This window comes from Magallana gigas, chromosome 5 (genome assembly GCF_963853765.1).
Source record: "Magallana gigas chromosome 5, xbMagGiga1.1, whole genome shotgun sequence".
NCBI classification, from domain to species: domain Eukaryota; kingdom Metazoa; phylum Mollusca; class Bivalvia; order Ostreida; family Ostreidae; genus Magallana; species Magallana gigas.
In genome coordinates, this window is record NC_088857.1 from 7,495,293 (window position 1) to 7,783,650 (window position 288,358).

A 288,358-nucleotide genomic window follows, 5' to 3' on the forward strand; every position below is an offset into this window, starting at 1 on the left:
CAAGGTGTTTGGGCCTTGGGACTAAGGAACTATAACTCTTACCTGAGGAACTTTCATACCAAATAAAATTTAAAATATTTTTTGTTTTTATTTGCAATGATTTTCATTCAATTTTTTATGTCACATTTATTAAAATACATTTTTCTATAAACATCAAGCAGCTTTTTCAGATGAATTGTCAACAGAGTGAGAATATATAAAAAATTATGATTTGGGGAAATACTAAAAAAAATTCAATAATAAAATTTTTGAATGTTAAGAAGTGTTATATATTTTTTAGATGTCCGAAGGAAGTATCCATCATATGACAAAAAAAATTCCTCTCAATTTGTTAATAGTTGACTTTTTTGAAAATTATTTTACAAAAACACGGAAAAGCATTTAAAAATTATTTAAAAATACCTATAGTATCCTTATCATCATTTTAATATTTGATAAGTATATGTTTTGTGGTCTTCTTTTGAAAATTGGAATAAACTGTGGGTGTATAGAGCCACCTTAAGTAGAAGAGTTACATACTATCACAGAGGCGGATCCAGCAATTTTGAAAAGGGGGGGGGGGTTCTAATTGATGAAAATCAATACGTGCAAAATATATTATTTGTCAATAAACAAGGCCCTTTGAACGTTTTCCGTGCGTAAATTTAATGAACATTTATCTCATCAATATCTATTTCACATTTATTTTAATATCAGAGTGCACTGCATTATTGAGCGTTTTGGTTTTGGTAAGGAAGATTTGCATAATTTCCAGCCTTAAAAATATCCAAGTATCCAGCAATGAGAACGTGCGTCTATGCTAGAAACACTAAGAAACCAAAAATAACTTATTACGACAAGCTATTATAAAAGTGAATTTTTGGTAGATTTTTTTTTTTAGGTCTTTGATGTTTAAATTCTGAACTATTTATTGACTTTGATTTCTATCGTTTGCCTTCTTAAATAAAGGTCTAAATGATAGGATATGACAAAAATGGGGATAGTTTATCTGCTGAATAGATGGAACATGTGAAATACAATTGTACAAGCAATATTCTTCCCAGGGTACATGATGTGACCTCTGTATAATGGGTGCGCCACATCACCCGGCACTAGTACAGATGCGATCTTATTCAGGAAAGTTTTGAAAAGTTGTGCATTTTTATAATGGTTTATATATAAACCCCTTACACGGTATTTTGTAACATAATTTCCGATTCTTGGAAACAAAACAAAAAAGGGCTTTCTTTGTGTTTCACGTGGTTATGAAGGTACGGTATAGCTAGCATTCCAGAAAAATAGCAAAACTTGCATAAAATTAACTATAATCGATTTTTTAAAGAAATAGAGTAGACAATACATTGTAGATGTTATTATAAATCTGTGTTTTTAGCGACACTGCTTAGTTAATTTTTTAAAAAAATTTTCCACATGTTTACTCACAGATGTGAGCACCAGATGCTGATGGGGAGTACCTTTTTCGAAAAAAAAATCGTTAGGGTTTTTCATATAAGAAATACATGTACACGTACATGTAAATTACGGTGCGTTGTAAACAATTCTTTAAATCAGCAATTTTAAAAGCATTTATTTGAAATAAATACAGTATTTATATTATAAATGGGGACAATTGCCTTTAAATAGGCATTAAAAGTTTTCAAAAAAAATTATATGTCCCAGAGAAAGGGGGGGGGGGGGGGGGGGGTTCCGACCCCCGGAACCCCCCTCTGGATCCGCCAATGCTATCAGTAATTACTACACGAAAGCATATTTTGCTCTGTTGGTGAGTCCTGCCCGAAAACTATACCTTAGATCTACGGTATTAAAAACGCTACATACTTAGTATAACTTTGTTATCTTCAAAGGTATTACAAAATTTTCAAAACTATTACACGGTATGACATATTGTTTGAGACATTTTGTAACTAATCATCAATTCATTATCTTGTACCTTAACTTGTAAAAAGATACACACAATTTACGATTGCTACATTAGAATTAGAATGTTTATCAAATAGTGTCAGTTGAAACCGACTAGCTACATGTAGCTTTTGTTGTTATCTCTTTCCTTTCAAAGCAGCATAAGCATTGCAACCGACTTTCCCTATAAACACCCGCGTTGACTGCATGCATTGCAAACAGCATTCAAAGTAAAGAAAAGCCATCTGTTCCAACACTGGAAATGACTAGATCCAATCAACATTTGCAACGGTAAATACTGTAACAAATGGTGCGGAACCTGATCCTGTGGAATTTGCCAATGGAAAATGGAACCTGATCCTGTGGAATTTGCCGATGGAAAATGCCGAACGTGCTTCAAATTCAAGGCAATTGTGGAAGAAAAGTATTAACACTTATAATAGAACTCTATCTGCTTAGCTATTTGGAAATAAAAGCAACAAGAACATTGAGCATCAAAATGATTTCAAAACAGGTAGAGCGAGACATCCAGTCATGTGGTACATGTACCTAATAGTAAATTTCTAGCATATGAAAAACACCTTGCTCACTGTTTTAATTTATTTTTATATTTCCGTAACAACATAATAAGTGTCTGTATTTCCATATCATCATTATAAGTGTCTGTATTTCTGTAACATCATAATAAGTGTCTGTATTTCTGTAACATCATAAAAAGTGTCTGTATTTCTGTAACATCATAATAAGTGTCTGTATTTCCGTCACATCATAATAAGTGTCTGTATTTCTGTAACATCATAATAAGTGTCTTTATTTCGGATTAACATCATAATAAGTGTCTGTATTTCCGTCACATCATAATAAGTGTCTTTATTTCGGATTAACATCATAATAAGTGTCTGTATTTCTGTACATCATAATAAGTGTCTGTATTTCTGTACATCATAATAAGTGTCTGTATTTCGGATTAACATCCAGCTTGCACTCAGCACATGGAAATTCTTTAATTAGGAAAGGATCATACCTGAAAAAGAAAAGAAAAAAATTGTTAATTAATATAATCTGAAGCACTGCTATCATCATGGGCATTTGTTTTTTTAAACTCTTGTGTGAAATATTTTGCGAATTATTTACGTTGATTAGTATAGTAGCAAAGCATGTGTTTCCTGAAAAATTAGCATTAAATAAAGTACAAACCAAAAGTTGATGGCCAGATTTCTCCCTGCTGTTACATTGGGAAATGACTGGACTTCGTGCCACCAGAAAGAGGGCAAGTACAGAACATCACCCTCTTCCAGGGTACAGTTCAAGGGGTAGGTGTCTCCAAAGAGTGGGAACCGCTGTCAGGGAGCAAAAATTGTGATGTTAAAATGAATAAAAACCAAACACATACTAAAGCTTGATATAAATTACTACTTTACAAATGGAATATATAAAATTCAAAATATGAATCTTAACTTTAACTATCATTGAATTGTGTATAACAAGTGCAACAATATATTTTCACTAAAAGGTATGCATCAAGGCCCTTAAAGGCCTAAATTTCAAAATTATAAAGGCAAACTTGCATGTGAAAAAGATTATATCCATCAATAACAACATAAAAAATATCTCCGTATTTGGCAAAACAGCAAAACTACTCGTATTCATGGATGAATTATGAAATAAAAATATATTAAAATAACATTATATATTAGTGAAATTTTTTGTCCAAGTATAAAAATGCCTGTGACCAAAATTGATACATTAACTTGACCTTTAATTAACCAATACAAAGTCTTTACTCAATATTAATATACTTCAAAAATAAACTTCAGTTCTACGCAGATCTTAAGTGGTTTCCAAAGTTTCTGTTCAAATGTAGATGGCAAGTTGCAATATATATAGATAGCATCAAGGCAGCTTAACAGTCATGTAATATACATGTACATGCTTTCATTAATTCATACAATATCTTTCAGTCCTTAAAACACAACATCCTTTTTTTTTAAATACATGTATAATAGATTCGTCACTAACTGTATGTTGTAAAAATCAAAAGAATTAAGGAAAAGCAACTTATTCAGATCTAACCTAGTTCTAAAAAGGGACACACATATTCTATACACTCATAAGCTGCTTCATAAAATTGTTAATAAATGTTGAAGTACCCAAGGTCTAAACTTCTTAACAGAAAACAGGAATTTAACTTTGCATTCAGAATTAAGGCATGCACAGATCTAGAGAGGGGGTTTGAAAATAATAAAATAAGCCTCAGATCCCCCCCCCCCCCCCCCCCACAAACAGAACTATCCCTTAGACACCCCAGCACCTTTAAAAAATTTCTGGATCAATGCAAAAGAGGCCACACTAGTGATTAATATAAATACAGATGGTAATATTTACAGAATAATCTGGCTTGAGTATGTCGACAGGGGACATAACCATGGATGTACTTTCCAGGAGATGGCGGCGATGGAATGTGTTAGAAGTTTGGTTGAAAGACAGGGTAGCCTCTGGAATGTGGTCCTCATACAACTGGTGGTTGTTGTGTGGATCAAACAACATCACTTGTTTCTTTCCACTGATCTGTAATTGAAAAAATATCTAACATGTATCAAGTGTATATCAAACAAATATTTACAGGTACACATACAAATGTATCAATGATATGATGAATCTTTATCTTGTCTTACAATGAACAAAAACAAAATAAAACAATGTTACATGTATTTATTATAAATTGTTTTCCTTCAACCATCAATTTTGTTGCAACTTCCTTCTTTTCTATATACATTTCTACTGCAACTCTCCCATTATACATGTATACAGCACCATTGCCAAACATATACTAGAATATCCTATAAATTACAGTGCTACTGATTCTGTTATAATGATAATATGATTGTGTTAATTTTGTGTAAATATGATCCTTAATCTATGTGTTCATGCAACCTTTACCAATTCCTCATCCAAACATAATAGAACATCAAAAATAAAATTGGAACTCTATTGATAAACAAAACCTCATGAACTACAGAGTTTTGATGAAGTTTTAGAACCTGACCTAGTCATAACCCCTCAGATGGTAGCTACTCATAATTGACTTATCAGGAAAGAAAATAGACCAATAGTCTGAACCTACATCTGATTCCTCTTAACTATTAAAATTTTTTTAAAAACTTTTTGGAAAGGACACTTAAACTTATAAAAGCCCCAGCAGAATTCAGACTCATGACTTGCAGATTCATTTTTCAGGCTCTAACACATTGTGTTTCACTGTAAGATAGCAATTTTTGAAAAGAAAAAAATTATAAAATTGTACCCGATTTAATTGTTTATTTTGATAGGAAGTATGTAACAATATGGAAGTGTCCCACACCACCTTAATATCACGATTCATGTTCATCTCCCCCAACAGATGTTACAAACGGAATATAAAGATATACATGAATTTGTTATTTTTATTCTATCTAATGTTTACTCTGTTGGAACTGTCTCAATGTTTCTGAAGGAGTCACAAACCATGAACAACAAAACATGACAACTTGACAAAAAAAGCCCATATCAAATAAAATGTTTATGTTATATAATGTAGTTGTGCAAGGATGTCAACATCAGGGTTTTTTTTAAAGAATTTCATAATTGGTCATTCCTTTACCTTTTATGTTATTACAGTCATATATATTAAGCTTGCCGTTTTTAACCAAATTGATAAATATTTTCTAAGTGAACATGGTGAAATGGGATTGAAAATCAGGGGATACAATGTATAAGGGTTTTTCTAACTCTTTACTATGGGACTCTGTTCTATAATTAAAGACATATTAAGATGATAAATTGCATTCAAAATTCAATGAGTCTTCCTGATAATTATTAAAGAAAATTAATTACTGTATATATATCTAGTACAAATATATTACTGACCATGATCCAATAGATCTTAACTTTCTTGGAAAAGAAATATTATAATAAAAAATGAAATCAATACTTTCTTCATTTCATGCTTTTGAGTTAAGAAAATTGTGTAAATAGAATAAAGGTATTTAAAAAGAAAATTTACCTGGCAGAGCAAATTGTCATATTGATCAAAATGCAACTTTCCTAAAGTTCTTCCGTCACTTAGCCAAATATTTAAATGGTCCCTTTTTAAGAGACCCTGAAAAAACAATTCCTCTTGAATATCATCTTCGAGCTCAGGTAAATGGTCAGGTATTGAGGAATACTCCAAGTATGCTGACATATCTTTGATAGATCCATTTGAAACCTTTTCCACAATGTCCATAAAACTTGAAAAATTAAGATTTTTCGTAGCAGGCCTTACAACAACCAAATCTGGAAAGGCCAATTGATTCAGGACAGATTGTGGAATTTTAAACTTTTCATGATTTTCCCACATGTTTCTTGGTTCAACTCCTTCATACTCTCCTAAAGGTGTTAATTTTATGTGGATGTTATTTTTCCCATATTTTTCTCTTAAATAGCTGTTTGTCCACTTCGAGAATGCTGGCCAGTTTCTCAACACATTCTTAAATATTACTGGCTTAGATGTCTTTACATAATTATGAAAAAATGAGTTCTTTGAAGGAAGGTCTATTTTTTCACATTCTGGAAGTTTTGATGGATTTGAATGCAACATGTGATTCGTGTCTGAACAGGATTGATCTTTTACTTCACAAAACTGGAGTGATTGTGTTGGGAAAACTTTTCTTGATTGTACATTGGATATGTTTTTAACGTGGAACAAGGTTTTAAGGATTTCATTTCTGTGCAGTCCTTCAACTGATGGACCACCTGAAGTCGAGAAATAAGTCTCGCATCCATCATTTACAAAGTCAACCAGTGTTGCTAGGTCATTAATTCCATTCAAAATGACTGGGGCTATGCTTTGCTTGCGAGTTGAAGGCAATAGGCAAGTCCGATCTTTTTTTACTTTTCGAAACAAGACAATGTTTCCAACCTCAACATTTCCCTTACGAAGCGGTTCTCCGTTTGGCCACTTGCTATCAATGTGAACAAAGTCTACCACAATCCCTAAATTTTTATGCTGAAACAAATTTCTTAGTTGTACATAACCATAATTATCAACATCTTGGTCTGCAATGCAATTCTTCGTTACTAATGCTACTACACACGAAGACCTTGATCTTGTCAGCACATCATCTAGTGACAGACAACTCGACAGTGCAGAGGCACAACAGATAATACACCAGTTCAACGCTCCAAGAAATGCTAAGTTTTTGATTTTGAAATAGACCTTCTCCGATCTCATTTCTCAAAATCTCAAAACTCTAACCGGAAAGCTGACTGTTATGCTTATGGTTTTGGGAATATCGAGCCCGATCTAATTTAATTTGTTCCGGATTTTACTCGTGCGAGAAAAATGTGATAAAAGCATTGAAAGTTGATCAAAACACACAATGTCACACAATCATGATAAGCCTTAAAAAACAAAACTTTAGGGTTCTGTATGCTAATAGACGCTCATCCGAATCAGGCACGCAGCAACCGGGGGGGGGGGGGGGGGGGGGGTGGCTTTTTGTCATAGCAAAGAGTTTTCTTTAATTTACATATAAAAAGTAAATTATCAAGAAGTGGGCACCCCTTACGTTTTTGGGACCATGTGAAAAACTGAAATTAAAAAAAAAACGAATAGTGAAATAGGAGTGATAGGTATACTGCACCCCCCCCCCCCCAACCTTGATATACTCTTTTAGATGTACATGTACTCAATTAAGGATCTAACCCACTGTGCTACGTTTTTAGGTAACCCATTTGGGAAAAAAACAATCTTTAACATTAAACTTGAGTTAATTGTTTATTTTGATAGAACGTACAATATGGATGTGTCATATACCACCTTAATTTCATTCCCATATTGAGAATTCAATTGTTTTAATAATTTATTGGTGATTTTTTTAAATAGCTACAGTGCCGATCAGACCCAACCTAACACCAGAGTAAACCCCAACTAAACCCCGGGTTTACTTTTTGGGTTTACTCTGGGTTTACTTTTTGAAAATTTGGGTCCACTCGGGGTTTACTTTGGGTTTACTCGGGGTTTACTTTGGGTTTACTTAAAAATTGCTTTTGAATTCAACTGTATGGACTGAAGTGTGAAGCAGACTAGTATTTTATCTTACCATCCTACTGCCTGTAATTTCTACCCATTGTATATTCCGAATACACAGTTAGCGTCTGCTTTCAGGGGTATATTTCTGACTGGGTTTACTCTCTGTGTCCACTGTGGGTTTACTCTGGGTCCACTCAAGTAAACCCGGAGTAAACACAGAAAGTAATTATAAACCCAGGGTTTAGTTGGGTACGTTTACTTAATGTAAGGTTGGGTCTGATCGGTACTGGGCTGCGTTTTACAAAAGAACTTATGACTTACGAACAAATTGATGAATGCTTATTTAATCCCAAACTAATAAATACTTAAAAATTATTGGCTGTAAAATGTAATTAGAGAAATCAATATTGTTGTAAATAAATGATTTTTTATGAATTTTGTTTATCAAAGAGCATTTAATGAGGCTTAAAATATTAACGACTCTGTCGTAAGTTCTTTAGTAAAACGCAGCCCTGTATAATAACTGAGTGTCGACGAACAAGCTAAGATTACATGTAATTCGTGACTTGTCATTGATAGCCACTCTTTATTAACAGAATGTAAGTAAATCCTAATCGTTTCTGGGAATGTTTATGATAAGTTATGTGCATTTCATATGACAGTATGTTTTAAATCTACAATGTTGCAGGACAATGTCATATTCGTGTGAATGCGTTGTGATAAAACGTCGAACAGTTATAACCTTCATATGTATTTTATTGAAAAAAAATAAACATCAAATATTCTCTCTCTCTCTCTCTCTCTCTCTCTCTCTCTCTCTCTCTCGCTCGCTCGCTCGCTCGCTCGCTCGCTCGCTCGCTCTTGTTGACCCACAAAAAAGCCTTAATTTGAAATGTAAGAACATTTTTGAGCACTTAATTGCTATTTAATTATAAAAGCACCTGTTCCTAACTTTGAAAAGTTCATTATTTTGGACGAGTCAGAAAGTATGTGAACAGCATCAATGTTCCAGATGCTGTGTAAAAAATTCCTCCAATCACCACACAGCCATAGGACCACGTGATCCCTTCTCTGACAGATGCTCCATATACAATGGTAGACAACAAAATGCTTGCAGCTGTAAAGATATTATTAAGATATATAAGAAACGTTAAAAAAAATATTTCACATATTTCATTCTGTTAAATTTAATTTGCAGTATAATAATTCATGTTGTAGATTAACAACTTACTGATACTTCAAAACTAACATGGCAAACAGTAAATTGTTGATTTGAGAGAGAGAGAGAGAGAGAGAGAGAGAGAGAGAGAGAGAGAGAGAGAGAGAGAGAGAGAGAGAGAGAGAGAGAGAGAGCTGTTACCTGTCACAAAGCATGATACGATTGAGACAAAGTAGACTCTCCTGGTATGGGAAATCTTCTGACACACCAAATGGATGACGATGAGAAAGGTGGCAAACAGAGAGGAACCAAGGGCGACAATCTCAAACACCCTCACCACCTGCAACCAGTCTGACAGAGAGAGAGAGAAAAAAAAATATCAAAATGCATGTTGTGGAGTGGTCATAATGAACCAGGAATTAATTGACAATACAACACTCGTCACGTTGTTTCTAACAATCCCACTACATTGTATTTGAGTTCCTGGTTGGTTTTTACATTAGTCATTTCAAGAAGCAGGTTATATTAATATTTTCCAAAAAAGACATCTTTTTACCATATTTTTGTTTCAGAAACTCCTTGAGGTTTAATCACAATATATGGGTTAGATAAAAAATAATGTGTGTCATATTTCTACCTTCTCAACACAGAAAAAAAAATGTTACAGCTAGTGTAAAATTATGAATCATGCAATACAAAGAAAAATCAATTCATTCAAAATGATACACATTGAGGAATACCGTACCCCTCCCCCACCCAATCCATCAGTTATTTAATTACATAATTTTATATTAATACTATAGATCACCTCTTCCAACTACGTTGATCTCGGAACAAATTCCATTGACACATCTCCGCCATATCCCCTCGTCAAACCCCTGGATCACAATATCGATGTCTTGAATGACATCCTCTGTGTATTTGAAATGCAGCGATCGCCAGTAGGGCGTACAGAACCCGACTAAATGGAGGAGAAAGCCACTAAGTTCCAGGATAAGGTAAAGACGAACAAACAGATCAGATTTGTTAATATCCGCCATCTTGGGACAGAAAAAATTATAGCCAACGCACTGAACGGAAAGACATGTTTGTTGTTTTTATTCGTCAGCAATATGTCATTTCTGTAGGAAACGGAATCATATACATAATGATTAATCATGCCCCGAGGAAGTTAAGTAGAAAGGGCCTATAAAGGCAGTGACAATCAACGCACTGTGGACAGACGATATTACGCTAAGGACCGTAAGACGTCTCGTCCCTTTCTTGCCACTAATAATTAATTAATTAATTAAAGTAAGAACTATACAATGACAACTCATCCCCACTTTTTATGAAATTGTTAGATTTAGACTGTGCAAAAATATTTCGACATTTCCAAAAAAAAAAATATAACCATATATATTTGTAAAAGAACATCAATCTTGTCGATTCTTAACAGTAACATTTCCCATCCTGTTTCTGTTTTTTTTTTTTTGGTCTTTAATTGTATCTTTTTTGCGTTTACAGCTACTGATAATCGCATGCAGCTCGCAGATATACCCGTGGAAAAAATACTGAACATCTTCCAAAATACTACCTCTTTTTGCACGTCTACATGCACACTATTAAACAGACTTGCATGCTGACATGTACATATATTGTCATTTTCAATTATACATGTAACGGATTTGTTGAATACGGAAACTGCCGTAGACACTACATTTCATGTTGTAATTTTTTTGTATCCATCCATACAAACAGTAAGGGAAGTAACTCTCAATTGGACTGTACACAAAAACTGTAACATTTAAGAATGCATGATATCTGTAAGCTCCGCAAAGTATGCTCAAAAAATGACTAATGTTAGCATTTTAATATCAGATATACATATTTGATAAGAAAGAATCAATTTTTGTTCATCAATATATAAAATACAATGTGTTTGTGGACTTTTTTTTAAAATCGTTGATATGAGTTTTACTTTTTATTTGTTTTTAGATTTAAACGAAAAAGAAATAATGCTATTGCCATACAAATCAAGATTTTTAAATGAATAATACCTAAACAATAAAAGGTTGATTGTCCAAGAAGCGCATTGGACAACACATGTACTCTCTTTTTTCACTGCGCTGCGATCCGAGTTCGATTCCCGTATTCGACGGTGGTTGTATGTGATAAGGTACGGTGATCCCGCGCTCGGACTCGTGGGTTCTCTCCGGGCACTCCGGCTTCCTTCCACATCAATGACATCAATGACCCCTTCGTGCGAACATCCGTGCAAACGACAGATGATAACATAACTAAAGTTGTACATTGTATAACTTGATTTATCAATCGTTGTAAAATGAATAAAGTTCACTTTATAATACAATACTTTCTGTAGCGATTCATGGGGGACAAGGAACAGCCAAGTCGTCTTAAATTGGAAATTTGAGTCTGGCAAGTTCATGATTTCTTCATTCAGTCCATGATTTTTCGACGCTTATTCAAGTTCGGTTGCTGAATGTTTCGTTACAACTGGGTTGAGTAGATATTTCAGTCCTATTAGTTTGTACAGCAAGTAATAAACAAATTGAATTTCCGTAAAAAAAAATACACGTAGTCGATGTAAATATAAAGGAATGTGATTTGAATTTCTTCCTATTTTGATGTGCGAGAGTTACAGATCTTTAGGTGAACGAACAACGCTTTGTGCTGTATGGGCATCTTGAAATTAGCATAAAAACTAGGACTATAGAACTACTGCAGTGACTTAGTAGACCAACAGAATCAGTAAAAGACTGAATAAAAATTACCATAATAATTAATTTAATGGTAATAACATTCGATATGCTGTCCTACGGTTTAAAACACACTGACACACTAAGAAGGTAACCCAAACACAGTAGGTGATATTCACGTTGTTAAAAAACTGCACGAGTTTAAAACTTACTAACATTACTTTCACACAAAAGCCATGTTTAAATTACTTAATAGACCAATAACGTTCGCAGTTTTTCGATATGTGAACCATGCATCTTTATAGTGAACTGCACGCATGCATTGCATTGACAAAGACCAACTTGGTGTTTACGACCTTGAAAAGTAAATAAAGAAAGATTTTTAAAGAAGTCTTATGGGACAAAATACATATATGTATATAGGCAGGCAGACGGCAGAAGGCTGGCATGTGTAGAAAAAGGAAATTATGCAGGCACTTCGACTATAGAATAAACTATATATCAGACACCTTCATACAAAATCAGTGCAGTGTTCTTTAAACATTTTGAAAAATATCTTAAAACTTGTATCGGTCTTTGTTCTTTGTATATGTCGAATGGATAAGATGAATTTTATTTTTCAAAAGGTTCCATCGCTCTGATGCCTTTATTCAACAGTATAACAGGCCTGAGTTACTTAAAAGTACTCTACACACCGTTGATTTGAAAGTCTGACCAAAAAGCTGTCATTCAAATGTCGTCTATTGAACATAATTTCATATCTTCACCGAAAAAAGTTACAAAATATATCCAATTTCTGCCTCTTTGTCCTTCCTTTATCAGATATCACGAAAATGTTTTATTATTTTGGGTGTAGCATGCATTTAAATACTTCTAAGGATCACGTTCTAAAGCAATGCCTCTAAAACAGTGTAGATTTCTCACATTTCGCCGTTTTATGTCTATAGCCGACCTCTTGCCATTCTTTTGAAGGTAACTTCCTTCAACTTGTCACGATCTTCATTCTTCATTCTTCATTCATTCTTCATTTATTGTTTTCTTTGAATGCAGTAGAACATCCGGTGTTTGAGAACTACGTATTGGTTTGTCGTTGTCACTTTTTGATGAAACCAAAGATTTGCCCGAAAACGAGGACGATTGGTTTTTCACCATTATTTGCTCATGTGCTTAGCATATCACGAAAGCGTATCAAAAAAGAGATACTCTATATTTTACGTTTAAAAATAGCCATGCTGAATACTTTTTAAAAATATAAAACAACGGAGCCAACCTAACAGAAATTAAACCCTGGATTTACCTTCGGGGTTTACTCTGGGTTTACTAGAGTAGACCCAAAGCAAACCCAAAATAAACCCAGAGTGGACACAGAGAGTAAACCCCGATCAGAAGCAAACTCCTAAAAGCAGACGTGTCGGGTGTATTTGGAATATACAAGGGACAGGAATTACATATACAGACAACAAGAGTAAAATAAAAGACGGGTCTGCTTCACACTTCAGTGCGTAAAGTGAACCCCAAAAAGCAAACCCCGAATACACCCAAAGTAAACCCCGACAGGACACAAGGTAAACCATGAGTGGACGCAACTTTTCATAAATTAGACCCATAGTAAACCCAAAGTAAACCCCGAAAGTAAACCCGGGGTTTAGTTGGGGTCTGCTTTGGTTGGGTCTAATCGGTACTGATAGTTGCTGGAAATGTTAAAAAAAAACCCGTAAGTTTTGAATAAACTGTTCATTGTCGAAAAAAACCCGGCAGCATTTTATTTGGTCTAATTAACAAATACGTGTACAATTAAAGCGTTCGGTTTATGATTGATTCATATTGATTCGTACAGAAAGTAATGAAAGATACATGTATTATCAAAACAATATTCCATGGCTGTTTTATTTCAAATACAAACAAAAAATTAATCTCATTGCTTTTGCAACTCTAACCTAATTGTAACAAAGTATGTAGATACATATATGGGCGTTGGGCACACGTACATGTGTATTTACATTTAATAGAGGATAAACATGAACATTACATGAACATGGTTGGATCTAATTTCGATAGAAGTGATACTTCAAATCCAATATCATTATGAGTATGAAAGGGGAAACGTACATGTAGTTAATACTGAACACATTATGAAAGATTTGTCAATAAACTGATGAATACAGTTCTAGACTTACATGTACACTTAATGTATTTTATTGCAACTTAGGTCGAAATGTTGACCTAAGCAGTGAGGAGACATGGGAATATTGTGACCTCAGCTGTCGCCCTCGAACAAAATAAACCACACCGATAAACTAAACACCACATACCGGGTATTTAGAGAAAGTTACCAGTTTCTCGCACGGATTATTTTCCCCAATTGGTGTAAAAACTTTAACATATACTACCGGTTATAAAAATGTTTACTTGATCAAATCTAAAGTATGATGCATTGTTTAAACAAAATTAATTCTTATTTTTGCTTAAATACACAGTTAGTACAAATTTCACAATATATTTAATCATCATAGTACCTTCTCTGGAAATATAAAAATTCTACATTACTTTGATATATAAAAGAACCCTCCAATTTCATTAAGTTTAAAAAATCTTAGCTAATATTTAAAATTCTACATACGTAAATTTATTTTTAAAAAACCTCCAATAAAAAAAAGAAAACAATCATTCGAAAAACTCCATACAAACTTAAAGCAATCGTAGGATTATTTAAATAAATTGATGCCAAAATAGTACCACATGCAGACGTAACATACGTTAAAAGACCCGTCTTAAGGCTTTTAATACTTGGCATTTTTTTTTTACAAAATGATAGTGACAGGTCTTATGGTCGTGGTATGTCAAATTTTAAGATGATCTGAAGATCTGAATGAGTACAGATCTTAAATACGATACGTTTCTGAAACCCAGGCATTTAAAACAAATCATTGAAGCTTCAATGACATGTAGCAGCCTCGACATTACCAATTTAAAATATTTCAATTACTTTACTGGTCAACATTTATCACATAATACAAATTAAAATTAAAAAAAAAATGTTTGCATCATTGGAGAGAGAGAGAGAGAGAGAGAGAGAGAGAGAGAGAGAGAGAGAGAGAGAGAGAGAGAGAGAGAGAGATTAACATTTAAATACACAGCCATGTATTTGAAGCTTCAAAGCAGCCTCGATATTACCAATTCAAAATATTACAATTACTTTACTGGTCAACATTTATCACATAATACAAATTAAAATTAAAAAAAATGTTTGCATCATTGGAGAGAGAGAGAGAGAGAGAATTACATTTAGATACACAGCCATGTATTAAAAGAATTATGATTGGAGATGCGTATAGATATTGGTGTTTTTGAGAAAAGATAGTAACCAGTTTAAACAAAACCCTTAACGTTATTGATTGCATGTGATCAGCTCGCGTAAGTTAAAAAACGATTCTTAATTTAACGACATATAAAGAGAGATCGTTTGAATTTTTAAAGGAATATTGAAAGACTTTAACAGAAAAGACCTAGTGAACCGTAAACACTTCAATTATATATTTTTTCTTCCTGGTTTCGACGATGCAGTGCATTTAACCCAATGCGCAGCCAGTTCATGCAAACCTGCTATTTAGGGGATAGCTCGAAAGAATCTACCCACAACACAATCCAAATCAAAAAAGGAAAATCAAAATTCCTTTTTTTTGACCCCATTTTTTGAATTTCAAGCCAAAATGACTCTAGTTTCATTAAATGCGACTCCTCTAGTCATATCAAACAATTTCATAACAAACAAATCTTAAACTTTTGTATATAGATACGTATCTTTATTTCTATAAAGATATTTTACAGTTCCAAATTCAATGAGGTTGGGGAACGTTCCTCATCCTATAAATTGAAGGTACAGAATTTATATTGTAACATTAACTCTAATAAACGTTCCTCTCCACAGTAAAATTGTGAAAATCATTCTTGAATCTAATTATTCATTGATTGAATGAACGTTCCTTTCAAATGGAAGCATTAATTTGAGGAACGTTCCTCTCCTTAATTCAAATGCACTTAAGAAATGTTTCTCCTTCCTTCAAAGCTGTGAAAAATGGTAAAAACCAGGCATGAATCTTATTATCAAATGTTTTGAGGAACGTTCCTCTCTCAATTTCTAATGATCAAAATATTAACAGGCATTCATTTGAGGAACGTTCCTCTCCCAATTTTTAATAATTGAAATATTAACAAGAATTCATTTGAGGAACGTTCCTCTCCCAATTTCTAATGATCAAGATATTAACAAGCATTTATTTGAGGAACGTTCCTCTCCCAATTTCTAATGATTGAAATATTAACAAGCATTTATTTGAGGAACGTTCCTCTCCCAATTTCTAATGATTGAAATATTATCAAGCATTCATTTGAGGAACGTTCCTCTCCCAATTGAAATATTATCAAGCATTCATTTGAGAAACGTTCCTCTCCCAATTTCTAATGATTGAAATATTATCAAGCATTCATTTGAGGAACGTTCCTCTCCCAATTTCTAATGATTGAAATATTAACAAGCATTCATTTGAGGAACGTTCCTCTCCCAATTTCAAATGATCAAAATATTAACAAGCATTTATTTGAGGAACGTTCCTCTCTCTTTCAAAATTTTTATGGACAAGTTGTAAAACTAAATCATAATACTAAGTGTTTTGAGAAATATTACTCTACCCTTTTTCACAATTCTCTTCAAATGCAGAATTTAAGGAACATTTTCTCTTAAGTTGTTTGAGTTATTTTCTTCTTATATCAAGGATTGTACACTACAAATTACGATTAACATGCAGTTCTCCTATTCCAACATGTACATGATTCAAAGTATATGTTTTTCATTGATCTCCAAAAAATCATGAAAAATGTTTTTCTAAAATAAGTCATGAGACCATTATTCTTCCGACATTATTAATTGTCAGATCTACGAATCTATAAAGTACATTTATCTTACACGTGGAACCTACAACTTTTAAATTGTGACTCCATCATTTTAACATCTACATTACTACAGCTGTCACACTATCAGAGTGCACAAATTTGTGTAGGAAAACTCCTGTTTTCCAAATCTTTCTAAAAACACCAGTACTCTAAACTATTCTAAACTCAATTGTACATTTTTTAAAAATACAAGTTCACATTGGACATTTGTTCATTTTTAAAGATAAAAAATATAAAAATAAAAGTACAGTAAATAAGAAAATGACCATAATTATCAGTTTGGACAAAAAGGAATTTATGATTATTGAAATATCAAGCAAAATGTGATAGAAGCAGAAATTTGGGACTGATATAACATGTTTTACTCCTGTTTGGTATATGAAATGAACAAAGTACATGCAAAGCAGATCTCTGGAAAAGGCACCAAACTAATCACTCAAGAAGACCTGTAAAATAATAAGTTTACAAGTATTTATTTCATTCTTTTAAACAATGAAAAACAAATGTCCTATCCATATAGGCAATACACTTTGCAGGGCAACTTTTAAATAACCCTATAATTAAATGCATAGAGTATTTGAATGACCTGGAACTTGTTAAAATGTAATTGAATAAAGGTGCTAGCACCTTGCATGATCAATAGAAATCTGTGATGTAAAAATAATATCAATTTATAAGAAGAAAGTTACCTCTGGATTTTCATCTTCATTTGTAAGCAGTCTCTGTAAATCTTCAGGGACAGCAGGATGGTTGTTTTCCGTGTCCTGAAGGGCATGTGGGTTATAGTTGGGAATCTTGGGTAGATACCAAATTGCCCCTTTCCTTGAATAACTATTTGTATTTCCTTGACTTTGACCCAACAATGAAATGAACTTTTCCCACCATGTATTTTCTGATACGGACATCATCTTTGACCAAATTGACAAGCTCTTCTTAATATTTTGGATATCGATCTTTTCAAATGATGCCAACAACAAAGGTGGTGCAGCTGTTGGCATCATTATGGATCCGTCAACCCTTTGTTTAAAGAAACTGCCGTTCAAAGTCTTCCATGAATGGTCCACATTCTTTCTGTAGTAGATGTGGACATCTCCGGTCATTTCATTGAGTCTATACCTTCTCAAATATAAGTAAGATAAGTTAAGCATATGTTTCTCAATTTTCAAATTTTTAAGGTATCTCACTACACCCAGACTTATACTTTTGAAGACACTACGTCACAAGATGGTGATTTAAATATTTTGTTAGACTGTTTACTTCGTTCAATGCGGTTGTATATCGTCTTAGCTCAGTGGCTAAAGTTTTGGACTTCTGAACCGCAGATTGTGAGTTCGAATCCGCCTGGAGCTTTTGTTTAAATATGATTACTGAATTAAATTTTTGAAAATGTAATTTTTCATCCAAAATTGCACATTTTTTTCCTATTAGACTTAATTACTTCTTATCCATTATGATATCTATCATAATCAAGTAATTTTCTGCTGATTTGAGAAAATATTTCAAGGTGTAGTGAGCCACCTTAAAAACAATATTTCATCCCATTACATTCACCATATCAAATCTAGAATACACAGTAAACAACAGGCAATTTAGGCTCACAAAAGAAGTGGCTAGGACATATGAATATAAACCCACCAAGCGTAACTGTAATATGGTAATGATTGTTAAAGTGATATATCTATAAACAACCCAAAAATTTGATAATATCTATACCGTGTATAAAATTTTAATACTGGTGTGTAATGTTTTACAATAATCATCAATGATGTAAACAAGAGGTAAACAAGGATCTATTCTTTAAACTAACAGTTTTTGGAACAATACTTGTTGAATTCATGACCAATCTCACTGCCATTGTAATTATTTTGCTGCTAAATTGTCCCTTGAGATAAAGATAACACTCTGCTTGATCAGAGTTGCTTTATCAGAAATGATTGAGGCAGTCTTCTTAAACTAGAATCATTAATCACTCTCTAGTTTGACAGTTCTAATTTGTTTCTTATCCTTGAATCGCCACTACTTGATAATTAATCTCACAGGACAATTGTAATTTTTTATTCTGGGTGGGTTACTGTAATTCATTTAATTTTACACTGTCGAATTTGTTAGTTAAAAACAAGTGTTGTTGTTTTATTTTCATATTATAAAAAGTGTGTAATATAGGGTGCAGAAAATTAGCTAAATGTTCTAGTCTTAACAAGACTATTATCCCCCCCCCCCTCTTCAAAGCTCCAAACAAGGCTCATTTTAAATGAGCCAGATGTGAGTTGCCTTAACTAAAGCATATATTACACTGTAGATAATCCTTCTATTAAGCAAGTACGTAATTCTGTGATCACATCATTTTGTATAAAATTGCAAAGACTTAACTTTTATCTTAAATTCTTATATTGCCTGACTTTTAGAAAGTAATGGCTAGATTTTAAAATCTGCAAGGGACACTTCTTTTTGAAGTTCTATGCAGATATATTAATTCCTCGTGTTTAATTAGGAATGTACTGTTATTAAGGTATCCCACTCCTCAATGTTTTTGTATCAAGAATTTCTTGAGAAATATATAATTGTAATCTATAGACAAAATATACTTAAAAAAATAGAAAGATAATGAGGGGTCAGTCTTCATCCATTTGAGTTTTTCATTTTAATTTAACCTTTTTGCACCTGAAATGCAATATTAGACTGATTAGGTTTTGTTGTCAGTATTTTTGATTAAGCAAACTTTTTCCTTCAAATATTGTTTTTAATTATGCACAACGGTCCCACTGAATAGAGGATTTACGAAAAAAAAATTGTACGAAGCTGCATTAATTCTTTGTGACCTTTTTGCACTTCAAATAAACAATTTCTCTCTAACAGTTATAATTTGATTTGAAAAAAAAAATCTTTTTGAATATCAAGAATTTTATAACATTTATCCAGTTTGCCTAGATATGTACACAGTATCATTTTGACATAATAAAACATGGGGGTCAGTGATGTCAAATTTTAGATATATGGCTTCAAAGGTAAAATTCTAGCAAAATTTGGCTTAAAAATGTTTGTACATGTCAAACAGAACCTATAGAATATGTTACAAACCTGTCAAATATTAAAAATGTGAATTAATATAATGAATTAAGTATTATAAAAAGAAATGTGCTCCGGTATATTGAAAATTCATGAAGCTGCTTGTTTCTGTCATTTTCATCAAAAAACCTTCCGCATGAAAAAAGTACTTCCGAAAACTTGTTTGTTTCTTGAATTCAAATGGATTTTCTTTATGAATGTTGTGTAATTATGAAATAATAATCTTTCTGTAATGATCAAATAAATAAATAAAATCATATTTATTTAAAATATAATGATCATCTGCGCAATGAAATCAAAACGTAAGGAGTGAGATACCTTAAAAGATGAAGCTCTGTGACATGGAAATTAAAGATATCATGATAAAATTTCAGAATTATGAACAAAATCTCTGTTTAACTTAAAAATCATTATAATGCATGTATCTATTTAGCAACTTTGTACAAATAATAACAGTTAGACCCTACAATTCAATGAATATACACCTAATTGTCAAATGAATACACTTATCATCTGACAGTTAATTAGAGAGATTCACTTAGTCCTCACAATCCCATTCTTACCAGTACTACGTACTGTATAATACAATTCCATAGGTCTGCATGATAATTTATCCCATAGGATGATTTCCTACATAATGAGCTTGTTAACTCAATTTTACACATTATCAATTTCAATACACATGCTTTATCTAAATCAAGGCTCAGACAATTAAGTGTTCCCTTGGCAAATGCACATAAACATATGAACACACTTAAGGTCAGATGACACGTTCCTCGAGAATCTTTTTTGTATCTCCTCGTAATAAAGAGTCCAAATAAAAAATATTACTTTTATAATTATTTTAAAAATGATTAAAATTTAATTTGATGTGGTTATGTGTCTAGATGGCCGAGTGGTTAGAACAGTAGCCTCTCACTGCCAGAAGCGTATAAGTTCTAGAAGTCGTGAGTTCAAAGCCCCGCCCTAGTCAAGATAGAGTTCCAATATAGTGAATTTTGGTGTGCTGTATAAGTATTTATTTTTACATCAGCAATTCAAGTGTATTTTCAAGAAGATCATATAGGAAATTGCATACTCTAGTATTTTGCAGAAATGCCTGGTAAGGTACCCTAATTTTTTGCAAGAAAGCTTGTCAGAGTAGTAGTAAACCATCAACAAATTCATGAAAAAAAGTTATATAAAATTAAGGAACGTGTCGTCTGACCTTAAGTTCATGTGTGGACAATGACAGTGTGATTCCTGTATACCAACCCAACAATCTTCATTTGTTGGGGTATTATAAATAAAGAACATTTTTTATGAGCACCAGATCATTCACCCAGTATGACTATAATATATATAGAATAGAGACAGACAGATGAATGGACAAGATTGCTACACCATAAATGTCTCATTTCAAGTAGGATGGATAAAAATATTTCCATGTATCCAGTACAACTTGAACAATTTAACATACCTGAATGTATTTGTCCTTGTGTGATATTTAACTCCTTTTAAGCATGGAGATAACCATCCAGATATGTCAAAACAGCCTCTCAGTTCTTCTGCACTGTAGAGTATGTCACTCATCTCTGGGAGTGTGGCAGCATCTTTGTGCCTGAGATTATCAGCAATGACACTGAACATCTGATCAATATCTTCATGGGTATGCCCAACATGAAGAAAGGAAAGCTGCACCTGAAATAGGAAGATTTTGCATCAAACAAATAAAAAAAAAAGAGTACCGTCATTCTAAAATTAAAGGCCCCACAAACTTCTTGCAATTATGATACACTGCCTTATCAAATCTGATAATTTTTTTCAGTACGTATCATAACTAGAGGTGCAGCGATACAGCAAAACATCAATTATAATGATCGCGTGTCTATGATACATGTATCGTATTGTCACGTGTATCTTGATACACATTATGATCGAGTAATTTTTATTGACTTACTAAAAAATTACATGGTATGGATAATATGAAGAGATTAGGAAATTTTGTTCTAATCAATTGAATTTTTTTTTTATCTCTATACAGTTTGTTGATTGGTTTTGTCAGTTGACACATTTTCTTTATGCAATATTATTTCTTATAGAGGTAGCTGGCAACATAGATATCAGTTTTTTTTATTGTTGACAACTGTATCGTGGTGCATAATGTATCGCGTTAAGATATTGTGATAAGTATTATATTGTGAGGTAGCTGGTGATACCGACATGCACCCTTAATTGTAATGTTATTTTCCATATCAGTTCTGTTTTCCAGTTTAAATATAACTTTACAAATATCTAGGAGAGAGTCAGCAATATCATATAAATCAAATATATATTTACCTCATAAAAAATCCGACGCCTGACTAAAAGCTCTAAGAAAGACAGCACAAACTTGTTCTTGTTTTCTCTGAAACAGTTGTCTGCTTGTAGATACAGAACGGGTGGCAATGATTTTCCCTGTGAATTAAGAATACATGTATACTTTGTAGTAATTCTTTATAACTAAAGTAAAGATAATTGTAATGATTGATTATGGTTTCTACCTTTGAGTGATTCCAAAGTACTTTCATCAAAACGTTCAATGTGAGATTGGAATCATGCTTGTACTGGTGTAGGTCTGTAAACAGATATTTTTTATTCAAACCGTGGCTTAAAACTCCAGTAACGTGTACATTTAGTTGCTTTGTTGCTGCAAATGCCTGAAATAGATGTGAGAAACATGTTGATTTATTAATTGCTTGAGAATTTTTCATCACAATTATAAAAATGATATTTTAAACCATCAAAAATGGTGAAAAATGCATGTTTTAACATTACATGAGTTAATTTTTGAAAGACTACCTTGCTTGGTCTCCCCTTAAAATGGGGAATGTTTGTCTTGGATTGGTCCATCCCATCTATAATGAGGCTTATATATCTATCTGGTCTTCGTCTGCTAACAGTTTTTCTTCGGTAATATGCAGATTTTTCTTTCCTATAATATAATAATTATTTTTTGTTATGTGTAATACAATTACATGTAGTATGAAATATGAAATACATGTAATATGAATTCATTGCAAATGGCTCAGTGGTCACACTGGTATGCGGCAAGCTACTGCCAGCTAGTAACGCAAAGATGGCTGGTTCAAGGCCCACTTTTGTCACTTGATGTTATGTGTTTTGTTTTTACATGTTTTAGACAAGGTACTATCTAAGTCCATCATGCCACGTTATAGTTAACAGCTTAATTATTCTGGGGATTAATCTGCAATTGACTGATGTTTGGTCAGAACTGGGGTGGGATGGGGTTGGGGGTCAAATACTGATATTCACTTAGCACCATGGAAACTGTAAAAAAAAAAGCAATGGCTGGGCACGGCCTGTGTCTTAATGGCTTGGAAAAAAATTAACCTGATATGGTTGATTTTTAGTGATTAAAGCTGAATAAGAAGTTGACACATACATTTGTCTGTGAAGATGTTCTTGCTTCTTGATAAAAATGTCCCTTTTTTTCTCTGGGTTAAGCTGTTTGTGAAGTTCTCTGTCAAGCTTGTCACATGTAGTACATCTTGTGAACAAGTTGCTCTGAAATGCATTTATATCCATTAACAAGTACTGGTTGAATAATAAGATTTTGAATTGTGAATCTGTTCTTCTGTCAAATGATAAAAATAAATACTACTAAATCAAAATTGCTTATAGGAGGTCTCAATGGTCATGACTATAGTTTTATACTGTTTGATCAATTTTAGAAGAGTTTTATAGTAAAATATAGTAAAATAGGTAAAACTTTTGTTTTGTTTTTTAATTACATATGTACTAATAAAAAGTTTATAGCTAAATAAATTAAAATGAAAATTTGACCATCTAGCATCCTTAAATTTGACTGTAAATTTGGGAGAGAAAATGGTATTAGCTCACCTGTTTAATTTTTACATGTGAAAAGTGATCCTTCCAAATGTTTAAAAATGTTTGATAAGATACTCTGTCTCTGCTTTCTTCTTCAGTTTCCACTTCATATCTTGAATAAACTTCATTTTTCCTTAAACCAAAGGGAAGCCAAATTTCTTGAATATGTGGAGGATTTTCTCCTCTCATTGCAATGTATTCCCCAAACCAGTTAATGGCATGAAGTCTTTTTTCTGATGTTAATTTTCTGACCGAAGAGAGTGGTCCTTCGTCTCTGGTCATCCAAGTTTTTCTTTCCTTGTAGTATATTGATTTTTTGATCCCATGTGCAATCAACCAACTTTTCAGGCATACCCCATGACCATGGAGAATGAAATGAAATTTTCCTTCTTTTACACTTTGGAAGTCTTCAAACTTTTTCTGGAACCACCTTGGTCTTTCTTTAGCATTTAAACACCATAATGTGGAATGGCAATTTTTAATTAAATCCCTTGTAAAAAAGCTTTGCCTAGTACATTTCTTCGGGCAATCACATTGTTCTGAAAATGCCTTTTTTATAGTGCTTCTGGAGATCTTTTTCTTTTGAAGTTTAGTTTTTGATAACGATGCAACTGAAATTATAAAAAGAATTTGATTTCTTAATAGAATTGAGTACTTATATAGTTACTGTAGTTATAAATATGGGTAAATATGCTATGATATGATAAATAGTTTTGACTAAAAATCTTGTGTGCCATAATGCTTGTCAGATGTCTCTCTAATGGCAGTTTTTTGTAACATTCATAGCTTTCAATTTTTTTCCCCTATAAATTCCTGATTCAACTTTGACTGGCCCCAATATCCATATTGTTGAATCTACAAAGTTTTAATAAACCTTGTATGCTTCAACTTATCTGACCCACTTATAATGTTTATGAGAAGAATTTTCAATAAATGATTGATAATACCGGTATGTCACTTATATAATATTGACAATTTTTTATTGATACAATCTCTCTATATGATTTCTCATCTTTTCATTAAAATAAACTTAAGGCAATCTCAATCACTCCCCAATGTGACTGTGTCAAGAATTTCTTGACAATTATTCCATTGAAAAAATGATTAATGAAATTTAATTAGACCTCTTTGCACATAAAATTTTATTTAAGACCATGTAGTTGATATTTGTAGCCAGTATTTTTAACTTCAAATATTTACAGCTAATTGATTTGCATATTTTGTAATGTATTGTATAATGATGTCTGCAGCTGGATAATCTTGCTTTGCTGTCATCAGAGACTCTAAAACCCAAACAGTGTGACCACATTAGAGCTCGTCAGGTGCTTTGTCAGCATCAAAGAAATGCTGAAATCTACTCTTAGACTAGTTTCTGTATGCTTCCACATTTATAGATTGCAGGTTGGAAATAAGCACTTTCCTCACTAAGTGCCCATATTTCAGATACCGTATAAGACTTTTAAAAAACCAGTGGGTGGGGAGGGGGTGCCCCCCATCCTGTTTTGGAAATACAGAGAGAGAGAGAGAGAGAGAGAGAGAGAGAGATATTTAATGTTTATTGAAAAAAAGTGTAACCCGGGTTCGCTACCCATTTTAGTTATCTGAAAAATGAAAATCTGTAATAAATATTGAAAAACTCATTCTGTGATATTAAAAATTTCAGCGAAGACTTAACAAAATGTAATTGAGTATTCCTGCAAATTCCGTACAGAACAAACGAGTAATTTCTTAGAAATCGACAAAAACCCGGTTTTCTTAACATAAAATGAGATAGAACAACATTACCCCCCCCCCCCCCCCCCCCCCCGGTTTCCAAAATACAATAAACATACCAAATGAAAGCAAAACATCTCAGCTTAATCAAAATTGCTGCTAGAATTCTATGCTCTTCTCAATTATTATAAATAGCTATTCATCCGGCTCTCATAAAACCTTCCCAACTTTCATAAAGTTTGCACGGAAAACGATATGTTGCATATATTCAAAACAACACACAACATGGGATTCTAGCAACACTTTTCAAGTTAAGCATTGATCAAACAAACGATACGTATAAAATTTCAAGTTCAATATATACGGGGTGGTGTTCTTCTAGCGGATTTTTATATCGTAAACAACGACAGAGGAAAACCTGGCCGAGAAATAAAAGCAAATTTACATACCTTTTAGCGAATGATTGATAAAACTAACATCTCTCCAAGTATTCTTACGTTCAATTCTCAATAAATCCAACCACAATACTTTATTAGAGTTCTTAGATTAGTACTGTTATATTTTGAATATGTTTACAATGCTTTCCGATCAAATTCACACGATATTCAACTTTTAGTCATGACGTCATCAATGTGTAAATCTACATAATACAGAATAATTTCTAAAAAAAATTGTCCTCAGCATTTTTTATTTGTTTTTGGTCTATGTTTCGTCCTGCTTAGATATTTGAATATGTACATAATGACTAAGATTTGTATATAATTTCACAGAGTTACATGTAACTCAGATTCCATATACTTCCTTAACACCCCTGCGCAGCCAATGAGCACGGCCACCGGAGGGCCCTTTACATTAACTTACGACTTATAACCAAATTAGTGAATGCTAATTAATCACAAACTAATCAATGTTTTATTCTCATGGCTGTAGATTATTATTATGGACATCAGAGTATAGTTGTATAAATAAAGTTCTTTCTAAGTTTTGTATATTTGTCCTTTATATATCATTTCATTTATTATAACTTTGTCGTAAGTTCTTTTGTAAAACGCAGCCCATCACCTGTCTGTATATCGTGCATATCAGACAGGTAGCCAGTCTATCATTCTCGTTATCATTTTTACTGTTTCTCAGCCATAAATCACCCACCATACTACTCCCTGGCTAGAGTGAAAATAAACAATTAAACCAATGATCCCCTTATTCCAAGACATCAGACTCTGACCCGGCCACCAGCTGCACAGATGGGTGACATATTAATTAAGTGCCAGCTCGACATCTGATAAACATAAACATAAAATAACCAGTCTATCACAATATGTTATTTTTGTCTTTGGTGTACAATAATTATTTGCCCCCATTTTTTTTCACACCCGGCATTATCCTCGTTTTCATCGGGTGAATTTGAATGCAATTTCAAAACAATTTTAAAATTACTTTGTTAATTAAAAAGAGTCTATTCAGTATAACACATTCCTTATTGAGCTGTATGAATTCAAGATGGGTGTTTTTAAGCGTTTGAAATTTTAGAAGGGCGAAAAAACATGGGGTAAAAATCATAAATCCTGTATACATATACCATATGTTAAAGTAATGTAAACTATAATTGAATTAAATAAATTAAGTCAATCAAATTAAGGATAAATCTAACATACCTTTTTGCTTCCTTGGAGTACTGGTCATTAAAGGCTCAATGAAATGTAAATTTCCAAATGGTTCCGATTCGGTGGAACATCCACTTGTTTGTAAATCAGATGATATAAGCGATAGTTCTTTACTAATCTCACTTGATTCTTCAAACAAATCTTCTTCGCGTAAATCAAATGCTTGAACAGTAGGCGGTGTATCATCACAGAAAGAAAATACATCATGGTTGGAACCAGAAATATCACCAGAATCTTCAAATCTGGACAGTTCCCTCAGTGATTCCGTTAAACGATCAGTTTTAACACTGTGATCCAATGATGATTCATATTCCTGAGATTCAATTATAGAATGCTCAGAAAAAGTTATATCATTCATTTCAACATTTTGTTTGGTTTCAACTTGATATCACCGACCATGTCACCAAGAATGAGCTAAAGTCTTCTGCAGTCAGTGAAGAATATTGTCAATCAGAGATCTACTGATAAGACTTGGGGCGTGCAATTGGTATGTGAAATTTTGACCAGCCTAGTGTGAATGTCTGTATCACATCATCCATAACTCTCAGTGAAGAAGCAATATGTGGTCAATTTCAAAGTCAGAAAATGCAGTATTTATGAAACAAAAAGGCAACATAGTTGGAAAAGTATGGGATATTGCAGCTGCCAACAATAAAGGATGCATCAAGGTATAATAAAAATACATTTCTTAAAACTCAAAAATATAGTCTTTTTTATAGTTTATACTAATTTTGTTATAGAATATTTTCTGAAGATAATGCAAGTGAATCCATTCTGATTAAGATTGATAAAATTTTATAAAACGTATAAAAACAAAATTCAGATACACTGAATAAGCCAGCTTATTTATTTTCATTTTATTTAGATAATGATGAATGGCCTTGACAAAATAATGCGCCTTGAAGATTTTCATGAAAAGGACAACCAATATTCCTGCCTTTTTACTGGATATCTAAGCAGCAGAAATTCATTTGTAGAAAGATGGAGAAGTTTGAAAAAATCAGGTAAGCTTACAAATAAAATATTGATCATTGAAAGAATAATATATTGTTACAGTTTCGAAATTGACTCTTAATGCAGGGACTGTATTAAGGCAGTAAATGAGATATCATATTTTTGATGTAATATCCCATGAAGATGTATTATAAACTAAAAAATGTCAAAATTTAGCTGTGAGATGTAAATCAAAAATAGTGTAAAAGTGGTTGCCCTTGCTGGTGGTTAAGTATTTCTTTTCAATAAGTGTTGTAATCAAATAGACGGGTTGGTGATTAAAATACAACACTATAAAAGTTTTGATTAGTGACGGTCAGACCGGTTCAAATTCCAGCGCCAGATAGCTCAGTTGGTAGAGCACCTGACTAGAGGTTCAGGGGGCCCGGGTTCGAAACCCAGTCTGGTCCGTCATTTATTCTCCCATCCCGTTAAATTTGGTGCCGTGACCAACTCCTGGAACTGACAGGTGAACTCCTGCTAGGGGAAGAGCCTGGGGTGATCTTCGGGGACGAAGATCATTTAAGGGGGGAGGAATGTGACAATCAGACCGGTTCGAATCCCAGTGCCAGATAGCTCAGTTGGTAGAGCACCTGACTAGAGGTTCAGGGGGCCTGGGTTCGAAACCAGGTCTGGTCCGTCATTATTTCTCCCATTCCGTTACAGATTTATTACAGTAACATACGAGTGGGTTTTAAACCTACCACATTAATAGTGTTCATTTCCTTTATGTGTAAATAACCACATTTACATTAATTAAGTTCTGGTACTTGCTATAACCTCTAGTGCATAAGCTCCTAGGTTACTGATTTTGTTGATTGTAGATTAAACTGGGTTGATATGTCTTGTCTGATCTTTTCGTAATAGTTTCACAATTATGAGTCATTGTTTCAATGAATTTAGCTTAATAGTTTAAATTCATATGTGAATTGTTAAAAAAAAAAACAAAGTTTAGGAATTTAATACACCATACATAACAAAATTACATGTATTACTAGATGGTATTTAACTTTGAGTAGCTGCATAGACAATGGCCAACACATATCCAGTATTTTCCCAAACCCAGTGTTATAATGTTTCAATTTTTCTGTTATATACATGGTTCTATCATCACGGTGCCTATAAAGTTCACCATAGCTCACAGTGCAGGCTCGTGTAAGTCATTGTTAAATATAAAAAAAATCATTATTTATGTTCTGTTTTAATTTTTGTTAGAAAAAAGATTAGGTAAGCAAATACAGGGCATTAATATCATTATGAACTGATTTACATTATGAGAAAAAAACATGTCAATTTAACAGCTATCTAAGAATCAATAGCTAATTTTAAAGTACAAATTTCCTAAAATTACTCTACGACATGTATTTCCTAATCCTGTTCTACAGATATACACTTACTAGTGTTTTACATCTACAAGTTAGGGAACTAATTTTGGAATTTTATGTATTCATGTAAATAATAAAGTAAATGCGTTTATGAATGTGTAATCCTGTTCTTTTCAATATATTAACAAGAAGTCAGCCAAAAAAAAATCTACCACCATCCACCCCCCCCCCCCCCCCCCCAAAATGAAAATCAACTAAAAAGGGAAAATGCATAATGGAATTATACTAATAACTGTAAACAAAGATGAAGACATGTACATGTGAAACAAACTGCATGTGACATGCAGGACCTGACTGATGAACATGCACCACTAGTACTATAACTTATAATCACAGCCTATTAAGGTAACTTAAGAAATTGGTACCTTTTTTATTAAATTTGAGAGAAAATGAAAAAAAATTCTCTATTGATCTGGTCATATACCGTAGTTCACAAGGCATAAACAAGTTTATTTCAGATAATAGATTAACTCGAATTTTATCCATCAACACATTTCTTTCCCTTTGAAAGTCATTTGATTAATTACAGACAATGCTCTAATTTACAAATAGGATGAGGGGTTATCTTTGCTTTTGAAATTAAATGTGGGGATTTGATAGCTTGAATCAAAACAGTTAGAACATTAATTTGATAAAACAGAGATTGAACCAACTCTCAATCACTGGAATCCATTCATATATCATCCTTGCTTTACACTTGCTTGACATTGTAAAATTATTGTTTCTTTATCGCCTGCAGAGCAGTGGCTCAGAGGAGTCCTGGCCTATTCAGAGATCATGCTTTGATAGCTATCTTGATAAAGGTCCCAATGGGGTTCTTACAATAGTTTTGAGTAAACATTTAATTCTCAATAGTTTGATTTGGTAGCGAGGGGAAAGTTTGCAATTACTCTCTTCATTTACACATATGCATCAAAATTCATTAGCATGCAAATTCCTTCACCCCCCCCCCCTTTTGACGAAAAACCCATGCATGATTTAATTGAATATTACCTAAGTTAAATATTGCCTCTTGCAATCATTTATGGAGCATTTACCACTTTAAAATTTCTTATAATCTCTGATACAAAATAAGTGAGGTGGAGAGAATAAAAATTGATTTTTTTAGTTCATTTAATGATAAATTGAAGGTCAATACATTTATATTTAAAGGAGGTGTTTACATTAAACAAAAAGTTATCTTTTCATTGGTTTTTAAAATAAACAATTTAAAGGGATAGTGCATACCATTTTACCATGAAGAAAATTGCTCAATTTTTTTTCATACGGTAATTACTTTTTTTTTAATTTTTTCATAATTGATCAAATATAGGTCTGTTAAAAGTGCAAATAAAATTGCAAGTTTTATTATAAGATCATGAAATGTTGCTTAAATAAAACGCTTTCCAATTTGTTAGAGATTATAATATTTTAAAGAGTTATTGTTTTAAGTATTAAAATCAAATAATCAGAAATGAACCACATGCACAAAAAAGAATACTTTAGTTCAACATTTACAATGTAACTAATATCAACTGAGCAATTTGACTTTTTGTTCTTTCAACATTCAAACTGCAATATTAATTAGGTACATATTTTTGCATTTTTTATAATAGATTATTTGTCAATAGGTATATATACATTAAAACTTTTCTTCTCTTTCAGAGCAAACCAAATCACCACCAACATTAAGAAGAACTTACTCTAAGATTAATCCATTTGAATTCAAAGGTATTGGATTTCATTGTTGTATACTGGATACATGACATGCAATTTCATATGACTTTGATATTGATGCCAATGTTAAATAAGTTGAGTGTTGAGGATAACATTTTAATGCACATTTTATTCTAATGATAACTTGGGTCATGTAAACATGTTGCACATTACAGATGAAGAATATGTAGTTGCAGGTATATTTTCAGTACCATGATGACATTTTCCTCTCTCTTAATGTCCGTCTAAATAACTTGCTTTTTTATTAACTAGAGGATGCAGTTTGCGATGAGTTGACTAATTTGACAACACAGAAAAAAGTAAATAAGGAAGTTTACAGACCATCTACTTCAGGTGTGTCTGCATGCTTTTATATATATAACTGTACCTAGCAATACTTTAAAATTTACACAGTAAAGCTAAATTTAATGAAATATATGAAAAAGTATGGATTAAATTATCAATCATCTTTATTTAATTTTAATTAAGAATGCTCCGAAATGGGTGATGCTTCACCTTTATCAGCTGAACCAGTAGGGGTCTATGATGATGACATGAGTGGTATGACAGAAGATGAGAGTAACATGTCAAAGAAAAGTCGTACTGATATTCCTAAGGAAGCTCTTGTGGAAACCATTCAGAAAAAACTTAAAGGTAATGAACCGTCCAATTTCCATCAATGTTATAATTTATCCAGTTTATCTTGAATCACTGTGAAGTGTGAATTAAGACTAGAATTAGACAAATTAATACATATTAAAAATTCATTTCATGTTTTAGGGATTTTATTTGCATTTTGATTTTAAAATAAGAAATAAAAATTGAAGGTTGATTATTTTTGGGGTAAAAAAATAAAAAATGGAATGAATTTTTTTGGTAAGGTTACATGGTTCTCCCTGTATCTAAATTGAGACAGCCTTCCTTTGGCAATCTGCTGAGAGAACCGGATATAAAACATGTCAAAGAACTGGAGAGGGAATTTTCAGAACGGCCAGGCAACTACTTTCAGTTGATGGTTGTGAATGTTTGTGGCGAAATGAAGGAGGACAATTTTGAGTCCTGTACGCTTGAGGTGATTGGAGGCAATCACTCTAGAGAGGCACTACAGAACATTATATCCACAACAGCTGATCCAACTCCCTTTGAAAAAAGAATGTGTATTGTGTACACAAATTTAAATCCTGATGAGGCCAAATATGTAGCCAATCAGCACAACCAGGTTAGAAAGTTTGGAACAGACCTTGATCTGGTAGACAGAGCAAGCTGCTTCAGATATTCTTTGTTCGAAAAAGCTGGATATACCCATGTCCAAGATACAACAACGAAAGCAACCCCTACAGGCAGAGATATGATAACAGAATGGAAGGAGGGGTTGCAGCTTGCTATGGGATCTGTCAGTGTGAGTATCCTTCAAATACATCTGATGTTAAAAAAAAGAAAGACGTAATATCTTGTTTTAATTAGGAGTAAATAAATGCATTGAGGGAGCTATTCAATGTGTTTTCAAATCATTTTTGACTGAGAATCAATTATCAACATTCTTTTTATAGAGAAAAACTCTAAACAACAGATTCAGACTCGAAATGAGATTTGCCCAACTTTCTAGTGAGGTCTGGATCAAATTTCTAGACTTTGTAAACAAACTTAAAATGGAAATAAAGAAAGACAAGATTAGCGGAAGACTGTTGAAGCCACTAGATGGAGTACAAGAGAAAAGTCTGCTGAAATTCTTAAAGAAGTATAACAGTGGGAAAATCAATTTCAAGCAACTCGTCTCTCTCTGCACTGAGTTCAAATGGTAAGTACAATTATTTGTGATGACAATAATATTTAAGAAATTTACAAAATGTGATTTTTTTTTAATTGATTTATTTTTCTAAAAAAAAATTTTCATAAGTTGTTTCTTTTTACTTGTTCACAGCAGTGATTCCAACAAAAAAGAATGTGAACTAGGAACATCTGAAGTAGAGGTATTCACAAAAATTATATATTTATAAATCTGATTGGTGAATTGATAACTTCAATTTTTATCATAGTGAAGTCATATTATGTAAAAAGTAAATAATTGTTGCAAAAAAAAAAAAATGAAAAACAAAAACAAACTAGGACTCTTACAGATTTGGTATATCTAAGAAATGATTTCAGGCAATTGCCGAGCCATCGGAAGATAAAGCAGATAAAGAAGATGCCATAGATTACAGCATACTTATTGAAGCCTTAAAGGTAACAAAAATCAATGTGAAAACTAATAAAATACCTGTTCTAAAACATTCCATTTTAAGAGAAAAGTTTGTAAAAAAAAATTTAGTAAACGTAATAAATTATACAAAAAGGCAATGAAAAAAGTTCAATTAAGTAATCTGAGGCTACGAAGTGTCATTACAATTTCAACATAACAACAATGTAAAGATTCTACCATTTTCATTGCAGGAAACAGCAGATAGAGAGAAGAGGAGCAATGATGACCTCAAGTTGAAGAATGCAGAACTAAAAGAAGCATTAGAGGCATCAAATAGGGAGAAAAATGAAATCAAACAAGATCTAGCACAAAGATTTCAGGTTGAAAAGAATATGCGGAATGAAATATGTCAGTTAAAGGTGAGGTTTCCTTGATCATTTTCATTACAAATGCCAAATTATAAATTAATTAAGTGAATTACATGTATCAAGACAAATGGCAATATTTTCCACTTTAATTTCTATACAGGAAAAACTAAATCAAGTCACAAAGGAATGTCGAATTATGAGGGAAAAGCAAGACAAGCTGATAAAAAGGAAAATAACAACATGCACAGGTAAGACAACTTTTCTGGTATGTTTGTCATTATTTAAGAACTTAAATAGGATTATTATATTACAAATTAAACATTGCATGTCCAATTTAGTTTGTAAGATTTTCCCAAATCACATACTAGTACTGGTTTTATTAAGAAATTATTTTTTGAGTCTCTAATGTAAGATAATTCAATAATGATAACATGCTATTTTGATGACAAAAGAGTGAATGAAGACAGCTTTGTTTTCCTTGAATATCGAAATAAGACTGAACTGGTACACCATAGAAATGATTGCAATTACCCGGTGCTGTACTTAAAATTTTTCAGGTTTTGTGTACTCTCACTCTCAACTTATGAAGTTCAAATTTCACTCAATTTAATACTAAGAAAGACTGATGTTTGTGTATTGGGTAACTGTCTTTGTTCATCTTTTCATTGATAGGAATCCTTAGTCTATGACTTAATGAACAATATGTGCCAAGTACCAAGAATATGATAAATCAAAAAATGCAAACTACCCATAATTATTTTAGTACATTAAGCAATAATTATACCCTTACAAACAGCAAAGAGTGGAGGTGAGGTTATATTGGAATCACCTCGTCCATCTGTCTGTCCATCTAAATTAAAACTTACTGCATGGAACAATTTAGAACTCACAATCCAAAATATTTGTTTGATAAATTCTGCATTTTCTTGAGAGTTAGAAGAATCATCAAAGACAAGTGCAGCCAAAATCATTTGTCTCATGAGGGCCATTGTCAGAGCTAATGTAAGATGGATCGTGTTGAGGAAAAATTGATAATCTGTAAAATAGACTGACTGGTTCAAGGGTTTTACTGTTTTATAGAAAACCAAATTTTTTGTCATTTTAATGAAATAAAATATTTATATACATGTACATTTTTCTTAAATAATATAAGCTGTTTAAACTTAGTTAAGTCAAATAAATATAATTATGAAGTGACCCTATAATGGGCATTCATGCAAATGAAATTCAAAATCATTGATGTGATTCTATAGTGTTTTAGCAATTTTCAAATTCTTTATTTACATTTAAATGACAGAGTTATGAAAATTCTGACAATGTCTTCATGTCAACAAGCTAATCAACTAAAATCAGTCATATGGGATGAATCATCAGCAGCTACATCAGAGACATATAGTTAAATCATAGAAAAATGTCAGGTTTTTTTTTTCAAAGACAGTATAATTGTATCAGTCAAGACTTAGATAACTGAGATAAGAAACATTTTTGCAAGGATATTTTCATTCTTGAAAAGGGGGGGGGGGGGGTAATTTTCAATATGGTGCATTAACAGTGAAGTTTTGAAGTTGACATTTTTGATTTTCTTTTCTTTTATTTATGTGTCGCAATAAAACCTTCATGTCTTCATTATTAAATGACTCAAATTAGGGAAATTCATTCACATTTGCTCCCATTTGAAATCTAAGTCTCAACTGGGGGGGTGGGGTGCAGGACAGTTATAGTTACTTTAGTTGTTCAAATTTTAGTTTATTGCTGAGTTGGCCATTACATATTTTCAGATATCTAGTTGTAGTTTCAATTTTCAAAAAATTTACAATAGAATAATTATAAATGTATATTGGACCATAGTCATGCAAAAGCCTAATTAGATGTTCATGTAATAAGTGTTTCCAAATACCAGTCTGAAAGCTGAACACCACTCATAAATACATATATTTACATTCCACATAGTTTTTGCTTGTAAAGTGCGTTAAAAGCTACAGCAGTTATAACACTGTAAAAAACACACGGTACTCAAAAGTTAAAGGCAAAGCAAGATGTAAAATTGCCCACACAGGTGAGACCTCTACAACGAAATACTTTGAAATGTTCAGCAATCTGGGCCATTATAAAGGGGTTGTAGGATTAGCATTGATAAGAGAAATGTGGCGGACAGTGCCTGTTTAGCTCACCTGAGTTGAAAGCTCAAGTGAGCTATTCTGATCACATTTTGTCTGTCGTCCGTCTGTTTGTAAACTTTTCATATTTTCAACATCTTCTCAAAGACAACTGTGCCAATTTCAACCAAAATTGACACAAAGCATCCTTAGCCTAAGGGGGTTCAAGGTTGTGAAAATTAAGGACCATGCCCTTTTGCAAAGGGAGATATTTTCGAGAAATTTTCGAGAAATTTTCGAGAAATTTTCGAGAAATTTTCAAAAAACTTCTTCTCACGAACCATAAGACCAGGAAAGCTTAAACTTGTGTGAATGCATCCTCAGGTACTGTGGATTCAAAGTTGTGAAAATCATGAACCCCTGGGGTAGGGTGGGGCCACAATGGGGGGGGGGGGGGAGGGGGGTCAAAATTTACATACAAAAATATAAAGTAAATCTTTAAAAATCCTCTTAAAAACTAATCAGCCAGGAAAGCTGAAACATGTGTGGAACTATCCTCAGGTGGTTGAGATTTAAAGTTGTGAAAATAATGATCCCCGGGGGTTGGGTGGGGCCACATTGGTGGGGGGGGGGGGGGGTGTTATAGTTTTACATTGGAACATATAGAGTAAATCTTTAAAAATCTTCTCAAAAACTAATCAGCCAGGAAAGCTGAAACTTGTGTGGAACCATCCTCGGGTAGTGTAGATTCAAAGTTGTGAAAATAATGACACCCCTGGGAGTAGGGTGGGGCCACAATGGATGGGGGGGGGGGTGTCAAAGCTTTACATAGGAATATGTAGAGTAAATCTTTAAAAATCTTCTTCTCAGAAACTAATCAGCCAGATGATTCTTTATAATTGTTAAGACTTTGGCCACAGGACAATTCTTCCGCCTCAAAAGAAGGTTCAGAGTTTGATGTAGGTTTAAATCCCAATTATAAACAATTGTTAAGGATCTTTTTGAGAACTGCAATACTCAACATGTGGTATGACTATAAAATCACCCTGTTAGAAAAGGGACTAATGATTATAAACATAAGAATATCCAGGGGGGAAATGGATTTTATTTATACAGGATCTACATGTATTATTGTACATTTTCCAGATAGTTTGTATTATGACTCCATTAAGCTGATTTTATCATACCTATTTTTTTCTCAGGTGAGCAATGTGGCCCATGGGCCTCTTGTTATGAGTGGTATTCAGCTTTAATATACATTTTATCTATTACACTAATTGTAAAATTTTAACAACAATAGATGCCACAGAGGAACTAGAAGCCCCAGTTACCAAAAAAACATCAGTTGATGATTGGGACCTTAAGGAGGGACAGGAGGGTTTGACCATTGGCCTTGTTGTGGCCATCAAACCAATCAGACAGAGGGACTTGAAAAATGGAGAACCATGGTTGGGCATCATCAATGATGTATCGAAGAACAACATCAAAGTCTCGTGGCTAATGGGCAACTATGAAACGTATTGGATTCCGAATCCAGAATTTCAAGGATGTTCTCCAGACAGCGTACCAAGAAACAGGGTAGCCTGTAGCTTCAAGTACATTAGTGACAAAATCTTGCCAGACCACATTGTAGATAAGCTAAAAACTGTATTTAAAATTTAAGATCCCTGAAACTCATCCAAAAGTATGTCACTTTGTATACTTTTTCTAACATTATTGGTACAAAAAATGAACCAAATCAGTTCACAAAGAAAAAGTTGAACATTCAGGCAACAATACATTTTTCACTTGAGAATTTAAAAATTTTGATTTTTCATCATTATATGTGCATGATGTGTTTTAATGAATACCTTTCTGTTAGTAATCATTATATGGAGATTATTTTGTTTAATTCAAGAGAGAGCAAATTTCTTTACAGCTTGCTTCCATTAATGGTGATTGTTTTTGAAGTTTATTACATTAAACTAATATGCTCAATCTATATTGCCAGGTGTTGATGTAATTTAATGAAAGAACAACTTCTATGCATGTACTTGCGAATGACATTTGTAAATATACGTACTGTAGCGATGTATATGTAGGTCAATTTAAATTAAATGTTTATTATTAGAAACTGAGTTAGCAAAGTGCACCCTTTTAAAAGAATTTTTTCTTGCGTTTTTTCCTGATAGTTGTTAAATTACCGTATGTGCTGAACTTGCATAAAGAGTACCGGGTATATAAATAAAAATGGTTCATGGTTAAGAACATTGAAATAATAGTACAACAAATGAAAAAACAGATCTGGTATTGTTTCTTAAATCCTGAATAAGCTGTAGTATTAGTGAAGCTACAAAAGAAAATTAAAATTGTGAGCGACTTCTTCATTTACAAGTATCTGTTGAGAAGATGTAAACAATATGAGAGAGAGAGAGAGAGAGAGAGAGAAGAAGAAGAGAGACTCCTCAAAACCGAATATGCAACAGATGTAATATTTGTAACATATGGAGAGGAACGTTCCTCTAACATGGTAGCACTATTTAAGTGAGAAGATAAATTGAGAGAGGAACGTTCCTCTAACATAGTAGCACTCTTTCAGTGAGTTAATAAATTGAGAGAGGAACGTTCCTCTAACATGGTAGCACTATTTCAGTGAGAAAATAAATTGAGAGAGGAACGTTCCTCTAACATAGTAGCACTCTTTCAGTGAGAAAATAAATTGAAAGAGTAACGTTCCTCTAACATAGTAGCACTCTGTCAGTGAGTTTATAAATTGAGAGAGGAACGTTCCTCTAACATAGTAGCACTCTTTCAGTGAGTTAATAAATTGAAAGAGGAACGTTCCTCTAACATGGTAGCACTATTTCAGTGAGAAAATAAATTGAAAGAGTAACGTTCCTCTAACATAGTAGCACTCTGTCAGTGAGTTTATAAATTGAAAGAGGAACGTTCCTCTAACATAGTAGCACTCTTTAAGTGAGAAAATAAATTGAAAGAGGAACGTTCCTCTAACATAGTAGCTCTCTTTAAGTGAGGAAATAAATTGAGAGAGGAACGTTCCTCTAACATAGTAGCACTCTTTAAGTGAGGAAATAAATTGAGAGAGGAACGTTCCTCTAATATGGTAGCTGTCTTGTCCATTTACTTATCAAAAACAGAGAAATCAGGTTAAATTGAAGCAGAAAACTAAATATGACTTATTATTCAGGCTCATTTTCCAATTTTGAGTCAATTTTGGCTTCAGATTCAAAAAATGGGGTCAAAAAAAAGGAATTTTGATTTTCCTTTTTTGATTTGGATTGTGTTCCACATTTCATAACCCAACAAAGGAGGTTTATTCAAGCGGATCTCTATCTCTGCAAAGACAGTGTATGGACTGCGTTCATTACAGTTTCGGGTATATTCAAAGAACTTTAAATCTGTGCAGTGTTTGTTGACTTCGTTAAATATTTATAATGACTTTGTAAATATCGCCAGGTTTCGTTGAATTCAAGGACATTCTCGACAACACCGATTTTCGGTTTCATATTTTAAAAAAAAATCAACTCTGTATAAATCCTAGGGTATTGGGAGAGACACACCTTTTAAGAGAATTTATTTTACTTCTCCTTGTCCGTTCCCGGGGACGGAGCAATGGAGGACCCAGGGAGCGACCTGTCCCAGCTGGACAAACTGACCGAAGAGTCCATACTTGAGGCGGTCAAGAACAGATACCAGGAGGATAAAATCTACGTAAGTAACAAGCTTACCAGTTACCCTAAAACCTAAATAGGAACGATTCTACGTTGAACTCAACATTTTTAATTTGGAATGTTACAAGATTAAAACAACTATAGAATGTTATAAATTGACAAATTAGCCCACATATGTTATTATCCTTTTTGTTTGTATATCATGGATCATATATATAAGTATCTTCGCTTTCACAATCTCAATTTTATAAAAAAAAATACACTTAAGTACTGTACTGTTCAAATGATTTTATTCTATAAGATGAACAGTGTAGTGAAATATCTCGCGTTCAGTATAGTAATTACACTAATATATAGAATATTATCTGATTCAATACATGGTTTCAGTTTCAGACCTCCTAATATCATGTATGGTTTATCATTACAAAATTGCATGATGTCTTTGGCAAAATGGCGAGCATTCAAAAAGAAACTAGACTCGAAACATTTAAAAATGAACATTTTTCAGCTACATACTTTTAATGTATTTTTTTCTTGGAAAAATTTACCACTGTATTGGTCCTGTAAAAAGAGGTAATTTTGGAAATAGAGTAAAATGAATATGCCGTCATTGCTATTTACACTATGTACAGCTGTACTGAAAGAGGAAGAAAAATACCAGAGGATGATGCGTCCAGCACTATAAATATATGTTCTGTGAGTTTGCCAAAGTATAATTGAATACCTGACATAAGAATGACCAGGTTAGAGTACAGGGTTTATTCTGCTGTGTTATAGAGAGCCAAACCACAAGCAGGAAGTCTGAAGTAATCCAGGCGTGATAATCTGGATTCAAAAGTTTTAAATACTTATTATGTTAAAGTAGGAATTTTAGGGGGTTTTGTTTTTCTTTTTGATTATGAACAATAAAGGGTAGAACGAAAGTAAATTGGCTAGTTTGACTTTGATAGCAAAACATAAAATGGAGAAAAGGCCGGCATTTGAAGGTGCATTGCTTAGAGTCAGTGGACCAAGTAAACTCTGATAAGTTTACATACATATCAAGGTACACGGCTCATCGCGGTATTGAAAAAAAAACCCAGCTGCATAATTTTTTGCAAACATGTACATTCCGTCAAAGAACAACATCAATGCATGAGTATTGATTATTTTTCTTATAGTGTTATGACAACAAATGTAGACTCAATCCTTGCAAAAATATTTGATGTCCATATAAGGACGACGGGCCCAATTAATTCATTTCTACAATAGTGATTTTGATTTAAACTTTCTTGAATTCATTCTTTTGTGTATATAAATGAATAACTTGACGTGCAAAACACGTTCCTTTGCAAGCCTTGGCGAGCTAGATATTTTGAAATCGGTCTGTTGGAACTAGGAAGTCTTTGGTAAAACGTGAGATGGCAGCGATCCAACTATCAATTGTCTTATTTGTTTTTCGAATTTCAATAGCATATCTACCTCAAAAATGTATTGCTTGGACCAGATATTCTGTATGAGATCTCACAATCTATATTTAAGAATTAAAGTGCGAATCTCGAACAACATTTCAATTTTTAATTTTTTGCTATGAATCACAAGTGCTAACTTTTAGTTTAAATTGAATACGCATTAAAATCGTCTGGTTCTTAGAATCAATGATAGAATAAACAATGATAAATAAAAAGTTTGTTTTTTTTTCACATATATGCATGTAATTGTCAGTATACGAATATATCTATCTGGATATACTGAGATATTCTTAAAAAATCTTAAGTATAGAGAATGAAATCAATAGCCGTACATGTACATTTAATCTTTTTATTTTTATTTTTGGTTGCAGACCAACGTTGGAGACATCTTAATAGCAGTCAACCCGTTCAAGGAACTACAGATCTATGACAAAAAGGTGAAACTGTTTTTCTTTCGCCACATCATATCAAATGGCCCAATGAGAAATGGAAGAACATTTTGTTTGATATTGAGTTTCTAGATTCTATTGATCGATCAAAAGCTTCAATAGCAATCAGTCTCTAACCATCCACATTTTTAGGCAACATTTGATTTGCTTTTTATTTGAAAACTTATTTTGTTTTCCTTGTATGTCTTATATTGATGTAAAAAAAATTCAAAATTTAGGGATTATACGAGGGTTGTTCGTAAATTATTGAGACATTTACACTTACTACCTTGGGAAAAGAGATAAATCATTGAGACATTTACACTTACTACCGTGGGAAAAGAGATAAATCATTGAGACATTTACACTTACTACCTTGGGAAAAGAGATAAATCATTGAGACATTTACACTTACTACCGTGGGAAAAGAGATAAATCATTGAAACATTTACACTTACTACCGTGGGAAAAGAGAAAAATCATTGAGACATTTACACTTACTACCGTGGGAAAAGAGATAAATCATTGAGACATTTACACTTACTACCGTGGGAAAAGAGATAAATCATTGAAACATTTACACTTACTACCTTGGGAAAAGAGATAAATCATTGAGACATTTACACTTACTACCGTGGGAAAAGAGATAAATCATTGAGACATTTACACTTACTACCTTGGGAAAAGAGATAAATCATTGAGACATTTACACTTACTACCGTGGGAAAAGAGATAAATCATTGAAACATTTACACTTACTACCTTGGGAAAAGAGATAAATCATTGAGACATTTACACTTACTACCTTGGGAAAAGAGATAAATCATTGAGCCATTTACACTTACTACCGTGGGAAAAGAGATAAATCATTGAGACATTTACACTTACTACCTTGGGAAAAGAGATAAATCATTGAGACATTTACACTTACTACCGTGGGAAAAGAGATAAATCATTGAGACATTTACACTTACTACCTTGGGAAAAGAGATAAATCATTGAGACATTTACACTTACTACCGTGGGAAAAGAGATAAATCATTGAGACATTTACACTTACTACCTTGGGAAAAGAGATAAATCATTGAGACATTTACACTTACTACCGTGGGAAAAGAGATAAATCATTGAAATTTCACCAGAAAGTAAACCAAGATACTCTTTATCAACGTAAAAATTCTGAAGTTAATGACATCATTTGTTCTTTCCTGGCAAGCTAATAAACTTGCCTACATCTATCTCGTATATAGCGTTCTTTCATTTTGACTTTACAGAATCATGAGAAATACGGATGGAAAGACTTTCGGACGGACTTACCTCCACATGTTTTCCACGTGGCGGCGCGGGCGTACGGCAGAATGCGCCAGAAACAGTCCAACCAGATAATTCTGGTTTGTGGCGAATCTGGTGCAGGTAAAACCGAGAGCGCCAAATACATGGTGCAACATTTCATGCAGATGTGTCCTGAGGACTCAGGCGACCTCCATGACAGAATAATTAGGGTACATGTCTTGTAGTCATAGCACTAAATTCTATTTTAAATCAACTTTTGTGGGAAGACTGCACGACCAAATCTAATTCAATTTTGAAATATTTTGACCAGCTGGGTCTGAATAAAAGAAAGTAATAAAAGAATGAACATTATTCTACACTGTATATATATACATGCTCCATACATTTGTTCCAATTACAATATAATGTCACAATGAAAATATTCGATGTTTACAAAAGTGTTTTACAGAATCACATTTTGAAGTTCCTATAAGTAATTGACAGGGGATTTCCTGATACAAAAATTCTACTGAAATGTATGAATATTCTATATATTTTATTTTCAGGTAAACCCTCTGTTAGAAAGTTTTGGGAATGCAAAAACAGTGATGAATGACAACTCAAGCAGATTTGCCAAATTCCTGGAATTGAGTTTTAGAAATGACGGACAAGTGACAGGAGGTAAACTCTGATAATGAACAATTTCTATAAATAGATGATGTCAACTTTGAGTGTCTTGCATGGCTTCTGTGTATTTAGATGTCACGTGATTGGTATGGTTTCTGTATTTATAGCGTCAATTAGAGACTACATGTTAGAGAAATGTCGGGTAGTTGGAAGAAATGAAGATTGTGGCGAAGGGAACTTCCACATATTCTATGGAATGTTTGCGGGCCTGTCACAACAGGAAAAACAAGATCTATTTCTCCTAAAACCAGAAAGTTATGGGTATAATAATTGTTAATTTTTGGAACAGCACAAACGCATTTGTTCCTATGTTAAATGTCGATTTTCAACTGGCAGTGCTTATGCACAGTACTGGGGAGGATTTTTTCTCTCAAAACCTTTAAAACATAAACGATTTCCAAGTTCCCATGCTGATATAAATATAAAGTCATTTTTCATTCATTAGCATTATTTGATTTTTTTGTCTTACTAAATGTGAACTTTGACTTCAGTTTTAACATAAAACAATAAAATAAACTGTCCACCTATTTAAAATATTTCTTACTAAACCACACTGTTATTTTTCTGATATCATTTAAGATTAATCAAAATTATGTATTTTTTAGTATACTGAAAGGAAGCATTGAAAGATTGAAAATGACTAAACACTACGAAAACCAGTACAAAGAAAACATGGAGACTTTGAAAAAGATCGGAATGACGGAGGCCGTATGTTTAGTTTTTATTTGTTTTTATTACTAAGCAGTTTTGATTAATATTTTTTTAAAAACATTGCACAAAAGCTTTGCATTATATCTCACTGAACAGGATAAAAAGGTGATGCACTGTATGCTTGCCGCCATTTTGCATCTCAGTCAAATAGAGTTTCGTGAGACGGAGTATACATCAGGACAGCTGGACATTGCTGACACAGAGCTCGTTGATCAAGGTAAAAAGTGAGATGAATATTCCATTGGCACACGCACATTTAATAAACTGCTGCAAAGAGGTTCAAATGTTCTTCACGGAAATATTTTAAACAGTTTGGAAAGAAATAGGAAACGTACATGTACTTCAATGGATAAAAATCAACCATCTTGGTTTCAAAATATATTTTTGGTAATCTTATATGTATTGGATATCATAATTTTGTGTAAAAATGAAAAAGGGATATCGGGATGTCGTTTGTAATGTTATCCGTCATGCTACACAATTCTCTAATTACAGCGGCCACTTTGTTGGAGGTTAGCAGTGAGGCGTTGGGGGTTGCCCTGATTTCATCCACAACCATTATGGCGGGTAAGCTGCTTTTGTAAATCTATCTTTATACTAAATTTACATTACATTACGAAATTGTTGTATCTCACTTTGGTACTTTTTAAAAAAAATATAAACTGGTATGTTCAAACTTCCATCTAAAACTGATATTCTGCGACCAGTTACATTTAAAAAGAAATGTTTTATCTTTCTAATTGCCCGTAACCTGCTATGCAGATGCTTTCATCCAAGTTATCTCTCTTGAAATTTATCAGGTTATGGTACAACAGGTATACATTTTTCTCTCCTTCCATCATCCTTCATTCTTTCTCATTTTGAGTGTTTTTACTCACTTAAAAACTGTGAAGCACCAATCAAAATGCTTTAAAAGATTGTAGTAGTTTATTTTAAAATACTTTTCCTTCAAGGTTTTTAATTTACCAAATATTGTTTAAACCCTTTTTTAAATAAACTTTACACACCTGAATCATGCATTAATCTTCACACACTTTCTTACTTTAATACTATTTAATAATTTTGAGTTTTGCTTAGCGATTTATTTTTCAGGAAATAGCTTTTGCTTTTGAGTAGACTAATTACTTGTCAAGTTCTTGATTTAAAAATAAATGACATGAAATGAATTCGACTGTAGAATAAGTAGGTAATGATAATCGAACGCGCTATGTATTAGAATATTGTTAACGTTACTGGAATTTGATTTGATAACTTTAGTGTACTAGTATGTTATACTGACGCATATATTTTCATTTTTACTACTTAATTAAAAATAAAATTGTCAATGACATCAATTAAAGGTGAAGAAATCATAGTGTATAAGAGTCTAGACCAAGCCAAGGACGGCAGGGATGCTCTGGCGAAGCATATGTATGAGAGACTGTTTGGTTGGATCGTAAAGAAAATAAACACTAACCTCCATCCACACAAGTCAAGGTAACTGCTCCATCTGAAAAAAAAAACCAACAACCCAAAAACAGATATTCTGCAGATACATTGAATTCATTCATTTTACATGTGGATAAATAATCGCTTAATATTTAAGGTTTCTTAATCTTTGATGTTTTTATGGTTTATCCTGTGTAATTTTTGTTCAAATTTTAAGATTTAATGTTTCCTTGACCACAGTTTGTACTTAAATCCAATTTTCAGATCACAAACAAAAGTTGCAGAGATTGGAATTCTAGATATAGCCGGATTTGAAAACCTACAAACCAACAGTTTCGAACAGATGTGTATTAACATGGTCAATGAACGACTACAGTACTTCATGAATAATGTGGTGCTTATCCAGGAGAAAAAGATTTACGAGTCGGAAGAAATACCGTTTGAAAACGTTGATTTTAAGGACAACATGAACATCATACAGATGTTCGAAATCTCGGTAAATTTCTTCAACTATTTTTGGATAAACGTGTTTGAAATCAAAAATAGACAATGTTTCAGTAATCTTTGTTTAGGTATATGTATTGAAAACAATACCCCCATTTTTTTTTTTTTTTACAAAGAATATACATATATATCTTTTATTCTTTTTTAAAATTTATCTTATATTAGAAAATTGGCATATGGCCAAGTTTAGACGAAGAATCCAAATTTCAACAAGGAACGGATTCTAAGTTTGTTGAAAGACTGAAGAAAAATTTCCCAAAAGGACATGCATACAGTCCCCTTTTGACATTTGCTCGAGGCGATCGGATAGGATTTGGCGTTAAACATTTTGCTGGAGCAGTAAGTGATTTTGTTAATCTATTTTGCGATGCGTTAATTACCAAACACTCTACTGCCCTATTAATTAGGGTGGATAATAAACAATTAACCATCAGATCTGCATAAAATTTTAAGATATGATTTGTTTATCTATAAACTGATATTTAAGTAAAAAAATCCACACATTTTATCTTTTAAATTTGCTTATTTTACTATTTTTTGTATAGAGCTCTTATTCTAAAGGAAATACTACAGTCTAAAAATGGCCATGATCATCGAACCCTGTTAATGTAGTGTGTGTTTGAAATGAAACCCAAACATTATGTCAAATTTCAATTGTTTTAGGTATGGTACAATTGTGAAAAATTTCTGGAGAAGAATCGAGACACTTTGAACAAAGATATTGAGGACGTGATGAAGAGCAGTAAAGATGACTGTATTGCTGATTTGTTTTCAGTGCGGAAAGGAGACACTGGAACGATATCGAAGTAAAAAGATTAATTAAGCTTCCATCGCATTTGATACCTAAAAGTATGTTTTGTTACGTAATTATACATAGTTACACTTACGAAATCATTTTGTATTGTTGTTTGCAGCACTCAATACAACATCCGAGCGTCCCGGAAAGTGCCAGGCCTTGGCGTATCAATCAGAGCCAAGACTGACCAAGGGGGGTTGCAAGGAGTTGACCTCGGTAGAACGCTCAAAGAAAAGTAAAGTTCTAGTTTTTTTAAGTTTAAATTTTAAATCTCTCTCTCTCTCTCTCTCTCTCTCTCTCTCTCTCTCTCTCTCTCTCTCTCGTTATAATAAGTGTTTTATTGCTTATCAATAGATATGGAAAAGTAGGCAAGCCAACAGAACTGATATACATGCCAAGAGATTCCAAGACTACCGTCAGCTATTTTCAGGTAAATATTACCTGCCAATATACATGTATTATCATATAAATTACCTGTTGATGTTATTAATGAAACCGTATCGTTTTAAAAATATTGTCAACAAAAGACAAATACATGTACATTACCAAATTTCAGATCTGAAAAAGTATTATTTGATCGATGACTTGTTGTTTGTTTTGTTTATGGTAGAACAGATATAACAAGCTTACTTAAAATTCTGTATCAATCATGTTGATGATAACCAGTAATATAAAGTGGTTACTCGTTTCCAAATCTGGTTAGGAAGAATGTCAAATTGTCTTATAGCAAAACGCTTTTTTAGGTTCATGGGTCTTTTGTATTTAAAACATATCTCTTTTCTGAAGTCAATGAAACATCAATGACAAAATATGTTTGGAACTTTTTTGTAGAAATCGATTTCTCAATTACTGTCCAAAATGCGGCATGCAGATTCCTTTTTCGTTCGGTTTGTATATAAATATAGTATAGCAAAATATTTAATTTAATGATTGAGTTATAACTCAAGAACACATCTTTGTATTATCAATTTGTTGATTAAAAAACTACAGAAAAAATAACTCTTTATATTATTTTGACTGCTACATATATATATATATATATATATATATATATATATATATATATATATATATATATATATATATATATATATATATATAGCACTTAGTAATGATTGTTTATCAGTTGTATTAAACCCAACCTACACATGGCTCCCGATCAGTTGGAGGAAACATTGGTCAGAGGACAGCTGAAATACAATGGTATTTCAGAAATTTGCAGAATAAGAAAAGACGGCTATCCCTCAAGGATCTTGATCGAGGATTTTATTAAACGGTCAGTTAAAGGTTGTTTTTGGATACTGTATATTCCTTACTGATTTCTCACGATTTTAAAATATCGTTTTTTTTCTGACATATGTAATCTAAATGAAACTATGATTTTATATTCTTGCGATTTGATGCAAAATGGTTAGATCTCGGAATTAAGTACTAACGAAAAATAAGGGTTCTACAGTATGCTATACATACCCTGCAAAATGCAATATAGTGTACCAATGCACGTGCGTTCATGATGCATGTCCAACGATAATTATGTCTATAGTCATGACCTAGCATAGATTTTGTCTATAAAAATCTTTATTTGTTTTAATATTTTTTTTTCAATAAGATTAAAATATGAGATTTATGTAAAGTTTCATTTCACATGTAAATGTAATGCCCATTAAGTAGTACTATGAAATATTTTTTGCAATTAATTTGATGAACTTATGCCTTTTCAATTGATGACAAGGGAGAAACTGAAAGGAAAACAATTTGTAGAAAAACTGTAACAGTTATAATATATCATCATTGATCAATGTATTGGCTCCTCTCGATTATTTGTTCAAATAACTCTTGGCATTTTGACTTTCCTGTGCTGTTGTGATTACCAAAAGATTGGTTCATATACTGTAAACCAACATTTATTCGCAGCGACTTTATTTCGCGATTTACTTCCAATAAACTGGTTCGCGCCGACTAATGTTCGCGACCAAGCCTTATCCAGACCCATATTTTGTTATAACAACCATACAATAAAGAATGGTTCGCGGCGAGGAATATTTGCGACGACGACTCGCACGCAAATTAAAGTTGGTTTACAGTACATGTTCATGAATACATACGTGAATGCATATATCACTTTTGAATGCATCGTAAATGTGTCGTTACAAAATCTTGAATCACACAAAAATAGGTATTATCATATAGCGAGTATATCGTAAAATCATCTAAAGAAAGGACATTCATCTTACATTTTGAAAAAAAATAGTTTTTTAAACCAATTTGTTAATAACAAAATTAATGTGTTTGGCTTGGAATACCGGTACTAGGGCGTGATCTTAATTTAAGTAGGATTATCTGAGTGACGGTAATAGTTTGTGATGATTTCTAGGTACAAGCCACTGTTTTCCGTCAAACAGTGTGGCAATAAGGACATGGTCAAAACTATTTTGGATGGAACCCTTCCTGTTGGTCTTAGAGACAAATACCACATTGGAAAACACAAGGTATTTATAGCCTTTAATGATAAATCAATGATAAAAATTAAATGAAAATCTAGATTTACAATAAGAAGTGTAGATTGAAGTGAATACAGAACTTTGTTTTTTAATATAAAAAGTAACCATCTTTGAATGCTGTGAAATCATTTGCTTCTTGGTGGTCAATGTCCATGGGTAGCCAACAAAATGTTCCTGGTTCTTGGGGACGTACTTTTGTTGATAGCAAGTTTAGGATAATTTTGATAAATGTTGAACAAATGCTTGTGACATACGTTTGTTGGAATGTAAATTTATGGATAAGGGTTACCCACAAAAACCACAGCTTTTGGTCCCCCAACGAATGATGAATCCACATAACATTACAGGAAGTTTGTATTTTATCATCTTGTTGTTATGTTGTTATGTTAACCAATTGCAGAATGGAATACTTAATTATATAATGAGATGGCATCGAAACAGATATCGAGTTGATTTTTTTCAACGTTGTGACTAGTACTGCTTATGTTAATATCAAACACATGAAAAGTTCTTATGCAAAAAAGTTAAAATAGTTTAAACAATTATTTAGTTACAACATGAAAGCCTTTAGATTTTGTTTACCTAGAATGCACACTACAAAATAATGTTCTTGTGTTTCAGATCAGTTTATTTCTTTTTTAATTTCAGGTGTTTATGAAGGAAAGTGTTAATTCGCACATAGAGAGAGTCCACTTCATCAGACAAAAATGGGCGGCATCTGTGATAGCAGACGGGTTAAAAAAGAACTGTGAAGTTCAAAAGAGAGAAAGATTGAAGAAAGAACAAGAGGAGAAAGAAAGGAAAAGAAAGTTGGAAGAAGAAAGAAAACGAAAAAAAGAGGAAGAGAGTAGGAACAGAAAGACAGAAGACCAGCAAGGAAAAGACAGAGAGAGGACAGCAGGGGTAGGAATTGTGTTGTTTTAACGCTGTAGAAAAAAGAAATGCATATATTCCGACAGTGTTTTCTGTGCGCAAGTTAATAAAAAACGGGATTGGCGGTGCCATCAAATTATGCTATTATACTAAAGTTGAAATAGTTTAAAATATTTTGACAAAATCATTTGAAACAAAAATGTTTAATCATACTAGTATATGTTTTGTGCACAGTCCCCTCCCGTGTCAGAGGGTTTTACTAACTTAACTAATATCTTTTAATCAATTACATTTGTAACATAATTTATTTATTTTGTAATGCTTGCTTAATGATCACTTAATTCTAAGTTATTTTAATTCAGAAAATGACACACATACCTTTTATCTTACAGTACAATAAACAGATAATTGAGCTCTCTACCCCTCTCCCCCAATAGATTTGCTTAATTCATCAATAGAAATCAGTTTATGGATTTAATGTTTACAAAAGCCATTGAACTAGTCATAATGTCCGTTTTGAAAACATTAGGACATATTCACTTGAGCACTCGAACCTTTTTTATTTAATGTCGTCAATCTGTTGGCTAGTGTTCTCCTGGAGCACCAAGCAAATTTCTTCAATCATACCACATTAACTCTATGGTAAAAGACATTCATTTAGATTCATTTGCAAGTACCAAGCCTCCAAATTAGGGGAGGTATTTCAAGCTATTTGAAATAGTTTCTAACATTTTGTAAAAAACGTTATAAAGTCAGCAATTATGTTAAAATCTTTATATAAATCATTTAGATGAAACTCCTTTTATCCTACAACTACCCAATACAATGACCAAATAAAAGTAACCAAAGCTATATTCGGTCAATTCCCCCCGAAAACCTCGTGCATTTATTCGACTATTCAATTTTGTTGTGACGTCATTTTTCCTGCTACGTTCACGCCGTGGCGTTATATATGCAGCGGTCGAAATTTGAGGCGTTAAATGTGATATTATGTTGCAGGATAAACAAAATTCATGAAAATTGTCTTTAAATATATTAAGCGATATTATGGCTTGGATCGAAACCGTGAAGAAAGCTCCGCCTCTGTCACGGTTTCTTACCCTCGCCCAAATATAGCTTATATTTCAAGACTGTAACATTGTATCAATTTTTTTTTAAAATACGGTAGATTTCTTGTGTAACTCTCAGCCATCAAGGAAAAATACTTTAGGATCTAAGATCTCTTCATTGATCAATAGAAGAAAAGGTTTGGAAATATTTTAAGGTTCAACGTCACTTATGCATTTATTGTGAAAACTAGATTATCGGTTTACCATATGAGTTCTTTTTGTGAAAAATGGCTGAGTGAGCACTTTGTAAAACACTGAACATTTCTTGTAAAAATAAAGTTTTAAATATCTTTAAAAAAAAATGTCACACTATCATAAAGTTAACCTCTTAGCAGAGCTACCCGATTGTTCATTTCAAACTTTTCGGGAGGAAAGGAGGTTAAGTGGTCCACAAGTTAAATAAAAGAAAGTTTTTTTTCAGAAAAAAGGATTTGTAAAGTTATTGTAAAACGAGGCCTTTATGAAAAACGTTCAGCAATATTTTCGTACGTAGATTTAAGAGTATATATACGCATGTGTACACTGTCATCTAAACATCATTTGCATATAGTGTTTAAAGTATTTGCAAATAGGCGAGTCTTCACAAAAGAATAAATATTTGCTATTAAAATGCCATCCAATTTTCAGACAAACTTTGAATAATGCCATTTAAATCCACTTGTGCTACAAAATTGATAAGCAAAACTCAACAAAGATCATTGCACATAAAAGTCAAGTATTCTAGTCCCCAAATGATCTGCTGACAAGGGTAAAGAAAAAGAAAACCTAACAACGGAAAGTATAGATAATTTGTTCTTCCTGGTTTGTGAGGGAATTTTGGAAATTTTCTCTTAGCGCTTACGCAACATTTAGAATTCAGTGATAGAAGTGTAATCTTTTGTGTGAAGTCGTTTAGAAATGACAACTAGTTACGAGACTGATGCAGTTGAAAAGGTTTGTACTTATCTCATACTATTTATATATTACCTAAATTTATTAGTGTAATTTTATACTTTAAATACCCACAACTTAAATGTGCTTGAATTTGATTTAATATCTATCATAATAAATCAACGGGTCATGGTCACAATTTTTGTAAAAGAAAAAATCCGACCCACGGTCTAAAACTGGGGCCTAACGAGAGATTTAAAATTTAACACCGAAATATATTGGGAAAATGTTTAAAACTCTTCTCCTTAAGAGAAGAATGCTACAATTTGTGAGATTATTATGCGACCATCCTTATACAATATAAATTCTAAATTATTCAAGTTATGACCCAATGAGGGGTTCACAGTTTTACATATGAATATTTAAGGAAAACGTTTTAAAATCTCCTTCTCTAGAACTTCAGTGCTAAAATTTGTGTGATTACTATGCAAACATCAAGATATTTTAAATTCTAAATTGCTGAAATTTTGACACCGGACCGATACTAGGGCCCCAAAAGGGGTTCAAAATTTAATACAGAAATAAAAAGAAAAATATTGCCAATAACTTTATAATTGACTTTCAAAATTAGGTTAAACAGTCGAAATGCTTTTCTTAAATACTGTAAAATTGTGATCACATGCCTTTTAAGTTTGAATAATATCCTAAATATAATATATATACAGCTGTGCAAATGAAAGCAATCTGTTACATATATAATTTAGAATACTTATCAATTTTCTAGAACATACTTATTTCAAGTTGTATATAAAGAATGAACAAGATTAAAATACATAAATAGAGACTTTAGAGCAATCAGCGTTACCGTAATTGCATAACTGAAAAAAATCATCTCACAATTATAAACAAGGACATTATAGCTCCTAAACTTTGTTGAACTAAACGTCATTTCTGTTTAAAATCAATGCCCAATAGGACTAAAATTTGACGAACGTTTGATATAGCTGATATCCTTAATGCTTGGTTAATCGCTTGGCGCCAAGTTAATGCGTATAACCTTATCTAAAAAAAAGTCGAATAAAGCATGATTTTGAAAATATTATTGTGTAAAATTACAGAAACGTAAGAAAAAGTATGATAAGTTAGAATAAATTTAATTATATTTTGGAAGACAGTCACAGTCTTTGATTAAAAAAATACCAAAATACAAACATGATAATAACTTTGTTGCTGAGTAACAAAACTAATTTTCAATTTTTGTTATTTCTTTGTAAAATGAATTTTTAAATGTTATTTTTTATAAGCACTTATATCCAACAGTTCATTTGAAAAGTGATCAATATCATGTATTCTTTGTATGCTGTAAAGATATTGTATAAGTAATATTTATTCCCTTTATTCATAAAAAATAAGTAAACGTTTTTGCTAATCTTCATATCACTTATATGTACACAACAGAGCATAAACATTGAATCTTTGCGCCTGATACACTATTAACAGGCGATCAAGGTTTATGCAAATCAATTTTTTTACTCATATTGAATCATGTATCAAATCAAATGAATATGAATAATTTTTGGGGGTTGATTTTAATCAACTCTCTTATGCAGTTACCTAGGCAAACCGAAAGTGAAATAGTGTTTGGACCTAAACACAAAACAAAACATTTAGTTCTAATCAATAAATTCGATGTAATGAGTTCTTAAGCATTGTTTTTCAAGGAAACTAATTTATAGATACCTTGTAAATAGTCAGATTTTAAATGGTACGAACAATTTAGATATCTTTTGAAGTCGTACATTTTATATATTCCTACGCCAGAGTTCAATATAGTCTCGTTCAACCAGACGCTCGGCTGTCTCCGTAAATCTCCGACAAGCAGAGAGTCTCTCTTGCTTGTCGGAGATTAACGGATACAGCTTAGCGTCTGGTTGAACGAGACTAGATTTCACTTTTGCTTGGATCCATACAGTTTCTCATAACTATTTCGATTACTGATACGGAGTTTGATGGACTAATTCTTTGAATATTACACAACATGATTGATATTGGATTTTCACGAATTTCGTGTAGGAGAATTCATATTATAAAAAATGTGCGTAATTCAAATACTTATAGGAATTTACTTGCCATGCATGCAAAATTACATATCGTTGATTTTAAAATAAATAATAATCGATAAAATCAACTCCCATCAGTACTTCAGTACTTTGATTTGTTTTGCAGAGTTCTTTTAAGAACAGTGGGTTTGGGAGTTCATCTAACGGTATCGGTAGCAGCTATAGAAGAACAGCTCATGATAGCGATAGTGACGATACGGACAAAAACGAGAGTGATGAAGAACCCATCGACACACAAAGATTTAAAGATCTAAGGGTATAGTAATTTTTAGACAATGTATTCACGCATTGACCAGTACAGATAAGAAATGGATATAAGCCGAAAACAGTTCTTTATGAAAAAATATATGACAGTTTCGAGGCACATTAGGGTCGATAAATGTCTGCTATTTTTTCTTAAAGAAGTGTTTGAGGCATATATTGCACTTAAAACACTGCCATTGAATTTCGTTGTTAATTTACATAAGACAGTCCGATTTTGAAGGATGTCAGTACTTTAACCACTAGTAGTGGTAACATTCATATATTAAGAAAATCAATAATATCGGACTGTCACAAGTAAAATTTGGACTTAGACTTCTGGGATAAAAGAATGGCATCACATCATTGTTTTAGATACATTAACATGTGTAATTTTTACTATGTACATGCAGATGTCTGTTCAATACTAATATTACTTAACATAATATGGCATTAAGAAAGTGCTATAGAGAATGTTGTTTTGAAATTAAACCAAATAATTTATGTAAAAGTAAAAAAACTTGGTGTTAATAAGTCAAAAATAAAATCAAACAGGTCTGTAGTTGATAGTTTTGACTTTTTACTATATGAAATTATTTTTTTAAGGGTACCAAAAAATTGAAAGAACGAGAGAAAATTTCGTCTAGCACAGAGTCATCTTCCGGTTCCGGTTCCTATGATCCTCCCCCTCCTACCCTTCCTCCCCCTCCTACCCCTCCACCCCCTCGGCGGGGATCGGTGAAGAAAGAGCAACCAGGCCCGCCGCCGAAAGAAAAAACAAAGTACATATCTAGACAGTAATGTATGAGATCAACAGTGATCAACCAATTGAATATTTCTAAGAGGAATCATATAGCTTCAGTTTCATGCTTACAATTCATCTATCTGTTTCCAAATGAATTAAATTAAAAAAAATAAGAACAAGATCAATTGAAAGTAAAAACCGTGCACTCAAAGTCCTAAATATTATATTTATAAACACATCTTGATTGTTGTATATTTTTTTCATTCAAGTTTCTGGGACATATTCCAAATTATTGCTCGTGAGAAGAAAACACAAGATGTCCACACCCACACAAGCTTAAGGATCTTAAAAGTTCTGACATACATTGCCCTGTTTCTGATGCTACTGGCGTGTCTGGTTATTCAAAAAATCAGCCTCGCAACCCTGATATCCGAGCTCCGACCAGATAGGGAAGGCGATCATGATACGACTGAACCGGTTTCAAAAAGGGTAAACTATATAGATTAAAATATAAATGGGCAAGGTTGATACGTGTATATGCAATAATTTTGGTCTTCTTAACAAAGTATAGGTCTAAAACATTTCCAAAAAAGATTTCATACATTTTAGATTATGATGATTGGTCTGCTTCACAGACTAGTTTTTATGATAAAAATGAAAGTGGTTTTTTGTATACATACACGTATGTAATTCTACAAACCTAGGTACAAACTTAAAAAGGATCCTAATACTACAATTACAATATGTTTCATTCAAAGTTTTAATTTCGTTATTTACCTTGTTAGTAGTCTTTGAAAATATATTCTTATTTTTTTCTATATTCAGACAAAAGAATCCAGCGTTCGCTATATGCTGACACTGATAGCTGTGTGTACGCCTTATCTTCTCATCTTTATTGTCAGTGTATGGAGATCCCTCTTTGGAAATATTCCTTTTCCTTCAATTTTCAGTATTATAACGGTATGTGGTAAAATTAAAGATAAACACTCAGGTTTCTCTATCGTAACCTTGACCCTAACATAAGCCAATTGTAAGTAATTTTCTAGTTTGAGATACACTTTGAAGTTACAAGTAGCTTTCTTTTTCATGTGTTCAATAAAAGAAAAATGATTTTTTTTATGAAATAGACCCTTGATATCAGTTACTCAAGAGAATGGTTAAGTAACATATTAATCTTTCGGTGATAACTTACTCAATGGATGCAAATTAAATTAAACGCTGAAAGTTTTCAAAAGAACAATTATTCTTACCACATTTTATGTTAAACGCTTAAGTTTAACAGACATTAAATTACTTACGGTGTTACATTTAGAAAACTTCAAAGCTAAAGTGAAATGTTTTTGAAATCAATAATGATATTGTCTTTTGCAGTGTGTAGTTATTGAGATTTTTCACTCTATTGGACTGTGCTTGCTGGTCTTCCATCTCCTACCTGACCTTGGAGCAGTACAAGGGATAGGCTTATTGAGTGCTGTGGCCATTTTTCCAAGTCTTCTCAAACCACTATTTACCAACGATGCAGACAATGATAAAGAGAGCCACAGGGTCATTCGAAAAATCTTTTGTTTTGTCTTGGATTTGTTGGCTTTCTTTGTCCAGTTGTCAGCCATTCCTGTCCTAATAGTTCCTTATACGCAGTATATTCATGGCAACGATACTCACACTGTAAATGAGGTTGGGCACCTAAATTCGACGTCACCTGGATTTGAAATGAGCACACCTTTTGAAAGTGTTAAGATTGTTGGGGCTCTTCTACTGTGCTCCCTGTCTTGGTGGGAAAATTTCATCGATGACAAAGTTTCCTGGAGCAAAATGAGTCGGGTTAAGCAAGTATTTTTCAAGCTGAAATTTGACTTACAAGAAAGTAGACCTTTCATTTCTTTGTTTGTGGCATTTTTTAAAGTTGGGACATCAGTACTTTTTGCCTATCTCTTAATGAAAGACCCACTTTCATTTGATTTCAAAGAAAACTTTAAAGTGGTTGGAAATTATGAAGGTGTAAAGCTGTATTCGGACATTTTAGCTTTGGTCTTGTCTGGCTACGTTGGGTATTATTTGGCTTATACTGTCTGCAAGCTTAAGATGCAAAGATTGTCTTTCTCAATTCCTTGTTTTTTGTCAACCCCGATAGCCATGACTGCATTGATGTTCGAATGTAACTTAGACTTAAAATTTGTTTCGACTGTTTCAAAACACAGTTTGTCGACAAGTTGTGACGACAACATTTTTATGCCTTGGCATCATGTCCCTCTCGCTGCTCTTTGGTTGCTTTCTTTATATTGGGTTGCTAGACACATTTGGTTTCCGAAACAAGAAAGACTCGCCAAAGTAGAAAGGTAATATCATCTTTATATTTATGACAATGATATAATCATTTAATACGATCATGATTTATTGCTGTTATTATAGCACTTTGGGTCTAGTACTTTTGAATAAAACATTCATATGTGTTGATGAGAAAATAATGAGTGTTAAATGATCATTCGTAATAATAGAATGATTTGATATGATTTTTAAAATAATATGATTCTTAATATAATTTTTTTTCTAATTCAATAGATTATTTGTGAATCCTCTGTACTGTGGAATTCTTTTGGAACAACACCTGGTGTTAAACAGGAAGAGGCACAACCGTCGTATCGTCATTGACCAACAAAACAACGAATTTAAGTATGAAATTTTCTAAAATAATAGGTTTTCTTTACGTATTTTCAAAGTCCATGTATAATAATAACGAAATTAATATTAAGTAACATACTTCGTTTTCTTGACCCGGCTCCGGGATCATGAAACTGTCTTAAATCTTAAGTCAGACTTAAGTCAATAAATTTGCACTTAATCTTAAGATTGTTCTAAAAGTGGATCACAAAAAAAGGACTTGGGGTTAAGTGTGAAATATTGTCTTAAATCTTAAGACTGTTATTAGGCAGACTTAAGTATAAAAATTGTTACTAATTAAGTTTAAAATGGCGACAATCGTTGGATTTTTAAGAAGAAATGATCAGCAAAGAAGGCGGCACCCTCGTCCTCGGGATTTTTATTAATAGTCTAGGTTTTTCCCGTTGTGGACTTGCTATTGTAGTTATTTCCCTTTGTTAAAGTGAAAATGTGTAATGACTGAAATATTATCCAGTAAGAAACTATACTAATATTTTTGTGTAGCATCATTTAAATATAAGTCTTTTAAACTTTGTGATATATGATAATGTTAACGATGCAGCCGATCAGGCTTGGGGCGAATTACATTGTAAAGTAATGCATTACATTACCATTACTTCATGAATTTGGGCATTAAATTACCATTACCATTACTTGATTTTCTTGAAGTAATGCATTACATTATCATTACATGAGTAAAGTAATGCATTACCATCACCATTACTTTGTTTTAAAAAAGCAAAGCTAATAAAGAGTTTTTGCAAATGTTTCAAATAAAAAACACTCTTTAACATATCTACTGGTTCATGATCAGTATCAGGTTCAAATTCAATGACTATACAAGAGTCATTCTTTATTTGCTCAATATATAATCATCTTGTGGCATTATGAACAACATGCGTATCAAATAAGTAAAATGATATTTATTGACATTTGGCTTGATACAATGTAGGATACAAAATAGAGACACAGAATTACATGCATAACAAAAAACAATTTATGGAATAATGTTGCGGTTATTAAAAGCTAAATAGAGATATTTCCCCAGATTACACAAATCTCTATAATTTTGGACACTTAATTGTATTAATTCATAAACAGATGGTTTTTCCCAGTTATATTTCTTAAGATACGGTGTTTTAATCGTATTTCTTTCTACTGAGGACACTTTAAGACAAAAGATTGCTGTTGCACTTTATGATCGAAGTTTCAATGGGTTCATCTTTTAACTGCATCCTGTTAGTTTGAAAATCTTCCGAGCCATACTAAATAAATGTTTTACAGGAAAAGTCGAAGCTTGGACTGAAAAGTACTGTTTGACAATCTTTATCTTTGGATATATTAAGTGCAATAATAGAAAAAATACATGAATCTTGTATTTTCTATCAGTCCAAACTAATGTACATTGTACTTAAGATACAAGAGAGAGAGAGAGAGAGAGAGAGAGAGAGAGAGAGAGAGAGAGAGAGAGAGAGAGAGAGAGAGAGAGAGAGAATAAGTAAGTAAAATTATTTTCAAATGGGTTATAATATTGGAAGTGATATTTATTTTCATCATGGATGGACATTGCATTCATTTTGCTTTTATAGGTGCATGTGTCTCCTATTCTATTGGGACATAGCAAAGGGAATGGGATTGGGGTGTTAACTGTTAAGCACTTCTTATAACAATATATTGTTTTGATACTTAGATTATCCTGGGGGCATAGTGTTTTGTTGACACATTTCTTATTGAAGTGCAAACTAATTGGAGTAAATTGTTTAAATGATTAAAAACTCTTAATAACAACACTCTTAAAAATGTTATGAAATTGTGCTGTTATATTTAGTAATATTAACAATTCAAATATGAAGTTTTAAAAAATCTTTTTTAATAATACAATTAAAACATTTTTATCTCAATAATTATTTCTTTCTCCTTTATAAATAAATTTAATCAAATATAATTTAAAATTTTCATTTTTTCATCACATTTTTAAAAGTGAACATGCATAAATAAGCATAGTAATGCAAAGTAATGCCATGTAATGCCATGTAATGCCAGCATTACATTCGATTTTGGAAAGTAATTAATTACATTACCATTACTTGTAATGCTAATTTTGTGGCATTACACATTACTAGCATTACTTTGAAAACATGTAATGCATTGCAATGCATTACCATTACATTTAGCATTACCCCAAGCCTGCAGCCGATAGGAATCTTCAAACGAAGAAGAGTTCCACTTTTAACAAATTCGGTCGGAAAATCGCGCGAGTTACTATGAAGTTTAGCTAAGACAAATCTTAACTAAGTTCTTTCTTAGATCGTTTTGTGATCCACTTAAGTAAGCAATCTTAACTAAGTCTACATCTTAGATTTTAGACAAAATTCTAACTTAAATTTAAGACAGTTTCATGATCCAGGAGCCTGGAAATAGTAGTTTGCAACGAGGCCTTGCTATACTGTCTATTGATGTCTTTAAATGTTAAAAAGAACTTCTTACGATTTTGAAGTTTAGATGATAATTTTGGTACAAAAATATTTATGCAACATACATGTACTTAATTTTTGAGATAGATTTTATATCATTTGAATTCAGTTTTTGATGAGTAAGATGTTAATATAATGTTATGATAGATATATCATTAAAGCAATATGAGCTGTATTTTTTGGAATTTTATTTTGCTGCAAAAACCTGCTAGTATGATAAGCCTGTCTGTAACTTAAACTTTTATGATAAATAAGATTTGTAAAAATCATTAAATTTTGTCAGAAAAAGATTTCACTTATAAGGAATATATAGCCGATCAATATTTGAACAGGACGACAATAATTTTGCTTCAATTAAGAGCTCTTAATGGTTTTTGCCACAGAAACAGGGCTAACAAAAATTTAAAAACAATGATATTTTTTTTTCATTTTACATTTTGTAGAAAATAATATTTTTTTTTTAAAACATTCCAACATGAAAATTGCAGCTCATATTGCTTTAAAACTATACTAAGTATTTTAATTTTATTCATATTTTCGACACGTTATGTTTTACAGTGGAGATATTACATGTAAAAAATTTTCACGTTTATCAACAAATCGTGAACTATGGCCCGAGTAAAGCTATGGATTCATCCACTGAATTATTTGTTGTTTTTTTTCTCACAGAAGATCGTCAATTGAAGTTAAAATAAAGTAAATGGATCTTTGTAAAAAAAAATTCCCATTTTTGTGCCCTCGTTATTGTCAACAATACAATTTTATGACTTAAGGTTGACAGCAACCGACCAGAAGTCAGGATCTACTGAAAAGACGAGTGAGATGGCCAAAGAAATACCACCGATGATATATGCATGTGCTACCATGTGGCACGAAAACAGATTGGAAATTGTCCAGATTCTTAAATCCTTGTTTAGGTAAAACTAACACATATCCCAGTGGTGTCGGAAGCAAACTGAAAGGGGCGAGGCTACACTTTTCAGATAAAAAATGGTTATGTCTAACTTCGCAAAAAAGTGGGATTCCGACGTTTATGTATCCACACGCTTAATAAAACTGTTGTTTCAAAACAAACAAATGTGCAATGTGTAAAGCCGTTCTATGGACGGTGTTTCTATTTTTATTATTGGTTGTTTTGAGATTAACGATTAAAAAATCTACATCATTATTGCTTTTTTCATTGTCAGGATGGATAAAGACCAGTTTATGAGAAAACAGGCTTATGCAATGGCGGGATATAAAAATATGCAAGAAATAGAGTACTATGAGTTTGAAGGTAACATTATTTCATAGAATTAAAACTGCCATTTTATTGTGATATACTGTGGAGTCATTAAAATTCGTTGGGGCCAATATTGTGGATTGCTTCAATTTAAAAGGTTCACGGGGACGTAATTTCGTGTATTCTCTGATACTTACAAAAGGAAATATGACTCAACAGTCTAAATTTATTTATTCGTGGAGGATGTTCATTCGTTGGTGAGAGGTACCCACGAATTCCACGAAAATTTAGCCACCACGAAATCTAATGATTTAACAGTATGTGTCAGATATATATTAATACCTTGTTAACCATGACTAAAATTTAACAATTAAGATAACCTATTTGTAATATCCAGTTCAAATCAACTCAAAGTTAAGTAAAAGTAGTTAAATATTTAGCATTAGATAAATTATTAAAATCATACATACGTAGTGCCATTTATTAATATTGAAAAATTATTTTTAATATTTACTCTTTGCTTTAATTTTTTCCATTTTTTTTGTATAAAAAATAATGTGAATTAACGAAACAAATTAATAATAAATTCTAATTTCTCTTCAGCTCACATACTTTTTGATGATGCCTTTGAGCTGAATGATGATGAAGAAATGGTCCCGAACAGTTTTGTTAAACTTTATGCTTCTCTAATGAATGAGGCAGCCAGGTGCGGTTTTCATTAGTTGATTTCATATTTGTCATTCATTCAAATTAAAAAAAAAGAATTAATAAGATTTTTTTCTGCAAACAACCCTACAGTTTTAATCAAATTGAACATGTCTTTGGAGTGATATGGTTCCAACCCTGATGTTGATGTAAAGTTACGAAAATCATGCCCCCACTATGGCAGGATTGGGTCACAATGGGGGTCGAATTTTTACATAGGAATATATAGAGTAAATCTTTAAAAATCTTCTTCCCAAGAACCATTTGTCCAGGAAAGATGAACCTTATGAAAGCATTCTCAGGTAGGGTAGATTTAAAGTTGTGAAAATCATGACCCTCGGGTGTAGTATGGGGCCACAATAAGAGGATGAATTTTTACATAGGAATATATAGAGTAAAGTTTTTAAAATCTTTTTCTCAGAAAACATTTGGCCAGGAAAACTGAAACTTATGTGGAAGCATCCTCGGATAGTGTAGTCTCAAGGTTGTGAAAATCATGACCCCGGGGGTAGGGTTGGGCCACAATAGGGGTCAAATTTTCACATACGAGTACATTGAGTGATCATCTAGGATCAATTAAGTATTTATATTATTATTTCATTGTGGACATGCAATTCTAGTTAAAATGGCTCGTATCATATCCAGTTATTTATTGTTTACCTGTCAAAAACCTGCTATAGGCGTGATTTACCAAAATATTAATGTTTACATATTCTGATTTATCGTTCGTGTTTTGACACTACCCATGTACTTTGTTTACATTTTTTACGAGATCAATTTATTTGTTTTGACCCGTAATTAGATCGATTAAATACATGATAACTGTTTTGAACATGTTTATATTTACCAAATTAATCACCCTGTTCAATAGCATGCCATTTTAATGCTCTTTCCGCGAGATAATCGTCATTTTACCGCTCACAAACTTCTCTGTACGGAACATGTTATTTTACGGACCGTTTCACTCATCGACATGCAAACGTATTCTGACACATATTTTTGTGTTATCAACATTGTTTTATGCATTATTATATCATGTATTATTGTATTTAGATGCTGACCACTATTTTTCCGTATTTTTACCTAAGTATGATCGGTGATTGCTTTTAATTGTCACCTCGATTGATGAAATATGTCTTCGTAGCGAACTTCCGTATTCAAGTGTATCGCTACGTGCACTCTTTCAGAAGGCGCTTAATTTCAAAATTCTTTTAGTGTAAAATATTGCAAGGATGTGTATTAAAGCTTTATGGGTATTTTGACTTAGAAATGTGTGTCCGTGTTATTAAATTAATCCGGACAAGGCTTTGTATAGGAATAACATGTTTATTTATTATTTAAATAGGCTTGTTCGGAAATAAGGATACTTGTCCGGAATGTCCGTACAGATTTTTAATTGGCTGTTTGTGTCCGGACAGAAAAGGAAAAGTACTCATTGGTTGGAGAAGTTTATAAATATAAGCTAGTTCCAGCTGCAATATTACTTAATCACTCGATCATATCCCGTTCGGTTGAGCACTCCTCAGAGAACTCCATATAAGATAGATAAGCATTATGAACCTGGTCGAAGACGATGCTAATTTTATAAGGACTTCATCGTCTGGACAGAATCCGTGTAGTATAGCAACCATGTAGACCAGTCTTTCCAGTGTTATAGTTATAGTTATTAGTTGTGGTCTATAATAGGAACTTTTATGTTTATTTAAACTGTTAACGAGTTGTCCGGGATCCGGATGAGGCTAACTAGATTATTTACAGTTTACTGGAAATTATGAGGACTTAATTAGCATACCTAGTACAAATGGGGAGGGGTGTGATTTTACCAGATAGAATTAGACTGCGTGTGTCGAGTTTAGCTGTCCAGATCGGTGCAAGTTTGTGCCTTTAATATTTATTAAGTCAGTACAATTCTTATACGCTTTTATTGTTGATATTGAACTTGAAGACGACGAATCATGCAGATACGAGAACGAGTAGCATTTTCTTTATTTTTTTATGACGAGTTTTTAAAACGGTGATAGCCCGGGGTTTCAGGTTGTATTGATTGAAATGATCAGCATCTTAGTCTGTGTTGTGATATTGATATTTTGCCATCCCGAATAATTTGTTGTGTGTTAGAAAAGCGGTGTTTTTTTCTTTTGTGGCAAGGACCGCTCGATTTGTTATACTTATATGAAAGCCTTCTCAGGTAGTGAAGATTCAAAGTTGTGAAAATCATGACCCTCGGGGGTAGGGTGGAGTCACAATGGGGGTTGAATTTTTACGTAGTAATATATAGAGTATATCTTAAAAATATTTTTCTCAAGAACCATTTGGCCAGGAAAGCTGAAACTTTTTTGGAAGCATTCTCAAGTATTGTGGATTCACAGTTTTGAAAATAATGACCCCTAGGGGTCGGATAGAGCCACAATGTGGGTCGATTTTTTACATAGAAATATATAGAGTAAAGCTTCAAAAATCTTCTTCTGATCAGAAACCATTGGGCCAGGAAAGCTTGCACTTGTGTAGAAGTATCCTCAGGTATTGTAAATTCAAAGTTGTGAAAATCATGACCCCTTGGGTTAGGGTATGGCCACAATGGGGGGTCGGATTTATACATATGAACATATAGAGTAAATCTTTAAAAATCTTCTTCTCAGAAACTGTTAGGCCAGGAAAACTGAAACTTATGTGGAAGCATCCTCATATGCAGGTAGTGTAAATTCAAAGTTGTGAAAAGCATGACTCCCGGGGGTAGGGTTGGGCACAATGGGGGGCGACTTTTTACATAGGAATATATAGAGTAAATCTTTAAAATCCTTTAATTTTTAAAAATATTGCGTTGAAAAGCCGTAACTTTAGTGAAAGCAACTTCAGATAGTATAGATTTAAGTTTGTTCAAATCAAAATCTTTTGGAGTAGGGTGGGGCCACATTGGGGATCGAGTTGTACAAAGGAAAACATTTTAATTTTTCACAAAAAATGAAATGTTATTATATATGGGTTTTTTTTCTATTTGCAAGCATTTTTACATATTGCTGATTCTTTAAAGTTATTTAAACGTTGGCCCCTGGACGATTATTAGCCCTCACAAGGGGTGAAGAGATTGATGTAGGTTTATATTCTGTGTATAAACAATTATTTGGGGGTCTTTTGAGAACTGCAATGCTGACTGTGATATGACTATAAAATCATCAGGTTAGAAAAGGGACTTGATAATAAATATAAGAATATTCAGAGGGGAAACTGATTTTTTTATACAGTATCTTTATGTATTATAGCACATTGTTCAGATATTTTGTATTTTGACTCCATGAAGCTGATTTTATCATGCCTATTGTTGCTCAGGTGAGCGATGTGGCCCATGGGCCTGTTTTTTGGTTAAAAAATGGCTCCACGAAGATATGTTTTATTTTTACTTACTGTTAAGATAAATTTGGTTTATATATTTTATTGGACAAACACTGAGTATATGCATTGTTTTTTAATCAAAGGTAACACTACTATGTCCATCTCTGCGGAAACTCTTAATCAAATAAATGTAGTCCTATTAGAAGTGATGTGCAAAAAATAATTGTTCTGTTCCTTTTAAACAATAAATACGTTTTAAAATTTGTGTACTAAAATTTAAGTTTCAATGGACTTAAATTATTAGGTTAAGTGCATTGATGCATTTTTTTTTCAGTGCTGTTCATTCTAAGTATATAGAGCTGCCTCCACCTTTCGTCATTCCTTCGAAGTATGGAGGACAAGTGATTTTTACAATGCCTGGGGGGAATCTGATCTACACACATCTCAAAGACAAAGTGAAAATAAGGCACAGGAAGAGATGGTCACAAGTAAGTGTTGATGCAAAAACTTTTTAATTGTTTTAAAAATGTAACGGAAAAAATGTATCATTAAGCAAAAACAGTAATATTTTTTAATATTATCTTAAAAAAAATGTAATTTATACAGAAACATACATTTTGATCCAATTTTGTTTATGAGAGACATGAATTGCTCGTAAAATGTGGTAGAAACAAGAGATATAATTAATCCAATAAACATAAAGAATATTAAATTGCTAAAAATTTTGACCAGTTTAACCCTTTATTCTAATTATTTATTAGTAATGTGCAAAAGTTCTATCTGAAAATTCATCATATATCCTCAACAGAAAAAATCTTCATGATGTTCATGATAGGTGTTGAGCTTTTTTCTTTTGTTAATTTTGTGATCGAGGATGCCAAATGTATGCTTAATCAGATCAAGATTAAGATCAATCTTGTGCTTTAAAAATTTCAATAACCGACAGACTTTGATTGATAAAGAAGAAGATACAATTTCTTTCAATATATGCCTACAAATTAAAAAGTTGGTTTTAATTTTATTAATAAATCACATATGCCATCTTGAACATACACGTGTGTATTAAGTACCGAGTTATGCACTTTTATTCTGTTTTCAAAAGAGAATGATGACAAAACAGTATATCATATTACTAAGATGTAGTCGATAATATCCTTTTCCTATTCAGCTATAATAATATATATACTGATGACATTCGATTTATCTTGGCAAACAGTGCTATTTGTTTCCCTGGTCTGACAGTTGTGCAGTTTTAACAATCACTTTAAGGTCTCCGTTTGACGCTTTATGTCTGTTAATATTATTCCTACAAACGTTGAATAACGCAATAACACTCGGCCGCGCTATTGTGACTTTGTGTACGTCCAACTACAATTATTTCAATTGATTGTGCAGATTTCTGTACATTTTTTTTTTCTCAAAGATTGCTTTAAAACGCATTCAGCTACTAATTTATTATTATTTATAGAATATTGTTCCTTTACAAGTTTGCTAATGTGTAGATATAGTTTGTAAATGTGTAAGAAAATAATTGAACCTTAACTTTTTTCGTCGAATATATGATGATGTTGATGATAGAATAAATTAGTTTAATTATGTGTTATTCATCTTTCATGTCGTGTCAGTATATATATATATATATATATATATATATATATATATATATATATATATATATATATATATGAGTGTTTTTAAAAAGTATCCTTTGCTTTGTAGGTAATGTACATGTATTACTTGCTTGGATACCGAATTGTAAAAGAGTGTCAAACTGTTGTGTTAAATGCCTTGGAAACCCAGGATCCAACAAAACTTGCAGTATGGGGTGACCGATTAAATAAAGCTACGGGCATAACGGGAAAAAGTGAAATTTTTCAAATGTTGGATGAGGAGGTCTTATTTAGGGTATGCAACTTTATTTTTTACCGTCAAGTCGTTAATAGATAATTCAACATTATTAGTCAGACTTTCATAAAAGCAAATCCTTGAATGTACATGAAAGAGGGAAAGGGGGGGGGGGGGTAGGTGGGTAGTTTTAATAGCACAAAAAACCAAAAGCAAACAAATAACTATATATATATATATATATATATATATATATATATATATATATATATATATATATATATATATATAAGCTGAACCTTCTGCAGTACATAAAAGTCACAGGGATAACATTATTTTATTTTACCAGCTAAAGAAATAACATTTGAGAATAAGTCCAAGCGCGAAAGAAGAAAGACTTTTTTAATTTAAAGAATGGATACAAAAAGAGAACCATAACCTGCATTTAATTCAATAAAGAGCAAATTTCTTAAGAATGCATAAAATATGAAAAAGAATATTTGAAATAAGAACTTTTTAGCCGGGCTCATTGCGCATCCCGAACCATTAATGGCTGTTATACCAATGTCTAATATAAAATAAAGAGAAAATATGTCATAACATCGGATATATTTATCTTGTATAGGAAATGGACCATAAACACGTGTAGCTAGTGAAAAACTGAAACGTGTCTGGTGAATGCTTGGTATAACAATATGTTCTTCTATTTTACATTATACATTGTGATTACTATTTCTTGGAAACATTTTGATCACAAAATTAAGTATACAAAATATGCTTCTGACGTGTCCGATTTTAAGTATCTGCAGTTGGATGATTTAAAGCAAGAAGATTAGAACTTTTCAACGATTAAACATTAAACATTTGCCGCTCAAGCAAAAGTTGTCCAAAATTGTATTTAAATGATTGGCCTCTGCAACATTTTTTAAATCTTTTAATTATTCAAGACACCTTTTTTATAAAACACATAAAAGTTGCACTCCTTCAAAGGGAAAACGTTGAAATGAAGGGGAAACATGTTATGAACTTAATCCTATATTTCTATCATGTAGGCTGAAAATACTTTTTTGCTGGCTCTCGACGGGGACGTGGATTTCACACCTGGTGCAGTGAGATTACTATTGGACAGAATGAAAAAGAATCAGCGAGTGGGAGCTTCCTGTGGGAGAATACATCCCATCGGAAGTGGTCAGTTCTAGTGATCTGTTGTTGTATCATTCACTATATATTGAAAAGGATTGAAATCATTGTTTAAAAAAAATTTTGTAAGAATTTATTAGCAGCAAAGCCCTTTTAATATAAATACAAATAAACCTTATAAGCCCAAAAAATTTTAGGACTGTTTTTAACAATTACATTTGATGCAGCTCTACAGCGTTAAACGAATATAAACAACTTTATGTAAAGTGCACTTAAATATGTGCTCATTTGGCATGGATAAGATCCTATCAAGATGACTATAAATTATAAAAGAAGTAGTTTTGACCTGAATGTTTACTGTTACATGACAACAATTTCTAATCAAAAACCAGCATTTGTTGATTTTTTTTTAAAACCACCAATACCAATTTACTTCCAGAGATTTATTTAAACCCATTTCCATTGATGTGCCATTTTGATTGGTTAAAAAATATAATGCAAAGAAATAAGAAGTTGTCTGTATTGTTGGGAGAGTGAAAAATCCTTTAAATACAGGAAAAACTATATTATTTTGCAAAATATTATCATTATTTCTTTAAAAAAAACCAGAATATAGTTAAAGCGCTAAATATTTAATCGATGTCATTTTAGAATGATTTTGCCACCAAAAGAATCCTATAAAATGACTACTTTTAAAATACATGTGGTACCTTAATTTGCTATTTAGGCCCAATGGTGTGGTATCAGAAGTTTGAGTATGCCGTCGCTCATTGGCTACAGAAATCCACAGAGCATGTACTTGGCTGTGTGCTGTGCTCTCCGGGATGTTTTAGTTTATTCCGCGGCTCCGCTCTGATGGATGACAATGTAATGAGGAAATATACCATTTTACCGACCGAAGCTTCCCATCATCTTATGTATGACCAAGGTGAGGACATGCATTGCGATAAACATCACCACACAATTTAGAGTTAGATATTTTAAAATAAAATGCCAAATAAACATTTAAGGTAAATATTTTTTTCATCTTGATTAGTTCAATTGCATTATGAGGCTTATTTGTATTTAAAATATTTAGGTGAGGACCGCTGGTTGTGCACTCTTCTGTTACAACAAGGTTACAGAGTGGACTATGCTGCAGCATCAGATGCTTTCACGTACGCCCCAGAGGGCTTTAACGAGTACTTCAACCAGCGCAGGAGATGGACGCCTTCAACTATAGCTAATATTTTGGATCTTCTGCAGGATGGCAGGAACACAGTTGCATCAAACAATAACATCAGTTGGCTGTACATCGTCTATCAAGGTTATTCCCTTGATATCTTATTAGCTGATATCAATCTTCACAGATATAGTATTATAAATATTGAAGTTTCTATATTCTGAATGCCTGTCTAATGTTATCTTAAAGTACAAATGATGTAAAAATACGCAATAAACAGTGAAGCTAAATGAGGCTAAATTCGATTCAAAATCATTAGCATTATGTCATATTTATTGTGTTTATAAATCCAGTTGGATTGAGATTGCAATTGAGAAAAAAGTGCCATTTTTCTGTGAAATTGTTTTAAAATTTTGTTTTTTATGTGTAAATTTTCTGTTTTATTAAAAAAATGAGTGAGAAAATGATGTACTACTTCCAATCTAAAGAAGGTGTTTTGTATTTTGTAGCTGCTTTAATGGTTTCCACCATCATTGGTCCAGCAACTGTGTTGATGATGATCGCCGGGGCCCTACTTACTGTCTTCAGCATAGACCTGACCACCTCCTACATTATATCTCTAATCCCAGCAATAATATTCTTTATCATTTGCTTTGTCTTCGATACCAAGATTCAATTAATTGTAGCTCAAATTCTTAGTGGGGTTTACGTTTTCATTATGATGGTGGTTTTTGTTGGGGCAATCATTACTGCGGTCACCTTAACGCCTTACCATCCAAGTGTTATCTTCTTATCTGGACTAGTTTTCATTTTTCTGATAGCGGCAGCATTCCATCCAAGAGAATTCCATAACTTGATTTTTGGAATTCTCTATTTTCTTTGGGTGCCATCTGGTTTTCTTGTGCTGATTATATATTCATTGTGTAACCTTCATGTTGTATCCTGGGGAACACGTGAAGTTCCAAAGAAAAAAACCAAAGCTGAACTTGCAAAAGAAGAAGAAGAGAAGAAAGCTAAAGAGGAACAAAAGAAGAAGGAATCTTTTTGGAATAAGTTTTTTCCTTTTTTCACCTTGGTCCAAGACTTAAAACAAACAATTACTGAAAAAGTGACGTCAGATAAAGGCAAAGAGCACGATAAACTAACGGAAGTGTTGATTAAAATGAACGAAAATTTAGAAAAAATTACTAAAAAGAAAGATGATGGTGTTGAATTGGAAGATGTAGTGGTGGAAGAAAACAAACCTAAGAAAAAGGAAAAGAAATCAGTCCGGTTTTCAGACAAAAACGAAGTACATACTTTTGTTTACAATATAGTTTATTCTATAAAGTTTAGAGATGTTTGTCATTTTCATGGTTAACAAAACAAAGATATTATATGAAATCAGTTTGAATATTAAATCAAGTAATTTTTCCAGTTCAACAGTACATAATTACGCAGATGCCTTTTGTATAAAATCGTAAAAAGGCTAGGTTAACATTATCACCCAAAGTAGGATAAAATATTTTATAAAGCTAAAATGATAACAACAAAGTCAATTTTATTTTTGAACAATTTTTAACATCTGTTTTAAGGAGAAAGAATTGGAGGAATTTGATGAGGAAACATATATGGAACAGAAAGTAGAAAAAAAGAAAAGAGATGACCTGGTTAACCCTGCTTGGGTTGAAGACGAAACTTTCAGCGGTGGTGAATTGATGCAAATGAATATTGAGGAAAGAAACTTTTGGGAAGGGTTTGTCAATAAGTAAGAACCAATAATTAAATACATAGTCTTCATTTAAACCAACTAGCAGCCAAATTTTGACTAAGGATATATGAACGAGGTGAATTTATGTGTCGCAAAATCAAAACCGCTTTTTATGATATTGACAGGTATTTGTATCCTCTTGAAAAAAATAAAGAAAAGGAAAAGAAAGACTTAGAAAATTTGATGGAGCTAAGGAATAATGTGTGTGGAGGAATGGCCCTCATCAATATTTTGTGGGTTGCTATCAACTTCATGTTTCAATACAAGAAACCAACAGTCATTGATATTCCACTGTCTGTAAGTACTTACATACATTATTCTTCTGTTGTCAGCAAAGAAAGCCTATCATTTTTCAAAACTGCATTTCAGTATTTCGTTATAAAAAAAAACTTTTTAAGTTTACCTTGGCATTGTGCTAGACTGAAAGTGAAAAGTGTATAAATTGTTATACAAAGATTTCATAGCCACTGGGTGAAAACAATTTTCTTCAATATCCAACTTTTATGGTTTTGGATTATTTTTATAATCTTGAAGACCCTTTTTGGGGTACGCTACTGGCTAAACGAGCCAAATATAGATATTGTGTGTTGTTTCTCCCGTTTTATTTCCTTGTTCCCGTCAATTATAGTAAGATAGGTATATCGCAGCTTAACACGTCATAATTGTGTGAATAAACTCCTATATCGTATCCTGCTATTATCCATTTTCTCTAGCCAAATGTCTTTTACTTCGAATTTCACTGCATAAGGCAACTTTAATATATCAGCTATGTATTTTGAATGCTGAATTTTTTTTAAAATGAACCTCTCTATACAATTATTACTACTGTAGAAGCACATATATTTGTTGGGTTAAAATTTCGTTGTTTTTAAACCAAATAAAATTTCGTTGGGATTTAATTTCGTCATATCGTAATCTTTTAAAAGTTGTCAAAATGATTTATCACGGTCTTATACGTACATAACGAACGATATCGAGCGCGTGGAATTATAAATTCCGATTTGAGTGTCTCTTACCTACGGCAAAATTCAGTAGTGAGCTGAGTAGTTCTAACGATTTAATTTACTACACTTGAATTCCCGGTCATTCTATAGATCATTCCTGATGTGCAAACATGTCTTTGTTGAAGTGGGTAAAAAGTTCTAAAATAACTGAACCTTCATCCCCTGGACTTCCTTCGCCGAATCGAGCTTTAACCGAAAGGAAGCGATTGCTATAACTGCAGCCAATAATGCAATAGAAAGCTTGGGTGATTCTCCAAAATCATCGCCGTCAAGACCCTGAAAACGTAAACGGGGGGAATATGTGGGGGAAGACAAAAGTGCACAGCACTGGCATTATTCGATGTTTTTAAAGCTCATCAAGACAAGGAATTTATTAACTTGCTTCACAAAAACAAAATCCGCACGATTTTTGTTCCGCCTTCTACTACCGAAGAATTACAACCATGTGATCGGTCCGTGAACGGAAAACTTAAGTCGATACTAAAACAAAAGTTCGTTAGCTGGTACTCTGAACAGGTTTCCTCACAGCTCTCTAACGGTGTACCTGTGGAGAAAATTAGTATAATTGACCTGCGTGTCAGTAAAATTAAACCCGCCCACGCCAACTGGCTGTTACACGCGTTTGATGTTTTGTCTAAAGACAATGAGTGTATACTTAACGGGTTTCAGCTAGCCGGAATATCGGGGCACTTGGGTGTTAACGTGTCATAATTACCGTAAGCAGATCTATGTACAGTAAGATACTATACATGTAGTAATAACGGTAAAACTACTATCTTGCATTTTAATACTTGTTTATATTTTAACGAACGTTTACATATCGATGTTCTGAGATGATCCATGTACATCAATATCAATGGTGATCGTGATCTTATGTACGATGTAAATACGTTTGTGTATCAATAAAAAAGAAACATTACAACTCCGTTGTTTGAATACTTGGGTTGAAAATTCGTCATGGATTTAATTTCGTTGATTCATATTGCCAACGAAAATAACGAAATTAAATCCTCGACGAATATTTCTGCTTCTACAGTATTATATTTCCAAAGTAAAATTAAAAAAAAATCGACCTACAGACTCTGTTCTCTAAAGCAGAGACTGTGTGGTGTTTGAATTATTTCTTCTCCTTGTGCATATAGAATCCCAAATTTTAATTATTGGATGTGAAATGTTTTTGTACTTTTAAAATTTACAATACTATTACATGTATAAAGTTATTTAGATTGTACATGTAAATAACAGATGTCATGTTTTCAAGTTGTTACATGTAAGATTTATCCAATATTTTGATTTCTTTTTGGACAGTATGGAAAAGAAGAGGAGGATTTGGATAAGCAGCAGGCTGAAAATGTCCTCAAAGTTGACGTCGTAGGACTGATGTTCATTATCTTTTTCCTTTTTATACTTCTCATCCAGTTTTTGGGAATGATTGTTCATAGGTAAGTTGTGAATTTTTAATCAAGATTAAATCTATTTATGAAAAAAAGACTGTAGTTTAACTTACAGATTCAATAATTGTGTTGTTATCAATGTACTTTTCTCATTAGGTCACCATTATTCTACATGATATAATAAATTGTGGATATTATAAAATTATTGATTAAACAAAACAATGGTAAATCTAAGAAATAACAACTGTCAATGATTCGCTTGCATTTAGTAATATTTAATCAAAGTTTGAGTATTCATGCCAATATAAACAGTTATACTATTTTTGTTACATAAGCTGTTACTGCTAGATAATATTTTTTTTTCAATTTGTTGCGATTAAATAATTCATTGTATAGTGTATTGTCCTTGTTAACAAAACATAAACATTTACATAGGTTTACAGACTACTTGTAGAATGTTTTTAAAATGATCATAAATAAAAGATATATAAAAAGAGAATAGTTGATTGTATTTCAGATATGTATTTAGAGGTGTGAACAACAAATTTATCATTTTTAAGATTTTTCATTCTATTATAATCAATACTTTTCTCGATAGATGGGGGACATTTATGCATCTCATAGCTATCACTGAAATTCCAAGTCCGTTTGGAAAGACTGTAGCTGATGTAGAAATGTCTGGTGATTCGTTCAAGAAGGGAAAGGGAAAAATTGCGCTGGAATTTTGTGAAAAAATGATGACTGAACCAATGCCTGATTATCCAAGTGATGATGAATCTATTGAAGAAAACAGAAAACAACAAGAACGAGATTTAGTCCGTGAACAAATAAAAAATAATGCAGAGACAGGTAAAATGTTGGGTTTACCTTTTGTATTGTTTCGAATATAAATGGTTTACTAAATCGATGAAGAAGGGGGTAAGGAAACTTGTATTTGATAATAATGAGCATTGTATTTATACGTTGCATATGGAATTCGTAGATTATATGGTGCATGATACTTATCGGGCTGAATCCTCCAAAAGTCCGAGGTGCTATACAAAGACCTGTTGAAAGTTATGATTGTTGCCTCTTCCAGTTGTATTGGTCGTTACTAGAGAAAAGTGTCGTCTATTAAACCTGATAGTGTTTTAATATACATAATAATAGAGAGAATTGGGCTATAATGAATACAGAATTTATACTTTTTATATAAACTGGGTTAGAACAGCTAACGCTTTCAATAAATCCATATGCGGTTTATAAAGCGTAAACGTTCAGTGCATTTATTTTTGTATAAACTCTCTAGCCATATGTAATTTTTTTCATACAATAATGTAATATATCGCGTATACTAAATATAATAACTGTTTACTCTGAGGTATAAAGACCAACATTGTTAACAATTATTTACACAGTTTACTAAATTAATTTGTAGGCACAAAAGACAGAGCTGGTCAACTTAACATCGGAGCATCATTACGAAATACAATGATGGGGAGGGAAAGTATGAGGGAATCGTACTCTAACCAACTTCGCCGGTCAGCGCATCAAGTGTCAATGGATAATGCAGATTTCTTGAAAAAATCTGTAAAATACCTTGAAGAAGCGAAGTTACCAAAAGAAGATAAAACTACTGGTGTAAGGTACAGGAAAAAGGGGCAGGTTTTAAACCCCAACATTGGTAAAACGTTACCAGAAAATGAAAGTTCTGGCGTTAGAAGGTTTGGATCTACAGCTCCTGCGCAGAGAGATTTCATGGAAAAGATACAGAAAAATAGAAGTATTGCAGAGAAATATAAATTAAATGCATCTCAAAGAAATGTAGGAGAGAATTTGGGACAGTCATTCAGAGGCGGTGAAAGTGTAAATATGGAGGACGATGACATTTACGATGAGATACCCGCCACAGGGACTCTCGGTCGAATGTGGGCCAAGAAATTACGCAATTTTAACCAGCCTTCTTCTACTCAACGAAATGGAAGAAACAGTGGATTTGTAAGCATACCTTTAGATACTTTTATAACTTCTTTATAAGCAGTGGCAAAAAACCGCCCATTGTCGGAAAGTATGTGAATGTGTATGTGTATCATCAATGCTTCAATGCTTTGTACATGTAAATAGCGTGTATTGGTGAAGTGCCTTAACCAGATTTTTATCGCAAGTGTTTTTTTTTTCAATGATTTTTTGTGCTGTGTCATTATGAAAAATCAAGCAAGTCCCAAGGTAAAAATTCATTTACTGTCACTAAATTACTGTCTTTCGTTTTTGTGTATAAAATACGATGAAAAGGATATTTTACTAACTTTTTGAATGCATACGTCTAAGAAGTAGATGTTTTATGGGTTCTCTCGAGAATGTAAAATGGAAGACCAATTGCAATTTATCGGGAGTAGTGGGTCCAATTTATAATCATTTTTATACTCATTGAACGGTATGAAAGCAGGTCGACTTGGTTAGCTTCGCTGTAAGCATGTGAGCTGCGTGCACTTTAATGTTTAAGCTACGATTGTTGTCTTTTTCAGAACCAGTTACTTAGCTGAGTAGGTACAGTCCAATTCTGCAAATTGACAATCCTGTTTGGGACCAGAAAGTGTTTACTATTATCTAAAGGAAAAGTAAATAAACTATTTTCACAAAGAAAATATTCTATTAATATGTCATTCTGGATGTTAATTTTCAGGCTGATTGTCAAAAGATTACACATGCATGTAAATTTGATCTTCGCTCCTTAATTTATTTCTGTTTTTACCATTTATATTGTTATGCTGACTGGACTAAGTAGGTTTTATATTTTTACGAACATTATTGCCTATGTAAAATATGTAGTTTGTGAATATTGTTGAAATTTGTGATTAAAATGTCTATGTTACCCAATTTAACCATGTAAAACAATCAAATATATTTTTGAAACAATGAATTTAAAAAGATTTATCGATAAAATTTATTTTTAAAATTACAAATAACAAGAAAGATACCATGGGAAAACTTTTTAACATCTTAATGAAACTAGTAGTGGTATTTTTACTATAATCCTATAATTGTGTTTCTTCCAGTTAATGTTTACCCCAAATATGTGCAGCCGTCTAATAAAAAAAAACCTTATATGACAGCTACAGATAACTTATTAGAGGGTTGCAGGACAATAGAAATTTTTCGGAATCGGTTTAACAAAAGATGACGTCACAAAAATGTTTTAAGTGATTTTCTGGATATGGAGGGTGGGAATGCTTTGTCATAATTTGATATGACTTGTAAAAGCAAACCAAAACAAAGAATTGCTAGACAGGTTCACAGGCAGAATTTTTTTCTGGGGAAGTGGAGAATGCTAACTGTGAAGGTTTAGTTTAACGAGCTTTTTCCAAGAATTATGTGAGGAATGTGAATTTTACAGTTCAGTGAAAGTCTCAATCTACGTTTTGATCATGAATCTGATTTGATTTGTGGTAACAAGTTATTAATATGATAAAGCGGGTAAAATCTTAATCGTGATTCTGAAAAATAAAGTAAATACTAGTATATATCATAATGTATAATTTACTAGTTTGTAGTGTTTCTCCCCTGTATCGCACTACCTGTGTTATTCTTAAGGTGTTAAACAATAAATTTATTTATTCATTTGCAAATGTAATGTCTTTATTCTTGTTTGCAACCTACTATAGTCGTCCAGAAAACTAACAGTTTTACTTGTCTCTGTCCATTATTTTTCTATCCATATTTTTTTTCAGAATGGATTCCAATAGGTTATCGGTGAATTGTTCTCAGATTATGAAGTATTTTATATTGTACATAGGCCAAAAAAGAACAAAGGATTACAAAGCAAATTGTTTTAAAATAGACGACACAAGCTTGTACCCCCTCAAAATACGAAATGAAATGAAAAAATGACAATTACAAACCGTCGACGAACCATCTCAAAATACAAATTCAAAGCAGAGCAACGCGAACCTCCAGGTATGATCAGGTGGCAAAGAGGAGTGAGCATCCTCTGCTGACCGGTCACGCCCGCCATGTGCTCTTTGTCGTAATCCAGAAAAAACCTGGAAAAGTCGGTAGACAATTAGGTGATTATGGTCTAACAATTAGTATGAAAAACGTCAGTCAGCATGCGACCCAGTGGAAGATTGTATTTGCTCACAAGGTCGTTATATCGACCAGAGAACTTTTGAAAAGAAAACTTCAAACGAGACTGTTGATAGTCCTGTTTTATCAACTTGTTTCTCAGTTGCTTGCCTCGCCTTAGAAACTGTTAATACGAAAGTTAGAAATGAATTCGGACCAAGTAATCAAATATTGAGGCCTTATTGTCTGGCAATATTTGCTGAATCCAGGAAACAGTTACTTGTTTACAAATCTGGCAACGTCAGTCAGTGTGACATCATGTTCAAGACAGAAGGCATTTACGACACATTACGTGGGATACAAAGTTGTTTAATTGAAATATTAGCCATAGTATGTGTATAATTGGGTATGCATATTTTATCACGAACTCGGCGATTATTCTTTGCAAATCTAATTTTAAAACAAACACGGCCAGGATCGGTATTATGTCTTTGTTTGAAACATTACCATGAGATAGTATTTTTTTTAAACTCCTAAAAAATACAATCTTTTAATATAAGATTATTTCCTGTACTATAATAATAAGGTTCGGCACCGTCTCAAAAAGACTTATATTAAAGACAGTTTTTCTGCCACTATTTTCTAGCTACGATTAATGCAAAATGTAAAAAAACGTACAAATATATTCGTTCGCCACTTCCTACTTTTATGTTAGGTCGATAAATCCAGAAAGGGAATGTATCAATTTTCAGATGCAAACTGCGTAAAATATTACTCAAAATTAAAATTTACGGATCCAAACGCTACAAGAAAATTCTGGCAATCTAAAAAAAACTTTTGAACAAATTAAAACATGTATATATATTCTCCCGGATTTGAAGTCATCGATTAACGTTGTCCTTATGTATAAAACTGGATCGTAAAGATTTCTAAATCAAAACATACATTATTTAATCCATGAATTAACATTAATTTTAATCCTAAAGGATCACACAATCCGGGATCTTCTATTGTTGTACGTACAAAGGTGACCAATGTACAGGGATTTAGAACTATGCTCACCTTTGCACAGGTTTTTTCATGACGCAGTGTGGACTAATAGGACCAATGCAAAAAAAACATTGTTAAACTAGATATACATGGCTACATTATCTTCCTTTATACAACACATTCGCAAAATCAAAATGACATGTTTTGCCTATTTATAAGGTTACCTAAATCTCTCTCTCTCTCTCTCTCTCTCTCTCTCTCTCTCTCTCTCTCTCTCTCTCTCTCTCTCTCTCTCTCTCTCAAAACAATGATCCTAACAATTTTTGGATATCATTTGTATTCTGTATAAACTACTTATTTTTAGATTGCGATTGGTGGTTTCTCCTTCTTAAAATGAAATTATAGATCAAATTTTACCTCTGATTAAATTAGGTTAAACCAGTTAAATGTAATGTTTATATTTCTGCATATTTAAATGTTAATGCGTATGCCCATCCTATCTACTTTATAAAAACCATGTTGAAGTCGCAAAAGCAATCAGATTAGGGTTTATTTGTATTCTGTGTAAATGTTGAGCAGTAGAGTTGTTGAAATATGACTCAGTTTTAGATTGCGATTGGTTTTTTTCCTTCTTAAAATAAAATTATAGATCAAATTTTTGTCCCCCGCCGCATTGCGGAGCGGGGACAAGGAAATGCCGGGCGTCCGTCCGTGGGTCCGTGGGTCCGTGTGTCCGTGTGTCCGTGTTTCCGTCCGTCACACTTTTTTGTAAGCGCTCTCATGCCTACAAATTTTGACGGATTTTCATTAAATTTATACAAAATGTTTATACCACTATTACCTTGGTCAAGTTCGAAAATCAGCATTGGTCGATATTTTTTGTTGGAGTTATGGGACTTTGACCACAATAATGACTCCGTTTTATCCAAAAATTGACCTTGTAAGCGCTCTCATGCCTACAAATGTTGACGGATTTTCATTAAATTTATACCAAATGTTTATACCACTAATACCTTGGTCAAGTTCCTAAATCAGCCTTGGTCGATAGACTCGATACTAGTATACTGCTTGACCGGCGGGGGACCCAGGAATTCTATTCTTGTACCTCTGGTTAAATTAGGTTAAACCAGGTACTTGTTAAGGTCTTCCGTTTTCCAACGGAAGACCTTATTGTTTTCGTTCGGTTTCTTTTTCCCTATTATTATTTTTTTTTTTCTTACAAAATTTGTGCAGGCGATTTCTCGGAAATGGCTGAACCGATTTTCGTGAAACTTTCAGATCTAGTAGATATTAATCCGAACTTAATATACATTTTTTTAATTTTGATGACGTCATTTCCGTTCTGGAGAAAATGACGTTTTAGCGATTTTCAGAGGGTCGGCTTGTCCAGGGATCTCCTCCTAAACGGTAAAAGATAATGAGTTCAAACTTTCAGGGATTGTAGACAAGAGATTGTAGATGTGCAATTTGGCATTCATATTTGTCATGCTCAAAAGGCGTTAACGCTCGCCTGGTCCCGAAAATTGAGACTTAAAAAACGTCGTAATTTTTGATGGTTTTCTTAGTTTATCTCTTTTCTGAAAAATATTTTGTTAACACATGTAATGCATAAAAGGTTTATATTTACAAGACATTTCATTTGATATCAAGAAAAAGGGGCTGGCCCCTAAAATTAGGGAACCAAAGGGCTCTAAAGTCTTTCATCTGTAGCCCTTTACTGAGAGATATTTTGTGAAAGGTTATAGAAGCAAATATGTTTATCTCACAGTTATGTATCCAAGCAATGTAATGATTTTGTCATGTATTACGTAAGTAAGGGTTTTTAGGGGCCAAAAGTCCAAAATTTTGATCACCCATATCTCAGAAAGGAAAAATATTTTGTTATGCAACACAGAAGAAAAGTTTCTCAAATTAATGTTTTTCACAATATGAAACCTTCAAAATTTTGTTAAACGGCCCCTAAAAGGAGATAAGGGATCGGCCCCTAAAACTTTCTTTCTCATATATCTCCTGAATGGTAACTAATTTCTAAACACTTGTTGAACAAAATTTGTTTAGAATTAAATGACCTTTCATTTGATATCAAGAAAAAGGGGCTGGCCCTTCAAATAAGGGAACCAAAGGGCTCTAAAGTCTTTCATCTGTAGCCCTTTACTGAGAGATATTTTGCGAAAGGTTATGGGAGCAAATATGTTTATCTCACAGTTATGTATCCAAGCAATGTAATGATTTTGTCATGTATTACGTAAGTAAGGGTTTTTAGGGGCCAAAAGTCCAAAATTTTGATCACCCATATCTCAGAAAGGAAAAATATTTTGTTATGCAACACATAAGAAAAGTTGTTCAAATTAATGTTTTTAGCCATATGCAATCTTCAAAATTTTGTTAAACGGCCCCTAAAACCTTCTTTCTCATATATTTCCAGAATGGTAACAAATTTTTAAACACTTGTTGAACAAAATTTGTTTAGAATTAAATGACCTTTCATTTAATATCAAGAAAAAGGGGCTGGCCCTTCAAATAAGGGAACCAAAGGGCTCTAAAGTCTGAAATCTGTAGCCCTTTACTAAGAGATATTTTGTGAAAGGTTATAAAAGCAAATTTGTTTATCTCACAGTTATGTATCCAAGCAATGTAATAATTTTGTCATGTTTTACGTAATTAAAAGTTTTAAGGGACCAAAAGTCCAAAATTTTGATCACCCATATCTCAGAAAGGAAAAATATTTTGAAATGCAATACAGAAGAAAAGTTGTTCAAAAAGGTATTTAACCATATGCAGTCTTCAAAATTTTGCCAAACAGCCCCTATAAGCAGATAAGGGATCGGCCCCTTAAACCTTCTTTCTCATATATCTCCAGAACGGTAACGAATTTTTAAACACTTGTTGACAAAATGTTTTCAGAATTAAATGTCCTTTCATTTGATTCCAAAAAAAAGGGACTTGACCCTTAATTAGGGGATCAAAGGGCTCTAAAAATGTTTATCTATAGCCCTATAATGAGAGCCATTTTGTGAAAGGTTATTAATGCTAGATTAGGTATAATACGTTTCTATATCCTAACAATATAATGATTTTCTCTTGTGTTACCAAATTAGTGTTTTTAGGGACCAGATGTAAACAAAATTAATCTTTTTAATCTTAATTGGAGGAAATGCAAGCATTTAAAAAAGCAATGTAATAGAACTTATAAAAAGCGATACAACGAAGCATAAGTACTTCACTCCTTTTTCCATATCATGTTTTGTTGTCGAAAATCAAAGTCGATCATGTCATATTTTCTTCTAAAAATCGGACGGAAGACCTCCTCGTTGCTCGCAACGAGATCGTCTCTAGTTATGTTTATATTTCTGCATATTCAAATGTAAATACTTATGTCCATCAGCTACTTTATAATCAAAGTACTGAAGTACTAAAAGCTTTTGGTGTATCTTTATGTATAGTGTGTAGTAAAGACTGAAATCTCTCTCTCTCCATGTATCTTTCTCTCTCTCTCTTATGCTTTTAATGTCGGCAAAATGTCAGAGAGCGACCAAATTTTGTAAGCGGCTATAAACAAAAATATGTCTGTGTAGTAGAAAGAAGTTCAAGAGTTGCTGCCTTGAATTTTGCAACAAGCGTTATATATTCAATCCACATTTCTTCAACGCGCAGCAAAGACCTTCATGGAAATCCATGCGCATTGTATGTGTCCAAAATGCAAAGACTTGTTTTTAAAACACGTTATTAATAAGAAAACTGAAAAAAAGATAAAAAATTCTCTCGGAATCAAAAAAACAAAACAAAATGCCAACACTTTTGACAAAATGTGGCTCTTTGTGTAACTATTTGGTATAGCGGAAGCTTTTATTTTGACGCTGTATGGTTTTTTGTTTACTTTGAAGTTGGGCTATTTATAGTAACATTGGCGATTTGCCTGCCTACAGCCAGGACTCTGCTTTCAGCAGAGCCCGGCTAAAAACCATGTTGTAGATGCAAACGCAATCAAATTAGAAAATAAAATTACATAAGACAATATACAGCTTCTTAAAAGAGCTTTTTAAAAGGGATTTTAACGTCTCTTTAGCATTGTTCTATGCTGTTTAATCTATCAAAGTCTTTTATTCAGTAGGTAATTGTTTAGTGAGATTCTAAGCACGTGAACAAATAATGATGAGTTGTCAGTCGTCCTTGTTCTCTGTCATAGTTTCAGTTTCATCATGTACGTGACCACGACAAACCATACTTAGTTCTCAAGCACCGATTGTTCTACTGCATTCAAAGAAAACAATGCCCGATTGTAGATTGTGACGAGGTAAAGGAAGTGATCTTCAAAAGAATGAGAAAAGGTCGACTACAGGAGAAAAACGGTGAAATACGAGAATTCTGAACAGTTTTGGAAGTCTTGCTTTAGAATATGAGCTTTAGTATTTAAATACATGCGCCACCCAAAATAATATAACATGTACACGATATCAGATGAAAAAATGACAGAAAAACAGAAAAGGAGAGACATTTTATATTTTTGTTAAGGAGGTTGGCACCTGAAATACTAGTAATGTCAATCATCCAAAAACATCTTGGATATAGAGATTGGGACTTAAGATATTCATTTATTTTTTGTGATCTATGTCACAGCCATTTTTTGAAAATGTGGGGTCCTAGACAGATGTGATAATTTTCCTGACAATATTACTTAAATTTGGCATTGAAATTGATTATTTGAAGAAATCAAACAAATATTTATAGTTTGAACTATAATTATTTAGTTATGATTTCAATACAGTATGAACTTAAACACATGTAGTGACTATAAAAGTACTATCCAAGTCAAAGTTTAAAAAACTTGCTTTACTGATGGCTTCAAATGTCAGTACATAATGCAGAAAATAGAAAATTATTAGTAATGCCAACTTTCCAAAACTTTGCATACAAATAGTCATATATTTAATGCCTCATATCAAAGTAAAAATAAGTAGGGGTCACGTCTAAAAAAATTGAGATATGACATGAAATAAGCTAATTTTAGGCCAAAATTGGTGTTAATTTTAAAATATAATTCCTTACAAAACTCTGTAAATATATGATTTTATTTTAACAATTCTATTTAATATGGTTTATTTGGCATTGTAAAATATAAATAAATTAAAAGAATCAATATATGATGTATTATTTTTTAATAAGAGGTGACATAAAATAGTTACCCGAAAAGAGAGGAGAGAACATCTTTAAAGAAAATGTTAAGTGTTGTTTCTTTTGGACAACATAAGAGATAGTGTTTATTCTTTTAGACTTTAAAATCAACAGCATGTATAGGGAAGAACAACCTGTCATATCGTCTTGAATTATTGTATTTATGAGAGCAATGGAACCTTGGAACCAATGGAAAATCGCATTCGTCATAACCATCCAACGTATTCAAAGAACAAAGACCGATATAAGCTTTAAGATGTTTTTCAAAATGTTTAAAGTACACTGATTATGCATTGAAAGGGTCTGATGTATTTTTAATTTCTTTGCCAAGTTTCCTTATTTAGTTTCACTGCACATGCCAGCCTAAACGTATCCTCGCATATACATGTAGATAGTTTGCATATAGAAAAAACGCGAACTTTAAAACGTTAATATCACATCACAATCGCATGTTTCAAGCATAGATTTTGTGTTAAATAATATTCAGCAATTTGGCACATTCGTTAATCGAGGTATCCCAGCTATTATTTCTTTGAACTGCTTAACTGTGTACATTTAATAGCAAAGGAAAAATATATTAAATATATTTGATTCTTATTTTTGGGAGTTGATTTTAATCAACTCTCCTATGCAGTTACTCTGGCAAACCGAAACTGATACAGTGTTTGAAGCTAAGCACAAATCATCGCCGCTGACAAGAGACAACCATCGTCTGTCTCCGTACATCTCCGACAAGCAGAGAGTCAGTCTTTATCTAAAGGTCAAACGAGCTATCACGTGACCTGGTATCTCTTACTTGTCGGAGATTAACGGAGACAGCCGAGCATCTGGTTGAACGAGACAAGAGGTTCATTATTGGTTTGATACATACACTTTTTGAAATATTTCGAATACCGATACATAGTTTGATGAAATCAACTCTATTTTTAAAATTACACAACATGATTCATAAGAGGTTTTCTCGAAATTCTTGTCAGAAATGTCCAAGAATCCATATTATAAAAATGTGCGTAATTCAAATAGAGATTATGAATTATTTGCAAAGGAAAATAACATATCGTTGATTTTAAGATAAATAATAATCAATAAAATCAACTCCCGTCAGTACTTCAGTACTTTGATTTTTTATCGGTTTACATATCGTGGCTTAGGCCTCAAATCAATTCTGATTATAAAATGAAATATTTTTGCAAACTTCTTTTTATGCATTTTTTTTAACTATCGCTGTCTAAAGCATATTACTTAACGTTATCACAAGAAGGAACTTGATAACAAAAGTCGAAGACCCCCATAAACTAGAAAACAAGATGACATTTTTTGCGTGGCAACAATGACATTTTCAAAATTTTGAATTAATAGGGTGTTTCTTATTACAGTAGTGAAGCTACATTACAATACGGTCAGTTTGAGCTTAAAAATATTTATTGTTTAAATTAAAAACCATTTTTGGGAGTTGATTTTAATCAACTCTCCTCTGCAGTTACTCTGGCAAACCGAAAGTGAAACAGTGTTTGGACCTAAGCACACGTCATCACCGCTGACAAGACGTATATCTTGAAAATAGTAGATAAATTTGGTGTACTGTATGCTGTACCATTGTTTTTCAAGTGAGAAGTATTTATAAATACCTTGAAAATAGTCAGATTATATATAGTACGAACAATTCAATTGTTTTTTGTAGTTGCATGTATTCCTACGCTAGAGTTCAATATAGTCTCGTTCAGCCAGACGCTCGGCTGTCTCCGTAAATCTCCGACAAGCAGAGAGTCTCTCTTGGTAGTCGGAGATTAACGGAGACAGCCGAGCGTCTGGTTGAAAGAGACTTGGGTTCAATATTGCTTGGGTCCAGACGTGAACAATTTTTAGAAACATTTCGATTACTGATACACAGTTTGATGGAGTTAATTCTATCTTTATATATTACACAACATGATTTATATGCCATGGGGTTTTCTCGAAATTCTTGTCGGAAAAATTGGAGAATTCATATTATAAAAAATTGATTTTAAAATTGATAATAATCAATAAAATCAACTACCGACATTCCTTCAGTACTTTGATTACAAGTTAATTTCACATCCAATGCTTATTAATCAATTTTTCATTTAACCATGAATGAATTCTAAATTTGCAATGTTATATGTAAAACAGGATATATCACTTCAAGCGTATGGATAATTATTCTGCGCGTAATTCGCTCCAAACAAAAGGCATATTTACATGAACCACAACATTTAAGAAAATTTATAATTACTATTATTAATCATGAAGAGAAATACGTATACATTGAAACGTTGTTATTCAATTCTGAGGAGGCATTTCCTCGTTGTGAGAATAGAACAATGTTATTGTACAACGCCTATATAATAGACTGACAACATCACGACTACCCCCCCACCCCACCCCCCCCCCTCGAAGTTTTTTTGTTTTTGTTTTTTGCTCCGATTCTCTTCGATAGTGTTATGTAAAAAGACCAAATACACTATAACTTCGATTTTTTTTACGATAGTGCTATGTAAAAAGGCCAATTACTCTACACCTTTTTATAGTTTTGTATACAGAGTGTTTTGGTTTTGTTTGTTTTTTTATTTATCTTTAAACTTTTGTTACTTTTTAAATTGATTTCAGAGGCCATACATTTTTACACAGATTATTTTTTAAGCAGTTTATATCAATGCATTACTGTTTGTTACGTACATGTATACTAATGAATGTAATAGTTATTGTAAGTCACCTTTTGACGGTTTTTAAAATAATGAAAACATTATTTTTACAACAGTTGATAAACATATTGATATCTTTCGTTGGAAAGGAGGTAAGCGCGGGGATGTTGTTAATGAAAATACACAAACCTGTCAATAAAGTACAATTGAAATCGATACAAGGGGAAAGGGAATCATAACAGTTTTCTTTGCCAATTCATCTATTTTCATTTATTATCATCAGGAGAAAATAACAAGAACCGAAACAAATTTTCTTACGGAAAATTATAATGGGAAATGTTGACATCAGTACTTGAGACACCACGGGCAATTTTTCAAAGTTATTATCCGGGTACTTTTCATATAGTTTGCATCACAAAATCGCCTAAACTTTTAATTTTATTGTATACTAAAACCTTAGCTGTAAAGGAGGCGTTTTAAAACAGAAAATCAGGACTTTTTACATTCTAGCGTATGAACGTAGTGTGGACAGAGGGGTATTTTAAAAGTTAGATCAAAATGAAAAAAATATGGATTTTAAATCACCTTAAAAGTGCTAATAAACTGTATTTCATCGTATGTTTGACAAGAAATGTTTTTGGTTTTATTTATGTATCAAACTTGGAAGACTGTACACATACTATGAAACGAAACTAATGTATAATCTAACAGATCTTAAACTAACAGGTAACATTAAAGAGACTTTTTATGAAACAAAAATCTGATGCATTTATGCCTTTTTTGTAACACGATACTTAAGAATTCTCGGAAGTCGTTTTTCGGAGAATAAAGGTATTACGTAGATTTCAAGTTTTGATATACACAAAGCTCTCTTGTGCAGTGTGGTTGTTGAATTGAACATTTGAGAAAAATATAAGGGCTTTTGACAATTGGTTAAGACTGGGTTTTCCTTCATCATTTTTAATCAATTTTATGTGGAATTCTGGAGCGAGATAAAATTTAAGTGAGTGAGTCAACTTTCAGGTTAATTTTATATCCCTCGTTTTCCATCCCCGGGGACGGAGCAATGGAGGACCCAGGGAGTGACTTGTCCCAGCTGGACACACTGACCGAAGAGTCCATACTTGAGACGGTCAAGAAAAGATACCAGAAGGATGAAATCTATGTAAGTCCCTCTCTCTTTCTGTGTTTTTTTTAAATCTTTTATACCACAAAATTTTTTGTCTTGCAATCTAAGTTAAAGATCAGCATTATATATAATTTCTGAGCATTTCATAGCTAAAATCGACATACATGCATTTTGATAGAATAAGTCTATGCATCAACATCGGTAGTAGAGAAACTTGCTGTAAATATCGAGACTCTCCACTACATTTTAAATTTAATTTAGCGTTATCAGTTTCTTCCATTTGAAAGAAAAAAACCCAAACGTCCAAGATACAAAAGAATATCATTTAGCAAATTAAAGACGTAAATATTAAATAATATTTCATTTTTTGCATATCATTAACAATATATCTATAAGTATGATGCAATGATACTGGAAAATCGTCTTTATTTTTATTTTTATTTTAATCCGTCAAATATCTAAATGCATTCAGTTTTTAGTTTTCTTCTCGGCCAAAAAAAACCAAACCCCTAACACACAGACACACACGCGAACTGAAACATGATAAATGCATTTTTTCCTAAGACGCAGTTGCAAAAACACAATCAGACAATGCATAACCCCCGCTGCTTTTTTGTCTCTGTATATGGGGTAAGGTAATAGTATGAGTCATGAAGGGGTATAGAATAAAGTTTTACACGAACCATTATAAAAGTATAATATAACAATATCTTGTAAAATATATGCACATATAAAGTATTCCATGTGTAATTGAAATATCACCCGACAATAAGCGGTACTCAAGTGTGCTTTTGGGTTCATTTTTGCAACGAAGGTTAACGTGGCAAACATGCAATTGCAAAGAAACTTTGCAGAGAAAATATAAAGAAATAAGATGTATATTAATGGAAGTGCGTGAGCTTTACTGCAAAGTCTGATAAAACAAAACTGATTAATAACGTTGGCCATTGTAAAACACACTTTCTGTGTTAAAATGCAATTATCTTTAAAATATATTTATTGGAATTTATTTTCACGGATTTCAATGAAAAATATGGTACTTTCTCTTAAGTAAGCAATTGAAAAAATATAGTTTCATCGTATTTCAGCCGACGAGCATACAATGCATATAACATTACAAAGATTCTTTCTCTGCTTGTATCACCTTTCATGTGATCTTTGCTTCTATAAGCGTCTTGTTGCATTTATTACATGTATTTTTTGTCCTCTGTAATTAATGCCAATCTTGCGTGCAAAAACGTCCAAAACAGTAATGGATTTAAAACGGTTATGCATGTAAGGCTATGTTACAAATGCCATAGGGTCGATACGAGCCTGAAAGGCAAACTGCAATGAATCGCAAACAATAAGAGAACATTGGTTTCATAAATGTAAATATATAGGACCTAAGGAATGTAAATAGATGTATATTGCAGACAATGATATTTACCTCAAAATCTGATGGAACACCAAAGTCATAAGGCAATGGATTGGAAAGAAAATACCAACACTTAATTTAAAGCTACAAAACAAACTTTTTAGCAATTATTGCATAATGCAAAGTCAATTAAATGCCAATTTGAGTTACAAAATATTACTGACCATGCAAAATGAGCAAAACTGTTTGCAAATATTTGATTGAAATAACAAAGTAAATACAAATTCGATGTCAGTTCTATTATTGCATATTCAATTTGATTCCAGTCCAGTGTTGGGGAGGACATTTTGCTAGCAGTCAACCCATATAAAGAACTCCCGATTTATGACAGGAAGGTGAGTGAATTGACGCCTTGATATCCCTAACGCAGCTCTATGTATAACTTGAGATTTAAAAATAAAGTCATGTAATAGTCTTTAATTAAAGATAAAAATTCTCGATTTGTTTGATTTATGCCTGTATCGATAATAGTTTGATATATTTTAAGTATCCGTTTAACAAAGGCTTTGCAAAAATAGCCCAATGCCTGAGCATCTTCATTCATTTCATGGTACTTAAAAAAGGGTGAAAAAATAAAAGTCAATTCACAAGATGATATTTCAGAAATCTAAAAAGATACTTATATATATATATATATATATATATATATATATATATATATATATATATATATATATATATATATATATATATATATATATATATATATATAGGATTAGACTGCCAGAAGTGGTCTATTTAAATCTAAGCTCAGAATTTTTTTTAATTTCCATTTTCTCTGGTAATAAACAACCTAGGGTTTAGTTAATGGCGCTGTTGTAATGTTGTCTGTTGGCTCTCTGTTGTACGCGCACACAGTCACAACAACAAAAAGATGTATTTTCAAGATATTTCCAAAACAAACATGTATTTTTGGCGTTGCAAGTATATATGGATCACATCAATTGGGTTATCAAAATAATAATAAGTAGTATCTGCATATATAGGTATCTTATTATCATAACGGTTTTGACTAGTAAATAACTACCTCTTAATTTAACTATATATTTACCTTTGAATATCTCTGATTATCACAGAATCACGAAAAGTACCGGTCGGAAAACTTTAAAACAAATTTACCTCCTCATGTTTTCCGCGTTGCGGCACAAGCGTACATCAGGATGCGCCAGAAACAGTCTATCCAGATTATTCTGGTTTGTGGCGAATCTGGTGCTGGCAAAACAGAGAGCGCCAAATACATGGTGCAGCATTTCATGCAGATGTGTCCTGACGACGCTGGAGACCTTCACGAGAGGATAATCAGAGTAAAATTGAATCGAATAGTTTTTTTGTTTTTTTTTACCTCGTGAGTCACACAATTTTGTGATAATTGAAAAATTGTCGTCGATTTTATAAACAAATACAACATCAAGCTCATGTTTATCATCTAATGTAATAAAGTGAAATATTACATTTATGTAAAATTGATTAACGGAATCACATTTTGAAAGTGATATTTCCTATTATACTAATGATACTGATGAAATTATATTGGATATCCAAGTAAAATGTATAAATACTGTAATACATTGTCAGGTAAACCCTTTGTTAGAAAGTTTTGGGAACGCCAAAACAATGATGAATGACAACTCCAGCAGATTTGCAAAATTCCTTGAATTAAATTTCGGACAGGGCGGACAAGTGATCGGAGGTAAAAAAAAAAACCTAAACATATTAAATGAATCATATTGTGGATACGTTTGGTGTCAATGTTAATACGTGTTTTTGAAGGGTTCTGTATGTTAAGATGTCAATTTTCTTGTATGATTCTTGCATATTTAAATGTCATGTATCTTATTTCATTTATTTACGATAATTTACAATATTATTAAATTTACAATTTATTTTTGTATGTTTTATAGTCACGTTCTTGATTTGACTTTTGAATATTTAGCGTCAATCAGAGATTACATGTTAGAAAAATGTCGAGTAGTTGGAAGAAATGAAGATTGTGGGGAAGGGAACTTCCACATATTCTATCAAATGTTTGCGGGCCTATCACAACAGGAAAAACAAGATCTATTCCTGTTAAAACCAGAAACTTACAGGTAATACTTTGTGTTTATTAGAAAAAGCACATATGGTACATGTAGCTGATTGACGACATAGTATAAAGGAGGTTAGGGCAAAATGCCTACATCCACAATAGTGGAAAAAATTGTAGAAACTATTAGAATTATGAATGTTTTTCAAGTATACTTATTGAACAGAGATCTAGACTAAGTCTGGGTTTTTTCTTATAGAAGACAGTTTCATCGTTTACATTTGTAATAGTCTGCAGTTTCCTTCATTACAGCAAATTAATTGAACTGATTTTTTCCATATTGACATATACAAATTTTTTTTTTTTAGAAATAATCCGGTAATATTTTTGATCTAGCACACAGATGATTTTTATTCTACATTCGTAATTTTTTTTCCAGCATTTTGAAAGGAAGCATAAAAAGTCTAAAAATGACTAACCACTACGAGAACCAGTACAGGGATAACATGGAAACTTTGAAAATAATCGGCATGACGGAAGCTGTATGTTTATTTTTCATTTTTTCGTTTCTAAGCAAGTTTGATTCATAGTAACTGTTCTTAAACCATTACATGGTAGCTTTACATTATATCTCACTGAACAGGATAAAAAGGTGATGCACTGTATGCTGGCCGCCATTTTGCATCTGAGTCAAATAGAGTTCCATGAGACAGACAAAGCATCAGGACAACTGGATATTGGTGACACAGAGCTAGTTGATCAAGGTTTAAAATGAGACAACTATTCTATTAACACATATAATAAATTGCTGCAAAGAGGTTTAAATATTCTCCATAGAAATATTTTAAACAATTTAAAAAAAAAGAACTTGAAAAGATGAAAATCTGTCATCTTAGTTTAAGGATATTTTATATTTGTCATCATCGATATCATACCTTTTATTATATTAAGAAGGTTAGACATTTATTTGCATGTCATGTTCTATGATTAGATATCACAGTACGCATGCTCTTATTACAGCGGCCTCTTTGTTGGAGGTCAACAGTGAGGCAATGGGACACGCTCTGATTTCATCAACAACCACGATGCCAGGTAAGCTTCTATTTTAATGTATTCTTACTCTCAATTTAATATTTGAGTTTTTCTAACTTTTGTATTGATTATCTATTAACTCTAAAAATATACAGGTATGTTCAAACTAACAGTCCACTGCTTTCTAATTGTATAAAACTTGCTCTGCAAATGATTTCGCCTAAATTATTAATAGGAAATTATCAGGTTATGGTATCCTTCTTTTCTTCATTATCTCTCATTTTGATACGGTTTAAATTGTAAATAAACCTGTGAAGAACCAATAAAATGTTGTAAAATGTTGTAGATTATTGTTACAGTTTTAGTTCAAGCTATTTAATTACCATTTTAAAAAAGCTTTTAACATATGGACCATGCAGTCAATCTCCAATCCCTCTTTTTATTTTTAAATATTCTTTTAGCCTTTGTTTTAGTACTAATGATTTGCTTTGTGATTTATCTTAGCATGAAACAGCTAGATCTATTTTATACCTTAATCTTGTTTATGATGATAATTTATAAAGATATCATAAAGTTATATCGTCTGAGATAAAATAATAATGATACAGTACACCAACATAAAACCTTATGTGAAGAGGGTTGTAATAAATGAACGTAAAATGTCGTTGCTGTTTGAGAGTCTTTCTTCACTTTGAAGATATTGAACAAACTTATTCATTGATGTTATAATCACGCTAATCTGTCACTCCATTAAGACAGACATGAGGTAATCGACAACAATTGTTATAATTGAGTGTAATCAATTAGTGTTTTCAAAGTAATTGAAACAATTTGTAATTAACCTTTCCTTCAATTAGAGGTAATTGAATGTATTTTAACAAATTAAAAATCATGTATTTTTAATTACTTTTCAATTACAATTCAATTAATTTTCATCCAAGTCAAAAGTTGAAATGTGTGTTTAATAATGATATTCAATGATACTAAATTAATTTATAGTTCTTGGACATTTTATAGCAAAATTTGTTAAGAATGATTAAAAGGAACTCCAACCTTTCCAAACATCATTGCACATAAAACCTTGTTTATCTCAAAGCTGTTTATACATGTATGTGTTCTCAATATTTTTGAAAATAAGAGAAAAGCATTTGAAATATATTCGATTACATTAGTCAGAGTTATTGAGGGTAATTACATTTGAAAAAAAAATCAATGTAATTGTACTTTTATGTAATCAATTAAATTTCAAAGTAATTGAAACCAACCCTGCATAAAGAATAAAAAAAACTTTCCATAAAAGGTGAAGAAACTATTAGCTATAAGAGTTTAGACCAGGCAAAGGACGGCAGAGACGCACTGGTGAAGCACATGTATGAGAGACTCTTTGGTTGGATCGTGAAGAAAATTAATACAAACCTTCGTCCAAGGTAACTGGCCGATCTGAAATACAAATGCGTGGTGCATTGATTCACTAACATGTAAATTAATGCTGTTAATATTTGAAATGTACTGAATTAACTCAAATATAAAGACCAATGTCTAAACTTAGCTTTCATGAGCACTTTTGGCACTAAATCCAAATTTGTAGGTCACAAACAAAAGTTACAGAAATTGGAATTTTGGATATAGCCGGATTTGAAAACCTACACACCAACAGTTTCGAACAGATGTGTATTAACATGGTCAATGAGAGACTACAGTACTTCATGAATAATGTGGTGCTTATCCAGGAGAAAAAGATTTACGAATCGGAAGAAATACCGTATGAACATGGGGAATTCAAAGACAATATGAACATCATACAGTTGTTTGAAATTCCTGTAAGTTGTGTTTAACCTTTTCTAAAAAAAATATGTTTTAAATAAAAAGAAAAGTTTCCCTTTTCAAAAAAAATTGAATGACGGAAAATCGAAAATGAAATTTTTTTTATCAATCTTATTACAGAAAAAAGGAATCTGGCCAAGTTTAGATGAAGAATCCAAATTTCAGCTAGGAACAGATTTCAATTTTGTAAAAAGATTGAAGGATAATTTTCCAAAAGGACATGCATGTTACCCCCTTTTGACATTTGCTCCAGGCGATCGGATAGAATTTAGCGTCAAACACTTTGCTGGAGCTGTAAGATATATTAGTAATTTTATTGCTTGCACATGAATTTAATGCACACAAGTGTGTTTAATCATTTTTTGTACTTTAATTATCAATATTTAGCTGTTTTGGGTACTTGTTTTTAGGTCACTAAAAAGTTTATTATAGGTATGGCCAAAGAGCACCCCCCCCCCCAATTTTCAAAAATCGTTTTCTCTACTCCCACACATGTGAGGAAAAGACTGAATGCATGTTTATGATGTCCATAAATTCCTCTACCAAAATTGTGAAATTCATTACTCCTGGTCAGGGGTTCAGGCTCAAAGGTGGGGCCAATATGACCATATAGTAAAAATGTATTAAATCCTAGAAAATCTACTTTTCTCCCATACATATTTGTTAAACTAAATGCATGGTTATGCAGCCCTCTACCAAAATTGTGAAATTTATGGCCCCTGAGTCAAGGATTCAGGCCCTAGGGCGGGGCCTATAAAGCCATATTATGAATTTGTTTTACATCTTAGAAACTCTCTTTTTTACTCCCACACATGTGGGGAAAAACTGAATGCATGGCTATGATGTCCACAAACTCCTCTATCTAAATTGTGAAATTCATGGACCCTGGGTCAGGGCTTCAGACCCGGGGGGGGGGGGGGGCGATATGACTATAAAGTGATAGTGCATATTTTATTTAAAATATTTTTTCTTTACTTTTTACACATCTGTAAGGAAAACTTGACCTCATAAATATGTTAACAAGGAAGTCCTATACACTATACTAAATTGTATATTTTGTGTCCCTTGGAGTTTTGACTCTATGGCCAAAGTGGATGTAAAGTGTAAATGCATATAATGTTTAAAAATTATCTTCTCTTCTCCCACAAACTTGTAAGGAAAACCGAATTCATAATTTTTTTACTATGAAACTTTGTACTAAAATTATGAATTTCATTTATCCCGAGCTGGGGGTTCTGAATCTAGATCAAAATAGTTGTACATGTATTATGTTAATGAATTTAATTTTTTAAAAATGTCTTCCTGACTTTTGCTGATACTTAATAAAAGCTGACCTCATATAAAGAGAGGAAAAAAAAGACATCTATCAAATTTTAAATTCATGTCTCCCAATGTAGGGATTTGAATGTAGGGCAGGGCCAAAAGCAATATACTATATGGGTTTTTAGAGCATGATGTTGTTAGAATAAGCATCGAATGTTAATGTATATAATGTTAAAAAAACATTTACTGACACAGAATAAAAACTGACCGCATACTTAGGAAAAGAAATATAAGGCAGTCTTCTTTGATAATATTTCATGTCACCTACATGTAAGGCAAGGGTTATGGCTGGGGAGGGGGGAGGGGGTACATATTTGTCTCATTTTTTTTATTCCGCTTAAGAATTTCAATGAAAGAAATGACTTAATTCACATATTTAGAAAAGAGCAGGAATGAAGGTGTCTATCAAAATTGGAATATGAGGGGGAGGGGTACATATTTGTCTTATTTTTCTATTCCGCTTAAGAATTTCAATGAAAGAAATGACTAAATTCACATATTTAGAAAAGAGCAGCAATGAAGGTGTCTATCAAATTGGAATATTGAGAAAGAGTACAGGTAGTAAATGGGCTTATCTTCCCTTGTTCCTTCATTTTGGAGTTATTTTCCTTTTGTTGTTTATATTTCAATTTACATCATTGAATATAACGTAATTTAAAAAGTTGTATGATCAGAAGAGTTATGCAAGTATTTTTATCATTTGAGACAAAATAAACAAATAAACTTGTTAAAAGTAAAGTAATAATTGACTAGCCTAAATCACTGATAAGCAGCACATGTTAAATGTTTTTTGTTTATATGAAGACATATACACATTAAACCTATCTTGAAAGTTAACAAATATGGGAAAATTATTTTCTATCAGATTCTTGCACCTTTTCAATATCAGGTCATACTTCCTTCTATTACATGTTTAAGTTTTTGGTTGAAAGTATAGGTTTCTTAGTCCTTTTTGAAAGATTTCAGACAGGGATCCGGACATCATTACAATATTATAATTTGTCCACTCCAGAATGAAAATAAATTAAATTCATATTTGAGACTCCTTGACAAGTTTGTGTATGGGCTATGGTACTCAGATAGCCGTCAGGGCTATTGGCTTCTTGTTCATATTGATATATGTAATTTTATCATAAATCTTCATCTTGGTATACTTAATGTTCATTATAAACTTTTTAGGTCTGGTACAATTGTACAAACATACTGGAGAAGAATCGAGACACTTTGAACAAAGATATTGAGAACGTGATGAGGAGCAGTAATGATGACTGTATTGCTGATTTGTTTTCAGTGCGGAAAGGAGACACTGGAACGATATCGAAGTAAAACGATTAATAAAGCTTTCATCGGATTTGATTCTTAAAAGTATGTTTTGTTACGTAATCTTACATAGTTACACTTACGGAATCATTTTGTATTGTTGTTTGCAGCACTCAATACAATATCCGAGCGTCGCGGAAAGTGCCAGGTCTTGGCGGATCAATCAGAACCAAGACTGACCAAGGGGGATTGCAAGGAGTTGATCTCGGTAGAACACTTAAAGAAAAGTAAAGTTCCCGTTTTATAGTTCAAATTTCTCTCTCTCTCTCTCTCTCTCTCTCTCTCTCTCTCTCTCTCTCTCGTTATTTTAAGTGTTTTATTGCTTATCAATAGATATGGAAAAGTAGGCAAGCCAACAGAACTGATATATATGCCCAAAGATTCTAAGACCAATGTCAGCTACTTCCAGGTAAATATCACCTGATGAAAAATCATCACAATCACCTTTTGATGGTTTAACAAATCAGAAGCATTTAATTGTTGTCGAAATCAGACAAATTTCTTTTAATAAGTTAAGCTTAATTTAATCAAGCTTAGATAATAATTTGAGCTTGATTAATTAATATATCCTTTTGCTTCTAATCTATAGTGATCGTAGATATTAGGATCTAAGAAAAAAAGGTTTACCCATTTAAATGGGTAGTACGATATAGTTATTTATAGAGTCAATGTTAACTGTCTCTCTATAAACGATTTTCATGTAAAGGTTCATAAAACTTTTTATCTAAAATATATTACTTTGCGATCGAATATATACTTTGCGATCGAAATTTTGGAGCTTTGCATGAGCTCTCGCATACGTTGCACGAGCCCTCGCTTACGATGCCCGAGCTCTCGTATTCGTTGCATAGGTTTTACTGGTCGCATCAAGTCTCCTCTGAATAGTGGACATGCACACTATTCAGACGCGACCGAACGCGATCCAAATTATTGCAGTGCAACGCACGAACATTAGTACGAGCGTTTTGTGTACTCGCAAGAGTGAGACACGATTTATAAAGATCGTACGATAAATCGCTGGTGTTTATGCGTCTGTTTTGCGACAGTGAGACTGTTGCTCAACGTGTCTCATGTAATCTTGCAACGTTTTACTATCATTGCACGACTTATCAGCCTCAATATGCCATGCTTTGCTACTAGTATATATAACCTGTAACAGTATCTCTGTTTCATTACAAAATTTACAATATACATCTAGTGCATGATGGTGAGTGAAACACATGTATGAAGATTCATTCCCTCCAGAAAAATCAAATTTCCCGAGGGCTTCGTTTTATTATACCATGCAACATATGATTACATAAAATACGTTGATTTCTAATAATGTTTGACTTTTCAACAGTCGCAACAACAACGTCGTGATTGTTTGATTTCCTATGTTGCTGTCTTTTACTGACTTTTCTTTCATAAATCATAGAAAGTTAAGTTGGTTCGGAGATATAAAGACAATCATTATGATTGAATATTTTTTAATTAATCATATTTGTCTACATTGTATGCTCATATCGGCTTTTTCATTCTTATGACATCGCCCTGTTACGTGACTTTCTAGACCAATCAGTTATAATAGAATAATCATATTGAGGTATAATAATAAATGCTGCTGCATATCTGTATCTTCTTGGGAGGCATCTTTTCTCGCTTTCAACTATGTATATTGAATATGGACGAAGTATGTACCCCCGCTGACTCGCACGATCATTCGTACGCATAACGCATAATCGCACGTTTAATCACATAGGCGCAAGTTCAATCGTCCGATCACCGTGTCTCTCGCGTGTTCCTATCGTAATATCTTTCAACAGTTGCTTTCATTGTACAAGAGTCGCATACAGACGCAAGATATATCGCAAGATTCAATGCGTTTACATCGCACAACGTTCGCTTACTTCGTGCGAAATTCGTACGAATACGTTTTTCATATGCGATTATTTCGGCAACAATTAACGATTCATATCTAATTTTTTCGGTCGCACGAATATTTGGTCGCTTCTGCTCGTGCCCCAATTGTGAAAGGGGTTTTTAGCATGATTATTCAATTCAAATATTATTATAAAACGGTGTGTCTTTAACTATTTTCTTTCTGTAGAAATCAATTTCTCAATTACTGTCCAAATTGCGGCATGCAGATTCCTTTTTCGTTCGGTTTGTATTCCTAAATATATCATATTACTTTGCCTACCTATTTGAATGCAAAAGCGTTAAGACAACGTTGTATAAATTATGTTATAAAAAATAAAAATATATATACATAAAGTACAATTTTAAAAAAAAATAAAAACTACCGACAACAGTAACCATTTTTATTTTTTGTGCTGCTATATGACTCTAAATAATCAATCTTTAACAGTTGTATTAAACCAAACCGACAAATGGCTCCCGAACAACTGGACGAAAAACTAGTTAGGGGACAACTCAAATACAATGGAATTTCAGCAATTTGCTTAATCCGAAAAAATGGCTACCCTTCAAGAATCCTTATAGAAGACTTCATTAATCGGTCAGTAAAAACTTGTGTTTAGGTAGGCCTACCTGTCAGAATACAGTAATAACCAATGTATGCGCATTCAGATTTTTTTTCCAACGATAAATGTTACTTAAGTAGTAAAATAAAGAAATATTTTCAATTTATTCATCATCAACTAAAGCAATCACTCGACTTAAAAATTTGTTCGAACGATTCTATGCAAAGCGAGTTTTTCTTTCTGATGTTAAAATTACAAAATGACTGATTCAGTGTACATTTATTTTTGTAAAATAATCAATTCTTTAAAAGAAATCTTTACAAAACCTTTTCACCCATCAAATTCTATTGAACTAAATTTTGAATCAAGAAAATATTGGTATTAACATTAAACCATTATCGTGAAATCATCTTATCAGCGTGCATTCGTCTCTTTTTTTAAAATAAGAATTAGGTAATCTTCTAAATTTGTTACTCTACGATTTTTTCTTAATATAAGTAAGATATTTTGATTAACCATGTTAACTCACATGGCTTGTGATAATTATTCCTTCTTTTCTAGCTACAAGCCACTATTTTCCTTCAAAGAATCTAACAATAAGGACATGGTCAAGACCATTTTGGATGGAACCCTCCCTATTGAAATTAGAGACAAATATCGCATTGGAAAAAATAAGGTATTTATAATATTTTATGATAGACACTTAAGAAATCAAATATTGAAAATGTATATTTATCATGAATTATAAATATTATAGCAAACACCGAGCATTGTTTAGCAGAATTAGTAAATATTTTGAAATAATCAACATACTTAAATGCATCACATTGTTTTGGTGTGATTCTAAAAAAGTATTTCATCATCTTTAAACCGTATTATGTTAAAACATCGCCTAATCACACTTGTTGTGATTAAATTGAAGATATCAAGTTCAACTTATTACATTTGTGACCATTAGTGAAATGTAACATGTAAACTTGTAATGTAAATAAATATGATATAAATTAACAATCATTTGGTTGCTTTCATTAAAGCCTAAATGTTTTCATAGAATGAACATTTTTATTGTTTTTATGAATTTATGATAATTCCCTTTTTAATTTCAGGTGTTCATGAAAGAGGATGTTAATTCGCATATAGATAGGGTCCACTTTATCAGACAAAAATGGGCGGCATCTGTGATATCAGGCGTGTTAAAAAAGAACTGTGAAGATCAAAAGAGAGAAAGATTGAAGAAAGAACAAAAGGAGAAAGAAAGGAAAAGAAAGTTGGAAGAAGAAAGAAAACGTCAAAAAGAGGAAGAGGAGAGGAACAGAAAGACAGAAGACCAGCAAGGAAAAGACATAGAAAGGACAGCAAGGGTAGGAACGCATCACTGTTAAAGCTGAACACCGCTCGTAAATAGGCACCGTCACACAGATACCTGGTATATAAACCCTTCGATTTCGTTGCACCCGATTGCACACCTGAACCTCGTGGCCGACATGTAGTATTCCTTTCGTGGTCTTTAGATTTTATGCATTTTTTCTTATCTTATGTTCATTTTCTGTTCGTAAATAATGCATTGACCAATTTATTTGAGGTTAGTTTTCTCCTGGCTTCAAAAAGGTGCGTAAATTTTGATAATTTCATCGCGACCGAGTAACACGGCGAGACAAAATGTACGTCCACACAGGTGAGACCTCTACAGCGAAGTACTTTGAACTGTTTAGAGGTCTGTCCCTTATATAAGGGTTGTAGGGACAGCAGTGATTAAAGAGAAATATGGCGGACAGTGCCTATTTACGAGCGGTGTTCAGCTTTAAGGCTTACTATGAAAATATCAGCGCATTTAAAAGTTCATAAAACGATGCAACTTTTATTCCAATATATTTATGTAAAGTTATTTTATCACGATGTAAATGAAATATAAAATGCTACTTTGTATGACACTTAGTGTGGTCCCCTGTATGGACAGTCACGTGGTATCTTTTGATGATTCTCCCGAATGGAGGTCATAAACAAATTTCAATATTACAAGGGCATACCCTTATTTGAATTAGAAATTTAAATGACGATCAAAGTCTACTTTTCTGGTAGATTATGAAAAGTGATGCTGCTTTGTATAGAGTTCTTCTTTTATTAGAATAAATATCAAAGAAATAAGCTCCGGTTGGAATTTATATGACCTTCGCTTAATAATTTACTTGTTTATTCATTATATAGATTTCATCAGAGCAGCAGCATTTTTTAATGAGTTAAACAGTCCTTAATTTATATCCAAAAGATCGCAATAATCTGTTTGGTGTTTGCCCTTGTAAAAGGCGGATTTAGATAGGCTTCCTGATGTCAAACACATCGAACTTGTACAGTAAACACTCTAGAAAAGAAATAATACACGCTCTAAAAATAATCACTTACCGAATCAAAACAAGCATAACAGATATGATTTAATGGTATGATTTAATGGTAGGATAATTGTTTTAAGATTATCTTCTGTTCACTTATAAAATACATTTTTCATTTTAAAAAGTTGAATGATCTGCCTTTCTTTACACAAAATATGCATCAAAATTAACAGTATGACGTCGCATAAACAAGTGCACCGAGATCAGTCAGTTGTTTATGTGAATTGTTGTTGGACTTATTTGACTACAAAGTTGCACGCACAGGTAATTTTTAATGTAGTTAAATGTTTTCGTACCAATAACAATCGGAAATTACTTTATTTACATTTTTGACGACTTGTTGTTTTGTATGATATCAAAGTTTAAAACATTTCCCTTGCTTTCTCAGGCACGTAGCATCGATTTTGAAAGTGGGGGGGGGGGGGGGGGGGGCAGACTGATCCAAAAAATCTTGACAAGCAAAAAAATAAAAAAAAAAAAATAAAAAAATAAAAGGAAATTCAGACTTTCCCAAAATCTTCAAAATCCTAATCCGGGGGGGGGGGGGGGGGGGGGGGGGGTAGTAGTATATAAGTTCACTTACAATCCTAATTCCCTTATTTTCATATCAATTTTTTACATCCTCCAAAAAAGTGGGGGGGGGGGGGGGGGCCAACTCCATGATAATTCAATTTTTTATATGTCAATTTTAAAAAATTAGTTGCTCCGAGAAAAAGTGGAGGGCCAGGCCCCCCCTGGCCCCCCCCCCCCCCTGATGCTACGTGCCTGTTTCTGGTCGGTGCAACCACAAAGTAAACCTTAACAGTGCTGAGAATTATGTTTTTCATTCAACATTGTATAATAAGAAAAGGTATAATTCCTAGAGCGTTTGAGTTTTATGAAATGATGATAACAATAATATCTTTTATATAGCACTTTATTTTTAATAAACCTCTAAACCGCTTTACAGAGTAAATCAAAATTACATAATAAAACCGGGATAATTTACATTACACCGCTAAAAAATACATATTTAAAGGATGAAAAGTATCTGATATCAGACTCCAACTCTAAAAATTTCAAAAACTTAACCGCAAATAAAATAAAGGTGTGAAAATCAAATTATATTAAGATATTGCTGAGATGATTTATAAAATAATTTTGCATAAGTATAAGTGCTTAAAAGTAAACAACAATGTAAAATTTCATATCGTTTTGCGTAACGCTATCAGTTAACGCTATGTGACGTTATTATTATAAGACTTCGGTAAAGAAATGCCATTTCGGATCAAATGGTTTTGCTTGACCTTCCTGAATTTCCTTTATCATTTTTTTAAAATTGTTAAACAAATTGATCATTTTTAATTTGTTATGTTCAATTTTTGGTATTATTCTGATGTAGAAAATGTCATATGAATTTTGTTTTACAAAACGATGAAGAAATTTTTGAACACCTCTCCTCGACATAAAAAACATATCACACCATTATAACACCATTAATCAGCCTATATATGCTAGCTAAAACTTGTAAGATTGCTCGTTGTTAAAAAACATTTGAATTTACTTACTTGAACTTGATATTTTAGACAGATGGAAAAAAATATTTTAAGCCGAAATCCATGTAAATAAAATTACAATTTACATGCATGAGTGATATGAAGGTTAAAATCCAGAAATTAAAACAATATACAAAAATATTTGCTTCGCAACAAGTATCAACGTATTCACAAAAAACATTTTTGCCCCTGAACTAAAAGGCTTTACAGATTCATTATATAAATAGCCGCTTGTGTTCCTAATTAACAATAAAGATGATTGAAATGTGACGGAAAACGCTGAATACATTTCGTTGTAGTTGATATATGAATAAAATATAGTAAATCCATGGCCAAAGGTTCGAGGCGTCTAACTCCCGCTTTCTGAGAACAAAAGAACGAACAACGTTTTTGTATTTATTACTTTTGTTAATATGTTTATGCAAACAAGTATTTGATAGAAATAGAGCATTAAGATAAAAACGTTCAGACTGGTGTATTTGTTATGGGCGACCAATGTTTATGCAAAAAATAATTACTTAAATTGAAACATAAAGCAAGTAAAATAAGTAAAGTTTTGTTTGCCAGAGTTCTTTTAAGGCTGCGGGATTTGAAAACCCATCTAACGGTACTGGCAGTAGCTATAGAAGAACTATCCATGACAGTGATGGCGATGATATGGACAAAAATGAAAGTGATGACGAACCTATTGAGACAAACAGATTTAAAGATTTAAAGGTGGGATAATTGTAGTACGATGCAGAAATATTTGCACATTGAGCACTTCTGATATATACATTTAAAATCTTTGGTATGCAAGCAAATGTCTTGGAATTTCTTTGCATAGTCTGAGATGAGGATAATTTTTTTGAAAATGTGGTATAAAAAAATGAAATTCCAATTAATTGACGTGAAAAAATCTTGGTGTAAATAAAAGAAAAGAAAAATTGACCAGTAATGGACCTGTTTTTGATTACTACATCATAGTTTTCTCTCTCTAAAATACTTGGATTTTCTAAAGGGCACCAAAAAATTTAAAGAAAGAGAGAAAATATCGTCCAGCACAGAATCATTTTCCGGTTCCGGATCCTGTTCCTTTGTTCCTCCCCCTCCTTCCCATCCACCCCCTCGGCGGGGATCGGTGAAGAAAGAGCAACCAGGCCCGCCTCCCAGAAGAGAAAGAAAGTAAATTCTTAGGCAGTTTAGTAAACTTAATTTGATATCTAAATTCTGGAACACTACATAAATGATTAACTAAATACACATTGTACTTAGCCATAACATTTGAACTCAGATTCAGTGCAAGTTATCATACTTATGTTTTCAAAAGAATTTAATTAAAGAAGTTCTATTAAAACACTATCCCATTTTGATACAAGATTCTGGGACATATTCCAAACTATTGCACGAGAGACGAAAACCCAAGATGTCCACACCCATACGAGCTTAAGGATAATCAAAGTTCTGACATACATCGCCCTGTTTCTGATGCTACTGGCATGTCTGGTTATTCAAAAAATCAGCCTTGCAACCCTGATTACCGGATTTCAACCAGATAGAAATGGCGATTCTGATACAGCTGAGAGTGACACAGAGAGTGTAAAACATATATTATATAATATTAAAATAAGCATAGTCAAAAGGTATTGAGTGATTGCAATTATTATCTTTTTAACAAAGTGTATAGATCTAAAAGAATTTTAAATGCTGTTCAAACATTTTAATTCATGTTGTTTGATCAATCCCACGGCTACGGATATATAATGTTGATATATAACGGAAACCGAAATGTATAAATATATATACTTCTACAATCCTAAGCTTTTACAACCAAATAAAAAACTATTTATATAACATTTACAATATACTTGTTATAAATGAAAGTGTTACTTACTTTTATTATTGAAGTAGTTTTTTGAGAACATAGACTAACAACTATCCCTTAATTCCAGGCAAAAGAATCCAGTGCTCGGTATATGCTGACACTAATCGCCGTGTGCACGCCTTATCTTCTCAACTTTATCGTCAATGTCTGGAGATCACTCTTTGGAAATATTCGTTTTCCTTCAATTTTTAGTATAATAACGGTATGTGTTGACGGGTGCTGAAGTTTATTTTTTAACCATGACTTAAACTCAGGAAGCTTCGTGAATGTGATATACTTTGAATCAACGAGCAACTTCTTCATACATTATTTTTTTATTTGTCAAAAAAGTAAAACCTTTGTTGTGGAAAAATGTTCTCTACCAAAAAATAAACTATTCAATTTTCTTTTTTGAGCTTAGAATACAGTTGGATTACAGTTATTCTAAATAAAGGTTAATCAAGTTACAACATTTGGCATATAAAAAGCCCAATGAAAGAAAAGAAACATCCAGACGCTGGAATTCTTAACACTTTAAATAAAAGAAACTACATTTTGTAAAGTATGAATATAATTTGGGCCGATCATACATAACATTTCGATGAGAGTGATTTTTTTTACCTTGATGTAATTCTGTTTGCAGTGTGTAGTTATCGAGGTTCTTCACTCTATTGGACTGTGCTTGCTGGTCTTCCATCTCCTTCCTGACCTTGGAGCAGTACAAGGGATAGGTCTATTGAGTGCTGTGGCCATTTTTCCGAGTCTTCTCAAACCACTTTTCTCCAACGATACAGACAATGATAAAGAGATTCACAGGGTCATACGAAAAATCTTTTGTTTTGTCTTAGATTTTTTGGCTTTCTTTGTCCAGGTGTCAGCCATTCCTGTCCTAATAGTTCCTTATACGCAGTATATTCATGACAAAGATACAAATTCTGTCAGTGATCTTAGACACATTGAAATTGTTAAGATTGCCGGAGCTTTGCTTCTCTGCTCCTTGTCATGGTGGGAAAATTTCATTGACGATAAAGTTTCTTGGTGCAAAATGAGTCGGATTGAGCAAGCGTTTTTTGGGTTGAAATTTGACTTGCAAGAAGGTAGACCTTTTATTTCTTTGTTTGTATCATTTTTTAAAGTTGTGACATCAGTACTTTTTGCGTATCTCCTGATGAAAGATCCACTTACATTTGACTTTAAAGAAAATTTTAAAGTGGTTGGAAATTATAAGGACATAAAGTTGTATTGGGATATTTTAGCTTTGGTGTTGTCTGGTTACGTCGGGTATTATTTGGCTTACACTGTCTGCAAGCTTCAAATGCAAAGGTTATCTTTCTCAATTCCTTGCATTTTGTCAACCCCTATAGCCATAATTGTATTGATTTTCGAATGTGACTTTGGCTTAGACTTTGTTTCGACTGTTTTAAAAAAGAACTTGACGACAAGTTGCGACGACAAAATCGATTTGCCATGGTTTCATATCCTACTTGCTGCTCTTTGGCTGCTTTCTTTTTATTGGGTTGCTCGACATATATGGTTTCCGAGACAAGAAAGACTTGCAAAAGTCGAAAGGTAATTTTTTTGTTATATTAATTATTTGTATATACTTTTTGTTCTTAAATTGTATTATTGTCTGATTACTTGCTGATTGTTTACTTACTTATTTAATAATAAAAAAAAAATTGTGTGTGTGTGTATATATCTATATATATATTTATGTTTCGCAGTTAGTGTTGCTTTTATTCTTTTATTATATTTTTATCGGACACTGCGAAAATACTTTTGTGATATATATATATATATATATATATATATATATATATATATATATATATATATATATATATATATATATATATATATATAAAGCACTAAAAATAACCAACGACACGAACAATAAAGTAAAATATTGTCAAATTTTCGGGACGACCCGTCCCTTCTTCAGGACAACAAAATAAAAACTACATAAGAAAGAAGAAAAACATCTACAAAACTAGCACTAAACTAAACTAAATAATATATAAAAACTAGATAATGTTTAAACACCGGATCAACACGTGGCAGCTACATCTATACATAAAGATGTAGCTGCCACGTGTTGATCCGGTGTTTAAAAATTATCTAGTTTTTATATATTATTTAGTTTAGTTTAGTGCTAGTTTTGTAGATGTTTTTCTTCTTTCTTATGTAGTTTTTATTTTGTTGTCCTGAAGAAGGGACGGGTTGTCCCGAAAATTTGACAATATTTTACTTTATTGTTCGTGTCGTTGGTTATTTTTAGTGCTTTTTTATATCTCATCTTATAACTTGTATCTTTTGATCCGACACTGTAGATAACGAGTGTTGTTGGTTTGCTAGTGCTTCTCATATATATATATATATATATATATATATATATATATATATATATATATATATATATATATATATATATATATATATATATACATGTATATAATGGTATCATAAAATATGATTCCGATATACGGTTTATCATAGTTTATCATAGAACATCACATAAATGTGAATTTTACATACTTTAAAAAAAATTAAGATGATAAATCTAAGTTTTTTGGTAACTTACAGGTTATTTGTGAATCCTCTGTATTGTGGAATTCTTCTGGAGCAACACTTGGTGTTGAACAGGAGGAGACACAACCGTCGTATCATCTTTAACCAAGAGAAAACTTTTGAGTATGAAATTTTCTAAAATAATCATTTTTTTTTAAATCCATGTATAAACAATTATAATAATAGCTGTAATTATATTAACATATTACTCAATATAGTAAGTTATGTAATTTCTAGCAACATTATTATTCCGACAACAATTTTGCACGGAATGCAATATTTCACGTACTATATATCAGAATGTGTTTATTTATTTGCAATTGTCTTTTTAGGTCACCTGAGTAAACTCAGATGACCTATTGTTATCCGTTTTCGTCTGTCGTCGTGCGTTAACAATTTCACATTTTTAACTTCTTATCAAAAACTACAAGGCTGATTGTTACCAGTTTTGATGTGAGGCATCTCTATAGTAAGAAAAATCTAAATTGTGAAATTCATTGCTTTACCATTCCCGACGCGCCACATGTGGAGGCAAATATGCAAAAAAAAAAAAAAAGAGCGAAATTTTCAAAAATGTTTTTCTCTACTCCCACACATAAGAGGAAAAATCTGGTTGCATAGTAACAATAGCCTTTTATCAAAATTGTGAAATTCATGGCCCCTGGGTCAGGGATTTTGGCTCTAGGGTGGGGCCAATTTAGCAATATAGTAGAAAGGTATTAAATCTTAGAAAATCTTCTTCTCTACTACCATATATATTTGTTAAAAACTAAATGCCTGGTTATGATGTCCATGAAGTTCTCTACCTAAATTGTGAAATTCATGATCCCTGGGTCAGGGGTTTAGTCTCTAGGGTGGGGCCAATATGGCAATATAGTTAAAATGTTTTAAATCTTAGAAAATCTTCTTCTCTACTACCATATATATTTGTTAAAAACTGGTTATAATTTCCATAAGGCCCTCTACCAAAGTTATGAAATTCATGACCCCTTGGTCAGGGGTTCAGGCTCTAGGCCATATTCTTAAAATGTATTCATTCTTAAAAAATCTTCTTCTCACTCCAATATATTTGTTAAAAACTAAATGCATGATTATGTTACCATAAGATCCTCTACTAAAATTGTAAAATTCATGACCCTTTGGTCAGGAGTTCATTCTCTAGGATGGGGCCATTATGGCCATATAGTAAAAATGTATTAAATCTTAATAAATCTTCTTCTCTACTCCCATATGTATTTGTTAAAAACTAAATGTCTGGTTATAATGTCCATAGAGCCCTCTACCAAAATTGTTAAATTCATGACCCCTGGGTCAGGGGTTCAGGCTCTAGGGTGGGGCTAAAATGGCCATATAGTAAAAATGTTTAAAATATTAAAACATCTTCGTATCCACTCCCATACATGTAGGCAAAAAACTGAATGCATGGTTATGATGTCCACTTACTTCTCTACCGTAATTGTGAAATTCATGGCCCCTGGATCAGGGGTTAAGGACGTGGGGGCAATATGAAAATAAAGTCTTAATGCATATAATGTTTAAGAATTTTCTTATCTATTCTCTCACATCTGTATAAAAACTGACTTATAATTATGTTTACCAGGAAGTCCTCTACTGAAATTTTAATTTTCATGTCCCCTGGAGTATGGGTTATGACTTTAATGCAGGGCCAAAATGGATGTATAGGTATTTATGCATATAATGTTAAAAAATATATCTTCTTTACTCCCACACATCTGAAAGGAAAACTGAATTCATGATATTGTAGACCAGATCTTTAAGTTTTCGGCCAAAATTATAGGTTTTACAGTTCTTTTTGAAAGATTTCAGGCAGGGAGGTGGTCGTCATTACAAATTCATAATTTTTCTACTCCAGAATGAAACCTAATTAATTAGATGCATATATGAGACTCCTGGACAAGTTTGTGTATGGGTTATATGCTAGTCAGGTGACCGTTAAGGCCAATTGGCCTCTTGGTAGTTCAGCTTAACCTAATGCTTAAGCTTAGGTGAGCGTATCTGATCAAAATTTGTTCTTGTCTCCTGTTGTCAAAATTTGCAATGTTGTCTCTGTTATCGTAAATTTTTCACATTTTCATGCTGTCAGAACCGCTGGACCAATGTTGACCTAACTCGGTACGAAATATTTCTTGGAAAGAACTTTCAAGTTAAATCACATGATGTGCAAGGTCCTTTTGAAAGGGGAACGTTTAAGTTAAATATTTATATGTAAAAACATTATAATGAACCAAATGGATAGTAATATTTTCCAAAGTATGACGAGTCAAATTAAAGTCGGGGTCAGTATTCCCAAATGAATATACAAAAAAACAAACAATATTTGAAATCAAAAGTGAAAATATTAAAGCCAAAAACCGTGCACAGTCTCAATGTACACTTAACAAGCCCTATATGTGTTCATCCTGAGAAATAGATTAAAGTGAAAATCATGAAACAAAATTGTATGACGTTTTCAACATTTCGTAACCCATATTTCTTACCAACAATAGCACATATAAAAAAAACAATGAAATCAATTACGTGATGAAACCGCAAAACAAGAAAATAAGTACAGCACTTGCATATCATTAGTTTAATTGATTAAACACATCGAGAGCTTTTGATTTATTATCCTACAAAGTTTGGATGTTCAAGTCTTTTTCGTTTGTGAGAAGCTTTTCGTGAAAACGAATGAAAGGAAATGAATTTCGAAAAGACGAAAAAAATACCTCGAGATATAATTATTCTCCACCATCCCTGAATATTTTAAGAAAATCTATCCCGGAAGACCTCAATAATAGTGAAAAAAGAAAAAGGCAATAACAATAAGGTTAGAAACAGAAGACCTTAATAAACGGTACGAAAACAATAAAGTTTTCCGGAACGGAAGACCTTTATAACAATATATAAGAATCAAAGTACTGAAGTACTGAGGGGAGTTGATTTTATCGATTATCATTTATTTAAAAATCAACTTATCTTGCATGACAATTAGCTTCTATTCTGTATTTGATTTACGCACGTTTTTCTTATATGAATTTTTAGACTTTCCCGACAAGAATTTCGAGAAACCGGATATGAATCATGTTGTGTAATATTTAAAGATATATTTCAACCTATGTATTAGTAATCGAAACAATTCTAAAAATCGTATGGATCCAAGCACTATTGATATCGAACTCTAGTCTCGTTCAACCAGACGCTCAGCTGTCTCCGTTAATCTCCGACAAGCAAGAGAACCTCACTGCTTTTCGGAGATTTACGGAGACAGCCGAGCGTCTGGCTGAACGAGACTTTATTACACTCTGGCGTAGGAACACATGAGACTAAACAAATATCTAAATTGTTCGTATTATATAAAATCTGACTATTTTCAAAGTGTTTATAGATAATTTTTCTTGAAAAACAATGCTTCAGCATACTTTACATCGAATATTTTTAAGAACTTAGTCTTATCAGCGGTGGTGATTTGTGCTTAGGTCCAAACACTGTTTCACTTTCGGTTTTCCATAGGAGAGTTGATTAAAATCAACTCCCAAAAATCAGTTCTGAACATTAAAATTTTATGACTTAAGGTTGACAAAAAATGATCAGAAGTCCGGTTCTACTGCAAAGACGGATGAGATGTCCAAGGAAATACCCCCGTTGATATATGCTTGTGCTACAATGTGGCATGAAAACAGAGTAGAGATTGTGCAGCTTCTAAAATCTTTGTTCAGGTTTGTGTAAAATTCAACATTCAACACAAATTTTTAAAGACATTATTGTTTCAATTGTTTGAACAGAACAAAATGTGACGTATGTAGAAACTTCACCTAAAGTGTATTTGTTTATGGTTTAGTTGCTTGGTCCGATTTTTATCAAATTCTTCTTAAACGATGGCTATGATTTGTATAATAATAGACATTGCAGTAGTTTTCCCATTCAATTTATGCCAATTTTCAATGAAAAATTATGTACAAAATTTATTAACAAAAGAAACGACATCAAAGGGTATTGCATTATTTTCACCCCTGACGTCGAGACGGGTATGGTTGTATTACGACTTTGACATTGCTTTAAATAAAGGTCGTAACGTTCAGGCATATTACAAATAAACCTGTGTACGTTTTGTTCGCTAATATTTCTGAGGTTTCCTTTGGTTACAATCGATGCATGGCATGCGGGTTGAATAACCCATATCATTCGGGGGGGGGGGGGGGGGGGACGAAACCAAACGGTTCCCTTTTCTAAACATTATCATGCTGCATTTTTGTTTGTTTTTTCGTTCGCCCTAACAGAAATTATTTTAATTTACTTCGAATATTTCTAACTTTGAAAGGAGACCGATTCTGCTGGTGTAAATAGGAGAAAGTCCATAACTTTCTAAGATAATTAGTTTGTATGGAAAATTATTTGATACTGTTATAACAAAAAAATCGAACCAAGCAATTTTAATCGAAGACCAATATAATTAATGCTTGTTTACATTGTCAGGATGGATAAAGACCAATTTTTGAGAAAGACGGCTTACAAAATGGCCGGGTGTAAAAATATGCAAGAAATAGAGTACTTTGAGTTTGAAGGTAATTCTACCTTATAAAACTAAAACTGGCCTTATTTTATAACACACACAGATATATATATATATATATATATATATATATATATATATATATATATATATATAAACCGTACCAAGGATTTCACAATTTAAGTAGATAATTGGTCATACATGTAACTTGTTCAATTTACATGTACATGTACATAGTCATCTCTTTAGTATGAAGTAAGATATTTAAATTATTCAGATTCATTTATCGATATTAGAAAATACTTTAAATAATAACAACATGCTTCACATTTTTATATTGTTTGTTTGAAGTCTTGTATATTTTCGTATTGCTTTTTCAATGTGATTAACTGAAAAAAAAATGGCAATAAGTACATATACAGAAATGATATTTTCTCTTCAGCTCACATACTTTTTGATGATGCGTTTGAGCTAAATGATGATGAAAAAATGGTTCCAAACAGTTTTGTAAAACTATTTGCATCTCTAATGAATGAAGCAGCCAGGTGTGTGTTTTCCATTTTGTTGATTTCTTATTTATAACTAATTTAAATTAAAACAAGGTTCATTTTATAATAAGAATATCTTATGAAACAATGTATTCAAATTCGAAACGTCATTGGAGTGATGAGTTTCAATTCATGATCGACAATCAACTATTTTGAAAACGAAGAATGTTTTTGTTAAAGATAAATCACAAAGATATGGTTTATTTTACCGACTATAGGTGTTTTTTGTTTATATATTAAGGTGACCATTAAGGCTCTAAGTTTTTCATTTATTATCAAAATATGTGCGTTTTGTCATTATTTCTCATACCTTTTTATCAATTTCATGATAACTTATTATCGAATATCGGTAGTAAAAATATAATTACGGAAATTGTACAGAACTAGTTAGAATACATACGTTATACAGAGAGCATATGATTGTTTATGTTGTTCAATAAGAAATGTGTAATTCAATCCTGTGTGTCTCCTCTACGTCAGAAATATGGATAAACTTCTATCACTGACCACGGTGCGTCAGGTCAATGAGTGGACTTGATCGCATTTACTTATAAGGTTGGGAATGTTGTAGCGCAGGGTCCGTGCGTATAAAATAGAGGTGTGGGAAATACAACTCTACAGGAGTCATCATTTTTGTTTCTAAATCAAACGTAACAAACGTATCACACACCTCAAAAACTCTATATCTATATCACATAATTTTTATCTTATTAGCAGTAATGTATAATTCACGATTATTCTGCTGGGTGTTTTTTTTTTTTTATCAAAAATTATGTTTTGATTTTTGTTAATACAAAAAGAAAATACGTTTAACAAGGGACCTATAAATAATTGCACTGAAACTTTTTCAGCGCTGTTCATTCTGAGCGTATAGAGTTGCCTCCACCCTTTATCATTCCTTCGAATTATGGAGGACAGGTGATTTTCACAATGCCCGGGGGGAATTTTATCTACACACATCTCAAAGACAAGGAAAAAATAAGGCACAGGAAAAGATGGTCCCAGGTAAGTCATTGATGCAAAATTTCAGAATTTAGTGTAGAAAAGTAAATCAAAATATTAAAGTAAATGTTGAATTAACGAGACCGAGTTTAATAATTTCTACCCTTGATATCTAATAAAATTTCTTGCATGCAGTTTTAATTCTATATCAATTATTTTTAGATCCAAAAATAATTCATTAACAATCCTAATTTCTTAGGTCGTCGTCTCAAAAGTAATCATTTTTTAGAATTGGACCTTATAGGAATTTGTAAAGAAAGCTCTTATAATTCTCATATTGTCCCCATACTTTTTGTACTTTTGCCTAGGGATTTCTTTGTCTTTCAAATATATCAAACTATTGTAAAATAAACCAAATGGTGAATACTTAAGAAAAAATTACTTTGTGCTTTGGTCATGGATAATATAAAAAACACCCCCCCCCCCTAAAAAAATAAAATTAAAATCATTGGCTTATAAAAAATAATTTTTAATGAAATAACACTTTTAAAAGGCTAATATGTTCCTTTTAATGCTCTTTGAAAAAAAATCTTATTTTAAAAATCCATATCCGCTTCGAATATAAAATAGTGACGCGTAAGCGCCATTTTAGCATTTTACTATATCAAAGTCATGAAATCACAATTTCTGAACCAATGAACGTATAATGTAAATTTTGTATAAAAACACAATACAGAAGAAAATTATGATTTTGTACCTACGGCTGTATAAAAATAAAAAAGATGCACAAAGTCATACGCACTCGAACTGAACTCGGCATCGTTTAGTGATAATATTATTTTTCTAAAGTGACTTAATCCTTTATCAGATGAAATCGACCATGATGGCATGGATTTTGGTATTTTATGATGATTATTAGAATGATTAGCAAAAATAAGTTTAAAAAATTCACGATCTCCTGTGTCATGACACTGTATATATAAAACGTTGTAAGCTTACAAAATATACATTTTGTCTTGTAGGTGATGTACATGTATTACTTGCTTGGATACCGAATTGTAAAAGAATGTCAAACTTATTTGTTGGACGAATTGGAAAGTACGGATACAAAAATGCCGACATGGAATGAATGCTTAAAAAAACCTACTGGTATTACTGGAAAGAGTGTAATTTTCCAATCATTCGACGAAGAAGTCTTATTTAGGGTATGTATTTTAATTTTTCTACCATTAGGTCATTTTAAAATGATAAATTAGACTAACTTAAGCCAATAGCTAGTAAATATTTTCATATCATCATTTTGGTGCAAGATTTATTACGCCGTCAAAATCCATTTGATTCATCTTTACCCATTACTTTATGACTATAAGGGAATTATGTAAAAAATGAAACATTTTCTCGACATTCCAATGGGGAAATTCTATATATAACCCCGATTCATATGTTCAATTTAATATTATTTTGAAGAAAATGTCAATTACATACAATATACAGTTTTTTGAAAAACTGTAGGCATTCTTCATATATTTTATTCGTCATAACAGGAAAAAACGCCAATTTTGGCCGCTTGTTTCCTTCATATTTCATTGAAAATGACAGTTTAAAACACGACTTCCAACCGTGTTTAACTAAAGACCAAGTCCCGGTACATCATGTAAAACAAAACTATTGTTATAAAGCATCAATGAAAGAATTCAAATAACGAAAAATTCCAGGAATCTGTTGTCCTTTTTCATTTACTTCATCTTGACCTTAATAATAAAACATATTCGTCAGACTTTTCTTAGCCTGATTACGTATTTAAAACTGAATACGTCTCGTAAATGGCATTGTCTGCCATATTTCTCTTTCCTTGTCACCATCCCACATTCCGTGTATAAGTTGCGTATCTCTCAAGTGTTCTAAATACATGTTGAATTTCGCTGCATTGGTCTCACCTGCGTGGACTTACAGTACATATAATTATACGTCTTATATTGTGTGTTACTCGGTCGCGATAAAATCATCAAATTTTACTAGGAGAAAAGTAACAACTAATATACAAGTCAAAACATTATACAAGAACAAGATAAAGCAGCATAATGACTATGAAGACTGAAGGAATGACCCAAATTGTTACTCTAAACATCAGGACGTATTCCGAATAGTGTTTTCAAATGGATATTGTGCTAAAGAACTTTTTAAAGTACGTGTGCCGTTATAATCTTTTATGATCTTTTATAATCAACTTAACCATTTACCCTCAAATGTAACTTGTTAAATTTTGTAGATACTAAATAAGAATTACAAGGGTTGATCCAAAAGTAATGTCGCACTGTGCACCGCGTTTCACACTGGCGCTGTATTGTATAAAATGATACATCAAAATTTTCCTTATCAAAATTCTTATTTGAAGTAAAATGCTGATTAAATTTTGTTAAACACTTAACAAGATATTGGTGTTTATAGCATAATATAAACATAACATCGCTGCGTCGTGAATTTACGTCTTTTGTAAGGTTTGTATTTATGTATAAATTACATCTTCAAATTTTGAAAAAGACCAAAACAACACACTATAATGAAAAAGGCTTTTTAGCTCACCTGAGCTGAAAGCTCAAGTGAACTATTCTGACCACATTTTGTCCGTCGTCCGTCTGTCTATCCGTCCGTCCGTCTGTAAACTTTTTACATTTTGAACTTCTTCTCTAAAATCGCGTATCCAATTTCAACCAAATTTGGCACAAAGCATCCTTATTGCGGAAATAAAAGAACGATCTGTATTCAAAGCAGAGAAAACCTTGAAACTGTAAAAAAAAGGGGGTGCATTTTTTAAAATCTTCTTCTCAAGAACTACTGAGTCCAATTCAACGTAGTTTAGCATAAATTATCCTTATGGGAAGGAAAATATAAATTGCAAAATTTAGGGGCTAATTCTGTTTCAAATTTGAGTAATTTACGGAAAGGATAATAAGACAGAGAGAATGAGGGTCAATCAGTTTAACTTCGGGTTCGGTATTCCATATCTCAAAACCCTCTTTGAAACAAAGAAGCGGCCATTTTGAACGCATAAGAAATGATCAATCTGACAAAGATGAATTTGGTTGTTGTGGAACAGTTTGCGTGAAAGGAATATTTGAAACGTACAAGATACATTAAGACCGATTTTGTGAAGTAAATTGAGATTAAATATTCCAATGCGTCGACATTTTCACGGTGGTTTAAGCTTGTTTTGATTTTGGTTTCGTTTTCATGAAATACGGTTTGTAACTTAGGGGAACTATCGCCAGTATTTTGTAATTTTCACGTTCCAATCAAATATAGACATCGGAAAGTAAGACAGCTGACTGTTACTTGCGGAAAATAAGAAACATTAATAGGTACGGTACTTTAACAACTAAAATACAAATTCTAATGGTAATACGGTATGGTTTTGCGTAATAATTGATTACTGCAATGTGTTTTAGGCTAGTTGTAAGTATTTTCTCGTCAATTCAGTCTAAACGGAGATTAATTTTGCTGATGGAAATACGAAGTGCGTGTACATGTAGCAGAGACATAAATAATTGTTAGCTCACCTGAGGTGAAATATACAAAGAAATATCTTAAAAAATTTCTTCTCAAAAATCAATCGGCCAAAAAAGCTGTAACTTGTGTGGAAGCATCCTCAAGTAGTGTAAATTCAAGCTTGTCCAAACCATGATCCCCGGGGGTACGGTGGGGCCCCAATTGGGGATCAAATTTTAGATACAAATGTATAGGGAAAAATCATCAAAAACCAGTTAGCCAGAAAAGCTGGAACTGCGGAAGCATCTTCAGGCATTGTAGATTCATTTTTTTTTTCAAATCACGATCCCCGGGGGTAAGGTGGGGCCACAATGGGGGGGTCGACATTTTTACATAGAAATACATAGAGAAAAATCTTCTCAACAAAAACCAGTAGGCCAGAAAAGCTGTAACTTGTTTGGAAGGTAGTTTAGATTCAAATTTGTTCAAACCATGATCCAGGGGGTAGGGTGCGGCCACAATGGGTGGGTCGAATTTTACATAGGAATACATAGCGAAAAATCTTTAAAAAATGTTCTTCTCAAAAATCAATTGGCTAGAAAAGCTGTAACGTATGTGAAAGCATCCTCAGGTAGTGTTGATTCATTCTAGTTGTTTTCAAACCATGATTTCAGGGGATAGGGTGGGGCCACCATGGGGGTCAAATTATGGTGGTGCGTGTATTTTGGTATTATCTCTACGTAATACAGTGGTAACAACGTTATTGTTGACAAGCCAATCGTGTTAAATAGTTCGTGTAACGTGGGTGATCGCTCGTGTAACGTGCGGGATCGTGCGTGTATCAGGAAAAATAGTTTGCGTTTTTTACCGTGCGTTTTCGTGCGTGATCGTGCGGTTTTTTCGTTTTTTAACTTCTTTTACGGAATGTCAGGATTTATTCATAAAACAAAGACAAGTAGTTTTTGTAAAACAATGTGAATTTTAAACTTTTTTTATAGAAGAACATTGACAATTGTTAACAATCATTCTCTCGTTCGTGGTTAAAACATTTATCAAGTATTTCCACAGCTCATTCAATCCTTTGTCCGGTCGAGTTAGTCTTGCATAATGTTATAGTCAGCCTATATCAAGCTTCCATTGTGTCTTTACACATAATTTTAATCATATTAGCAAGAGCGACACGTTGAATGAAAGCGGTCAAGCTTACCCACTCCCCGTTTTAAACTAAACGACTATCCCGAACGCTTTTCTTTCAAATGAGAAATCAATACGCATTCCTATCTGGTTCATTGAGTAAACATTTGTTTGAAATAATTTTTTAAAGACGCTTTAAAATTTAGAATAAATAGAAATAAATCAATTATGTACCGTAAATAATGAAAATATGCAATGTGTAAAATCGAAATTCTATGGAACAAGGTAACAAATTTACCTCTATCCCGCATAATCAAATCGTACGTAAGGGAACTGGATTACATAAACAGTCAACTCGTATGTAAATAATTTCATATATTTAATGCATTATCTTCAATTCATTTACACTGAAGTTATTATTCGTTATGGAGACAATGAATCATATATTTTTTTTTTGTATGGATGTGTAAATTGTTTACTCGTAAATATAAAACATTGCATTGCTCTGTACATGCCGCTTTTCAATAAAAAAACAAACATAAAGCAATACAAATTAAAGCAATACGTTTCCTTAATTCTATTCTTAAAAATTAATTTCGATTTTGCGTGTTTAATGGTGTAGAATCGTTCGGATGCGTGTTTTATCGTTTTTGCTCGTGTATCGTGAAAATTCAGTAAGTTAGTGATCGTCCGTGTATCGTGCGTGATCGTTCGTGTATCGTGCGTGATCGTTCGTGTATCAGAATCGTGCGTGTCGTTTGTCAACAATAACGTTGCTACCACTGTAGTTGATTAATGCAACATGTTCAATTAAGATGTTCAGCAATTTCAATCTAAACGGAGATTATTCTCGCTGCTAGAAATATATAACTAAAGTATATGATGACAAATAGATTGAGTTTTCTTTTTGTTTTAGTGCAGTTTTCTCTTGTTTTAATTGTTTACAAATTCTTATAATTTTACTAACCTGAGAGTCAAGCTTCGAGTTATAAGCAAGATACAGAGCTTTGCGCACAATGCTACTATATGTTTGTACACAAAGCTGAGGTCATCCTTTAGTTTGTTTATATTTTAAATGCAGCTATGCTGCATAGGAAATACCAAGTTTATTTTGAATGTAATAAACTCATGTGAACAAAAACATGACTCAAACCAAGCCATGTATCTTGTATCGATTCAACGATTTAACGATTGACACTGACATTTTGGTTGATCAATAGAAATGTCTTGCTAAAAGGATGATATGCTGTTCTTACTTTCTGGTGCCCCTTCTTCAACGATAAATTGCATAAAATCTACACAAATTTTTGATAGTTTTTCAAACACATGTAAATGAAAACAATGCCTTTTCAACAGTTTCCATAGGCCTGACACATTATTATTAAGAGGATAAAAGCATTATGGGTGTTCTTAAAACAATATTGCAATGGAAAATCATCTTTGTTTGAACACATTTGATGTTTTTTAATAAAGATGAAAATAATGGATGGGCATTGGTATAATAGAGCGACATGCCTGCCAATATATTAATTTGAATTATAGCTCTTTAACATATGTGACGGCATTTTCAGTTAAGTTTATTTTCTTCAATCAAATGAGTAAGGATATGAAAGGTCATACGAAATGAATTCATGCCTGGTAAATGACAATCGTCTATAATGGAGAAGGCCAATTACCTTTTTCAATGTTTTTAATTTTAGGAATTAAGCGTATTCAATATTGTTCTTTGAGGTACACTTTTCTTCTTTCACATGTAGAATTTTTTAAAATACAATAAGTAGCAAGGGAAAAAATGTACCTTTATGCTCTCATGTATTTTAATCGTTTAATAAAGTGATTGGGGGAGGCTAAAATAAAGGGAACTGGAAGTTAATCATGAACACCAACTAAAAATTTAGTAATTTATACTGCATATGATCTTATTTTCGGTAAAAATGGTATTCTATGAAGGTAAATATGTCAAAGATTAAGTATATGCAAAAATAAGTGAAAATTCGGATATTCATTTTTGGTTAATCTTCTGAGGGGCCACATGGCACAATATCCTTTGAACGCCCATATAAAGCCAGTGTTGCTCAGGTGAGCGATGTGGCCCTTTGGGCCTCTTGTTCTAATTGCTTTCAAAAAATAGGGAATGTTACCGTCCATTTTGGATATCTACACAAAGCCTTTTGTCTCTAGATCATGGAAGAAGGAGCAAGAAAAAGAATGGATATGCGAATTGTGATACGAGGCATTGTTTGCTTCGATAAATAGAAATCAGTAGAAAATGTACTGGAATTGACCTATCAACCTACAATTGAGAGTGATTGAACAGGGTACCCTAAACGTTTTCCAATATCTAATAAAAGCATTTGTCATGTTAATAAATAAATTAAATAGACCGAAGATATACGCTCTGAAGGAAAGTTTAAACTAGCTTATAGGTTCTTACGTCATGAGCTACTAGTAAATAAGAAAGCTACGTTCATGACTTCTTGAAGACACCTCGACAAACTGATAGCACATTAAATAATATCCAATATACTTATCAATCGATTACAAAAAGACTACTTAGTTACTTTATGAAATAAAAAAAAATAGAGCATCGTGGCCAATATTTATAGAGTACTAATTTGTCACTTTACTCGGATTTTTCACGATTTTATCGCATCTGTGACATTACTTTTGGATCAACACTCGTACCAATCCATCTTGAAGGTCAAATTCAAATTACAAATAGCACTCAATTGCAACAATGAAATCCATCGAGAGAGTACATTGTATCAATTTTGACTGTAAACGAAATAGGCAATAAAATGATAAACAAGTTTATCAGAGACCGTTTTTAAGATTCTAAGGGATATTGAGTTGATAAAAAAATTTCCGCGTGATTTTTTACCTTACATTTAAAATGATGAATAAATACAAAGAAAACTATATCCCAAACTAATGTTTTAAAAAATTGTGATAAAAGACGATTAACGAGGCTGGGGGGTGGCTGCCATATTAAAGCGTTTTTATCTCTACACAAAAGAGATTTTCACTTTAATGTTCTATAACTCTAACGTCGTACTGAAATTGTTTTTGTAAAAAATGGATATGATGGTACTGAAGCATTATTTAAAGAGTCAATTGATGGTAACCAAGGGATACAAGATGCCAAAAAATCATTTTAGCTGTTTTTAGCACCTTTTTTACTATTCAAAGGGAGGTAACTTGTAAAACTCCAAATATTTTGTTCAAATATTTTCTTTTTTTTTAAATTTTTTTTAATATCACCATCTAAAATCTTTTTTAATGCTTAATCTTTATTACATATGTAATGATTATTATCATGTTAAAATTTGGAAATAATTTTTTTTTCTTTACATATTTGCATTTGTGTGTCAAATATATTTTTTGGTAAAAATTGTAAAATTTTTCTTTATAACAAATAATGTTAAGTTTTTGTTATTGTGTTTATTTTAAGTGATGTTATTGGTATCTTTTTTTGGCCTTTAATAATTTTTCATATATTTTTCATTTTTTTTTTTTTACATAATGTGCAATTGTTTCAGATGCAAGAAATGATAAAATTAACGATGATTGTGATGTGGTCTTTCACATAAACATGTAAATTAAGAGTATATGAGACATTTCTGCAAATTTGGTGAAATTTGGAGACAATTTTTTGGACCCCCAGCCTCAAGGGTAATTACGATTAAGTTTATTTTGAATGGAAGCTCATTTGTTTTTAGAGATATACATGTAAAATAATGCTTACTGAACAGAAAAACTACACACATTGTTAAACCCGAAAAGACGACCATAAAGGCTTAAAACGAAGTTTTTTAGCTCACCTGAGCTGAAAGCGCAAGTGAGCTATTCTGATCACATTTTGTCCGTCGTCCGTCTGTCCGTCTGTCCGTCCGTCCGTCCGTCTGTCTGTCCATCTGTAAACTTTTTACATTTTGAACTTCTTCTCTAAAATCGCGTATCCAATTTCAACCAAATTTGGCACAAAGCATCCTTATGGGAAGGCGAATTTAAATTCCAGAAATAAAAGTCCGATTCAAAGCGGAGAAAACCTTTAAACTGTAGAAAAAGGGGGGTGCATTTTTAAAAATCTTCTTCTCAAGAACTACTGAGTCCAATTCAACTTAGTTTAGCATAAATTATCCTTATGGGAAGGAAAATATAAATTGCAAAAATTAAGTGATAATTCTGTTTCAAATCTGAGTTATTACGAAAATAATAATAAAGGAAAGGCGTGTTTCAATCAGTTTAATAGCTTCGGGATCGGTATCCGGTAAAATGGGTAGGCGAGACTTGGCCTGGGCAAAACAAAAGATTGGCAGTTATTAATCTGCCAATCTTATTAAAATTTCAAGATATTTGATGGACCTGTATATTTGTATTCGCTGTAAATATTGCTGCAAAGTAATACGTATTTGGAATTGACGATTGCCGATCTGCCCCGGCTATTTTTTTTGCCACGGCCCGGGTTAGCATACCCATTTTACCAAGACTCGTATTCGATACTTCTAAAACGAGGTTCTTTGTTTAAAGCAGCCATGACATTATACGAAAAAGGGTCGAGCTGACTATGATGAATTTGCTTGTTGTGCAACAGTTCGCGAATGAAGGGAAATTTTTGAAACATGCAAAATATATTGGTGCCGATTTTGTGAAGTAAATTGAGACTAAATATTTCAATGCGTTGACAGTTTTCACACATGACGTTGGTGTTAGCTTGTTCTGATTTTTGTTTCGTTTTCATTATTTATGCTTTGTAACCTGGGAACTATCGTCTGTATGTCGTGATTTTTACGTATCAAATTAAACAGAGACTTCGGTAAATCAAACAGTTAACTGTTTACCTGCGCAAATGAAGCAAAATCTGATGTATCAAAAATCATGAATAAAAGAATTGAAAATCTTAGGCCATTCTTTTTTTCCATTTTAAATGCTGAATAGGAAATACCAAGTTAAAAATCTTAAGCTGAATGTAATAAACTCATGTGAACAAAATATGACTCAAACCTACGCGAACTGTGAGCTCTGTATCTTGCTTATAATTCTACGATTGACGCTGAGATTGTGGTTGAACATTAGAAATTCTATATGAATTAGAGTATGTTAAATACTTGTACAAGCAAAATAAAAGAATGATATTCTGTATATACCTACTCTCTGGGGCCCCCTCTTTATACAATAAATAATGTGAAATCTACATCAATTTTGATAGTTTTTCAGACACGAGTAAATAAAAACGACATCTTTTAAACAGTTTCCATAGTTCTGACACATTTCTGTTGCGGGAATAAAGTAATTATTGCTATTCCTAAGAAAATATCACAGCGGAAAATTATCCTGGTTTGTACGCGAGGTAAATAACAGTCAAGTGATTTATAATGGAGAAGACAAATTAAATTTTTGAATGTTTTTAATTTGAGGAATTGAGCACATTGAGGTACAATTTTCTTTTTCACATCTATACGTGTAGGATTTTTTGAATAAAAAACAATAACTATTATATTTTTTTTTTGAAAATACAATAACTAATAAGTAGTTGATGAAAAAAAATGTACCTAATTATATGCTTTCATATATTTCGATCGCTTTACAAAGTGTGTGTGTGTGTGGGGGGGGGGGGGGGGGGCAGAACGAAAATATAGGGAATTGGAAGTTAACAACTTAACAGTGTACCCCTACCAAATGTTAAGTTTTATATCTTGCGTGGGGTTTTCTTATTCTGGTAAAAAATAGTATTTCATGAAGGTACAATGTCAAAGATTACGTGTATGCAAAAATAAGTGTAAAATTCGAATACTTTACAATATTTTTTTTTTGTTATTCTACCAAGGGACCATATGACACAATATCTTTTGAACGCCCATTGTTGCCCAGGTGAGCGATGAGGCCCCATGGGCCTCTTGTCGAGATTGTAATGACATAGTTTCCCAGATTCGCATTAAGGTATCTTATGTAAAATGAAGGGATATTGAACAATATTGAACCTTATTAAACTAGTTAAATATGTATTGCTAAATAGCAATGAAGGTGAAATGAACAAAGTTCAGATGACTGACAACATAACCTATCAGGAGCCGGTCATTTTACACCTTAATTTTTTTTAAAATAGTGAACTCCCCTGATAAAAAAAATTAATTTCGTCAAAATATCTGCGGGTAATGATTTATTTTATTTCATATTTTAATGAAGAGAAGTTTTATGCATGTATTAACCGAGAGAATGTCACTAAAGGGCTATGTTCGGTATGGTCAAATATCTGCCCCCGATTTCAACCAATTTTTTAATAGTATCGTATTAAAAAAATCTTCACAAATCATTGTAAAGAGGATGCCTTTAACTTTATTCTTGATTTTAGTCAGCATTGCTCATTCGCTGTTTATCTATGACGTCACCTTAATGACCTAATTCCCGCAAATGTGCAAACAAATGAAAATATTCTCATTTTTGCTCTATATTTTGCATTCGGAAGTATAGAGCGCAGGTCTGCTCACGTGCGATTTTAACGTATATTTTTCTTCAGATAGTAATAGACATTATACTAAAAAATGGTACTTGAGCAAGCCTACGCTCGATGTTTCCCAGTCGAATACCATCGGAAAACACCCATATTTTGCCACAAAACATCACTTTATCAAATTATGCAATCTTCATGACGTCATTTCTACATTATATCGTCACTGTGGTTATAACCTTTTACACCTTTATTTCCAATAGGATTTTAACTATCTTTCACTTTATTTTTAAAGCTCTTTATAAAACTTTTTGGGGCAAAAAATGCATGAAACCGCCTTTAAGTTACATTTTAAAATGGTTTAATAAAACATAAGTTGCCCATACACTTTAATGCAAAATTCAAGCTGTTATTAATTGGACCATAATCAAAATTTTGCAAATTCCTGTGGTGGAGTGTTTTTGTTTGATATCACCTTCACAATGATATCATGAATCAGAATATTTAGACCATTCATTTATTAGGTACAAAATGTTGTTGTTATTCATCGAATACCTTAAAGAGTAGAAATGTTCCAGAAGTCGATTTTGTTCATGGGTACTATGTGAATAAACAATGATGAAAATTTATCAAAAGCTGATGTAAGGAATGAGAGGGATCAACCTTTGAAAAATGTAAAAGCGACCGTATCTTCCTTTGCATTTACTAAATTTATAACAAATTGTTTCTATTCCCTGAATTAAAAACCGTCATCTCTATGACTTTTGCATTCCCGTTCTGCACTTATATCAGCAGTGAGTCAGTGTCTGAGAAGAATACATCTTTTTGAGTACGTAGAGATGCGCTTTATTCCAAAGCTAGATTAAAAAAAATCTTTTGAATATAAAAAATTAATGGTAATTATTTTGAAGAGAATATAATGTGAATCAATATATAAGAGAAAATTGCATATATTTTATGGTGTACAGCAAAATTCTCACTATTTAATGAATAGCCAACGTACAAGCTATTTTTCATTTTATAGCCTTGTGTCAGGAAAGAGGGGATAGAACTATAAATAAGGTCAATGTCCTCTAAACTGGTAAAAGAGTTCTGTTCCATCTTAAAAGTCTTTTCTCTCAAAATTCTGAAATGAATGTTCAAATCAAAGTAGAAATTAATGTACAAAGAATTAACCATAAAAACGTGAAGCAAGTGAAGCCAAATATTCAAAAAAGAATTATTTTCTATGAGTTTTGTTATGAATAACCGGGTAAGACAATATTGATTTTACTTTAATGGCACAATATATTCTAACGGTTACTCTTCTTCAGAAACTTGAAAAAAGTAACGTATCAGAGGTGTTCGTTATATTCAAAACGATGATTTTCAGCTGAAAGATAAGAACATTGTTGAGGATCTTAAAAACAGTATTGCTAAATTTGTGATATGACTATAAAACCACCATGTTTCATGGGGAGGGGGTGGGGCTCAAAGTTTAACATATTAAGAATATCTGCAGAAAAAAAAGTTGAATTTTTTTCACTTGATCTAACCTGATTTGATTATGGCTATTGTCGCTTGGGAGAGCGCTGTTGCCCATTGGTCATACCTTAAGTATAAATCGGCAATGAAGCAATATATTGACAAAAACATTTACATATGAGTTTGTTCAATGTGTTTATTTAGACTAAGCGTTTATCAAGATACTATAGAAATAATATTCTTGGAGCTCCAAAGTAATTTACTTTAAAGACGCTGGCAAGTAGGTACGCGGGGGTGTTAAGGACGCATTTGGGCAATAACAAGTTTTATTTTGACAGTTATATTCGTGAAAATTCGTGAAATTTAATAACTATTTTGAATAAGATCAAAAACTTAGTATTAACTATTTAAGGTACTTGGACACTATTTAAGATAAAAAAATTATTGTTTATGTATAAAATGGTATACTGGTGCATTTTAAATGATTGACCAAAATATTGAATGTTTAAGTCAAGTTACAAGCGAGATACAGAAGTAAGAATTGGTTGTTATGTAAACAAAGCTCGAGTTTTATAGTTGTTTACAAAAATTTAATGTAGAGAATTACCATTTCTTTGACAAACTAATTCAGTATCTTCATAAATAATATTATCAACAAAAGAAAGATACATTTGATTGAAACTTACACCAATACTTGTGTAAATGACAATATTCGAGTTTGTTTACAAAAAAAAAATTTATTAACTCTGTATCTTGCTTATAACTTTATATTTGACTTTCAAATTTTGACATAGCATTATAAACTTCTATTTTTATCAGTAGAAACATTTAAAATGGAAAAATAAAATTAGAAAATTTTTAGTACAATCGTGTCCAAGTCCCTTTAAGATAGATGGCAGAACAATTAAATCGGGTAGTACATTACTGCCACATTGGTTCATTATCACGTGACAACTATAAATAGCTTACGTATTTTCCTTAACATTAAACGAGATAGATCAACACTACCTCGCGGTTTCCAAAATAAAATAAACATACCAACTGAAGTCAAAACACATCAGTTTAATCAAAACCGCTGCAAGAATTCTACGTTCTTTTAAATTAAATAGTTATCCATCCGGCTTTAGTTAATCCTTCCCAACTTTTAGAAAGTTTGCACGGAAAACGGTATGTTGCATCAAAACAACACACAGCGTGGGATTCTAGCAGCACTTTAATTCAAGCATTGATCAAACTAACGCTACGTTTAAAATTTCAAGTTCAATATAAAATTGGTAGTGTTGATCTTGTCGGATTTTTATATCGTAAACAACGGAAAGCCTGGCCGAGAAATAAAAGCAAATTGACATACCTTTTAGCGAATGATTGATAAAACGAACATCTCTCCCAGTATTCTTATGTTCAATTTTAAATAAATCACACCACAATACCTTATTAGACTTCTTAGATTGGTTAAAATTTGAATATGTTTACAATGCTTTCCAATCAAATTCACACAACATTCAACTTTTACTCATGACGTCATCAATGTGTAAATCTACGTAATACAAACTAATTTCTGAAGAAAAAAAATTGTCTTCAGTATTTTTTATTTGTTTTTTTGGTCTACATTTCGTTGCTTAGATATTTGAATATGTACATAATAACTAACATTTGTTATGGTTTGCACGGAATGACATTCAACTCAGATTCCATATGCTTCCTTAACACCCCCTTGTATCAAACTACATGCATATGGTGTATCTTCAAGGCCTCTCTTAAAAGATCGATGAACTGTTGCCGTCTTCGACAATAACGTGAGTAATTAGGGTTGTGTATTTTTTATTCATACAGGGCATACAAGCTATGTAAATGTAGTCGTCTTCGTAGCTCTGTCGACATAGCGATTTGCCTTTTCTGTGCACAAGTAAACTAAGATCCTTCTCGCGTTTTACCAGTTTTGAGAATATCCCGCATTTCTACAACACCTTCATTGCAACCCCTCAAAGAGAATGACATCGAATTGACTTCGATTTCAATTATTATTTTAATTTTATAGGCTGAAAACACTTTCCTGCTGGCCCTTGATGGGGACGTGGATTTTACACCAGGTGCTGTTCGTTTACTGTTGGACAGAATGAGAAAGAACCCAAGAGTAGGCGCTGCATGTGGAAGAATACATCCCATTGGAAGTGGTCCGTTTTTGTACTTAAGCTGATATACAATTCATTTCTGTAAATCAAGACTAATGCAACTGATATTTTTGATCTTGCTTTTCAGGTCCAATGGTGTGGTATCAGAAGTTCGAGTATGCCGTCGCTCATTGGTTGCAAAAATCTACAGAACATGTACTTGGTTGCGTGCTTTGCTCTCCAGGTTGTTTTAGTTTGTTCCGTGGTTCAGCTCTTATGGATGATAATGTAATGCATAAGTACACTACTAAACCGACGGAACCTTCACATCATCTGATGTATGATCAAGGTTAGTACATATATTTTTTACAAACCATTTAACAATTTAGAGTTAGTGTTTCAAAATTAAATAATTACAGAAAGACATACTCCGTCCATTTCGTTACTTATAATATGTGGGCGGCTTATTTTCTTCCATTTATTTGTGTTGAACATCAGGAGAGGACCGCTGGTTGTGCACGCTTCTGTTACAACAAGGATATAGGGTGGACTATGCTGCAGCATCGGATGCTTTCACGTATGCTCCAGAAGGCTTTGACGAGTACTTCAATCAGCGCAGGAGATGGACCCCTTCGACTATAGCTAATATTTTAGATCTTCTGCAGGACGGCAGGAACACAGTAGCCTCAAACAATAACATCAGTTGGTTGTACATCGTTTATCAAGGTTATTTCCTTTTTTTTTAAATTCTTTTTTAAATGATGCAGTTTTTAAAATTAGAAAATAAAATGACCTGAAAAAATGATTTAATGCTTCCATTCTATTTTTTTTAATTTTGTAGCTGCTTTAATGGTTTCCACCATCATTGGCCCAGCAACCGTGTTAATGATGATTGCTGGGGCCCTGCTTACTGTCTTCAGCATAGACCTGATCACCTCCTACATTATATCTCTAATTCCAGCAATTCTTTTCTTCATCATTTGCTTTGTCTTCAATACCAAGATTCAATTAATTGTGGCTCAAATCCTTAGTGGGATTTATGTTTTCATTATGATGGTGGTTTTTGTTGGAGCTCTTATTACTGCGGTCACCGTCACGCCCTATCATCCCAGTGTGATCTTCTTATCTGGGCTAGTTTTGATTTTTCTGATAGCGGCAGCATTCCATCCTAGAGAATTCCATAACTTGATTTTTGGAGTTCTGTACTTTCTTTGGGTGCCATCTGGTTTTCTTGTGTTGATTATATATTCATTGTGTAACCTTCATGTTGTATCCTGGGGAACACGTGAAGTTCCAAAGAAAAAAACCAAAGCTGAACTTGAACAAGAAGAAAAAGAGAAGAAAGCTAAAGAGGAACAAAAGAAGAAGGAATCTTTTTGGAATAAGTTTTTCCCTTTTTTCAACCTGGTTCAAGACTTAAAACACACAATTACTGAAAAAATGACGTCAGATAAAGGGCATGATAAACTTACAGAAGTGTTGATTAAAATGAACGAAAACTTAGAAAAAATCAACAAAAACAGAGACAGTGTGGTTGAATTGGAAGATGTAGTGGTGGATGAAAACAAATCAAAGAAGGAAAAGAAAACAGTCCGGTTTTCAAACAAAAATGAAGTACATAATCAAAATGTTGTTTTTTATAACCAAAATAAAAGTGAAGCTAGTGAAGTCAATGATTAAAACAAAAAAGAGGGTGGTTTTTTTTTGTTAATTTCAGTAAATAACAAAACAATTCAAAGATAGCATAATGAGAGGACTTCGTTCTAAAATATTTAATAGAACATTTTTTTTTCAATTGAATAGTATATTTATAATGATAGACAAATGAATTATTATATAAAAAATCAAAACAGATAACATCATTATATAAAGTGGTCAAGAGTTTGATTTTGTATTTATTCGTTTATATTCAAAGGAAGATTTCATAAATCCTAAAACAACAACAATTCATATTTTATTTTTGAACAATTTTTCACACCTGTTTTAAGGAAAAAGAACTAGATGAGTTTGATGAGGAAACATACGTAAAACAGAAAGCGGACAAAAATATAATGAATGACCTAGTTAACCCTGCTTGGGTGAAAGAGGAAATATTTAGTGGTGGTGAACTGATGCAAATGATTCCGGAAGAGAGAGACTTTTGGGAAGGATTTGTCAATACGTAAGAAACATATTTATAAAGATACACAAAACTAATTGATGATCAATTGGTATAGTAAACGATGTACATAATACGTGTATTACATAAACATTTCACAATTCTTGATAAAGTTCAAGTATCGACATTTTGTCAAATTATATGTAAACATCAGATGATATTTCATGTCACAAAAACAAAACAACTTGTTTTGTTATCCACAGGTATTTAAAACCCCTTGACAAGAATAAAGAAAAGGAAAAGAAAGACACAGAAAAATTGATGGAGCTAAGAAATAATGTGTGCGGGGGAATGGCCCTCGTCAATATGTTGTGGGTTGCAATCAACTTCATGTTCCAATATAAGAAACCGACAGTCATTGATATTCCACTGTCTGTAAGTACTAATATATATACATGTATTTAATCTGTTGATGTGTTTAGTTTTCTGCCTGGTCAATTTACGTAAGCAATGGTCAGACTATAGCTACGGTGCTCGGTTTACCGGATGTTGACTGAGCAATCGTTGAAACCGTTCTCCTCACAAAAATGTAGTTCCAACTTCAGGTTCTCCGACCCTCAGCCTTCTATAGGAACGGCGATGGGACAAATGTTATGAAGGTAGCAAAATACAACCTTCGTTAACGCGGGTATTGTAATTTTTTTCTGCAGTGATCTTACAAATTTGAATTGATCGTAAAGAGTAGGTATAGGTTTACATCAGTACGTTAGACAGAAGAAATAGCCAAGTCTTATATGGGAATTGGAGACTGATATCATCCTGATCATTTTGTGCAGTTTGTAATTTTCCTTAGATTGCTAAAGGTTTCGACCAATCGATAAACTAGGTTGAACTGGATCGAGCAGATTTCAGCCATGTCAGTTTCTATACAGCTATGAATCACAATCGTATTTCTAAAGAAATAAAGGAGAAGATTCTCGGTATATATATATATATATATATATATATATATATATATATATATATATATATATATATATATATATATAAGAGACTGCAAGGAACAATTGTAAAGATCTTTAAGCAAAGTTGCCATTGCCACTGCGTTTGTCACTCGAGAACAATGTCATTCAATTTTCAAATTTGTGGCTTAAAATGATTTATTGTATTCCTTGACTTCCTTTTTTAATCCTTTCTGTGTTATTCCATGGCGGTTAATTCATCGCGGTCCTCGCTGCAGTTATGTTTAAACCGCGGCGGTGTGATCTACTGTTAAACAAAGTGATTGGAGATTTTTTTCCTGTACGCTATTAGATAATAAGACGGCCATCTAACTCTGAGAGTCATTCTTTACTGCCCAAGTCTGATGTATTGCTTTCATTGCAAATGAAATGATTACGTATGTACTGCACGTGTTCAAAACTTTAATAATAATAGAATCATCTGCACCCGTAACAGTTCATGTAACTGTAGAGCTGTTATTTGATAGATATTTTTTTTATTTTCACTTTAATCTGCCTAATATAATCTTCATTTACGTGAGGATAAGAACTATAAAATAGGGTGTGTTTTTTTTATTTTATTTTTAATGATTTTAAACATTTTCTTTGTTACGAACAATATTGTTTCGGGTGTCATTTTTCAACGTTGAAAATTGACCCGGGGTCAATTCTTAACGTTGAAAAATGAGACCAAAAGTCAAGAAAATTATACCAAGGGAAATGTTTCAACAGTTTTAAAAAGGATTTTTCTTAACACTTGATGACCTCGACACGTTGAAAATTGAACCTGTTGGAAATTAACTCCAACTGTTTTGGACTGTCTTTAAACTGAAACTTTCAATTCCTTATTTATTAGTTTTATTTATACACCTATCTAGAAAATAATTTTAAAAAATCTGTTTCACTGAATTAAAGAGTTAAACATGTCACCACGTATAGCAATACTCTTATTCAAAAACATAATATTTGAAATATAGATATCACACATAACAGAAATTATAGGCGAACATTTCGCTATCATTTTAAATTAGTCAATAAGTATTGGAAGAGTCAATATGCAAATTCGAAAAATAATTCTGAAATGTTTCATTTTTTCTTTGTCCGAACGTTAAAAGTTGTAGACATGTAAATCTAAAGAATAAATATGAATACAACTGTAAAATTGGGGTTAAATAATATCAATTCGTTATTTTTTGCTTATTTGCTGTAGAATTTTGAACCGGTTTCAAGTAAATTTTCAACGGAACAGGGTCTTTATTTCACACGTTTAGTCTCAATATTTAACGTTAAAATACCCTCGAGTCATTTTTCCACCCAGCTGGACAAAATTCCCATTACACCGTCTCCAAATATTTTTTTAAAGTCCATATCGTTTTACGGTACAGTCTCTCAATGCCCAAAACAGTTAACCTAGTCCGTGACATGCACATGCTACACAGTAAACGTTCACTATACGATCATCGTCACAATATGAAAAATTTACTTTACCTTTTAAATACTAAAGGACTATATATGGTATTGGCCTAAAATGGCCCCCTAAAAGGAATATCATTATTTTACTGTAATTCTTTGTTTTCTTTGTACAGATATATATGTGATGTTTTAACTTAATGTTCATTTTGATTCAAGTGCCCACAATTTAGAAATACGGCATTGTAAAGACAGCCTTTTCCCTGCATTTTAGCATAAAAAAAGCTTGTTTTCAAGAAGATTTTCTTTCAGGAAACATAGAGCGCATGCTTGAACCAACAAAATATTTTAATCAGAGATGTATCTAGCCAAGACTAATAAGTGACAAAAAATTTGTCCTGGTTCAAGCATGCGCTCTATATTTCCCATTCGTAAAAAGATGAGAAAAATGTCAATTTCGTCTGATTTTGATTGAATTTTTGAAATAGCGTCACTTCTGACGTCATATACTGCAAGTCAGTGCAAATAAATCAAACAAATATGTGAAAAATATATTTTATATGAACTCTTCTAAATTATAACATAACATTTTATTGTAACCGAAACACTTTAAAAAATGGTGAATTATGGGGGCTAAATTTAACTCTTATCATATATAGTTCTTTTATTGATATTTTATGTGTATCGAATATGTGAAAATAGTATCAGTGACGCATAACGTTTTTCGTATCCTCTCCCTCCTGAGAGTTTTATCACTGTCAAAGTAAATTGTATTTTACTTTAGTCCTAATTGTTTTACACAGAGGTGTGAAACCAACGCACTGACAGGAAATCACGTTATGCTTGAACGCACAGAATGCACAGGTGAATAGTCCGTGTAACAAGTAATCATCAGGAATTCTACCCGTACATCAAACAATTTTAATTTACTATCAGTAAACAATACATAATTGTATCATTTTACTGCGTTCTTACACTGTTGAACGTGTTTTGGGTGTTCCTCCCCGCAGAAAATCAATGGTTTAAGAAAACGTACACGAAATAAACTTCACAAACACAATTTAACATCACAAACATATGGCAGCTGACTACACGTCATTAACATACTGGTTTATATATAATCTACTATAACTTATCCTATTATTTTCTATTTCTTTAACCTACCGTCTATAACTTGGAGTTTCTCTCTATAGTTCATCCCTGTTATAATTTAAATATTCGCTTTGTAGAAATACATTCTACATTTGTCTATATTAACATGAGACTACATTTTTTTAAAGAAACCTAATTATTAAATATCATGAGCAAAATGAAAAAGCATCAACATTAACTCCATTTTTTAAAAAAAGACACTAAAATGTACGTGGTTGGATTTGTCTTCTCTCTATGTGGATATAGAATCCTCAATTTTCATTTGCAGTTTGTGTTACTTTTTTAGTATTTTTTACGAAATTGCCGGTACGATATAGTACGTACGTCTGTCACAAATTACATGTTTCTATATTGAAACATATCAGGCAATCTGATATTCTGTTTAACAGTATGGAAAAGAAAAGGAGGAGTTGGATACACTACAAGCTGAAAATGTCCTTAAAGTTGACGTCGTTGGACTGATGTTTATAATTTTTTTCCTTTTCATTCTCCTCATTCAATTTTTTGGAATGGTTGTTCATCGGTAAGTCATGAACCATTGATATTTACAAAGCTTCTGAATGGAAAGAGCTGTAGGTTTAGGTTACAAGTTACATCTACCATTACTTTCATTTACAAAAGTAATCAATTAAATCATATCTACTTTGCTAAAGTAATAAATTACATAATACATTACCGGAAATAAATACAGAGACAATTTCTTCACACAATTTATTTGAATCTTAAGTCAGATAGAATAGTAATATAAAGATCACCATGTTTGTCACTTAACATTTCATTGTTGCACTAATTTTAATCAGCAGACTTTCAAAAGTATTGTCATTCCGTGAACACTGTTCCGGCCTAAAACTTTGACTGCAATGCTGAAAAGTTTTTCTGCTGGGGCAGACCGGGTTTACCAAGAATCTTTAATCCGATACATATATCTCTTAACTAAATTCATTTTAATTTTTTCCTAGCTTCCTTTGATTGATCTTAACTATTTATAAGAATTTTCAATATAAGGAATATTTTTAAAGTTTATAGATAAAAATCAAATTTCTTGCAAACACTTAAAACGGATTTGGCAAAAAATTGTTTCAAGAATGTGTTTTAATACTTTTAAAAAATGTAAGGATAATAATGCATTACCATTACACATTACCTCATGTCTGGATTCAATACCTGTGTTTTCTCTATGTGCATATCATTTTAAATGATAAATCAACATGATGCTACATGATATGATTAAATACAGATATTAATAATTCTTTTTTGAATAAACGAAACAATGGCAAAGTAAAAAAACAAACAACAATAAGTAGCATTAATTTGCTTGCATTCAGTAATAATTTTATTCAAATTTTAATATGCATGCGTATATGAAAATAAGTACTACATTAAAGATGCCTTGAGAAAATGCAGCGTTCAAGCTTAATTTAGAAAAAGCCTTATCTCTCATGTTATAGTAAACGGCAAATTGGACGTGCCTTATATATTTAATGTCATTGTAAAGAGAAAACATCAGCAAGTGAATATACATAAATTCACAAAACTTCTCGTAATATATTTTTAAAAATGATCAAGAATAAAAGAAATAGATTTTGAAATAGTTTTCCATTAATTCAAGGTGTCAAGGTCTTAAGATATATAAAGCAACATTTTTACAATTTTAAAGACTTTTCATTCCAGTTTTATCGCATGCTTTTCTCGATAGATGGGGGACATTTATGCATCTCATAGCTATCACTGAAATTCCAAGTCCCTTTGGAAAGACTGTAGCTGATGTAGAAATGTCTGGGGATTCGTTCAAGAAGGGAAAAGGAAAAATTGCTGTGGAGTTTTGCGAAAAATTGATGGCTGAACCAATGCCCGATTATCCAAGTGATGAATTTATTGAAGAAGACAGAAAAGAAAAAGAACGACATTCAGCCCGTGATCAAATCAAAAACAATGCAGAGACAGGTAAAATGTTGATTTTACTTTTTTATCGTTTTGAATACCATACTAGTATGTTATATCAAATTAATGAAACAGTGGGGAAGGAAAATGGAAATTATAATTAAGGAGCCTTTTATTAGTACTTTGCATATGGAAATAGTATGTATATATATGCTGCAAGGTATGTGTTGAGATGAATCCTCTTAAGTCCAACGTGGTATACGTGTGGAAAGATACGAGTGTCGCTTAATTCAATTTCAATGCTTCTTGCATGTTTTACGACTATTTAGATTTTGAGAAAATCACGTCAATGCTTTGTGTTATTTAGGTTGGTAATGGGTACTTCCAAATTGTGACGTTCTTTTTTTCGAAATTAACAATGAAATCAAGAATAATTTAATAAAAAAGATGGTTAAATAAGGCGTGTAAACTGCCTATATGAGGAGAGATAAGATACTATGAAATTAAAATATCAACAAATCTCATAATGTTTTTCTGAATTATTGAAAACAATGCATATTTACCATAACATCGATTTGTAACCTTTAAATATGTTAAACATTTGGAATAGGTTGATTTAAACTGGCGTATGCGTGTCAAAACCTCAAAAAGTGTCATTTTTGAACTTCAATGTCTTTTCTTTTATTGAGTAAATCTGAGCTCCATATTTTTGTCATAGTCTATATAAGGTTTAAAAGAGTTCAACCCGATTTCAATCAACAAAAACGTGGAGATATTACCCACTTTACTTTGAAAATGTCATTTTGTATGGCAGAATTTGAACGTTTTAGAAAAATCATACAAGTTTGTAAATTTGTGGCCGAAGTCACGTATAGCATTTCACGATAGAGTTTGTTGTGACTGAAATGGCTCAGTGGTTAGAGCACCAGACTTTACGTAACATTAAAAAGCCATGTTTTAGGTTGTGGGTTCGATACCACCAAAACTTTAGATTTTTTCCCTACCGTTTGTTTAAGGTAACTCCATACTTGTAAAATTCTCTAATGAAAGTTAAAAAACAGAAATGATTTCAACTAAATAGACTAAAATTTCATCAATTATTGGAAAAAATATACATATCATCACTCTTTTTGAGATGTCAGATAAACATTTTTAAATAAGCATTTTTTAGCATCATAAAACCATACTTTTTTGTTAAAAGTAAAATCTTTGTAGACAGAAACTTGTTTAACTTTTTTAATTTTATTGTCAACTGTGTTAGAAAACTAAAACTACAAACACATTTTAAATTTAGTTTTTGGAATTAGAAAAATTATAGCATTTAGACATACAACTGAGAGAAAAGTCGAAAAAGAGTTCTTTCCCCTTAACATAGATAACATGTATAAAAAAATTGGAAATTTAGGATAAAATTAAGCTGCAAAAATATCTTAAACTTAACAGTATTTCTAATTACATCCATGTGAATATATTCACATAAAATAAAGAATTCAAAGTTTTACAATAAAGTATGACATCACCGAACACTGGATCTACTTTAAATATTTAAAACTGAATATAGTCAGAAATTGTGCTTTTGTAAACTTGAATTTTATCATTACTAAGGATATTTAGTTCGAAATAATTAAATCTGAAATTGTATTTTACAACTAAACCAAATGGGCATTTGCGCTGTCTTGTTCTCCCATCTTCTTAATGTGTTCTTTCCCATAATTGTTATAAAACAGTGGAACGCAATGGGTTAGAGCATTATCCACCAATGTGTGAATCACTAGTTCGAATCCCATTGGAACTTTACTAATTTCTACTATTCCTCATTTTTAAAAATATATTTTTTGGTCAAATTTTGTAATAGCTTAAAAATTCTAAGCAGGTGGAAGTATTTTGAATATAATGAACTTTTTTTCCAAATTAATATCGACAGGTGTCCAATATCACCTTAACACTTATTCCTAGTTGGGGCCGAGAACCAAGATATTTGGCTGTTTTTTACTTTGGCGTTTTGCCTTTATTAACTTAAACATTAACCATATGGATACAGAGTGTTAATTTTCATGCTAGACTGTTGAGTAAAGTAGCTGGCTAAAACAACTACTTAAAAAATTAACAATAAAAACACATTTACCTTAAATTATGATTTCGTCATCTATTTTCAAGTGTATTATTTCTACACTATATTTCTTTTTTTTTGTTCCTCCCTAAATTCATTAATTTATTAATCGTATTCCCTATAAATTGCTACCTTTCAAAATGTTAAACCTGATATTGTTATAATCTACAAATATATGTTTGCGCAATTTTTGGCTGTTTCGAACAGTTTACAGTACGTGTTTTTGATGAAGTTACAAACACTAGCGTTGCAAAATGTGTCACTGCGCATAAGGTTACTTTTAGTATTGTACAATAACAACGCATACACTGTAATAATCTCAATTTCTATTCTTGATGAAATAGAATTACAATGTAAAGAATAAATTCAATAGCTACAGAATTCATACTCTCTATGTATACTGACATGGAACAGCTTACGCTTTTCATAAATCGCTTTGCGGTTTATAAAGCGTAAACTTTCAATGCAGTTTATTGTCAAATATACTATGTAGCTATTAAATGTGTTTTTTATATTACACTTTAATTTATCGAGTATACCTAATTTAGGTGTAATTGTTGATATACTTTCATTGATACTAGTATACTTTGACTAACTGTTTACACGGAGAGGTAAAGACCAAAATTATCAACAATTAATTAACAATAATTGAACATTGAATATCATATAGACAAAAAAATTGATAATTGGAGGAGGGGTGGGTAGCAGTTAGTGCGACATCAATAACAAGAACATGGATTAATGCGCATGTTCATGGCTGAAATTACCGTATTGGTCTGAATGCACATGCCTTGTCATGCTAAAAATATACACAAGTGTAACCAAAACCAATGACCCACTTGTAAAGCAGATGATGTTTTTTGGTATCTTACATTAATATTTAACTGATCACGACAGGGTCCTTTACTCATTCAAAACTAAAAGCATTGCAATATATAAAGCAAGAACAAGCAAAGATACTCTAATATGCCATCACTAGTATTACGTATATCATTGGCACATAATGGTATAACAAAAGGACTAGACATTAAAAAGTATTAAATATACATAAAAGACCTGAGAAAGTGGGGCGTTCATCTGCCACCGTAACAAGGTAGGCTATGTTTTGTTAGCTAGTTCCCAAGCCAAAATTATACTGTCTTGTTAACGCCCCATACCATAACACAAAAAAGCAGTGAAAAAAACCAACAGCCCCTGACTGTGTGGTAGTAAAAATATGGAGATAACGCCAGAAGCTCCTGTCTTTTAGATAACGTTTGAAGAAAGGAAAGTTAAGTGTTTGTTATTGATTGGACGCCCCTGTCTTCAAGATCTGAATAACGAAAGCTGTTATAATTGTAGAGTTGGGATTCTTATGTATTTCCAAAATGCGTTAGAGTTCCATCGACCCGTAGTTTGGATGTATAGTTCTGTAAACCCTTGTCAGTAGCTGTAGATGCCGCTCCAATTCTATGTGTATGATAATTCTGTAGATTTAGATCACAGAAAGATAATGGTGCTTGCAACTGTTGTGTAAAATAATGACGGGTAATTGGGTTACCATCCATGAACGAAGAAAGTCGTTCAGAGCAAGAAGAATGTTTCCTCAAGTCGAGGTAGCACACTACAGCTTGGTAAGGACAGAGGGAAGTATTTGTAGTATTCTTCTGTACTCGAAAGGTTATGTGGTGTGATTTCGAATGTTTGAATTGTGGAATATTGACATCAATAAATTTTCGGACTCTCACATCTTGGCTCACACAGATATCACCAAATTTGAAGAAATGCTGGTTAGAATGACCAGTTTTAGTAATTTCTCCTACTTGTAAATAGACAAAAAATGCAGGAATAAACAGTGCACGTAGAGGAGCCTTACAGCGTGTTCTTTATTATAAAGTGTTGTGTAACACACGAAAAATCACCCAATATGAATATACGGCTAAGAGACGATATCAAAGTTCGGGTTGTAGATGCTGCAAAGTTACTCTGGAAACAATGGGCCATGAATGCTGACACATGCTGAACCGAAGGTGGTAATAGTTGTATTTGTTCTCCAGAAATTGCTTACAAGACTGGAAAGGTGATTGGCACGAAACTATGGTTGACTGCGACAGTGAACTTTTTAGTAACATATTTGTTGTGGCACTAAGAGATTGACTAAATCCTGTGGGATTTGGGTAGGTTCGTTGTCCATGAATGAAAACTGAACTTTTAATTCGTCCACCTGTAAGCAAGAAAGTAAATCAACAGCTTTATTTAATTTGCCTGGAATAGATTCAGCAATGAAATGAACATTATGAGAAAGAAATAAAATTATGAGTCGTCTCATAAGTTTCATGAGTCCTTAGAAGTGTTTTTATGGATCCCCTGGACGACTGCCATAGTATCTGGGTGCAAGATAAGCGTTCAGTTTTTAAGACTTAAGACTTGATCCCCATATTTCCAAAGCAAGAACAATAGGTAAGAATTCAAGCAGAAATATGACTGAAATATGATAGTTGAGCCATTCAGGGGTGAATGCACCAAAAAAAACATTTAGTACTATATACACATCCAAAACCTGCGTTACTTACATCAGTGAAAAAATGCAGGGATGAGGTTGAATGTGTGATATTGGACACAAACAGAGCCTTGCCATTGGAGCTATCTAGAAATATTTGCCAAGCTTTGAGGTCAGCTTAAGCTTCCAAGTTAAGTTTAGTATGGTGGTACGGTTTAGATAAATCTATGGTCAGGTTTGTGTTATGCGTCTCACAAAGGTACGACCCGGGGAATTACGTTGCAAGCAAAGTTCAGAAATTCTAAAATTAAATAGACTGTAATTAGAGAAGTGTCACTGATCTTCGGTAATGGAGTTTAGCTAATAGTAGTATCAAGCGGATTAATTTGTCCTGAGGCAATCTAACTTCAAACAACACTGTATCTAACTCTAAACCCAAAAAGTCAGAGTTGTGGAAGGGTAGACGGTTTTCGAATCATTTACAGGGAGCCCAATGTCTTTTGCTAAGATATAAAATGTCATTATGAACTATAGCAAGAAGAGTATTGGGGTGGGCCAAGAAATAAGAAATTATTTAATAGATACACACAACGAAGAACTGAAAATTTTGACTCCAAAATCGACTTAAGTGCTGTGCTGAATTTTTTAAACAAGTTACAAGAATATCCTAATTCAAAGGGAAGAGTTTTATCAAAATAATTGTAACCCAGCAGAAAGGAGGCAGTTGATGATTTCAGTCAATATATTAAATAGATAAATAAAGGCATTGACCCATTAACAAAGAAATAATACATTAGACATACAATACAGTTTTAAATGCACATTTTATATGTTTAGTTTCTGAAATCTTTGACAATAAGCAACTGTTACTCCAGTATTCATTTACAAAATTTTATAAAATAAAAACATGTTTTGTAACAATTTAACATTTAACATTTGAACTTACAAACACGTTTTAGAAATTACTATGACAAGTTTAAACAAGTTTTGATATAGATAGGTATTTCAGAGGATTGTTATCTGTCAGCACTACAAACTTATTTCCTAGTACATAATCCCTGAATTTTTCTGTAACACTCCACAATCACATTAACAATACGTCCGCTCTGATTCTAAGATAACGCAGCACCGAGTCCATGGTATTTTTTTTGTTCTTTTTATTGTATCATTGTTCTCAGATATTTCGCAATATCGTTGTTGTTAAGCATCCCCAGTATTTCAGTTTTGTTGTAGTCTGCGTCCATAACTACTACTGCTCCTCCTTTGTCCTCCTCTTTGATTACGATAGAATTGCCTACAATTCTCTCTGAAGCGGGATATATATATATATTACAATTTTCTCTGAAGTGATATATATATATATATATATATATATATATATATATATATATATATATATATATATATATATATATCACTTCAGAGAAAATTGTAGGCAATTGGATCAAATCAAATCTCATGACGCCCTGAAGTTTCTTAAAACACCGTCTACGAAAACTCTTCAAGGGGTGTATTAATCGTCGGGCGCGAGATTATGTTTCGTCGTTTCAAACATAATGGCGGCGAGTTAACAGTTTGCGCAGACGACCGTTGAAGTAGTGCAACAGAAGAGATTTAAGGTGAATTCTTCATTACAATCAAATGTAACAACAAAGCTGCTAACGTATTACGGGAATATTTAAAGGCAAAGGGACAGGATTCGAATTTTGATTCGTTTAATGTATTAAAATTGATTGAAGTTTTGGGACACTTTTATATTGATGCCCGAAAACCTGATGAAAAGAAGTACAAAACAACTTCACTAGAACCATAGTAACCATAATAAATGCTTTGATATTGTCAAAGACGCCAATTTTCAAGATGCAAACCAGAAGATGGCAGAGTTGAAAAGAGACGGATGAGGTACCATTACACACGATCGCGTAGTTGCCGAAGCAGATCTTAAGACGTTGTACACATCATTTCAACTGAGTCCAGCAACACCAAACGGCCTGTTTAACAAGGTTCACTTTGATACCCAGCTGTACTTTTTCATGCAAGTGAACTTTTATACATACGTAGGACCTAAAGTCTATAAATGAACCAAAAATTAACACAACTGTGATTGAATAGCCTAATTCTTTTATAATTTAATTATTCATAAAAAATTGTTTCATTGTTTCAGAAGGGGTTGTGAAGAAGAGTAGTTAAGGATGGGACAGATTATTTCCGAAGGCATGTTGCCAAGTGCAATTTTTAAGCAAACAACTCGCCATGCCTGCTCCGACAATAATGGCTCTCCCGTGTACTGCTGGAACCCAGCTTGCCTTACCTACTTCAACCTCTCAGCCATCTACAGAACCGGTAGTTGTTCATGTTCCGCAGTTAGCTGATGCTACGAAGTATCTTGAAGGCATTTGCCTTAACGAATTGTTTGATGACCTTGTCAATTTAAATACAAACGTGTTTCACACAGCAATGCAAACAAATCAAAAGAACCCTACTGTTTTACGAACTGTCAATTTACTGTCAACTTTAATGTCAGTAAACAGTAAATGTTGACTGATATCATGTAATTGATGTGCGGATCAATTGACATGTGTATACATATAATTTGCATTTCATTTTATATTTGTGGAATTTAATTGTTGATATTTTATTTATGATACAATGTACTTGTCATTTTTACATGCCCAATTATATTATTGTTGAATTTTGATGTTGATATCTGGTACTTTGTTTGTGATACTTCCACACATATCTATTATGTGATTTTCAATGTGATGTCATTATTAAACGTGTGATTGAACTCTTAAAAATCTTGTGATGGTCTTTAGTGGGATTAATTTGCTTCGCCTCGCCCAATACGGATTTCCATTTCTCACCCTGGATGACTTCGTACTATGTCCCAAACTGCCTGTGTAAATATATATATATATATATATATATATATATATATATATATATATATATATATATATATATATATATATATATATATGTATAAAAGCACTAAAAATAACCAACGACACGAACAATAAAATAAAATATTGTCAAATTTTCGGGACAACCCGTCCCTTCTTCAGGACAGCAAAATAAAAACTACATAAGAAAGAAGAAAAACATCTACAAAACTAGCACTAAACTAAACTAAATAATATTTTGTTGTCCTGAAGAAGGGTCGGGTTGTCCCGAAAATTTGACAATATTTTACTTTATTGTTCGTGTCGTTGGTTATTTTTAGTGCTTTTTTATATCTCATCTTATAACCTTGTATCTTTTGATCCGACACTTTAGATAACGAGTGTTGTTGGTTTGCTAGTGCTTCTTATATATATATATATATATATATATATATATATATATATATATATATATATATATATATATATATATATATATATAAAGCACTGAATAGAATCGACAACACTTGGCATCTTTAAAATGCCGGATCAAATACCAGGTATATTGTATTGTATTGTTTATTACCAAGAACCATACGATTCATAGGTTTAATATAGATATTAAGCCAGTGAACTGAATATATGAAGCACTAAAAATGGCTAACGACACGAACAGGAGATTATGTCATATTTCCGGGACAACCAGTCCCGTCTTCGGGACAAAAGAAATAATTAAATAAATTACATGGGTAGTAAGATCAAGCGCTACAACTAGCACTACTAAGGAAACTATATACAAAACAAAACTTACATTTTAAACCTCCTAAACACTATTTGTCCCTTTTAGTGGCGGATCTTGATAATTAGAAGCTGTTTTCCTTTGAAAAGGCACTGGTCTTTCTTAGTGCGACAACAATAACAAGAGAATGCATTAATGAGCATGCTGACATTACCTACTTGGTCTGAATGCGCATGCCTAGTCATGCTGAAAATATACACGGGTTTAAACATTAACAACGGCCCACGTGTAAAGCAGATAATGTATTTGGCAGCTTACATAAACATTTTACTGACATAAACAGTTTAATCTGTAGGAACAAAGGACAGAGCTGGTCAACTTAACATCGGAGCATCATTACGAAATACAATAGGGAGGGAAAGTACGAGGGAATCTTTCTCTAACCAACAAATGTCATTTAATAATGCAGATATCCTGAAAAAATCTGTAAAATATCTTGAAGAAGCAAAATTACCTAAAGAAGATGAAACTACTGGTGTAAGGTATAGGAAAAAGGGCAGAGGTAAACTGTTACTAGAAAATGAGAGTTCAGGTGTTCAAAAAATTGGTTCTACAGCTCCGGCACAGAGAGATTTCATCGAAAGGGTACGGAAAAATAGAGGTCTTGCAGAAAAATTTAATTTAAATACCTATCAAAGAAATTTAGAAGAGCACAGTTTTGGCCAGTCATTCAGTAGTGGTGAAAATGTAAACATGGAGGAAGATGACTTTTATGATGAGCTACCCGCTACAGGGACTTTAAATCGAATGTGGGCCAAGAAATGGCGCTATTTCAATCAGTCTTAAAGTTTATCTTCTACTGAACAGAATAGAAGAAACAGAACTTGTAAGTTTAACCTTTTTAGTTTTATAACTTCTTCATAATCAGTTGCCAAAGTTTGCTGATTGTCATAATACGATGTGTAATGCCATTCAATGTTTTAAGGATAGTGTTCATTGCTGATTGTTGATCTCCTACTTCCTTGCGAATAAAATATGATTAGACATTATTCAGAACTTTGACTTTAGAAATGTTACGATAATTCTCTCGAGAAAATAAAATATTAATTGGTAATTCAGAAATAAAAATGCAGGTCCAATTAACTGACAACCAAATATTTGATATTCATTATGCAGTCAGTCGGAATTTGCCCAAACTAGCTTGTTGTTTGCATGTAAGCTGTGAGCGCAATGATATTTACCCTACCATACATTTTGTTTACAGATCAATTTTTGAACTAATCGGATGCAGTCCATGTCAAAATAAAAAACAATAAAACAAGAACCAAGAAACATTTGCATTTTGGTCAAAGGAAATGTGGCTCGGTTCTATATTTTGGAAGAAAAGTGAGGGACCCGTATTCATAAAGGAAATATCATGCCGAATTTGTTTGATGCCTAAATGGCATATACTATATGTAGTATCTTATTGTAACAATGGCCTATATATTAATTTCTGTTATTTGTGCATATTAACATTTGCAAATATGTTTTTAAATGAATCAATATGAATGAATGGAAAAGCAAAAACATTTATTTCTACGTAAACTTTTTAATGACGTCACAATGATTACAGCACACGCTTATCGTTTGACGGTCACATTACTGTCCGGTTATGTCAAGAATTCTAAACAAGTTGTCTCTCTCAAAAGTAAATATTAGTAATAAACAGCAATGTTTAAAAAAAAAATTAACGTGCTGTTTATGTCTTTTTAAGATTTTAATTTTTTAATTAAAGCATCCTTTAACGATAAAAAAAAAATCAAATTAAGATATGAAGATTTTTAATTTTGCCTAAATTAAACAGATAATGAACAATTATCTTTATTTTTTATTTTTTGGTAGAAAGAAATGCGTCACTTCTAGTTAAAATATTTCTTAATGAAATTTCATATGTCAGAAATAATTATAATACATACGTATATAATAACAATATAATATGTATAAATTATATTATTTGTTTGATATTTAGATTAAATATTTCAAATGCAATGTAAAGGTACTAATGAATTATTCTTATTCTTAATAAAAGTTCATATTTATATTATATGTTTCAATTATTCCTGCGGTCCTAAATTTTTGTTTAGGCTTTTATGCTGTGCCTTGAAAACAAAACATGTTACCGTCTTGGATTTCGATCACACCAAAAAATCGCTACATCATGTAAACATCGCTGTAGTACTTGACCAAAAATGAAAAGAACTAAGGAAATCGACGGAGGAAATTCGGACTAAATCAATTTCAAACTCTTATGTTCAAAAACTTTTCTCTCTCCATAAGGTCGTTTTGTGGCATAAAATGAAATTAAAGTTACTCAATACTCGTAAAATTCTCTGATGAAAGTTGAAAAACCGAACTGATTTCAACTTAATAGACTTAAATTTCATCAATTGTTAGAAAAAATATACATGTCATCACACTTTTTGAGATGCCAGATAAACATAAATTAAGGCATATTTTAGCATCAGAAAACCTATGGTTTTGGTTAAAAGTAAAATTTTTGTAGGCAGAAATTTGTTAATCTTGATTAATTGTATTGTCAACTTTACCAGAAAACTAAAACTACAAAAATATTTTAAAATTAATCGTTGGGATAAGAAAAACTATGGCATTTAGACATTCAACTGAAAGAAAAGTCAGAAAGAGTTATTTGCCCTTAGCATCGATAAAATGTATGAATAAAATTGGAAATTTAGGATAAAATTAAGCTGCCAAAATATCTTGAACTTACCAATAATTCTAATTACTTCCATGCGATTATATTCGCATAAAATAGATAAAACTATCTTGCACAAACTTTAAAGAACTCAAAGTTTTACAAAAAAGTATGACATCACAGAACACTGGATTTAATACTGCTTAGATCTGTCTATTACACGACTTCGGTCTTTTAAAAAAACAACGTCAATAACATTGTCAACATTTCAATAGATATGATAATATATCTCATTTTAAAATATCAAATGCCTAAAATTAAAATATATATTTTACAGTTTAAATTGTTTCAGCCATCGCCCGAATTGCAAGTTTTTAAAGGGTCTCAGAAGAGACTAAATAAATAACGTATTTTTTTTGTTTAAGTTCAAAATGAAAAACATATTAAGACAATATACACATATTTGCATTAATTTGGAAAATTAAAAAAACAAAAACAAAATACAAACAAACAAAAAGAAACTAAAAAGCAATAAAACAAGAACAGATATGCTTAAATATATTTAAAAAATTTAAATGTGAAAAAAGTGTTTACTAACATTTGCAAAAAAAAAAAGATGCAGAAATAATAAAACAATGAAGAATTTTAGGCATTTGATAATAGTTATATTGTTTATGGCTGTAAAACGTTCCTGAGAATGTTCAATTAACATGAATATCGAAGAATACAAGATAAAACATGCATTTCGTTTCAAGCAAAACATGAGAAAACAAGAGATGTTTGTGAAACACTTATGCCCCCTACCTTGGAAACATCCACAAAGAAAATGAACGAAAACTGCAAATAACTGGAATTTTTCTAAGTCCAAGGGGCATAACTCTGTCTAAAATTGCACAATCGTACCAAACATCGACCTTGACCTAGATATTATCATAATAAATCTGTATACCAAATTTCATTTTAATATGTGTATAAATATACAGGTCTACGAAGAAAATTAACGAAAACTGCAAATAAATAGAATTTTTCTATGTCCAAGGGGCATAACTCTGTCGAAAATTGCTCGATCATACCCAAAATCAAACTTGACCTAGATATTATGATGATAAACCTGTATAGCAAACTTCATATCAATATGTGCATCCTCTACGAAGAAAATAAGCGAAAACTGCAAATAACTGGAATTTTTCTACGTCCAAGGGCCATAACTCTGTCGAAAATTGCTCGGTCATACCAATATCGAACTTGACCAAGATATTATGACGATAAACCTGTATACCGAATTTCATTTTAATATGTTCATCTTCTGCGAAGAAAATAAACGAAAACTGCAAATAACTGGAATTTTTTACGTCCAAGGACCATAACTCTGTCGAAAATTGCTCGATCGTACCCAATATCAAACTTGGTCTAGATATTATCATGATAAACCTGTATACCGAATGTCATTTCAATATGTTCATCCTCTGCGAGGAAAATGAACAGAAACTGTTGGTGGACCGACCGACCGAGAGACATATTGACAGACAGACGGACAGCAGCAAAGCAATATGCCCTCCCTTCTTCAAAGGGGGTATAAAAATATCGTCAAAATTTGCACAAATGGAGTTAAAATGAAGTATGTAAAATATCGTTGATACCTGCATCTTAATACACAATATACAACCTTTTTACAATTTCAAAATACCGGAACACGCAAATGTACATTAAATATAATCTTACAATTATGTTGATGTTGCAAAGCTAGATTTTATTACTTATCAGATATTTAAGTACTTTGAGCAAATTCTCTTAGCTATATGTAGCAAGAAATAAAACGACCGAGGCAAGAAAAAAGGATCACCAATTTTTGTTTATTAAATCTAAGAATCGTGTGAATTGTTTCCCTCTGATTATTTATCGACACTTCTGCACTGCAATCAGCGGAAGACAGCGAAGTGGATTTTGCTCCTCGGTAGCCTTATCGACTCAGGATCCGGGATGAATCAGGATGATATAGAATTAGCTTCCAGGGATTGATTGTTGATCAGTTTCATTAGTATAGATGCACAATCAGGGAGGTTTGTTGAAATCTCTGGTTGTCTGAAGCAGTGAAAGGCATGTTTGTTGCAACAGACGATCGATTTTGGCGCTGGCGGGAAGAGAAGTCTGCATTCTATGTTTAATGTATGGACGACTAAACGTAAGCAACCTCTGGTAAGTAAAACTAATTCCGTATGAAAATTTACTATCTTAAGGTACATGAAGCGTTTGCACAGATGTTTTATCCAGATCCTAACTTTGTTTAAATAAATGAATACATGCATATGTAAAATCCAATTGTAAAAATACACACAAGCACTATGGAGAGCACTGGAGACTTTTTTTTTAAAACGTGTATTTGATAAATGACGTATAAAGCCTACAGACAGAATAAGATGTGTAGGATATTATTTCACCCTAGCTCCGACCAGCTGTAGATTCTTCTTAATATGAGTACTTAATTACGCGAATCAGCCGTACTGATCACATCGCGAAAGTATAAAATCGCGAATGCCACTTTTTTTTTTTATCATTATTTCAATATTTTACAACTGTCGGAAAAATACCGGATATAAATAACATGCGTTTAATTACTTAAAATCACCAGTATTGCAGAGACCGGGGCCGAGGGGTCGGGGTCATCTTAGGTCACATCGATAATACATATTACATGTATAATACACAGAAAATTATGACTTTCCTGTTGTGTGAGAAACACACGAAACAAAGATTACGTAGGTTGTTTCAAAGATCGAAAAACAGTATTTTTACGATAAATTCTTAAGAATGGTTAAATTGTTAACCATTTATGATACTTATTGTTAAAAAAGAAATCCTGTGTTCGGCTGAATAATTTAATGAGAAATGTTCGAAGCGTGCAATGCTTAACTCCTGCGATATGATTCCTTTTTTCTACAGAAAAGTCGATTAAGTCGATTATTTTAAGACATTAAATTATTGCTCGTTGTACTCGTTCTCTATTATATACTTTACTTCAACACATATTAATCTTATACACATATTAAAACTGATTCTGTCTATTATCCAACTAAACCAGTGGTTAAGATGGCCCATGTTTTAATTTGCTTCGATTTGCACAATCTTTGCATTATTTTCCTGTACTTACAGAAGGCTAACGCCCGTTTCCCGCCTACATTTTACATTCAAATATTTCAGAATTTCTGTCAGATATTCAAAAACTAAGTTTTCTACTCAAAAGTATAATCAAATCCTAATCAATTTATATCAAATAAAATTTGTAATCAAATTATTTATTTTTAAACAAACGTTTTGCGAATGCGGGGTCTTAATAATATTTCATTGAAATCGGTCTCAATGAGTTAGGAAAAAATTATTTAGCGGCCATTATGTGCAAAAAAACTCAATAATAATATATTTACGAAAGGACTATATATGGTTTGAGCCTAAAATGGCCCCTTTAAATGAACATTGTCATTTTACTGCAATTCTTTGTTTTATATATACAAATATACATTTGAAGTTTTTTCATAATTTTCATTTTGATTTTAGTGCCCACAATTTAAATATATGACATCATGAAGTTTACCTTTTCCCGCCATTTTCTCATTTTTAGCATAAAACGGCTTGTTTTGAAGCAGTTTTTCCTTAAGGAAACATTGAGCGACTGCATGAACAAACAAAATATTTTCACCAAAGATGTATCTATCCTATACTTATAAGTGACAAAAAGTTCGTTCTTGTTCAAAGAGTCGCTCTATCTTTCCCATTCGAAAAAAGATAAGAAAAATGTCAATTTTTGACTGATTTTGAATGAATTGTAAAAATAGCGTCACTTCTGACGTCATATACTGCCAGTGAGTGCATATAAATCAAATAAATAGGTGAAAAACATATTTAATGTCAACTCTTTTATAAAATATCACAACAAATTATTGTACCTGAATCATTTTCAAAATAGCGAATTATGGGGGCCAAATTTGACTAATATCATATATAGTTCTTTATTAAAGTAAAATTTCTTTTTAATTCATATCTGTTAATTATTTTTCGAAAATTTACAAAGCAAAATTCTTTCTTTGGAATATATTTCGGTCTGTAGACATATGTTCCCCCCGTGAAACAACAAACCCTATGGTAAAATTATGCTAAATAACAATAATTAAAACCACTCAAAAGGAATTTTAGTTTCACCGGGGGGGGGGGGGGGGTGTTTTAAAAAACATTTCCATTTTCCGTTATTTCTATTATGAAATGAGCTATTTTAACCAATATACAAAGTTATTTCGAAATGCATAAATATTGAACCACTCTTGCACAATTATACATATATATATATATATATTGCGCATTTATTGATCTTCGATTGAATTTGTATTTAATCCAACATCATCTCTGACACAAGTAAAAATTACTCAAACACATGTATGGTGGAACTGTCATGGCTTTTTATTCATATCAACATTTACAGTTAACATGCCACTTGCATGTTCATACTCTATGCGCCGATCTTACCACTTGTAAGCTTTTGGCAGCATAGCATTCACAAATTATTCATTCAACAAACCATATCAGAGCTGGGGGACCTGGAGACAACATTATCCCTCAGCAAATGGTTATATGTCAAAATTGCGCCAACACTCTCATCAATGTATCTGTCCTCATCACCACAACCATGGATTTCTTTTCAAACTTTTTAAACGCCATGACGATATCTGCAATTGAAAAAAATACACAGCAGCAAAAAGTATCTGAATAGCTATGCAAAACGTACAAAACAAGGTATATAGATGTTCAAACCAACCATAATATCTAGGGGAGGGGTGGGAGGGAATTTCTGTGTTCACTCGGCCGAGGATTAAAATGAAAAGGCCAAGAGCGCATGCTCAGGAATAAATAAAGTATCAGTCATAATGTATAGAACAAAAAATTCCGGAAAAATTTGATATTTTGTTAGATTTAAATTACCTAATTTATTCTCAATAACTGTATTTATCTGTAAGGGATAAATTTGATTATTTCGAAATGCATAAATATTGAACCACTCTTGCACAATTATACATATATATATATATATATTGCGCATTTATTGATCTTCGATTGAATTTGTATTTAATCCAACATCATCTCTGACACAAGTAAAAATTACTCAAACACATGTATGGCGGAACTGTCATGGCTTTTTATTCATATCAACATTTACAGTTAACATGCCACTTGCATGTTCATACTCTATGCGCCGATCTTACCACTTGTAAGCTTTTGGCAGCATAGCATTCACAAATTATTCATTCAACAAACCATATCAGAGCTGGGGGACCTGGAGACAACAGTATCCCTCAGCAAATGGTTATATGTCAAAATTGCGCCAATTGGATTTCATGCAGAATGAAATCCAACCGCCATCACAGCGGTTTAATTTTGACCATTTAAAGCTTCCATAGCAACATTCACATATATCGACCTAACAATGTGTATATACATGTACATATTAAAATCATTTTTCAACACATTCATAATAAAAGCCACAACAGTTCCAGACTAACTCTTGATCATATCTTTGGATAACATAAACTTTTACCCTCAATAAATTGCCTTAGAGCTGACTGCATGGTTGACACAAATTCATGATTGCCCGAAGGCGACAAATGAACCCCGTCATTCAGAAAGAGATTACTTTGATTGGGTTTAATGTCAACATATTTAATTGAAGCACCACCTATCTTCAAAACAAGAGTGGCCACAGAAAGTTTATGTTATCCTAAGCCTAGATGTCTCTGCTGCCATGTTTGAAATGGCATGTCGCCAATATAATCTAGGTAATATATGTGACCAAACAATGCATGTTGAAGGCATATCCGTACTCAAATTGACCATAACTTTTTTTATAAACTTTTGTTGTCTAGATAATGGGTTATCATCTTTACCAATGTCATTTCCACCTGCATGGATGACCAGAAACCTTGGATGTGGATATTTTGATCGCAAGTCACAAATAATATCGGCAACACTGTCAAAACTTAACCCTGATACTCCTTTCCATAACACTGATACATTAGGTAATGAAAGGTCTCTACCAAACTCTGTTGACATTGATGCATACTGCTCAGCTCTTTTAATAAGAGATGATCCAACAATCCATATTGAATCTACAATATCATAAACAATAAACAATGCATGTATACATGTAGCAGTAGTTGCAAGCTGAATTGATAAGTAAACAAACTGCAGAAATGGTGGTGTTGTTAATTAAAGTTGTAAAACATTCAGATTAAATTGACGGTTAATATGTAACCAACTCAGGTCTCAGGTAATGCTTATATGCATCTGAAGACCATCTCCCCCTTCTTTGAATTTCTTGTTCAGCTATGCCCAACATGTACATGTGTGTAGCAGCTCCTATTCTAAAAGAGTGTGTTTTAAATGTTTTTGTTTCAATACCTAAAAATGTCAGTGTTTTGTGCAATATGCTTGAAAATTGGTATGAAGACAGGGGACTGCCACTTAAATGGCAAAATAAAGGGCCATCATCCTTAGATCTGCATTGCAGAAAAGTCTCCAAGATTTCAAAACATACTAATGACTCTGATGATTTGTTTATATTAATAATAAAACCATTGCCACATTGATCTGTTTTAGAAAATCGGAGGTTTAGTATGATAGTATCTTTGGTTAATTGTAGATCTGAGAGATGTATAACATTTTTGTTATTGTTGTTTGATGCAGATGTTAACTCACTAATGCGGAGAAGACCGAATAATGCAACTGAAAAAGCAGATCCAAATAATAAATGCTCATACCTAGATTTTGTCACTGTTGGTAAAACCTGCAATATTTTGAGCAAAAGTTGATAAGTAATGGGGCTTCTAATGTCTTTCACAGGCTTAGTTTTTCTTAAACCAGCCAACATTTTTTGGACAATAAAAGTTTTGAGTGGATTGTCTAGGCCAAGCATTTGCAAATTGTGGCTCAAAGCTGACAAATAAACTTTAGCTGTCGAATATGCAAGGTCTTTTGAAGCTAAAAATGCTAAAAAATTGACTATGTGATCTACTGGGGGTGGCCAAAGTGGTGGTAAACAATACTGTAACCGGAAGTCATGAAAAACATTAATGGCTTTGTCATAAGCAATCTTTGTGTTGCTTGAGAGACTCGCGTCAATTAAACGATTGACATGCCCTTCAAAAGGCTCCAAAATTGAGTAGGTACTGGATAAGGATGGCAGTCTGCCCATGGTGCCAACTGCCTGAATCTGCGCCACTGCAATCGAGAAATTGAATCTGCAATCTCATTTCTATAACCACTTATGTGAACTGCCTTAATCTGAATGTTGAACTTCAAAGACAATAAGACTAATTCTCTCATGAATGTCATTTCTGTGTTCACTCGGCCGAGCATTAAAATGAAAAGGCCAAGAGCGCATGCTCAGGAATAAATAAAGTATCAGTCATGATGTATAGAACAAAAAATTCCGGAAAAATTTGATATTTTGTTAGATTTAAATTACCTAATTTATTCTCAATAACTGTATTTATCTGTAAGGGATAAATTTGATTATCTCTCTTTGTTTGGCCAAAATCATTTATATTTAATGAAAATATACATAAATGTTTACATTATTAAAAAAAAATAACTTTAATTATACAACTTTCAAAAAATGACTTTTAGTTAGGCGGCTAGACAATGCTATCGTTCGCAGTCCTTTAAAGTGTCTCTCTGATAAGCGAAATACCCAATAAAATCAGTCTAGAGAGAATGGGAATTTGATCAGCAATAATTTTACAATACAACAACACGTCACTAGCATATCAAGTACAAGCCATTACGTCAAATGCGTCGATTTGTCTACGGTATTGAAATCTAATTCAACAAAGCTCAACAAAATAATGCCTCTTTTACGTTAGTGGTTATTGTATAGACAGAGATAAACGGAATTCGAGATCAGTCACTAATGGAGGCGGTGGCATTATTGTATTCTGAATAACGTTATTGATGTCTGGACCAATATCGTTATCCATTTTCTTTATATGATAAACGAATTCCTTACTAATGAAATGCATAGAGATGGCAGATGATACACATAATATTTACATCACAGGCAAATAACCAATATACTTGAAATCTCGACATGTACATATATACAAACCTCTTCGTAATGAAATAAAAACAAGGGATGGCTTTGCGTTAAGATGCAATATTTACATTTTTCAATGTCTTTGCCTTTGATAACACTTCGTATCGATTTTGTACTTACAGCCCAATAAATTCAAATGACGTATAATTGGGGCGCAGGCGGGGTTGGCTTATTTATATATATTCAAATATTTAATCGTACAATTGCTAAAAGTATAGCCAAATATTTATCTCTTTCAATACTTGTACCCAAAATAAAATAAAGTACCTACACGATTATATGCGTGTATGATATTGTATATTTTGGTATAGTTTGTAGCTCTCATTTCAAATTAGATAGAAAATAAATGTTTAAGGCCGTGTATTTAGTCAAGCTTTGGGAGTGTTTTACCTCCAGAATAATTTTTCATTGCATTTACGTATGATGTGATTGTCTTTTAAAGATATGGATTTCATAACACAAGTATTGACAGAAAATGTATAACAACGTTCAATTTAATTAACTGTGGCCCAATTTAAATGCGGTGCTTTTGTCTATTCGTATTTTTATGTATACACGTTCTAAACCATACTTTACCAGCAATATATTTACTTATACACTGTACTTATCGTCCTAAATATGTTCCTGAAATAAGCTATATTTTATATTTACAAATCGATTTACTTAAACTATACAACAAAAATACTCAACAGTGCTAAAGCTAGATTTAGTTACTAGGGTTTTAATGGATTCGAAATGACTAATACGATACTTTATCAACTCCATCAATTTATTAATTGCGGTTTCGCAGTTCAATAATTGTATACAAAGGAGGGGATCTTTTAAAATACATTTTAATTTTAAAACCTTTGTCGATATTAAAGGGACTTAAACACGATTCGACCTCAAACTTTCATTGTTATTTTTCGTTTTTAATGTCTAAAATAGTTAACATGAGTACTTTTAATCTCTCGTCAAAATTTGAAAGAGAAATATAAATATTAGTAACAAGCGATATAGGGGGTTTGAAATTCTCTGATTTGTAGATAAAGCCCCAGTCTTGTTTTTGTTTACCTGTGTGTTGTATTGGTTTAAGTTTCAATCAAATGTGTTAGTTATTGTTGATAATATATTTTATAAACAAATTGAGTTAGTTTATCCTGTTTCACAACAAGCCATATTGTCAAACTAATGGTAAATGTTTACATCATTGGAAAGAATTCGAAGAACAAGACTCGAGCTTTGTTTATATAACAATGAATTCTCGTCTTTTGATCTCGCTTGGAACTTAACTACTAACATTGAAATTAATCATTCAATATGCACATGCAGACCATTTCATACCAGTGTATAAAAAGTAGAACTTTGCAAGGCTAATAGAAATTGAGAACTTTTGATTTTGTTTTGGAAAATCTGATCAACAAAACAAAAACACCACTTATATGTGGGTTATTATACTCTGAGTCCCATCGGCTTTGCAAGCTTCATTTCACTTAATTAACTGTTATTAATATAAACATTTTACACAGTTGTGTTTTCATTCTGTTAGGTCATTTGGTTAAGCAGTGAACCCCCCTCCCCTCCCCTCTCCCTCCAAAAAAAATATAAAAAAATAAATAATCAAAACCTTAAAACAGAAACCAGAAACAAAAAAAACACACCTTCCCCCCAAATTTAAAACCCTTTCAAAGCCTTATAAAGAGATAGTTGTATGGAAGGTTACTCTGATACATTTGGGAATAAAACTGCATTTATTCAAAGTAATGCATACTTTGGCACATTGTTAGCTTTTTGTAGACGCCAGGCTGCTGGTGACGTAATGTAACAGACATTAGTCGGCACTTAAGATCCACCATCATTCAAATGCATCGCGATATCATTAAACGACTCGCAACCCTTAGACTTATACTCTGTAAACAATGTCTGCTAAAAGTTCTGTTTATATATAGAGATGATTCATTTTCCAACGAACATTTTTTTGACAAACATGAACAATAAAGTGCTAGCTGCGTTGTAAGAGCACTATATTTACTCACCGGAAGAATTAACTTTTGACTAAAATTCATAGCAATTAAATAATTCAAAATTGAATTATTTTTTCTCGACACAAAGTCAAAGTGTCAAGTCACGTTATTATTAAGATCTGTGTTAATCCTTTAATCTCATTCACAAATGAGATGGACAAATACATACAATCTACAGCCCTTGCCTTGTTATCAACAGCTCTGGAGTTAACATGTTCCTTTGGGAATGGATCAATTTCGTCGAAAAAGCTAACCAAACTGGTTAAGAACACGGTGGGTTCCCTATAGAGCAATACCATTGTATATTACTTGCAATGGTTGTATTTGCTAGTGTAGGGCGCAACAGAAGAGAATCCAATAAATCAGGCACCAACCTCTCTCTCTCTCTCTCTCTCTCTCTCTCTCTCTATCGTAAAAAAAACGGGGGGGGGGGGGTATTTATAATTGATTTTTTTAGAAATGAAATCATCTTTATTGAAGGACAATTATTGTACAAACATGGTCATTGTATATATCAATAGTCTAAAGTATTAAATGGTCTTGAAAATGAAAAGTTGGTCCATGTGTTCGGATAAAGAACTTAACGTTCGATAGATCTTGCTAATAATGTGCTTAGTCATAGTGAAGAGCGGGGAGTGTTAGGCCTTGCATCATCTCTGACAAATGACGCCTCTGTAAAGTAGCCCTCTTAGTGTGTTTTTCCAGATCAATCCATACCTAGCCTTGTTTTTCATTTGGTTTCACTTGCTGTGCTTTTCACATGATGGATTAGAAAGGTAAATATAAGGTTTCCTCATTGTCGCTCTCGCTGCTGCTGGAAGTGAAAGAGAAAGACCATTACAAAAAATCACTATTTGATCTCATAGCTAGATGACATTCATCGATTGCTCCCTCTAAAAAGGATCACAAGCTGAGTGTGTTGGAATCTGTCATTGCGTGTAAGGCTCTTCTCCTGATCACCGTTTCACTGGGAATCTTAACACAGAACGTTCTAGACTTAACAGAAACCATTTAAGCTAACAGTGAATAAGGTAAGGGCACCATGATATATAGCTGAAGCAGCAGAATAATGTAGCATGTTCACTGAATTTATGGATATAGATTCCCTCTAGAACAAAAGTTACTATGTAAATGTAAAACCAATTTTTTTATTGCAACCCGAAAAAGATATGATTTAACATTACATTTAAGTTTGAAGACAATCATCAAAAATAAGGGTTGTGTATTTTGTACGTAGGTGATCACTTTATCTTTAAGATAGTATTGCTTTGAACAAATTTCCAACGATTGCCGTCCATCTTTACTATCAAACTTAGAGAGGTCCCGGCAGCACAGACATAAGACGATTGTATTCTAAAACAGCTAAAAGTCTTCTATTTGCCGCCGATTGATTGCCAAAATAGGTTCTGTAGAAATGAAATGATTAAATTTAGCAAAGCGTAAACGGAGAGCGAGCTCTAGGAGAATGCTCACTATCGATCGGCTCTCTGCTGTAAATCACAAAACTTCCGTTCAATTATTTGATTACAAGTACTAAATTACAGAATAAGGACGATTAGCCCCAATACAGAGTAATAAACTCATTTGCATGAATACATCAGTGTTTGTGTTGGAGCAACACATTTGAAACAAACCTACCTTACCGGGGTATCCTAATACACAATAAACTTTTCAAGTAAATGCTATTGATTGCGATTATGTGATAAAATAATCTACAAGTCTTTAGTTATCTATGTTTCAAAGAGTATGTTTTCAAATTCAAGGATGTTATGTTTGATTTTATAAAATCTGTTTTGTAATTTGGAAAATTGTTTGAATGCGTTTGTTTTTTCCGTCATCGTGCGTCGGTCAGGAATTTTAAAACCCGTTATTTTCTTCTAGGGATTATGCTCACAACCTAAGTCCACGTGTATGATGAGCTAGAGTGCTCTTCCAAAAAAGGGCATTTTAGTTCCATTGTCTGGATAAATGCAGGGCTGTATTGGTCAGCAAAATGCATGGCTGCCATGAGTTGTTTTGATATCGTCTCTACACTCATGGACATATACATTGCACATGTACATATATCTGATAAGCTAAGTAAGAAAGATGAATAGGATAATTAAAGGATACTATACAAATCTCGAAATATGCGTATGGTTTTGAGGCAAGAGTGAAATGCTATGATTTATTAATTGTAAAATGCATCTACAAAAATGCTCCTCACACTCTCCCTTTTCCCTTCAAAAGATAATTTGATTTACCCTTTTCTCAGTACCAAAACACTTAATTCTTTTTCTCGGGAATTTTAATCAATCGGATAAAGTGACCGTCTGTGCCTCCTAAAAAATATAAAACTCTCTTCGGGTTTACCCCCCCCCCCCTCCTTCAACGCCCGACTCCCCCTCACCAAAAAGAAAAAAATAATCCTCCAATTTCATAGATTGTAATTATTAACCTTTCCTTTCTCCAGCGAATCATGCATTTAACTTAAAAAATGCACATCAGGGCTACTTTGTAAGTATATCTAAAAGTGGAGTACTAGACAGTGCATTTATGTAGCTACATGTAATTGTATTTTATCAAAATGAACAATCATTTTTTCTTGGAAAATAACAATCTAGAGACTAACAAGTAATTGTACGTTGTTTTTTTCTGTTGTTTTCTTTTCATTTTTAAAATTATTATTTTAACCTCTTTTGTACCAAAAATCCAGTGAAAATTAACTCCTCGAAGATTTTGTTCAAGGTCACGATAAGCTCCAGTGACCTAGTCTTAGATGTTTGTGAATTAATGATGACCTACATATATTTTCATTCTCATGTGCGGGGATTGTTCGACAAATGAATATTGATCGAGCTATAAACTTAACACGAAGAATACTTTCATGCATAACATATTTCAATACCATTGCGATGACTATGCATTTTTAACTTTTTAGCCATTAGCACATGCTCCAGCTTTCAGAGGTTAGACAATTTAAACTTTTTAAAAATTGAATCACAAGCACCAACCATATCATATATTATAGTTACATTGTACTTGTACATTTACATCATATAGTAGTAATTACAATTGCATCTTACAGGCATAAGTTGTCGCGGCCTAACTATATTCAGCACAGGATCTACGTTGTTTACTTATTGCGGCGATGTTTTGAGACCTTTGAATTTAAATAACAGCATACATGCTGTTACCATTTTATCCCATAACATTCCAATATCGAAATCGATTCTATATGTAGCTGTAATACCAATGTCGTGTCTATAATGTGGTTAACTTTTTGGCCATAAAACTGTAATAAGATGATGCATAATAGGTAGACAGCTTATTTCTTACTAACACCAATTATAATAATTCTGCATTATATTCTGTCAACATTGTCGTTGTCTGTCTGCAATGATACGCGCATTAAGATGACTTTTCAACGAGGTAACCAAATTCGTTAAGGTAAATCTTATTCCATAGATTTTTCACAACCAAAAGATAAATGTGAAGAATATAAATGGTCACTTAAATTCACTATATAGTTTTTGACTAACTTCCTCTTTTGCAACCTTTATCCTGTTTATCATTTAATTTAATTAAAAGAAACGCGTAGTGATATATATCGATATAAAACATACAGAAGGCATTCAGTTCGCTAAACATATTATGGAGTATTTCTACCTTTATCGATGACCACGAGTATTTATATTTGCGACATTATTTACATTAGATATTTTTCATATATATTTCAATTCCCTGATTATTTTAGATTATCGTATGTTACTCTCAAAAATCATGAACAATATATTGGATTAAAAACATTAGACTGTCGACAGTGTCTGGTTTTGTTTAAATATTGAATACAGATAACACATTATGTTAACCATATGTGATTGCTTAGATATATATATATATATATATATATATATATATATATATATATATATATATATATATATATATATATATATATATATATATATATATATATATATGCACCTCTAGCCAAAATGTTTCCCTTTTTGTTGAATGTTGATATCTTTTATTAGAAATATTTTTTTAAAGATTACACATTCTTATTACATATTAGCGTGGGCATTACTATTTCCAAACTTATTCTGCAGAGAAGTATTGATATAAGCGGCAGTTATGTCTCATGTGGGTTGTATACGTGGGACATAAAATGCCTTGAACCGAACAACTGGACGTAACGAGTGGTTATTTGATAGTAGCAGGCAAGAAGGTCTAGACTTATGAAAGGGTTTACATGTACACTCATTGTAAAGACTGTTTTAACCCAAACTGCTGCATCCAAATTGGAAATTGATTAGTTCGGTCTTTAGTTAGTTCTGGGCCGAAATGGTTGTTAAAGTCTTACCATAATAGTCCCTACGAGTAGCAAATGTCAATTTCACTAAAACTCTAAAAGGAGGCTTCATCAATAAATAAAAAGGAAAGGTTGTCACGAAAGCCAGCAATTACCGCTTCTTCTTTTTTTCACTGAATGTTTTCTTGTGGATTCACTTTTCCAAAAAGCTAGAACAGACAAGTATAAAGTCACGCACGGCGTTTCCCCTCTTAGTCTTTAAATATTTTGGTTATTCATTAATGCTTTTTTTCCGGCAAAGCGAAAGCTTATCGTTTACTTTTAATTATTCATTTCACGCATTGTGCTGAACAAACTGAATGATTGAAAATTACAATGACATGCTAACGTAGTAATATTCAGAATGGATTTTACTACAGTCCTTTCTAAACAATTTTTAGTTTAAAAGAGGTCTTATTTTTTCCAAAGGGCACCTGTTGATACAATGAAGTCAGAAGATGGATAAACATGTTGATGTCAATGTTTTCAATCCTCCCTCGGCCAACGCTTGAATTCACTATCGCATTCAAACATGGAGACGAAGAAAACAGCTGTTATAAGGCATATAGGAAAAAGAGGGCGTGGCAAGGGGCAGTTCATGAGCCCATGTGGAGTAGCTGTCACTCTCACAGGTATTAGTTGTGTTAGTTTCCGCAATATATTCATTTTACCGAGTTCTAAATACGCATAGAGAAAAGTTTATAATTCTGTTTTCATTTATATGGCACTCACTAAGTGTAGAATGATTGTGGGGCTTGCAAAGCTCTAATACCAAAGTTTCTATAATACGGAACATGTTAAGAGTTCATTGAACAAAAACAAATCATCGAAATAGAGGCATACACGTTTTTAACAATGCATTACAATGAAACTTTGTTATCATCGAATTAATAGGTCATTTCGTAGAAATTGATTAATTATTTCAACTACCATCAACTACCATTTACCGCCGGTCAGGCAATCATGAAATCAACAGTTGGTTGATTAGTTTACACGAGCAGTGAACTCATGATACATGTATGTTATCCAGGAAAGCACAACTCAACGCTGTTTTTGCAAATCAATAAACAAGAAAGCAGAGTATGTTTTCTGAGTAGAGAACATCGTGATCGGCATTAGAAATGTATTGAATCTGACTGTGTATTTAATCAGTCCCCAGATAACAAAGAAGGTACATGTAACATTGTAATACATGAATACTGAAGAAACCCCAAGAATATTCCCTTGTCCTCTCGCATCAGTGGATGACTATATTTTAGAGAATAATAAAAACATGATAAGCGTAAAATCTTCCAACATTTTGTACATGCAGGAGTAGGATTGTCTATGTTGTTTGACGTTTTGGAGGAGGTTAGGGGATACAACTTTGATTGGATTGATAAGCATATAAACTTCCTACGCTCTATGTTAACTTAACAATTGTATAGATCTTTTCTTTTCTTTTTTATATGGGTTTTACGTTTAATTCGGTTTTCCTGGTAAATTGTTTAATATTTATGACTCGATAAGTAAATCCGCAAAGTTATTTAATAATAAGTATGCACGACTCGTAGAACATGAAACATTTATGCTCACTTTACTAAAGTCCTCTATTTTTTAATGTTGATTTATTGATTATCTACAGTGATTTTATCATCAAAAACTAGTAGTAACTCAGCGCTCTTTTTCACCAAACTATCCCACAGGTGCTTGTGGACTGGACTGTGCACTATCACCCCCCCCCCCCTTTCTAATTTTTTTTCTTCAATTTTTTTTTTTTTATTAATTATCGTTAACAACCCCTTATATATGTCTCCAGCCGAAAAATAAAAGAAATATCACGACTCGGTGGCAGTTTATAATCACACTTGTTTCTCTTTATATAAATAGGGGAAACGAGTGTGATTATAAAATGCTACCGAGTCGTGATATTTCTTTTATTTTTCGGCTGGAGACATATATAAGGGGTTGTTAACGATAATTAATAAAAGAAATTAAAAAAAAATTGAAAAAAAATAGAAGGGGGGAGTGGTAGTGCACGGTCCAGTCCACAAGCACCTGTGAACTATCCACGCGATCAGCGCGTCGCTACTGTTTCTTTACCATGTATACTATTTTTCATGTTGTTTTCTTTAAACCTCTTTTCTTATAAATATACACTAGTAGGAATTAGGGGTGAATATGAATATGTAAAAGGTGCTGGCACCAACACCAACGTAAATACCAGTACTTGTACACGCATTCAATGTACATCTTGAGCAATACGCTATTTATAAATCTAAATAGACTCATTTTAACAAGATCTTGGACTTTCGGTATCTTTTTCTTGCGTCAAAAAAAAGTTAAACAATGACGCTGGTTTCAAGTGAAATATACATACTATATATCAGGTTAATATCGCGGTCGGAAAAGATCGCGATTTTTTTTAATTTGCAGTAAATCGCGGTAGCTTGAATTCGCGGAAAACAAAAAATTGTAAAGCATTAAATTCAAACCCGATCATGATTATCTGTATATGGTACATGTATATTAACTCACAACGAAAAAAAAGAAATATTTATATCTGGGATACATTTTCAAAATATATTCTGTTGAAAAACAATTATAGTGATAAATAATGAAATGATTTTCGATAAAAACACCGGTTTGTGTTATACCCGTTCATAATTATTGTCAGGTTGATATAACAGTTTTTATTAATTAAGTGCACCCCACTTCTATAATGGAAAAATAGCTTCTGTCAAGTGAGTTTCACACCTTTTTCACGTGTTAGACACTCATGAGGACCATTTATAAACACCATTGGCTCGTTTCATAGAGGGTCGTACGTCCAGACTAAGCGCTGCGCCCGTGTGAATACGGGACTAGTTCGAATATTTGCGTTTCATTAAAGAGCGGCATCTTTACGTCCGACTATTAAGCCAAAATTTTACGTCCACCCATAGGGACGTAGTCATAAGTAAGCATATATATATTACATGTATGAAACGACGATTGTATTTTATCATTAATGCGATTTAAGTTACATTTATTATCATATTCTGATACTAAGAAAGAACGATTTATATACTTTTAATTCTGGAATTTGATTGTTACGGGAGTTTCTCCGAAATTAATGTGCACACGGGGGTTTCTCCCGAATAAATGTGCACAAGAGAGAGAGAGAGAGAGAGAGAGAGAGAGAGAGAGAGAGAGAGAGAGAGAGAGAGAGAGAGAGAGAGTGATTATAATTCATATAATCTCATTATGTGTTGCATTTTATAAACTTACGTTATATTTTTTCTTAACCATTTTATTTTCTTTCTACATCATTTACCATGAACAAGTTTACATCACATTTAGTAATAACTTTACGTTTTAAAAATCTTTCATTAAAATTGCTTCCCGGGAAAATATTTAACATTTTTGGTAATTGATATATGATCAGTATGTACCTTTAGATGCATTAATTTTGAATGCAATCAATACTGAAAATCGAAGCCGATTAAACTTGCCTATACTAATGCACAGTCATAAACTTAATTTGTGATTCTCTTTTTAAAGTGAAGATTATGATGTTATTGATACATGGTTTAAACTACAAGAATGACTACACATTTAGAGTTTAGAGAAGTCTACAATTCAAACTGATTTGATAAATACTTATTATTTCTAAATACTGGATACAGAAAATGAAACTTGTCATAATACATGTATAAAAGACATTATATTGCGCTAAAATACAAAACATCGCGAAATGATTGAAAAACAAAAATGCATTGATTTTGTTTTATAACCCCTAGAATTCACCTAATTACTTAAAGTGATATATTGATTATTCCATTGAGCACATTACACAAGTCCAAAATAATACCGAGTAAGCCCGCTTTAAATTAGACATTATACATGTATTTTACGGTTAATACATTTAAGATTTCCATGTGTTTTTGACACTAAATAATACTCTTTGCGCTAGTGTTCCAGAAAAAAATTATATACACTTCACCATTTTTTGGTTACCGTTTAATGTTTTATATATTTGTGTAATTTAATTTTGATATCATGTGTTTTTTGTCCGGTAAGTTGTTGAAGGAAAAGGAATATTATTTAAGAATTTTAACCTTTGTGTGACACAAGAATTTATCAAACCTTAAATATTTTAAATAAAAATTATTACAATCGCTAGTTCCTCTTAAATTGATCATATTTTCACATGCTTCATACACCTATACTTAACAGAGAAATAGACACAATTTTATGCATGTGCAGTGCTGCGTTGTCATGGACTTATGCTAAAGCTATAGTCTAAAGTCTCTCGAGTTACGCTGCTTTATGAAATGCAAAATACACCCGACTAAGTTTCTGTGTAAGTCTTCAGACTAGACTAAAGTTAGGCCCAAAATTTAGGCCTCTTTATGAAACGAGCCCCAAATCACTTTGAAATTTACCGATAGCTCTGGGCAGACAGATTTAGTCACGCATTACCGCACGTGGCTTGGGTACTTGTTAAGTGTCATGTTTGATTACTGCAGTTCTTTTTTAAAGTTTATGATATAGGAAGAAGAAAGGTTTTGCACAATTATTGTGGGTTATTTGATTATTATAAAGAAGTTATATAAAATCAAAGTACTGAAGTACTGATGGGAGTTGATTTTATCGATTATCATTTATTTTAAAATCAATTTATCTTGCATAGCAATTAGTTTCTAGTTTGTGTTTGAATTACGCACTTTTTTATAATACATGCATGAATTTTTTGACTTTTCCGACAAGAATTTCAAGAAACCCCATATGAATCATGTTGTGTAATATTTAAAGATAGATTTCAACTACTAGTATGTATTAGTTATCGAAACAATTCTAAAAATTGTATGGATCCAAACACTATTGATATCGAACTCTGGTCTCGTTAAATTAGACGCTCGGCTGTCTCCGTTAATATCCGACAAGCAAGAGAGCCCCCTCTCTGCTTGTCGAAGATTTACGGAGACAGCCGAGCGTCTGGTTGAACGAGACTATATTAACTCTGGCGTAGGAATACATGAGACTACAAATATATCTAAATTGTTCGTAGTATGTAAAATTTGACTATTTTCAAAGTGTTTAAAGATAAATTTCGTTGAAAGCAATCTTCAGCATACATATATAGCGCATTACATCGAATTTTTTTCTATTATTTTCAAGAACTTAGTTTTGTCAGCGGTGATGATTTGTGCTTAGGTCCAAACAATGTTTCACTTTCGGTTTGCCAGAGTAACTGCATAGGAGAGTTGATTATAATCAACTCCCAAAAACGAATTGTCCCATGTATGCCTTGTTAGATTTAGTCAAAACCGGAAGTAGAGGGAACATATGAAGGAAAAATGAAAGCATGTCTCCATTGGGGGATCATAAAATATTTCCAGTTAGTTACAATAGCAGTTGTCTGTTATTATGATAGACCGCATAATACCATTATTTTTCCTGAAAAAGATGCTAATATATTAAGCGGGGTCAACTATATTGCAATGCCATTAAAACTTAAACATATTTTGTGTTGTGTGTTTTCATGATAAGATAGATGGTTTGTAGTAAATCCTATTCCTTTATCATTTCTTTATCATTAATATACTCAAACAATTATTCACTATAGTCTGTCCCAAGTTATTGCTTCCATCACTTTTTGATTATTTGTAATAAAAATACACATACCTGTGAAAGAAATGCTGTTGAAATCGATAAAAGGGAAAATATCCAAGATATCTTCATTGACATATTATGATTTTTCACTCATAAAAGTTCACAGGAACGAAAACAAATTTCTTACGGAGATTTATGATGGGAAATGTTTACATCTTTTCTCCATTCGGAAGTACTCGGGACACCTCAAACAAAATTTCAACGTTACCATTCGGGCTTATTCATGGCTGATGCAATACAAAATCTCCGTAGACTTTTTATTTTGGGATGTGTATTGAAACCGGAAGCGGTAGAGGGGGCGTTTCAAAAGAGATAATCTGGACATTTTTCATATTAGTGGATGAACGAACGTAGTTTGAACTCAAAGGTATTCATGATTATGGAAATATAAAGCGAAAAGTAACTCGGGACAGAGTATAGATGTTAAATTCGCTGAGTTTTGATTTCAGCGAATATAGCGAAAATTAACTCCGAGAGTTAATTTCCTGCTATACAGTAGGTTGCGTAGCCTAGTCAAAAGCCAGACAAATCTTGTTGATTTCACACAGCCATGGCCGAGTGTCCAGCAATGAAATAGACAGATCTACGTCACATTGCTGTTTGACACAACTATTCAAAGTCCAAGCTCGGGTTTAAATGGTTCCAAGATAAAACCGATAAAACGACCTGCATTTTTTGAGAAACGATTACATAGTCATTGACATCTGCACTTTTGTAAAATTATCTAAATATTTAAATAAAAAACATCATTGTTGAATATTGAATAAAAATAATATGGAAAAATCTTTAATATTATTGTTTGTGTTTGTTTGTTTGTTTTTTTTTTCGTTTTTTTATTTGCAGGTGATATTGCTGTTGTGGATACAGAAAACCATCGAATTCAAATCTTTAATGAAAACGGTAGCTTTAAATCAAAATTCGGATCCAAGGGGTGTAAAGTGGACCAATTTAACTACCCCTTGGACATAGCAGTCACAACTCAGAACCGACTGGTGGTGACGGACAGTGTCAATGCCTGTGTTAAGGTGTTCACCACTGACGGCCAACTAGTACAAATGTGCGGGGGAGATTTTGATTTTCCTTATGGAGTAGCAGTGTCATACGACGGATATTTCATAGTTACAGATATATTTAAACACTCTGTCATAATACTCGACCCTGAAGGGAGTCCCCATCACTCATTTGGAGAATTCGGGTCAGGGGTCAAGCAGTTTGATCACCCGTACTTTGTAGCAGTCGATCAAAGCAAACAAATCATTGTGACCGACTCTGGAAACAGTAGCATTAAACTTTTCCACTTCGACGGTAAGCTTTTACAAATGTTTTCACAGAATGATTTTAAACTTATCAATGAAACATTTTTAAATCTGCAAGGTCTGTGTCTAGACGGTGATGGGAACACAATTGTGATATGCAACAGTAATATATACATTCTAATTAAAAACGGACGACTTTGGGAAATTCTAACGACAGAGGACGGGGTGTTTTCTCCTAAGTCGTTGTCTTATTCTCCATCGGGATATTTAGTTGTGACGCAGTACGACACCGGAAAACGTCACGAACTGACAGTCTTCCGGTATAGACAAGAGGATTTCCGGTCGCTCAATTCCGCGCAATTCTATGCAATCTCCATATAGTGTTTCAATATTCATTTTTTGTAATACACGGTGTATTAATATTGTGTGCTAGATATTTATTCTATACTGTACGAAAGTAAAGAATTCAATAAATATAGCTGAACAACTGGAAACATTTTTGTAGTGCATGTATTCTTTACTAAAACATCAACATTATCAATATCACAGTAAACTAGTATATATATATATATATATATAAAACAATGATCTATAAAGAACAATTATCTAGATAGTTGTATTTCCCTTGCATTCTCAATAAAATTCTGTTTATTGTTCCTTTACACTTCCTTTTTTCATGCTTACATGTAAAGATGTGTTGTAAACGATTTGATCGGTTGGTTGCTTTTTCACAGACGAATCTGCTTTATAATTAAACACATGACCAAAACCTTCAATTACTCTTAATATAAGTACATGTATTTAATTTTCAATAATTCAAAATTAGCCGCAATATTAGTATGTATTTAAATTATTTAACGTTAAACTAGTTATGGAAGATTCGTGTTTCACTATTAGTACTTGTAAGTAACTGCTATTTCGAGCTCTCAAGTTCATGTAGAATCGATAATTATTTGTAGCTCCCTTGGTCAACAGTTTCCTTCAAACAACCCCAAGTCTATCGAAATAACTTGACGAAAGATTATATTATTTTATTCACGTATGAAAAGTCTACTTGTATCATTATCCAATAGTTTCCATGTACATTTATTAATAAATTGATTAATACTTTTTTCTTCAGACATTTAAATTAACGCAAACATTAATTGATATATATATATATATATATATATATATATATATATATATATATATATATATATATATATATATATATATATATATATATATAGCACTAAAAATGGCTAACGACACGAACAATAGAAATTGTCAAATTTTCGGGACAACCAGTCCCTTCTTCAGGACCAAAAAATAAATTACATGAGTACAAAACAAAGAAAACAAAATTTAAAGCTACTACTAAACTACTTAAGAAACTATAAAAAAGAACAGCTACATTATAAACATTTGTTCACATTCTTAAAGAAGGTGTTGCTACTAGGATTGATTACTTTAGAGCGATCGGCGACAGTAGCAACACCTTCTTTACATGTAAGAATGTGAACAAATGTTTATAATGTAGCTGTTCTTTTTTTATAGTTTCTTAAGTAGTTTAGTAGTAGCTTTAGATTTTGTTTTCTTTGTTTTGTACTCATGTAATTTATTTTTTGGTCCTGAAGAAGGGACTGGGTGTCCCGAAAATTTGACAATTTCTATTGTTCGTGTCGTTAGCCATTTTTAGTGCTTTTTATATTCAGTTTACTGGCTTAGTATCTATATATTAGAACCGACACTTTAAAGATGCCTAGTGTTGTTGATTCTATTCAGTGCTTTATATATATATATATATATATATATATATATATATATATATATATATATATATATATATATATATATATATATATATATATTATAATATTAATTAATATGCTAATTAAATATAAATCAACACCAAGTGTAGTGCACAAGTATGGAAAAAGCTAATCTAAGCTTGCATTATCAAACGATAATCACATAACTAATGCTGCTACATGTAGTAAAGTAAAATGTATCCACGTTTTAAAGGGGCATGGTCACGATTTTGCTCAAATATCTTTCTGTTATTATTATTAACAATGTTTAAAAATGCATTTCGAATGATCAAATAGAATTTGAGAGTCAGTCGTAGGATTATAAGCAAGATACAGGCTCTCAATTCTTTGTCATGTGTACGAGGCTCGTGTCTTGTTTTTCTGTTTACATAGGTTCACAATAGCAGTAAAAGAATCTTTTTTAAGGTAGTGTTTAATCTTCCTATTCATTTTAAGCTTAAATAATACGCAGAAATTTTGACTTCAACATTCAAAATGTAAACGAAAGCTTTGTTTACAATGCAAAGAATTGTAAACTGTCTTATACCTCAACAATTGACACTCAAATTTTGTCGGCTATTATATATGTCTTATAATAATTTTTGATAAAAATCGTGACCATACCGCCCCTTAAAGACCATTTTGACTTTGGTCAAACAGACACGACCGGATTACATATTAGGAGGAGGCATGGAGTTGATGACCCCCTGGAACCCCCCGATGTAGTTAGGATCCGGCATGTCGTCGTTATGGTTACTCTCTCTGTCGCTGATGTCGTCATCACTGTTGTTGTCATCACTATTGTTGTCACTGTTATGATCGTTGTTATCATTGTTGTTTCTGTTGTTCCTGTTATTCGAGTTTGAGTTGGATCCTTGGGAATTCCCATTTAGTGGCTGTATTGCCCTGTTATGTAGAGAAAGAAATAGATTAAACATAATCGCACTTACATTTTATTGCCTAAGCAAACTTGATAAATCTTAAATCAGGGAACAACCTAGGCCTAGGATTGTATTGTTTTCTGATAGTGTTCCTATATTATATATGCAAACAAGAGGCTTAGTGGCAGACCGGTAAATGGTTAATTCATATCAGAGGTTCTTGGTTCGATCCTCCCTTCCTATTTACTCACACTATACAGTTAATTGTCATAGCACAACAGCTAGTCATTACTGCTGTTAAAGAATCCAGCGGTTAAATGTCGTTTATTTCTAATAATGTCATATTTATGATAAAAATATCCATATAACTATTCTGTCACAGCTTTGAGTTGATTAAATGCATAACATGGTCAAATTGACATTGGAAAAATTGGGTGTCTTTCATCAAAAGGGATTTAATCTAGAAAATATCGCTGCAAATTATCTGTTGTAAATGAATTAGTTTGATGAGGACCAAACTTTTAAAAGTCTTATAAAACCACGAGTAACTAAAAATATCAATGAACTACCAAACAAAAATAAATTACTTTGCTTATCTAGAATATGACCAAATTGACAACAATTTGGTAAAGCGACTTACTTGCTTGTCAGTGACTTTAAGGCGACTACCCCTGCAGCCACAGAAGCGGCGGCGCCCACAGTAACTGCTACCGCCACAGCTGCCGCTTTCCAGGTCGACACAGAACAGGTAGGTTTATTGTTCATTAAGACACATTCTCTGAGACCTCCACAACTTAGCTTGTCACAACTGGAATCTGAAACCAAAAGATAAAAATATGTGAGTCAAATTAAATCTACTTGCAGATCTAAAAAAATCGATTGACAAGCCATAGAGCTTCAGGGAGATGTGCAGCCATCTTGTACATTTGAGAATAAGAATGTAAACATTTCTTGAACTGGCTCGTTTCTGCCCGAAACTGTCCAAAAATTTTGCCAAAAGATATAAAAGCAATTAAGTCCTACATGTCTTTTGCTCTGAAAAGTATGCAAACAAGAACAGGACAATGCCTTTTTAATCACTCAGAACATCTATCTAACTGCGTATTTTGAAGATTTGAAAATCTGAAAAAAATATGAAGGGGGTTCATTTGTGTCCTCTCTACAACCATTTGTTGAGAAAAAAGTTTGAATTTTGCTCATTTAAGTTGTAACTTTGCCTCATAATAGGGTACCTTATCTTAATCAATCAGCATGGGATTTATTTTTAGAACAAGAAAAATCCAGTCTATAATTAAAACTCCTGTGTCTTTGGAGACACATTGACGTTATATTTTCATAAAAAAAAAATGAATGTCAATTAAAAAAAACCTTTTGAATTTAATATACATCTCTATACCTGTCCCATGTTTGTTTTATTGGGATTTTTTAGTTTTATAAGTATAGAATTAGGTATCTTAATTTAAGAAATTGGATAGGGGTCCAAAAAGTGATTGTCGTAAATTAAAAATTTATACATCATATTTCAACGAAAATATATATGCAATGTACCTCCGTTGGCACAGAAAAAATATATCTTGTGGTTTTTTGGGGCCCCTTTTAAGAATAGGGTACCTTGCTTTAAGACAAAGTTACATCTTAAATAAGCAAGCTAAGACATTTTTCTCAACAAATGGTGGTAGAGTAGCTGCAGGTCTGTAGCTCCCGGTCTGAAAAAATTCGGATGGACGACCTGGGAGCTACAGTGCCTTCCATAGTAAAAAACTGCAATTTACGGCGCACAAAACATTGCGCTAATTTTGGACTGATTAACCTTATTTTAACACAAATTCTGTGAAAACAATTAGTACCATTAAATTCTTCAGACAATTTACTACTGATATTGTTACTTTACTTGCCGCAGACTTTCTTTGAAACATGCTAATCGACCTCGGAAAATAAAGTATATCTATTCACGTCGAGATCGAGAATCGCCATTTTTACATGTAAACAAATTGCACCAAATCACTTCACGGGACTGGTGATGGTGTTTAAAAGAATATCAGAGGCAAGTGAAGTAATGATATCTGTAGTAAATTGTCCGAAATTTTTTTTGAAATCAAATATTTGTACAGAATGTGTTCGGAAATGAGATTAATCAGTCCAAAACTAGCGCAATTTTTTGTGCGCCTTAAATTGCAGGTTTTTTTTTTTTACTATGGGAGGCACTGTAGCTCCCAGGTCGCCCATCCGAATTTTTTCAGACCGGGAGTAGTGTCAGACGTAGAGAGGACACAAATGAACCCCTTCATATTTTTTTTTAGATTTTTAAATCTTCAAAATAAGTCTGTAGCTACGCAGTTAAACAGCTGTACTGAGTGATTTAAAAGGCATTGTCCTGTTCGTGTATGCATACTTTTCAAACAAAATGTCATGATTGACTTAGAATTTATTACTTTTATATCTTTTGGCAACATTTTTGGCCAGTTTCGGGCAGAAAAAAGCCAGTTCAAGAAATGTTTACATTTTTATCTTCTATTGTACAAGATGGCTGCACATCCCCACTCCAATCCCTCCCACTGAAAAACATTTCAAATGTCGGCGAATAATCAAGTGCTCTATATTTAAATTTATAAATCTAATTATCCTAAAACATTTTAATGTAAGATTTACTCAAAGCACTTCTACATAAAACTCGTTCAACATTTCTTTTACTAAAACATGTATCTGCGTATATCAACTGAGCTTGCAGTCATCTGAGGACAAAATTTGGCGACTTTTGTCTGGGTTTACATAATTTGATTTCTATGATACATTTATTTCTAAAGGGAGAGACAGTATATAACAATTATCAATTTAAACAATTTTACCTAAGAACACATAAAATTCACAATTAACAACGTCACGTGATTTGCAATAGAAACGTAGGAAAAACATACTACACACCGTCAGGACTCTTAAGACCGATATAGATCAATGAGCTGGTCGTTGTACCATCTATATTTGTAACTTTACAGCGATAATACCCAACATCAGCCTCTGTGATGTTGTAAATGGTAAGAGAGGGGGACACTAATGTACCCCCTCCATACTTGACGTTTGTCTGCGTGTTGATAACATTGTAATTAGCCTCATTTTGACCCTTTCGTTCCCACGTGATAGTTGAGTTACTTTCCGAATTGGTGATGGTCACATATAACGTCGCATTGTTTCCGAACGATACGGTGTATGTCGTGGCTGCTACATTGACATTTGCTAGTTCTGAAAATTAAAGTTTGTCTTACTAAAAGCATAAGTTACAAACACTGTTCTAAAGTAAACCAAATATATATATATATATATATATATATATATATATATATATATATATATATATATATATATATATATATATATATATAAACTTAATCCCAATTGCTTGTAAAAATCTTAATAATTATAAATACTCTAGAACATATATCTACATTATTTTTTGATACAAATTTAAACCATTTTGAAAATACAACAAAACTGAGTCATACGTTTCTGCACGAGAACAGTAAACACAGGTGTCGTGGTAGTCCCGTCATCATTAGTAACACGACATCGGTAATATCCACTATCCTCTAATTTCAGATCATTTATATTTAGGGAGGGACTATCGATCGTACCCCCGGTGAAGCGACTATTTGTCGTTATATTCATTGAAACATACAGAAAAGAGTAAAAGCTGCTCCCTTTTTCCCATGAAACTGATTTCATTTCTGGACCGGAAGTATAGTTTACTTGGAGTGAAATAGAGGCTTTCGTCGCAGCCGTTAACGAGGTCTTTCCCACCGACACTACAGGGGGTCCTATAAACAAGAAAAAAGTTTAATGTTTTAATTCTTTTAGCATGAAGAGAGTTACCTTCATTCTCAAAGATCCTGGTTTCCGTGTAAATTAAAATTTTTCAACATTCAAAATCAGTTTATAATAATGTTTTGTCATTACCAAAAATTTTTGTTGATTTTTGCGATATATATATATATATATATATATATATATATATATATATATATATATATATATATATATATATATATGCTTTCCAATAAAAACACAAAGTCGTTGTATACTTATATGATTTTAGCTTGTATTATTTTTTGTTCTAGAATTTCATTACCTGACACAAAAACTGGACGGAATAGAGACGTACAAATCTTTTCCAAGTAATTGTCTTGATGACCTAACCCAACATTAACCTTGTTCGCAATGGATTGTAAACGAGCGTCTTCAGAGAAAGTTTCAACGATACGTACTTGTATTGACGTATAAATAAATTAATGAGCTGATCGTTGTGCCGTCCCGGTTTGTTGCCCGCATTCTGTAATAGGTCTTATCAGATACTTCTACGTCAAGGATGGTCAGCGAAGGGACTGAGATATCGCCGCCTTCTACCCGATTATCTGCCATCTCAACTGCACTATATAAGAATGTAGACGTATTTCTTCTTTCCCAGATAATTTCAGTAAGACTAGGCGTGGACGTGACGTTTACATCTAAAGTAACATTACTCCCCGTATAGACTGTGTAGGATGTTGTCGAAAGATAAATGGTTGGTGGATCTAAGAGAAAAGGGTGTTAGAAGAATAAAGTGAGAAGGAATATGGTAGTTAATTTTTTTTTCGTTTCTAATCTCTTTATTTTATTGTGAAAAATATTCAAAGGTACAAGCTTTTCTTAAAAATGGAAACCGGTCCCACTCACGGAGGTTCACTGATAAATAGAACACTACAGATCTAGATCCGTCAGCATTGGTGGCAGTGAAGCGGTAGTAGCTGGTGTCAGCCAATGAGATGTTACCAATGGTAAGAGAAGGATCGTCAATGGTTCCACCAAATATTCTGTCGTCTGTTATGTTTACTGTACTTGCGTAATAGAAATATGAGACAACGCTTTTCTCCCAGGTAACCGACAACACGGGAAGATTAGATGTAACATTTAATTCAAAATTAACGGTTGATTCTGTGTAAACGTCATAGAAATATTGCTGTTCAGTCGTGATAACCGGTAAACCTAAAAAAGCAATGTACAAATCATCAAAATATTCATCATCAAAGAAATACAACGAAGAAGCATAAAAAGTCCTACCACTCAGTTGATCAGCAATTTACAACCTCCGACCTTTTAAGCACTAATAACCCCCCTCTGTTTAAGCAACCCACTAATCGAAGGAAAAAATAAAAGTCAAAGAGATTTCATTGCAGGACGCCCAAATAATTGTTAGCATATAGAAGGGACACTTTGGTTTATCCCTTTCGAAATTTTGGCTAATCCCTAAATGAGAAACAGATCAAGTGAACCTACTTTTTGCAATGCATAGAGATTTTACTGATCATGTCTAATTTATACTAGTCAACTACAAACCATATTACCTGCACTTTATTCTTTTAAATAAGAAGTGAATTTTTTTTTAATGAAAACTTCTTATTTTTATAGCGGTCAATTTTCTTGAATATGATGTACTTTAATCATGACCCCTTCCTGACTTCTGCAAGTCATATTTATAAAACTTGTTTATTATTCTGAAGATTTATAAAAGACATTTACAAAATCTATATATGCCTCATTCTGAAGAATATTTTTGTGTAGTTACCACAAATAATTACCCTTTTCTGCCCGAATAGATATTTACATGTGACTATCTTTACGGCTCGCTTTAAAAATTTACCCCCCCCCCCCCCACAAAAAAAAAAAAAAAAACAAAACAAAACAAAACAAAAGACACACAAAATTGAAACTAACGGTCAGCTAATAAACCACGAATTCAAATTCGAACAGAAATGTTTGATTGTTCCATTTGTAACATGTAGTTAGTTTGTAGCGATATTTTCTGGATAAGGACCTAAAATAGAAAAAACATTCCCAACACGCGGTTTTCTACTCATGATGGTCATTATCAGTACCATAATTTAAAAAAAAGTTAAGATGGACAGGCAAACGGAAATAAGACTGAATCCAGAAAAAATGTGATCAGAAAAGTTTGCTTGACCATTAAGCTTATATAAGGTCAGATGTCAAAAGAAGTGTCTCAATATTACTTTTTTGAACACTCAGAGTAATCCTTGACGAGTAAATCGTGCCGTCGACATTGGTCAGTCTAAGGATATAATAACCGCCATCCGAAGCTGTGACGTTACGTATGACCAGAGAAGGTGACAACACGGCCCCACCATCGTATCTAACGTCTGACGTCAGATCCAGGGCGGCGTAGTAGTAATATGAATAGTAATATATCGTGCTAAACATCCAAGTGATATTTATGGCGTCGGGCATAGAGAAGATGGACACAGAGAGCATGACGTCATCACCGGTGTAAACCGAATATGTATATATATCCACGTTAATTTTTTTCCCTTTAAAATCAAAGCATTGAATTAATCAGTAAAAAATTAATTTTGTACACGTCGTAAACTTTAGAGAAAAATTAGGAAAATTTTAAAATAGTTTTGAACTTCTTTGGAGGAGCTTACCCCTGAGAGTAACATATACTGGTGTACTTCGTCCAAGGCCACTTGAACTGTTAGCACAACATCTGTAGAATCCTATATCAGAGGTATTCAAATAATAAATTCGTAAAGAGGGTGATGAAGAGTACCAGTATAATTTGGAATAAGAAAATACTATTTCTGTTTCATTGTCCTGGTCACTGGGTTGAAACGTCCAGAAGACTCTACTTATTGATCCGCCCACAACAGTACAGGGAATTATCAATGTTGTGCCAGACGAGCCAGTCATATTTTGTCCTGTTAAGATAACTGGAGCACCTAAAACAAGCGAAAAATTGACCACATTACTTAAAAAATCAAACTTAGTAAGTTAAGTTAATTTTTAAAAATCAATTTTTATTAAAGTCTTAATATTTTGAATGTTCTTATGTATATACATAACAACAAACAACTTTTAGCGTGCTACAATTTAGAAAATAAACACTTTATATCAATGTATTATATATTATGCAATACCCTCATACTATTTTTTGCACGGTTGTAATACTTTTCAAAATTTTAAAACTGGTACACGTACCTCCATCTACATGTAGATACACGACTATATCTGAACTATTTCTCGTCCCGTATGAATTGGATGCTGAGCACTTGTAAATTGCTTGATCGTCAGGCTGGAAGTCTGTGATGGTTAGGGAGGGGTTCTGTAGAGTCCCTCCTATATATTTCCCCGTCAGACCAGTTGTTATATCGCTGTCATATTTATACCATTGCATCATCTGCACTGGTGGGTAGGATGACGTAAAATTGCATGTCAATGTCACGTTGCTGCTTGCATTTACAGCATAGGATCGGGTGGTTACAACACTTGGATAACCTAGCCAACAAAATTGAGAAACCAAAGTAAGCCTGCCAATAAGGTAATGCAATATTAATATCCGAACATCTTGCGAATAGATATCCTAATCGGTAATGGTTATTTGCCAAAAACTGACCATTATGCATGTACATGTCCGAGGCGCTTTAGCAACAAGGAAAGTAGATTATCAGACAGAATACACATTTTGAAGCTTATAACTTGCTATACTCATGTCGTCGCCTCATTGAGTATGAACAGTTTTTACGAATTCTCTGCCGTGGTTCATTGACCATTTACATGTACCTTGCACAACCCAACATGTTACATGTAACAATTGAATTTAGGCCATAATAGATTTTTTGCGTTTGAGTCTATAATTAAACTGAATACGAAATAAGAAAAATCTTGTCAACTGAAGACGATGAATGATGTTCGATAAATATTTCTAGCTTGGTTATTTTACCCCACATTGCGTCATAAAAAAGCTAACACAAAGGTTAACACAGTTCGAAACCTCTGCACATTTTTTTGTGTGTGTAAACAACGGTGTGTGTGACTCAGTCTGTAGTGAATGTAGTAAATGTTAATACATGAATGTTTGATTTGATTAAGAAAGGTATTCTCGATTAAATTTCATATCAAAAGTCGACAAAAACCGAGCACTTTAACTGAGTGAATTAAGGTTTTTAAAATTCGTGTAAAAAATTATTCTGATTTTCCAGAGTTTTCTAATCATATATGATATGTACACAATTTTCATGGATACTCTAGGCAGTTTGAAGGAAAAACTAATAAATTTCCACGGAAATGAAAAATCCTGTATTCTTGTTTTTTTTTTCTTGGGTTGCTGTGAGTCTTTGTTTGCTCCATTTATCTGAGCAATCCAGTGTGTCATCAATAGCCGTCTAGTATGTTGATACGTATTGGTTTACATGTAACGTATTGGACAGGCGCAGGATAAAAAGATATTTTAGGATCTCTAACAAAAGATGACGTCACCAGAAAAATTTAAATAGAAAGAATTTATAGATTTGGATGATATTTTTCTACATTTCTATTTGATAACATTTCATAAACTCAAATACTGAAACCTTGTCTCAAATCCAAATATATCATTTGTTCGCTTTGGCCAATTCCTGCCGTATTTTGTGCCTGACATCTGTAGTTTCCTACATCCGTTACTTGAACGTTCTTTACGGAGAGAGAGGGTGTTCCAACAGTTCCACCGCTATATTTTGAAGTATCTCCTGTGTTTATCACTGAAGTGACCCCATTTTTCTGGTATAGCCATATGATGGAGGAGACCGTTGTTAAACTTGTGACGTAACAATTGAGTGTTGCTGTTGAACCTGAATATACCAAAACACTAGAACCTAGTGTTACATTTGGCAAACCTGTAGATACAAAAAATACCAGTTAGTTACTACAAATGTAAACAATTGTATACCGTATCTTTTTGGATAGAAATATTGAACTTCATCGATACGGATAATAAAATTAGAATATTAAAACTGCCGCATTGCAAACCTAGCTGGCAGATAACGGCAACGGGTTTTTTTTTTCCAAGATGACAAATAGCTAGGATGTTAGTGATTTTTTCTCCTACTATGGGTAACGTCTTTGGTATTTTTGTGAAATATATATAAGTATTGTTTAATATTGCTAAGGATATTTTAGATATTTTCTGTATAACATTTGTTTACCAAGGTAAGAAGTAAACATTTACTTAGAAGCATTTGTCCATATGTTCATGTTTTGAGCGTGTGCTTCATACAGGGATGTTAATGCACGATATATCATTTAGTTTTTCGTGTAGTTTTACGGTGTTAGTCTATCACTGAGGCTAATTGTTTTAATATGAAGTAGTGTAACACCTAAACGTTATGCATATAGTGTTCATATACACAGTAGGTTTGCGCTGTTGTATGGTTTACTGTGACGGAAATATTGTAATATCAGTCGTTTGATTTAACTTAGAGTTATGAGATTACAATTTAATATGATTGATATAGTGATATTCAGAAGGAAAATAGAGCGATACTAGATTCGCTGATAAAAGATTGATAATCAAGTTTTTACATGAGTTTTAGTACGTTCTTTTATTTCAGATACCGATTTAAAGGGGCATGGTCACGATTTTGGTCAAATTTTATTTTTATGTTTTTATTCTTTACAATGTTTTAGAAATGCATTTCTAATAATCAGATTGAATTTGAGAGTCATTCGTAGAGTTGTAAGTAAGATACAGGGCTCAAAATTCTTTGTCATGTAAACAAGGCTCGTGCCCTGTTTTTGTTTGCATAGGTTCAATATACCAGTAAAAATCTTTTTCCAGCTTATTTGTCTATCTTTTTATTTATTGTAAGCATAGATAAACAGTTCCTATGCTTAACACATTTGTTTTAGGTTTAAAACTGAAAGTTTTACTTCAACGTTCAAAATGTAAACAAACGCTTTGTTTACATAGTGAAGAATTTCAAGCTCTGTAACTCGCTTGTATCTCAACAAATGACACACAAATTTCGGTTGCCTACCAAAATCGCCTTTTTGAAGCATAGTAAATATCAAAATCGGAAAAATAATTTTTGACCAAAATCGTGACCATGTCCCTTTAAAGTTAGATAACACCTAGAGTTATTTTGAAAGACATACAAAAACATGAAAGACAAGAGACCGAGGGGCCAGGCCTGGGGGCCAAAAAAGTTAGACGAGCTCACTTTTGATCTAAGTCTCACTTTTATCAAAGGAAGATATAGTGGAAAAGTGAGACTGAGATCGAAAGTGAGCTCGTCTAACTTTTATAGCCCCCAGGCCAGGTCACACACCTCAGCAACAAGGCCAAGCTGATCGCATTTGCTTCACTATCAAATACAAAACATATGGGAATTGTTGTACATGTAGAGAAGACCTTATAGATATTTGTATATGCTTAATTTTCAACATAAGAAATATCAGGAGCCATTTTTGAATATATTTTATACGGGATCTATTTCACAAAATTGTCCAGATATTTAGTATATGACTCAATAAAACTGATTTTATTACATGTATTAAGACTTTCGTTTCTACGGTGAGTGATGTGCTTCATGGGCCTCTCGTTGTTAATGCATGTACTACATGTACCAAATTTTAAAATGCTATTTGAATAGTAGCATTTTTATGGTGTTCAATAAAACATGAACTGTATTTTAATTTTTGGAATGTGTTTTTTTTTTAGGTACTGAACATTTTTCTTCCCAATGGTTGATTAGTAGTAAAGATTGGAAAGAATCACAGATAACTTCGAGACAAACTTTGAACTCGGCAATGGAAATACTGCACAAAGACTGGGAAACACTGAAACATCAGTAATTTCACCCTAGTCAAGTACAAGAAAGAGCAATAGAAATGATCTTTCTTGTGTTCAGCATTATTGCTTTAAGACAGAAAAATGTCCGATTGAATGCCATACAGTCTGAAGCTGCCGTTGTAGAAACTGATTTTGCAACAAAGTGCATTGCAGATGCTTAATTACAATTATGCAGCAAATAGTCGGACACAATCATAGATACTGTCATTGGTACTCAATAACTTCACTAAAACTGAGCTTCAGATATTGATGCCAAGAGTTACAATTGCAAGATTTAATGCTACCAGAAACCACGCCATGTTTACTGGACAAGGAAATATTATCAATGAACCGAAAATCAATCGCATGAGGGAAACTAAACTAAAACTTGTACATTTCAATGACTTTATACTAAATCCAGTATATTCAAGTATCGTGGGACAAACTTTAGGTCATTCTCTTACCTGTGAATCAGTTTCTAAAATTTAAATACAAACGTTATCTCAAAGAGAAGATAATGTGTTTATTACTATGTAATAGTGATTACTATAGGTTTCCCCGGCCCAAGGTATTTAAAATAAAACAGGACAGGTGCAATTATAAAAATCGATGAAATGGAAAGTTTTCATGACACAGTGCATCTTATTTGACTCTTAATTGGGTTTCACTCGACAAAATACAGAGGAACAAAATCTGGCGTCTTATATGTACGATGATTTACATGTAAAATGGGGAATGTTAACATCTTTTCTTCATTTGGAAGTTACTCGGAATTTCGCGCACAATTTTTCAACGTTATCATTCGAGTACTTTTATCTCTTTTGCAATGGAAAATCACCGTAACAATAGACTTTTTACTTTTAGCCGTGTATTGAAACCTGACTAGGGGGCCTTTCAAACGGTAAAAGTTGGGATTTCTTCATATTATTGAGTAAATATTGTTTGCACCCATTAAAGGTATTTATAAATTTTGAAGATTTAAAGAAAATGTGTGACATAAATATCTTGGGACAGAAAATACTACATATAATTTAAAGTACATATACTCTCGTGGTGGGTATCTCGAGATATATTTCAGCAATAATTCTAAAAAAAAATGCATAGAACTTAACTTATTGCGTACAGTTCTAATGAAGTGTAATGCTCTTTAATGGTTGGCAGTACAAAGCTTTTCTTTCAATTTTACCCACAAGATGTTTACTTTCACGCGCATATAAACACATGGAGATCGTGTATCTCCTCCGCAAAGAGTTGCACGATGAAAATGCCCTCATGGATATGCCTATGAATAAATTAACTCAATACCGCTATTTATTATGAACAATGAAGTATGAATAAAGTACAAGTAAACTAAAAATATGTCTGTGCCTTGTTAGGAAAAACAGGTATAAATCATGATAAGTAAATAAAACGTTTATACCTGGCAGGTAACAGTTGGGATCTGTATTCCCTCCTTGACAATGACACACGTATTTTCCAAACTGGTCTTCACAAGTTCCCCCATTTAGACAAGGTTCCCCAAGACAATCATTGATATCTGCGAAATGAAGAGTCATTATATATAAAGAAATTGTTGGGAAAATACATTTTTTCTATTGTCCATTATTCGTTGTTCTTTTAAATTTGGTTTCAAATATCTATGCCAGAGAAAACAAATTTTATCAATTTTATACCATCTGCACACGTCCTATTTGATAATTCCTCCGCTATGAGATTGAGCACGTCAAATGTGGTCAAATATGTGTAGTCGTTGTGTGTAGCCACTGAGCGAAGCACAGCGGAATTCACACCTGTCCCAACACCGACGCAGAAGATGGTGACTCCCATTGCTTTTAGACGTTCAGGCTCGTCAGAAAGAGAGCTTTGACCATCTGTTATTAGAACTGCTATCTTTGCCCCATCCAATCGTGCACCTCTAGTGGTTGTAAAAGAGTACATTCGGGCATAGTTAAGGGCACTACCTATGCTTGTTCCACCACTTGAGAAACTGATGATAGAAATAGCTGACTGAATACTTGACACAGTTTGGTATCTGTTCAAGGGGAAAATTTCTCTTGCAGATGATTCAAAATTGACGACGCTAAACTGATTTGTATCGTTTCCAACACTGAATTGGCCGACAATGGTGCTTACAAAAGATTTGATCCGCTCAAAATTGCTTGAGCCAATGCTTCCAGATTCGTCAAGAAGAAAAACAATGTCCCCTTTTGAGGCACACGATCCTATAATAATAAAGCTAAATAATTGCATTTGTCATGATATGAAGCCTATAAATCTCATGCCATCCGGCAAATGCTTCCACGTGTGCACACATTCCGCTTGCAGAAGTAGTTTTTATAAAAACTTGAAGCTTTGGTCTAGTATTTATATAACATTTTACTCAGTTTTATTTCAATTCATTTACCTTAAGAGATGCAAACATACATAAAATACAGCTCGACCTGTTAATTGAAGAATGCACATCTTGTCTCACGCGTAAGAATTTCGATCGAAAGATTCATTCAGTAATGCAGTCGATGAACCGACCTCAATCATAAGAAGATGCTCCATGAACTGACCTCGATCTATTGATATTGCATAATAGTTGCTCGGAAGACGGCTTGATTTATAAACAAGGTTACGTTATAATGCGACCTCAATAGCAAGTTATGATGGCATTCAATGTTTTTCAGTCGCATTAAATTATTTTAATACAACTCTTTCTTTGTATACGTGTTAATGCTTTTTGAAGAGCCCTACTCAGTATTCTGAAGAAGATACATTAACATTTAATAATTACGTTGAAAATATAAAACTAGAAAAGGAGTTTACGAACGGCTTTCCCCAAATTTATTTCAAAATCAAATTTGTTGACGGTTTATAGTGTACAGATTCAAAATATTCTATATTTTGTAAAAATACAGTACTTTTTAAGTTATTTTACATCAAACTTGTTGATTGCTTCTAGCTATCAATATATCATTATTGCCGATCATTCCTTTAAAAGGAATGCTTGTTTAAGATGACTTCAACTTCGTTCGGATTCTGTGATGATTTGCGCCACCGAGCGTGTGGCAAATGTATTGAGTGAAATGAAAACCCTCCTGCTTGATCGAGTTAAAATTTAACCAACCTTGTCTTCTAATAATTTTTTTTGAAAATACAACTATATAACAAAGTTAACACGAAAGCTTGCTTCTTTGTAGATGGGTATATCCCTCTAACTTTTTTAGAATTGGTAGGACAACAAAGTAGTGCCTTTAAGCAAAATAGTCCATGTACTTGCAGAGTGTTTATACATTTATTGGGACATTTTAAATCAGAATGCTTGACACATGTCAGAAAAGAGGATTTGCAATTTTAAAAACAAGTGTCAAAATTGAATTATCATTTGAAGAAAAGAAATGAAATTGTTTGATGTACACCCTTTCCAAAACTGAGAAATTCCCTACTTTTACTTTCATTTTCAGAGTTTTTCAATACAGACGCATTTTGCCGGAAAACGGAAACTTTAAACCACGAAATTTTTACAGGAAAGAGACAATCTTCGAAAAGCTTCGAATTATAAGCAAGATACAAAGATTTGCTCACAATTCTATGTTTGTACACAGATCTTAAAAACTAAAGATGAAAAAAGTAAAAAAATTGTCAATATTTATTAAGAAAATGTTCAAAGTCTGTTCTTCCAGAAACCAACTTTAACAACTTATTGTATTGTAAACTTAATCTTTTTAGCTCACCTGAGGGTGGGGCCACAATGGGGGGGGGGGGGTCGAAGTTTTACATAGGAATATATACAGTATATCTTTAAAAATCTTCTTCTCAGAAACTAATCAGTCAGGAAAGCTGACACTTGTGTGGATGCATCCTCAGGTAGTGTAGATTCATAGTTATGAAAATCATGACCCCCTGGGGTAGGGTGGGGCCACAATGGGGGATCGAAGTTTTACATAGGAATATATACAGTATATCTTTAAAAATCTGCTTCTCCGAAACAAATCAGCCAGGAAAGCTGACACTTGTGTGGATGCATCCTCAGGTAGTGTAAATTCAAAGTTGTGAAAATCATGACCCCCGGGGGTAGGGTGGGGCCACAATGGGGGATCGAAGTTTAACATATGAATAAATAGAGTAAATCTTTAAAAATCTTCTTCTCAGAAACTAATCAGCCGGCAAAGCTGAAACTTGTGTGGAAGCATCCTCAGGTAGTGTAGATTCAAAGTTGTGAAAATAATAACCCCTGGGGGAAGGTTGGGGCCACAATGGGGGATCGAAGTTTAACATATGATTATATAGAGTAAATCTTTAAAAATCTTCTTCTCAGAAACTAATTAGCCAGGAAAGCTGGCACTTGTGTGGAAGCATCCTCAAGTAGTGTAGATTCAAATTTGTGAAAATCATGACCCCTGGGGATAGGTTTGGGCCACAATGAGAGGTCGATGTTTTACATAGGAATAAACAGAGTAAATATTTAAAAATCTTCTTCTCAAAAACTAATCAGCCAGGAAAGCTGAAACTTGTGTGAAAGCATCCTCAGGTTGTGTAGATTCAAGGTTGTGAAAATCATGATCCTCAGGGGTAGGGTGGGGCCACAATGGGGGGTCAAAGTTTAACAAAGGAATATATAGGGTAAATCTTTAAAAATCTTCTCAGAAACTAATCAGCCAGATGATTCTTTATAATTATTAAGACTTTGGCCCCAGGACAATTCTTTGGCCTCACGAGAAGGTTCAGAGTTTGATGTACGTTTATATCCGATATATAAACTATTGTTAAGGATCTTTTTGAGAACTGCAATACTCAACATATGATATGACTATAAAATCATCCTGTCAGAAAGGGGACTAATGATTATAAACATAAGAATATCCAGGGGAAAATGGATTTTATTTATACAGGATCTACATGTATTATTGTACATTGTCCAGATAGTTTGTATTATGACTCCATTAAGCTGATTTTATCATACCTATTGTTCCTCAGGTGAGCGATGTGGCCCATGGGCCTCTTGTTCTAATACATTTAGGAGAGAGAGGATTTTACTTGTCAACACCTATCAACTTTCGTTAGGAACAGAATGACAACTATTTATGAATGCATTTTGGTAGTGAGATCGATATTTGATGGTTTAGTGTAACTCATATCGACACACTACTTACCTCAAGCGTTCTCTTTAACACACTACCCGATCTCGGAAAATAAGGTATGTGAATTCACGTGCAGTTAAAGAGTCTCCATTGTTACATTTAAACAAATTAAACTACTTACCGTTAGGGGGCTGATGATGCTCTTAAACAGTAAAGTGACGATCTGAGAAGGAAATTGTTTGACGAATTTATATTTAATTGCATTCATTGTTTTATTAAAATTTGTGTGAATAAAAGGGTTAATCAGCCTTTACCTAGCGCAATTTTTTTTTGGGGGGGGGGGGGGGCAATAACTTGCAATTTTTGAATACGTGCGGAATTGTTAAGCTTCAAAGTCGTTCATTTGATTTTTTTTAAACCGGAAGCCTTAGACTTGAATTTAATTGATAGGTGATGGAGAAGGATTTAAGTCCGTCAAAGATCTAGCAAAATCTTTATCATTGTTGCATTTCCTTTTGAAAGTGCGAACGATTTCTGTTAGATAGCTACCGCCTAAATTAGAACCATTTTTACAAATCCTTGGACTTTCAGTTTAATGTAACTATCTATTTCTTGCGTCAAAGCAAGTTAAAATGACGCTGGTTTCAAGCGAAATATACACCAATTGCGTAGCCTTACCTCCAAAGCCTGACAAATCTTGTTGATTTTAAAGAGCCATGACTGAGTAGCCTACAATGAAATAGACAGGCCTACGTCACAATGCTGTTCGACACAACTACCCAAAGTCCAAGCTCCTGTTAAAATGGTTCTAACATGACAAAAAAAACCGGGTACGACATATAAATAGCTAAACAATTCGCGGGGGTGTCAAGGAAGCATTTGGGCAATTTAGCGTCTTATTTTGACTGTTATATTCAAAATCGTAAAATTAAATAACTATTTTTAATAACTATTTTTAATAAGATCAAAAACTTAGTATTTTCCTTTAAAGTAGATGCCAGTGCAATAAAATCGGGCAGTACATTACTGCCACACTGGTGCATTACCACGTGACAACTATAAATAGCTTACGTATATTCCTTAACATAAAATATAATAGAACAACACTACTCAGCGGTTTCAAAAATAAAATAAACATATAAAGAGAAGGCAAAACATCTCAGTTTAATCAAAACTGCTGCTAGAATTCTATGTTCTTAATTAAATAGTTATTCATCCGGCTCTCGTAAAAGCTTAAAACTTTTTATGAAGTTTTCACGGAGAACGTTATCATAATGTTGCATCAAAATGACACAAAACGTGGGATTCTTGCAGCACTTTTCAGTTTTAGCATTGATCAAACTAACGATACGTATAAAATTTCAAGTTCAATATATACGGGGTAGTGTTGTTCTAGTCAGATTTTTATATCATAAACAACGACAGAGGAGAGCTTGGCCGAGAAATAAAGCAAATTTACATACCTTTTAGTGAATGATTGATAAAAGTAACATCTCTGACGCAGTATTCTTATGTTTAATTCTCAATAATAGAGAATATATTTTTGAAACCGTGGAGAATACTTTGGATTTCATGTTCATTTCACTATTTTAGTCAAAAGCTTTTGAGATATCGAATAGTACCTATTTCATGGTGAACAATCCTTGTATACCCCTTTAGCATGATCTTTACTGCTAGGGTGACCAAATTCTCTATGAATATATGTCAGCTTTAATTACAGACAAAAACATGTCTGTCTAATGTTTACGACGGCGGCTTTGCGGAGAATCTGTGTACGAATAATAGATGTATTTATTGAAGTTAAAGATGTTGTGGGAGTCCATGCTGAAACCTACTTCCTATTAAAACAAATAACAAAAGCAAGTATATTCTTCTTTTTTTTCTTTCGCAAAATTGTTTCCATACAGCGAAGCGCAATGGGTTACCAATGATTCTGGGTTATGGGTTGAAATCCCATGTGGCGTTTTTTATTGATATCTTTTCGAATATTTTTTCACATATTTTTGGCCCAATATTATAAAATTAAGAGATTGTTAACCAAACGTATTTTGATTATAATCGACAGGTGTCCTGTATCACATTAATCCAATCGCAACTTCTCAGGCATTTCATACATAGCTTCCGAGCTCTGCTTGAAAGGCCTGAGAAGTTGCGACTGAGTTACTGTAAATCTTATCATTTATTGGTTGTTTAAATTAACACCTAATCGTCTGACATTAATATTCATTGAACAGGCTATTGGATACCGCTAGAATATTTTTTTTTAAGAAACTTAAACCTTTATTGCTCACTCTTTCGTTTTTCTTCAACCTAAATGATCTGTTGTTAAGATTATGAAGACTAAGTTTCGTTCAAATCTGAATTAAACTGTTCAGACTTTCGTGCTAAAATTCTTCAGGGTCATCATACGCTTTAGAAAATAAAAATATATTGGCAGTTTCTATTTCAGGCGAATTGCAGGATTAAAAAAAATAATATAACATAAAAAGCATAATGGAGTAGATGATTTCTGTACAGCATAGTGGTTAATGAATATTCAGCAACTTAAACCATGGGATGGTTAGGTAAAGCATGGAATTAAAAAAAAAAATTCAGTTCCAAAAAAAAACGATGTTGTCCGATGTGAGAAATTTTAATCAGACATTTTTTCCGATATTGTACAGGGAATTTTGGCACAAGCAGTGGTGAAAATTTATGGCAAGAGTAATGCAATATATCGACAAGGCTCTAAGACATCGTTGAAATCTAAGATTCTTTAAATATCAGAATAAAGACTATTAAGAAGAGGAAAAATCGTTATGACAATATCTGAGAAACAACTAAGTGCGTATTCATTCCAAGCTTTTTCTAGAGATTTTGAAGGCATAAGGCCACTTGATGTTCAAATGTCATTTAAAAAATGGCAACTACGTGGAAGTCAGTACTGGAAGGCTTTCTAAATTGTTTGCTAAATGTAAATGTCCCTTTGTCTAAATTGCTTTTAAAAAGCACATTACTTTAAGGTTGTATAAAAATATTGTGACAGTACCTAAAAATTTTAGTGCCCGGCATAAATTAATACACGCGCATAAGCGCTAAAACATTTGCTCATTAAATGTGGTTTTTTTTATTTAAATTAAATTATTAAAAAATAAAATTTAGATCAGTTAACAAAAATAGAACTAGTATTCAGAAAATACGATATGCAGTGTCGAAAGTGTAGCTGCAAAACTGCCGGGCAACAAGAATGTTCTTGTAAATGTACTACGGAAGACACGTTGGTTCATGTACATGTATGTTTAACATTATTTTTCATTACTTCCAGAGTGCGTAAATATACCGCAACAATCCCCACTCTGTTTACAATTCCTGCTGCATGCAGATATGAAACCGTCTTTGAATGACCTTCTCAAGAGTAATGCTTCAAAACAATAAACTAGGAATGGATTTGATTTTCGTTTTCTTTTTCTTTTTACATTTCTTGAGACATTCATTTCAAACAGTTAAGCCTTTGTATGATATTTTGAGAATTTAAAATACATCTAAACTTTTATCCATTATCCATTGTTACATTATTCTAAAAGCTATTGCATGTTAAAATTCAGTTTATCTATTCTCTGTTAATGGTCTAATAACAAGGTAGGTAGAATTATCCGTAGTAATGGCTTGATTTTAAAGATGAATAATGTCTATTTAACGTCTTAAAAATTTAACGGCCTGAACTATTATCGATTTTGACGATGATCGACATTTTAAAATATTTAAAGGAATTAATCATCTCGCGCTCGAAATACTGAAAAATCATATATAATGGTTCTTCTTTTATTTTGTGAAGATCCTTTTACATAAGCAATGTCTTTTGACTTAAAATTTTAATAATCGATATAATATTGTTATGGATGATAAAAAAACTGCCTTTTTAGAACATCCCTTTTTACACATTTAGGGCTGAATTAAGTTTCAATTAATGATTAAAGGTAAAAGTGCTCATTTTAAAAAAAATATCAAGTGGTAAAGTGTATTTATGACTGAGTATTCCAAATGAAGTTCAAATTATTATAAGTTCCATTGTTTTCAAACATTATACTATAACAATTGTTTTCAGTTTTGATATTTTTGTTGAAGATCATACTTCCATAAACATGACTGTTAAATTATCCGTGATTTTAAATTCCTAGATTTTGCTTAAAAGAAATATAGTTTGAATCAATACCATGGTGTTGCTTACAGAGTACGATTCTTTAAAACTCGTTTTCTTTTAAATTTGATATGTTTTTATTATTTGATACTTTTGTATAACACATACAGCATTGCTTAAATGGTTTTATTATTTCCCCATTTATCGCCCAAATACCATAAATTCACTTTTTTCACCTTGAAGTTTAATTTTATTCTCTGTTATAATGCCATCAGGGCCATATATCAACAATGAAATATTTATTTAGGTAAATCAAATACTTACATATGACTTGTATAAAATAAGCGACGATTCTTGGCCTTATTTTTTTTTAATTACAATTTACGTTACGAAGAATTCCAAGTTATTATCTGACTGTAATTAGAAATAACCGTGCATTCTTTTTTTCTATTATCTATGTGTCTGTAAAGTTGTTAATTGTTTAGAGAGCTGTATATTATGCCGTTTGTTTTTACATATTTAGTAACCAAAACTAATCCGGTAAATCTATCTTGTTGTGTTTAAGATAACAAAACATAAAATTCAGTTCACCCGTTGTGTTCCTTGCTGTTGATAGCTTTCATTAACTTTCTTAAATCATATTTTGAAAAAATAAAAAGACGTGTTATTTTTTAACTTAATTTAACATCGATGTCCAAGTATTTTGGCAATCAGTACAAAAATAACAACATTATCTCTATATAGTAATTAAAGAAATGAGAGCGCAGACTATACTTACCATCTGCATAGGACAAATGACTTGACCATACAATCATTACTACAATATTGAATACTTTTATCCGTCGCCTATCATAGCAGGAAATCATGTCGATGTTGGTCTTTGCTCTTTGTGAATGTGCACCTCTTGCGGGCGACTGTCGATTTAAATGCATATTTTAAAGCAGGAATGTTTGTTTTCAAAGTCAACGATAAAAAGGTCTATGTGATCTCATACTCAGAAAATATTTAAATTTTGCATTTCGGATCTTTCAATATTCATTAAGTTAAAGAAATAGATGTCAGTTATCAATAGTTCTTTTTAGCTCACCTGAGCTGAAAGCTCAAGTGAGCTTTTCTGATCACATTTTGTCTGTCATCCGTCTGTCTGTCCGTAAACTTTTCACAATTTCAACATCTTCCCAAGAACTACTGGGCCAATTTCAACCACACTTGGCACAAATCATCCTTAGGCAAAAGGATTCAAAGTTGTGAAAATTAAGAGCACATCCTTTTTCAAGGGGAGATAATTAGAAATAATGAAAAATTTTAATAATTTTTCAAAAATCTTCTCAAGAACCGAAATAGCTAGAAAAGCTGAAACTTGTGTGGAAGCATCGTCAGATAGTGTAGATTCAAAGTTGTGAAAATCATGACCCCCCTGGGGGTAGGGTGGGGCCACAATGGGGGGTCGAAGTTTTACATAGGAATAAATAGAGTAAATCTTAAAGAATATTCTTCTCAAAAACTAATCAGCCAGGAAAGCTGAAATTTGTGTGGAAGCATCCTGAGGTAGTGTAAACTCAAAGTTGTGAAAATCATGACCCCCGTCGGTAGGGTGGTGCCACAATGGGGGGTGGAAGATTAACATAGGAATATATTGAGTAAATCATTTAAAATCTTCTCAAAAATTAATCAGCCAGGGGTAGGGTGGGGCCATATGGGGGGGGGGGGGTCAAAGTTTACCATAGGAATATAAAGGATAAAGAGTAAATCTTTAAAAAAGATCTTTTTCTCAAAAACTAACCAGCAAGGGAAACTGAAACTTTTGTGGAAGCATCCTCAGGTAGTGTAGATTCAAAGTTGTGAAAAAATGACACCTCCGGGCGTAGGGTAGTGCCACAATGGGTGGGGGGTTCAAAGTTTTACATTGGAATATGTAGACTAAATCTTTTAAAATCTTCTTCTCAGAAACTAACCAGCCAGATGATTCTTTATAATTGTTAAGACTTTGGCCTCAGGACAATTCTTCGGCCTAACAAGAAGGTTCAGAGTTTGATGTAGGTTTATACCCCATATATAAACGATTGTTAAGGATCTTTTTGAGAACTGCAAAACTCAACATGTGATACGATTATAAAATCATCCTGTTAGAAAAGGGACTAATGATTATAAACATAAGAATATCATATCCAGGGGGAAAATGGATTTTATTTATACAGGATCTACATGTAGTATTGAACGTTGCCCAGATAGTTTGTATTATGACCCATTAAGCTGATTTTATCATACATAGTGTTCCTCATGTGAGCAATGTGGCCAATGGGCCTCTTGTTTAATGTAAATCATTTACTTTCGGTCTAACTTTACATTAAGTACTTAAAACAGAGTTAAATATTTACAACAAGCACACATTCACCATTGCACGTTATGCTATGTGGGGCATGAGGTCTAATTTGCTTTGACAAAGTAGTCGTTTTCTAAAAAATGTAATTGAAAACATAGATCAACAGCCAAAAAACAATCTATATTTTTTCTATACCTTAAAAATCAACTGCACTGGTATCTCTTGTGTAAATGTGAATATTTGATTCTTTTTCTTTGAGGACAGTCTTGCATTTTACATTAGAAATGGCGATCAGTCTGGGTTTTTTTAGACGTTGATTCAAAATAATGTTCTTAAAAGGAACTTCATCTCTGACAGGTTTTATATTCATGTAAATACTAGTTTTAAATAAATAAAAACCACGAATGTTTAGCGCCATACAGTCAGTTGTGATTCCTAATCATTCTTGATCAATTGAACGATATCTATTATTCACAAAAAGGAAGACAAACGTTGAATATGATATACAACCATGCTTTGAATACTAAACAGATACAACTCCATTGAAAATAGCATCAGGCTCGTCAAGGAAAAACCCTAGAAAAAAAAGATGACTTTGACACTCCAAATCCCTAGAAAACGAGTCGTATGCCAAGATGATGTAAACAGACTACACAGCATCGTAATACAGCGTATAGTAATTTACATATATATATATATATATATATATATATATATATATATATATATATATATATAAAGCACAGAGAAATTCACCTTGTTGGAGCTCCACCTCCGCCCCGGCCGGGGCTTGAACTCACGACCTCTGGAACCCATTCTCCTAGCAGTGAGCGGCCACCGCGCTAACCACTGGGCCATCTAGGCAAGACAAAAATCTTGCTTTCGATGACGAAGGGAAACTAGCGCGCTGGTCGCTCACTACACGGTCGTTTGAGATACAGGTGGAATGCTGTTAAACGACAATTTGAGAGGATCGGGACGATACACATTGCATAGATATATACATATAATAAGCACAAACATTGCAATAACTCTCAAAATGACATATACCTGCCCATAGTGAATGATAAAGATATACATAAAGCACAGAGAAATTCACCTTGTTGGAGCTCCACCTCCGCCCCGGCCGGGGCTTGAACTCACGACCTCTGGAACCCATTCTCCTAGCAGTGAGCGGCCACCGCGCTAACCACTGGGCCATCTAGGCAAGACAAAAATCTTGTTTTCGATGACGAAGGGAAACTAGCGCGTTGGTCGCTCACTACACGGTCGTTTGAGATACAGGTGGAATGCAGTTAAACGACAATTTGAGAGGATCGGGACGATACACATTGCATAGATATATACATATAATTTGCATATATATATATATATATATATATATATATATATATATATATATATATATATATATATATATATATATATATATATATATATATATTGAGTGGACACGATATGAGCTAAAACATTTCAATTTTTCCATTTAAGTATTTAAAGGGTATTTTTAATGATTCATTTTTTTTTCAAGTTTGATAGTTAAAAATTGACATACAACCAAGATACAGAAATCGAAATTCTTTTTATGTAAACAAAGATTGAGTCTTGATATTGTTTACATGTCTGGCATTGGTATTATTGATAATATTATTTATGAATGCATTAAATCAATTAAGTCTTTTAAATTGTCATAGAATTTGTAATTTCTGTACTATGCATAATTTGTAAACAGATACGATCGACCTTTTTAAAAAAATCAAAAAAACAATGAGATCTCAACAATGTATCTCGCTTTTACCTTGAGTCCTTACATTCAAACTTTTGTCAATCATTGAAAATGCACCAGTAAACAATTTCAAACATTTTTTTCTTCACGTAGAGTGTGCTCATTTTTAGAAAAATAACCCTTATTTTTCAGGTTATTATCCTACGTGGGTCATTATATGATTTTACACCGGCAAGGTTAAAATATTTTGAAATACTATAAATAAAGATAATAGGAATTAATAAAAAACTCTAAAAAAAATTCTTCCTAACTTTTGTCAAATTAAAATACACAAGTCATATTTATTGGTCGATGTCAAAGCGAAACGCCGTTGAAATATCCTTTGATCAAAAGCAAATACGCGGTCAGTTCTTTTTTTATTTTCGTAGACAAAGCCTGACCACAGTGGTCTTCGCATCATGATTAACCATTCATAATAACCAAATTATAATCAAGTTTCAACCTATCAATCAGACATTAATATTTGTACAAAATCGTCATGTTTATTCCGCTGATTCCAATGCTACCTACTGTATTTTCAAAATAAAAGCTGAACGTTTAATTTGAACCCTGCTCTGTCGCTCAATTTAATTTAGTATGAAAGGCCTATTGAAATATCATTGGTAATTTGACATTTTCTAAAAGAGATAATATTTTTGTGCAACAATCTCGCCGCTACTGACGATTTTAAATGCGCATAATGTGTTTTTTATATTTTAACGCTGGAAATTAAATAACGTTATGCATAGGTAATACAGTGTCATTCATCAGGTATACTTTGGTCTTCTTTATCGTAAATGAATGACATTTATACACTGGGCATGAGTAAGTCGCAACAATTATCTTTACAATCTACCCATTTTTCTTTCTAGGGGAGACTGTTATGATGTAATTTTGTTTTTCTCAATAGATATTTCCCTTGACTTTAGGCGCTATTGAAATACCAGTTCCAAGTCTGCTTTCAATTGTAAACATGTTTCGGCTGCGATACACAGGGTTGGGCTGATAAACATCATACAATTACAAACAAGAACATGTTATTTACTTGGGAATATATATAAAGACGACCGTGAGATTATGTTTTTCATTGATGGAACAAATTGATAACAAGTAATGAAAGTTTAACAATTATTATATTGTTAAGCTGCAGTTTATTTATACTTTTCCAGATTGTTCTTAACAGTTTGTTAATCATGTCAAACATATAAGTTTCGTAATTTGCATTATTGATGTAATGCGTCGAGTTGTCTTAAAGTAGTAGTTTCATCTACTAGTAAACATAAAGGGCTTATAAATTATTATACATTATTCTTTTTTTTTCAAAATTAGTTAATACAGTTTGTGTTTTACTGTAAACAGGGAAATAATCGGCCCCTAGTTTTTTTGCTCCTTTTTGGGAGTTGATTTTAATCAACTCTCCTATGCACTTACTTGGGCAAAGGGAAAGTGAAACAGTGTTTGGACCTAAGCACAAATCAATACCGCTGACAACACTTAGTTCTTGAAAATAATCGATAAATTCGATGCTATGTATTCTGAAGCATTGTTTTTCAAGAAAACTTATTTATTAATACCATGAAAATAATAAGATTTTAAATTGTACAAACAGTTTAAATATTTTTTAAAGTCGTATGTATTCCTACGCTAGAGTTTAATGTAGTCTCGTACAACCAGACGCTTGGCTGCCTCCGTTAATATCCGACAAAACTTGCTTGTCGGAGATAAACGGAGACAGCCGAGCGTTTGGTTGAACAAGGCAAGAGTTCAATCTTGCCTGGATCGATACGATTTCTCAGAAATATTTCGATTACTGATACTACTTGCCATGCAAAATCACATATCGTTGATTTCGAATAAATGATAATCGATGATAATCGATAAAATCAACTCCCGTCAGTTCTTCAGTACTTTGATTTCCTCGTTGTCAGCGAGTGAATTTAAGACTTGGCGAATTCCTATGTCTCAAACTATCTCTCTTTATACACAACTTAGGACGGGCGAAATCAAGACGGAGCGAAACCAATTGCAAGTGAAAAACTGCAAAATTAATCGGGGCGAAAATGCCCTGCATTCAGTATATTTTTCTTACAAAACTCATCTTTGGAGTCTGAGTGAGGAAATGTGTCCTCCAGTTCTTGACCATTTTCCTAGTAGAGGACAGTGTCATCTAAGCAATGGTGGTCTGTGGGTTTCTGAGTTTCAATTGCTACTGTTAAAGCCTGACATATGGACTCTTTGTCGACCAGGGGGTATGCCAATGCAACCTTACCTCCTCTTCCTTAATTGATGGTAAAAGGTTTACCTGTCAATTTTGTAATGAGGTAGTGTATCTAACATAATATTAATGTTCAGAAGTTTACAAGCAATCATACATACACATGCGTCTCTAAGAATTTTTTTTTGAAAAATAGGTTCTTGCATGGACAAGATAAAGATTTCCTTGAAAGCAATGGAAAAATATCCGTGTTTGAGAAATAAATCGATGGCCGACAAAATAAAACTAGATGCTGTCATTAGACAGTAATACCCGCACCAAGTGTTTGCCCCTAAATAACACTGTTTTGTACCAGTTTAACTAAAAATGAAGACCACATGCAAGCTCTAGTTATACATTTAAAAATTATGATTTGCATAACTGAAGGATGAGATCCCTTCCCATATGATAATACACATGAGCAACACTTTATGTGCAATTGGGGTTTGCAGTGAATTTTCAGTTAATCAATAATCTTTACATTTCATGTCATTGAGAGTATAATGGTCTTTGTTTTGCCTCAGACTAGAATGTCTCGACGTCATTGGATGAATCGCGTCACATGATTGCCTTATAAATTTCTTTACACGGCGAGCGTCAAAATTTATACGGCAACATGGCGGCCGTAACGTTTTTTGAGCTGATTTTTTACACAAACGCTCAACCATACTTTTGATTTTTAAGCCCCAAAATATTTAGAGTGGCCCCCCTTTGCCCGTGACGTAATATTACGACCCTACAATGGCATCCAGGTTTGCACAAACGACTGACAAAGAAGGTAAAAAATTAGAGAAATAATATATGAATTTAATTGTTATATATTATTTTTTTGTTTGTTTACATATTAAACTTTAGGTCCTCGACAAAACAAAACACTTATTAGTTTTGTTACTGACTGTTTAAAGAAATTTGTGGTGTCGGTAAAGTCCATAGAAGGCTCGGCTCCGCCTCGCCTTCTATGGACTCTACCGACCCCACAAATTTCTTTAAACAGTCAGTAACAAACCTAATAAGTAATAATATAATTATTACAAACAAAATTAAAACTTAAATTTATGCCCCATCCCCGTTGCGGTTGCTGGCTTTAGATTTGCCTCTGTGTGTCTACATGTTTGATTTGGGGTATCATGTTGTTTTGTAAAAAGGTTTCAATTATTCTCTGTTAGTCCTGGGGGTCAAATAATTGGTAAAAAATTACGTTTTTTCACAAAAAACCTTCTTCCTCGAACTCCTCCTACATTTTCAACAGTAAACAAATCACCTCTTGGAATACGTTTTAGGTTATCCTATAGATGCGCAATAAGGTTTTGGAATTTTCAATTTTGTCCTGAGGGTCATTTAATGGCTGAAAAATGACGTTTTTTTTTTACAAAAAAAAACTGGTTTCAAAAACGTCATGATCTTCTAGAATATGATTTGGGGTGTCATATTGAAGTGTGATCAGGTTCCAGAATTTTTTTTTATTAAGGGGATCAGTGAGCAACAAAAAATGACTTTTTTTTTTTTTTTTTTTTTTGGTTCCCAGAACTCCTCTTACAACTTATGGAGTAGCTACGTCATCTCTTGGGATATGATTGGGGCTGTCCTATAGATGTGCAATAAGGTTTTAAAAATTTAAATTTCATTCAGGGAGTCAAATAGTAGCAGAAAATTGACGTTTATCACTAAAAAGAAAAACATAGATCCAAGAGCTCCTTTTATGATTTAATGCATAGACACATCATATCTTGGGATATATGATAGGGACTGTTCTATAGATGTGCAGTAAGGTTTTAAAAATTTTGATTTCATCCAGGGAGTCAAAAAGTAGCAGAAAATTGACGTTTATCACTTCAAAAAGACATAGATCCTAGAACTCCTTTTATGATTTAATGGATAGACACATCATATCTTGGGATATGATAGGAACTGTTCCATAGATGTGCAGTAAGGATTTAAAAATTACTTTTAACCCTGAGGCCCATTACCTACATACCTTTTGATGCCCTTTAAGGATCAAGAATATATATGGTTAAAGGGTGGGGATCTCAACCATTTTCGAGATATGTGTGCACTTCCTGTTCAAGGGGGATCATGACCACCCCCAGGGCCCATGACCTACATACCGTTTGATGCCTCTTGACACAAGGAACAAGAATATATATGGTTTAAGGGTGGGAATCTCAACTGTTTTGAAGATATTAAGGGACTTACTGTTTGAGGGGGTCAGGACCACCCACAGGGCCCATGACCTATATCTGATGCCCCTTGACATCAGAAACATGAATATATATGGTTGAGGGGTCATGATTATAACAGTTTCTGAGATATATGGTAATTTTAAATTCCTGGGGGGTGGGGATGACCCCAGGGGTCAGATCTAATAAACCCTATATATTGCCAGTAAAAATCAATATATGATTATGAAAACCCGGCCTATATTATTATCTTTGCCCGTTTTCAAGTTACCATTTACAATAGAGTATACGATTCTTCCTACAAGTTTCAATGTTAGACCCCACACCCTTTTGACCCCCCCCCCCCCCGAGAAAAGTGGTTGTCTAACCCAAAATGAGAAAAATCAAACCAGGGTGCACAACTAGATATGCAGGCCTATCATATCCTAGAGTTTTGTACAATTCTGTTCAGCCATCTCTGAAAACAAGTTCAGAGCAGGAAAGAAGAAAAAGAAGAAGACGAAGAATAATAATACGTGTATTAAGAACGGTACAAAAACAATAAGTCTCCAAATTTCATTCGGGAGACTTAATAATAAAGATTAAATAGAGATAGGATCATCAAACATCAATCATTTCAAGATAATTGACAATTTCTGATTCTAGGGGGGTCAGGATGAGCCCTCAGGGTCATGACTTACATGCCATAATGATCTGATGCGCCATGACCTAAGGATGAATAATATCTTTGGATTAAGGTGGGGATCTCAATGCTTTTTATGATATTTGATAATTTCAGGAAGAGCACTAGGGACCATGACCTACATACCATATCTGAAATGCCTTGAACAAAGAAACAATAATATAATATGTACATGATATATGATTCAATTCAAGAACCCAGATATAGATCAATCATCTATGTTTTGTAATACTTCCTATGTATATATACATGTATTAGTTTGTGTTTTGTTCTATACTATCCGTGTCCATGACTTTTGTTTGGCTTAGTCTTATTTTAAATTACATAAAAACATTGTCAAATATACGACCTGGAACCCCCACCCCCAAACAAACTCAAAATAAACTGGTCCCCCCCCCCCTTATTTGTCAAATGATCTATTAAAATCAAAATATAGTTTGGGTGTCTAAAACCTTTTATAAACTGGTAAAAAATGTTATTCTTAAAAAAATTACATTACGTACACCTTGCATAATTGACAAAAGATCTGATCAGAGGTCATATTTCTACCTTGGGATCAATAACTAGTATTCATTGACAAGTTAAAATTAATAACAATAAATGATTCAAATTATAAATGTTTATACTCCATATTCACCCCTCCCGCAATCTAACCTGGTTCTAAAGATTCAGTTTTCTTTAAGTTAATACATTCTTACATGTGTACAGTAGCATTTTTGAAATCAATTCTTGATTGCTTTTTCTCTTCTGATGCACATTAACATTTTGGAAATTGCTTAATTCAATTTTTAAGATTTATAAACAAAATGTTATATGCATGTGTATTTGCCTATTTGGGGCAATTGTAAAGTTTCCTAAACAAACCAGTGTCATCATTAGGTTAGGAATTACCCACGTGGATCAAACACTACTGTATAACATATGAATAAGATAAGATACATTATTATTTCTAGTTCTAGAATGTCAGAGTGTCTCCAAGGGGGCATAATCTTTATACAATTTTACGCGCAATGACACAAAGAGCAAGAATAAATTATATGGTTTAGGGATGAGGATCTCAGATCTCAGAAGTTAACAAAATATACAGTGTATCATCATTTCCTATTTCATAATGACATTAGAAGATATTTTGTATTTTCCTGTTTCGTTGGGTCAGAACAGCCCCATAATCACCTTCATTGTATTTGATGCATTACAATACATTAAGAAATACTCCTTCCTTTCTATTATGACTCATAAAAAATGATAAGTGTCTACACTTACTTGCATGTAATACACAAATTTTATACGAAATTGTTTATACAGGGTCAAAATGGGGTCAACTCAATAGTGAGAGTCTGACAAATGAAAAAATAACTTTGCAATTAAAATAACAGAAACTTTACAAATGCGATAGGATAGGTAACGATGATAAGCTTATTTAAATATTAAAAGATGATGATACAGTATGCTATCAAAGGGAGATCACATTTAGAGAGTGAAAGTAGAAATTATGACATGCTGGCATCTCATTATATTGTGCTACTGCTACTACATGTATTATGCTTACCTATGTTGGTCAACATCATAATGATAATCCAATTAAAACACAATAATGAATTCCTTTAGCTGATCTTAACTAATCCTTTTCTGCATATGGAAAACACATGTATACATGTATGCATACACGTGAACCCATCTAATCGAAGAGCTGGGTAAAACTAGTACCCGCTATTGAGACCTGTAGACCTGTGTTGTGTACGTAACTTCAGGCAAAGATCAGTTATTTGTAACATGCATGTATTTTTATGATCTATTCTTCAAATCCACTTGCACTATTTTATTAGGTATAAATAACAGCTTTAAGGTGGTGCAGGACACCTGCATATTGTGATGTATACTTCTTATTGAGATAAACAATAAAGTATATTAAATATTAATTAAATATTTAACACCCCCCTCCCAAATAATGTTACCTAACATTGAAGCGCAATGGGTTAGAGCGTTTACATGTCTGTAAGAGCACTGGGGTCCAAGGTGTATCTTTGGTAATTGTACTATTGATATAAATGAATTTTCATGGGGAGGGGGGGGGGTCTGTACCCCTCACTCCCAACCCTTCTCTAAATCTGTGCACACGATGATGTACATGTAGGCACACAGGAGCAAATCTAAAACCGGCAACCGCCATGGGGAGGGGGCATAATTTAATTTTTAATTTTGTTTGTAATAATAATATAGACCATTATACTTTCTATGACATGAAATGTTAAGATTATTGATTAACTGAAAATTCACTGCAAACAGTTCAACCCCAAATTGTACATCAAGTGCTGCTCATGTATACTATCATATGGGAAGGGATCTCATGCATCCTTCAGTTATGAAAATTATAATTTTTAGATATATTACCGGAGCATGCATGTGGCCTTCATTTTTAATTAAACTGGTACAAAACAGTGTTATTTAGGGGCAAACACTTGGTGCGGGTATTACTGTCTAATAACAGCATCTTGTTTCAATTGCAAAAGTTATTTTTTTTTTATTTGTCAGACTTACACTATTGAGTTGACCCCATATTGACCCTGTATGGACAATTTCGTAATTTTTCGTTAAAAATAAAAATTTTAGTTGGCAGAAACTTGTTTATCTTCTTTAATTTAGTTGTAAACTTTATCAGAAAACTAAAACTACAGAAATATTTTAAAATTAATCGTTTGGATAAGAAAAACTATGGCATTTAGACATACAACTGACAGAAAAGTCAGAAAAAGAGTTATTTCCCCTTAGCATCGATAAAATGTATAAAGAATTGGAAAGGACTATACATGTATATGGTTTGAGCCTAAAATGGCCCCCTAAAATGAACATTGTCATTTTAATGTAATTCTTTGATTTATTTGTACAAATATACATTTGAAGTTTTTTCATAATTTTCATTTTGATTTTAGTGCCCGCAATTTAAAAATATGACATCATAAAGTTAACCTTTTCCCGCCATTTTCTCATTTTTAGCATAAAACGGCTTGTTTTGAAACAGTATTTCTTTAGGGAAACATTGAACGACTGCTTGAACAAACAAAATATTTTCTCCAAAGATGTATCTCTCCAATACTTATAAGTGACAAAAAGTTTGTTCTTGTTCAAAGAGTCGCTCTATATTTCCCATTCGAAAAAAGATAAGAAAAATGTCCATTTTTGACTGATTTTGATTGAATTATAAAAATATCGTCACTTCTGACGTCATATACTGCCAGTGAGTGCATATAAATCAAATAAATAGGTAAAAAACATATTTTATGTCAACTCTTTTATGATATAACTAATTAATTAACCTGAATCATTTAAAAATAGCGAATTATGGGGACCAAATTTGACTAATATCATAAATAGTTCTTTAGGATAAAATTAAGCTGCAAAAATATCTTGAACTTAACAGTATTTTTAATTACATCCATGTGACTATATTCACATAAAATAAATAAAACTATATTGCACAAATTTTAAAGAACTAAATTTTTTACAAAAAAGTATGACATCACAGAACACTGGATCTACTTTAAATTTGTGTATTACATGTAAGTAAGTGTAGAGACTTATCTTTTTATGAGTTATAATACGAAGGAAGGAGTATTTCTTTCTTAATATATTATAATGCATCAAATACAATGTAGGCCATGACCTTATGGGACTGTTCTGACCCCATGAAACAGGAAAATACAATAAATCTTCTTACGTCATATTATGATGCATCAAATGGCGTAAAGTACATGACCCCCAGGTGTTGTCTTTAATCCTCCCCCCCCTTTATGAAATAGGAAATGATGATACACTGTTTATTTTGTTAATTTAACTTCTCATCCCTGAACCGTATGATTTATTCTTGCTCTTTGTTTCACAGCACATCGAATTGTATATAGGTTATGCCCCCTTGGAGACACCCTGACATTCTAGAATTTGAAATAATGAAGTATTTTATCTTCTTCATATGTAGTGTTTGATCCATGTGGGTAATTCCTAGCCTAATGATGACACTGCACTGCTTTGTTTCGGAGACTTTACAATTGCCCCAAATAGGCAAATACACATGCATATAACGTTTTGTTTATAAATCTTAAAAATGTAATTAAGCAATTTACAATATGTTAATGTGCATTAGGAGAGAAAAGGCAATCAAGAAATGATTTAAAATTTGCTACTGTACACATGTAAGAATGCAATAAGACTGTATCTTTAGAACCAGGTTTAATTGGTAGGGGGTGGATGTGGAGTATAAACATTCATAATTTAAATCATTTATTGTTATTAATTTTAACTAGTCAATAAATATTAGTTATTTATCCCAAGGTAGAAATATGACATCTGATCATATCCCAATAGATCATTTGTCAATTATGCAAGGTGTAATATAATTCTTTTTTAAGAATAACATGCTTTACCAGTTTATAAAACTGTTTAAACCCCAAATTATATTTTGATTTTAATAAATCATTCAACAATTAAGGGTGGGGGGGGGGGGGGGGGTCATGATCCCAAGTGCTCTTCCTGAAATTATCAGATATCAAAAAAACCATTGAGATTCCCACTTTAATCCAAAGATATAATTATTCCTCCTTATTTCATGGCGCATCAGATCATTATGGCATGTAAGTCATGACCCCAAGGGGTCATCCTGACCCCCTTAGAAATCGAAACTGTCAATTATCTTAAAATTATTGATGTTTGATGATCCTATCTCTATTTAATCTTTATTATTAAGTCTCCCGAATGAAATTTGTAGACATATTGTTAATGTACGATTCTTATTACATGTACATGTATTTGATATTTATTTCTCTGAGATTGCTGAACAGAATTGTACAAAACTCTAGGATACGATAGGCCGGCATATTTAGTTGTGCACCCTGGTTTAATTTTTCTCATTTTGGGTTAGGCAACCACTTTTCGGGGGGGGGGGGCAAAAAGGTGTGGAGTCTAATATTGAACCTTGTTGTAGGAAAGAATCGTAGACTCTATTGTAAATGGTAACTTGAAAACGGACATAATATAGGGTTTTCATCATCATATATTGACTGTTACTGGCGGTATAAAGGGTTTATTAGATCTGGGCTGAGTTTTACAGAAGAACTCACGACGTAAGACCAAATTTATGAATGCTAATTAATCACAAAATAATCAATGTTTTATTCTCATGGCTGTATAATACTATTATGGATATCAGCGTAGTTGTATAAATAAAGTTCTGTCTAAGTTTTGTTTTTTATATTTCATTCCATAAGACTGAAAATATTTATGACTCTGTCGTAAGTTCTTTTGTAAAACGCAGCCCTGACCCCTGGGGTCATCCCCATCCCCCAGGAATTGAAAATTTCCATTAATATCTCAGAAACTGTTATAATCATGACCCCTAAACGATATATATTCTTGTTTCTGATGTCAATGGGCATCAAATGTTATGTAGGTCATGGGCCCTGTGGGTGGTCCTGACCCCCCTCGAACAGCAAGTCCCTTAATATCTTCAAAACAGTTGAGATCCCCACCCTTAAACCATATATATTCTTGTTCCTTGTGTCAAGGGGCATTAAACAGTATGTAGGTCAAGGGCCTTGGGGGTGGTCGCGACAGAACAGGAAGTGCATGAATATCTCGAACACGGTTGAGATCACCGTCCCTTAACCATATATATTCTTGATCCCTAAAGGGCATTGAACGGTATGTAGGTAATGGGCCTGAGGCCATCCCTCAGGGTTAAATTCAATTTTTTAAAACCTTACTGCACATCTATAGAACAGTCCCTATCATATCACAAGATATGATGTGTCTATCCATTAAATCATTAGAGGAGTTCTTGGATCTATGGGGTTTTTTGAGTGCTAAACGTCAATTTTCTGCTACTTTTTGACTCCCTGGATGAAATTTAAATTTTTAATACCTTATTGCACATCTATATGACAGCCCCAATTATATCCAAACAGATGACGTAGCTTCTCCAAAAGTTGTAAGAGGGGTTTTGGGAACCATATTTTTTTGGCAAAAAACGTCATTTTTTGTTGCCTACTGATCCCCTTAATAACAAAAAATCCTGGAACCTGATCACACTTCAATATGACACCCCTATTCATATTCTAGGAGATCATTTTGCTATTGCAAAAAAAAAATGACCTTTTTGAAACCATTTTTTTGTTAAAAAAAAGAAGAAGAAGTCATTTTTCAGGACAAAAGTCAAAATTCCGAAACCTTATTCCGCATCTATAGGATACCCTAAACATAATCCAAGAGATGATTTGTTTACTGTTGAAAATGTAGGAGGAGTTCGAGGAAGAAGGTTTTTTGTGAAAAAACGTAATTTTTTATCAATTATTTGACCCCCAAGACTACCAGAGAATTTTTGAAACCTTTTTACAAAACATCATGACACCAAAAATCAAACTCCAAGAGTTCAGTTTGCTGGTTTATAAGATGTAAGAGCAGTTTGAGAAAGTAAAACGTGACTGACGGACGGAGGAACAGACGGACGGAACAGGTAATAACAATATACCCGAAATTTCTTTAGAAAGTGTGGGTATAAAAAAAAGTCAACAACTGAATTCAAACCGTACATTTGGGGGGGGGGGGGGATCTTTTGCATTGCAAAACCAAAACCTGTTTTAATATGACACAGTGACCCTTTCAGTCAAAGGTATTTATGATTATCAAAATATCAAGCGAAAAGTGGTGGAATTAAAAAACTCGGGACAGAGTATAATTGCTAGCGCTCTCGAGCGCTAGCAACTACGTTAGTCTTTTTCACTGGAATACGCATGCTCGACTCCATAGTGGGGGATTCTTGGAATACTGTACTACTGTAGATAAACTGTACTATTTGAATTTCGTTTTATCATCCTCACATGAAGTTTTGTGTTTATTGAAAATGTCAAAAAATAACAGTAGCTTAGGTCTTAATGCAAAGTTATTTTAAATATAATAAATAGCTGGCTTTATCTTAAATTCCATCAAGCTCGGAAAACAACCTCGGATATGTTTCCCGAGCTTGCCGGAAAGGTCCAAGAAGATACGATTGCTACACAACAGTACCAATGGTTCTTGAAAATGTTCACCTCGAAATTAAAATAACAGTAAAAACATAATGATTTAGGCACAGTCAATGAGCTATGCAATTGCCGATGTGAAGCCAACTCTAGATTCACAATTCTAATTAAATTGAGACCCACTCCAGCACAGTTCCAGTACACCACTGTGCCTTCTTATTGTTAATTAATCGATTCAGGAATTTCCATCAATGATTTAGAAATCTGATTCTTGTTTTAGGGAGGCTACGGCGCTAGCTCACCAATCTTTTTAAAAAATAAGCTTGTTATGTATCTATGTTCTATTAATGTAGGAATACGACGATGAAACATTTGTATCGAGGGAGTTCTCATCCTTTGCTGGGAGTAAATTCTTTTCAATCATGTACATTCATTACAAACCTCTTTTAAGTATAACCTCTAAAACAGTGAGATTTTCGACATTATTCAGCTGAGTTTTCAATCTAACAAATGAATGCTTATTTTTGTCATAGTTATACTCCTCGCACAAGGCACATTGTTCTTTTTTCGACACTGGACTAGTATAGATGAACATAGATGGTCATCTGAAATAAAATCACATTTTTCGGGTTCGCCATGTTGTCTCCCTGTAATATATATTGTTTTGGCCTCATTCTACCTTTCATGTGACTCCTTTACATATGTACGCAGCACGTTTCATTTAAATAATTCGATATGTATAAATACCTCAGGGTTCAAACGATGTTCATTTAACAGTATGAAAAAATTCCAAGATTCCCCCTTTGAGACGCCCCTCTAGCTTGTCAGGTTTTTATATTCGGCTTTAAAAAGTCTACGAGGATTATGCATTGCAAAATAAATAGATAATAGCGTTGAAAAGCTGTGCGAGGTAGTGCGAATGTCTTTTGTATGTTAAAAAGATGTAAACATTTCCCATTACAAATCTCCCTATGAAATATTTTTACCGAGTAAAATATTATAATATGGTAATGAAGATATTTTTGATATTTTTACTTTCATATGTAGATTTCAATTGCATTTCTTTCACAGATATGTGTATGTTTAATAAAAATGAGTTTAATGGCAAAGTGTGTTTCTCTGGGGCAAAGAGGTCTTCTAACTTAGCCTTAACTCTGTACACAGATACTGTAATGCAGGGGCTTCTGATCTTGGTTGTTCGCCATTTTTAAGGCGTATTGTGATCTTTTCTTTCGCCTGCAGGTTTGGATAGGGCAAATACCCTTTTACACATGACAATTTTTTAGTTCACCGCTGTTATTTTGCTAAGGGTTCAAAGCTAGCAAACAGAAATTAAAATTTTGTTTCACATTGATAACCAAGCACTTATTACCATTCTCAACAAACAAACCCCAAAAACTCATTAATAATATTACTACGTCTTTTCATAATGAATTAAGTAATATTTGTTTTATGGCAGGTCACATACATGTAGCTACAAAACATAAAACAACTGGTGATTTAGTCTCTTGTAATAAACAGTGCCAACGTTTTAGGCAGGCTGCATCTTACGCAGAGACCAAACCATCGCCGGTACCCAGCTCCTTGCTCATTTGCAGCATGAAATAGATAAACTATATTGGACTCAAATAGACTGCCATGTAGTAATCCTATTTATTGATTTAAACCTTTTATAAATGTTAACATAGTTGAAGTTCACAGGAATAAATAAGTAATACTACTATAAATACATGTATTGCAATAATATTCAATGATAGGCTAATTAGTTTTAACTTACAAATTGAGGGTCTACATTTCAGTTGCTGTTGCACGATTTTTGTAACCGGAACCAACACAACCACACTAAATTTAGATTTTCATGAATGGAGTTTAAAATCCCGAAAAGGCTCACTACAAACTACTCCATGCAACACTCTCTGAAAACACAGATTGGTCATACCAGACTGGCCTCCACCTATATCAATAAATGTGTATGCAATACGGACTTACATCGTCTTAAATATCACCCTTAAAATCTGTGGTGCAGTTTTTAGCTTACTTGTAAGTTGAGAGCCTTTCATACTTTTCAGATTTATATTATAATAATAATTCTACCCAGACTAATAACAATGACATTAATTTTTTTAATATAAAAATATTTTTGTACTCGTCTGCCTTTTCGATTGATTTCTAAAGGCATTTGCGGGTTAGTGAAGTGACAGTAACACCAAACCAGAATAAGAGGGTGTTGATGACAAAATTTTGATAAGTACTATAATTTGTGAATCAACCAAATCGCAAAATCCTCGAAAATTTAGTGTTCAGCAACGATAAAAAAAAAATTGTCAACTATCAAAATCTTATTCATTTTATCTGTATTTTTTGAAGAATAACTTTCACTAAAAAGAATTGCTTTATTGTTTTGGAATTTGTCCTTTCTCATGAGAGGGGGTTGGTAATATTTTTTTTTATTAGTTTTATGATAAAAAATCTACACTTATAAATATTTCAGTTCCCTTGAATCAGAGTGACCGAATGACCTTTTCATTTGGTATTTTTCAAATCATTTGATAGGCAAAGTACTTTTAAGATAGTTAAGTAAATCTTTTAAAATTTTGTCATTATCAAGTTAAAATAAAAGGTCAGTTCCTAGAAATTAATTATATATTTCAACTACCATTAACCGCCCAACAGGGAGTCCAAAAATCAACATTTGATTAATTAATTTGTGCGGTCAGTGAACTTGTGATACATATATTTAACTCAGGAAATCACACTACCTAACGGAAGTTTTGCAAATCAATAAACAACAGGGCAGAGTATGATTTCCTCAAGAAAGACCATCGTGGTCGGCATTAAAATGTATTGAGTCAGTTTTAATCAGCCTTTTAATAATAAAGTGGAGAAACAATGCAATAACCCTTTCCCTCTCAAGAATAAAGAATTTTTAGAGATACATGTAACAACGAATGAGTGGGAAGAATGTCTGTGTCCTAAATGTTTCGAAGGTGATAAAGTGGATAAAACATTAGTTCAATCTTTGGACATATAATATATTATATGCAATCTTCTATGTGAACTTAGCCATCAAACATATCTCTTTATTTTAATTAGCCTACATTTTAATTAGTACAGTTATTTCATAATTAGGATGTATGACTCCTATAATGGTTATACCTACTACACTGGTCCTCTGTTTTAATGCCGATTATCTACTGATTTTGAAATAAATATTCCCAGTCATTTGCATCAAACTATACAAGTAAACGTAATTACTTTTTGTGGACCATGCATATTACTTTACAAGACTACATCTTGTTTTCTTGGTACCACATACACCAGCTATGTAGGAGTAGGATGAAGGGAAATCATGCAACTTTATCAGGCAAAGGCATTAACATAAATGTACATCAATCGCGTTTTACATAGTGACTTTAGACACATTTAGAAAAATGCTTTTACATGTACATGACTATAAGCATCTCAATAAAGTAAAACCAATAAAACGACTTGCATATCTTAGAATAATTACGTTCTCGTTGCCAACTGCACTGTACGTAGCAATATCATCTAAACTGATTAAAAGGAAAAGATCATAGTTTGAATATACAACTAATATCATTATGGCATAATTTTGTTATTGCATGCGATATTGCTGTTGTCGATACAGGAAGCCATCAAATTAAAATCCTCAAGAAAATAGTAGCTTCAAATCACAGTTCGGACCCAAAGGATGCAAAGTGCACCAATTCAACTACCTTCTGGACAAAACAGTCACAACTGAGACCCGACTGGTGGTGACGGACAGTGTCAATGCCTGTGTTAAGGTTTTCACCATTGATGGCCAACTAGTACAAATATGCGGGGGATATTTTTATTTTTTTATGGAGTAGCAGTATCATACGACGGATATTTCATATTTCAGATATATGTAAACACTCTGTCATAACACTCGACCCTGAAGGAAGTTCCTTTTATTAATTCTAAGAATTCGGGTCAGGGATCAAGCAGCTTGATCACCCGTATTTTGTAGCAGTCGATCAAAGCAAGCAAATCATTGTGACCGACTCTGGAAACAGTAGCATTAAACTATTCCATTTCGACGGTAAGCATTTACAAATGATTTTACAGAACGATTTTAAACTTACCAATGAAATTTTTTTTTTAATCTGCGAAGACTGTGTCTAGATGGTGATGGGAACATAATTGTGATATATTAGTTGTGACGCAGTACGACACAGGGAAACGTCACGAGCTGACAGTCTTCCGGTATAGACAAGAGGATTTCCGAACGCTCAATTCTGCGCAATTCTATGCAATCTCCATATAGTGTTTCAATATTCATTTTTTGTAATACACGGTATATAAATAGTGTGTGCTGGATAATTATTATATACTGTACGAAAGTAAAGAATCTAATAAATATATTGCTGAACTACTGGAAACACTCTTGTAGTGCATGTATTCTTTACTAAAACTTCAACATGATCAATATAACAATCAATATCACAGTCAAAAAGTACATGTATATATTAAAAACAATAATATATGAAAGACAATGATCTAGATAGTTGTATTTCCCTTGCATTCTCAATTCTGTTTATCGTTCCTATACACTTCATTTTCATGCTTGAATGTAAAGGTATATTTTGATTTTATCGGTCGGTTGTTTTTTTAGAGACAAATCTGCTTTTCAACAAGGGTAAATCCTTCAATTAAAGTCAATAATAGTATTTTTTATATTTCAATATTTTAAAATATCCACAATGCTAGTATGAAAAATGGCAATAACAAACTCAACCATCTCAAATATCCATAAAACGAAATACAAATTCAAAGCAGAGCAACACGGAGCTCTAAAAAGATAGAGGTATAGGATCAGGTGCCTAGGAGGAGTGAGCATCCTCTGCTGACCGGTCACACCCGCCGTGTGTTCTTAGTCGTAATCGGGGAAAAAAGAAAAGTCCGTAGACAATAAGGTGATTAATTATGGTCTACAATTAGTATGGAATACGTCCGCCAGCATGCATTAAATTTTCTAACGTTAAACAAATAATGGAAGAATCGTGTTTCACTATAAGTACTCGTAGGTAAATGCTAGTCAGAGCTCTCGAGTTCATGTAGAATCAGGATTTACTTGTAGATCCCTAGGTTATGGAAGCTAATAATTTCCTTAAAAAAATAACCTCAAGCCTATCGAAATTACTTGACGAAATATTATATTACATATCAAAAGGGAATGAAAAGTCTATGTCATTATCCAATAGTTTTCATGTCTGTACAGCTATTAATAAATTGATCAATACTTTTTTCTTAAGAATTTAAAAAGAACTCAAACATTGATTAATATATACAGTATAATATTAATTTAATTATTAATTTAATCAAATTTAACGAGGAAAGGTCTAATTTGTTCTGCCCTAGATTTTTTTATGAAAATTTACACATTTTCTTCTTTTATAATAATTATAAAAGAATCAGACGTTTATCACATCGTTTATTTAAGAGGTCATTTCGAAGTTGGGATTTTGCTTGAAATGTATCAATTTTGCACATTGTTTTTCATTTTATTAAAAGACACGACTGAACTACATACTGGGAGGAGGCATGGAGTTGATGACCCCCTGGAACCCCCCAACGTAGACAGAGTCCGGCAGGTCGTCGTCATGGTTACTCTCTCTGTCGCTGTTGTCGTCATCGCTGTTGTTGTCATTGCTATTGTTGTCACTGTTATGATCGTTGTTATCATTGTTGTTTCTGTTGTTCCTCTTATTCGAGTTTGAGTTGGATCCTTGGGAATTCCCATTCCCATTTAATGGCTTTATTGCCCTGTTGTGTAGAAAAACAAATAGATTTAAAGTAGTCGCACTTACATATTTCAGGAAAAAACTCAGGATTGTATTGTTTTCTGATAGTGTTTCTATATTACATATACAAACAACTGGCTTAGTTGCAGACCGGTAAAAATATTGATTTATATCAGAGGTTCTGGGTTCGATCCCAAATTCCGCCGTTCTACATTTATTACCCACACTTACACTTTACAGATACTCTCCATAGCATCAGAGCCCGTCATATCTAATGTTAAAACATCAAGCGGTTAAGTATCATTAATTTTTATTAATGCCATATATATGATAAGAAAAATTTAATTTATACATGTGTAGTCTATCACAAAATGTTAACACGAATTTGCACATAACTGTTCTATCATACTTTTGATTTGTTTAAATAAAAACTAACATTAAAAAGATGGAGAGGGGATCTTATCAAACAGGATCTAGCAAAGAAAATATCACTTGAAATGTATCTGTTGTAAATAAATTAAGTTTGATTTTGACCAAATAATTTCAGTCATATTAGAATATCAAAGGAAACATTACACCAAAATGAGTATAATTTATTTTAAAATATGCATAATTTATTCAGAATATGACCAAAATTGACAACAATTTTATTAAGCGACTTACTTGTTAGACAGTAACTTAAAGGCAGCGACCCCTGCAGCCACAGAGGCGGCGGCGCCCACAGTACCTGCTACCACCACAGCTGCTGCTTTCCAGGTCGACAAAGAACAGGTAGGTTTGTTGTTCATTAAAACGCATTCTCTGAGACCTCCACAGCTCAGCTTGTCACAACTGGAATCTAATACCCACAGATCAGAATATGTGAGTAACAGAGTTAAATAAAACCAAGCTGCAGATCTGAAGATTTGATTTACAGGCAGTAAAGCTGTCCCTCTAATTGAAAAACATGTACATTTCAAATGTCGGCGTATGAAAACGTGCGCTAGTTTTAAACTTGTAAATTTAATTTTCATAAAACATTCAAATGTAAAAATTCTTCAAAGCACTCCTAAATAAACTCGTTCGAAATTTCTCTACAAAAAATGTATTTGCGTATGTTAACTGAGCTGGCATCATGTGAAGACAAAAATGTGCGACTTTCTATGGGTTAACATAATTTGAAATATTTTTAATGCATTTATTTTAAAAGGGACAGACAGTTTATTACAACTGTTAATTTAAACAAAGTACCCCAAGTACAAAATTTCAAATAAACAACGACACGTGATTTGCAATAGGAACGTTGGGAAAAATTAACATACTACATACCGCTCTTTAGACCGATATAGATCAATGAGCTGGTCGTTGTGCCATCTATATTTGTAACTTTACAGCGATAATACCCAACATCAGTGCCTGTGATGTTGTAAATGGTAAGAGAGGGAGACAATAATGTACCCCCTCCATACTTGACGTTTGTCTGCGTGTTGATTACATTGAAACTAGCCTCGTTTTCACCCTGTCGTTCCCATGTGATCGTAGAATTACTTTCCGAATCGGTGATGGTCACATATATTGTCACATTGTCTCCGGACAATGGCGAATATGTCGTATCTACCATATTAATATTTGCTAGTTCTGGAAATAAAAGTAATTCTTATTAAAGCTTTGTCACAAACACTGTTTTAGAGTTAACAATGCATATTTATCCGAAAGGATACCTCACCCCTTCTTTGTTCGAAAAATTGCCAAAATAAATTCCTATAACACTTTAATATAAAAGCAAACTACAGTATTTCATGAAAAAAAACTTTTATCCTATCATTAAAACTAAAACATACGTTTCTGCACGAGAACGGTGAACACAGGCGTCGTGGTAGTCCCGTCATTATTGGTAACACGACATCGGTAATATCCACTATCCTCTGGCTTCGCATCATTTATTTCCAGTGAGGGGCTGTCAAGCGTACCCCCGGTGAAGCGACTGTGTGCTGTTATATTCACCGAGACGTAGAGATGGAAATAATAGCTGGTTCCTTTTTCCCATGAAATTGATTTCATTTCTGGACCAGAAGTGTAGTTTACTTGGAGAGAAAAGGAAGCCCGTGTTGCAACTGTGTGCAAGGCCATTCCCACCGATACTACAGGGGGTCCTATAAACATAACAGAGATTAATAATTTTCCTTATCTTGAAAACTGTAAGAAGATTAAGAGTTATCCGTACAATAGGACTTCGCTTTATGCAATATTCTGCTAGAAAATTACTTAGTTCAACAGCTCGTATTTTGTCCTGAATTATCAAAAATCAAAATCTTAGTAATACACACATCTCACCGTACACATGGACGGACGGACGGACGGACGGAACAGAGTAACAACAATATACCCGAACTTTCTTTAGAAAGTGCGGGTATAATAAACTTTTATTCTCTAGACTTATCGTATGCACGTACATACTAAGATTTCAAGGCCTTTAGAAACCCTAACATGCACCTCGGCACACGACGCAACTGTTTTGTATATCTTGTATATAAATCTGTGTTAGTTCCAGGGGTTTTCTTAAGTTGGACAAACAATAGACTTTAATTAGATATACACAAAAGTGCACCTAAGCACGCGACACAATTGTTGTGTTTATCTTGTATAATCTGTGTTAGTTCCAGGGGTTTTCTTAAGTTGGACAAACAATAGACTCTAATTAGATATACACAAACGAACAAAACTATGTCTAGACAAACAAAGCAGTAATATCCTGCCATATATAACAAAGGCAGTTGACAGTCTTTTCATCTTTAACATGTATCTAGCATATCTAGAATTAGACCTAAAAATAATTGAAATTGAAAAAAAAAATTCAAACCTTAAACCGATTATTAAATTTAATCATGCATTTTGGGTTCATAATCTTTATTTTGTTCAATAACCGGATGAACTGAGAGAGAGAGAGAGAGAGAGAGAGAGAGAGAGAGAGAGAGAGAGAGAGAGAGAGAGAGAGAGAGAGAGAGAGAGAGAGATTTCACTGATTGATTTATAATAGGAAACAAACATACTTTATCTAGTTTCATGCACATGCGCTCACACCTACAATAATTTTGAAACCAAAAAAAAAATATAAAGAATTTTAAAACGGCAATCTATGTTCATCGGAGTGCTGTTAATGATAGCGATCTGTGTTTAATGGAGAGACAATTAAAACTGCCTGGAACACCCCCCCCCACCCCCCCAACACCCCCCCCTCCCGTTTTTGGAAATTATATTATCATTCAGATCACCCCCTCCCATCCCTATAAAAGAGCTTTTGCATTTAATATATGTTTTAATGGTTCAGCTTGATCAAACTTGACTGAAAGGGAACTTAAAGATGGCTTAAAGACAACTTAAAAGGAGCGTAAATGCCACTTAAAGATACTTAAAGGTGGCTTAAAGATGGCTTAGAGAAGACTTAAAGAAGTTTGGACATTAAGGACCTATAAGCTCAGCTTAAAGGTGACTTAAAGGTGGCTTAAAGATTGTATATCTTTTAAGCCACCTTTACGCCACCTTTAAGCCACCTTTAAGGCCTTGCTTAAAAATTGTTTTTCGCCCTGTCCACTCGGTTTAAATTTATAACTGAACTAAGTACTTATAAACCTAACGGTTTCCATTTATGTATAAAATATTTTTTTCATTGAAGATCAAGTTCCGTATTTAATTCTAAATATATGCATGAATGTAAGTTATAAATTAGATATAATTGATTGTTGCAAACTGAATGAAAGTCATTGATTAAATAGTCACTAATTTAAAGGATATAAAAACCACCCGAAAGATATAAGTTGCCATGGCGTAGAGGAATGCTACTAAACGTAGGGCCCCGGGTTCAATCCTCCTCTTGTGCGAATTTTTGTTTCATTTTTTTTTTCTAGAAGAAAAACCGTTTTAATACCTTTTCTGTCATAAAATACATTTTATTACAAGATGTTTTAATGGCTTAAAGGTGGCTTAAAGATGGCTTAAAGGTGGCTTAAAGAAGTTTGGACATTAAGGACCTATGAGTTGTCCTTAAACGTGGCTTAAGGATAGTCTTTAAGCTACCTTTAAGCCATCTTTACGCTTTAAGCCACCTTTAAGCAGCACATAGAGCTTACATGTTGCTTAAAGATCGTCTTTAAGCTACCTTTAAGCACCTTTAAGCTATCTTTAAGAAGAACATAAAGATGGTCATTCATCCTGTGAAAAGCACTCCAAAACTGGACCTTTATACTTTTGATAAATAAAACCAGGAAAACTAAGATGTTCTTTCTTCGCTGAAGCCCGAAGTAAGAACTTTGACCAAAGGCCTACATATATTTACTAAAATCTGCAGCTGTTCATGCATGATAGGTTAAAATAAAGTTAGAACTTTGATTATGAAGTCGTATCTTAATCAGTTAGAATATGTATGAATACTCATATAAGATTGCAGATGAACTAAGGACCAAACACTTTACGTGACAGGAGGGACTTGCCAAAATTTTAGCTCTTTTTAACTAAAAAAAAACAAGGTTCGTTTATACATCGATCTTATACACATGCATATCAATTGCAATGTATATGCTAAACTAAAAGAAGATCAACTATTGTGACACATATTTTGAAATCGAATACGGTGAAAGTATTTTATTTGAAAAATAAACAATAATTTTATTTCTGGGAAGGAAGTGGCTAAATAGAAGTACTGAACAGTATAGACAAGTATGAATTATGGAACATCTAAAACGACATTAAAAGACTCAAAGAGTGTGGTTCAAAAAGACAAGACATGTTCAATGATTCTCGTTAACAAAACGAACGAACAAGATTTATAAAAATCTTAGAAGCTAAGCTACGTGTATATGTACGAGACATGAGGGAACTCATTTCTTCAAGATTATCCTCAATAGGAGTAATTTAGACAATTAATTCAAACCGTACAGTTATTTCTATGCAAGTGTATATGATTTTTTGCTGTTTCAGAACTATATGGAGTTTACCTAATGAAAGCTTTAAAAACATTACACATTATCAATGGATATTTGCATCTGTGTTCAGTAATAGTTCCATGTCTATAATAATTCATCCCTGATATTTGTTAAATGACCCTAGGGTAGTGGCATCATCAATTCATATACAATTTGTGTGCTAAAAAAAACTACTCGTGTGTTAAATTGTTATGACAATCACTAAATTGGACGGACCGGGAGCACAGGGGCATCGTATCCGCTCTACACTCTATGACATATATATAATAATACACAAGGGAAGAATCGAAAGTAGGACACGATTTGTAAACAATGTCAAAAAACAACTTACTTCACAAAAGTTACGCAAGTCCTCGCACACAATGTTGCAAATGTTGTCAAAAAACACGTTCACACTCAAATATTCCTAATAAACTCGGTAAAAATCGTTTTTATCCCATTAAAACCGCTGTCTGCTGCAGAAACCCAATCTCTTCGCCCAAGAAAAGATAACTCTGTACTTTCTCTCTATATATATGTTCAGTAATGATAGTAGAAATTTCGGCGGTAAACTTTAAAATGTCTGGGGAAATTTTAAATATTTTTTTCTTCTCTAAAATGTTAATGGAAAACTACGTTGGTGTTCCAATAAAAAAAAATTTTTATTATTTTTTTATTCAATAATTAAAATACTCTTAATTCATTTTTTGTCTTTGCAACCCATTAAACCTTCAAAATTAATTGTCGTTGCAGCAGAATTTCAGCATCGTTTTAATTGTCAATATCAACCCCTACTTTAAAAAAAAATAGCCTAGTATATTTACGTTTCTACAAAAGATTAAATGATAGGAAATATATTTAATTTGTTTTTAAACAATTGCATATTAAATTACGCTAATTAAAGTACATGCCAAATATATCGGAACGAATGTTAACTTATTATGCTAACGGTAGTAACATAATGATATGACGAAAATTTCTCCAGACATTTTACAGTTTACCGCCGAAATTTCTACTATCATTACTGAACATATAGAGAGAGAAAGTACAGAGTTATCTTTTCTTGGGCGAAGAGATTGGGTTTCTGCAGCAGACAGCGGTTTTAATGGGATAAAAACGCTTTTTATCGAGTTTATTAGGAATATTTGAGTGTGAACGTGTTTTTTGACAACATTTGCAACATTATGTGCGAGGACTTGCGTAACTTTTGTGAAGTAAGTTGTTTTTTGACATTGTTTACAAATCGTGTCCTACTTTCGATTCTTCCCTTGTGTATTATTATATATATGTCATAGAGTGTAGAGCGGATACGATGCCCCTGTGCCGGGAGGTAAATAAATCTTGTTAACGAACATATGAACGGTTGGACATACAGCTGATTCAAACATTTTCTCCACGTACACCTAAATTCTGTTTTTAAAAAATGGGAAATGCTGTAAAAATTGAGCGTCTTCAGAGAGAGTTCTTATTATACGCACTTGTTGTTACATTTACATATATTGTCGAGCTGACAGTCGTCCCATCCTGGTTTGTTGCCTGCATTCTATAATATTGTTCATCACTTATATTTACATCAAGGATGGTCAGTGATGGGAATGAAACATTACCGCCTTGGAACCGGTTATCGGACATGTCAATAGGACTATAAGATAATGTCGATGCATTTCTTCTTTCCCAGAAAAGGTCGGTTAGACTTGACGCAAATGTGATGTTTACTTCCAAGGTCACACTACTTCCTAAATATGCTGTGTAGGATGTCTTCGGAAGATAAATGGTTGGTGTATCTAAAAGAAATGAATGTGAGAAGAAGTGTGTGAAGTAGTTATGTTAATATATTCTAATTCAATGACAAACACAAACTTGGAACGGACCGAGAGGCAAATAAATCTTGTCTACGAACATATGAACGGTCGAACGGACAAGCTGATTCAAAACATTAACTTAAAGTTCACCTAATGTTTGTTTTAAAAATGGGGAAACGCTGCGATAAATGAGCTTCGTCAGCGAATGTTCTTACGATACGTACTTGTTGTTACGTTTACTGACAAATATATTAATGAGCTGACAGTCGTCCCATCCTGGTTTGTTGCCTGCATTCTATAATATTGTTCATCACTCACATTTACATCAAGGATGGTCAGTGATGGGAATGAAACATTACCGCCTTGGAACCGGTTATCTGACATGTCAATAGGACTATAAGATAATGTCGATGCATTTCTTCTTTCCCAGAAAAGGTCGGTTAGACTTGACGCAAATGTGATGTTTACTTCCAAGGTCACACTACTTCCTAAATATGCTGTGTAGGATATCTTCGGCAGATAAATGATTGGTGTATCTAAAAGAAATGAATGTGAGAAGAAGTGTTTGAAATAAGTATGTTAATATATTCTAATTCAATGACAAACACAAACTTGCAACGGACTGAGAGGCAAATAAATCTTGTCTACGTACATATGAACGGTCGAACGGACAAGCTCATTCAAACATAAACTTAAAGTGCACCTAACGTTTGTTTAAAAAATGGGGAAACGCTGCGATCAATGACCTTTGTCAGTGAATGTTCTTACGATACGTACTTGTTGTTACGTTTACTGACAAATATATTAACGAACTGACAGTCGTCCCATCCTGGTTTGTTGCCTGCATTCTATAATATTGTTCATCTGTCACATTTACATCAAGGATGGTCAGTGATGGCAGTGAAACATTACCGCCTTGGAACCGGTTATCTGACATGTCAATAGGACTATAAGATAATGTCGATGCATTTCTTCTTTCCCAGAAAAGGTCGGTTAGACTTGAAGCAAATGTGATGTTTACTTCCAAGGTGACACTACTTCCTAAATATGCTGTGTAGTATGTCTTCGGCAAATAAATGGTGGGTGAATCTAAAAGAAATGAATGTGAGAAGAAGTGTGTGAAATAGTTATGTTAATATATTCTAATTCAATGCCAAACACAAACTTGGAACGGACCGAGAGGCAAATAAATTATGTCTACGAACATATGAAGTTCACCTAATGTTTGTTTTAAGAATGGGGAAATACTGCGATCAATGACCTTTCTCAGCGAACGTTCTTCAATACGTACTTGTTGTTACGTTTACTGACAAATATATTAATGAGCTGACAATCGTCCCATCCTGGTTTGTTGCCTGCATTCTATAATATTGTTCATCACTCACATTTACATCAAGGATGGTCAGTGATGGGAATGAAACATTACCGCCTTGGAACCGGTTATCGGACATGGCAATAGGACTATAAGATAATGTCGATGCATTTCTTCTTTCCCAGAAAAGGTCGGTTAGACTTGACGCAAATGTGATGTTTACTTCCAAGGTCACACTACTTCCTAAATATGCTGTGTAGGATGTCTTCGGAAGATTAATGATTGGTTGATCTAAAATAAAACAATTTTAGATAAATCAAGTGAAAGGAAATATGGTATTTTGTTTTTTTCTTTAACAACTGTAATATATCAATGAAAAAAAATCGCATAGATACAATTGCTTCAAAGAATAATAAACCGATCCACTTACGAAGGGTTACATTTAATAAGAATCCCATGTAGCTAGGCCCGTAAACATTGGTGGCAGTAAAGAGATAGTAGCCGGTGTCGGCCACGGATACGTTACTAATGGTTATAGAAGGGTCGCCAATGGTTCCTCCAAGTATTCTGTCGTCAGTAATGTTAACTGTACTTCGGGTTAAGATATCTGAAGTATTGCTTTTCTCCCATCTTACTGATTGCACGGGTGTTTGAGATGTTACATTTAATTCAAAACGGACGGTTGTTTCTGTGTAAACGTCACTGAAGTTTTGCTGTTTAACCGCGATAATTGGAAAATCTATATAAAATAAATAAAGATACTCAAATTCTTTACAATCATATGCACATTCTTATTACATTCAAAGCCAAGGAAGAGTCCCGTGGGCGACATTGCTTATCAACAATAATGTTTTACTGACGAAAGAAACTGACTCGCTTCTCGGAAAATTATCTGTTCATTTCACTCTCATAAATTATGCGCAGTTGTTTTTTTTAAAGATAATTATGTTCTTTATTTATGCATCTCAATAAAATTTGATTATCAACATCAACCCACAGCTTTCTGACCCCAACATACTAGTACTGTGATAAAAATTTGTCATACTGATTGCCATTCTTCCAAAGATTTTTCTTCTGAAAAATTATAACACTTTATCTTTACTCAGAGAAGGGGTTAGGGATTTGGGGGTACGATATCAAATCATAAGGTATTACAAACAAACTAGACATAATATCAAAGATATTATCAAAAGACATGAAGATGAAAAGAGTTTAGAGTACTTCTTTACTAATCTCAGTAGAGCGGATAAAACAAAGAAAATACAGTAAACGTATTACATTTGGCTGTGTATTCTATTTTGCGTTTTTGGCAGAATGCAGCTTCCAGGAACTCAAGTACATAGCTAATTTATAAACGCAATGCATATTTCAAGAATAGTCACATTCAGGAATAAGCTAATTCAAATCCTCGCCAACTTGTTCAAAAACTATTTTCCGACCAATTTCGTTCACGTCAAATAGGTTTACAGTTTAAGACTAAGGTTCTAGACAGTTTACTTAACAAAGACCTTGGCTTTGCTATGACCTTGAACTTTCCACATTAAAACTTGATTTAAAGTCACTCCACACTTATTAATCACAGGTAGAATTATTAGAAAGTCTGAGCAAGATTTTGTCAAAGGACTGAAACTACATCTCGAAGATATATCGTGTGACTTTAGCCATTGACCTAAAAAAATATTTGTTTCATGCACACCTTGTACCCAAAATCACTATTTATGTAAAATGTCGATGAAGGCAAACAGAATAAACGGAAAAAAAGATTTGGTCCTAACAAGGATCTTCCAAAGAGTTCTTAAATATAAACGTGACCAATGTCAATTTGAAATGGTTTGAAGTTAATGAATATCCTTTATCCAAAGGCTCTGTTCAGGTATCGTATGGAAGAGAATCGGCCGAAAGGAGAGAAAATCTTGTCAAGAGAAGGATTTAACACATGCCTGCTTTGAACATAACTTTAAACCGCAAAAGTTAGTTTACGGTAACTTTATAATCTTGACCAACAAGTTGTATATGAACCAATTTAGGCTAAAACAAAAGAGAAAATATTTCAAGTTATGATGGACGGGATAACGAACGATCGAACGGACGGACGGACGGACGGTCGGGCGGTCGGAACGATCACTGCAATACATCTCAATGTAAAAGTTTGTTTATTTTCACTCTTTTTTCCATATTCATCAAATTAAAAAAAACTGCTAATATCCAGTAAATGTTGAAACCTAGTTGTGGCCCACTCCTAAGCAAATCATGGTTTGAAGAATATATATATATATATATATATATATATATATATATATATATATATATATATATATATATATATATATATATATATATATATATTAATCTGTTTCAATATTAATTTTAAACTGTATTGCATTCATGCTCATTTGATTTTGTTTTGTCAAATTTTTCCCTCCCTTCCCCGAAAGTATGACCTATCTTTTTCGCCTAAATATTTAAAGTACATAAAACTTGATATTTCTTGAAGATAGCTAAATTTGTTTCATATCAAAAACGTTCTAGTCTCCTTTGTCTGTATGTACATTTTCTTAGATTGGACCACTTTTCTTCCTCAATACCTTCTTTGACCTTCCTAAGTTCAAGATAAAACACATTTAAGCATCATTTTGCTACTGTACTTTTTCACAAATTTTAGCCACCCTTGTTCTCAGGAAGTATATATCTAATATTATTAACTTGAAGAAATATATATCTAATATTATTAGCTTGTTGGTTATTGTGAAATACATTTTTAAACGTTTTTCACCAAACATAATTTTCCCTAATTATTTCCCTGTTGAAGGGTGCCTTTCACTCGTTTTTACAAAACTTACATCAAACTGTGAGACATTAACCCTCAATTGCTTGTGTTATTTAGTATATCAAAAATGCTTTAGAAGTCGAAAAAAGGAAAATTGATAGCTCGACATGCAAACAACACATAATACGAAGAAAAATAAACTAAGTTAACTTAATTTTTAAGCTCAATAAAGCTCAAAACAACTTAAATTTATATTTACAATTGTCGACATTCAGATCAATCGGTATCGAGGTTATCATGCCGTCGACGTTGGTCAGTGCTAGGTGATAACGTCCAGCATCCGAAACTGTGACGTTACGTATGTCCAGAGAAGGTGACAAGTCGGTCCCACCGTCGTATCTAACGTCTGAATAAACCGTGTTATTAACGGAGAATGGAGTGACTGACATCGACAGCATGGTATAGTGGTAATAATATGAATGGATTAATGTTTTGCTATATATCCAGTTGATCCAGTATGCTTTTGGTTCGGAGGATATAGACACAGAGAGCGTGACGTCATCACCGGTGTTTACTGAGTATGTAGTCCTATCCACATTAATTCGCATTCCTTTAAAAGTAAACAATTAAAATAATTAGTAAAATTAATTTTGATATGAATTTCATATTAACAAGAACAATTATATAAAACTCATAAATGGAGCCTTAGATATCTCACCTCTGAAAGTAACATATACAGGTGTACTACGTCCAAGGCCACTTGAACTGTTAGCACAACATCTGTAGAATCCTAAATCAGAACTGCTCAAACTATAAATTCGTAAAGAGGGTGAATAGGAAGACCAATAAAATTTTGAAGAAGTGTTTATTACTTCCGCTTCGTTTAGGTCTAGGTCAATGGACTGAAATGTCCAGAAAACTCTACTTATTGACCCGCCAACGGAACAGGGAATTATCAATGTTTCACCCGGCATGCCAGTCATATTTGGTCCTGTGAAGGCAACTGGAGCATCTGAAACAAGCAAACATTGTTGCATATCCTCTATAATCTAAGTAAATTTAAATAACTTCATTCATAACTATATTGCATTAAGCTATTTCAGCAAGCTTAACTGAATTTTGAAGAAAGAAAAAAACAATTGAATAAAAAACATTTCACAATTTGATAGTATGTTTGTTAAGTTAATTTGTTATACATTTTACTTGACTTGTGTTTCAAAGCAAATATGCTTTTAATATATTTGAAAACACCATTACCTCCATCAAGATATGCTACAAAATCAAAACTGCTGTTTTTCCCGTATGAATTGAATGCTAAGCAATTGTAAACTCCTTGATCGTCAAGCTGGAAGTCTGTGATGGTTAGGGAGGGGTTCTGTAGAGTTCCCCCTATATATTTCCCCGTCAGACCAGTTGTTATAGCGCTGTCATATTTATACCATTGAATCATCTGCACTGGTGGGTATGATGATGTAAAATTGCACGTCAATGTCACGTTGCTGCTTGCATTTACAAAATAGGATCCGCCGGTTACCACATATGGAAGTTCTAGCCAACAAGATTAGACAAGAGGCCCATGGGCCACATCGCTCACCTGAGGAACAATAGGTATGATTAAATCAGCTTAATGGAGTCATAATACAAACTATCTGGTCAATGTACAAAAATACATGTAGATCCTGTATAAATAAATTCCATTTCCCCCCTACGATATTCTTATGTTTATAATCATTAGTCCCTTTTCTAACAAGTTTATTTTAAAGTCATATCACATGTTGACTATTGCAGTTATCAAAAGTATCCTTAACAATTGTTAATATATGGGAATAAACCTACATCAAACTCTGAACTTTCTTGTGAGGCCGAAGAATTGTCCTGGGGCCAAAGTCTTAACAATTATAAAGAATCAACGGGCTGATTAGTGTCTAAGAAGATTTCTGAAGATTAATTTAACATATTCCTATGTGAAACAACCCCCCTCAATGTGACTCCACCCTACCCCCGGGGTCATGATTTTCACAACTTTGAATCTACACTATCTGAGGATGCTTCCAAAAACAAGTTTCAGATTTCCTGGCTGATTAGTTTTTGAGAAAAAGATTTTAAAGTAATTACTCTATATATTCTATGTAAAATTTTAACAACCCTCAATGCGGCCCCACCCTACCCCCAGGGATCATAATTTTCAAAACTTTGAATCCACATTACCTGATGATGCTTCCACTCAAGTTTCAGCTTTCCTGGCTGATTAGTTTCTGAGAAGAGGATTTTTAAAGATTTACTGTACATATTCCTATGTAAAACTTGACATCCCCTACTCTATTTTGGCCCAACCCTACTCCAGGGTTGTCATTATTTTCACAACTTTGAATCTACACTACCTGAGGATACTTCCATACAAGTGTCAGCTTTCCTGGCTTAAAGATTCTTGAGAAGATTTTTGAAAATATCTCAACACTTTCCTTAAATTTTTAATATCTCTCCTTGAAAAAGGGTGTGACCTTTATTTTTCACATTTTTGAATACTCTTTGCCTAAGGATGATTTGTAAAAAGTTTGGTTGTAATTGGCCAAGTAGTTCTTGAGAAGATGTTGAAAATGTGAAAAGTTGACGGACAGACGGACGACAAACAAAATGTGATCAGAAAAGCTCACTTAAGCTTTCAGCTCAGGTGAGCTAAAAACTGAAGTTAACCTGCCAATAAGGTGATGCGGTATTCATATTCGAACATCTTGCCAAAAAATCCTAATCAGTAATAGTAATTAGACAAAAACTGACCATTCTGCATGATATGAACAGTGCGAGGCACTTTAGCACCGAGAAAAGTAAAATATTTGACAGAATGGACAGTTTAAGGCTTTTAACTTTTTTTTCAACATTATGTCTTTTCATTGATTATGAACAGTTTTTACGATGGTTTCGCTTCACTTCATTTATCTGGCACTATCCAATTAGCAAACAATTTGATTAAGGCCATATAGATTTTTTTTCGTTTGAGTATGTGAATAAACTAAATATTCAATAAAAGAACACTTGTGAAGACGATGTAAATTGCTTTATAAACAGTTTTTGACCTGGCCATATTAGTCTACATTGCATCATGAAAAAAACACAGGCGCAAAGGTGAGCATAGTTTGAACCCTCCGCACATTAGTCATTATCATGGATATTTAACTCAGTTTTCTCTTGAATGCTGTTTAACTCCCATTAACATGGAGAATCAAGTAGTTGTGATTTTCTTGTATTGTGTTTCTGTGAGTTTGTGTTTATCAAAATTATCTGCGGCAGCCCAGTAGCCGTAAAATGAGTAAAAACGTATTGGACAGTTAAAAGTAACTTATTGGAAGGGTGCAGGGCAAAAAGAGATTTTGTGGACTAAGTTTAACAGACGGTGACGTCACAAAAAATGTTATAAATGTCAAATTGAAAAAATTTATAAATTTGGGCGATATTATTCTGTTACTCTATATAAAAGCATTTCATAAATAAGAGCCTCATGGGCCAATTCGCTCACCTGAGTAACAATATGCATGATAAAATCAGCCACTTGAAGTCATAATACAAAATACCTGGACAATGTGGATAAAATACATGTAGGTCCTGTATGTAAAAAATCCGTTTCCCCCTGGATATTCTTAAAAGACTATGTGCGGTAATATGCATTTTTGCCTCCCAAATATACTTTTTATTGAAGAGCTTAAAAAAAGGTGGCAGATACTTGAAATCATATTGAAAAAAAGTGGGTAAAAAGTTATCATCACAGTGACGTCATAATGTAGAAATGACGTCAGGATAATTGTATTATTTTGATAAAATCAGATGTTGTAGCAAAATATGGGTGTTTTCCGATTGTTTTTCGAAAGGGAAACATCGAGCGCAGGCTTGCTCAAGTACCATTTTTTAGTATGAAGTGTATATTTACAGGAAGAAAAACATACGTGAAAATCGTATTTGTGCAGACCTGCGCTCTCTACTTCCGCATGCAAAATATATAGAAAAAATTACAATATTTTCATGTTTTTGCAAAATTGCGGGAATTGGGTCATTTAGGTGACGTCATAGATAAACAACGAATGAGTAATGAATACTAAAATCAAGATAAAGTGATAGTCATCCTCTGTACGCTGATTTATGGAGATCTGATTTTTATATGACACTATCTAAAAATTGGTTAAAATTGGGGGCGGAAAATAAACCATACCAATTATAGTTCTTTATAATCAGGTCCCTTTTTCTAACAGGATGCTTTTGTAGTCATATCACATTGAGCATTGCAGTTCTCAAAAAGACCCTAAACAATTGTTTATATACAGGATATAAACCTGCATCAAACTCCGAGCACCTTGTGAGGCCCAATAATCGTCCAGGGGCCAAAGTTTAAACAATTTTAAAGAATCGGCAATATGTAAAAATGTATGCATATAAGAAAAGGGGTATATAAAAAAATCAGTTTTTATGAATAATTAAAATGATTTCCTTTGTACATCTGGATATCCCAATGTGGCCCAACCCTATCCTAAAGATTTTATTGAACAATTTTGAATCTACATTATCTTAAGTTGCTTTCACTAAAGTAACAGCTTTTCTAGGCAAATGTTTTTTATAAAAACATTTAAAGATATTTATATATTCCTATGAAAAAATGTGACACCCCTCCCCCCGTTGTGACCCCATCATACCCTCGGGGATCATCATTTTTTAAGATTTACTCAATATATTCCTATGTAAAAATTCGACCCCAATATTGTGGCCCCACCCAACCCCCAAGGGTCATAATTTTACAACTTTGAATCTACACTACATGAGGTGATACCACACAAGTTTCGGCTTTCCTGGCCAAATGGTTCTTGAGAAGAAGAATTTTAAAGATTTACTCAATATATTTCTATGTTAAAATTCGATCCCTCATTGTGGCCACACGCTACCCCCGAAGGTCATGATGTTCACAACTTATAATCTACACAACATAAGGATGCCTCCACATAATTTTCAGCTTCCCTGGCCTAATGGTGTCTGAAAAGCTTAAGAAAATGATTTAAGATTAACTCTAAATATTCCTATGTTAAAATTCGATCCCACCCCTCATTGTGGCCCCACCTTACCCCCGGGGATCATGGTTTCCACAGCTATAAATTTTCAATACCTGAGAATACTCCTACACAAGTTTAATTTTTCATTGTCTTATGGTTGTTGAGAAAAAGATTATTGAAAAATTCTTGAACATTTTTAATAATTCCTAATTATCTCCCCTTGTTAAAGAGCATGATCCTTAATTTTTACAACTTTTTACGAATTTCCTTAGCCTAAGGATATGCTTTTTGACAAGCTTGGTTGAAATTGGCCCAGTAGTTCTTGAGAAGATGTTGAAATTTGTGAAAAGTCTACAGACGGACAGACAGACGGACGACAGACAAAATGTGATCGGAATAGCTCACTCGAGCTTTCAGCTCAAATGAGCTAAAACTCAAAGATTGAAACCTTGGTTCAGCTCCAAACTTATCATTGATTCACTATGGCCAATTCCTGCCGTATTTTGAGCCTGGCATCTGTAGTTTCCTACATCCGTTAACTGAACGTTAATTATGGACAGAGAGGGTGTTCCAACAGTTCCACCGGTATATTTTAAGGTATCCACAGTGTTTACTACTGAAGTGACCCCATTTTTCTGGTATAACCACGTGATGGAGGAGACCGGTGTTGTACTTGTGACGTAACAAAAGAGTGTTGTTCTTGACCCTAATGATACCAAAACACTAGATCCTATTGTTACATTGGGCAAACCTGTAGATACAAAAGAATACGAGTTAGTAACTACAAATATAAACAAGTTTATACCGTTCCTTCATGGAGAGACATATTGAATTTTCATTGATACTATTTTCATTAAAACTAGCATCCCGCGCTAAAATTAAAATTATTAAAATTGATTTATTTATGATATGTTCATAATTCATTACAAACTTTGTCCATGGATTTTGTCACTTTTTTGTGGTTATATAATAAATTATTATATTTAATGATTAATTATCAATAGGTTAATATTTCCTATTGGGAGCCTCTAAATATATGTTAAGCCACCGTTTTGTAATCTTCCTACTGTATTAAAGCTCTCTGAATAGTATTTTGGGTATAGGTCATTTCTGTTGTCAATTGTTGTTATACAATATTTAAACTGCCCTGTTGCTGAGCTGGCAGATAACGACTACGATATTTTTTAAATGACATGTAGCTAACCTTTTCTCCTACAACGCGTAAGTAAAAACTATTTTGTATTTTTGTGAAATAAGTATATAGTTGAGATTCATTTGCTAAGTTCATATTACAAAAGTTATTTTCTGTTACATGTTCATATACTTGTTTTACAAGGTCAAAATTAAACATCAGTTTGGTGATTTAAAGCAGACATGAATTCGGAAAAACACTTGGTCGCCATATAGTTTCGATCGTTTCACAGCTGCAACAGGGGTATATATACCGGTCAAGAAATTTGCGGTCGGTTGCTTTCCGAGCTATGCATTCAGGTTGCGTGGACTTCTAAATGATAGAACTACACACTTATTATTGCTAGCGCTCTCGAGCGCTAGCAACTACGTTAGTCTTTTTCACTGGAATACGCATGCTCGACTCCATAGAAGGGGATTCTGGGAATTTCGTACTACTAAGATAAACTGTACCATTTGAATTTCGTTTTATCATCTTCACATGAAGTTTTGTGTCTGATTGTAAATGTCAAAAAGTAACAGTAGCTTAAGTCTTAAAATGCAAGGTTATTTTTAATATTAATATGTTTTACGGTGAGACCGTTGGGGGGAGCACAGCATGTGATCAAAGAATGAATTATAATAAATCAATGAAAATAAAATTAACAACGTAAAATTTGAATGCAAAAAAATAGACATACCTACTTTTCAGTAAATTTTCATTATTCATAGTTTATAAGAATTGTTATAATTTATTTATTTATAAGTAGAACGGTAGTTTAATCTCAGATACAATGTTGTGGAATAATTAAGATTTTAATATATAAATATTCATTGCACTGTATCTCCTCTTTTAAAGTGATTGTAACATCAGTTCATCCCCCTTTTTTTGCAGTAGACATTTTTTCTTAAACCTACATATAAAACTTGACTCATCATAGAGCCCCCGCCCCCCCCCCCCCCCCCTCCCCCATGTTAGAAAAAAATATTTCATTTTTTTTCTATTTACACATAGAAAATCGACTTATCATGGATTTGCCCCCTCCACTTTTAAAAAAAAAATTACGCTTAAAAATATTTGCTTATCATATTAAAAAAAACACCCCCCCCCCCCCGCAGGTAATAAATGGAAGTGAAAATAAGGAAACCATTGAACTGCTAAAGAGCCGAAGGATTAGAATTTTCAATGATTTTTTTTTTTCTTGCAAAGATTTTTTGGATGAGGCTGCCATCCACCCATCCAACCAACCACCCACCCTCTCCCTTTTAAAAAAAGGCAATGCTACGTGTATGTTCCAGGAATTTACCGTAATTATAGTGAATAAAATAAATGTTAGCATTCATCCAAATGATTGCAATTTACAACTGTTTCCTGTATTTGAAGAAATCTCCTTATTCTTCAGCTGTTCTTTAGCCCAAGATTTTGAGAGTATTTTGGTCATTTCAGCAGATTTACAATAACTTCAATTAGAGTAATTTCCCCTTATCAGTGCTTATTGTGACGTCAAAGCTGACGTTGGTTAAGTGTCACCTGACTCTTCAAAACTCCCCTAAGAAATAAAAGTACGCGAAGTATTATACTGTCTTTATTTACATAAAAATCATAATGTTCTTAAAATTACACATTTTATATGCTTCTTTATAGTTTTAATTACTGTGATTCTCGTGAGAACGTGAGGTTGGAAACCATTGGTACTATGAATTGTGGGTCAAAATTTACTGACGCCGAAAAAATCGAATTTCGAAAAAATCTATCGGATCAATGTGTAAACCTTTGTGACGTCACTCGATTGTTTTTTATTGAGAGTGTCGTATACATTAATATGTTTTACGGTGCTACCGTTCTGGCGAGCGCAGCAAGAATTACACATACTGTACCTTGCATCATTGTCAACTTATAGTTTTATTTAGGATAAAACACATTTAAGCATCATTTTGCTACTGTACTTTTTCACAAATTTTAGCCACCCTTGTTCTCAGGAAGTATATATCTAATATTATTAACTTGAAGAAATATATATCTAATATCATTAGCTTGTTGGTTATTGTGAAATACATTTTTAAACGTTTTTCACCAAACATAATTTTCCCTAATTATTTCCCTGTTGAAGGGTGCCTTTCACTCGTTTTTACAAAACTTACATCAAACTGTGAGACATTAACCCTCAATTGCTTGTGTTATTTAGTATATCAAAAATGCTTTAGAAGTCGAAAAAAGGAAAATTGATAGCTCGACATGCAAACAACACATAATACGAAGAAAAATAAACTAAGTTAACTTAATTTTTAAGCTCAATAAAGCTCAAAACAACTTAAATTTATATTTACAATTGTCGACATTCAGATCAATCGGTATCGAGGTTATCATGCCTTGCGAGTGTTTTAAAAATTAATTGATTTATTAGGCTTTTGAAGCGAGCTGGTAGATTTTTATTTGGGTCAGAGTTCGACCCCTTTCTTTATTTATGGTTACATTGAAATTAATGTTAAAACGGGCTTGGCCGCTGTGCTTTATATAGGGATATAAAAACGCGATTTTTCATGTAGTCTGTCGTATAGTATTGCGGTGTTGGTCTATCATTAAAGCTTAAGGTTTATAATGTTAAGTAGTGTGATACTTTAAACGTTAAGCATTTAATGTTAATAAATTTACATTTAGCGTGTATGATTCCGTCTATTTCTTACGAAAAGGTGTTAATTCATAGCTTTGTAAAAACAGCCAGACTGAAATCCACACGCCCCGTTTATCAATTGGTCGAAAACATCAGCGACCTAAGAAAAATCACGGACTCCACGAAATGATCACGATGATTCAGACTCATATTCACAAAGGAGACGATTCGGCTGATTTTTTTAACTAACGTACTGATGTCCATTAACAGCTATTTAGTTAATTTTACTTTCTTTTTACAATCAATTTATAAGTAAGTTAAAAGAAAGATGCAAATATAAAGCGGTTTGTGTTTTTTCTGCAATGTCACCACCTGCAAATCCCGCAGGAATCAACGAAGAAAGCATTTAATTGTTTAAATATACTCTGTGCTATTGTATGGTGTGCTGATACTACCATATTATGATATCAGTCGGGCTGACTAAACTTAGAGTTATGAAATTACAATTTAATATGATTGGTACACTGACATTCAGACGGAAAATATAGCGATACAGACAAATGTTCTACTAGATTTGTTAATAAAATAATAATTGATTTTCAAGTGTTTAAATGAGTTTTTTTTTACGTTTTTGAACAGCAATTGCCGATATAAAGTTAGATAATCCCTTCTGAAGTAGAGGCCCTTTGAAAGACATTCAAAAACATGAAATCAAGTAAACATATTAACATATAAACATCAAGTTTCTTAATTGTTTTGTTAAAAGAAAGATTTTTAAAAGTTCTATGTAAATCCTAACGAGGCCGTGTCTAATTTGTTCTGCTCTAGATTTTTGAATAATTTTTTACAAGAATTTCTACTGATATAATTCTTATTCTAAAACAAACAAATCAGACATTAACCACATCGTTTTTAAGGATGTCATCTCAAAGATTGTCAATTTGAACATGATTATATGATTTGGCCTGAAATGTATCTCTCTTTTTTTTCTTTTTTTTTATAATTTTTTTTTCTTTTCTATAAACTTCTGCCCTAAGGTTTTTTTTCTGTTTTACATATAAAGGTTATTATTATGAGTATCAAAAGATCACATCAAGCAAGCATTCTTAGAGTACTGCATAAGCAATACATGTCCCCTACCGGTTTGTATTATTCCATGAAAGCTTCGAAGCACACAGCTATTTCAAAACTATTATAACTGAGATGTTATGCTTGAATCAGAGATAAAAGAACAGAGGAAATTCAAACTATATAGTTGATATAGAAATTCAATACAAGGTGGGTAAAATAATACACTTTATTTTATCTTCTGTAATTTCGCAAAGTCCATTCAGTAATCGCTGGTGGAAATTAGTGAAAACAATGCACTGTTATGGACAATATCATTTCTTACCATCTCCTGTACCCCGAATCAAACAAACAGTTAAACAGCCCAACCTGATAAAGAGCCCCATTGTTTTAATACAAAAAACCTACCAACTAAATTAACAACACAATGCTTGACACTAATCTAAAGAAGTTATTTGTTTGTTAGAATGAAAAATGACATAACAAACTGTCAATCATCTCAAAAATCCATAAAACGAAATACAAATGATAAAAGGAATGGTACAAGAAACGCACTGTATTACTACTGACTACATACATGTACTGACCTCGTTTACTGAATACACACCGAACCCGATAACGAACCCAAACATTAAAAAATTGTAATATAAAAACTTAATTTTCTCGAAAACATGTCAACCAAACGCTACAAAAGTGTAAACTTGATCTAAAGTTTGACATTTTGAAGCTGTTCAAGTTTCATATTATTCCTCAAACGCATTAAGAAACAAGAGGCCCATGAGACCACATTGCTCACATGAGCCACAATGACTTTATATGGGCGTTCAAAAGATATTGTGTCATATGGCGCCTCGGAAAAATTAAAAAAAAAATTGTAAAGTATTGAATTTTACAATTATGTTTGCATACACTTAATCTTTCACATGGAATACAGTTTTTACATAAAATACAAAAAATCCTTCGCAAGATATAAAACTAAACATTTAGTAGGAGTACACTGTAAACTTTTAATTCCCTATATTTTCATCCCCCTCCCCCCACTTTATAAAACGGTCAAAACATTTGAGAGCATATAGGTACATTTTCTTCAACTACTTCCTCGTTATTGTGTTTTCAAAAAATTCGTTATAATAGTTATTGTATTTTATTTAAAAAAAATTCCGATAGATAGAATAAAATAGTACCTTAATGGCTCAATTCCTAAAATTAAAAGCATTCAAAAATTTAATCGGTTTTCCCCTTTATAAACTACTATATTTACATTCTACTGTGTTTTTCCATTAAATTCAGTAATGTTTAAATGCCTCTGAATGCAACACTTATTCACTGCGTATGAATTTACGGGTAATTTACATAAGTAGTTCTCAAGTAGTTCTCAAACAGTGATTACTATGTTATCGGTTAAAAAATGCATTTCATGAATGTTGTCAAAACACCATGTTTTATAATTATTCAACAAAAAATTTGACGTTATTGTTAAAAGCAACATTTCAAGAGTTATTTATCATGGATTATATTTTCATGCTCGTCGATCTCATCTCAACTGTCTATGTGAAAACCGGTTTTACAAAACAGCCGTTCTTGCTGTTACGTATTCACTCCCTCCGTGATCTGCACTTTATATCGTAAACAATTGATTTCTTCAGTAAGGGAATGTAAATATAAGCATTAAATGATTTATTTTTTACGTCGTCGTTTCAATAACTGCCGTCAGGTGAGTAGACAAATTATCATAACGCGGTAACGCGCGCTATTCAATTTCAATTCAATTTGTTCATATGAGTTTATAACATTAAGCTTAAGATTTTTAATTTGGTATTTCCTATTCAGCATTTAAAATGTAAACAAAAACATAAAAACAAATCAAAGTACTGAGATTACTGAAAGACGGGGTCTTAAAAGTTTGAATTTGTAATTGTCCTGGATTTCCTCGAATATGCTTCCAACATTTATGAGTTTGAATTATTTGTTACAATCTATGTTAATTCGGCTTTTTTGCAATTGTCTGATACTTTATCTAAGTTTTACCCTATCCCGGTCTTCATAATTGTAGAAAATTGATACAACGGTATATTATGTAAAATAAGAAACCAAGGAAATTTTTTAAAAATTACTACTAACCGGGAAAATCAAACAACTATATCAAAGTACAAAATTTTAATCATTAGATTTATTAAATATTGTGATCGAAGGGAAAATCCACAAGTCGGACGGTTTCTATAATAAAATTTTTATGAAAACCCCGAAAAAGTCTAAAACTGTTGAATTAACAAACAAAGTAAACATTTGTTTACTGATAACAAACACATGCACCTGACGTTAGAAATATTTTTTTACAATAAGATTTTAAGAACTTTGACAATAAAAAGATTTGTCACGGTCGCCATTTTGATTTTTAAGACCGACTTATCTGACACGATTTTCTTCAGTTGCGATTCGTGCAAAATTAATAGGTAAAAATAAATTCGTTCGCCACTTGCTACTTTTTTGTGTAAACTCGTGCATCACTTACACGAATTACGATACAACCGTTCCTTTCATTAAAAATCATACTCCGAAAATCAGAGACACAAATAACAGAGATTGTCAACTCCGCCATTAGCGTGTAAATGTTACGGGATCAACCTTACTTTGAGAACTACAAGTGCAACAGCAATATTGTATAAGTCATTTAATTTGAACCTGATAGTAAACATGAACATGAACCTGTAACTATTTTAAGCATGTTTTATTTATGAAATATTTACAAAAACTCTTTATTTAGTTTTTAAATTACGTTTTTAAAACTTATTGACTTTTCACAAAGTAATGGTAATGCATTACTTTAGTCATGAAATGGTAATGTAATGCATTACTTCAAGAAAATTAAGTAATGGTAATGGTAATTTAATGTCCTAATTCATGAAGTAATGGTAATGTAATGCATTATTTTACAATGTAATTCCCCCCCCCCCCCCCAGTCTGACATAAACATGAACATTAACATTTAACTTGGTTTTTCAATCGATAAGATTGTATATATTATATGATGTATACGTCTTCCAAAATGTATAATCTATTATAGATTTTGCTTACAATGCATTGTTTAAAATCTAAATTCAGTTTAATCCACTGAAGAGCCAACGAACGAGAAGGCAAATTCAGACTTGTTTTTATTTTCTTTGTACAAAATTCCTTTAGAGACGAACAGCAGTCATACCGCAAGTAGACTGGAAGCCAATGAAAACCTATTTAATCTGTAAAACATCTGTGTATTACCCGTCCTGATTTTAACTTCGGGTTGCACATGAAATTTGGTAGTATTAAGGTGAAAGATTGTCAAAATAAAATTCACAACTTTTCAAAAGTGTCACATTGCGTTTGGGAACTTTAATTTCGATTCTACCGTCAACCTCTTCTATTGATTAATGAGCTAGTACACCAGCTGAATCGTCAACGGCGCTGTGCATTCAGTTACGTACCTCATAACATATTTGAATCCGAGCAAGAATATTTTGATCAATAAAACTATTTGTTTATTTTCTAAATAGAATTTTGTTTATACACAGAGGACTTAAGGTGGAATGTCCCTCTGATAAGAGAGATAACTTCAGTAGAAAATAATATCACTTTGTTTCTTTTAACTCACAATTATTGAGGCATGTAACAACAAGGAAGGTGGTGCATGGTCCCAATTTATGTTGGAAGGCGATACACTTATTTGAATTCAAAGATAGAAAAAGAAAATTAGAACTGAACCCCATGGCTCTTTTGAAGCAGGCGGGCAAAAAAGTAAAGAAAACTTTAACAAGATATAACAAGAAATGTATCATATGATGTATTTATGAGGCAATATCTACATGGCTATTCCTTCCCCTCTCTCCTCTCCCGATGGATTTATTCTTATTTCAAATATAACTAAATTTTATGTACTTGTTCAGTACATGTACGGTACATGTTTGATGTTTTAGGCCAGAGAATATTTGGATGGAATATTTTTTTTCTCTATCTATAGCTCGTTCACAGAGCTGAAGGAATTATAATTGGGGAAAATGTGATCAAGACAATTACAAATTCTAGACTTAGTTATAATCGTTTAAAACTTATAACATTTCAAATGTTTAAAATTGAATAAGGCTTTTCTATTCTGAGGGAGCAGATATGGGAAAACAAACTGAAAAAAACCCTATTATATCAGCTGATTTGATTTAAGACAGTAAATCCCTGTATTCGATATCATACCAATTACTGGAAGATTATTCACTTGATCCCCTTTTTGTGTTACATAATAAAATGCTCTGGTTTACATTTTTAGGATTTCTTTAATATATATATCCATTTACCGGTACTATTATCTTTAAAAAAGAAAACCTTTTCTGAAATTTAAGAAACTGTCGCAATTTTTCTTGCACTGTATGTAAAACATGGATGTAAAACCTTCAATAGTCTATGATAAAGAAAGATAACTCTTGCTGATTGAAGCAATTTTTGTTGCAAACCTCAAAGTGCTATTCTGAACTGAAATTCAGCGCTTCAATATGTTTTGTAATATGAATTGAAAATGTGTATAACTATATATTATTATCGATTGATATTGACTTTGATGAAAATCAATATGAATTTTTTAAAAAATTTATGGCAAAATTAATAGCAGAGGGATATTACACCTTAAAAAGATTTAATGCGTGTTTTTATAATACATATTTACTGAAACGCATAAACACTTTCTGCACTATTTTCTTACGCGTAGACTCAATTCATGTGTTCTACGCGTGCCTTCCGGTTTGAGACTTTGGCTGACAGTAAACCAATAGACGAAGTCACGTGACCCCGTCTAAAAAGAATGACCTCAGATCTGTGTACAAACAATTGTGAGCAAAGCTCTGTATCGTGCTTATAATTCGAAGCTTAGCACTCAAATATGGTTAGTAAATACAAAAGAAACACGCACTAAAACAAATAAAGAAACGATTTTTTTTTCAAAATGAATCAAATATATACCTATATATTTCCTCATCGATATTAAACTCTGTTAAAGCTGAAAAAACTCGAGAAAATGCTTAGCTTCTTACCAAAAACACATTGCAAGAATCAACCATTACGCAAAAGATCATACCGAACTACCAATAGAATGAATTGTATTTTAGTACTTTGTTAAAACATCAGATTATTTTGCGCAGGTAAACAGTCGACTGTTTGATTTACTGAAGTCTATGTTTGATTTGATACGTAAAGTTTACAAAATACAGGCGGTAGCTGCCAATGTTACAAAGCATAAACTGTAGCACCACCGTCAAATGAAAAAAAAACTTCAACGCTTTGAAACATTTAAACCTCAATTTACTTTAAAAAATCGGCACCAGTGTATCTTGCATGGTTAAAAGATTCCCTTCGCACGCGAACTGTTGCACAGCCAAAAAATTCATCCGTTTATCATACGTTTAGCATGGCTGCTTTAAACAAAGAACCTCATTTTAGAAGTATGGAATATATACTGAACCCGAAGTTATGAACTGATTGAAACACGCTTTTCCTTATTTTTTCATTATTTTTGTAATAAATCATATTTGAGAATGAAGTTTTTCATGCAATAAGGATTATTCATGCTAAATTACTTTGAATTTGACTCTAAAAAGAAGATTTTTAAAAATGCACCCCCTTTTAAGCTCGGCTGAGCTGAAAGCTCAAGTGAGCAATTTGATCACATTTCGTCTGTCGTCCGTTTGTCTGTCTGTCCGTCCGTCTGTAAACTTTTTAACAATTTCAACATCTTCTCAAGAACCACTGGGCCAATTTCAACCAAACCTGCATAAAGCATCCTTACGCTGAGGGGATTCAAAGTTGTGAAAATTTAGGACCACGCCCTTTTACAAGAAGGGGAGATAATTAGGAATTATTGAAATTTTTCGATAATTTTTCAAAAACCTTCTTAAGAACAATGCAGCAAGGAAAGCTAAAACTTATGTGGAAGCATTCTCTGGTAGTGTAAATCCAAATCATGTTCCCCGGGGGTAGGATAGGTCCACAATAGGAGGGTCGAATTTATACATAGAAATACATAGAGTATAGCTTTAAACATCTTCTCTCAGAAACTGTTAGGCCAGAAAAGCTGAAACGTATGTGGAAGCATCCTCAGGTTGTGTACATTCAATGTTGTAAAAATCATGACCCCCCGATGATAGGGTAGGCCACAATGGGGGCCGAATTTTACATAGACATATATAGAATAAATATTTAAAAATCTTCTTCTCAAGAACCATTTGGCCAGGAAAGCTTAAACTTATATGGAAGCAGTTTAAGATAGTGTAGATTTAAAGCTGTGAAAGTCATTACCCCCGGGGGTAGGGTGGGGCCAAAACGTGGGTCAAATTTTTACATAGGAATATATAGAGTACAGCCTTAAAAATCTTCCTCTCAGAAACCATTTGGCCAGGATAGCTGAAACTTGTATGGAAGCATCCTCAGGTATTGTAGATTCAAGGTTGTAAAATCATGACCGCTGGGGTTTGGGTGGGGCCACAATGGGGGTTGAGTTTTAACATAGTTATATATAGAGTAAATCTTTAAAAATCTTCTTCTCAGAAACTGTTAAGCCAGAAAAACTTAAAATTATGTGGAAGCATCGTCAGGTAGTGTAGATTCGAAGTTGGGAAAAGCATGACCCCCGATGGTAGGGTGGGGCCACGATGAGGGTCGACTTTTAACATACGAGTATACTGAGTAAATCTTTAAAAATATTTTTCTAAAGAATCATGTGGCCAGGAAAGCTAAACCTTATATGAAAGCATTCTTTGGTAGTGAAGATTCAAAGTTGTGAAAATCATGACCATTGGGGGTATGGTGGGGCCACAATGGGGTCGAAATTTTACATAGGAATATTTAGAGTATATCTTTAAAATATGTATCAGCTGTTAAAAAAGATTTTTATTTGATCAGATATGACATTGCAACTTAAACTACAAAAATCATTCAATTGCAAGATCAATGCATACCTTTTGATCATAGGCACCATGTTGGTGAAGTTTTAGCAAGTTTGGAACAAAGAGAGAGAAGATATGCTCCGGACAAGGATTTTCATATACTTCTATGGCCTTCACAGTTCACAGTTGACCTTGAAAATTGGTTAAAGGTCACAACACACCCTTTACTGAAAAGCTATGTTTATGTGAAGTAGGAGCCAAATAGGGCCAAGTGGAAAGTATATGTGCTCTGGAAAAAAAATTGCGTGATCCGATATAACCTTGACCTACAAACTTCATTTAAGGTCACTGCACATCCTTTGACCATCGACACTCTGTGAGTATGAGCCAAATTGGACAAAGGGGAGAATGTCCCGGACAAGGATTTTTATATATAATACTGCTATGAACCTAACCTGCAAACTAGAAATATGGTTCAAGGTTACTGTATCCCTTTACTTAAATGAAGCATATTATGCATAGGGGAGAGAAGATAAGCTCCGGACAAGCGAAAGATGTACGGACAGATGGAAAGACGGATGGACTGACATACTGATCACTACAGTGCGCCCGCGGAGCGGGGGTGGGGGGAACGAAACGCTACACGAAAGCGTGCAAACTCGAACCGTACACGGCCTCTTTAAAAACTGAACCTTAAATGTCATTGGAATTTGCCCAGTGATTCCGGAGAAATATTCAAATTGTGAAAAGCTTACCTGCCGACCGATAGACTGACAGTCAGGATGAGGCAGAGCAAATAGAAACCAAACAAGTCACTTGAGGTAAGAAAAACGTTATTAAATCGAAACAAAAAGATTTCAAAAAAGGACCTCGTTATCAGTCTGTAATGGTTATAAGATGACAGCTGTCTATTCTGTCAGATACGCTTTGTACGGGCTTTGTAGATAAATATGAATCTTGTATCATAAAAACATTTAAAACAATGTATACATTTATATGTGAATACATGTAGATCTGTTTAATCAATATTTGAAAAAAAACATTAACCAGAAAAGCTAAAATTTCCCTTCTTTTATAAAACAAAGGATAGAGACCTAAATATTTTTATTTTTAGGAAGTTTTTTTTTTATTATAAGTATAAACAAAATAATGGTATGAAACGTTGCGATTGTGCAATCAATGTGCTAGCTACCAGTGGTCATTCTAGACCAGGAAGTGAAGTGGAAGTGGTTTTTTATGTGTAAATTGTTGTATTTTGTCTTTTTAGCACAAGTGACCTTTCCTGATCACCTTTATTTCCGCTGTCTGTCCGTAAACTTTTTACACTTTTCACATCTCCAGAACCAGTGGACAAATATACATTGAAAACATAACTTGGCAAATAGCACCACTGTGTGAAAAGGATTAAAATTCACATCAAAAATGAAAACAATTGGCCTTGTTGTTTTTAAGAAGAAGTTAAAAATGTAAATTTGTTAACGCATGTAGCACGAGAACGGAAGAAAACAGAGAGCAATAGGTCACCTGATATTACTCAGGTGACCTAAAAATGTCAGAACTATTTGAAAATATTTTATGCAGAATCTACATTGTCCAGATAATTTGTATATAACTCTGATTTGGTTAAGACTTTCGTTGCTCAGGAGAGCGATGTGGTCAACTAAAACATTAGATATATCACCCATGGTAAAGTATTGGGAAAATCTTAAAGTCCTATTACAGGAAACAAGAGGCCCAATGGACCACATCGCTCACCTGAGCAACACTCGCTTTATATGGACGTTCAAAGGATATTGTGCCAAATGACCCCTCGGTAGATCAATCAAAAATCAATATCCGATTTTTACACTTATTTTTGCATATACTTAATCTTTGACATATTTACCTTTATGATACCATTTTTACTGAAAATAAGATCATAATTATGCAATAAAAATAGGAAAGTTTTCAGTTGGAGTTCACGGTTAACTTCCAGATCCCTTTGTTTTAGCCCCCCCCCCCCCCCATCACTTTATAAAACGATTAAATTCATGAAAGCATAAAGGTACATTTTATCCCTCCACTACTTACTAGTTATTGTATTTTAGACAAGAATAGAATTCCTGCGTCCCCAGCCGGTCAAGCAGTATACTAGTATCGAGTCTAAAGACCAAGACTGATTTAAGAACTTGACCGTAGTATTAGTGGTATAAACATTTGGTATAAATTTAATGAAAATCCGTCAAAATTTGTAGGCATGAGAGCGCTTACAAGGTCAATTTTTGGATAAAACGGAGTCATTATTGTGGTCAAAGTCCAATAACTCCAACAAAATGTATCGACCAATGCTGATTTTCGAACTTGACCAAGGTATTAGTGGTATAAACATTTGGTATAAATTTAATGAACATCCGTCAAAATTTGTAGGCATGAGAGCGCTTACAAGGTCAATTTTTGGATAAAACGGAGTCATTATTATGGTCAAAGTCCCATAACTCCAACAAAAAGTACCGACCAAAGCTGATTTTCGAACTTGACCAAGGTAATAGTGGTATAAACATTGGGTATAAATTTTATGAAAATTCGTCAAAATTTGTAAGCATAAGAGCGCTTACAAAAAAGTGTGACGGACGGACGCACTGACACACGGACGCACGGACACACGGACGGACGCCCGGCATTTCTATGTCCCCGCTCCGCTCTTATACGTGAAAGAAGAGGTGTACCTCAATGCACAAGAATGAATGCACTCAATTCCTCAAATTAAAAACACTGAAAAAATTAATTGGCCTTCTCCATTATGAACGATTGTCGTTTACCAGGCATGGGCTCATTTTGTATGACGTTTCATATCCTTACCCACTTGACTGATGGATAAACTTAACTGAAATATGTTGTCACATATGTTAAAAAGCTATAATTCAAATCAATGTATTGGCAGGCATGTCGCTCTATTGTACGAAGGCCCATCCATTATTTTCATCTATATTAAAAACAACAAATGTCTACCAAAAAAGATGATTTTCCGTTGCAATAATGTTTTAAGAACAACGATAATGCTTTCATCCTGATAATAATAATGTGTCAGGACTATGGAAATTGTTTAAAAGACGTCGTTTTATGTTCGAAACACTATCAAATATTTCTGTAGATTGTATGCAATTCATCGTTTAAGAACGGGGCACCAGAAAGTAGTTACAGCATATCATCCTTTGACCTTTTAGCAAGACATTTTATTGATCAACCAAAATTTCAGAGCCAATCGTAGAATTATAAGCAAGATTCATAGCTTGGTTTGAATCATGTTTTTGTTCACGAGTTTATTCGATCAACTTAAGATTTTTAAACTTGGTATTTCTTATATCACATAGCTGCATTTAAAAATTAAACGAACTAAAGCAAGACCTCAGCTTTGTGTACAAACATACAGTAGCATTGGACGCAAAGCTCTGTATCTTGCATATAACTCAGAGTTTGACTTTAAGGTTAGTAAATAGAAATTTGTAAACAATTAAAACAAGAGAAAAATGCACTAAAAAGGAAAAAAAACACTATTTATTTTTCATCACATATATACTTATATATTTCCAGCAGCGAGAATAATCTCCGTTTAGATTGAAATTGCTGAGCATCTTAATAAAACATGTTGCATAAATCAACCATTACGTACGGATTGTACCGAATTACATGTACCAACATAATGAATTATAGTATTTTATTATATGTTGTTAATGCATCAGATTTTGCGCAGGTACATGTAAACAATCAGCTGTTAATTTTACCAGTCTACACATAAAAAATTTAAATTCTAAAATAAAGACGATGATTCCTCTCAAGTTAAAATAAAAAGAAACGAAGCGTGCTATAAACCAAAATCAAAACAAGCTAAAACCACCGTCACAAATTAAAATGTCAACGCATTGAAATATTTAACCTCAATTTACTTCACATAAACGGCACAAATATATTTTGAATGTTCGCACGTAAACTGTTGAACGACAAGCAAATTCATCTCCGTTCAACATGTTCAAGATGGCTGCTTCTAACATAGACTGGTCCTCTAAACTGGTTTTCGATATATGAAATATCGAGCCTGAAGTTAAACTGATTGACCCCAATTCTCTTTGTCTTATTATTTTCGAAAATTACTCAAATTTGAAACAGAGTTAGCCCTTAATTTTTGCAATTTATATTTTCCTCCCCATAAGGATGATTTATGCTAAATAACGTTGAATTTGACTCAGTAGTTCTTGAGAAGAAGATTTTAAGAAATACACCCTTTTTTTCCTAGAGTTTCGAGGTTTTCTCCGCTTTGAATAAATATCAGTCTTTTATTTCTGCAATTTATATTTGCCTTCCCATAAGAATGCTTTGTGCCAAATTTGGTTGAAATCGGGCAAACAGTTTTAGAGAAGAAGTTTAAAATGTAAAAAGTTTACAGACGGACAGACGTACGACGGACAAAAGTTGATCAGAATAGCTCAGTTGAGCTTTCAGCTTAGGTGAGCTAAGAAGCAAGAGAAATGATATTTCTTATGTTCAGCATTATTGCACCAAGACATGAAAATGTCCTTTTGAATGCCATACGGTTTTAGGCTGCCGTTGTAGAAACTGATTGTGCAACAAAGTGCATTGTAGATGCTTACAACTATGCAGAAGATATTTGGACATATAATCAAATATAGATATTGTTATTGGTAGTCAATAACTTCACCAACACTGAGCTTTATAAAATGATGCCAAGAGTAACAAGGATAGAAACTGCCCAAAACATGTCATGGTTATTGGACAAGGAAATATTATCAATGCACCGAAGATCTATCGCATGAAATTAACTAAACCAAACATTGCACATTTTACTGACTTTATATTCAATTCAGTACAATTAAGTATTGTATGATTTGGTCAAACGGTGCTTTAGATTTCAAGCAATGAAAAGGTGAAGTTGCCGAAAGAAGTTCGGAAAATGATCCATGCAAGAATTATTTAGTGCTATCAAAATTACTGCCTTAAAAGTCTAGTCAATATACAAAATGACCTAAAGAAAATTGCACAAAAGGTTTTATTTCTTTAAGTTATAATACATGTACAACACAGTCTTAACAACATATTAAAAATATACAAAAATATAATTAGCTGAAGACGTCCACAAAACACCCCAAAAAACTATTTTCCGCAAATTTAAGAAATGTATATTTTTAACATAAAACTTGCACATATAAGTATCTTTGTTATCAATGGAAATAAGCTTTGTAGCAATGTTCTTGGGGTTTGGTCAAACTTTTGATAGTTTGACTAGACTATAAGTCAGGATTTTACTCCTTCAGTAGAGCCACATTATATAGGAACCTGAGAGGCTGCAGTGCACTCGAGGGCTGAATATAACACCTCGACGACTGGAATGAAATCCATTTATAGTTTGATGAGAGGTGTTACCAAAATAGAGACACTTGGATTATAGAAAAATGATGTCTACAGACTTAAAGACTACATACATTCTCTGAATCAGTTTCTAATACATACTTAATCTCAAAAACGGAGATGGTGTGTTTATTGTGTACTACTGATTACTAGTACATAAAATTTTAGTTATATACTCTCGTGATGGGTATCTCGAGGAATAGTTCATCAATTATTTTTAAAAATTGCATAGAACTTGACTTCTTGCGTGCAATTCTTCTGAAGTATCATGCATTTGAATTAGTGAAAGTGTCAATCTTTTCTTTCAATCTTGCCCACAAGATGATAACTTTATAACTCCCACAAACATATGGAGATCCTATATCTCCTCCGCAATGCGTTGCACGAAGAAAAAATGTCCTATGCATATGCCTATAAAAAATTAACTTAATACTGCTATTTATTATGAACAATGAAGTGTGAATAAAGTATTAGTAAACACATCTCTTTGCCTTGTTATGAAAAACAAGTGTGTATCATGATAAGCAAATAAAACGTTTATACCTGGCACGTAACAGTTGGGATCTGTATTCCCTCCTTGACAATGACACACGTATTTTCCAAACTGGTCTTCACAAGTTCCCCCATTTAGGCAAGGTTCCCCAAGACAATCATTAATATCTGCGAAATAAGTTTTCATTATATATAGAAAAATTGTTGGAAAAATATATTTCTTCTATTGTTCACAATACGCTGTTCTTTAAAATTTGGTATTCAAATATTTATGCATTAAGAAATCAACGTTAAAAAATTCAATTTTGATACCATCTGCACACGTTCTATTGGATAATTCCTCTGCTATGAGATGGAGCAGGTCATACGTGGTCAGATATGTGTAGTCGTTGTGTGAAGCCACTGAGCGAAAATCGACCCATTGCACGATTGGACCAACACCGACACAGAAGATGGTGACCCCCATTGCTTTAAGATATTCGGACGGGTGAGAACGAGAACTTTCACCATCTGTGATTAGAACTACTATCTTTGCCGCATTAGTTCGTGCACCTGTAGTGTTTGTAAAAGAAAACATCCCGGCAAAGTAAAGGGCATTCTCGATGCTTTTTCTAAATTCGTTTGAAATGCTCATGTTAGAAATAGCTGACTGAATACTTGACACAGTTTGGTATTGGTTCAAGGGAAAAATTTCTCTTGCAGATGAGTCAAAATTGACGACACTAAACTGATTTGTATCGTTTGCAACACTGAAGCGGCCGACAATGGTGCTTACAAAAGATTTGACCCTCTCGAAATTGCTATAGCCAATGTTCTCAGAATTGTCAAGAAGAAAAACGATGTCCCCTTTTGAGTCACAGGATCCTACAAAATAAAGCTAAATCATTGCATTTATCATGATATGGTGCATTTACATCTCATGCCATTTTTAAAGCGCTAAGCATAGCTCAGCGCTTTATTGTCGTTAGACTTCTATTTCCGGTGCAAGGAATAACTGCCCTCTATGAGCAGAAATATAATCATTTAAACTGGTAAGAGGTATAGGGAACCAGTTATCTGGGTGACGGAAATGGCCGAGTAGATACGATTGGTTTGCGGGGCTTACGTACATCAGCACGGGATGCTACGCAGTGATGAAAAAATATAGTGCGTATTCAGAAGCTAAAATATAGAAAAATAAAATCGATTCTTTGCAAGAAAATGTCAAAATCTGTGATAAATTACTGTTCAAAAGGTATAATTTGTGATTTTAACATATCTTTTTTTTTCAGTACATATACAAGTCGTGTTCAGCTTTAATTCACATCATCTACAGAAAGGAACATATATTTAAAGAAATCTGGCCTTCGATACTTTAAATTGATATTCATTAAACATAAACCAAAATTTCAATAAGGCTCATTTCCGCCTACGCTTGCACACAGTAATTTTCTTAGAACCAGGCTAGGTAAGCCCTTTTCAGTACTTTCAGTACTTTGATTAATGATGACTACAAATTTGTTAGCATTCTGTCTTTAGATTTGCGCGGCCAACCGTGTGGCAAATGATTTAGTGTAATAGTAAGGAGTAAAAGGATCAACCCCATGCTTGATTAAGTTCAAATCCAACCAACCTGGTCTTCTAATATATTTTTAGAAGAATACAGCTACATGGCCAATTTTACCATTCATATATTATTCATTATACATCTAAGGTGGATGGCCCGTTCCGTGCAATCTGCAACTGGTTATATAGCTTGCGAGATAAGGAATACAGTTAGGAGAGAGGATTTTACTTGTCAACGCCTATCAAGTTTCATTAAAGACCGATTTCAAAAACGTACATGTATCTACAATTGCGTTATGGTAACGAGATCTATATTAGGCAATGTTTTTGTAATTCTAATCGACGCATTACTTGCCTCAGACGTTCTCTAAACATATTACTTGAACTTGGAAAATGAAGTATGTTAATTCACGTGCAGTTCAAGATCAGCGTTGCCATATTTTTCATGTAAACAAACTAATCTACTTAACTTTACAGGGCTGGTGATGCTATTAGAATGATAGAGGCGAGTAAAGTGGCGATATAGGTAATGAATTGTCTAAAGAATTGTTTTAACAGAATTAGAGTGAAGATAGGGTATATTGTCCTTAAACTAGCGCAATCTTTTGGGCGCCATAAATTGAAACTTGCGAAATTATATGGCTTCAAAGTCGTTCATTCGAATTATTTGTCAGACCGGCAGCTTTAGACTTGTATAGATTTTCTTCTGAGGCAGTTCGTAGGCGGAGAAGGAATCCGTCAAAGATTCAGCAAAATCTCTATCATGGTTGCATTACAATTTGAGAGTGCGAAAGATTTCTACCAGATGGATGCCGCCTGCTATATTAATATGACCAAAAACGGGTACGAATATAAATCGCTTAAACCCTCATCACACTATGGCTGCCTCCTCAAGGCGATCTCTCTGCGACCTTGAATAATGTAACACGCTAAGGTACACGCAGTTACTGTAGAGTATCCTACAGCGCATTAACAACGCAATGGTATCTACATTTGTCGCAGTGGGATCGCCTTGTAGAACGCCGTGCGACGGCGCGTACATGCTCAAAGTATGCGGCGTGGATCTGAGTTCTGATAAACACGCAGTAGAGACGTAAGGTCTCCAACAGCGCCACGAGAGCTCCGTTGGCGGGCTCAAGTAACGCACATAATCGCAGTATAGACGCACTAATAAGTCGATTGCGCTTGCACAGAGACTTCTCGAAGTCCTTTGTGATGTCACTGCGTGTCTATCGCACTCTCACTGTACATCCACAGCGTTTGAACGTGTTGTTGTTTTTTTCTGCGTTTATACAGCGACCCCAATTTAAAGAGCTGTTGCTGCAATTACCGCGCTCTCTTGACGTTTCTTTTAAGGTAAAGTTTGGAAAAATTATGTTTGCTGCGAGAAAAAGTGGGGGGGGGGGGGGAGGCTGTACCCTCTCTGATGCTATGGGCCTAATGGTAAGCTCTAACTTGGCCCTCTGTTCTAACAAAAACGCTACGTTTCTAAAATCCATGCGATAATTGACATTGCTCGATCTGCCACAATGTGTGGTTTGCGCTTGTGTGATGTTATAACAAACACAGGAAATCTGTCTACAATTATCGAGGAATTTTTTAATTATATGTGCCTGGATTTCAGTTTGTCTTGTTTCGTCATTAATTGGATATTCCTTGCCAGTGCAGAAGTTGTCATATTATTTTTGTTTAAAACGCATTTCTACACGTCTTTTCGTCCCAGGTAACGTGTTTGGGTGTATGAAATACCTGAATGCGGTGAAGCATGAATAGTGTTCTCGGCCTTATACAGGGCATACAGGGGGTGTGTAGCGATGAGCAGAACAATAGAAATCGACAACTAATATGGCGGTAGTCGGAGATAAAAGGGAAATATTGCGTATATATGAATTCATGTAAGCTTTAAGCAATTGCAAAAAAAAAAATTCATAAATTCGATTCAAATTTAAGGTGGAATAACACAGCTAGAAAAATCACTCAAAATTACAGTAATTTTTTTTATTATGAAAGATATAATGATAAATAAACTATACATATGTCAAATAAGCGAAAACTTTGCAGTTTGGGGATAAAAAATGATTATTTAAAAAAAAAATGATTCAGTAAGTAACAACAAAGAGCCCTTGCGTGATTCGAACTCGGTATGTACGGATCGCAAGACCAAGACCTTATATCCACTCGACTATGGAGAAAGTTACAATTTGCCATCAAATTTTGTTTAATGAAACAAAATATCGCTTCGATCAGAGGTCAGCCATTTTGTGACGATGTGTTATTCCACCTTTATTCAATTACTGTAACTGGTGACGAAAAATGGGCTCACTATTTCGAACAAGTAAGGACAATGGAAATAAAAAATGCTAACTAAACCCGGTGGAAGGCTGTGGTTGCCAAAAGACCATAGGTTTAAAGACGGTTCTTTCTTCCATATTCTTCTCACGTGGTGGTATACTCGTACAAATTCCTGCGCAAAAGGGCTAGGGTGGTACATGTCGGTATTACCGAGGTGTTATTCAACTAAAAAAAAAAACCTAAAAAAATATTTTATCTTAAACGACACGCACCATGTGTCATGTTTTAGGCATGATCGCCTACTTCATGATAATGCTCCATCAGATACAGCTGAGCTTGTGAAGTAATTTTCGAAGTCGGAGAATGTTACTGTCTTGCCGGAGCCACCATACCCTCTAAATCAAGTCCCAATGGAAAACCGCGGAGAATAACTTTGTTCATTTCACTTTTTGAGTTGAATGCTTTTGGGATACTATTACACATTACATTACAACCCTCGTATACCCTTGTAGCATGATCAAAATTACTATGACGACCAAATTCTCTAAAAATATATATGTTAGCTTTAAAGGTCACGATATTCTGACCATATTGATTTATACACGGGAATGAGTTCATAATTTAATTTTAAAATAAGACTGACAATGTTTTTGGATATTTTATGCAAAATATTAGCGCCACGGTCGATCAAAATTTCTCAATCGGGAAAAGGATCATCGACCTATGCGGCTTCCCTCCCGTACTTATGACGTCAATAAGACCCAATTGCCTTATAGAGCTCTGTAGTGAATACAAATGTCCATATCATTTTGCGGTAGATTAGAAGAAAAAATGTATTATTTTATATTAAAACTAATATAAGCATACAGTAATCAACAACGGCAGTATATTTTCTCTCAAGAAATTAAATCGTATGCGGTTTTTTTTATTTGACGGGCGAGTGTGTGCTTATTCAGTTCGGAGACTCAAGATTAAGTGATTTTCGTTATGGACCTACATGCAAATACAAGTTTAATGCATCTATGTATGCTTTGTTTCCACAGGCACTTGTTTCTGAGAAAAAAATTTACCCTATAGTATAAAAATAACACAAGGTATCTAACTCCAAATGAGGTAAACCACCCCCTCCCGTGTGTTGCAGTCGTTTTCGCTTTTATACGAAATGCAATGCAAAAGTGTTTAGTACCATTTTCTTCTACAATAAATTATCTAAACAACCATATATAGCATGCTTACTTTTGTTGTATTCTAATGTGCACAATCTGCGTCAAAACATGATAGACTCCAATTGAACCGTAGGCACTGACATGATAATATCGCAGAGAATAAAAAAATAAAATAACGTGATTTAAAAAACATTTTCAGTGTCTAAAATTTGCAAAAAACTAATGATGTTTAAATAAAATAAAATATTGCAAAATAAACGTTTCGTAAATTAAACGTGAATTGATGATCAGCCACTGCTAGCTGCTTTTTTTAGCTACTGGTGAATTCCAAGGTTTCGGTATACCTCGGGAATTTTCATTGCGTTAAAAGAAAGAAGAAGATAATCACCGGATAGTGGATTTTGAAAACATTTCAGGCGGTAGAATTTGAAAACACAGTGAATTTTGCAATGGGGCATAAAGAAGGATTTTGTTCATGGTATGAATTAAAAACAACATTTAACTATGAATTAAATGAATAACTATATAATAGACAGCTTACACATATAAAGAAAAATACAAAAACATTTTTTTCAATATAGTTAACGTTACATAGTTTACAATGGGCTGTGTGTATTTTGCAATTTAAAAATCACAGTCACTCGGTTCTGATTTTACTAAAAAAAAAAAACCTACAGCATACAATGCTTATAATTCTGTATAATACCAAGGATGGTTTTTTTTTAATCCGAGTGCATGTTTGGCATCCATGTTTTTCCTTCGAGGTTATAAATAACTCGTTCAGTTTTCCTGTGTAATTTTGGAAACAGACTCCTAGCCAATCAGAATCCGAATTACTATTCTCTGCGATATTATCATGTCAGTGCCTACGGTTCAATTGGAGTCTATCATGTTTTGACGCAGATTATGCACATTAGAATACAACAAAAGTAAGCATGCTATGTATGGTTGTTTAGATAATTTATTGTAGAAGAAAATGGTACTAAACACTTTTGCATTGCATTTCGTATAAAAGCGAAAACGGCTGCAACACACGGGAGGGGATGGTTTACCTCATTCGGAGTTAGATACCTTGTGTTATTATTATACTTTAGGGTAAATTTTTTTCTCAGAAACAAGTGCCTGTGTTTGTTTCATTTAGTTTTAACGAAATTGTCACATTCAAGGATAAACCCATCGTTTTTACCCATTTGCACGTTCATTCAAATTCATTTATTTCAATCAAGCAACCGATTTATTCTACCGGTATATTTCTAACCCTTATGCCATATTTCCGCGATCTGATTTTATAAAACGTTAAAACACGTGTACACAAAGTATTGTCTAAAGATATTGCTACATATCTGTATGTCTGAAATTTAAAGGCTAGATAAATTAGAATTTATAAATAGATCTAATTTTCAAATAAAAATTAAGAATATCATAGCGGTATTTTACAGTCGCTTTTAAATATAAACAATACACAACGCCTCTGGCTCAAACAATTTCATTTGCCTGCTTTATACTTTCTTTGTGACGAAATAAATAACATGTAAAATGCTTTAATTCTCTTTAAGTATTATTTATTATATGTATCAAAGAAGAAAAGTGTGTTTCTGTTTTAAAATTTTTAGGACAATTTATCAATGGTGGAGCATTTTCTTTTGTTAATTTTTTGCTGCAGTACGGGATATTCATCATGATATTGAAAATCTGATAGTTTTATTTATTAACGACCAATTAAAACAAAACCATCTGTACTACGAAATCAGATGATCTCATCTGAAAAGAAACACACGCTCATATATACATGTATGCAAACATAGCTAAAATTAAATCGATAAACTACTGTAAAATTACACTAGTTCTAATGCATCGTTTACATCGGAGAATCTGTGTGACGTCATAAATCCACAAAATCAAGAACGATAAGCGGGGAACAATTTTTTACAGGTGCTGAGTTTTCACGGTTATTTCTCAGTAATGCAAAGGCAGAAAAATCTTACTACCTGTATTTTAACATTCGCTTATACAAAGCTTTGTATTTATGAAAGAAAATCATAGTGTTAAAAATCGTTTCATAAAGCTGCTTGGTCCGATTTTATATGAAATTTTATGCACGCTTTTAAACGATGGTTATGCTTAGTACATGTACCATAATAGACATTGCAGCAGTTTTTTCTAGTCAATTTAGCTTTTCAATGAAGAAAAATACGTACAAAATTTGCTTACAAACAAACGACATAAAAGGGTATTGCGTTATTTCGCCTTATGTTAAATTTCACCCCTGACGACGATGGTTGTATTACGACATGAACATCCGATAATCGCATTAAATAAAGGTCGAAATGATCAGAAAAATTTCAAATAAACAAGTGTACGTTTTGTTTGCTAATATTTCTGAAGTTTGCTTACTTTACAATCGATGCATAGCATGCGGGTTGAATAACCCCAATCATTCGGGGGACGAAACTAAACGGTTCCCTTTTCTAAATATTCCCGTAATGCACTTTGGTTGGTTTTTTCCTTTGCCCAAAAAGAAATTATTTTTATTTACTTTGAATATTTCTAACTTTGAAAGGATTCTGATTCTGCTCGTGTAAATAGGAGAAAGTCCATAACTTTCCAAGATAAGTTGTTAGTATGGGAAAAAATGTGATACTGTAATAACAAAAAAATCGGACCAAGCAGCTTTAATTACAGACAAAAAGATGTACAGTCTGCCTAAGGTTTGCGACGTCGGCTATGCGAATAATCTGTGTACGAATTATAGATGTATTTATTGAAGTTTAAGGTGGTGTGGGATACCTGCATATTGTGACGTACATGTACATGCATTTCGTACATGTATCTAATAAAACAATAAAATCAAGTATAATTATATTTTTTTTTCGCAAAATTGTTACTAAACAGCGTAGCGCAATGGGTTAAGAAGAATTCTGTAAGTAATGCGCAATATTATAAAATTGAGATATTCTTAACCGAAACTTTTACTTTTATCTACATCAATATCGACAGGTGCCCGTGCAATCTTAGGTCAATCGCTACTTCTCGGGCCTTTCTCTCGAGCTTCAAAGCTCTGCTGGAAAGGTCCGGGATTGCGATTGAGCTTAATCTATTCATACATCAATTGTTTAAATTCACACCTAATCATCTTTCATTAATATTCACTTAACGGGCTACTGAGGCCCGCCAAACACGTCTTAAAAATGAAACCTTTATTAGGCAGGCACTGTTTCGGTTTTCCTCAACTTCAATAATCTGTTGTTGGGGTTCTAAACACTAACTTTCGTTTTAAGAAACAAACGAAAGCAACAAAGGAAAACTGTGGGTAATCCCTTTATTAACATATCATACGTGAAGCTTCTTCAGGTGTTCTACAGCCACTTTTCAACCCTCTTAGGTCAACTATAAAGCAGAAAAGTCTGAGTCTAACGGTAAATAGCAAATCTGAATTAAAGTCAGGATCTAGTAAAGAAAGGTGCATTTAGGTTTATGAAATTTGAGTTATAAATTCTATTAGTGATGCTTCATAACAACAGCTTTGTTTATTAAGGTGTACCTGTGCTTTAAAGTTAGGTAAAAAGAATGAAAAAAATCATGTTTTCAATTGTCATTCTCAATCAGATATGAAAAAAATGAGTAAAAAAAGTCTTTGAGTTTGTCCATGTTTGACTAATGAAATATATTTAGAATGCCTACAATCTCTCCAAAACGACATCAAACAATCTCTTTGCCTCCTCTTTGAAATAATGTCAAATTGAAAAATTGAATATAGGTATCGAGATTACTTTTCCTATGATTTAATAAAGAATGTAAAGAAACTGTTTTATTTTCTACATAATTTCTATAGGTCGTAAAGTACGGGGGAAAAATTATTGAATCAATTATGACGTCATACTGGTTCTAACACCTAAAAGACCCTTTATAATTATTTACCAGGCCTCAGGATCAGGAAGCAATTTCAAACTCAAGTCAAAATTTCAGTCAGTTATTAAATGTTTGTTTACCATAATATTACGATTGAAATTTGTGAATAACAACATTACATTACGACACTTTCAATAGTATTTTACTTTTCTCAGTATTTCCTATCAAGACACATTAGGACCATTTACAACTTTTGACTTAAGTCTAAGATTGCTTCATGATCCTTGGGCTAGATCTTGGCATTAAGCATTGACTTCTTATTTCTGGATGAGGTCGCCCCTATAGCACATCAATCTATGCAGACAAATCGATCATCACCCTTACATTTTGTAAATTGTAAATCAAACTAAGTTCATAGAAACATTCCCATGCAGTCTTAATAGTCAGAGATTGCGCACAACAGTTCTTAATATTCGCTAAAAACTCCAAAGGTTTGATCACCACCAATAACTAGAAAACTGACCAGTCAGGAAGGGCCCCGCTATGACAATTAATATAGAGAAGTGAAAAAAACTTTGAATTCCATCCTCTTTATATTAACAATGATGAAAAATAAATGCCCGGCAGAAGATGTAAAGAACTGGAATATATAGGATCTCGTGATTTGTAGTTGGATATGATTTTCATCCAACAATTAAAGTGTTTTTTTCTTGAGCCTTAGTGAGGGGATAAAACACACAAGTTGGATAAAAATCATATTATACTACAAATCATGAGATTCTATTTATCCCATATTTTATACACCGCAATCAATGTTTACACTGTTTATAAAACTCTACATTATTTTTACTTCATTATGCCTAGGCAAATCCCATTGGAAAGTCACAACTGTGGAATATCAAAAAAATATCCAATGAGTCATATCCACGGGATAAAGTGGGTTAACATGGGATGAAATAAAATTTGTTAAAAAAAACAAAGAATTGATACCAATGCAATGATACCTAGGCTTTGCCTCTATTCAATAAAACTATCATAAATCATTGTGTACGGTATTTTAACCAAAAAAAATATGAATATTATATTTCAAATCCATATTTCAAAGAATGTACACAATACTACACATCTTTCAAAATTGACCTTAACTTCAAAACAAAGTTCATTTGCAGACACAGGCAGTGCAGTTATTAATCTCAATGTGACAGATAAAGATAAAGCTTAGGATTTTCTTCCTGTGGAAGGTTAATTAATCCCAAAGGACAAATATTGCACAGCCTTCCATGTATACAATAGTAACATTCTCAGCAGTTATCTCTCTTTGCCCATTCATTCTCAGCAGTTATCTCTCTTTGCCCATTCTTCTTATGCATAGTTAGGAATCTACCCCACCACCCCAGCTCCAAACCAGAAGACATAGAGAACCAAACTTAGCATCAAAATATGTATTTCTGCCTACTGAACTACCATACCAAATTTGAACTTGATTGGGCAACCATAAAAAAAGTTATTAGAAAAAAACAGGAAATTTGTGGACGGAAGAGTGACAGACGGACGGACGGACAGAAGGACGGACGGACAGAGTGATTACTATAGGGCACCCGCAAATCCTTGCGGGGCCCTAATTAAAGCTGCGTTAATCTGCTAAAACTCTTCTATATAATATTTGTTTTATTTTGTTTAATAATTTTTTTTTCATTCATTTTTCATGCAATAACAAATATTGACAAAACTTCGTATTAATGACTCGATATTTTAGCGAGGAACCACTGTTAACAATAGTACATGTATATCAAAGAAACGAACATTTGGTCAGCTGGACGGCCAACTCTAGTATTTTTATTTTTTTAAATCCTGACAAATTAGAGTTCGCAACATAGTAAGTATTTATAAATAACCACTTAATACCGAGTTTCAACGCGTCCAGAAGACATTAATATTTTGACAATTACATGTAAGTCATGATTATCCAACTGTTTCTATGGCTTCCTATCGTATCTTGAAAATAAATTGGGGTTTTTGATTAGCCTGCAGCTCTAACGCCTCATTTCAACTTAATATGAAATTATACTGTTTGAATTATCGATAGTAATTTAACATCTTCAAAATAAAAAAATTATTTTAAAAATTACTTATAATCGTCATTGACGTGTTTAAATGCCCAGAGTATGTTTATTTTATATTAACGCTATAAAGTCGTACTAAGGTAATAAAGTGACCCATTCGTCAACTGTGCCTTGGTCTTCTTTATAGCGAATGACCTTTTTGCACGTATACTAGGTATGAGCAAGTCACATTGATTACTGTATAATCATCATTGTTCGTGGGGGGCAATGTTCGTGGCTTTCGTAGGTAACCCTTGCCCATGAATTTACATCTTTACAAACTTGTATGAAATCATATGTTTTATATTTATTAAAATTATCCCGAGTATGCTACCAACGAAATTTCGTCTCCACGAACTAGAAAAATTTTGGCTACCCACGAACATTGACCCCAACAGATAAAAATGATTCCGCAGTATTCTTTCAATTTAGAATGAACACTGTCCTTGTCAATACTGTGTTTATATATCATTGCTCCATGTTAGAACTTCCGTTACCCAACCTTTCCTGAGCAATTATTGTTTAAGAGACAAAGTGGTTTTTTTTTTAATTTTAGGCTACGCAACGCACAGTAAACTCTTATGTTTTAGTTCTTATAATGTATAAAGTGATTGAAAAAAAGTTTCACAGTCGTTGTCAGAGCAGAATGATTTATAAACGGTTTTTTTGTTTTTAAAATTTGTTTTCGGTTTACATTCTATGATACGATAGGTGTTCTTTATATTATGCGTTTATTGACAACCAAAGACATACATTTACATGTATTATCTAAAGTCTCGCCTGACACAATTTCAAAAGTCACAAACATTTTGATCTTTGCAAAAAAATATGCACGTCGTGTTAGTTTTTCCAACAGGAATAACAGGAAAAGTGATGTTTGTAAATGTGAAAAAAAATTTAGGAGCCGTTCGGGCATTATCACCATTTAATGTGCATTCTTTGTATAAAGGGACGTATCTGATGCCGGAATGGTAAAGGGACGGGAAAATCTGACACACACCCATTTTTTTCTAAACTTTCCTTCTGCAGTTTTGGCTAAAAATGTCACTTCTTTGAAAAGAACGAACTGCATCTACTTTGCATTTCTCCTCCCACATTTTATTATTTTCTATAATTTTTTTCTCGGCATGATTTTTTTATACGTGGCACCTGTCTCGAGTTACACAAAATAAATGATTCTTGTCTTCGTAAAAAGCTTGCTTACACTAGGGTATAGCATATGGAGAAATGGTGTGTATTTAACTAATTTGCATAGCGGCCATATTGTTATCACGATGGTGATTTGTAGTACAATAGAATATATAGAAGGAAATGAGAAAAAACACAATTTAAAAAAAAACTAGTATTTCAGAAATCTTTTTTTCTCATTTGGTTTTGTCATTTACAACACTCGGCATCGGAATGTGCTTGTTTTGTTTACATGTACATGAGATGTTGAGATGGTGGTTCCTTTTGATTCTGAAAAATCGAAGCGGGGCGTTGTAGGAATAAAGTGTTTTAGTAATGAAAGACGTTATGAGGGATTTTGGAATTCTTTTTAAAGTGGAAGGAAACTTAAAATATGTTATGCACGAAATCAATAAATGATTGTCTACTATAATTGTAAATCGTATTAATTTTCATTAAAAATCCCGGAACAATGAAAAAATCAAGAAAATCGATCGCTTAATTTAAATTCCCGCCGCTATGGGAGCTGCAATTGAATTTTAATCTATGACGTCACACCATCCAGTTTGTTTTATCAACATAGCATCAGTTAGTAAATCATGATATCGCTCTAGGTTCTAAAAAATTTTTTAAACAATAGCGATTTGAGAGCGTTCTTTCACCTTTGACTTTTCATTGATTGAAACCATCGTCAAACGGAGTATGTTCGTTTAAATCTCAAAGCGGAGGATAGTGTCGGTCAGTCAGAGAAATCTCCGCGTAAAAATATAGTTGTGAAATTGTCAATAATCGTAGAAATTGTGTGCCGTCTTTATTTCAACATGGTAATTCAAATTTAAAGAATGTATTTCAAACTACCCGATTACAATTTATAACATTCTTATTTAGTTAGCGAAGAACTTGACTTCGAATAATAATTTACTCTGCTTTTTTTGACTTTGAATGATCTCAGATTACCAACTCTCAACTTTTTAATAAAAATGCACATATTTATGCATACGTGTATGTATTGTTTAAATTGACGTTTGAAACTAAACATCAATTTTGTTCAGTCGATTACTTGAGTAACAGGAAGGCAAAAACCAGCGTTTTTTAAAGCACTGTGTACATTGTATATGTGAAGTTGTGAACCAAACCGGAATAGATGGCGTGACGTCAAAATAATCATTTTTTATTACTAAAGAGTTCTACAACATGTCAGCCTCCAATAAATACGATTTTTCTAACTTCAAACGCCCATTAAAGCTTAATTATATAATTTATTTTCAATACAGCATGACCACATGCGATAATTTATAGCACTCTATAAATATAAATAAAACATGATTTTGGCTTTCCGTCCCCTTCAAGATTTTTATTATAATTTTATACGATTTAATTGTTGATATTTAATGTGTCGCTTCATTACTCAACTCAAAACATCATTAAAAAGCTTGCTTCATTTAACAGTATCATCACTAAATTTGTTTAAAATAGAGAAAGTGTGTCATTGTAGTTATAAGAGAGGCCCATATCAAACTAGTCCAGCAATTAGCACTCTCGGTCCTTTGATTCATAAGAAGTAGCGCCATTGCGAAGCCTCCGGGTTTTGGTAACATGATATAATGCATTTAGCGTATAAACTAGCCGCTTAAAAATATGACAGTTTTCCTCAATTTTTCATTAAAAAGTAAATATTTAACCCCAAATGACACAAAAGTTAATATTATAATCACATTACGATGTAGTACTGTATTAAAGAGTATTAAAGATCGATTCGCTTTGATTTTTACCACCAATATTGATCAGACTATTTCTGTTTTTATCAAGTTTGTCGAAGAAAAGGTTTTTATTCATATTGTCTCTTTTATAATAAATCCAAACGACAGTTATCGTACATCTAATTTCAATTCTTTTTATAATAATATAAGATATTTTCCAATTTTTAGCGGTTTTGTGCAATATGTCGATATTTTATGTAATCAATAGGATATGTTGATAGATCAAATTATACCAAGAGACTTGTTGCTGCAATATCATTGCTCAATCCTTTTAGCTGATTGACTGGACAACAAACCATCAACAAAAGGACAAAGCTTTTTTTAACAGTTTACGCAAACTGTTACGCAAACTGTAGTGCAGATTTTGATGCTGAAACTCTTGAGGATCAACATAAGCTATTATAATAATGTTTGTTACCATTTAAGGCGAATTGCATGGTTAAAAAAAAAAACTAAAATCGCGTGAGAAGAATAATTGAGTAGATGGTTTCTGTCCAGAAAGGTGGTAAACATGTGAACATTCACTACCTTAAATCATGGAATGGTTTGATGAAACATAAAATTCAGTTTTAACTTATTTTCAATTTCAGTTCCGAAAGACGATGCTGTCCGATGTGGAAGAAATCAATCAGTCGTTTTACCGATATGCTACCGGGAAATTTGGCACAAGCAGTGGTGAAAATCAAATACATGACATCAGTATGGGTGATGTGCAATATATTGACGGGCTTCCCATGAAAAACCACTTTTATTTTAATGCATATCGTTCGTTAAATTCTGAAATTCTTTTAGATATTAGAATCAAGATCAGTAAAACAAAAATATTCATCAAGACAAAAACATTTCAGACACAACTGCGTATACAGTCCAAGTAAATTTTCGATATTTTGAAGGCCTTAAAATACACATAATTAATAAGTCTCATTAAAAAAATTGTATCTACTTGTATGTCGGTGAAATAGTTTACAAATAACCAAAAATAAACAAAGAGTACACCGTGGAACCTTTTTATGTGGGGCCAATGTTCGCGAGAATCAACAATTCTGAATTCAATTTATATGCTACCTTGTACCATCATAATTGCACGGAGGCCGTACTGCAAGGTTAGTACGGCCAGTTTGAGCTTGCATAGTGATACACTACACACTTGAAAACATTACTTTCTACAGTTTCCACTTTATTTTAACTTTTACTTTAATTCCATAAAAAGTAAAGATTTTAATTGTTTAAACACAGAGAAAAATCAATATAAATTTTGGATTCCTCGGCTTTAAAGGCAACAGGTTGCCTAACCGTTCATTAAAATATATTTTAAAAAAAACAATGTCTATCGCTGTAGCTAAGTAAAATATCTAGAAGCAACCAATCATTAATCTTTTAAAAAACGGTTATTTTATTTATCTGTCACTGCATTGTATGTTATTACCGAAGTACTTAAAGATCGGGGTTTTTATCTAATTCATTTGATTATTAATAAAAACTGACACAAGCATCTAAAGAACGCCCGAAAATAATTTTATATCTATATTGATCTGTTAATCCGACATTTCATGTTTGAGTTACCTTTAACGACTGGTCCTCTGTCTATTAATAATTAGTCTACATATCGCTCGCGCATTTTACAGCAGCAGTGTTTGGAATTTAGGGCAGACTATATCATCTTAAGGTAGAACCAGTACTGGCCGAAGACTAGATTTATTTTTTGTTTGTTAAAAATTGCTTGGATACAACTTTACACAAATATCGATTACTGTTTCATAATGCTACGTTGAGTCTGATCGCGTTTATTCTATTTTTAAATATTACACGATTCATACTGGGTTTTCCGTCTATAGCTCAGAAATCGTGTACGAAAAGGCCGAGAATTCATGATAGAAAAAATGACGTAAGGCAAACAAAATGACACTCCCCTTTATTTAAATCATTTTCTTTTTGAAATAATTATTCACTAAAACTTTTACATTTCTATTATTATTTAAAACAACTTTCTTTATTATTGGTCTCGTCTGTAAACAATACAGGCTCTCTCTTTCTGAGCAAAACTGTGTTTTGAATACAAAATGTCTTGCTGAACACTGGTCATACTTGCGTCATAAATCTCAAATAATTGACCACCTTCGAGTAGTCAGTAATAAATACTACATGTTATCAACAAGTGGTTTGAGAAAGCAATTTAGTAATGATCTGAATATTTAAAAACATTTTTTCTTTGCAAAAGCCAAATTTTGAATTATAGCCACGAATTATTCTTGTATTAATACTAAAACATATCATTATAAAAAGCATTGCACTCTATAAATTGCTTACTTAATGTATCTGTTCGTTTGACCTAAATGCAAAAAAACCCCACATTTTTTTCTACTTTAACGCCGTATAAAAATGTTGTTACAGTAATTAAACACTTCGGCGCCTAGAACCTTATTAATACACGCACAAAATCGCGAGAACCCTCGCTAGCTATATGATTTTTTTTCTTTTGTTTGTAAAGATTGGTTAACAAAGGTAGAACAAATATTCACAAAATACAATATATGAACATATATTAACATGAAAAAGTTCATGGACATGATTTATCGTCCTTATTATTAAAACGTTAGTTTTCCAAAATAGCTCAAATTATCAAAACTTTCATTGTATTCTAACATTTTACCATAGCTATTGTTTGAGGGGTTTTTTAAAAATTTTGTTCAAGATCGTACAGTCAAAAAAATCACAATTTATTGAATTATTCGTGATTTAAAAAAATTGGATTTAACTAAAAAGAAATATCTATTTGAATCAATAGCATGATGTAGCTAGCTTTCAGATTATTATACTTTAATACTCAAGTCCTTTTAATTTGAACATCTCTTATATTTTGACTCTTTTACATGTACATAACACATATACCATTTATCGCGTTTTTACCAAAAAGTAACAGTCACTTTCTCAACTTTGAAAATAAATTTGTTCTCTGTTACCAAGCTATCAGGACCATATAATAACATATAACAACAATAACATTTTTATTTAGATATATCAACTTCTAAATTATGAATAAAAAAAAGCTGATGATTCTTGGCCTTCTTAGTTTGTTATTAACAATTCGTGTTACGAACCATTATAGGTTATTATCTGACTGTTATCATAAAGTAACCATGCATTCTTTTTTCTATTCTTTCTGTGTCAGCCCAGTTGTTACTTGTTTAGAGTGCTGAATATTACTGTTAAAAATAATGTCGTTTGTTTTACATTTTTTATAGGGAAGAATGATCCTGCAAACTTATATTTCTGTGTTTACAACAACAATATATGGAATACAATTTACCCATTGTGTTCCTTGCTTTTGATTGTTTTCCTTTACTTCATTATTTTAAATTTTAATAAAAGATATATTTTTAAAAAAATCATTTTAACATGGATATCGAAGTATTTTGGCGATCAATATACTTAAATAACTACATTATCACTATCCAGTAATAATTTTGATAAAGAAATAAGATAACATACTATACTCACCATCTACATAGGACATCAGACCTGACCATATAATCATTACTACAATATTGAATACTTTCATTCGTCGCCTATCATTGCAGGAAATCATGTTTAATGTTGGTCCTTGGTCTTGCTCTTGGCCCACCTTTTGCGGGCGATTGTCGATTTAAATACAAGTTGATGAATACATACAAGTTGCTGTCCTTTAAAAAAGGACTACAATACGTGGACCATTTGCATGTGTTTCCAACGAAAACGTAAAAGCCTTAAGACTATCAGAGATTCCACCGACTCTAGCCCTCTGCTTTTAATCACTAAATTTGTACGTTGTATTACGTATACATATATTTATAGCCCTGACTTTTTATCTCAGAATTTAAAGTGTTCATACTACTAAAAATAATTATGATCTATCTATGAATGAAGTTTGCATGTATAGTATCAGGCATTCGGTGAATTTTAGTATTTGCGCACACATTATGATTCGCACTACTTTGTTAACTATGCAGAGACAGCTTTTTGTAAATCAAAAATTTCATATTTTGATGCATTTTTCTTGAGAATTTAACTTTTATACAGGGACATAATTATTCAATCATACTTTAATGCTTAAAAAAATTTAATCGGGAAGTACCCTAGCTTCGCCTTCTGTATTCGGAAAAACAACAAAACATTGCTAATTATGCTATTTGATGCATGTTGTAGTTCCGGCTTATTTCTTAATTCTGATAGTTCATATCACATGCCAATCATTTCTTTAAAAGGAATACTTTGTTTCTGTACTGTTTACCGACAACTTTACAGCGCCTTTGAACTTATGTGTGCATATGTGTCCCGATCCCGATTCAGATAAACGTGTGTTACCCTGGTTCCCTGAGCTACCCATAACGCACAGGAACCAGGCTAGCTCATGCGCAGGCTGAATTTTCCCCATAGCATCCGGTTTAACCTCGCTTATATATTTTCTGCGTGGACCTCAGGGTCCACGCAATGAAAGCAGGAGTGTTTGTTTTCAAAGTCAACGTATAAGTAACTATGTCTATGTTATCTCTTACTCAGCATATATTTAAATTTTGCATTTCGGATCTTTCAATACCGAAGACATTGAAGTCAATTGATAAAAAAAGGAGTTTCTTTTTTTTCAATTAAAATCATTCACAATCGGTCTAACTTTATATTAGGTATCAACGACACGCCAAATTGAATTCACCACTGAAAGTTATGCTAAGGGGACCATAATGTATCATTTACTTTGACGCAATTGCAAACTTGATCTCTAAAACCTGTAATTAAAAACAATGTCCGACAGCTAAAAGAACGACACTTTTTATTTTGTCTAAATTATCAACTGCAAGGGCAGAATATTGTGTAAGTATGAATAATTGATTCAGATATAACTGCTTATGCCTTGAGGACAGTTTTGCATTCCCACTGGAAATGGCGATCAGCCTGGTATTTTGCAGACGTCCATTCAAATCTGTTTTAAAAGTCTTTTTCGACAGGTATTTTATACATGTATATACTAGTTTTTATATAAAAACGAAAAAACTAACCAACAAGGGCACTGCTAAGCGAAGCATTTCCTCACGACATGACTTATTGTAGGGAGAAATGCATTATTTAGGGAAAAAAACATGTAAATTTATTAGATCAAAATAAATATGACACAAGTATTTCTTGTAGTATCCACTTTAAATTCATAAAATCTATATATTTTAATTTTTATCCAAATTCCCAAGCGTTGTGGTGTGTAAATTGGGGGGAGGGGGTACATTTACGTGGTTGTACAGTTTTTCTATTCCTAGCAGTAACTCAATACATATGCTTTAAAGTTTAATATTTAGATTCATTTAGTGACATTCATTTTAATATATTTACATTTATCAAGTATTATTTCCTTAATTTCTTACGGAAACTTATAGTTCTTAATAGCTCTATAGAAACAACCAGAATGAAATCGGATGACTTTAATCTCGTGCCCGCTTGAACTTTTAACTATGGGCAAACATCTTAACCTCCAATACAACACATTGTTTGTTTTTGGTTTTTTTTTTTAATTTTTACCAGATTTAAATCCCCCCAAAAATGTCAAGTTGTTGATTTGAACTGCATACTGTGGCGATTTACTTCAAGGCGAACATAAAGTTACCGGAAATGTCTTTCGTCAAGTCGTACATAATATTCCCGTTTTAACCCCGTTGAATATTTTTTTTCATTCATTTTTCATGCTATAACAATTATTGACAAAGCGTCGTATTAATGACACAATATCTCAGCGAGGAATCACTGTTAACAATAGGACATGTATATCAAAAAAACGAACATTTGGTCAGCTGGCCGTTCAACTCATATCCTAACAAAACAGAGTTCGCAACATATTTAAACATTCATTAATAACCACTTAATACCGAGTTCAACGCGTCCAAAGCGGGACTTTTGATTAACCTACAGTTCTAACGCATCTCCTCACCTTAGTATGAAAAACCGTTTGAACTATCGATAGTAATTTAACAACATCAAAAGAAATGATTTTTTTAAAAATTAATTTATCATTGGCGTATTTAAATGTGCAGATTATGATTATTTATTTGAACGCTATAAAGTCGTACTAAGGTAATACAGTGACCTATTCATCAACTATGCCTTGGTATTCTTTTTACATGTACACTAGGTTTGGCCACTTTTATGTTCTAAACGAATTCCGAGCTAAAGACGGAAAACCCAATACGAATCATGTGTAATATTTAAAAATAGAATTAATGTCATCAAACTCAACGTTATAAAACAGTAATCGATATTGGAGGTGGAATCCGAACAATTTTTAAACAAACAAATAATAAGTTTAGTCTTACGCTAGTACTGGTTTTTTCTATAGATTAGATAGATCTGTCCTTAATTCCAAACGCTACCGCTGTAAAATGCGCGTGAGAAATATATAGATTAATTAGAGACAGACCACCAGTCTATGAAGGCAACAAATAATAACTTTCCAAAAAGCTTACAACAGCATAAAATAAAATTATTCCATAGGAAGCTGTATCAATAAGACTATCTTATACGTGTTAGAATAATATTTTTTTTGCTGGTGTTTTAAATTCATAAACGGAACGTACAGATTAAAGAAGCAATTTAAATATAATTTTAATTTCTTCTCCAGTGCACATACATCGCTTGCATTTAAATTATTTCATCATGCATCTATCAAATAATTGAAAGCGGAAGATAAAACAGTCACATTTTAAATTGTATTTGTTATATTAAGATGCAAAAGAAACGAAAATTATGTATAAAAAAAAATACCACCTCGACCTAACAACAAACTTTTCAAGATAAATAGAATCGCATATATAGTGATCGAAAAATCGGGGCACGCCCCGCTTCGGCGAATCAATCTTCAAGTAAATGAATATATATTTTGATTGTAACCGATGATTGTTTGTTAATAACGATTTTCTAACATCAATTATTACTTACATTCTACCGTAATACATGGTGAGAATCATTGAATTAAGGGCCGTTTGTTAAATGGTCACCAGCCTTTGTTATATGGTGAAAAGTATATAACGATGGTGGGTAATCAAATTTATCCCTTATAGATAAATACGGTTATTGAGAATAAATTAGTGTAATTTAAATCTTACAAAATATTATGCAATTTTTCCGTAATTTTTTTTCTATACATCATGACTTTGATACTTTATTTATTCCTGATTATAATTTAATAAAAAATTGTTTATTGGTGTTTAAATGTTAAACTGAATTCACGCGTGGCACGTTTTTTTCTCAAACAGTTTTCAAGTAAATATTTTCATATCTAATATTTATAATGAGGAACCTATAACAGACCGGAAAAAAAAATTAGGATTAAAATTTTAAAAGATAAGGGATCTAGAGGGGTCAAAGTTTAAAACAGTCCTTTAGCTGTATCTTTTTTATTTTTCATCCGATGTTTTAAATCTTTTAAGTTTTTAGTTTTGAGTAAACTATGGTCCGTGGGGCCACTTTTTGACTTCTTATAGGAGTTTTAAGGGCGTGAATATTGCAACTTTTTAAAAGCTGAAAAAATTATTTATCTCGCTTGCTTAATGAACGTAGAACATAATACTCTATATCTAGTCATACCAAGTTTTCTATTCGAGATATAAATACTTACTTTATTATGATTTTTTGGAAATATTCTTTTAGAAATTAAGCTACTTCACTACACTGAGACTTATACTTTTTAAGACACTGCGTCACAATATGGCGATTTAAATGTTTTGTTTAACTGTTTGTATCAATCGATTCAGATGTATATCGTAATAACTCAGTGGTTAAAGTTTCAGGCTTGTGAACCGCAGGTCATGAGTTCGAATCCGCTTGGGGCTTTTGTTATTGTTTACTCAATGAAAATTTTGAAAATATCTTTTTTTATTTAGAATTACACTTTTCTCGCCTATATGACACTTATACTTCTTATCCATCATGCTATCTATCATAATCGAGTAATTTTCTGCTGATTTGAGAGAATATTTCAAGGTGTAGTGGGGCACCTTAAAAGTATATTAATTTTACTTTTAAAGTTCTGAAGTTATCTTTTTGTGACATTCCATTACTCATAAGTTTATATTTAGGCTACTGATTATAACAAGGCGGTGACGAATTTGTAAATAAAAAAAAATGATATTTTTTTTACATCTTAAAATTCTCAGAATGCACCGATTATGAACTTGACCTTCGCATTAAAAGTTTGAATTTCCTTTTTGCTCTGAAAGTCATATTAAGAGACAAAAGATGTTCACATACAAAGATGCAGACTAAGAAAGATCGAACTTGGATCGTGTTGAAGGTAAGTGTGTGAGGGAGCGACAAAGAGGTTGTCTGAAAAAGACGCGAATGTAATGTTCAGAGACCTGATATTTGGCATATTGATATGGATTAATTCATAAAATCGACCCTGAAATTTGTTGTCCAGAGTGACCGTTGTGTCGTTGAGTTCAATGAACACATTCTAAATTCGGCACTACGATTATCTCTGACAGCGGAAATAAAATGTATAATCAAGTGATCGAGATTATTGAAGATAGAAATAATATACCTGTTTTGTAATGCAGATGAATGTTTATATATTGCTGTTGATCAATTCATAAAAACAATGATTTGTCAAATTCTAGTATGCATCGGGATTAAAACTAAATCAATAATTTATATCCATTCTTTCAAAGTCAAACAATCGCGCTAGGAAAACTCTTATAAATTGTGAAATTAAGAAAACTTCCTGGTACTCAAATTTTAAAGTATTTTTTTTCAACTTTTTATTTGAATATCCACACAATATTTTTTAATGGATTTCATTCAGAAGATACGGAAGCCCGTTGGTGCCACGTAGGAAAAATATTTTATCTGGCGGCCGCCAGATAATTATTTGGCGGCCGCCACTTATTATCTGGCGGCCGCCACATAATTTTCTGGCGGCCGCCATATAATTATCTGGCGGCCGCCACATAATTATTTGGCGGCCGCCAGATAAAACCTGGCTTCCTGATGCGCGCGCATGTTTTAATGGGAGCTTTTTAGGCAGTTATGGATACAATCTAATTTATTAGTTTTATTAATTATTTCTGAAACTTGACATTAAATATCAATTGCAGAGCTTAATATTTTGAAAAACTGGTTTAGTTGAATGAATAGAAGACTTTGTTGTTAGAATCTAGAATGAATTTTATATTACTTTGTGCCTTGTATTATACATGTATGTTGTAAAACATGGTATTTTAGAGTTGATTCTGAACTTTTATAACTGAACTTAACACCCGTTCAGGAAATCTTAACATTAAAAAACCTTAACTTGAGAGGAATTTTATGTAAACATGTATAAGTAAAGGAACGCACTGCCTTCTTTATGTTTTAATTTTGGTATAAGAATTTACCAACGCAGATTAAAGTCAGCTTTATTGACCACGACAGCTAGTACAGGCAATATTATCACGAGAGCAGATCCATCTATGACTTTATAAGGATAAACTAGGATAAGTGTGTACTAGCATTCGTGGCCATAAAAATGAAACTATTCAACTGACTGTGTTGTTAAACTCTTATTCCAAATCACATGAAAGGCAGTACAATAAAAAGACCGTGATCGGCCACAGTCTCTCTGGGTAAATCAAAGTACTGAGAGTACTGAAAGGCGGGGTCTTGCAAGTTTGAATTTGTAATTGTTCACGTTTTCCTCCATTATGTTCCAAAAATTATGAGTTTGAATTAGTTGTTTCAATCTACATGTAGTATGCTAAAGTTCGGCTTTTTGCAATTGCCTGATACTTTGTCATAATTTTGCTAAATCCCGACCGGGACTGTTCTTCATAATTGTAGAAAATTGACACAACGGTATATTATGTAAAATAAGACCCCAAGAGAAATTAAAAAAAAAAACTAACCGGGAAAATCAAAACAACTATATTTAGGAATATAAGTTAAATCGTTATATTTATTTATTTTGTGATCAAAAGGAAAATCTATAAGTCGGACGGTATCTGTTATACAATGTTAATGGAAACTCCGAAAACTCTCAAACTGTTGAATTACCGAACAAAGTTAACATTTGTATACCGATAACAAGCACAGGCATCTAACGTTAGAAATATTTCATTTTTACAATAAGATTATTCCAAGTATATGGTGGCATATCTCTGCCCCCTGTGTGCATGTTATTTTTCTCTTAATTATGTTGACATGCAAGATAAATATGGTGACATGCAAGATAGTTATGTCAACATGCAACATGACTATGTTGACATGCAAGAAAACTGCAATCAAATAAGAGTTATAAAAAATCTCAAATATCGCCAACATGTGACATCCAAGATGCTAGATACGCTACCTATTGATGTCAACATGCAACTTATTTATGTTAACATGCAACTTCTTTATGTCGACATGCAACTTATTTATGTCAACATGCAATTTAGTTATGTTGACATGCAAGATAAATATGTTGACATTAACACGCGTTATGACTGCTGTGCATCTCTAAAAACAATTTGTACATAGAAAATAAAAACAAGTCTGAATTTGCCTTCTCGTTCATTGACTCTTTAGTTAATTCAACTGAATTTAGATTTTGAACAATACATTGTAAGCAAAATCTATATAAATTATACATTTTGGATTAATTGATATATAGTAAATTCAGAAAAAAAGTGTACAGTTTTATTTGAAAGTTTTACAAGTGGAGATGTCACGGCGTCCTGACGGCGACCGAGGCGTTCTTACGGAGCCTCCTCCCACGGCGTGTACCTGCGTTTCCACGGAGTTCTACTTGGCGATTATCTGCGCTCTCGCTGAGTCTCCGCCGAGCACTCAGTACCCATAAATCGCTACGATACACGATATAGTACTTATAATATAACACACACGACTGAAACATTTAAATACCCAGAATTATACAGCGTGAGTGGCCGTGTGGAACATACAATGGCTCAACAACTAAAACATCGCAGGCTCGAACCCAGCAGACAACAATTATGTTTTTACATTTAACCTAAAAGAAATTTGTGTAATCTTCAAACAGATATGTAATCCAGCAATTCTTTTATTAAATTATTAAATTTTTTCATGTACACTGCATTACTATTTTATATTTTAATGCTAAATATTTTCTCGATTTCCCATTGTAGTTGCTTTCTCATTGCATGCATGTGCACACAGCATGCTTTTAATGTTAACTAAATTTTAGAAAGTAGTACTGTATTAGACTGTGCATTAAATATATAGCTACATGCTATTCATATTGTAATGTCATAAATAGTGTTGCAATTCTAATAAATGAAAGTTATAATGAAAACAGTATTGTTTGATTGTTCTTTGTTAGTGACAATACTGTTTTCGAATGTGCACTGAATAGAGCAATGTCATATTGTAATGACATGTAGTATTTTAATTCAGCAAAAAAATATCATGATGTAACACAGTATTGTTTGATTGGTCTGTTCAGAGCTCTGGCTTCTTTGGAGCTGAGATATACTGTATTACCCTTGTTTGTCAGTCTGTCTGTAACAAATTTTTGTAATATTTTCTTGGCAATTTTGAATTTAAACTGCATGACGCTCTTTGTTTAGGTATACCATATGGTGGGATTCAATTTTGTACCAATCATTAATCAACGTCATGCTAAATGACTTCACTATTGAGCATTGGCTCACAGCAATCTTGTTGTGACATGTTATTAAACTTTTAAACCACTCTGTATTTACAACCCCAATACGAAGGAAAAGGGGGTATACTGATTTACCCTTGTGTGTCTGTCCGTCTGTAACAAAAATTTCTGTCGCATTTTTTCTCAGCACTTATTTATTTCAGGTGCTTGAAATTTTAACACACTTTTTGTTTAGGCGTGTCATATCGTGTGATATATTTTTGTACCAATCGGATGTCAACTTCCTGTTAAACGTTGACTTTGCTTATTTTGCATGTTCACGTCACATTCACATCAGAGCGGGGGTATCAGTAGTGAGCATTGGCTCACAGATATCTTGTTTGTGGCATGTTTGTTAACTTTTATACAATAATGTATTAGAATGAGCACTGAATAGCCATTTCATATTGTTATGCTACATATGTATAAAGTGTTTGAATTCTGCTATGGATGTCTTGATGTAATACAGTATTGTTTGAATATTCCTTTCTTTTGAAATTGTGGTGCTATTCAACTTCTTGACAGTACTGTTCATGAATTTTTGAGTATGCATTTCCGGAATATAAGTATTAATGAATTCAATTTCTTATGTTATTGTGTCAAAAATGTTACATTTTAAATTACTTATATTTTTTTTTAATTTCATTCTTTTTTTCCCTTTAATTAATTATGTACATGTTTTCCTTAATTTGGACATAAATGGTAACCATGACAACAAAGCATCGTTCCAATTGACATAGCAAATGTTTACAAGTGGTTCATATTAGTACTATAAAATAAAGTCTTTAAACATGATACATTTATTCAAGATATGTACATGTAATTTTATTCACATTCAAACGAAATAGGAATTTTATGTAACCTGTGACCCTATTTATATATATTAATAAGATGATCAATGATTTAGTTTTTTTCTTTCTTTTTTATTATAAAAGGGGGAATGGTCAAACACTAACCTTAGTTAGGTACTTTTAAACTTTTTATATTGATTTTAAAGATTTTTCACCGGACTTACAGTTGCAGTACATCAAAAAATAAATATCACGTTTTTATAAAACGAAGACATTGGCCATGAATGGTAACCATGGCAACAGATCATTATTTTCAATGAATACAAGATAATTAAAACTTTTTTGTTAATTTGTTGAAACAAGCCCAAAAACTCTGTTGTGGGTATTTTTTTTTTTAATTAATTGAAATACTCGCAAAATAGCATTTTTCGTGACCTTTGACCTTATTTATTTATCTTGGATGATCACTGAACTATATTTTTTTGTTTGTTATCAAAAGGTCTAGGTATGTTCTTATTCTGTTTGGTAAGCTATGAAATATCTTGATATTTAGATTTAGATATGTTTACTTAATTTGCACCTGTTGTTATAGTATTTGTTGTAAAAATTCTCAAAATCTAGAAGGTGGCCATTATTGGTTTCCATAGCAACATACCGTTTAAAACACGGAATATTAGTGCAAATTATCTGATTCTTTGGTTTTAGTTAACTGGTTTATCTGAAATGTATTTTAAAAGAAAATATTATCATTATCTTTAGAATTGTTTCTTTTTAGCAACAAATTGCGTTTTTTCAGACGGTTGATACGCCCCTTTCTGTACGCCCGAGGTCTAAATTTTGGGCACTGACCTATATTTTTTTTATGACAATGTATGAAGTCAGTGCTCTAAAATAAATAAAAAAGCATTTCATGAAATCGGGGATGAAAGAAATTTGAGGAATAAGAAACCTTAAATATAAACAACTTTGGATGGTTTGTCAATAATTATTAAGATAATTTGTTGATTGCTCCGATGAGTCCAATCTCAGTCTCAGGGGTTAAGCGTCATTTAATTATTGCAAAGTTATGGTGTAATTTCTCAACGCTATTAAAAAATTTAGAATTGTTAAAGCAATAATCGAAATATTTCCTATCACTGTTCAAGGTGGGCTTGACCTCTCGCATCTCCCCTCCAACCACATTACCCCTAAATTGCATATGGCGGGGCACGGCAAGACGGATGCTGCTCTAAGCCCCCATCCACTGTCGTGGTGGCGGAGAACCCAAACAAAAGTGCTCTAGATCTTAGTAAACCACTCCCGGATGTAGTCTTATGGCGTATTGAACGGCTTTTCTGGGACATTGAAAGACATTTGAACCCTTAACCTTGGCATTTCCCGGAGTCAAGGTCATTGATTAAAGATTTGATGTGTTTGATGATTTGATATAATGAACTTTGACCTTGAGTCTTGCACCTCCCTGGATTAAGTCACTTATGCATTTTAGGAAAGCATTTTGACCTTGAATCTTGTACATTGTAGCTCCTACATTACGACCAAAATCACTATAGAGTGGATGATGATACAGTTGTACTTTTTTGTCTTGCTGTTTGAATTAAGTCTACATCGGATTGCTTTGAAAAAAAATAAGATCAGTGTAAAATACCAGAGGTGCTATTCATCACCAAATAAATATTAACAAATTTTTTCAGTGTTCACTTACATTAATTTTATATCTAATATTGTGGTTTCATTAATATTCAAGAGTATCAATTTTCGTGGATAAATTAAAAATCACAGTTTCAAGGATATGTAAATTCGTGGCTATAGACCCTATCAATACAAAATGTTAATGGAAAATGCACTTCAATGAACATTTTATTTGATGGATTAACTTAACAACGAAATCCACGAAAATTTGTATTCAAAGAATATTGATGAAACCAGAGTATATTAACTTACCTAAATATTTTTTTATTAAATAGTTTTAAGAAACAGTTAATAGTTCATTTTAATGGCACTTTAATGAGTGTAGTTTAAATGTGGGACTTGCAATTGTTGAATATACTAATTGTTATAAGCGGAAACCAATGAATCAAAATATCAACACATACATTTCATTATTTTTTAGAAAAGTTGCATTCTTCTTTGTAGTCCTAAGAAATAGTTGGAAACACATGAAAATGGAAAAAAAACTTTTGTTGTGCATGTATTCTTTACTATCACAATGAATAAAATCACAGCCAATATCAGAATTAATATCACAGACAAGGTTACATTTAGAAGAACAATGATCTAAAGAGAACAACGATCTAAATACATGTAGCTTCACCTTCCTCAAATTCTTCATTTCGTTTTATAGTTCCTATACCTTCTTGTTTATGTTGCAAGCATTTCATAATGTATTTCATACGATTTTGAATAATTAATCTGCTTGTTACACGTAGCTCAAATGTTCAAGAACTTGTTTCAAAATTGGTTTACATTTTTTAAGGAAAATATGTATATTTACAATCATAACTAATTCTAACGTTAAACAGTATGAATTTATCCAATAACGGAAGAACAGATTTTATTATTGGTACTTGTGAGTAAGCAGCTTTTTCGAGATTCCGAGTTAAATGTTATTAATTGTACATCTTTTAAAAAAGAGGCTTACGAATTATTTTGACGAAATATATATTATACATGAAAAGTGAATGAAAAGTCTACAAATAACAATATCCAATAGTTTACATCTACAATCATATCTATAAGTAAATACCATTTAACATTCAAAATAGTCCAAATATTGATTGATATATAAAGTATAATAATAATTAATAATAGATAAATGATATCTAAATCACGCACCTAATAAAGTACAAGTGTAAAAAGTGGGCTATTTGAGTTTTAAGACCAGTTAGACCTTGGCCGAATCAGACACGACTAAACTACATGCTGGGAGGAGGCATGGAGTTAATGAACCCCTGGTATCCCCCGATGTAGTTAGGGTCCGGCATGTCGTCGTCATGGTTACTCTCTCTGGCGTCATCACTGTTGTTGACGTCACTGTTATGATCGTTGTTATCATTGTTTCTGTTATTTGAGTTTGAATTGGATCCTTGGGAATTACCGGTGCCATTTTGTGGCTGTATTGCCCTGTCATGTAGAAAAGAGATTGGTATAAACAATTTCATAGCAAATATGTCAATTTTACTAGAAGGAATTAGGCAGTTTTTCTATTCATTTTCTATTACAAAAAACGGCAAGAAGATAATACATTTTTAACCATGACCTTAAGTTTCAAGAAATGACCGTGGGTCGTGACACGCCCTAAGGCCATTATAATTATAATCAATCTTTAACGAAGAAAAAATAGTGTAATATCCTTTATAAGGAACTTCCAAGGTTTCTTACTTAAGGAAGATATAAACCAATTATGTACTTTTTATTCCAATGACATTGAACTTCTAGGGTTAGAGTGTAAACAACATATCTCTAGGTCATGGTTTCGGATCCATATGGGGCTTGTAGAATTTCCATCTCAAATTTTAACAATAATTTCTGAAAAGTTATTATTTCTGTTTGGCACCTTATACTTCAAATGACATGGGTCTTAAATAATACAAAAAAAAAAACATTTTAGTCCCCACCTTATTATCTAAGTACGGTAGTTTTCGTATGATTTACATGATCGATAGGTGCCAATTTCCCTAAGTACAAATATGCTCAAGTACTATTATTCAAAGCAATAATTTGATTGAAAAATTAAGAGATCTTGGACACAAATAATTTATATCTTCTGCCAAAAAACGCAATGGATTAAACTTCATCGTAGGAGCCAAAAGACCGAGAGAGAAAAAGCGTTTTCAAATATTTTCATAGTCATAATAAGATTTTTTTAAATATTTCAAATATCATTCATAGCATAAATATAATGGAAAATCGATGTAGAAAATTATAGTCGAAGATTCTCTTGATCGAATTATTGGTCGAGTACTCGTATACATCCCTGTAGATAACTATCAAAAATGGAACTAACAAAGATGATGTTGTTTTCTGATCGTGTTCCTCATACATAAACAACAGGTTTAGTGGCAATACAAATTATCAAATTCTAGTTAGAGAATTCGACTTTAATCACCCAGTTGGTCGTTTTAATTTTTTACACACATTTACACTTTGTGTGTTACTTGCCCTACCAACACAAATACTGTTGTTTATAAATAAGAAGCAAAGAGTGCTTTAAAGTTTTATAAGACAACTTTTTGCGGATAAAACTTTTATAAATCATGTCATGCACTTTAAAATTAAGAATAAATGGTGTCAAAAATTTAGCAGACTAACGTCGGCCAGAATCTATTTCAAAATAAATCGATGATGGATAAAAGATTGGATACTTGTATTTTGATAGAATAGTCAGAAGTTGTGTACAAATGTATTTATTAGCCCAGTCCTTGGAAGATAGATAGGTCGTCAAATTCCTGTGTTTGAATCAGTTGCTTAGAATAAATTATTATAATGGTTTTATTCTAATGAATTGCATAGTATACATGCAATTTCAGGGGAGGGGGAGATACCTAATCGTTTTTTAGTAAACAAGAGGTCAACAGGATTTGACGGCCACCCGAGTACCATAGCTCTTAGATTGTCATGTCCAGGGAGTATCATATGTCTGCATTTTATTCATTAATACAATTGTTTTTCTTTTAACTCTGACTACCGCCATATCAGTTGTCGATTTCTATTATTACACTAATCTACACAGAAAGCACTATTTATGCTACACCACATTCAGGTACAGTAAAATCTCGGTTTTTGGTTTTTCTCCTACCTGTGCAGGAGTAAAGAAGAGTTTTTAAAAAATTGCATATCTGGCACCACCTTACAAAATACCCGGGTGGTACATGTAAATAAATGAATATCACAATTTACATTTTTCTTACCATAGAGATGCTTTACACCAAAAATGGTAACAATTGACATCTTTTCAAAAAGGAGTTTAATGGACGATGCACAACGACGGACGAAGATCAATGACAATAGGTCACCAGAGTGACTCAGGTGACCTTAAAAGAGGACATGATGAACATATAACATCGCATTAAGATCTTTCGATTGTCGTCTATGGGAGCATTACGGAATATATTACCGTTATCGGTTATAATATTAGTGTTATGTGATGCTTGATTTCGCCAATATTTTTTAATTTAACTTGACATGTGTTTTATACATTTTAAGCTATGAAAAGTGAAATGACACTAATGTTTAACAATTTATAGAGGGTAGTTTGAGTTGAAATCGCTGAATTCAATGAAAAAAAGATAAAACCGTACATAGGAAAAGATGACAGTTTTCAGTGAGTTTGCACCATAATTTTAAAAGTTAGAGACGTTTTGTACTTATTCATGGCTGAAACATTTTATCAAAATTCACTCTAAATGTGATGGTTTTCAAACTGGCCAGTTTAGATGGCCTTTAAATGTTAAAATACACAAATAAAGGATTGCGATTAATTTCTTTATAAAATTGCTTTATTATATAGAAATCAGTAAAAAAAAATTATGTTTGATTGGAGAGCAGTCGTCGCCATAACTGCCTTGATAGTGTACCTGCATGTTAGTTCCTACAGCATGAATAAAATATTTGCAACATACCAATATCTAAGTTCAATTTGAATGTTTACATATTATTCGTCAAATTTAAACAAATATTTCACAGATTTAACCATACAAATATCAAAGGTGGAGAAACCTTAAGGTTACCTTCAACGCCTGTGAAAGTAGAGATACTATATGGCCAAATTGGCTCGGACCAAAACCCTTAACCCCTGACCCAAGAGCCATATATTTTTACAATTTCAGTAGGAGGTGTCATTGTCGTCATAACAATGCAATTAGTTTTTAAAGCACAGGTGGAAGGAGAAGAAATATATTTTAAAAAATTTGGCCCTCTTTGCATATTAGGCCCCGCCCATGAGAAACCAGGCTTTGTAATGTCATAAATTTCACGATTCACAACTGACCTTGTAGGTTTGAAGAAAACGTTAACACTGGGCGCCCTTGATTTAGCTTAACTGGATGTACAACTGGATTTACATTGGTGTAAACATTTTGTTTTGTATATCAAGTGCACTTAAATGGTGTAGTGTACTTGTACTAGAGAAGTTATAAATAAATATGGCGGAAAGGGGTGCTGTTTTAAAACTATACACGCTATAATTTGCGTCAATTTTGAATAAAGGGGAAAATGTATGTGTTTGATTACTAATTAAAGTTACTTTTATTCTGTTAATTATAATGCTCAATCTGATCACGTAACAAATATATCAAATATTAAACAATAAAAAATATTTATTTTCCTGCCAGGAAAGTAATGCCTCCTCGTGAATATCAATCTATCACGTGATATCGACAGCTAAATTTAGCCTATCATACCAAAACTGGTGAAGGGTCAACATCTTCATAATTGTAATAGTTTCACAAAGGAAAGGATTTTTTTAGAACAGCATAAATTTATCCGATATACGAGTACAAACAAAAGAAAAAAATACAAGCCTGTGAGTAGATATCGAATACTTCCTTTAAAAAAATGACGTAGACCTGTGTTTTCCCCTATGTGCTATTTATAGATTATATAAGTGTTAATGCAGAAGTAAGGGTATCGTGAATGACAAACGTATTTTACTCATTACACATGTATGTATTTCAAATTAACAACTGTTAAGCATATTAAAAATCAAGTTGGATATTTAATTAGGCAAACAATAACGACCACCTAGTTCTCCGCGGACATGCGAAATGAGGTCGGTTTGCTCTTCCTTCATCAATATTCCTGAAAAGCCTATTTTCCTGGCAGGAAAATTAACAATTAAAAATCTATATCTTTGAAACGAGATGGAATTCACCCTTGTAATTTACAGACTAAGGATAACTTTTATAAGTAGACAAACACATGCGTTTTCACTGTCATTCAAAATTGACGTAAATTATAGCGTGTATAGCTTTAACAGACAATCTGTTGTTCAGCGACAATGCAAGGCTTTTTTCTCATATATATGCAATAAAATAAAGGCATTTAAATTTAATTGCTTTCATACAAAAGACAACTTAATTGCAACTTCCAATCCGTAATATTACTTTAAATCATTTCTCAAGTTTCTAATCAAAACATTTGTCCGCCATATTGGTTTCACCTAACAACACATGCCCCTGACTCGATGTAGAAAAGTGCAAACCAAACCGCTACTCCACTGCACTTGATTTACAAAAGTGTACACGCTGTACACCTTTTTGGAAAATAAAGCGCGCCCATTGTAAAATTGTTAACGGGAGGCTGATGACAGAGGACGCACGATGACAGACGAAGACTAATAGGTAAACTAAGTGTTTCAAGTCGTTTAAAAATTGAGTCAAAAAGCTTTTTAATATCATCTAAGTCTAGAACCTTTTACATGTGTTGGCCATAGTAAAATGCTAATAGGATTTTTTTCATGCATATAACCGTTTTTTCACTGCATCGATTTAATCAAAATTATTAAACGGTTTATAAGACATTTACAAATTAACATTTTTACAAGGGATTTCATCAGATTTTTTTTATTTTCGTCAAGAAATTTTCTGTTGTGAATAAAGTCTGGTTTTTAACCGACATGCAATAACAAGGCATCAGTTACTAATAAGTCAGTGAAAATAGAAAACCAAAACTTAAAAAAAATTTTAAGGGGACTTACTTTCTAGTCAGTAATTTAAAGGCGGCAACTCCTGCAGCGGCGCCCACAATGCCTGCTACCGCCACAGCTGCCGCTTTCCAGGTCGACACAGAACAGGTAGGTTTGTTGTTCATTAAAAGGCATTCTCTGAGAACTCCACAGCTCAGCTTGTCACAATCTAATGCCAAAGAATAAATTATTTCAGTTTGATAAATCCTAGACCGTAAATTCGATTGACAGTTCTTAGAGGTACGTTTTATGACATTGAAAATATAATAAATTGAGGCGCACACAAAGATGCGCTGGTTTAAATTATAAATGCAACTTCCTGACACTTCTCTACATGATATCTCCAAACAACCAAATTATATCTATTTTAGATATGTAATATTTAATTCTAATTTTTTCCCATCAATTTACTGATCTAAAAGGTAATATGCATAAATGTATATATTACAATAAGCAACTTTTGTTACGTTTCAACTTTAATACTCTTAGGCCACACAAAGTTGATTTCTTGGTCTTCGGATTCTATGCCAAAAAAATATTTGGGCGAGCGGGTGATTATTTAATTTTAGAGTTTAAAAAAGGAAATTTGAAAATTTTTGGGCGACGTAAAAGAAGGGCAAGCGATTACATTTTATTTTTAAAATGTCATTTTTTCCGTTGGTATACATGTAAAACGGTGACTGTATTCGCCCTTGTATCAGACCCTCCTGATCGTCAATTTTATTCACACATCGGGCATTATTTACTTGTAAACCTTGCTTACAATCTACCAGGAATTTATTGGTATGACCAAAATAAAAAAGCACACTCATGACCAAAAAAAAGAGAACCAAAATGAAGCGAAAACGGTACTAAAATTCTGGGTGAGGAATTTTTTTTAATTAATATTATTGTTTTAAAAGCCCTTACGTACGTCCGCACGGATCCAGCGATCAAGAAATCAAATAAGTGTGACCTTAAGTATACTTTTCGTATTTTTCAGCACGGAGGCCCTACATTTTACATTTGTACAAAGATACCTTCATTAGCATACACAACTAAATGTATAGCTGCTCTGGGCCTTGTTGTTACATTTGTACAACGATACCTTCATAATACACAACTAAATGTATAGATGCTGTCATCCTTGTTCCGTGCGAATTGTAGACGTAGCACTGGTACCTTCCCATATCGGCTGCCTGGACGTCTTTGATAGTAAGGGAGGGGTTCTGTGGAGTCCCCCCTATATATTTCCCAGACATACTGGTTGATATGAAGATGTGATATGTATATGAATACCATTTCACCATTACTACTGGTGGGTATGATGCCGAAAAATTGCATGGCAATGTCACGTTGTTGCTCGCATTTACAGAATATGTGTAAGATCCCATCGGTACCAAATTTGGATAACCTGTTCAACAAAGTTAAGAAATTTATATAATATATTGGAAAATCTTTCCAAGTGAAGCCGCGATCAAAGAAGAAGATATATTGTCTTTTAATATCAGCCATAAATTCCAAAGTTGTTTAAAATATCATTTTTTTTCTATGAAATACACCATCTTGAATATGCGTGCATATATAGTACCAAGTTATACACTTTTATCATGTTTTCAAAAGAAAGGATAATGACGTTAACTTATTTTCACATTGTCTAATTAGGTAACTCTTATATCTGTTATATATTCTTTATTTCTAGGTTCTCTTATGAAAATAAATGTTTCATTTCAATTTTTGTGATATTTTTAAAAACACTTTCATATATAGCAAAATATGACTGAAACTGCACCTAAATCTTTATATGGAAATTATTTGTTGCTATTCAGACTTCTACATTCTATGTGTTAACATTTTAAAAAAAATCTCTGTTCTTTAAACCTGGCCTCAGATCCAGATGTATCATAGTTGCACTCTGGCCAATTCCTGCCGTATTTTGCGCCTGACATCTGTAGTTTCCTACATCCGTTACTTGAAAGTTCTTTATGGTCAGATAGGTGGTACCGCTAGCGCTGTAATTCGAAGTATCTCCAGTGTTTACCACTGATGTGACACCATTTTTCTGGTATAACCAGGTGATGGAGTAGCTCGTTGGACTTGAGACGTGACAATCAAGTTTAGCTGTAGACCCTGGCGAATGTTGAACACTACTATGAGGCCCTAGCCTTACATCGGGCAAACCTGCAGTTACAAAAGTGTAGCAGTTTGTTAAACGAATATATGACTCATAACCTACCCCGTAATCAATAGAGATATCAAACACTACAATTCTGTATTAAAATCATAGTAACTTATTTCATGATCTTATCATTAATCATTAGAAAACAAATTTGAAGATGGGTGGATAAGGCGTGTAAAATGCCCATACACGGTCGGACAGGCGACCCAAAAATTAAAGTATCAACAAATCTAATGGGTTTTTTTAAATAATTTAAAACAATATATATTTAACGAATCATTGATTTGTAACCTGTAAGTATGTTCAATACTCGGAATATGTTGACTCAAACAGGCGTATACGTATCAAAACCTGCAAATATTGTCATTTTTTAGAACTTCAAGGCATTTTCTTTTATAGGTTGGGTCTGTGCTCCATATTTTTCTCATAGTCCAATTAAGGTCTAATGGAAAACAAACAGATTTCAATCAACAAAAACGTGGAGAGATGACCCACTATACATTAAAAATATCATTTTGTATCCCAACAACTGAACGTATTGAAAAATTATACAAGTCCGGTAATTCGTGATCTAGCCACACATAATATTAAAAAAGCCGCCTTTATTGTGTCTGAAATGGCTCAGTGGTTAGAGTACCTGGCATAAGCTAACCGTATATATCTAGGGTTTTTATGTTACAGGTTCGATACCACCAAATTTTCCGACAATATTGTCTTCCGTCTTCAGCGGAAGACCCTTCTATTATTCTTCGGTTTCTTTTTCAATTCTATTATTATTAGGGTCTTCCGTTTCAAACGGAGTTTAAAAATTGATTTTTCCGGAAATTTTGATTCCGCGTCCTTGGTTTAAAAAATAGTGTAATGTTCAAAGTAAAATTAACTCGTACCAAAAATAAATGTTAAGTCGTCCTTGAACGCATTCGGATCTTTTTGTTAAGTCGATCTTGAAATCAGAAAGGGTTTTGTTAATTCGTACTTAAAATCATTCGGATTTTGTTAAGTCGTACCAGGAATAATTCGATTTTTTCATCCTTTTATCTTAGTTACTCTTGTTATTGGTTAAAGAGCTCTGCTTCTTACAGGAACTTCCAGCTTTACTTCCGACATTAACGGAAGATCCACTCGTTGCTTTGCAACGAGCTTTGCTCTAGTTATTATTATTATTCGGTTTTTTTTCCTTACACATTTCGTGCAGAAGATTTCTCGGCGATTACTCGTTCGATTTCCTTTAAATTTTCAGTAAAGATGCCCCGCCGTCTAAAGTTTGTACCGCCGGAATTCTTTTTAGATTCACTTCCGTTCGGAAGTTATCGTCATTTTACGATTTTTAAAAGTGAGATTTGATGACAGGTTTTTCAAAAATGAGTAAAGATATAAGGCTGACATTTTCAGAGATGATAGACCTACTGTATTTCTGGTGCGACACACTCAAGAAAATGTCTGCCGTCACTTCCTTTCGTCATAGGAAGAAAATTTTAAAAATTTAATTTTTCGACTTTTTTATTTTTCAATATTTCTTTTTTATATTTTAACAGTTGGTAGTGACCCTCTTACTGATTCAAAATATGTAATTTGTTTTAAAATCGATCTAGGCGTTCTCGAGAAATTAAGCGTCAAAGTCCTGAAGCGAGAGCCCGAGTACATTTGTAGCTCAGTCCATAGAGTTGTGGACATGGCTCAGGCGACCCGGGTTCAAGCCCCGAGTGCCGACATTTTTTTTTCTTAATGTTTTGCATAGATTAACAACTTCGTGTTAAAAGTCGTCTTTTCTACTCAAAAATCGGACGGAAGACCCACTCGTTGCTCGCAACGAGAACAATCTAGTTTTTCTTATTTTTTTGTTAAATATATTAAAAACTGACTATAGTTAGAAATTTGCTTTTGCAAAGTTGTATTATAATATATTTGAATAGATTTAATTGGGGAAAAATAAATTTAAAATTGTATTTCACTACTAAACCGAATGGACATTTGTGCCATCTTATTCCCCCATCTTCAAATTTAGAAAACTAAAACTTTATCTGTGATTTTAAAATGTGAAGCTACATACAGCAAATAACTCTCCAAACCATACTAAAAAGAGTCTGAAAAAAAGTCATTTAAGCATTAAATCATCATTTTACGAAGTATGTAGCATCATTACTGCAGCGGTACACACACACATATTGAGTAACGCGCGTTTGCGAGAAATGTATATGCACATGAATACTGTTGCAGTTACATGTATGAGACTATATATAGACTGATTCGATGACAAAATATCATAACGTCTTTATCAAGCGTTGAAATACGTTTTTGATCTGCAAATGCCGATTCAAAGGAAAAGGAAAGTAAAAAAAAACATATTTTAAAAAGAGATGTTTGTAAAACACGTATGCCCCCCTCCCTTAGAAACATCTGCGAAAAAAATGAACGGAAACTACATATAAATAAAATTCCAAGGCAAATAACTCTGTCAAAGAATGTTTGATTGCACCGAAAATTAAATTTGACCTAGATATTATTATGATATACCTGTATACCAAATTTCATTTCATAATGTGCATCCTATGCGAAGAAAATGAACGGAAACAGCAAATAATTGAAATATTTCTACGCCCAAGGGGCACAACTCTGTTGAAAATTGCTTCATCTTATCCAAAATGGAACCTGACCTAGATATTATTATAATAAACCTGTATATTCAATTTCATTTCAATATGTGCATTCTTTGCGAAGAAAATGAACGGAAACTGCAAATAATTGGAATTTTTCTACGTCCAAGGGGCACAACTTTGTCAAAAAATTCTTAATCGTACCCAAAATTATATTTGTCTAAGATATTATGATATACCTGTATACCAAATTTCATTTTTTAATTATGTGCATTCTGTGCGAAGAAAATGAACGGAAACTGCAAGGAATGGAATTTTTCTACGTCCAAGGGGCACAACTCTGATGCGATCGTTCCCAAAATTGAACTTGACCTAGATATTATTATGCTAAACCTGTATACGAAATTTCATTTCAATATAGGCATCCTTTGCGAAGAAAATGAACGGAAACTGTTGGTGGACCGACCGACAGACAACAGCAAAGCAATATGCTCTCCCGTCTTCGAAGAGGGTCATAATTATAAAATGAAGTGGTTTAAATTACAAATGTATGGTTTAAATGCTGTTTTGAAGATTAACTACATAATTTAGCTTTAATGCACGACTGAAGTTAGAGAAATCGCATTTACTCGAGGTTGACAAGATGTAGAACTCTTTTGTATTTAAACTAAAACAATAACCTTTTTAACTTTAATCCATCTATTTCAGTTTGGTTTACATGTACAATGTACACAGTGCACTTAAACCCGCTGAATATATACAATAAAAAAACACCGAGTTATGCCTTTTTCTGCTATTCAAATATCCGACGAACCAAAATTGACAATGTTTAGGCTCACAAGTCAATCTAAAGAATAAATATATATGTATTCATAAATATATGCATTTTTGTTAAATAATTAACATCTATTAATCTGCTGTTATTCAATGTTGTAAAAGATCTCGAGAAATACTTTTATTTTAAGTCAAGCTCTCCGCTAACTAAATAAGAAGGTTATAATTGTAATTGGGGTGTTTAAAATACATTCTCTACTTTTACAATATTATGCTATGCTATGGTATGCGATTTAAGTGATATACTATGAGATTTCAATGCCGTGTAATGAGATTTGTATGCTATCCTATGAGGAATTATATTGAAGGGTTCAATGATATGGTATGGTATGGTATGACATTCCAACAAAAACGCCTCCTTACACGGAAGAGTTTTAAACATTTAAAAGTAAAACTATTAGAAGCAAAAGTTACCCACTAATCTGCAATGTGAACATTTATTCTTTTTTAATAAAAGCATTTTAAACCGAGTTAAAACCATGTTCTATGTTATGCTATGGTATGATATGACGAATAAGAATCTATGAGATTGTATGCTATGCTATGAGGTTTCAGTACTATGCTATGGTGTATGTTGTAAAAGATATGCTTGAAATGACTGTACTAATTATGTCGAGACATTTTCTTTGATTGTTACGAAACTTTGCATCCGTTGACAATTGCCAAAACTACACGGAGATTCCTCGAACACTAATCTCCGATTTGAGATTTCAACGTTCATGCTCCGTTTGAGGTTGGTTTGCAATTTAGAGGAATGTCAAATACAAAAGAACGGTCTCAAATTGATACGGTTTCAAAATTTCCATAGTTTGCCGTTTAGATCAAATATCATGACTTGCTAATACTGACGCTATGTTGATTAAACAAACCGGAATAGATGGTATGACGTCATAGATTAATTTTCAATGGCAGCTCCCATAATGGCGGAAATTTAAATTAATCGATCGATTTGTTTTATTTATTCATTGTTCCAGGGAAAACAAATATGCTTTACAAATAAACAATGTAGCAGTTGATGATTATTTGATTTATTGTACAACATAGTTTTGTCCCCTTTTAAGTTAGATAATTCCATCTGAGGCACAAGCGGCCTTGATTCCACATCGCCTAAGCAGTAATATGCAAAAGTAAGCACTTCTGTTTTATGCCATTAAATAAAAACACATTGGAAAGGTAGTACAGTAAACCTTGAATTTTTTTTCGAATTTCTACACATATAAACGTCAAGCCCCTTCATTATTTACGTTTAATGAAAGATTTCTAAAAATTCTCTCTAAAATTCTATTTTAAAATTCAACGTCAAATTCCACTTAATCCTACTTTTGAGATTAATGATTTGACACTTCTAGAAGAAGACTTTTCAAAAATGCCAACAAGTCCTCAATGATTCATAATTATCTCCCCTCGAAAGAGGGTATGTCCTTTCATTTAAAAAAAAAATTGAATACGCTTCTTCTACGATTACTTTGTGTCTAGTTTAATAATTAAAATTGGCCTACCAATTCTGGTAAAACAATTTAGAAAACATGAAAAATTTAGACGGCCAGAGAGACAGACAAATAAGTTTTCAGCTAAGGGGAGCTGATACGAATCAAAGTATTGAAAGCCGGGCTCTTTTTGGTGTGTCTTTATGCATATTGTGTAGTATTGTGGAAAATTCATTCGCATTGTATGTGTCAAAAATGCATAGTCTTGTTTTTAAAACACGTTATTAATAAGAAAATTTTAAAAGATGGATAATTCTGTCAATTTTTTTTTATAAAGAATGAAATGCCAACACTTTTGACAAAACGTGGCTCTTTGTGTAACTATCTGGTATTGCGGAAGCTTTTACTTTGACGCTGTTTGGTTTTATGTTTACTTTTAAAGTTACTTTTTTGAAGCTATTTATAGTTACATTGGCAATTTGTCTGCCTACGGCCAGGACTTTCAGCAGAGCCCGGTTAAAACGATATTAAATCACCACACAATGATTTTGAACTCTTGGTTTGTGTCTGTGTAACCAGATAGCCATGCTTTGACCTTGATTTGTTGGTATAGTTATTACAAATTGGTCACTATGATACTTATATTTGGTAAGATTCTGCGCAATGAAAAGTGGTAAGGATAAATAACAGAATGAAATTGTTGACCTTTGTAGCACTGCGTAGTATTCCTGAATGATGTTGTACAACCAGGTACAATAATGTCCAAATTGGGAGTTTATAAATAAGTTTGAAGAGTCTGTGTCTGCATAGATAGGTCTTGTACTCTATACTGAGTTATGTTTCGCATGTTTTATATATTCTTTGTAACCTTTTGAACCATGAACTCATGTAAACTTTTATATATGACCTTTTAATATTGTACTTAAGCAATGCGCCATACTCAGGAGACTCAAAGCCTGCATCTCAACAATCTTAGTCTTAAATGTTGTTATTAAATCAAGTACACAATTCGGGCACAGTAAAACCCAAATTAAAAATACAAGTTATCAACAAATTGTCATTATTGGCGATCCTGTGTCTGCAATGAAGGCCCATAAAGCAAGTTAGCAATGTGTTGCTTTTTCCATCTATTTAACCTTTGCACCTTAAAGCCACGTAAGAACGAAAGTATTATGCGTAAGCGATGTCTCATACCCTGGTGGGGGACTCAGAGACCCGGGACTCGGAGACTCAAAACCTGCATTCATACTCTTAGATAAACAGTTCTGACAGTTTTGTTTCTTTAATATTTAGAGAAAAAAAATATAAC

At 32.9% G+C, this 288,358-nt stretch overlaps 10 protein-coding genes across 16 annotated transcripts in view; 4 read left to right on the top strand and 6 right to left on the bottom strand.

The window, feature by feature from the left end:
• Positions 1–2,625: 2,625 nt before the first annotated feature.
• LOC105317560 (uncharacterized) lies at positions 2,626–7,150 on the bottom strand. The gene is made up of 5 exons (XM_066084262.1): positions 7,136–7,150; positions 6,812–6,925; positions 4,285–4,467; positions 3,097–3,239; positions 2,626–2,923 (listed from the first exon to the last, which is right to left on the bottom strand). The coding sequence occupies exons 1-5, from the start codon at positions 7,148–7,150 to the stop codon at positions 2,842–2,844; spliced, it is 537 nt and encodes a 178-aa protein (XP_065940334.1). The 3' UTR covers positions 2,626–2,841.
• Positions 7,151–8,789: 1,639 nt separating this feature from the next.
• On the bottom strand, positions 8,790–10,223 carry LOC105317561 (uncharacterized). The gene is made up of 3 exons (XM_011414238.4): positions 9,919–10,223; positions 9,312–9,461; positions 8,790–9,068 (listed from the first exon to the last, which is right to left on the bottom strand). The coding sequence occupies exons 1-3, from the start codon at positions 10,148–10,150 to the stop codon at positions 8,917–8,919; spliced, it is 534 nt and encodes a 177-aa protein (XP_011412540.2). The 5' UTR covers positions 10,151–10,223; the 3' UTR covers positions 8,790–8,916.
• Positions 10,224–15,458: 5,235 nt separating this feature from the next.
• Positions 15,459–27,430, bottom strand: LOC105328591 (uncharacterized). 2 transcript variants are annotated; one of them, XM_034479861.2, is made up of 9 exons: positions 27,064–27,430; positions 23,708–24,306; positions 23,250–23,371; positions 22,646–22,778; positions 22,348–22,503; positions 22,145–22,261; positions 21,285–21,505; positions 17,449–17,875; positions 15,459–17,205 (listed from the first exon to the last, which is right to left on the bottom strand). In XM_034479861.2, the coding sequence occupies exons 1-9, from the start codon at positions 27,428–27,430 to the stop codon at positions 17,188–17,190; spliced, it is 2,160 nt and encodes a 719-aa protein (XP_034335752.2). In that variant the 3' UTR covers positions 15,459–17,187. The 2 variants fall into 2 exon arrangements, with proteins under 2 accessions (XP_034335752.2, XP_065941000.1); XM_066084928.1 differs by having other exon boundaries at positions 17,449–17,878.
• Positions 27,431–27,608: 178 nt separating this feature from the next.
• Positions 27,609–39,021, top strand: LOC105328684 (uncharacterized). The gene is made up of 12 exons (XM_034479862.2): positions 27,609–27,740; positions 27,938–28,076; positions 31,095–31,160; positions 31,419–31,499; positions 31,635–31,799; positions 32,027–32,544; positions 32,696–32,943; positions 33,067–33,115; positions 33,291–33,368; positions 33,576–33,743; positions 33,853–33,940; positions 37,089–39,021. The coding sequence occupies exons 1-12, from the start codon at positions 27,633–27,635 to the stop codon at positions 37,448–37,450; spliced, it is 2,070 nt and encodes a 689-aa protein (XP_034335753.2). The 5' UTR covers positions 27,609–27,632; the 3' UTR covers positions 37,451–39,021.
• A 58-nt stretch (positions 39,022–39,079) lies between these two features.
• On the top strand, positions 39,080–77,483 carry LOC105317562 (chitin synthase chs-2). 2 transcript variants are annotated; one of them, XM_066084925.1, is made up of 40 exons: positions 39,080–39,499; positions 41,282–41,347; positions 42,613–42,840; positions 43,177–43,291; positions 43,405–43,558; positions 43,903–44,005; positions 44,105–44,225; positions 44,504–44,575; positions 44,809–44,823; positions 45,349–45,484; positions 45,701–45,932; positions 46,106–46,279; positions 46,604–46,746; positions 46,855–46,971; positions 47,091–47,166; positions 47,568–47,623; positions 47,863–48,012; positions 49,111–49,225; positions 49,886–50,140; positions 54,316–54,465; positions 55,056–55,231; positions 55,464–55,683; positions 56,020–56,154; positions 56,566–57,530; positions 57,754–57,864; positions 61,100–61,243; positions 61,514–61,602; positions 62,152–62,254; positions 65,918–66,071; positions 67,303–67,488; positions 68,481–68,616; positions 69,296–69,496; positions 69,647–69,874; positions 70,240–71,021; positions 71,305–71,477; positions 71,606–71,777; positions 73,793–73,926; positions 74,477–74,727; positions 75,296–75,855; positions 76,383–77,483. In XM_066084925.1, exons 1-40 carry the CDS (start codon positions 39,401–39,403, stop codon positions 76,398–76,400), a joined length of 7,515 nt encoding a protein of 2,504 aa, XP_065940997.1. In that variant the 5' UTR covers positions 39,080–39,400; the 3' UTR covers positions 76,401–77,483. The 2 variants fall into 2 exon arrangements, with proteins under 2 accessions (XP_065940997.1, XP_065940998.1); XM_066084926.1 differs by lacking the exon at positions 44,809–44,823.
• A 10,123-nt stretch (positions 77,484–87,606) lies between these two features.
• On the top strand, positions 87,607–145,917 carry LOC105317566 (chitin synthase chs-2). The gene is made up of 39 exons (XM_066084927.1): positions 87,607–87,909; positions 89,557–89,625; positions 90,367–90,594; positions 90,866–90,980; positions 91,224–91,377; positions 91,753–91,855; positions 91,957–92,077; positions 92,334–92,405; positions 93,646–93,772; positions 93,934–94,165; positions 94,290–94,463; positions 96,672–96,814; positions 96,923–97,039; positions 97,146–97,221; positions 98,902–98,957; positions 99,163–99,312; positions 99,839–99,953; positions 100,384–100,638; positions 103,767–103,916; positions 104,200–104,363; positions 104,558–104,777; positions 105,131–105,265; positions 105,686–106,611; positions 107,626–107,733; positions 111,183–111,326; positions 112,084–112,172; positions 112,563–112,665; positions 113,520–113,673; positions 114,633–114,815; positions 128,181–128,316; positions 128,402–128,602; positions 128,752–128,979; positions 129,095–129,867; positions 130,242–130,414; positions 130,615–130,786; positions 134,304–134,437; positions 135,611–135,858; positions 144,361–144,891; positions 145,270–145,917. Exons 1-38 carry the CDS (start codon positions 87,811–87,813, stop codon positions 144,849–144,851), a joined length of 7,338 nt encoding a protein of 2,445 aa, XP_065940999.1. The 5' UTR covers positions 87,607–87,810; the 3' UTR covers positions 144,852–144,891; positions 145,270–145,917.
• A 2,771-nt stretch (positions 145,918–148,688) lies between these two features.
• On the top strand, positions 148,689–168,725 carry LOC117681262 (tripartite motif-containing protein 2). 2 transcript variants are annotated; one of them, XM_034444948.2, is made up of 3 exons: positions 148,689–148,896; positions 161,600–161,802; positions 167,651–168,725. In XM_034444948.2, the coding sequence occupies exons 2-3, from the start codon at positions 161,703–161,705 to the stop codon at positions 168,442–168,444; spliced, it is 894 nt and encodes a 297-aa protein (XP_034300839.2). In that variant the 5' UTR covers positions 148,689–148,896; positions 161,600–161,702; the 3' UTR covers positions 168,445–168,725. The 2 variants fall into 2 exon arrangements, with proteins under 2 accessions (XP_034300839.2, XP_034300749.2); XM_034444858.2 differs by lacking the exon at positions 148,689–148,896 and adding an exon at positions 157,624–157,868.
• Positions 168,726–169,938: 1,213 nt separating this feature from the next.
• On the bottom strand, positions 169,939–191,488 carry LOC105331442 (immunoglobulin superfamily member 10). Of its 2 annotated transcripts, XM_034445221.2 has the most exons (13): positions 191,329–191,487; positions 183,041–183,589; positions 182,788–182,904; positions 179,131–179,433; positions 177,761–178,057; positions 177,208–177,501; positions 176,776–177,090; positions 175,442–175,750; positions 174,994–175,299; positions 174,235–174,546; positions 173,660–173,974; positions 171,378–171,552; positions 169,939–170,762 (listed from the first exon to the last, which is right to left on the bottom strand). In XM_034445221.2, the coding sequence occupies exons 1-13, from the start codon at positions 191,480–191,482 to the stop codon at positions 170,528–170,530; spliced, it is 3,681 nt and encodes a 1,226-aa protein (XP_034301112.2). In that variant the 5' UTR covers positions 191,483–191,487; the 3' UTR covers positions 169,939–170,527. The 2 variants fall into 2 exon arrangements, with proteins under 2 accessions (XP_034301112.2, XP_034301062.2); XM_034445171.2 differs by lacking the exons at positions 174,994–175,299; positions 175,442–175,750 and having other exon boundaries at positions 191,329–191,488.
• A 19,699-nt stretch (positions 191,489–211,187) lies between these two features.
• On the bottom strand, positions 211,188–264,096 carry LOC105328178 (hemicentin-1). Of its 3 annotated transcripts, none has more exons than XM_066084757.1 (17): positions 263,413–264,096; positions 246,691–246,897; positions 246,346–246,585; positions 246,085–246,201; positions 228,841–229,143; positions 224,620–224,910; positions 224,081–224,374; positions 223,622–223,972; positions 221,026–221,334; positions 220,575–220,886; positions 220,061–220,372; positions 219,508–219,819; positions 218,960–219,265; positions 214,365–214,676; positions 213,853–214,161; positions 213,208–213,382; positions 211,188–212,566 (listed from the first exon to the last, which is right to left on the bottom strand). In XM_066084757.1, the coding sequence occupies exons 1-17, from the start codon at positions 263,498–263,500 to the stop codon at positions 212,326–212,328; spliced, it is 4,479 nt and encodes a 1,492-aa protein (XP_065940829.1). In that variant the 5' UTR covers positions 263,501–264,096; the 3' UTR covers positions 211,188–212,325. The 3 variants fall into 3 exon arrangements, with proteins under 3 accessions (XP_065940829.1, XP_065940828.1, XP_065940827.1); XM_066084756.1 differs by having other exon boundaries at positions 211,188–212,425; positions 212,456–212,566; positions 246,346–246,897; XM_066084755.1 differs by having other exon boundaries at positions 246,346–246,897; positions 263,413–264,095.
• Positions 264,097–274,580: 10,484 nt separating this feature from the next.
• LOC117687229 (MAM domain-containing glycosylphosphatidylinositol anchor protein 1-like) overlaps positions 274,581–288,358 on the bottom strand; it is a 16,186-nt gene continuing 2,408 nt past the window's right edge. The window contains exons 3-6 of the mRNA XM_034463478.2: positions 281,897–282,196; positions 281,124–281,429; positions 280,049–280,205; positions 274,581–275,475 (exon numbers count right to left, since the gene is read on the bottom strand). Coding sequence (XP_034319369.2) covers positions 275,268–275,475; positions 280,049–280,205; positions 281,124–281,429; positions 281,897–282,196 — 971 coding nt within the window. The 3' untranslated portion in view covers positions 274,581–275,267. The remainder of the gene's footprint in view (positions 275,476–280,048; positions 280,206–281,123; positions 281,430–281,896; positions 282,197–288,358) is intronic.

Excerpts from the sequence above, each read along its gene's own strand:
- LOC105317560 (XM_066084262.1), bottom strand. Across the intron at positions 4,468-6,811 it reads ACATTGTCTTGTTTCGAAAA|ATCAGTGGAAAGAAACAAGT; the intron begins GTAAAAAAAGAT and ends TTTCAATTACAG. Across the intron at positions 2,924-3,096 it reads AATCTGGCCATCAACTTTTG|GTATGATCCTTTCCTAATTA; the intron begins GTTTGTACTTTA and ends TTTCTTTTTCAG.
- LOC105317561 (XM_011414238.4), bottom strand. The coding sequence starts at position 10,150 with ATGGCGGATATTAACAAATCTGATCTGTTTGTTCGTCTTTACCTTATC. Across the intron at positions 9,462-9,918 it reads GATCAACGTAGTTGGAAGAG|ACTGGTTGCAGGTGGTGAGG; the intron begins GTGATCTATAGT and ends TCTCTCTGTCAG. Across the intron at positions 9,069-9,311 it reads CGTATCATGCTTTGTGACAG|CTGCAAGCATTTTGTTGTCT; the intron begins GTAACAGCTCTC and ends ATATCTTTACAG.
- LOC105328591 (XM_066084928.1), bottom strand. The coding sequence starts at position 27,430 with ATGAATGATATAACTTTTTCTGAGCATTCTATAATTGAATCTCAGGAA. Across the intron at positions 22,779-23,249 it reads GAACATCTTCACAGACAAAT|GAAAGAAAAATCTGCATATT; the intron begins GTATGTGTCAAC and ends ATTATATTATAG. Across the intron at positions 17,879-21,284 it reads ACAAGGACAAATACATTCAG|AAGGTATAGACTCAATGAAA; the intron begins GTATGTTAAATT and ends CTTATATTTGAG.
- LOC105328684 (XM_034479862.2), top strand. The coding sequence starts at position 27,633 with ATGTGGTCAATTTCAAAGTCAGAAAATGCAGTATTTATGAAACAAAAA. Across the intron at positions 33,369-33,575 it reads TACTTATTGAAGCCTTAAAG|GAAACAGCAGATAGAGAGAA; the intron begins GTAACAAAAATC and ends TTTTCATTGCAG. Across the intron at positions 33,941-37,088 it reads GAAAATAACAACATGCACAG|ATGCCACAGAGGAACTAGAA; the intron begins GTAAGACAACTT and ends TAACAACAATAG.
- LOC105317562 (XM_066084925.1), top strand. The coding sequence starts at position 39,401 with ATGGAGGACCCAGGGAGCGACCTGTCCCAGCTGGACAAACTGACCGAA. Across the intron at positions 44,006-44,104 it reads AGATCGGAATGACGGAGGCC|GATAAAAAGGTGATGCACTG; the intron begins GTATGTTTAGTT and ends CTCACTGAACAG. Across the intron at positions 61,244-61,513 it reads ATTCTTAAATCCTTGTTTAG|GATGGATAAAGACCAGTTTA; the intron begins GTAAAACTAACA and ends TTTCATTGTCAG.
- LOC105317566 (XM_066084927.1), top strand. The coding sequence starts at position 87,811 with ATGGAGGACCCAGGGAGTGACTTGTCCCAGCTGGACACACTGACCGAA. Across the intron at positions 106,612-107,625 it reads AGACTTGCAAAAGTCGAAAG|GTTATTTGTGAATCCTCTGT; the intron begins GTAATTTTTTTG and ends GGTAACTTACAG. Across the intron at positions 107,734-111,182 it reads AACCAAGAGAAAACTTTTGA|GTTGACAAAAAATGATCAGA; the intron begins GTATGAAATTTT and ends TTATGACTTAAG.
- LOC117681262 (XM_034444948.2), top strand. The coding sequence starts at position 161,703 with ATGGAGACGAAGAAAACAGCTGTTATAAGGCATATAGGAAAAAGAGGG. Across the intron at positions 161,803-167,650 it reads AGTAGCTGTCACTCTCACAG|GTGATATTGCTGTTGTGGAT; the intron begins GTATTAGTTGTG and ends TTTTATTTGCAG.
- LOC105331442 (XM_034445221.2), bottom strand. The coding sequence starts at position 191,482 with ATGCATTTAAATCGACAGTCGCCCGCAAGAGGTGCACATTCACAAAGA. Across the intron at positions 175,300-175,441 it reads CTATTTATCAGTGAACCTCC|ATCCACCAACCATTTATCTT; the intron begins GTGAGTGGGACC and ends CTTTTCTCTTAG. Across the intron at positions 173,975-174,234 it reads TACTGTTCTCGTGCAGAAAC|AACTAGCAAATGTCAATGTA; the intron begins GTATGACTCAGT and ends TTTAATTTTCAG.
- LOC105328178 (XM_066084755.1), bottom strand. The coding sequence starts at position 263,500 with ATGATTTCCTGCAATGATAGGCGACGAATGAAAGTATTCAATATTGTA. Across the intron at positions 246,898-263,412 it reads TCTGATGTCCTATGTAGATG|GATCCTGTGACTCAAAAGGG; the intron begins GTGAGTATAGTA and ends TTTATTTTGTAG. Across the intron at positions 220,373-220,574 it reads GTCAGTAAACGTAACAACAA|ATTCACCCACCATTTATTTG; the intron begins GTACGTATTGAA and ends CATTTCTTTTAG.